The sequence below is a fragment of the Ovis aries genome, chromosome 11 (assembly GCF_016772045.2).
Source record: "Ovis aries strain OAR_USU_Benz2616 breed Rambouillet chromosome 11, ARS-UI_Ramb_v3.0, whole genome shotgun sequence".
Classification (NCBI taxonomy): Eukaryota; Metazoa; Chordata; class Mammalia; order Artiodactyla; family Bovidae; genus Ovis; species Ovis aries.
Genome location: NC_056064.1, coordinates 53,782,671 through 54,047,782, shown reverse-complemented (window position 1 = coordinate 54,047,782; position 265,112 = coordinate 53,782,671). Strand labels below are relative to the sequence as shown.

General features: G+C 53.8%; 1 protein-coding gene, 4 long non-coding RNA genes and 1 pseudogene across 21 annotated transcripts; 1 reads left to right on the top strand and 5 right to left on the bottom strand.

Moving 5' to 3' along the window:
- Window positions 1-20,146: 20,146 nt before the first annotated feature.
- On the bottom strand, window positions 20,147-22,361 carry LOC105606289 (uncharacterized). The gene is made up of 3 exons (XR_001435359.4): window positions 22,040-22,361; window positions 21,359-21,507; window positions 20,147-20,347 (listed from the first exon to the last, which is right to left on the bottom strand). It is a non-coding gene; the product is annotated as an uncharacterized LOC105606289 (long non-coding RNA).
- A 5,366-nt stretch (window positions 22,362-27,727) lies between these two features.
- Window positions 27,728-28,343, bottom strand: LOC101115557 (large ribosomal subunit protein eL15-like; annotated as a pseudogene).
- Window positions 28,344-31,021: 2,678 nt separating this feature from the next.
- Window positions 31,022-211,557, top strand: SEPTIN9 (septin 9). Of its 15 annotated transcripts, XM_060394975.1 has the most exons (13): window positions 31,022-31,128; window positions 37,944-38,143; window positions 51,702-51,758; window positions 131,836-132,477; window positions 198,861-199,052; window positions 199,691-199,819; window positions 200,176-200,257; window positions 200,549-200,686; window positions 202,946-203,063; window positions 203,842-203,937; window positions 204,226-204,322; window positions 208,653-208,704; window positions 209,804-211,557. In XM_060394975.1, exons 4-13 carry the CDS (start codon window positions 132,249-132,251, stop codon window positions 209,937-209,939), a joined length of 1,269 nt encoding a protein of 422 aa, XP_060250958.1. In that variant the 5' UTR covers window positions 31,022-31,128; window positions 37,944-38,143; window positions 51,702-51,758; window positions 131,836-132,248; the 3' UTR covers window positions 209,940-211,557. The 15 variants fall into 15 exon arrangements, with proteins under 15 accessions (XP_060250958.1, XP_027829956.1, XP_027829959.1 ...); XM_027974155.2 differs by lacking the exon at window positions 37,944-38,143; XM_027974158.2 differs by lacking the exons at window positions 37,944-38,143; window positions 51,702-51,758.
- On the bottom strand, window positions 59,354-61,473 carry LOC121820653 (uncharacterized). Its single transcript, XR_006061298.2, has 2 exons — window positions 61,000-61,473; window positions 59,354-60,418 (listed from the first exon to the last, which is right to left on the bottom strand). It is a non-coding gene; the product is annotated as an uncharacterized LOC121820653 (long non-coding RNA).
- LOC114116827 (uncharacterized) lies at window positions 99,263-104,220 on the bottom strand. Of its 3 annotated transcripts, none has more exons than XR_009595392.1 (4): window positions 103,986-104,220; window positions 102,601-102,797; window positions 99,517-102,463; window positions 99,263-99,393 (listed from the first exon to the last, which is right to left on the bottom strand). It is a non-coding gene; the product is annotated as an uncharacterized LOC114116827 (long non-coding RNA). The 3 variants fall into 3 exon arrangements; XR_009595391.1 differs by having other exon boundaries at window positions 99,263-101,261; window positions 101,439-102,463; window positions 103,986-104,213; XR_003590626.2 differs by having other exon boundaries at window positions 99,263-102,463; window positions 103,986-104,214.
- LOC132657362 (uncharacterized) lies at window positions 162,902-175,239 on the bottom strand. Its single transcript, XR_009595393.1, has 2 exons — window positions 175,162-175,239; window positions 162,902-172,910 (listed from the first exon to the last, which is right to left on the bottom strand). It is a non-coding gene; the product is annotated as an uncharacterized LOC132657362 (long non-coding RNA).
- Window positions 211,558-265,112: the final 53,555 nt, after the last annotated feature.

The following is a 265,112-nucleotide window of genomic DNA, read 5'->3' as shown; positions in this document are numbered from 1 at the left end:
TAGTTAGTGGATCCACGCTGCTTGCTGTCGGTGCTTCCTGTTTCCAGATTCTAAGGGCCTGAAGATGGTCCCCTCTCTCTTTCTCTTTCTCTGTCTCTCTCTGTCTCAGATGGCGATTTTGCTGACAGCTACCAAGAAAACGCTTCACTCGACAGTCCACCTCAGCCCAGGGATGTTTGTAGAACTATTTGAATTGCAGCCACCCCTTCCCCCAGGCTGAAGACCAGTTCTTTTTAAGTTGACTCAGAAGTGGCACTATTTTATCCCCAGAGTTGACTGTAACTTTAAGAGTTCAAAGCACATCCCTGCACACACCTTCCAGGGTTCCCTCCGGGAGCGGAGCGCACGCCCCGGTCTCCTCGGGAGGGGCTGTGGGGCAGGTGGGCGGGCTCATGCGGCGGCCCGTCCCTACTTCAGCGCCCTGCGCCCTGTTTCAGATGCTGCTGTCATGCCACCTTTCTCCAGCACTAACGGTCCTTCTGGTTTCCCCTCTGTTACTAGTGTCTTAATTCACCTTCTTTCCTAATTTCATTATTTACGTATCAAATTCTGTAAATGTTTTGTAAACATATTACCTCACTCTTGGTAATACAATACTGATAGTCTTTAAAAGATTTTTTTATTATTATCAATAATAAATGTGAACTGTTTAAAAAAAGTCTTTTTCTTATTGTGAATGGCAGCCTCCTTTGAAGAGTATGACCTTCTTAGGAGACTAGAGGTTAGAGGAAGGGGGGATGCTGGAGCCAGAGGCTGGCGCGGATCCAGGCCCAGTACACACGGCTCAGTGGCCTTGCCCCGCCCTGCCCCGCCATGGGGAACAGGCTGCAGTTTTCTTCAAACTCCAGGAAGTCAAACAGGACTCAGGCTGGACACCCGATACCATGTTTCTCTTTTACATATATACTAGATTAAAACTGTTAGCTAAAGAACGCTCCCCAGAACACACGATCAGGTGGATCCTGTCTACATTACACGTGGTGCAAACTGAACATGCCGATAGTTTCACATGGACTATCAAACCAGTATTTTTCATTGTACAAAAATGTTTATGTAGTTGACAGGCAAGAAGACACATATGATACTTTGCATTTTCACTTATCATCTGTGATGAAGTTTAAAAAGGCTTTGGAAGAAACTGGGAGATTTCTTTAGTAACAAAATGGGTCCCTTCATCAGGTGGCCAGGGGCCTTCAGAAGCCTGGGCGGCCTGGTCCCCAGCTCCTGCGTTTGACCCTGCGGGAGGCCTGCTCTCAGTGGGAGTGCCCACACAGATTGCCCAGGCCTCAGGGCGGGAGCAGGTAAGGCCTGCAGGTGGCCCACACGCCCGCAGCCCGGCCTAGGTTGTGAGCCTGCCTTCCCCCTCCCCCCGGCATTCAAGACAGGCTCCAGTTAGCAGCACCAAGTGGAGTACTGCTGACTCGGCCAGCTTGTCCCCGAGGGGAGGGAAGACTTTTGCCACGGATTCCTTCCTGCTCTGCTGTCTCCTGGGCCCACTTTACAAGCCACTAATGTAGCGGCAGCTTCTGGTGGCGGCTGCAGCAACAGGAAAAGCAGATGGGGTCGGCAGCACCTGTCCCCTGCCGCCCGTCCCTGTCCTCAGAGCCTCTGGGAAACGGGCATCAACAGTGGGCGGTGGGTCTTTGTATCAGGCCAGCAAGTCGTTAGCATGTATTGATCTGCATTGATGTTACATATGTGTGAATACATGTATAACATGGATATATAATGTGCACACACACTCCAGGTTCTTCCTCAATGACTCAGTGGTAAGGAATCCGCCCGCAGTGCGGGAGACCTGGGTTGGGAAGATCCCCTAGAGGAGGGCATGGCAACCCACTCCCAAGATTCTTTCCTGGAGAATCTCATGGACAGAAGAGGCTGCCGGGCTCCAAGTCCATGGAGCCATGGAGTTGGACATGACTGAAGTGACTGAGCACGCCCGGGTGCCCACACACACACGTATCCCCTGCTTTTCCAAAATGCACCTTACACCATTTTCCTTTTATGAAAGACCTACATTAGCACCCATTTTCAGTAACAGAAATCCGAAGAGGATTTTTGCTTGTGTGAAAGGCAGAGTGAGAACAGCGTTCAGTGTTGGTTTCGTTACAGAGGGAGTGCTCCTGAGTAGTGAGGGAGGGCCCCCCAGGCTCCTTCCCAGAAACCACACTTGGCATCTCAACACGCAGCCGCCGCAGCTGTGAACCCTGTCTCCGTGTCTGTGCTTTATCGCAGTTTATTCTTTGAACCGGTTACCAGAGCATACCCTAAGGTAATTGCTTCTTCCCTTAATGCTATTTTGACTTAGGAAGGGTTTCATAGGACCACTGTACTTTCGGACAGTGGGAATAATAAACAAGCTTTGGTTATAAAATTTATTGATCAACTTAGCACCTGGATTATGGTCTTTCAATACCTTTCCTCGCTGAAGAAGCCATTCTTGGAGAAATGGCTGATTCTAGGTCTGGTACAGGAAATTTACAAGATCGAGCCGGGGAAATGTTATCTCATCAAAGAGGAAAGAAGTGATCAAAGACACAAGGGTCATAGCACAAGGGCTCGGAAGCTGACTTGAGGCTTTCATTGGTCAAGAATGAAACACCTTGGGGGACTTCCCTGGTGGTCTGTTGACTGAGACTCTGTGCTCCCAACACAAGGGGCCCGGGTTCCATTCTTGGTCAGGGAATTAGATCCCACGTGCTGCAACTAAGTCCCTATGCCGCACCTAATAACAGTCCTGCATGTCACCTAATAACAACGGTCCTGCATGTCACAACTAAGACCTGGTGCAGCCAAATAAATAGAATGGAGCACTTTAGATTGCAATCAACTTCCAACCCCCTGACTGTTAAAATCCATGAATTCATAATTCTAAGTAATTTTCATATAGAACTGATCCCCTTTGGAGGACAATAAGGAACCAATTTTGAAAGCTCGTAAGTAAACAAGGTGACTTTATCCTGCCTTTCCTAAATGGACAGAAGCTGGAGAGCAGTACCCATGAAAGTAAGCAAGCTAATTAATTAAAGGAATAACTGCCATTTTGCATGAGTGAACAGATATAAGCGTTCAGCATCTTCAGTTACTCAGTTCCGTTCAGTCACTCAGTCATGTCTGACTGCGACCTCATGAACTGCAGCACGCCAGGCCTCCCTGTCCATCACCAGCTCCTGAAGTTTACTCAAACTCGTCCACTGAGTCAGCAATGCCATCCAACTGTCTCATCCTCTGTCATCCCCTTCTGCCTTCAATCTTTCCCAGCATCAGGGTCTTTTCCAATGAGTCAGTTCTTCACATCAGGTGGCCAAAGTATTGGAGTTTCAGCTTCAGCATCAGTCCTTCCAATGAATATTCAGGACTGATTTCTTTTAGGATGGACTGGTTGGATCTCCCTGCAGTCCAAGGGACACTCAAGAGTCTTCTCCAATACCACAGTTCAAAAGCATCAGTTCTTCGGTGCTCAGCTGCTAAGGTCACAGAAGGACAACTGCATATTCTGGTCATCTGGAGAACTGCAGCCCTGTGAGTTCTTAAGCCCAAGCCAGGCTCTGGGTCTGGCTGCTGATTTGTAGGAAGTATAGAAGATGGGCAACAGCTGAACTGCACTACGGGAAACGAGGTTCGGGTTCTTCAACAAATAAATTGTGCGGGGAAGAAAGGAATGGAAGTGGGGGAGTCCCATAAATTAAAGAGATTTTCACTTAACAAGCAAGACCAAACAGTATTACCTAGAGATGCACATAGCCAAGTGATGGTTCCTTCTGGGGATGCAGCCCAGGTTATGGGCGGCGTGGGGCGGTCTTTCCACCGAGTTGCGGATTCGACTATGCTCTTCCATGTCTCTGTTTTATAGTAAGGTTTATTGTTGTTTTTTAGTTAGGGCTTTAGGTGGGTTGTTTTCACTACAAGGAAAGTAATGCTGGTTCTTTCACTGGGAATCTCCTCCTTTTACCTGGACTTCCCTGGTGGCTCACTCAGTAAAGTATCTGCTTGTAATGCAGGAGACCCCGGTTGGGTGCCTGGATTGGGAAGTTCCGCTGGAGAAGGAAATGGCAACCTACTCCAGCATTCTTGCCTGGGAAATCCCATGGACAAAGGAGCCTAGTGGGCTGCAGTCCATGGGGCTGCAGAGTTGGCCACAGCCGAGCAACTTAACACTTCTGCTTTCCTTTTACCCAGATCACAAGGTGGGGGCTGCTGGCACCCACGGCCCAAGTTTCGAGCCCGGGGACATACCCTGCGTTTGTTGTGTCTGTGCCCAGGACAGCAAAACAGTGCCAGCCAGCTGGCAGCAAGTGACAGCCGGGCTCCTGGGGTCTTCCAGGAGAAAATCGGAGGCTGGTCCCTTTAAAATTCTACCCCTGCTGAGTGCTGCCTATGACCTGCCCTTTCTCTTCCTTCAAATAGAAGCAACCACTTTCCCACTCCGACCTTGCCTTTGGGTTTAAGAGTGCGGTCGGTCACCAGGGCCTGTTTTGACAGCGACAGAGAGCCAGTTATGAGCCCTGGGGTATCCAAATTACTGAGCCTCTGTGCACCAGCCCCAAACGCCCTGTGTCAAAGTGAGACACAAGGGCAGGGGAGTCTCTGGGCTCTTTCTGGGAACCTAAGAGAGGCGAGTGCCTAGCTCCAGAAAGTAGGACCCTCCCAGCTGCTCCTGTAGAAGCATCCAGATTCCCACGGAATTGTCGGGCTGCCGAGTCGTGCTCCTTCCGTTTTGCCAGGCTGGTCTGCACCCCTGCTCAGAGTCCCTGCGTTACAGTCAGAGAGCAAAACCCATCCTCAGCCCCCAGCTGGGGCCCCCTTCCGGCCGATGAAGGTTAGTCACAGCTCCATCCAGGGAATTGCGTCCATGGGCGCCACCTTGTGGCCACGAGGAAGATGTGCATGCCCGTCATCGAGTTGGGCAGTGAGCGTCTCTGCTTTCATCTCTGCCCCTGGAGTCCCAGCCATGGGAGAAAACTCTTCAGCTCCCACGTCTGCTAAAATCTTGCCTGGAAGAGGTGTGATGGGTAATTCTATGGGTCGATTTGGCTGAGCCGTGGGGCCAAGCTATTTGGTCACCATACAGTTCTGAGTGTGTCTGTGAGGGTGGTTTTTTTTTTTTTAGATGAAATTAACATTTACTGGGTAGACTGAGAAAAGCAGATGGGCCCCATCCAATCAGCTCAAGGCCTGAATAGAACAAAAAGGTTGACCCTCCCATAAGTTAGAGAGGATTCCTCCTCCCCAGTGGCCTTGATCTGAGACACTGGCTTTTTCTCTTTTGGAGTGGGCACCAGCTCTTCCTGAGTCTGCCATCTGCCTGCCTTTAGGAGTCAGGCCGTCAGCTCTCCTGGGTCTCCAGCTCACCCACTGCAGGTCCCAGGACTCGTCAGCCTCCATTATCACATGAGCCAGTTCCTTATGCCAAGCCTCTTTCTGTACAAATACATCCTATTATGTATATACATCCTGTGGAAACTTGATAGATTGCAGAAAGTTTGCTCCAGTCCTGGCATTGCAAAGCCTTTGACATTTACCACTTACAACAACAAAAAGCCTGATTAATCTGGAATCATCTCTCCTCAGCTGGGGTGGGGGGTGGGTGTGTGTTTTGATTTGGGTTTTCCCCTCTATAGGTTTATCCTTCTTTATTTTACGTAGAATGAAATTCCAGGCTGTCAGAGCTGGGCAAAGAGCTTAGACTGATCTGAAAGTGAAAGCTGCTCAGTCGTGTCCAACTCTTTGCGACCCCATGGCCTATACAGTCCATGGAGTTCTCCAGGCCAGAATACTGCAGTGGGTAGCCATTCCCTTCTCCAGGGGATCTTCCCAACCCAGGGATCGAACCCAGGTCTCCCACATTGCAGGTGGATTCTTTACCAGCTGAGCCACAAGCTCTTACAGCTTAAGAAGGTGCAGCCCAGAGAAGGGAGGGGGTGCTCCCTGAACAGCGGCCCTGAGTCTAGCCAGGAGCTCCCACAGCCCTGGGTCTCACCTGCTTGCTGTCACTGATGATAAAATGCTGTCGCTGACGATAAAATGGGAGGAAGCAGGTTATCTCCTCAGGTCGCTGTCAAGATACAGCCAGCAAGTGGTTATCAGAGCCGGTCTGCTAATGCAGGGGTGCAGGACAGCTGGGACACTCCAAGGACTTGGGGACCCAGCCGGGGCCCAGGTCTGAGGAGACACCAGTACCTGCCGGGGAGGGTCCTCCGGGATGGGGACAAGCTGCCAAAGGCGAGATCTGAAGGCAGGGCACACGAAACAAGAAAGCTTTGCAGCACCGTCTCCTCCCATTTCAGGGAGGAAACGAGAGCCACAGGGGTGGTTAGATGTCGCTGACTGTCCCCCTGCTCGGCCGACCATGGAAATGGAGACAGACAGCCTGCTGTGGAGGGAGGTGGCTGCTGGGGACAGCTGCTTCTGGGCCTTCCAGCACCTTCTCTCTGTCTACCCCCACCCGTCACTCTCTGTGCAGGGCTGAGCACAAGGCCCGGGGTGGGGGCACAGCTCCTGCACTCACAGTCGGTGTGTGTGTCCTTGGCCCACGGCTCTGTCCCCGCCGGGGCCAAGGACAGCACCTGCCTCAGGGCAGACACCCCAAGATGTCTATGGAGTGGAATGGAGTTCTCCTCGCTTCTGGCCTCACGTGTGTGCTAAGCCATCACAGTCCTGTCCGATCCTGCGACCCCATGGAGGCCTGGCAGGCTCCTCAGTCCACGGGGATTCTCCAGGCGAGAATTGCTGGAGTGGGTGGCCATGCCCTCCTCCAGGGGATCTCCCCCACCCAGGGACTGAACCTGCATCTCTTACGTTTTCTGCATTGCCGGGCGGGTTCTTTACCACCAGTGCCACCTGGGAAGCCCCAGGTGGAGGCTGTCTTTCTCCATCAGACAACGTGAGTGAAGATGTTTCACGGCTGGAGGCATAAAAGTGCATGAGAGGCAGTCTGGACTCACTATACCCTCAGCACTGAGACAGTCAGCCCCCCGTGGCCACAGGTTTCATGTCCACAGATTCAACTGACCGTGGCTGGTTCGAGCCGCAGGTGGGCGAATCTGAGGACTTGAAACCCGCGGCTGTGGAGCCCAGGTGTCCCCTGGATGCACTGGATCAGGGCTCCACAGGGGCTCCTGGAGCCGCTTCCCCACTCCGGAAATCGAGGGACACTGTGCTCATGTTTCCTTCTGATTTTAGGAGAAATTAAAATATGTTCTTGGCCCCCAGAAGAATCCTGAGCCAGCCTCCAGGGCCTGGTGGGGAAGGTGACCCTGGCCCAGCTATGGGGTGGCCCTGAGGGCAAGGTGAGGCACCTGCTCACTTTCCTGAAATCCTGGGTCAGGAGCCGCCCACTGACAGGTATACCTTGAGCCCTGCCCGGCAGCTCTGTCCCTGCCAGTGCTTCTGGGAGAGGATGTCGCCACCCTGGCACCCCCTCAGGCACTGGCGTGTGTAGGCATGCTTATGTGTACATGTGTGTGAGTGCTGGGTCTGTGTTGACACTGCGGAGGTGTCTGGGGGATCCATGCAGTATAGACGGTGTGGGAGAAGCCTGGAGGAGGGGCAGGGTCCCTGGTGGCCAGTGGGCAGGGGTAGGGGTGATGCTTAGCTCTCTGGGACCTGGTCACCTGGTTTCAGAACCACTCTCTGCTGACCCACGGATAGACGAACAAGTGGGAGATCCTTTGTGTTCAGAAGCCAAGTAGAGAAAGTCTGAGTTCCGCTCAGCAAACCGAATGAGGACGGGCATCAGGTGTGGCCGGGCACCTCCCTCACCTGTGCCTGGATTCTGCCGCCGCAGGACTTGGCTGCTGGGGACAGGGACCCGGTACCAAGGAGACAAGCTGCCCCTGGACAAACTCAAAGGGTGATGGCCCGCGTCCAGGATGGACTGCATCCCTGAGTCACCATGGGAAGTGGCCTCTGCCTGCCTCTCACTGGACTACAGTGAGAGTAAGTCCCCACTGCACGTGACGTCAGGGTTTATCCGTCACTACTGCAGAAAGGGGCTTGTCCTGACAGATACAGGGAGGAGGTCAGAGGCGGGGGCGGGGGCATCAGCTAGGTCCCCAAAGGCCTTATGGGTCCTTCGAGGCCACCAGCTTTTTGGTTTAAGCTCTGAATGAGATGGGGCAACTGTTAGTCTTTATGAGGTCAACTCTATTTTCTTTTCCTTAACAGTTTCTGGGTTTTACATCTTGCTTAGAAAGGATTTCCCCATGCTAAGTTTTCCTATATTGTTGGGGCATTCCCTGGTGGCCTAGTGATTAGGATTTCAAGTTTTCACTGGAGTGGCCCTGGTTGGGGAACTGAGATCCTGCAAGCCACACACAACACAACAAAAACAACAAAAATTTTGCTACATTCTTGTTGCTTTCATGGCTTTATTTTTTTTTAATATTTTAATCTCTGATGCATCAGATGTTGGTTTTTTTAAATTAAATTATTTTTGTTTATCTTGATGCTGAAGTTGAAGCTCCAATAAACTGGCCACTTGACACGAAGAGCCAACTCACCGGAAAAGACCCTGATGCTGGGAGAGGTTGAGGGCAGGAGGAGAAGGGGTGCGACGGAGGATGAGATGGTTGGATGGCATCACTGACTCGATGGACATGAGCCTGAGCAAGCTCCGGGAGACAGTGAGGGACTGGGAAGCCTGGCGTGCTGCAGTCAGTCCATGGGGTCGCAAACAGCTGGACACAACTGAGCAACTGAACAGCAATTTTTGTTTGCGCTGGGTCTTCGTTGCTGCAACCAGGCTGCGGAGAGCGGGGCCTACTCTCAAGCTGCAGTGAACAGGCTTCTCACTGTGGTGGCTTCTTGTTGCAGAGCCCAGGCTGTAGGCTCAGGAGCGTGCCAGCTCAGTAGCTGAGAGCTGCTGGCCCTAGGGCATGTGGATTCAGTAGCTGTGGCTCGAGGGCTCTGGAGCTCAGGCTCAGCAGTGTGGTGCATGGGCTCAGTTGCTCTGCGGCCTGTCCAATCTTCCCCGACCAGGGATCGAACCCATGTCCGCTGCTTTGGCATGGGGATTCTTATCCACCGAGCCACCAGGAAAGTCCCGATCTTGGTTTTTGTGTAGTGACTTTTGATTCATCTTCACTGACTCTCTAGATTCAGCAGCTGCAGAACCAAGCTCACTTCCAGCTTTTTGGAACCGTTATGAGAAATCCTTTAGAGACTGGTGCCAAGTGATGGGTGGGAAGGATGTAGAGAGAGAGGCGGACAGTAGCAGGTCTTCACAGAGGGCCAGGGTCAGCTGAGCAGCCACCGATAGACAATCAGACAACAGCCAGGGTTGAAAAATCACAGCCCTGGGACTTTGCTGGTGGTCCAGGGGCTAAAACTATGTCCCTAAGGCAGGGGGTCCAGGGATTGATCCCTGGTCGGGAACTAGGTCCTGCATGCTGCAACTGAAGATCTGGCATGCCACAGCGAAGATCAAGGTGCCCACGTGCTGCGACCAAGACCTGGTGCAGCCAAATAAATAAATAAATTGTTTATAAAGAAACAAATAAAAGGAAAATGGATGCCCTGATTCCAGGGGCTCCAGTTTTGACCCTGGACACGAGCCATACCCAGCAGCCACGGTCAAGAGCGCCCTCGTGTGGACACAAAGCCGGCAGCATTCCCAAGTCAGCGCTGAGTCCAAGAAACTCGGGACTTTAACCCCCGTTAAAATAACCAGCTGTCATCAGAGAACAAATGATTTCTTTCATTGCCTCATTTTAAAACACTTCATTTTGCGTCCTAGGAAGCTGTTTGGTTTAGAAATCACAAGAGGAAGCTGAAGAGAAAACACAAACTAGAGACAAGTGGGGAAAGCTTTGCCTGGCTCTTCCCTGGAATCCGGCTCAGCTTTGCTGGGGGTCAGTTGCTAGGGGTCAGTTTGGGGTTTCTGGGGGGTCAGTTGCTACGGGTCAGTTTGGGGTTTCTGGAGTGGGTGGCCATCTCCTGGGCAGAGTCGTCTTCCAGGACAGATCTGAAAGGGGAACACAGATTTTTGTAAATGAAGATGGAAATAGGCAGAGAATATCAGGTTAAAGGGACGCCTGCCTGTCTCTGAAGCTACAAGGAGATGAACAAATGAAGGTGGGTGGAGCAGAGAGGGCGGGTCTGGGTCTCAGCCACCCCACACTCTGCGGAGCCCTGAGAGGACGTTTTGACCCCGAGTTCCCAGGGTTCGCAGTCACAAGTTCCAGGCTTGGCCGCTGGCTCCTCACACCTCCGCTGTTCCCAGAGCCAAAGGGAGCCCATTGGAATGTCATTGTGTTCCCTGGACAGCTTCAAGGACGGGGGAAGAACCAGGCAGCAGGCCTTCTCCACCTCCCCACTTGAGTCCTGCTCAGCCAGGACTCGGCCTGGCCTCGGTCCTCTCCTGTCATCTGGACAACCAGCATCAACTTTGGCCCCACTGACATCATGAAAATGAACGTGTTAGTCGCTCAGTCGTGTCTGACTCTTTGCAACCCTATGGACATAACCTGCCAGCCTCCTCTGTCCTTGGGATTCTCCAGGTAAGAATATTGGATCAAGTAGCCATTCCCTTCTCTAGAGGATCTTCCCGACCCAAGGATTGAACCTGGGTCTCCTGCATTGCAGGCAGATTTTTGCCATCTGAGCCACGAGGTGGAGTTTAGGGCGGGTTCATTCTTTGTGGTGGGGGCTGTCTAATGCACTATATGGTGTTTGGCAGCATCTTTGGCCCCTACCCTCCAGGTACCAATAGCAACCCTCAACTGTAACCACCAGGGATGTCTCAGACTTTGCCCACTATCCCCTATGGGAGCAAAACCATCCTCAGTTGAGACTCGCTGTTCTAATCCAACACTCTCATGACTGGGAGGAAGAGAGTGAGGTCCAGAGAGGTAAAGACATTTGCCCAAAGTAACACAATGAGTCCATAAAAGCGGAGCTGGAGCTCAGCCTCTGGCCCTGCACCCCTAGATTGGTGCTCTGCCCATTGCAAACACAGCAGCAGCTGTGAGGAGCACAGTTTTAATGAAGGGTACAACGTGAATTCCTCCAAAGTCCAGTTCTCCCGCAGCAGTCACTGAGACTGCAGACGCCCAGGCTGGGCAGAAATGAGCCTCCTTGGCTGGACCAAGGAGCCAAGTGCGTTTTGATTCCAGGCCCCGACACAGACTCTCCCCTGCCTGGTCCCACACAGAGAACACAGCCTTGCAGATCCGGGCCTGGACATCTGGACCAGACAGGGACGGGCTCACCTCTGGATGATGCCCGGATAAGTTCCAGCTGTTTCACTGAGCCTCATGGACTGTCTTCATTGTCATCGTCATCAGCAAGATCCAGACATGACCGCAGGCTCCTCAATAAACACCTTCCCGTTGGCCAGATCAGATTTGAAGACACGCTCTGGGAAAAGGCTGCTGACAGGAGCCCCTGGCCAGAATCCTCTAGTAATGCCAGATTCCCTTCTGATTACTTCCTGATTTTGTTTAATGAATGAAATTAGACACGGTGTGGAATTTCCTAAATCACAAACACATTTATTCTGGGGACAGCGATAGAAATGTGTGTGTGAGGTGTGAGGCCCGAGTTCGCCCAGAACAAGGGGCGTGAATCTGGTCACGCATTTGACTTTGTCACCCTGGGGTCAGCGGCCCCGCACATGACACGCACGTTGGAGGGAAGTTGCCTGCAAATGAGAAGAATGTCGCTTCTGTTTTCAGCCTGTCCTCTGACTTCTTGGAGCAGCCTCATCAGAGCCGGATGGGGGTTTCTCATCTTGCTCCAGGCGAGTCCCGCAACCTTGGGGTCCGTCTCCCGCCTGCGGGCTGGACAACTGCAGACTAAGCTGCAGGCACCCTGGAGTCAGGGGACAGCTCTGCCACAGGCTGCCTGCCTGGCGCTGGGGAAGCTGTGGGACATGATGAAACTTCCCTGGTGTCCAGTGGCTAAGACTCTGAGCTCCAAATTCAGGGGGCCTGGGTTTGATCCCTGATCAGGGAACTAGATCTCACATGCCCTGCTACTAAGAGTTTGCATCCCATAACTAGGGTCCAGCACAGCCAAATAAATAAACAAATAAATTAATGTGTATGGTGCCCTTTGTTAGCACTGAGCCTGTGTTGAGCAAGCATTCTATAAACATCAGCTACTGTGAGGAGGCCAATGATGATGATCACGGTGACCTGAGGACCTTTCAGTCACACCCATGGTTCCCTTTCTTTCTCAGATGTGATCACAGCAAATCAGGCTGGTCTCTGCCCTGGGCCTTTGCACCTGCCATCTCCCTGCCAGGTCTTGGCCACCTTCTCTCACCTTCTGATCTAAACAGCGTCAGCTGCCCAGACACCCCAGTGCTCTCCTCTGATGGGGACACAGACTCAGGCCCCAGGAGGCCCCTGTGTGCCCTGTTCAGGGCTGCAGTTCTGGAGTCTGAGAGGTGGGCCTGGTTGGATGAGGATGAAGATGGATCGTCAAGGTCCTTACTACAGGAGAAGGCTGCAGGGCAGGGAGCTGGGGTGTCCAGCCCTCCAGGGGCCTTGGGGCTGCAGACCGCATCATCAAGAGCTTCCGGTTTGGGCGTGTGGGGTCAGACTTCCAGCCCTGCCTCCCAGTCAGGGGCTGCAGGCCCTGGTGTGAGTCTCTCAGCCTCTCTGAGACCCGACCTTCTCACCTGCCTGACGGGGCCCTAACAGTAGAGGGAAGATCCCTCTGTAGGAGAAACCAAACCCCAGCACCTCAGCGCCGGGTGGGGGCTATATTCAGAGATCAGGGAATGCGCACGGTTTGTTCTGTCTGGGATGAGATCTCGAAGGTTCTTCTCAACTCCAAACGCCACAGTTCCAGGATAATTTAGAAACGAAGCACTTGAAAATGGGCTTGGATTTTCACCCCACTCCTCTTCTCTGGAGCGAGGGGGCATGGGGACCATGAAGGATGCTCTCCCCACTTTGCAAGTGGAAACATCGCCCGTCCTGCCTCTCTTGGGCTCTCCATGCGTCCCCGCGTAGAGGCAGCCCCAGCCGAAGTCCACAGCGCTGCCTGCTGGAGTGCAGGTGGAGGGCAGGGGAGGCAGCCCCCACAGCGCCATCTGCTGGAGTGCAGGTGGAGGGCAGCCGGCCATCCCCCGGCCTTGAACAAGGGCAGGCTTGGGGCTTACCTGGCCCTTCCCACCGGCAGAAGCTCCTGGAAGGAAGCACGGAGGTCAGCAGACTGTGCAACAAGAGGAAGGGTCTGATACCCGGCGCTGTGGGGCCTGGGTAGGCCTGGTCCTCACTGAGCCTCACTGCAAGGCAGGTGGCACTGCACTCCCCTGCCCTCCCCTCTCCCAGCCCCAAGTTCCTTCTCAGTCTTAAAGACAGGGAAACTCAGGCCCAAAGGAGTCACAGCCTGTGGGTGGGCTCAGGGCCTGGGATTCCCACCCAGGCTGGTTGGTACCACGGTCACCTCTGCTGGGAATGTTCCCTCCCTCTGCCTAACCTGAGGAACTTGACCTCTAGGAGGCCACCTCCTCCAGGAAGCCTTCCCCCACTCCTCCACATTAGGATGTGTGCTCCCGCTCTGTGCTCACCTAGCAGGCTGCTCCCCCTCTGAGCTCTCATCAGGTTGTACCATCATTGTTCACCTGTCCTGTGTTCACCTCACCCCAGTCTGTGAGCTCCTGAAGCTGTCACCTGTCTGCTGTAATGAACCAAACTTTTAATTGCACAACTTTAAGTCAATTACAAGGAAGTGGGGAGCCAAGGAGGAGGGAGGTCAGAGGATGCACCAGAAGCCCAGCTCCTGCTGGGTTTGGCTGGGGGGTACCTCAGGGTGTGCCTCCAAGGAGGACGTGGAGCTGGGCTCTGAGCGATGTGGCAGAATCTGTGTTGGCTGAGCTCACAGATAGGTGCCAGGACACTTGTCCCCAGCAAGGTCTGAGGGCAGCCTGAAATGAAAGAACTGTTGAATGTGAACTTTTTTGGCTATTCTGTGTGGCGTGCAGGATCTTAGTTCCCCGACTAGGGATAGAATGCATGTCCCTTGCATTGAAAGCGCAGAGTCCCAGCCACTGAACCGCCAGGGAAGTCCCTCGACTGTGAATTTTTAATTCCAGAACAGGCCGTTCCAGAAGGAAGGGCCTCCTCTGTCAGCCGACAGATCTAAAGAATGGCGAAAAGAAACTCTTAAGACAGAAGGGAAATAATAAAAGAACAAATCTCAAAGCATCAGGAAGGCATAAAGAACAATGGAAAGAGCAGAAAATGTAGGCACAATACACTTTCTTCCTCGACGAGGATTCTGAATCAAATGTGGTGATCGAAACAAAAATCATACCACCACCTGACACCTGGCCACTTAGTGTTGGCGGCTCTGGGTTGGTCCCCTTGCTGGTTCTGCCTGGCAGAGCTTGTGTTTGGTGAGGCTTTGGGTCAGTCAGCAGAGCAGTGAGCCTGCTTGAAGAAGGCACACCTGGGTTGCCGGCTTCCACTGGGTTGGGACGGGGGCCTGGGGGATCATAGACGCCCAGCTGTTTCCCATTCAGACTCAGCCTCAGGATCCCTGATCAGTTCGCCTTCTCTTTCCACGCGTCAGAACCCCCTTTGGTTGCCCCCTGCATCACCCCAGGGTTTGTAGCTGTGTTTTGCAGAGAGGAGCAGGAAGGGACCTGTCTACACCGTCTTATCCAGGGTGAGGATGCTCAGTCGCTCAATTGTGTCTAATTCTTTTGTAACCCCCTTGGACTGTAGCCTGCCAGGTTCCCCTGTCTGTGGAATTTTGCAGGCAAGAATACTGCAGTGGTTTGCCATTTCCTTCTCCAGGGAATCTTCCTGACCCAGGGATCGAACCTGCATGTCTCGCATCTCCTGCGTAGGCATGTGGATTCTTTACCACTGGGGCGCTTGGCCTGGATGTCCCTAATTATTTGACTGAATGATGGAGCGTCTGTTTGAAGGACAGTGATGAACACAGGACCTGGGCCCAGGCAGGTCCTCTGTGAAAAGCTCAAGGAACTGTCTCCTGCTGGACCCACGAGTCAAGGGCCAGACTTGCAGTCTAGCCAGCTTCTCCCAGTGCCCCCCAGCTGGAGGGGTGCCATTCTGGAGTGACCGCAACAGGCAAGGAGCCCAGGCTGTGGGGTGGTCCTGAGCACGCGCTGCTCGTCTGCCTTCCACTGAGAGGCACCGGCCGGGGAGGCAGAGCCGACTGCTCCCGAGCTGAGGGACGGAGAGAAGGGACAAGCCCAGCCGGAAGGTGGCCTCTGCCCCAGATGTTGGTCACTCTGGCAGTCGGGGTGGTGAGTGAGGATGGCTGCGCCCTTTGGATTGGGAGAAGGAAAAGCTAGGGCGCAAGCCCCGCGGACCCCACTGAGCCCAGGGACCGCTGCAGCCCGAATCTCCTGGCTCTGCTCCTCTCCTGCTGCCCCAGTGCCTGAGCCTGGTGACCTCACAGCAGACACGGGTGGAGGCTGCACACACCTCTAGAAAGTTCCGTGGGCCTAACACTCAGAGCTCCATCACTGGCCTTTGTTTCCGGAGGAATGGCTGGCCTTTCAGAACCTGCCAGCCTCTTTCCCAGCTCCTTACCGCCTGGAATCTGGGTCACCGGGTCAGTGTGTAAACACCCCCCATCCGCCGGGTGGGGCCCAGGGGAGGCCGAGGAGGAGGCGGGCCACTTTGAGGGGATTAGGACAGGAAGCAAGGAAGCCTGGAGGCCAGTCCTTCTTTCTTTTCCATTTCCTGCCAGAAACACGCAGAAAGTCCCTTTCTGTGCCCAACTCCCTGGTGGGAGGAAGGCGGGGCGTGGGGAGTGACGGGCACCAGGGAGAATCAGCCCCAGCCCCTCCTCTTCCTGCCAATTCACAAATCCTAACCCACAGCCCAGCCCTGGGCTCCGGAATGCAATAAGGTGAGAACGCTTCCCAGGCCCGCACTGCGTGTTCCTCCGCTAAGCCTGGCCGGCTCTCTGCGACCCCGTGGGCTGCAGCAACCAGGCTCCCCTGTCCTCCACTGTCTCCCGGAGCTCACGCAAACCCACGTCCATTGAGCCGGCGATGCCATCCAACCATCTCATCCTCTGCCGTCCCCTTCTCCCACCTTCAATCTTGCCCAGCATCAGGGTCTTTTCCAGTGAGCCTCAGGAGGCCAAAGTACTGGAGCTTCAGCTTTAGCATCAGTCCTTCCACTGAATATTCAGGGCTGATTTCCTTTGGGATGGATGGGTGTGATCTCCTGGGTGGTAATGATTCAGAGCACTGGAAGGTTCCAGACGCCAGCGTATGGACAGGGCCAACCTCTCTGTCTGCATGTGGCCTTTGAGAGGGGGCTCATCCTGCATCCCTGAGGAGGAGCTGAGGCAGGGCCCAGTCCCCAGGCCTGTCCTGATCTCTCTCCCCTTCTTTCCTGCTGGGGCCTGTCTCCTTGTCCCCCACCTCCCACGGCTGTCTGTGTCCCCTTCACCTCCCCTTGCTGGGGCCCATCTGTGGCCCCCGAAAGGTGTGACCCAGAGGCCCTGCCCCCACCCTGGCTCTGCCCGGTCCTCCTTCCCCCAACCTGTATTTAGGCCCCTCTTGGCCCGCTGATCCCGGGAAGCCTGTAATTTCCCAGGGCTGAGTCACCGCCGGCTGCCCAGGGCTGGGTCAGCAGACCGCCTTGCACAGGCAATGCGACATCCTCCCGAGTCCAGTGCCTGTGGTTACAGGGTTAGAGCCCGGAGGCCCGTCCCCCAGGAAGCCCTGCCTGTGAATAGGAGGCTAAGAGTCCAGACTAAGAATAACCACTCCTTTATTCCTTCACCCCAGCAACCCCTGGGCTCCCAATCCATCGGTTTTCCCCCATGCCCAGGGTCTGGGTGAAGTCTGGAAGCAGAGAAGACAGAGCCTGCACGTGTCAGATGAGGGGCTGGACACTCCATTCCAGACTTGCCCAGAGATTGCAGAGTGGTCCAGCAGAGGGCCAGGCAGGACAGCAGAGTGGTTACGAGTACAGTGCCAGGAGGAGTGCTGCCTGCAATTGGGTTAAGGCTGCGCTAGTAAGCAGCTGTGTGACCCTGAGCAGGTGACTTCTGTTTCCTCATCTGTGAAATGGGACTGTGATGAGGCTTCAATGAATTGGTGCCTGTAAAGCACACAGCTCAGCTGGCAAAGAATCTGCCTGCAATGCGGGAGACCCTGATTCGATTCCCGGGTTGGAAAGATCCGCTGGAGAAGGGATAGCCTACCCTACTCCAGTATTCTTGGCCTTCTCTGGTGGCTCAGCTGGTAAAGTATCCACCTGCAGTGCAGGTAGACCTGGGTTCGATCCCTGGGTTGGGAAGATCCCCTGAAGAAGGGAATGGCTACCCACTCCGGTATTCTGGCCTGAAGAATTCCACAGACTGTATAGTCCATGGGGTCACAAAGAGTCCGACGCAACTGAGTGACTTTCACTCTCACTTTTCAAAGCACACAGAGTGCCCAGGCCAAGGCCACGAGACCACAGAGGATGCTAGAAGCTGACAGGGGCTTGGCTGAGGCAAGGTTTTAGGAATAGAGGTGGAGAGTGGGGGGGGGCATACCCCCCATCCCACCCCAGCCAACAGAGGCAGTCCTTAAGGTCAGACCCTCAGCTGGGCATTTGCTGAGCTTCAGAACTGCGCCCGGGGACACGAGAAGTGGGGTGTCCTTGGGAGGCCTGGCCTTGTGTGCAGACAATCAGCGATGGCTCTGAAGGTCCCCTGGGTGGCCACACTCTGCATTTCTACTGGCCCTCGGGGTGGGCCAGGTCAGGGGTGTTTGGAGGGCTGGCTGCCTGAGTACACTGGACCACCGGCTGGGGCTGCGGCGGGGCCTGAAGGGGTCCCCATGGCATCTCCGCGGCAGAGCCTGTGCTTGAACACCACCCACCCGGTTTCAGGACTCCACGGGCAGGAGACACTGTGCCGGCACCCCCCGAGCGGCTCTGCCCCTGTTCCTTCTCCCTCCAGCCCCACGGAGGAGTGAGTCAGAAGGCAGTGACGGAAGAGGGGATGTGGAGGGCTGGAGCGGAGCCGAGAGGTGAAGAGCAGTCTCACTCTGGTCCTGCGCCTCTGAATGGAGTGTGACATTGACATTTTAGGTGGGATCAGTCTGGTGGTTTGAATATGCCCCAGCGGATCTAGCTGAGCAAAGATGAGGTGGTTCTGGGTGCTGAAGGTGAAGGAAAAGTTTCTCCAACTGCCTAAGAGGCAATGAGGGTGACAAAGGAGAAAATAAGGCTGTTTGCACCCATTCAGAAAGCTGGACACCTTCCCCATGAAGTCGACGCCAGCCCACAGCTGCGGCTCCATCACCTGCTTTCCCTCCATCTCCACCTCCTTATCACCTTCTTCGCCCCACGGATTCCTCCACTTTTATCAGCTCCTCCACCTCCATCCCTCCACCGTTCTCACTGGCTCCTCCACTTCCCCATCCCCGTGACCTCCTCCATCTCCACGGGCTCCGTCATCCATGTCACCCCTCCGTTTCCACCTCCACACCCTGTACTATTTCTGTCCTGTTTTGTCATTTGGAGAAGCCACTCCCAGCTCTGTTTCCTGACCCTGCCATGCTCCTCTCAGGGGAGGTCTGTGGCGGGGGAACTCTTAGACTTTGCATGTCTGAAATGTCTGTTCTCTGTTCTCACTCTTGAATGATAGTTTGACTGCGATAGAATTCTAGAATGATAGTTGTATTCCTTTAGTCCTTGAAAATACTGCTTCGGACTCCAAGAAATCTGCAAAAATCTATTCACTTCTTTGTGGATAATCTGTCTTTTCATCTCTGACAGCTTTTCAGATTTTCTTTTTATCCTTGGATGTGCTATAGTTTCACTCTTAAGTATGTGAGTATGAACTGATGTGTATTTATCCTGTGCTGAATTTTGTGTTCGAATGATTTTGGTCGGAATTCCTGGTAGTCCTGTGGTTTGGACTCAGTACTCTCATTGCTGGGGCCCAGGTTCCATCCCTGGTCAGGGAATTAAGATCCTGAAAACTCTGGGATTTCCAGTTTTTTCTTTTCCATGATCACCTATATTTGTTTCATTTAAGCCCATTTGGGTTTCATAATTTTAAAACTTTCTCTGATAGTCCTACATATCATTTTCAGATTCTTCTATTATTTGCATTTCTTATGGAAATCATGGTGTGATTTCACATCTCCATGGTTGATTTTTCTTGAGTGTCTCTATTAGCATTAGCTGTGCCCGCGTTTTGGGGCTCAGGTTTTTAGACGTCTTACTTATAATATGTATTTATTTATTTGGCTGCACCGGGTCTTAGCTGCGTCACGTGGGACCTTTTGTCATGGCGCAGAGGCTCTAGAGTGTGCAGGCTCAGCAGTCGTGGCTCATGGGCTGAATTATTCTGCAACATGTGGAATCTTAGTTCCCTGACTAGGGATTGAACCTGTATCTCCTGCATTGCGAGGAGGATTCTTAACCACTGAAGTCCCTAGACTCATCTTGAGTAGATGTTTCTTTCTTTTCAGTCCTCCCCCATTCCACCGCCTTCCCCTGTTTTCCAGCTGTTTCCACTTGGCCTCCTGGTGGTCCCACTCCAGGACAACGAAGGCGTTTCCTGTTGGCTCAGAGAACCCATCTCCTGGAGGGATGCTGGGCATATCGGGGACCCAGTTGCTCAGTCCCTGGGTGTCATGGCTTGGAAGTGATGGTTGCTTCCTTCTACTGGTCCACGTGCATAGCTGACAGCCCTGCCTGAGTGTGGCTCCAAACCTTCCCTCGCTTACTGTCTGTTCCATGGAGATGGGCATCTTGTTTTTTTTATTATGCTTGTGTCTTTTAAGTTTCTCTTCACATGGTTTATGTGTGTTTCTCTGTCTTTTATGTCTATTTGGGATGACTTGAAGAATGAACTTAAAGTGCCATCTATTTTATTTCGAGCTGTAAATATTTCTTTTTATTGTAAGCCATTAAAAATGGGAAACTAGTGTAAATTTTTAGTTTCCTGGAATGTAATGGGTTTGAAGGTTAATTTTGAAGAATAAGACCTCATTAAACTGCCCTAAGTGTGAGCTTAGCTGAAGATCTTTTTATCCCTTAGTGGTGGGTTCTGCCAGCTGCATGCAGGCAACAAATAATAAATTACTGTTCCCCTTTAAAAGTTGGAGGTAATGACAACAACAGATAACATTTCCAAGCAAGATAAAGCGTGTCAGCTTTTCTTTGGGAAGCCTCTGTGCTAATGGAGCCTTAACTTAGCTGTTAATTTTTAATAAACGGTTTTATTGAATTGTAGCATGGACACTAGAAAACTGCACAGATTGTAAGTGTGCAATGTGAAGAACATGGCACGTTGGCACACCCGTGCAGCTCCTGAGCACTGGGGTCACTGTCTCCATCCCAAGGGCACGAAAACGCAGGAGCCGAGAGGTTAGGGCTTTTCCTGAGGATCCCAGCTAGGAAGAAGCACAGCAGGGAGGTCACAGCCAGGCCGCAAGGTCCCACAGTTGGAGAACAGCTCTGAGAGGCAGGTGTGGGGCAGCAAACAGGTGTTGCCAGAAGGCTGGGTGGGGACAGGGAAAGGAGGGGCTGGACAGGGACTCACGGAAGGGCGCAGAGTGGGAGGTTGTAGGCTGGAGCCTGGGGCCCTGGCACATACCCCCCTGAATCTGGTGTGTGGACAATCATTTTGCCTCCCTTGGCTTTGCGATTTCACAATCCAATTTTGTTTGCTTTTCAAATTGGACATTAAAAATAATTATTTACATGGCTGTGCTGCGTCTTAGTTGCATCACATAGGATGTTTTTTAGTTGAGGCACGCGGGCTCTTTAGTTCATTGCAGCATTTGGAATCTACTTCCCGATCAGGGATCGAACCCGGGCCCCTGCATTTGGGAGCACGAGGTCTTAGCCACTGGACCACCAGGGAAGTCCTGTTAATTGGAGATTTTAAGATGGAGTGACTATGTTTTCATTTTGACAGAAAGATATATCTAAAAAAAGACACATGCTACTTCCTATTACCATTGTTTATTTTTTTAAAGGACTTTTTCTCATGTAGGACATCTGTACACAGAGGAAGGGAAATTTTCAGGATAAAGACCAGCCCTCTGGGACTTCCCTGGCACTCCAGTGGTGGGGAGTCCATATGCCAATGCAGGGGACACGGTTTTGATCCCTGGTCCGGGCACTAAGATCCCACGTGCCGTGGGACAACTGAGCTCATGTGTCACAACTACAGAGCCCGACTGCCTAGAGCCCATCCTCTGCCACGAAGAATAACTCCCGAGAGCCACAACTAGAGGCAGCTTGTGCACAAGAACGAAGACCCAGCGCGGCCAAAAATAAATAAATGAATAAATAAAAAACAAATCTTAAAAAAAAAATGACCAGTCCTTTGAACATCTCAGCTTTGCTTAAAAAAAAAAAAAAAAAAAAAAGCCCCAAACAAACCCCCAGAACCTCACCTCTTTGCCTTGTGCTCACTGGTTTCATTTTGCCTCTGACAGGTCTTTGCTTGTCACAGGCTGGCCCCAGTCCCCAGCCTGGTGTTTGGGAATCCCAAGTGGGGGATGGTCAAACCTTCCTTCCAGGACTACAAGTCTAGGTCTGGGGACTGAGAACATGGGGTTTCCAGATATAGCAAGTACAACAACAGGATGTGCAGTTAAATTCTAATTTCAGACAAACAATCATTTTTTAGCACCAGTATATCCCAAATACTACATGAGATATACTTATACTACAAAAATTATATTTTGCCTATCTGAAGCTCAAACCTAACTGGGCAGCTTGTATTTTATCTGGCAACTTCTCGAAGGACACTTTTAACTTTTTGGTCGCACCATGTGGCATGCAGGACTTTAGTTCCCTGCTAGGGCTCCAACCCACACCCCTGCAGAGGAAGCGCAGAGTCTTAACCAGTGGACCGCCAGTGAGGTCCCCGTGAGGGGCACTTTTAGAACATGAGGACTGCCCAAGGCGAGGCAGAGCATGGGGTGGGGACCCGTGTGTCTCCGACTCCCCTCTGTGACCTCGCCCACCTGCAGCCCCTGAAGGCTGCCAGCCCTTTCCCAACACTCCCACTGGCCCTGTCTGGCAGGCCCTGTATTTATGTTTTAAATGAAAGCCAATGAACATTCACTTACTCTGGAGAACTGTACCGAGAACTGTACGCTGGAGACTCTTATGATAAGTGGAGACACCTGGCCTTCCTTTCCGCCTGGGTCCCGGTTCCCACGGACGGCCCTTCCCCTTCTGCACGCAGCACCGAGGAAGCTGTGGCTCCTGCCCTCTCGCTCACCGTCCACTTGGGGATGCAGGGGCACCACCCCCAACCCCAGGGCAGCCCAGGACAGGCATCTTTATCCCCTCGAAGCCGACAAGGAAGCTGAGGCACACAAGTTTGGGCTCGCGCAGGAAGGCATCGTGCTGAGAGCCTGTGGCACAGGGCCCTCAGCCCGGACCTCTGGCTTCCCGCCAGCAGACGGGCGGGCTCAGCCCAGGGAGCCGGTAGAAAGCTCCGCCCCAGAGATTCCGAGTGAATGGGCCGGGGGCGGGGTCTGAGTGGAGGTGGCTGTTCGCTCCCTGTGAGATTCCAACGGACCCAGATAACTCCAGCTTCACCAGGCTATGGAGATAAGGGCAGAGGAAACAGCTCTGTGGGAGGAGAAGCCCCACTGAGGAGGAGGGGGAGGGGTGGGGAAGGGGAGGAGGGACAGGGGTGGGGGAGGGGAGGCGAGGGGGGAGGGGAGGGGAGGGGGGGGGGGGGGGGAGGAGGGGGAGGAGAAACTCCATCCAGTTCCAAAGACCCAATTTGAGTGCCTGGAAAGGGTGTTCCATGCGGAGCGGACAGCATGAGCAAAGACATGGGAGTGGGCTGGGGGAGGTGGCGGGAGGAGGGGGCGTTGAGGGGTGGGGGTCGGGGGCCGGTTGTAAATGGGCTTGCAGTGAAGTGAACAAGAAAGGCCGTGACGAAGACAAGACCCAAGACACCGGGTGGCCTGCGGTTTCCTACGGATGCTTCCCAGAGATTCCCAACTTCCCCTTGAGCTGAAGTCACTGGTGAAATGTCAGCGAGGATGCCAGCCCCTCCCCTCCCTCATTCCTGGGCTGCAGTTTTCCCATCAGAAAGCTCACCCTGGCTCCTTCTCCCACAGGGCAGCAGAGGGATAGAGGCAGAGGAGGAGGAGGAAGCAAGGCGAGCCTGAGGGGACAAGGGCCAAAGTTCAGAGGCGCCTTCTAAGGTGTGTCCTTCAAAGGTCCAGCCCTGGCTGATGAATGCCCTCCCTGCCCCCATCTGATGACTGGCGTGTTGTTGTTAAGTCACTAAGTCCTGTTGAAGCTTTTGCAGTCCCATGGACTGCAGCATGCCAGGCTCCAGTCAGCTACTGTCTCCCAGAGTTTGCCCAAATTTATGTCCGTTTGAGTCAGTGATGCCTTCCAACCATCTCATCCTCTGTTGCCCCCTTCTCTCTGCCTTCAATCTTTCCTAGCATCAGGGTCTTTTCCAATGAGTTGGTTCTTTGCATCAGGTGGCCAAAGTACTGGAGTTTCAGCTTCAGCATCACTGCTTCCAATGAACATTCAGGACTGATTTCCTTGAGGATTGACTGGTTTGATCTCCTTGCAGTCCAAGGGACTCTCAAGAGTCTTCTCTGGCACCATAAATCCAAAGCACCAATTCTTCAATGCTCAGCTTTCTTTATGGTTCAACTCTCAGATCTGTACATGACTACTGGGAAAACCATAGCTTTGATTATATGGACCTTTGTCGGCAGAGGTCTCTGCTTTTTAATAAGCTGTCTAGGTTTGTTATAGCTCTCCTTTCAAGGAGCAAGTGTCTTTTAATTTCATGGCTGCAGTCACCGTTTGCAGTGATTCTGGAGCCCAAGAAAATAAAAGATGTCACTGCTTCTGCTTTTTCCCCTCTATTTGCCATGAAGTCATGGGACTAGATGTCATGATCTTAGTTTTTGAATATTCAGTTTGAAGCCAGCCTTTTCACTCTGCCCTTTCACCCTCATCAAGAGGCTCTTTAGTTCCTCTTCTCTTTCTGCTATTAGAGTGGTTATCATCTTCATATCTGAGTTCCTTATATGGACCATATTTCATCCCACCCTAAGGCCTTTGCAAGGCTGTTCTCTGCCTGCAGACTCTTTCCCCTTTGTTTTTCCTGGTTAACTCTTGTTCATCTTTCTGATCTCAGCCCAATCTCCCCTTCTACAAAGAAGCTCCCCCAGACCCTAGACCCCAGATATGATCCTTTTACTGTACACCCGCACTGTACCTTCTTTTTCATAAAACGTAAGCTGCATACGACATATTTTATTTATATTTTTATTTTTTTTGGCTGAGCTGTGGCATGTGGTATCTTAGTTCCCTGACCAGGGATCGAACCCGTACCCCCTGCCTCGGAGGTAATAGGGTCTTATCCACTGGATTACCAGGGAAGTCCTCACTGTACCTTCTTATTTGGTTCCTTGGTTAACGTTTGTTTCCCCTACTAAAGTATAAGCTTTAGAGGGCAGGACCATCATGAGTCATCAAGAAATATATATTGAATCAACCAACGAGAAAACACTATAATCACTGGGACAAAGCACCTGGGCACTTTATAAAGTCATTTAAATTTCACTGCCAAGCGCTTTCTGGAAAGCTAGGGCAGATACACTCCCACATTGCACAGGAGAATGTCAGGAGAGCCACACCTTTACCGTAAATCGTACACACACGGTAAGGCCCCAGTCATCTGACAAGTTCAAGCTCGGGGACAGCCACAAGTCAGAGGAAGAGTCTGACTCAGCAGAGACGCTGAGCCAAGCAGAGGACAGAGCCACTGGGCTGAGCTGAGGCCAGGCAAAGATGGCCACACCGCCCAGCTTGAGCCAGCCCCTCTGGGGTCAGGAGACAAAAGCAATAACCCTCAGGTGGCCTGCCAAAGCCAAGTCTGACCATTTGGGCCTGGAATCCTGAGGGGATCAGTCAGGGAAAGGACCAGAAAGAAGTTGACAGGAGAGAGAAGAAAAAAGTGAGCAGAAGCCGCAGAGCTCAGAAATGGAGGCAGACAGCAGAGGTCGTGGTTGGGGCAGGAATATGGGAGAAGGTACAGTAAGGGGACCCCAGGAAGGCTCTGTGCTCATGTTTCTGCACCTGGGCTGGGAAGACTTAAAGTCCAGGACTGCCCACCTGAGCGGCTGCTGTGACCGCCCCATGGCAGATGGCTTCTGAGATGGTTCCAGTGAACTCTACCTCCTGGTATTCACAGGCGGCTGCTTCCATGAACAGATCACGAGATTGTAACGCTCATTTTGCCAGCCGACCATCTTTCTTGTGAAGAGGCGACTCCTTGGAAGAGACCCCGATGCTGGGAAAGATTGTGGGCAGGAGGAGGGCAGAAGGAGAAGGGGGCGGCAGAGGATGAGACAGTTGGATGGCATCACCGATTCCACGGATATGAGTTTGAACAAACTCAGGGAGACGGTGAAGGACAGGGAACCCTGGTGTGCTACAGTCCTTGGGATCAAAAAGAGCTGGACATGACTGAGCAACCCGTCTTTCTTACTGGCTTTGATGGACAAGTTGCTAAGTTGGGAGTCCCCTGTGGCAAGAAACTCCGATCTAGTCAGCTAAAACCTGAGGTTTTCCATCTAAGAGGCTTTGAGGAGCTGAGTCTGCCCACAACCATGTGAGCTTGGACATGGATACATCCCCAGCTGAGCCTTCAGATGAGACTCAGCCTCTGCCAATAGCTCTGGCTGCAGTCTGGGAGATGCTCTGAAGATGATAACCCAGCTAAGTGGTGGCCAGGTTCCTGACCACATAAACTGTGCCATGATGAATGTGTGTCATTTTACGCCACTAAATTTGTGCTAACTTGTCATGTGGCAACAGGTATCTCATACACCCCCAGTGCTCTGGGCTTCCTTGCATACAGAGGTCTCTGGGTGAACAGACCCTGACTGAGTGGCTCAGGGCTCCAAGGTCAAGGGTTACAATCAAACAACAAGCCTTCCCAGCTGCAAAGGGAGGGGACACAGGGGGACGCAATGCCCAGCTCACAGGTGAGGGAGCAGGAAGGGCTGGGAGATGCCCTTGTGACAATTTTGGGAAAACACAGTCTGATACAGCTGCCCATGGCCACAGCTCACATCCCTCCCACATGGAAAATATCCTCACCCGACCCCAGGATCCTGAGAGTCTCAGCCATCGTGGTGTGGGCTCAGACTCTGGGTGCAGACTCTAGCCCTGTAAATCAGTGCAGACGGGTCCTCGCAAGGGTTCTTCAAGGACTTCGCCCTGGGGGGTTGTTCTTCCAGCCTTGGCTCAGTCCTCTGAGTCATACTTCCTTTTTCTTTGGAAAACTGAGTTTGCAACTAAATAGCTTTCTCAGCCTGCCTCCTCCTTCTAAAAGACTGAGTCCAAAAGCCTCTTTTTCATTTCGTCCTGCTTTCATTCCTCTGAGTCTAAGAACCTAATTTAATTCCTTAAAAACGTACATGTTAATTTAAAATCCACTCCATGAGATAAAAACCTTACCCACAAACTTTTTTCTTTTTTTAAAATAGACTTTAAAAAAATTTTTTTTCAAAAAGCAGTTTTAGGGAACTCCCTAGTGGTCCAAAGGTTAGGACTCATCACTTTCACTGCAGGGCACAGGTTCCCTTGCTTGGGGAACTAAAATTCTGTGTGCATCACAGTGCAGCCAAAAAAAAAAAAAAAGATTTACAGAAAAATTTAATGAGTCAGAGAGTTCCCATATGCACTACCCCCTCGGGGTCTCCCTTCTTATGACACACGTTGCTTTAGAGTCGTACATTTGTTACAACTGATGAGTCAATATTGATATTTGATTATCAATTATTCAGTCGTGTCCAACTCTGCAACCCCATGGACTATACAGTCCATGGAATTCTCCAGGCCAGAATACTGGAGTGGTAGCCTTTCCCTTCTCCAGCGGATCTTCCCCATCCAGGAAGCGTACAGGGGCCTCTTGCATTGCAAACGGATTCTTTACCAACTGAGCTATCAGGGAAGCCCAATTATTGTTAATGAATTATTATTAATTAAGTCCATAGTTTACATCAGGGTTACATAGGTGTAACACATCGTATTGTTGCAGGAAGGCGGACCCCTTCCAGGGCCCGAAACTGGGCTCTTGTCTAACACTCGGAAATGAATTGTCCGAGGAGACACATGTGCTGACAAAGCAAGAGATCTTATTGGGAAAGGGCACCCGGGTGGAGAGCAGTAGGGTAAGGGAACCCAGGAGAACTGCTCTGCTGCGTGGCTCGCAATGTCGGGTTTTATGGTGATGAGATTAGTTTCCGGGTGGTCTTTGGCCAATCATTCTAATTCAGAGTCTTTCCTTGTGCCGCAGGCATCGCTCAGCCAAGATGGATGCTAGCGAGAGGGATTCTGGGAAGTGGACGGACACGCGGTGTCTCCTTTAGACCTTTCCCGACCTCTTCCGATTGGTGGTGGCTTATTAGTTCCGTATTCCTTATCAGGATCTCCTGCCATAAAACAACTCATGCAAATGGTTACTATGGTACCTGGCCAGGGTGAGCATTTTCAATCAGTGTGCTTCCCCTAACAGTATGGGTTTGGATCAATGTTTCCTGCCACGTATCCACCCCTACAGTGTCGTACAGCCCTAAAAATCCCTCTTCATCCCCTCTACCTCTTGGCAACCACTAATCACTGTCTCTGTAGCTTTGCCTCTTCCAGCAGTCGTATAGCTGGAATCATGCATTCTGCAGCCTTTTTTTTTTTTAAGCAGACCAAGAACATCCTAAATTGTTTATTAGGTAAGAACTTTACAAACATTACGTGTATTAGCAGTAGCGGTGGAGCTGGAGAGTATTGCGCCTTCTCCATGCTGCACGGCGAGAGCCACCAACAGTGTGGTGGCACTTGTGGCCCTTGCCCAGGCCGCGGCTCTTTCTGCCTGCAGACGTCAGCCCCCGCATCTCCCTGCGCTTGTGGACTGCTTTAGTGATCCGCTGGGTGTCAGGGTTTCTTCTGATAGCTTTATGGAGTGGATCAATGAGGATAACCTCAAAGAATTTGTACGTACAATCTTCACCAACCCAGTAGGAATTCAGGACCCTCAGGGCCCACAGTGGCGGCCAGCGCGCTCCTCCGCAACCGACTGCAGGCTTGGAGCAAACTTGAGCTGGTTGACACCATGGTGCACAGGCTTGCCGTAGGTGGCACCCTTAGGAAACGGGCGTTTGCGGCCCCCACGGTGCACATGGATCCGGCATATGACATAGACTTGCTTGGCCTTGTAGCCCAGCCTGCGCGCCTTGTCGGGCTGGGTGGGGCGCGGGGCGCCGGGCAGCTCCGAGAGCTGGCGGTACTGCCAGCAGCGCACCCGCAGCAGGAAGCGCATCACGCCCGACTGCTGCTTCCTCCACAGCTCCTGGATGTACTGGTGGGCGCCCATGTCGGCTCGCCCTGACGGCTGCGGCCTGATGGAAAGACTGCAGCCTTTCAGATTAGCTTCTTTCATTCAGCACCAGAAAGCTTCTTGAGTTAAGCCCTCTCTACCCTCACGTGAGGATGCAGTGGGTGGATTCCCCTTGAGAGGCACAATACCTACTGCAAGGCAGCCTCTGAAGATCCTCTGAAAGTGTTTATGATGAAGGAGCAACATGTGAATCTGTAACAGTTAAATGTGTCATTTATGATGAACTTGAGCCACGAGAAAATGATTAAGGTTTGGTATACTCTACTCATGAATTTGAACAAACTCCGGGAGATAGTGGAGGACAGAGGAGCCTGGCGTCCTGCAGTCCATGGGGTCACAAAAAGTTGGACTTGGCTTAGTGACCGAAAATCAGGTCATGAAGGCTAGTGATTACATCATACATTTTAAAGAGAGTTGTCCATAAAATTAAAATTTCATGCTTAAAACTATTAACCTTCATGCATCCTGAAAATGCTTTCATTTCTCCTCCTCCTTTCTCTTCATTCCTCCTCCTGTCTTTCCTTCAGATTTTTGGCATTTTTTTGTATGTGCACTATCACTAATTCCCCGTCCGTGGCTCACTGGTGAAGAATACGCCTGCCAATGCAGGAGATGTCAGAGATGTGGGTATGATCCCTGAGCTGGGAAGATCTGCTGGAGTAGGAAATGGCAACCCACGCCAGTATTCTTGCCTGGAGAATCCAACGGACAGAGGAGCCTGATGGGCTACAGTCCATAGGGTTGCACAGAATCGGACATGATTGAGTGACTGAGTGCTCACACAGACACACATATGTGCACACACACACACACACACACACACGGCATCAGTACAGCACATGGGTCTTTGTTCCTAGGTGCCCAGGTGCTTATGAATTATAACCCAGGCAGAAATGCTAGTATGAAGGGGCCAACCGTACACAGAGAACACCCAAGGGTCCTCGACGACTCCAGGATCTGTCTGCTCAGAGGATGCATGTGCACCAGAGCACTTCTGACTTGAGCTAAGTGAAGCAACCAACCCCTAATGTGCCCATTAGATAGATTCTTGATAGGCAGTTGGACCTTGGGAAGGTCAGGCATCAGTATGGGGGTGCAATCATCATGCCTGCTGGCCAGAATCAGGACAGAGCTCAGCCTTCTGCCTTGGCTGGAGCGAAATTTTCAGGAACCTGTGCAAGTGGCCCTTGGGTGGGGGTGTGTGTGGCTATCCCAGAACCCAAGGACTGATGTTAACAATTCATCTCCAGTTTCCAGGCCTGTGGCTTCTTCCCTCCCTCGCCTCCTCCCCAGGTCCCCAGATAAGGAGACGGAGGTTGACCCAGGTGGAGTCCAGCGTCCACTCTGGTCCAATCAGTCTAGCCAGAGAGTGTGGGACGGGTCACGTGGCCAGACCTGCAGGCCTGTGGCTGGACAGATTTCTTAAGAAGGGGAGCAGGTGGAACAATCTGGTGGAATCAAGTGTGCCTCAATTCTTACTTAGGCGGGTTTTCTACTCTCTATCAGGCGATGGAAATGCTTCTGGATCTTTGAGGAGAGGGAAAAGGGAAGAGGGTGTTTTGGTGATGTTAATTCTACCTCCGTTTTTCCAAACAGGTTTTGGATTATGGGGCAGAAGGCAGCGTCGCGCCCCAGCTGAGAGCTTGGGGGAGCTTGCGGAATCGCTTCCTCTGCTCTCTTTTTCATCCCTGGACCGCGCGGCCCTTGCGTATCTGTTTCCGCAGGTTCTGGGATGCCGCGCGCCTCCCGCTCCGCCACGCCCTTCCCTCTTCCAGTAACACCTTGGCTGCCTGGCAAATTCCTGCTCATTCTTTAAAACCTTGTTTTGGAATTACCTCAGTAAAATTCTGACAACACTTGCTTGACGAAATTCATCACTTTCTCCTCTGTATTAAAAAATCATTTTCTTATGGAAAACTTCTTTAGGGATACAAAAGCAGAGAATTCTGCACAAGTTTTGCTCAGGAACTCATATTCTCCTTACTGCACTATCCAGGCTATAAAGATGCGTGCCCTCGTATTTGCGCTCAGACGTTGAGGCCCTGACCGCGCGCAGTACCTGCCGGGAAGGTGTTCGATATTTCTCAGATGCAACAGAAGTTATCATCTGGTCCAACGTACCCATTGTACAGATGAGGGAACTGAGGCCCCAGTTCATCAAGCAGTCAAAGCAGTCTGCCCTCTGGATTGCCAGCAAAGTAGCGGGGCACGTACGGTAGGGACTTCTGCCGGGTCCTGCCCGGTCCACTTAGCTGGCCTGTGGACTCCGATCCCCCCGGCTATGCAGAAGGACCACCACCCGCTCCCTGCCCCCTCCTCCCGCTGCCACCTGGCGAGGCCCCGCCCTGCCCAGAGTCTAGACGGGAAAAGTGCGGGCGACGCCCCGGAAGGAACCGTTCGTGCCTGGGGGGGTGTGGCTGCTGGGGACGGTCGCCACCTTGGCGACCCCCACCCTCGGACAGCTTGCATCGGGGTGCAGTGCAGGGGCCGCGCCCGGGCCGAACCGGGGCGAGCTCAGGACCCGGCGCGGGGCTGGCGCTCCAGGCCGGGGGTCGGGATGCGCGGGGCGCGGGGCTCTGCCAGGTGTGAGTGCGCGGGGCGGGGCGGGCCGGGGCGGAGCCGGGCCCGACCCCTCCTCCCGGCCCTCACCCCTCCCACTCCCGGCCCGGGATTAGCGACCTGGGAGCGCGAGCCCCGCGGCCTCCCCGCCACACTCTGCTGGGAGCGGCGGCCGCGACGGCACCATGAAGAAGTCTTACACAGGTGGGCGCCGCGCCCGGAGCGGGGTGGGAGGTCGGGGTCCCGGGGCAAGCTTTGAGGTGTGGAGAGTCCCACCGGCCAGCTGACGCAGCTGCACCCCGGATCGGGGTCGCTGACCAGAGGCTGGGCCCCCCCCCCAACTTTTCTCCTCTGCTTCTACGTCGCCGCTCCAGGGTCTCGGCCCGCGCGCTAGTCTGAGACCCCTGGTGCCCTGGGGAGTCCAGGTGCTCGAACTCTCTGACCCCCAAGACGGTTGGGCCCCGATTCTGACCCTGGCGGAGAGTCTCCTGCCCCCATCTGTCGGCCGCTACTCGCTCAGGTGTCTGGAGGGGCCGCTGTGGGAGGCGCTGCCCTGCGCTGGCCTTCCCTCCTGTTCCCCCTCCTTCCCCCTTGTACCTTCTCCAGAATCGCTGACTTGACAGGGGCCGAGAGTCCGGGCGTTCTGGGTCCCCCTCGTGCGTCTGTGTGCGTGGGAGGGGGCTGTGTGGAGGATTTCCTTGGGGTCAGCTTCTAGGACTGGTGGTCCAGGTCTTAGCATCCTTTCTTCAGGGGAATTCCTGTTATTCCTCTACCCAGTGGAGCACCGGAAATTCCGGCTACTCCTGAAGCCCACTCGGGTGCGCCTTTAGGGTGTCAGGATGCCTTTGGTTTGCTGGCATCCCAGCTTCACTAGCAGGCTTGACAGGTGAAGGGGCCTGGCCAGTTCCTACCAGGCACTCAGGATCCTTTATAAGCATTTTCCCCTTGGGTACTCTGAAGTTCCATTTTGACGATGGGTAAGCTGAGGTCACAAGTTTGAAGGTCTTATTAAGGGGAATCTAGATCTGTTCTTTTTTCCCTTCCTTTTTTTAATTTGTGATTTTCCCCAAAGGATCCAGGCTGGATCCTTTGTCATCCTCAGTGGTCAAGTTATAAACGGCATCTCCTTCTGCTAACCCTGCAAAATTTCTCCTCATGTTCTTCCCCTTAATCTACTCGGACATGAAGTTTTCTGCCAAGGACTCATGAATTAATTTTTCTTGATAAGAGGACACAGTCATGGTACTTAGTTGGAGCTGAAGAAGTCTTTTGGGCCATCCCTCTGCCTTTGGGACATTTTCCCAGTCTTCTCCAGCTTTCCATGTTTTCCAGAAACAAAACGAGTAATAAAGAATAACTCATCTCAAAGAGAATTACTCAGAATTTCCCCTAAAATGGCCTTCCGGGTCAGTGGCTTAGAATGTCAACTTTCACCCCCTGTTGCAAACAGCATGGCCCTCACCCATCCTGAACACAGCTCCCTCTCTGGAGTGTGGGGGCATTGATGTAATGGTGGAGAAGGAGGGGGCTTCCAGGTGGCATAGGCGAGGGTTTGGCGCTGGGCCTCTCTTCCCAATGTGTCCCACATACTTGAAGTGGTTGTGGGCATCGCCCTTCCCCTGAGTTCGGCAGCCCAGTGTGGCCCAGGGACACCAGCTGGCTCTTGCCTTTGGCTCCTCACACTTTGCCTGCTGCTGATCAGTCTGGCCACCACAGTCCCCCCGGTGAGCTGGCCTTTTCCTGGGGGGACTTTGAGACCCTCCTACACAGATGCCAGAGGGCCTCTGAGGCAGGCTGGATGAGTCTTCTCCATGCCTGCTCCCTCCTGCCCTGGCGAATTAAAAAAAAGGAAGAAAAAAAAAAAGGAAGGTTTCAAAGTAGTGTTCACAGGTGGGTAGGAACCAGCTCTTGTAAAGGCGGCCTTCCTGTCTCCGGTGTTTACCTGAAGGGGCAGGGCCCTTGAGGACGGGCCTGGGAGAGCTTGGACCTCTTCCAGCTTCTCCTGGCGGTGGTCCAAGGTGAGCTGGGTCACCCTGTTGCTATTGCATGGGGCTGGGCTGGAGGGGGCTGGCCCAGGGGCGGGGTGGCCCCTTGGTCCCCTTCTGAGGGGGGTCCAGTTCTGTTGGTGCCCTCTCTCGTTGCAAAGTCAGACTGACTCCCATGTAGCATCAGTGCCCTGAAATTAGGGAACACATCAAACTGTGAAGGATCCCCAGTGTCAAAAAATTCAAGGACAGCCAACCAGGAGCGCTTTTATTTTTCACCTGGATTGAGTGGGATTATTCCTTTGGGACCTATTTGTGGGCTCAGAAATAAATTGAGAGACTTCCATGGTGCCCCAGTGGCTAAGACTCTGCGCTCCCAGAGCAGGGGGCCTGCCTGGGTTCGATCCCTGGTCGGGGAACTAGATCCCACATGCTGCAACTAAGATGCACTTAAGCCAAGTAAATAATAAATGTTGTTTAAACGCTAAAAAGGAAAGAAGAAAATCAAATATGTTCTCAGTAGAGCTGGCTTGAGCACTCACGAGTCTCTGAAAAGGGAGGAATTTTAAAAATATGTTTGAGGGGATCCTGAGTGCCTTAGATAAACACTCACTGGACCCACATTATGCACTGGGCCTGTGCAGCCAGGGCCTCGAGGATACAAAGATGATGGAAACACATTGTTTGCAAGCAAGATGCATTCTCCTGGGAGGCAGGATGCAGGGTGTTAACCTGGCTAGTTAACACCCCCGATCCCCCACCAAGTGGAACAGTCTCCAAAAGCTACTGGATTGCCCTGGGTAGGGGAGGTTTCTGGGGGAGCCGAGATTGAGTGGGCCTTGGAGAATAAGAAGCTTTGAGAAGGTGGAGAATAAAGAGGGTCCTTCTAGGTGGGGAATAGAGTGAGTGCCCACTGAGGCTGCAGGATGCCAGGGGCTTGTGTGGGAACAGCTCTGTGTCTGGCATTTCCAGTTCTGCTCCAGGCACTTCCTGGATGCACCTCGCTTGGTGTTCCAGGCAGGCAGAGCTGCGGGCAGTGTGGCTCAGTGGTTCACAGCACAGGCTCCCGGAATTAAATCCTAGGCTGGCACCTCCTCCATCTTGTCATGTGTCCCGTTTGCCTCATCTGGTAGACAGGGGCAATGCTGATTTGTTGTAATGATGAAATGAGCTCATACGTGAAAGGCTTGAATGCCTGCGCCATCCGTAACTTGCTTCATTATCCTTATCACTCGCAGGGAGCACATGCAAGGAGGCTGTGTGTCACCAGCTTTGCTAGGATGCCCAAGGGGGCTGCTGGCACCCTCCCTGGGCCCCTGTTGGTTTGGAGACTAGGATTGTGGCCCAGGCTTCTCCCTCAGCCCTTTGGCGTCAGAGTGGGCTGCTGTCGAAACCTTTCCAGTGTCCTGAATTTGGGACTTCTGGTTGCATACTGTGCCACTGTGCCTTCCAGTGGCCCTGGATCTCCTGGGAATTCTCAGTGCTGAGGGTGCTTAGCTGAGGTCCACGAGCCACAGAAATGGGGACTAAAATCCAGCCAGTGTGCACTTGGGGAATTATTCGGAGATGCTTGGTAACTTTCAGGAGATCTCTGAAGCAGATAGTACCTGGCCTATCAAAGGTTGAAAAGCTCTTGCACTTACTACGCAGAGCCCTGGGCAGGGCGGGAGGCTGCAGTTAGAGAGATCAGCCCGGTGAGCAGCCTTCCCCACGCCCAGCGCTGGGGGAGCTGAGTTCTGGGAAGCGGAGAGGAGAGGAGCAAGTCCTGGAGCAGGAGCCGGGGGTGAGGAGCGGGATGAGGGCGAGGAGCGCTGGTGAAAGGCCGGTTCCTTCCTCTTCTGGCGCTGCCGCTCCGCCCCGCTCTGGCTGCCGCACCTCTGCCTCCTCAGGTCCCAGCCTGCTCGGCTCCCGCAGGGACCTGGGCGGAGAGAAAGAGCCACCTCAGGCGGTCTGTCCATGCCTCCCTTGGACTGGTGCCCAGGGTCCCAGACCCCTGTGGACCCAGAGGCCCTCCCAGTCCTTGGGGAGCTGGCAGAGCCTGATCCTGCAGCCCGTCCCCTCCCCAGCCTGTTGGCAGTTTTCTGCCCACTCCTTGGGTTCACCTCTTCCCCCACCGCCCACCCCCACCCCCTGCCAAAGTCACTGCTTGTCAGCATCTTCCCAGCCTGCCCTGAGGGGTTCCAAAAGCGGAGTGCCACGCACCTGGTAATGCACCTGACTTTGAGACAACCCACCCTCCTCCTGGAAACCCCCTGGGTGAGCCCGGGTGCTGAAAGGACACGAGATAGCCCCTCAAGGGCAGTGGTCTGGAGTGTATGTCCAGGTGGAAGGACGGGCCGGTCATGTGCCTGGAGCTCCCGTGTGTGAGTGTCAACAGAGGGCATCTTACCAGGGACTCCAATAGCCAGAAAAGGCACCCCCCACCATCCTCCGCCCAGCGTCTTGGGCGACCGTCCTCTGAGACTCCCTGCCCATCCCAGGCCCCACGGGGATGGGACCTGGGGGCGGGACCTTGTTTCTGCACGCACTGCTGTTTGTCCATGAGCAGCCTTGTGTGGGCTCTGCAGTTTGCTTAAGATGTACTTGATAAGAAGGGTTCAGCACACAGCGACACAGGGCCCGGCCCCCGGGGCCTTGAGCGCCAGTTCCTGGGCGGATCCCGCTGGTGGCCTTTCGGGGGGAGGGGGACTGGAGAGAGAGGTCCCAGGCCTTGAGGGGCGGAGGGGCAGGTGGGGGGAGTAAGTGGTGGGTGGGGAAGGAGGTGACCTGCTGGGTTTCTGCACCCCTACAGGAGCTATTGCTTTTATATATATATATATATATATATATTTTTTTTTTTTTACTGTGCTGGGTCTTCCGTGTGGCATGTGGGCTTTCTCTAGTTGTGGCTTGCCAGCTTAGTTGCTTTGTGGCATGTGGGATCTTAGCTCCCCCATCATGGCTCAGACCCGCACACCCTGCTTTGCAAGGTGAATTCTTAACCACTAATCACCGGGGAAGTCCCTGGAGCTGTAACTTTGGAACACCCCAGCCATAGGCACCACCAGGGGACTTATGGGGGATCTGTGGGTATGAGTGGCCGGGGATGCCCCCTGGGGACCCAAAGGTTACACAAAAGGTTACAGACCCCACAGTGCTCTAGCAGAGACCTTGGCCAGTGAGTCCCCATGGCAGCTGCAAGAGATTGCCTTTCCAGAAGCACTGATGGAAGGGAGCCTGTCCTGCTGGTCACAGGCCTCTGGGGCCAGGGGTCCTGAGGTCAGGCCTGGGACCATGGGTCCCTGAGTTTGACAGGAGAACTGAAGGATCCCTGAGGCCGGTAGCTAGTCAGCCTGCTCCTTCCCTGTTGGGCAGCTGTAACTGGGCCCAGAAACTCTGTTGAGAGGCAAAGTACCCATGGTTTTGCTGGAGCAGCTGGGCTGAGCTGGGGGTGCCCATTTTGCAAGTTCCTGGCCTGTTTTGAGCCTCCCTGTAGGTTCAGTTATTCTTCCTAGAAGAGTCGGCCGGGTGTCCCTGACGGCTGGCTCCTTCCTACAGGCTGGTGACTTTCAGCACCGCTCTAGAAGGGCGTTCTGGCCTCAGGTCTCCTGGGTTGACTGTGGCCTTCTGCTCCCAGCCCAGTTTCTCCCTGCCTTATCTCCCTGTCCCCACCCTGGGGGCCGGGTCCATTTGCAGCCCACGTGAAGGGGGGGGCATTGAGGCGCTGCCCGGGGGAGGGGGAGGCGGCTCCGGGCGTCTTGCTGTCAGTGGCCTCTTGGAAGCCTTGCAACAACCGAGCTTTGTTCCGGGCCTAATCTGACCTGGTTCTGCGAAGCGTGACTGCTGGCAGCCTGCAAGCCTCTGAGATAGGAAGGGGGAGAGGAAGATGATCCCAGCGCACAGGGCAGCCGGCTGCCCGCCCTCTCTGGATGGAGCTTGAGTCCTGGTCATCCTCTGAGCAATGCTGGCTTTGTGACGGGGGAGAGGAACCCTGGATGGCCGCTCCAGCCTGCGTCTGTGGCCCCCAGCTTCCCAAGGGTCCCTGGAAGTGCTGGGTGGGGTGAGAAGGGCCATATCAACCCCCTCCCCAGGAAGGAGTGCCCTCCCCGGCCCAGGGTTTCAGAGGCTGGACCAAGGCAGGAGGGATCCCCATGAGAGATGGGGGTGACCTTGCCTTCTTTCTGGTTCCTGGGGAGGCCTTGCTCCCCCCAGAACTCTTAAAGGGTAGGTGTACTGTGAAGCCTGGGCTGTGACTGGGCCCTGCTGGGCCTCTCAAGGCTGTACCTGGGAACCAGGGACTGGCTGCGTCCACCCTAGACCTCCCTGAAAGTGTGCCTGGGCCCCTTGTCCTGGCTGGGCCAGGCGTGTTGGGGCAGCCTGGCCGGGGATCACTCCCACAAACATGGTTACCAGGAGGGGCTGGGCAGACCTGGGCAGAGGCGAGCTTGGCAGGCTGCCTCGGGCTTGTCCTGTCGATCAATCTGATCCACATCCTGGGGCTTTCACAGCCCTCCCCTGGACTGTGCCTCCTGTTTCCACCAGGATCGGGGCTCAGCCGGAGAGTAAGGCTCCTGTAACCCAAAGCCACTTGGAAGTGGGTTAAACGCAACCCCTGTCATCTTCCAGCCGAAGGACTGGGCTAATCAACCCGGAGGGCTGTCGGGGGGTGGTTTGCAAACCTCACTAGTGGACAGGTGACTTGGACCCTAGTTGCAGGGCCCCGGCGCAGGTGTTGGGTTTTTGTGCAGAGGTTACCCAGTGTAGACGTCGTGGGGACAATGCCAGGTGGTGGAATGACAGCCGCGTGCACATAGGGGCACATAGTGGAGTGTCGTGGGGGCCGGCGTGGGGGAGGTAGGCTTCCAGTCCATGTCAGGGGCTCCGAGGGGTGTTGAACAAACTCTGAGCCTTGGGGAGCGGATCTTCCTGTGGCAGTGTTTTCCTGGTCCCTGGGGACTGATACTCTAGCTGCCAAGACTGTGCCTTACTTTACTTTTAAAAGGAAAACTTTGTAAAAGACACTGTATCTCTTCTCTCTTGCCTTGTTTTCTTTAGTTGTTCGTTTTGTTCATGTGGTGAAGCTCAGTCACTCAGCGGTGTCGAACTCTTTGCGACCCCATGGTCTGTAGCCCGCCAGGCTCCTCTGCCCACAGGATTTTCCAGGCAAGAACACTGGAGTGGGTTGCCATTTCCTACTCTGGGGGAATCTTCCCGACCCAGGGATGGAACCCACGACTCTGGCTTCTCTTGCATTGGTAGGTGGATTCTTTACCACTGAGCCACCTGGGAAGCCCCAGGCGATCTTGTTAGTTACTTGTTACCAAACAATGCGAACAGGAAATTAAAAGGACAGATTCTCCAGTCCCATCGGTTACAACATTGTTTTTTGTGTTCCCTTTGGACTTGTTTCCTCATGCACGGGTCGTATTGTTTGATTTAATTACCAAAGGGATATAATGTTTTTTCAGAGAGTTGCATATTCTCTGTACAGATCATCTTTAATTCTGCTCTTTTCACATGAAAATCAGATCCCATGCATGGATCCCCTAATTACAGTTTGAATGGCTCTTCAGAGTGGGTGTTGCTGAATTTACTTAGCCATCCTCTTGCCAGAGCACTTAAATAGTGTGCGGATGCTGGCGTTTTTCCTTGGTGGTGGGCGTCCGTGACCCTCAACCGAGAATGCTGTGCTGAGCTGGAGATGTTAACAGTAGCCATGCTTACAGCTGTGAGACACGGACTGGCTAGATACTGGAAATTTTTGGAGGCAATTAATTTAATAAAATACTGCCCAAGATGATTCCCTTCTCCAGCATTCCTGGGATGGCTCCAGAAACCAAACAAGTGTTCTTTTCTTTATACAGTTTTCTTTATTTATTTTTGGCTGTGCTGGATTTTCGCGGCCACACGGGCTTTTCTCTAGGCATGCAGGCTTCTCATTGCGGTGCCTTCTCTTGCTGCGAGGCAGGGGCTCTACGGTGCTGGGGCTTCAGCGGTCAGGGCACGTGGGCTCACTAGTTGCAGGTCCCCAGCTCTGAGAGCACAGGCTCAGCAGTTGTGGTGCATAGCCTTAGATGCTCTGAGGCATGAGGGATCTTCCCAGTGCAGGGATCGAGCCTGCATTGGCAGGTGAATTCTTTATACCATTGAGCTGCCAGAGAAGTTCCAAACAAGTGTTCTCAACCCAGCAGTTATTAAGAGTTTTAATGAACAGAAAATGCCATTTGCCCCAACTATCAGCCTGCTTTTAGCCGCTGACAAGTCCCAGGGTTTACTTGGCCTTTAAAAGATCTGCCCTGTTGCCTACAGCCTGCGATTCCTCTCTCTGGCTGGCACATGATGCCAGCTGCTCCCCCCGGCCCCCCACCTCTCCTCTCCTTTTCTTCTTTGGCCCCTACGGGATGCAGGAGGGGGTTTCCTTGCTTCCTTGGGCCAGCCTGAATGCCCTAGTCTTAGAGGTGGGCTGCCTGCCCCCAGGTAAGCAGCCACCTCTCCTGGAGATCATTCATTCTGCTGCCAGATTACTTGGGCCGTAGTTTCTTCTGGAACCTTCAGGCTCCCCAGGCCAGGCCACAGTGCTGCCTGTCCGGCCGACCCTCCGTGGCGGCTCTTTTGTTTCTCTCCCCTCCCAGGGCCGCTGCCCCTGAGTCCCCGATCGCACTTCCCTATGTGTATCCTGGATTTAATCTCACGAGCATTGACAGGTTGAGTGAGACACATCTTCGTCTTTGGTGACCTGCTGCCCATTAAGCAGGACTCAAAGGATGGTTCAGCCTTTCTCACATTCTGGGGCGCCCCCTTGCTGCTCCTTTTGTCGACATTGGTTTCTGATCGCTAACCCTCCACCTTATCCAATGGATTTGGTCCATTGGCCTTACTTTGTCTGTCTCCTCATCGTTCTCACGTGAACAGTTTGCTTGTGGCATGTGAACCGGGGTCTAACCAGGAAACAACATTTAGCTCCAGCATTTAGAACGGAAAGACTTAAATGTACAGAAGATGGAGAAGCCACAGGGCACAAAGAGGCAGCCAGGTTTGTGTGTGGGGTTTATACAGCTCTTTAACGATACGCATGGAATTATATGTGGACAATGAGAAAAGAAATTTGAGATTATAAATTTTAAACAGTGGGCAAATTTCCTAAGCATCCCCCAATTCAGAAAGCTAACATTATTTTTTTTTTAATTAATCAACTACTTGTCCTGTCTCCAAAGTAATTTATTTTCCTACATTTTTTTGGCTGAATACTGCTTGATCACTTCTTTATATGATGACTGTGTAATATGGTTTTTTAATTGAGAGAATAGAAAGTTAATTCATCTCTTAGTTAATCAAAATTTAGGAACTTCCCTGGTTGAGTGGAGAGGGTCCAGTAATTAAGACTCTGCCCTGCTGTTACAGGGGACGACACAGGTTTGATCCCTGGTTGGGGAACTAAGATCCTGCATACTGTGCAGTGTGGCCAAATAAATTTTTTTTTTAATTTAATTTTTGCTTTTGGTAGTTGGGATGTGTGAAAAAGGGTACTTTAACTCAAAGCTTGTGGCACCTGCTGCAATTTTTCATCCTATAAACACAAGAATCCTGATAAATTCCATTTTCGTGTGATTCCCATCCAGAAAGAAAGAGACAAGTACGGGGCATTTGTAACTGTATGCGGTGTGCATGAACGCTGAGTTGCTTCAGTCGTCTCTGACTGTTTCCCTGGTGGCTCCTGAGTAAGAATCCGCCTGCAGTGCAGGAGACCAGGGTTCAATCCCTGGATCGGAAAGATCCTCTAGAGAAGGAAATGGCAACCCACTCCAGTATTCTTGTCTGGGAAGTCCCAAGGACAGGGGAGCCTAGTTCGTGAGGTCACAAGAGTCAAACACGACTTAGCAACCAAACCACCAGCAGCCTCTGGCTCCCTGTGCTTCAAGTCTTGCTCTCCCACACTACCCACGGTTTTCTGGCAACAGGTACTGCAGGACACATTCATATCTTTTTTCCCATTAATTTTGTTATAATTTTTTTTAACTTTTAATTTTGTATTGGGGTATAGCCGATTAACGATGTTGTAACAGTTTTAGATGAACAGCGAAGGGACTCAGCCATATACCTGTATCCATTCTCCCTTAAACTCCCCTCCCATCCAGACTGCCACAGAACGCTGAGGAGAGTTCTATGTGCTCTACAGGAGGTCCCTGTTAGTTATCCATTTTAAATACAGCAGACTCATCCCTATCTTATTCCTTCGGATTTTGCACAGTAGATTTGGGAAAGTAAGTAGGAGTATTCCTGGCCTTAACATGGGGGTGACAAGCAGTCACTTAACTATGCATGGAAATAACTGTAAACCTTGTAAATAAAGCCCACTGAAATCCAAACTATTCTCCCAATTCAACTTTTCATTAGCAGGAGCCTCCAAAGGCCAGCCACCCCTCCATTGGTACCATACACAGGAGAAAGGACAGTGGGCAGGAACTCAGAGTAGAAGGAGAAAGCAATCGTAACCGATTGGGGTTAAAATTTTTTCCATTTTGCAAATTTTGCAAAAACACTTGACTATGTGAATGTATTTCTATGGCCTTTGTCAAGTACCTTGAAATGGGACGGACCTGAACTAAGGACCTTGGCGTTTGATGTTTCTTAGCTTTTTGGAGACAATCAGAGATCAGCAGGGGAGAAGTCATTACTCCCCGTCCACCCCCCCCATCAAAGGATCAGAGAGAGGAAGGCATGTTATCAGAGTCCGGGGATCAGCGTTACCTGATGGAAGGCTGGACAAAGGTGAACCTGCCCGGCCGGAGCTGCAGCTGCAGAGTAGACAAAATCTGCTGTTGGAGAAACCTTCCAAGGCTGAGAGCCGGGGAAAGATCCACCCTGGTTCTCCCTGGCTCACACCTTCCAGTCTCCTCCTATAGGTGGAATCCTGCCGAAAGGCTGTAGACCTGGGGACTCAGAGACCTCAGCCTGCAGAGGTCAACTCCTCTGCCGCTAAAGAGAGCCTGGGAAGGGAGAAGGGTGAGGGTTGCATTTCTGCTTTAAATTATCTGTTGTTAAGCTGAAATTCAGACTTAGCCGTCGTGCTTTTTCATTGTTTTGTTTTGGCCATGCTGCTCAGCTTGCAGGATCTTAGTTTCCGACCAGGGATTGAACCCGTATCCTTGGCAGCGAAAGCATGGAGTCCTAACTACTGGACCACCAAGGAACTCCCAGTTCAGTTCAGTTCAGTCGCTCAGTCATGTCCGACTCTTTGCGACCCCATGAATCGCAGCACGCCAGGCCTCCCTGTCCATCACCATCTCCCGGAGTTCACTCAGACTCACATCCATCGAGTCAGTGATGCCATCCAGCCATCTCATCCTCGGTCGACCCCTTCTCCTCCTGCCCCCAATCTCTCCCAGCATCAGAGTCTTTTCCAATGAGTCAATTCTTCGCATGAGGTGTCCAAAGTACTGGAGCTTCAGCTTTAGCATCATTCCTTCCAAAGAAATCCCAGGGTTGATCGCCTTCAGAATGGACTGGTCGGATCTCCTTGCAGTCCAAGGGACCCTCAAGAGTCTTCTCCAACACCACAGTCCAAACGCATCAATTCTTCGGCGCTCAGCCTTCTTCACAGTCCAACTTTCACATCCATACATGACCACGGGAAAAACCATAGCCTTGACTAGACAGACCTTAGTCGGCAAAGTAATGTCTCTGCTTTTGAATATGCTATCTAGGTTGGTCATAACTTTTCTTCCAAGGAGTAAGCGTCTTTTAATTTCATGGCTGCATTCACCATCTGCAGTGATTTTGAAGCCCCAAAAAATAAAGTCTGACACTGTTTCTACTGTTTCCCCATCTATTTCCCATGAAGTGATCGGACCAGATGCCATGATCTTCGTTTTCTGAATGTTGATCTTTAAGCCAACTTTTTCACTCTCCTCTTTCACTTTCATCAAGAGGCTTTTTAGTTCCTCTTCACTTTCTGTCATAAGGATGGTGTCATCTGCATATCTGAGGTTATTGATATTTCTCCCGGCAATCTTGATTCCAGCTTGTGTTTCTTCCAGTCCAGCGTTTCTCATGATGTACTCTGCATATAAGTTAAATAAGCAGGGTGACAATATACAGCCTTGACGTACTCCTTTTCCTATTTGGAACCAGTCTGTTGTTCCATGTCCAGTTCTAACTCTTGCTTCCTGACCTGCATATACGTTTCTCAAGAGACAGGTTAGGTGGTCTGGTATTCCCATCTCTTTCAGAATTTTCCACAGTTTCTTGTGATCCACACAGTCAAAGGCTTTGACATAGTCAATAAAGCAGAAATAGATGTTTTTTCTGGAACTCTCTTGCTTTTTCGATGATCCAGCGGATGTTGGCAATTTGATCTCTGGTTCTTCTGCCTTTTCTAAAATGAGCTTGAACATCAGGGAGTTCACAGTTCACGTATTGCTGAAGCCTGGCTTGGAGAATTTTGAGCATTACTTTGGTAGTGTGTGAGATGAGTGCAATTGTGTGGTAGTTTGAGCATTCTTTTGCATTGCCTTTCTTTGGGATTGGAATGAAAACTGACCTTTTCCAGTCCTGTGGCCACTGCTGAGTTTTCCAAATTTGCTGGCATATTGAGTGCAGCACTTTCACAGCATCATCTTTCAGGATTTGAAACAACTCAACTGGAATTCCATCACCTCCACTAGCTTTGTTCGTAGTGATGCTTTCTAAGGCCCACTTGACTTCACATTCCAGGATGTCTGGCTCTAAATGAGTTATCACACCATTGTGATTATCTGGGTCATGAAGATCTGTTTTGTACAGGTCTTCCATGTATTCTTGCCACCTCTTCTTAATATCTTCTGCTTCTGTTAGGTCCATACCATTTCTGTCCTTTATCGAGCCCATCTTTGCATGAAATGTTCCCTTGGTATCTCTAATTTTCTTGAAGAGATCTCTAGTCTTTCCCATTCTGTTGTTTTCCTCTATTTCTTTGCACTGATCGCTGAAGAAGGCTTTCTTATCTCTTCTTGCTATTCTTTGGCACTCTGTATTCAGATGCTTATATCTTTCCTTTTCTCCTTTGCTTTTCGCCTCTCTTCTTTTCACAGCTATTTGTAAGGCCTCCCCAGACAGCCATTTTGCTTTTTTGCATTTCTTTTCCATGGGGATGATCTTGATCCCTGTCTCCTGTACAATGTCACGAACCTCATTCCATAGTTCATCAGGCACTCTATCTATCACATCTAGTCCCTTAAATCTATTTCTCACTTCCACTGTATAATCATAAGGGATTTGATTTAGGTCATACCTGGATGGTCTAGTGGTTTTCCCTACTTTCTTCAATTTAAGTCTGAATTTGGCAATAAGGAGTTCATGATCTGAGCCACAGTCAGCTCCTGGTCTTGTTTTTGTTGACTGTATAGAGCGTCTCCATCTTTGGCTGCAAGGAATATAATCAATCTGATTTTGGTGTTGACCATCTGATGATGTCCATGTGTAGAGTCTTCTCTTGTGTTGAGTATTGTGTATTTTGGATGGCAGGGCCTTTTATGTGAATGGGACCCACAGTGCAGATGCCCAGGGCTGGTGAACCCTCAAGGGAAAGGCCCCGTGGCGTTCGTGATCAGAACTGATGTCACATGATGAACTTGGCCTCTAGTGGTGATGATGCAGGCCCTCCACATGCCGGAGATGCGGGCACTTCCTCGGCCTGTGGTATCGGTGTTGCCTCCCCGCTGGGCCGGGAACGCCACCAAGAGAGTAGCCAGCTCACTGTTGGTCACTGCTGTGTCCCCATCTCCTTACGCAGCGCCCAGTTTAGAGGAGATGCTCACTAATATTTTCACGAGTCTACATTTTGTAGGTGCGGAAACTGAGGCTTAGAAAGACTAAAAACTTTCCCGAAGTGGAGCTGGAGGCAGATTTGCACCCTGACGTCTGTTACTCTCCCCTGGGTGTGGCTCTGCCTGGCCCCACCCTAGCCATCAGCATCAAGGGCTAGGCCCCCTTTGGGCTGGGGCTTTGCAGCTGGGTGGGTTGTGGGCCAGGAGCACCCCCTCCACTTGACAAGGGGAATGGAGGTCAGGGCGGAGGTCAGAGGAGGGACTAGAACCTGTGGCTTTGAGACCCCAAACTTTGCTGAAAACGGAACTTTCTGCAGTGTTTAGTCTTGTGCCAGTGCAGGTCAGCAAGGCAGAAGGATTCTTCACCTTGTGGATGAATCCTTGAGGTTCCTTTTAATCCACAGCCCCAGGTGCCAGCTTGGAGGGAGGAGGAAAGGCTGCCCTGCTCACCTGTTGAGTGCACACCTCAGTGGGCAGCAAAGGCCAAGAGCAGAGGAGGGAGACGAGGAAGGAGGCTTATCTCCTTATCTCAGGTTCCTCTGAAGATAAGCCTGGAATGGGACTCTTCATTGCCAGCTGAAGCCCTTGGCTTTGATCCAGACAGCTCTTCACAGCCTCTGTGAGCACACAAACCTCGGGGAAGGGGAAGACTGTGGTTCTGGGGGCAGCTGGAGCGGCAGGAGTCTCCTGGCCAAGGTCCGAATGACTTTGACCTTTCCGGAGGGACTCGCATGATTCTTAAGAAAAAATTGAGTATTGATTCCTTTCTGCAGATAATCTCCTGTCATTATTGAAAATGGGTGTTTGTGCTCGAGTTTGCACAGTGCCCCTTCCTGCAAAGCTCCTTTTTTGAGAAATTGGTGATTTTCCTGCTGGGAAGGGCTGCCCAGTCCCATGCGTTGTTGTCACTAGAGCAAAGGATGTGTGTGTGTGTGGTCACGTCACTCTCCCCTGGGGACAGCCTGATTCCTGCTCTGCCTCCTCCTTGGGTTAAGATGTCTGGGGTGTGTGAGACCCCCGAGGGGTTGAGGATGGCCACCCCGATCACGGGTGGGACAGTGGCTCTGCGACCCCAATAGGAAAAGATGTTGGTGTATGAAGTCCCCTGTCACTTATATAATGATAATACACTGGGCTTCCCTGATGGTTCAGTGGTAAAGAACCCGTCTGTCAGTGCAGAAGACGTGGGTTCGATCCCTGGGTCAGCAGGATCCCCTGGAGAAGGACATGATAACCCACTCCAGTATTCTTGCCTGGAAAATTCCATGGACAGAAGAGCCTGGTGGGGTACAGTCCATGGGGTTGCAAAAGACTCAGACACGACTCAGCAACTAAACAATACTACACTCGCTCCAGAGTCTATTTAGATTTTCAGTGCCCATTTAATCTAGTATTTTGCCAGATTCTATCATAAAAATTTGGCTGAAAGGAAAAAATATAAGAGGTCTTCACGGTAACTGTGTCCTTCTCTCTCTTTTCCAGACTCCCCAAATTATATGCACAGGGAACAACCATGAGATAGGCATCCAGGCCCCTAGACTTGGGGGCCAGCACTGGTCTGCCCAGCTGAGGGGCACCTGGCTGATCTATGGTGAAGGGTCAGGGAGAATGCAGGGCTGTTTACCCGGGGGTGGGCTCTGCCATCAGGCTGCAATAATGGCTCTCCACCCCGATGGTATTTTTATAAGGCAATGACCCCGAGAGCATCCTAGCTATCCTCCCCCTGCCCCTGGCCACCCCTATCATGGGTGGGATAGTGGTTCACCCCCTTTCTCTCGAGGACCAAGGAGCCCCATCTCCGTGTCTGGCCACCTTCTTTCCTGATTGAAATGCTGTGTTTTCATTCGCTCTGGGACACGGACCAGCAGTGAATCCTCTCCCCACTCACTGCTTCCTCCTATCTTTTGCTTCATCTGATCTGAAGTGTTTCTTTTTTTTTTCAAATTGATTTGTTTTTTGTCTGTGCTGTGTGGCATGTGGGATCTTAGTTCCCCTGCCAGCAACTGAACCCAGGCTCCCTGCAATGAAAGCGTGGATTCTTAACCAGGAGACCACCAGGGAAGTCCCGGAAGTGTATTTTAATCTTGTGGCCTCCACGTGTGAAACCAGACTAGTGTTCGTCACTGGCCTATAGTTCGTGAACACTTGGGAAATGGCCTTGGCCCTGCCTAGGTGAGCACAGATGCCAGATGGGGAGTTTCTGGGGGCGGAGGGGCAAGTATGGGAGCGCCCTGGGATTCACAGCCCCTGAATCGTCACTGTTTTCTCTGGATCACAGACCCTGTCCTGGCTTCCTCTAATAAGCAGTCCATCCTAGAGGCCAAGAGGGCTGTCAGCTTCCCTTAGTTGGCAGGGAGTCAAATAGGACTCCTGGTAGCTCTTCTTGGGGTAGCAGCACCCTAGCTGCAACATGCAAGGTGAGTTGGTTATAACTTGAAAGTGAAAGTCACTCAGTCGTATTTGACTCTTTGCGACCCGATGGACTATACAGTCCGTGGAATTCTCCAGGCCAGAATGCTGGAGTGGGTAGCCGTTCCCTTCTCCATGGTTATAACTTACATTTTGTTTAAATGCATAAGCACAGGGCAGCCAGTGGTTGTGAATATCCAACTGTAAATCCCTGGGTCCAGGCTGGCGTATGTATGTGGCTGTCATATAATATGGTGGTTCAGTCCCTAAGTTGTGTCTGACTCTTTGTGACCCCGTGGACCGTAGCCCTCTAGGCTGCTCTGTGCAAAGGATTCTCCAGGCAAGAATACTGGAGTGGGTTAAATATATATATTTAAACAGGGCTGCAGCCAAGCCTCTTTTCTTTTTAAAAAAATATTTGCTTGGCTGCTTTGTGTCTTAGTTGCAGCACGTGAGAGGTTCGGTCTTTGTTGAGGCATATGGGATCTAGCTCCTTGACCAGGGATCGAACTTGTGTCCCCTGTATTGGGAGGTGGACTCTAAACCAGTGGAGCACCAGAGGGGCCCCAATAATTATTACAATAATAATTTATATTAGCATATCATTGATATCCTAAAAATGATATCATCTACTGAGTGTTTATTTTGTGGCAGGCACTGTGCTAGGTGCCTACAACATGTGGCCTCATTTAATCTTAGTCGCCTGTGAGCAATCCCCATCTCTGTCCCCATTCTGCAGATGGGAAAGCTGAGTCTTGGAAAGGGGAGGTCATTTCTGGGATCCGCAGTGAGTGCCTGGCGAGGTCTGGATTCAAGCCCTGTTAGTCTGACTGCAGGCTTTCCTGCCTCCCTGGCCTCTGAGAACTCAAATAATTTGGTTTGGGATGATGCCAGAGAGCTGAACTTCAAATCATCTCCCCTCTTTCCGAGTATGTTTTATTTTTAAATCACATAAAAGCCACTCTGTTCTCCCCTGGAGAGAACTATTCTATGTCTTGGAGGCTTTTCCGGCTACCTGTTCGCCGGTCTCGGACACAGACCTGAGGAGTAAGGTCCGATGAACTGTTTCACCTGCAGTTTCAGCTGCTGTAGGTTTGGGGTTTCATCCAGGGCTCTGGTGGAGGCAGCCCCGGGCTCGGGAACCTCGGGTGGCTGCCTCTCCTTCTTTTTTAAGGGAGCAGGCCTGGCATCTTCTCTGTGCCAAGGGCTGCCTGGCACCAGCCGTACATTTCGGGAAATCTGAAAAATAAACAGTGTAAATAAAACCATAACTCCACCCAAGAAATCTGAGACATGGGCTGTCTTCCTTATTAACATGGCTCCACCCCCACCGTGGGTTTGGTTCTTGGGGGTCAGATGCCTGGGGTTGGGGTTTAACCTGAATGGACCCTTTTGTCTGTCTTTTTTTTTAATCTCTGTCCAGGAGGGTGGGCGTCCAGCTGGCCTGGGGGGAGGTGCAACCGGAAGTGACTCCATCCACAGGAATGCGGGGTCTGGTCTTTTTCCGTTCCTCACCACGCAGTCTCCATAGCGAGGATTCACTGGGTTCGTGGCCTCAGCTGTCGCTCACTGGTGCCACTTTCAGCCCAGACAGCTGACTTCTCAGCAGCTCATTGTGTGTGTGTGTTGGGGGTGGTGGTGGGACAGATGTTGAGAATTCTCCTGTGTCATTGAATACAGTGCAGCTCCCCGTTAGGGTGTGGAGGGAGGTCACAGGGAGGGAAGAGAAGAGGCTGGAGCTGGCACCAGGGATGCCCATGCTCACTCTTCTGTCCTCTCAACAGCCTTGGGGGCAGCGCCTGCCTCCACCTCCCTCTCCCCCCCAGCTCTTGAATCAGAGCCACTTCAGGTTTGCCCTCTCCTGGTTTTAAGAGACCGTGCATTCTGGGAGCCGGATGCTGACACCTCAGGCCCCCACAGGTCGGAGCCTGTGCTCCCTCCAGCCTGTCTGGCGGGGCCAGCCTGGAATCACCATTCGCCTTTATCACTCAGCAGGGTGATTCGCCTTTATCACTTTTCATCAGTGTCATGTGGGCGCCAAGGGAAGGATGCTCCCGTCTCTGCTGTGTGAGGCCAGCGATAGTCAGAGTTCCTCAGAACAACAGTTCTAGTAGGAGAGAGGGAGGCAGTGATGAGGAATTGGCTCATGCAGTTACCATCTGCCATCTGCAAGTTAGACACCCAGGGAAGCCACTGGTGGATTCAGTCCAAGTCTGAGGACTGAGAACCCAGGGGAGGCGATGCTTAGTCCTGGGACAGGAGGAGACCGGGGCTGCAGCTCAGCCGGTTGGGCAGAGAGAGAATTCTCCTTTCGTCTGCCTTGTGCTCTGTTCGGGCCCTCTCGGGACTGGAGGACGCCCGCCTGCACCGGGAGGTGATCTGCTTCTCCCAGACCACCAGGCACATGTTCATCTCATCCAGAAACACCCTCACAGACAAGGCCAGAAATAGTGTTTAGCCAAATGTCTGGGCACCCTGGGATCTGGTTAAAAATGACACATACAATCAGCCATCGTGGTCTCTGTTATGGCTGGGGTGTGGCCAGGGCCTTTGTAGGAGTTTTGACAGCTTCAGGGCTTCTGACCCTCACTTCCCTCATGTGTGAAATGGGGGTGGTGGCACCCGCCTCATGGGCCTGTCATACTGAGTGAGTAGGAGAATGGACCTAAAGCCCATGGTTGCCATGGAGCCTTGGCGCTGGAAGTGGCTGTGGGAGCCCAGTGTCCACCTGGCCCTCCTTCAAGGACCCTCCAGTCCTCATCTCCTCAAAGCCTTACCAGTCACCCCAGCTCCCAGTGCTCACCACCCTTGGGAACTGCAAGTCAACTGCGTGTCTTGCAGTGTTGTTTACATGGGGAGTGTGTGTGTGTCTGTGTGTCTGTGTCTGTCTTAGTCATTCAGTCATGTCTGACTCTTTGCGACCTCATGGACTGTACCCGGCCAGGCTCCTCCATCCATGGGATTCTTCAGACAAGAATACTGGAGTGGGTTGCCATTCCCTTCTCCAGGGAATCTTCCCAACCCAGGAATTGAACCCAGGTCTCCCGCATTGCGGGCAGATTCTTTAGCATCTGAGCCACCAGGGAAGCCCATTTATATGGTAGGTGAGTTCAGCTCAACCTGGGGCTGTCTTGGGGTCTTCCCCAGCCTCGAAGGAGGCCAGGGCTTAGTGGCAGGTATTTGCCAACACCAGGCCCATTTGAAGGACAGCCCTCTTCCCATCTTGTTGTCAGATGTTGAGTCATCCTGCAGACATGAGGACTGTCTGCATCCCAGGGGCTGGACAGGAAGACCAGGCCTGCAGGCTGCCCTGCTCAGGGCTCTGGAAACTTTCAAAACAAAGCTGACTGCATTCACTCCTGGTCGGTCATAGTTTAGAAGTGGGCTTGTGGAATAAGTGGTGAATGAATGAATGAGTCTCTCTGGCAGACTGCAGGGGAGGAGCTGACATGTCTGACTCTAGCAATCTGGGTGCGTGTCAGATGGCGGAGGCTGCAGGCGGGTGTCCGGGTCCAGCCTGGGCCCGTCCTGGGCTGCAGGTTCTTCTCCAGCGTGTGTTGTTGCCGCGGGGAAGGCTTCCGCTGGGCTTGCCCTGGTCGCCCAGACAGCAGACCCCAGAGCACCATGACCTTGGCAGCAACAGGACAGCAACCTGCCTCTCCCTCTTAGAAACCTCTCGAGTTTGGTCGGCTTAGCGCCTCAGCAAATCTGCTCGAGTTGGGACTTGCCTGCCCTGAGCTTCCCCAGGGATCAAGCGCTGGGCTGAGGGGCGCGTGCAGGGAGGCAGGAGGCCGAGTTCATCTGGAGCTCTGTTCTGGCTCCCTTCTGGGGGTCGGGGAGGGAGGAGAACAGCTCGCCCCCAACTCTGCCCAGTCCAGCCTGGCTTACCCCATGTTGCACACCCAGGACAGGGAAACCCCAGTTCCCAACAAGGTAGACGCGGGTTGTACCAGAGCCGGCCTGCACCTGACCCGTGCCAGCACCTGTCCATCCTGCAGACAGTCCTGGTGGCACCCTGGAGCCCAGCCCAGGTTTTGGAGTTCGACGGACTTCACTTTGTTCTGGGCTCAATTCCTCATAGCTGTGTAGCCTCAGACAAGTGACGCAAACCCACTGAGACTTGGTTATCTCATCTGCAAAAGGTTGGGTGGGAAAATGTGCATAAAGGGTTTGACTCAGTGCCTGGTCTGCATCCTTGGACTTCCCTGGTGGCTCAGATGGTAAAGCGTCTGTCTACAATGCGGGAGACCTGGGTTCGATCCCTGGGCCGGGAAGATCCCCTGGAGAAGGAAATGGCAATCCACTCCAGTGCTATTGCCTGGAAAATCCCATGGACAGAGGAGCCTGGTAGGTTACAGTCCATGGGGGTCGCAAAGAGGCGGACACGACTGAGCAAATTTACTTTCTGGTCTGCATCCAGACAGTGGTGGCTGTTCCTGCAGGTGGCTCCTGGGGCCAGGTGTTACCTGGGAGGACCTCTGGCTCCACAGGAGTGGGTTTCTGGTTCTGAAACCCCTGACAGGAGCCAAGGTGAGGATACACCCAGCGTTGACCTTCCTCCTGGCCTTGGGTGACCTTTGCCCTCTGCCCCTGTCTTTAGGAGTCACACGGACCTCCAGCGGCCGTCTCCGGAAGCTTGGTGACTCAACTGGCCCGGGTAAGTGGCTAGTTCAGCCTTGGCCCGCTTGGTTTGTCTGGGGTCAGGAGTTGCTGCCTAGGGGCTCTGAAGAGACTCTGCCAACCATGACCCGGCCTGGGCCAAGGGGTGGGGATGGAGTGGGTGGAGGGGGTATGGGGCTCCACCTCTCAACCTTGGTGCCCCCGCCAGGTCTGTGTGACTTCTCCCCTCTGGATGTCTCCGGCCTTCCATACCTGAACCCTGGTGTGGTCATCACAAGAGCTGACCATGCGTCTTTGTGATCATGTCCAGTGGCTGGGCCCAGGGGCTGAGCTCCATCCATGGCCTCTTGTCAGAGGACATTGGGGCCCAGGGGTGAAGGGACTTGCCTTCCTCGGGGATGACAGGTGTGTGCTGGGGACCTGCTGGGTGCCAGACTCCAGGTTGGACGGGCAGAGGGTCATCATGGTGACATAGCAGTTGTTTTAGAAGGAGGGGTTGTCCCACCGAAGCCCACTAAGCCCATGCCCCACCTTCTTGATCACAGAACTTTCTGTGTTGGTGGAAATATTCTATATCTGCGTTGTCCAGGACCGTGGGCCCTGGCCACACGTGACTGTGGAGCACTGAACTGTACGTTGTCTGTTTTATTCATTTATCTGCATAGAATTTAACTAATTTTATTTTGTATTAATTCCCACTTCGTATCGTCATGTGGCTGGTGGCTATGAAATTAGACAATTCCAGACCAGGCCGGCTCTCTGGGACCCCAGAATTCTGAACCCAGATGTTCCTGGGCCCACTTCAGGGGCTAGCCCAACCTCTCCCCAAGTCTACCCTCTGGAGGTGACCCCTGCCAGTGGGCTGGGTACCGCTAGGCTTGAACAGTGGCCGAGGGTGGATCTTTGCAGGGGTGGGACTTGAGGTGCCAAGGGACATGCAGGCTGGACGTCCACGAGGGTGTGGGAGGGACGGGAAGGATGATGCAGGCCTGAGGCCTCTGGTTGGGGAATGAATCACGTCCGCAGTTAAGGAGAAGCTCCGCCCCCCTGCAGACATGGGCCGCTAACTCCTGGGCTGCCCAGCTGCCGCTCTGTTCCTGGGAGCCTTTCTCAGAGCTCTTCGCCTCTGCAGCTGTCCGCCTCTCCATCTCGCTCCATCTTAGTGCTGGGGGAGCCCCATGCACTCCGGGAGTGAGGTCTCGGGAGGCCAGCTCCCTGGGCTGCGTGGACACAGTCTGCTCCTGGCCCTTACTTCCCTATGCCCAAGGCAGGCAGTTCTGTGCCATCAGCACTTGGCAGCCATGACCGCAGCTCCACTTGGAAGCCTAAGGCATAATTTGCCCAAGCCTGAAGCTGCAAGCTGTGATCTGGGTTTCACACAGAGCCGCCTGCTGACACACGGAATCCTGTCTCTGGGGGCCTCTGTGGGCTCCGGCCCAGACACCCTTCCCTCATCTTCCCTGCTCTCGGCTCCAGTCCCAGCCTCCCTGCGGCTAAGACCTGGATCCGGGCGGGGTTCTCTCCCAGACCCTCAGCCTCTCAACGCCTCAGTCCCTCTGACCTCACAAGAACCCCCATTTGGAGCCTGCCGCTCCCTCGTCTCCTCTGTCCCTCCCTCTGCCTAATCCCCTGTGTCTGGAACCCACACCCATCTCCTCCCCAGAAGGCCAAGGGCCCTCTTTGTGATGCCCCTTCATTTATTTCAGGTTTTCACGAGATGAGTAGGGATGGCTGTTTCTGGCTTGAGCCACATAGCCCATCAGCTTAGACCACCCACGGGTAACTGTGGCCAGCTCACTCACTTTATGTCCTTTTGGTAAAAAAAAAAAAAAAAAAAGAATAGTTGGACATATTAAAAAATGTGAAGGGGACTTCCCTCGTGGTCCAGCTTTTAAGACTCCATACTCCCAACATGGGGGGCCTGGGTTTGATCCCTGGTCAGGGAACTAGATCCCACATCCCATAGTATGTGCCAGAGACACAGACCTGGCACAGCCAAATAAATATATATGTGATAAATACGGTTTTAAAAATGTGAAGAATATAATGATGCCTGTACACCCAGCATCCCGCTTAAGAAATGAGGTGTTACAGGCCTGGGTGGCCCTCGTGCCCACTGAGGTGAGCACTTGTCTGAATTCAGAATGGCTCGCTGCTGGGTGTGTCTTCTGTGTGCTGTGCCTGCAGACGACATGCCGTCTGCTCCCGACACTGGCGGCGTCAAATCACGTGTGCGAGGGGAGTTGGCTGCTGCCTTTTGCTTTTTCACGAGATGGGACGACCTTGAGATTCACCCACTTACCCACATAGCTCTGTAGCTCTGGTGCTGTGCCGTGCTTAGTCGCTCAGTCGTGTCCGACTCTTTGCGACCCCACGGACTGCAGCCCGCCAGGCTCCTCTGTCCATGGCAATTCTCCAGGCAAGGATACTGGAGTCGGTTGCCATGCCCTCCTTCAGGGAATCTTCCCAACCCAGGGATCGGACCCAGGTCTCCTGCATTGTGGGCAGATTCTTTGCTGTTTGAGCCACCAAGGAAGCCCAAGAATACCGGAGTGGGTGGCCTATCCCTTCTCCAGCGGGATCTTCCCGACCCAGGAATCAAACCGAGGTCTCCTGCATTACAGGTGGGTTCTTTACCAGCTGAGGTACCAGTGTAGCTCTAAAGTTTACTTATTTGACCGCGGGTGGGTAGGGTGCCCCCGTGTGGGGAGGCCGAGTTTTCTACTCCTTGGCCAGACACTAGGGGTCCATGGAAGGTTTCTTCTGTTGCAGACACTGCTGGACACATTCTCCTGGGTCACACGTGTGTGTGTCTTCCCCTGGGCAGATCGCCTGGGCTCTGGGGATGCTTGCCCTGGGCCCTGGCAAGTGGCTTCCACTCTGCTCTCCCTTTCTGTGCCCTGAGTAGCCACCCTGGGTGGCCTCCCAGACCTGCCGAACTTTGCCCTGATTCCCACGGCACCCACGGCATTTCCCCTCTGCTTCCTCACCTCCGCTGCCCAGCCCACACTGGTCTGTCCCCTGGCTGGGATCCCTGGGCCTTCTCTTTCTGTCCTGACATCCAGTGTGTGGCTGGGTCCTGCTTTTCCTCCTTCAAGTGCTGGTGAGAGTGGTGGCCTCGTCCCCAGACCCACCCTCGTCCCTTCTGTCATGGGTTCAACAGTGCCAACCACCCCCGATTCATATTCACTTAGAACCTCAAAAAGCGACTTGGACATAGGGCTTTTAGAGGTCCAGGGCTTAGAGATGGGGTCATGGAGGAGTAGGGGTGGACCTAAATCCAATGACTGGGCTCCTTATAAGAAGAGAGACACAGACGCACAGGAAGGAGGCCACGTGAAGACGGAGGCAGAGATGGGAGCTTTGCAGTCACACGCCACGGGATGCCTGGGGCCAGGGGAAGACGGAAGAGGGAAGAATTCTTTCCCAGAGCCTCTGGAGGGATCACGGCCCTGCTGACACCTTAAGTGTGGCCTTCTGTCTCTAGAACTGTGAGAGAATTAATTTCTGTTATTTTTAAGCCTCCCGGTTTGTGGTGATTCGTTAGAGCAGCTGCAGGAAGCTAGTGCCCCTTCCCTCCGAGATCGAGAGTGGTCTACACCCACCCACGCAAGGCACTAAAATGCCACTGTCTGGGCTGTGTCTCTGTCCTTACAGGGGGTGCTCAATGTAAGCCCCCAGCTGGTGTCCCTTTGGCCCCCTCCCCACCCCGGCTCATGCACCCCTTCCTGCGGGGAAGGGCCCTGGCCCTGTCACTCAGCTGCACTGCCTGCCTGCCCTTGCCACGCCCCGCCCCCGTCACCGTGGACAGTAAGCACCGCAGGGGGGTGGGGCCATATGGCTCGTTGCCCACCCTTTCTCCAGGGCAGTACCGAAGACCCCCCTCCCCGTCACCAAGAGAGGGGGGAGTGTCCTTTGTGGGGGGTGGGGGACCTGGCCAGAGTCTTGGCCACTTTTCACCTGACACCTGGGCCCCCACAGGGACCCCCAGCTGCTATCCCCTGCCCCCTCTCCTTCACTTCTCATGTCTCAGCCTCGCCATCCACCTAGGCACTCGAGCAAAAGTCTCAGTGTCCTCCTTGACCTCTGTGTCTCAGTTAGGCCTCCAGGTCTCCCCTTATCCCCACCCTTTCTCCCCACCAGAGGCTCCTCCCTGTCTAGTCCACATCTGGGGGGCTTTACTGAGTCCCGCCTGTGTGCCTGGGCTTGCGCAATGGGCTCCCTGCACGGGATTCTTTAAAACAGATCTGGGCCTGGTCCTCTGACTGAGAGAACCCTCGCTTCCCTTTTCCCCACAGAATAAAGGTGTGTGTGTGCTAAGTCGCTTCAGTCGTGTCTGATTCTTTGTGACCCCATGGACTGTAGCCTGCCAGGTTCCTCTGTCCACGGGACTGTTCAGGCACGAATCCTGGAGTGGGTTGCCATGCCCTCCTCCAGGGGATCTTTCCGACCCGCGTCTCTCACATCTCCAGCGTTGGCAGGGAGGTTCTTTACCACTAGCACCACCTGGTAAACCCAGCCTAATGGCCCCCAGTCCTGCTGGTCTCCCCACTGTCTAGCCTCTCCCCTCGCTGCTCCGAGGGGTCACAGCTCTGGAAGCTATCTCTTTCCAGGGTAATTTGGTAATTTGACCCAGCCTGTCAATCCTGTTAGCAGGTGGGCAGTGGGCATTGCTCTGTCCTCCCATCCCGTATGGCTGGGTGTTCTTATGGCACTTGGCAGGCAGGCAGTAAATGTTGCTGAATTGAACTTGATAGGAGAAGCTGGGTGGGGGGTGGGGGAGTGTGATTGGCCAAAAAAACAGATTTAAAATAGAAACATCAGTCTTCTTTTACTTTGGCTGAGAAGTAGCTTTTCTCTTTGTTTGCTTTATGGGGGAGAGGCTTATGGAAAATGCCAGGTCTCCAGAGAGGCGGTGGAGGAGAGGCAGACCCAGCCCAACAGGGCAGCCTGTAGGCACAGTAGCTATTTACATCTAAAGCATTTATTTAACACAAGTTAAAAACTCAGTTCCTCAGCAGCATGGGCCACGCTGTAGGCCCTCGTCAGCCACACGTGGCTGCCATACTGAACACGACAGAGACCCTGGCATCTACATCAGCACAGAAAGTTCTCTGGGGTAGGGCTGGTCTGGATTAATCTACACACCCGATCCTCAAATCCCTTGTTCCTCCTGGGAGCCTTTATTGGGAGCCACTGAGCAGGCAGAATGTTGGGATTTCCAGCGGGAAGTGAAAGACACCAGGCCTTTGGGGGAGTTTTGGTGTGTTCTGAAGATGCAGGGGCCCAAGGACTCTAGTCCCCACACTCTTGGATCCCTTCTTGCTCTGCACAGGGAGCTGGGGTCCTTCAGGAATACAGCGCCAGCTCCCGGCTCCAGCAGGACGGGGACGGATGGCTGAGTGCGAGGGCCGTTAGTGGTGGAATTTGGCCCCGTCTGGGCCGTCTCTCTCCCTTGTCTAGGTTTCCTTCCACGCTGACCTGGAAGAACTCCCAAAGCAACAGGCCGGCCCAGGCTGTTTGCACCAGTAAACCCTGCAGCAGTCTCCAGGGCAGAGAGTAGCTGGATTGTATTTATTTAGGAACAGCCGAAACTTGAGGCACCGTAAAAAGTGGAGAGAAGATTCCGGAGAGGAATGTGGCCGGCCCCAGGCCCGGAATTCGTCGTTTTGCTCTGGGAGGCTGCAGGCGGCCAGACTGGGGCCGGCCCTGGAGGGTCTCGGCCAGCTGCCCACTCTGCTGGCAGGTACAGTAGCGGTGACTGCAGGACGGTCAGTGGGACGGGGTTGGAGGGACGGAGCTTCCTTATTTTTAACCAAGGAAAGCGCACTTCAGTGGTTGAGTCAGAAGATGAGCAGGAAATGAAGGGAAAAGTCTGTTTTTAAAGCGAGGGGTTGGTTTCCCCCACATTGTTGTCTCAGTCATGTCCAACCCTTTTGCGACCCCATGGATTGCAGCCTGCCAGGCTCCTCTGTCCGTGGGATCTCCCAGGCAAGAATACTGGAGTGGGTTGCCATTTCCTTCTCTAGGGCATTTCCCGACCCAGGGATTGAACCCGCGTCTCCTGCACTGGGCAGGCCGGTTCTTCGCCACTGAGCCAGCAGGGAAGCTCTGCATCCCCCATAGGTTGGAGGCAATTATGGAGGATTCTCGAAGAAGGTACCTGCTTGAGGGATGGGGGAGGTGAGAGGTGGCAGGAAATCTGAGCCCAGAGCCTCAGAGGGTGTCCTTTCAGCTAGATTCCTCTCCTCCCACCTCCTCACAGGCCCCTCCCCAGAATGGGCCCCAGGAACAAGGTTATGCCCCTCTTGTGGACCCCCTTCCTGAGGCCCCTGCTGCCCGTGTCAGAGCTACCTGGAGCGCCTGCCCCCTTTTCACGGCTGGGTCAGCCCAGGCCTCCTGGACTGTGTTGGGAGTTCAGGGCTCGCTGGGATCGCCTCTTACTCCTGTGTCCCCTCCAGCTGGGTGCGGGGGCTTAGCGCTGTCTTCACAGATAAAGCAGGCCTCACTCTTCCTCCTTATTTGCCCTGGGCCCCTCTCTGATGATGGTGACATCAAAAAGATGGTGGCAGGGAGTATGCAGGTCACAGGGGCAGGTCTGTGGAGGTCAAGGGTAGAGATACTGCCTTTAGAACTGTCTGGAAGGGGCTGCTGGGCAACCCCATCCGGGCAGGCTCAGGTGGCTGGGAGCAGGGACTCGTTGACTGGCATAAGGGGAGGTCCCCAAAGTTGTGGCCTGGCGTTGGGGGGGCGCCCTCGGGACAGCAGGCGGCGGTTGATTTGGAGAAGTGCTGGTTTCAAACACTGAGCCCCTCACTGGAACTGCTCACTGGTTTACTGCGCTCATATGCTTGGTGAATCTAAGACCAGGACAAAGTTTTTCACAACCACAGTGCTCCCTCTGTGTTCTGCTAGAGGGAGGAGTCATTTGGGGAGCCCTGACCTGGCCAGTCTCCCTGAGTGGCCGACGCTGGGGACGAGGCCAGGACTCAGTGAACAGTGGGGGTCGGCTGCCCATTCTCCCCTGCCTGGCCTCACCCTGCCTCTGCACCCGGCCTCTGCACGGCTCGTAACTAACACAGCCCTGTCGGAGCCAATCGGTGCAGCCAGGTTTTCGGTTTCAAATTATCCCCCGCTTGGGCCAGCATGCTTGGAGTTTTAGGCATGACTGGGGACTGGACGTTGAGCCAGACTATGCCGGGGCGGGGAGCAGGGCGGGAACTGAGGGTCAAAGCTGTGCTCAGCAGCTGCACTGACCGCAGCAACAAAATCCACGGCGTGTGCAACTGACGGCTGCAGGAAGTGGCCAGATTACCCGAGGCCATGACTGCGCTCCTCGTCTTGGCCCAGCCATCTACCTGCCACCCCCACCAGCTGGCAAACTCGGGGATATAGTGAAGGACAGAGGAGACCCCATGGACTGGTCTGCCGCCTTGTGGGGGCTTCCTGGCCCTGCTCGCTGCAGTGGGGATTGGAGTCACACAGCCCCCTGTGGACTTAAAAGAGTTTCATTTTAAATCCGTTTTCTGTAGTTCCTAAGTGTAATGAGCATATAGTACATGTATAATCAGAAAAAAACAAAAAGAGTTCAAAATCGGATAAGAGGTGAAGTAAGCACATCAAAAAACCCTCCATGATTCCCACTGTTCTAACTCAGTGGTCGGTGGTTGATTTATTGCAATGCGTTAGGATGAAATATACTCAGCAGGAAGCACTGCACCGGGAGGCATGGCTCTTTTGTCCGTCTGTGGTACTTGTTTGGGTCGCCTGTGACTGCTGTAAATAACAAACTGCCAGTAACTCGGGCTGAAACCGGCAGAAATGTCTTCTCTGACAGTTCTGGAGGCCGGAAGCCTGAAACCCAGGTCTTCGGAAGGCCTGGGTCCCTCCAGAGACTACAGGGGAGGAGCGGTTCTTGTCCCTTCCAGCTTCTGGGGCTGCCGGCCTTTCGTGGCTTGTGGCTGCTTCCCTCTGATTTTCAAGGCCAGCATCTTCACATCTCTGATTGCTCTGTCTGAGCATCCCCTTCTGTGTGTGTGTGTGTGTGTGTTGTGTGAGCTCTCCCTCTGCCCCTTTCTTGAATACATATAATGGCCTTTAGGACCCCCCTCCCCACCAGTGATTCAGAATAGTCTCCCATCTCAAGATCCTTCACTTAATTACACCTGCAATGACTCTTTCTGCTAACAAGTTCCCATGTACAGGTTCAGGGGATTAGGTTATGAGATCTTGGGTGGCGGGGGTCGGGGGGGCATTATTCAGCCTACACGGAGCCCCAAAGCTGCCCGAAACACCTCTCCTCACTGTGCAGGTGGCCGGCTTTGGAGCTGTCCTCCAGACTCTGCTGGGAATTGTGATTTGGTGTCTCCCAGAAGGTGTTGCCCCGCCCCCAACAAGAAAAACGCCCTCGCCGCTTTGTTCTTGCTGTTAGACTCTTGTGACCCCATGGACACACCAGGCTCCTCTGTCCTTCACTGTCTCCCCGAGTTTGCTCAGATTCGTGTCCATTGAGTCGGTGATGCCGTCGAACCGTCTCATCCTGTCACCCTCTTCTCCTTCCCTCGATGCCTTGGAACCTGCATTTGGAGTCCTGCCCTGGGCAGAGAGGGCCATCCGACAGAGAATGGTGTGTGGCCCTCTTCTGCTGACACGTCGCTCGTGTGGCCGTGGGGCAGAGACCTCAAGCTGAGAGGGCACCTGGGGGAGGGGCCGGCAGATAATCAGACTGAGTGCAGCATCTTGCTGTGGGACCCACAGCAAAGCAAAAAAAGGCAGTTTCATCTAAAGAGGGGAGCACTCTTCAAACCCGCCCCGTGAGGCCAGACAGGAGGGCTCATTCGGTGTGGCTGTATGCCCTCCCTTTTCCAAGAGAAGAGGAAACCCTGGAGTTCTTGGTGAAATTGCCCAAGTGTTCAACATTGGCACGGATACAACAATTTCTTTAGGCAGGGTCAGGCAGGCAAACACAGCCTGTTTCTGTGTCCCTTGGGTGGAGGGCTGCCAGTTTGAACCCTTGAAGTGAATGAAACTTAAAGAGCAGAGGAGATGCCCCCAGCCCCAGCGCCCCCCCCCCCACACCAACCCCCAGCCCTCACTCTGACCACGCGCTGCCCTTCCCCACTGCCCCTGAGTTGCCAGGTGAGCAGCCCCCCAGACCCAGCAACAGCTGAGCCCCTAGCCAGGCCAGGCCCCTGTCCCCTCCTCCCAGAGAGGCGCTGAGTCTGGGGAAGCTGTGGTGAGGAACTGCGCGCCCTCCCAGGGGACGGCTGGAGACTCACTGACTCACGAGCCAGGGGTAGGAATCTTCCAGGAAGTCTCCTTCCCGCGCTCCCCTCTCGGCCGGGGTGGGCCGGCCAGCTCCTCTGTCGCCTCCTCTGTCCCAGCAGGCTGACGGGACACCGGGGCATCTGCAGGGGGGCATTTCTCCGGCTCGTCCCCGGCAGGTGTTCCTGAACCTTCCCCGTGGCAGCCAGCCTGGGGCGCGACCACCTCTCCTTCCGGCCAGGCCGGGGGTTGGGGCGCAGGGCCCGCGGAGGCGGAGGGGAGCCCAGGCGGGCAAGCAGGCAGGAACCAGGCTTTGCAAAGGCTCAAACCAGAGGAAATCGCAGCATCGCGGCCCGGGGGGCGGAATGAAAGACTGCGAGTCGCCAGGAATTTGACTCTGTGAGCTGGTTTCCAAGAGGCTAAGTTAAGCTTCTCCAAGTGGATATTAAAAAGGAGCAGCCAGACAAGAAGCCCCGGGCGGAGGGGCTGGAGGGGGTGGAGAGAAGGCGCCGGAAGCCACTCGCCGCCGCACCTCGGGAGCCACCGCACAAAGCCCCCGCCGCCGGTCCTCGGACGGAGGACCCCGGGACTGCGGGAGCCTTTCAAGGTCCACTCTGGCCCGCACTCCGCCTCTTCTTTTCATTTCTCTCCTTCGCTCCCTTTCCCCTCCCCGTTCCGAGAGACAATGCTACTTCAGTTTGGAGCACAAACATATGATCAGCACATGGAAATGTGGTAATTTGGATGCATTCGTGATTGCAACAGATTGAAGAAATTAGACCAGACAAAGAGTGTTTTTGGAGGAGGAGGAGGAGGAGGAGGCAGAAAGAGGGAGGGCGACGGGGTGAGAAAGGGGAGGAAGTCTCTGGAAAGGGGGACGCTGGGACTCCCGCCTGCTGCTAAATATATCCGTAATGATGGAGAGAGACCGGATCACAGGTAGGCAAGAGGCCCTCCTCCCCGCCCCGCGCTGCCCCTTCCCCTTAACTCCAAACTTTCTTTATGCTTCGGGACATAAGCACCCAGGGGTCACTTTGGCTCATTTTTCCGGGCATATTTCTTTTCCTCTCTACTGTCCTGAGGTCCTAGGACATAATGTTCCAAAAGCGAAGCTTCGCTAAGTCTGGCTTTTATTTAAACTCTGCTCTCCCTTCCCTCACTATTTCTCTTTCATTTCCCAACGTGCCACTTTTGCATCTGAAGGCGGCTGTGAATGCTGAGACTGTGGGCGCTGAAGTCCAGGAAAGGATCGGGTGGGGGGGGGGACCCAATTCTGGCTCTGGGGTCCGGTCCGGCGGCACCGGGGCGCCGCTTGTGGTTTGTTTGTCCACCGTGTGGTTTGTTTGTCCACCGCTCGCCAAAGTCTTCAAGGCTGCCTTGGTCTCTTCCCTGAAATAGCATTTTGGTGCCTTCCTGGGAGTTGATTACAGGGCTGGGAGCTCGCAGTGCCCAGACAAGATGTGCAGATGCGTGTGTGTGTGTGTGTGTGTGTGTATGCACACACACCGTGGACAGAACTCCTCCTATTCTGCCGGAAGCTTGGGGGAGTTGACCAAGGTGACCCCCAGTTGCAGGGGTTGGCGTCATCTGGGTGCTGTCCTCACCTTGGCACAGTGAACAGGGAGGAGGGTAGCGATGAGCATCCCTGTCTGGATGGGACGTTTCAGGACAGAGAGACCAGATCTGTGGGCTCTGCTTAGATTCTGGGGTAGAATCACTGATTAGAACATCTGACTGTCATGGAGGGGCAAGGCGTGAGGGCAGATGCCTGGTCCTTGTGTTGGAGGGGGCTTCCAGGTCCCTAGATTGGTACCCGCACTGCACACAGCATGCGTTTTGAGTTACATTTTGAGTTAAAGGGTCAAGTTGGTAGCTCCGCACCGACTGGGCTCAGCCCCATCAGGACTGGGCAAGAACCAACAAGGGGAGAGAAAAGAGGCTGCCCCTCCTAAGTCACCCCGGTTAGAAGCCCCCGTTTCCCAGGTGGACCTCCTGAGATCCTTCTCCCAGGCGTGTGTCCTGGGTCAGCATCTGACGTCATCAGGAGTAATTCCCATTCATTCCCCAGCCTGCTGCTTGCGGCGCACCCCTTGAGCCAGATGCTGGGGTGCACTGTGCAGGCTGAGACATCTTGGGTATCAGCGTCCAGGCTGCAGGTGCTCTGAGCTGGCCCCTGGGTGTCTTCACAGGTGTCATCGGACTGGTCTGTTGTTTGTCACTGCGTGTGTTGTGGGGGGGAGGGGTGGACTCCCCAAGAAGCCATAGGGGAGGAAGGCACAACTCCATAGCTCCTCTGAAGGTGGCCCCTTGCCTGCTGCTCCAGGGGCTGATCAGATCCCAGTGTGGTGTCAGGGTGGATGGGGCACCCACAGGCAGGGGAGCTGCTGATGGGCGGTGGGTGTGCGTGCATATCCATGCCACTGGGCCGGCACCAACGGGCACCGCGACCAACCACGGGAGCTGGGGTGGCCCTGGAGACCGCCAGAAGGCACGGCTGGTGAAACCACATCTCACTTGAGTTTGAGCTCAGTGATGTGGGCCGGCCGGGGTGAACGGGGCGGGAGCCGGGGTTCCCTGCTCTCAGTCTTGGCAGGGGCTGCTGGGTGCAGGACTTGGGAAGATGGTCACTCTGCTGGCCTGGTTGGCAGGGGCCTCCCACCCAGCCTTCACTTTCACGGATGACCAAGCCAAGGCCCAGCTGGGTGACAGACAGGCGGCCAGAGAGCCAGAGCACAAGAGCTGGGAAGGGGTCTCTGGGGAGTCAGAAGTGGTGGCAACGTCTTGGAACCTCCCAGGCTGAGCAAGCTCCAGGAGCTTTTTCAGGAACTGAATAAACAGTCAGCTCTGTGCCTTTATAGCCTCGCCGAGCACCACGCCCTCATGATGAGAAGTGGAAGGGGGGGCCTTCCCCCTGGCTACGCCTGAGGAAAAGTTGGGATTTCCTATGAAATCCTCATTTAGATGCATTTTTATCCAAAGATTGGTGGCTCAGACGGTAAAGCGTCTGCCCGCAATGTGGGAGACCCAGGTTCGATTCCTGGTTGGGAAGATTCCCTGGAGAAGGAAATGGCAATCCACCCCAGCACTCTTGCCTGGAAAATCCCATGGACAGAGGAGCCTGATAGGCTATAGTCCATGGGGTCGCAAAGAGTCGGACATGACTGAGCGACTTCACTTTCACTTTTTCGCTTTCATCCAAAGATACTTATTTCTTTCAAAGCTTGGGTTAGAAACCTGGGTCCAGAAAAGGCAGGTCCCCAAGCTGTCTCCCCCAAGTTCCTCAAATCTGGTCGGACCTTGACCTTGGTCTTTAATTGTAACTCAGAGCTTCAGAGGCCCCCGGGGAACCTAGCTCTACCCTGCTCCTTGCTGGGATCTCGAGCAAGTTGCTCTGCAGCCCTAGGCTCCATTTCCTAATCTGTAAAGTGGGGGAGATGGAGCAGCAGGGGCCCCAGGCCTTGCCCCCCCACCACCAGTGGCCTCTGAGCTGATTCTGGGGGTCCCTGTCTCCTGCGGGGCTGCCACTCACAGCCCCTACCCCTCTTGGACCCCATTAGGCAGTTGAGGTAGCTGCCTCCCTCCCCAGCGGGCATACTGAGTAGGGGTGAGGCTGGAGTCACGATGCCCAGCGTGTGTGGATGGAGGCCTGTCTGGCCAGACGCCCTACCCGCCAATTTCCAGAAGTGGCTGTTCCTGCTCATGGCCCGCTGGGCTGGCATTTAAGGAGGGTCTGGCTGGCTCTTGGCCACTGCCCAGCAGCCGTCCAGGAGGGATTGGTGGGGAAGGGGCTTGGGGCAGGTGGGGGCTGCCTCAGGAGACCCGAAGTCTCCCTGCTCCGTCTCCCGGGAGCACCAACTCCTGCCTAGTTTGGGCCCCGGGGCCCTGGGTCCTCTGCGGCAGCCACGCCATCTCCATCCCCCTTGAGGCTGAGGCTGTGCCCTGGGAAGATGCTGGAGGGCTTGTCAGCAGGCCGTGATGAGTCACCGAGCAGTGACTGGCCGCTGAGACACCGGCCACTCCTTCCAGCCAAGGGTCGGCATTTTTTTCCTTGTTCTGGACTGGCTTTGTGGCTTTTACAAATCAAGCAGTTTTATCTCGTTCCAAGCGCTTGTGTTTCAGCAGGGAGAATCTCCAGGAAGGGAACTTTCCACTGGGGCGGGGTGGGGGTGGGGGCCAGTGACTTAGCTCAGCTGGGCCTCGGGGAGGCTGGGAATGGCCGCGTGGTGAGCTGTCGGCAGAGAATGTAGATGTTTCTCCGCTTGGTCATGGAGGCTGGTCTGGGGGGCGGGGAGGGCCGGGTCACGTTGTCACTGGATGTCTGTCCCAGGCTCACCAGGGAGGACAGAGCTGGTTCTCTAACTTGCTCAAGGGGTCCTGTGTCACGGCCGTGGGGCGGGCAGGGGGCTGGACAGTCCCCCATCATTTGAAGCATGCTTTGGGCCTCACTCTGATGGCCCCTTTTGTCCCTGGGTCCCTGGGCAGTTCATACGCTTGACTCACTGTGGTCATCAGTGTTCTGGACCTGCATTGCCAGAGCTTGATTTTCCTCGTCTCCAGGATGAGAAGCTTGGCCCGAGGCCCGCCTGGTCCTCTTCCTCTTGCAGCTCTGATTGACCTGGGCCTTGGTTTCCTAGGGCTTCCCTGATAGCTCAGATGGTAAAGAATCCGCCTGCAATGCAGGTTACCCCAGTTCAATTCCTAGATCAGAAAGATCTGCTGGAGAAGGGATAGGCTACCCTCTCCAGTATTCTTGGGCTTCACTGGTGGTTCAGCTGGTAAAGAATCTGCAATGCGGGATACCTGGGTTCGATCCCTAGGTTGGGAGGATACCCTGGAGAAGGGAAAGGCAACCCACTCCAGTATCCAGTAGTGGTATCCAGTACCACTTGGTTTCCTAGGGCTGATGTAACCAAGTACCACTGCCTGGGGAGCTTGCAGCGACAGCAATGGGCCCTCTCCCAGCCCTGGAGGCCAGAAGCCCGAAGTCGACGTGTCGGAGGGTTGGCTCCTTCAGGGTGCCCTGCGACAGCATCCTCTCCGTGAGCCTCCTGGCCTCTGGCGGTGGACGGTGCACCTTGGCGTGCTTGGCTGCTGGGTGCTCACTCCAGTCTTTGTCTCTGTTTTCACAGGGCCTTCTTGTGTGTCTCAGGTCTCCCTCTGCTTCTCTCTTATAGGGGCACTCGTTCCTGGATTTAGGGCCCACTCCAGTAATCCATTGAAACTTCCCAGATGGCTTGGTGGTAAAGAATCCGCCTGCCAGTGCAGGAGATGCAAGAGATGCGGGGTTGATCCCTGGGAAAAGGTCATTTCCTTCCTGGAGGAGGGAATGACAACCCGTTCCAGTGTTCTTGCTGGGAAATCCCATGGGCAGAGGAGCCTGGCGGACTGTACTCTGTTGGGCTGCAGAGTCTGATAGGACTGAGAGACTGAGCACGCATATAATCCAGCGTGACCAAAACTCCAGATCCTTATCCTAATGACATCAGCAAGACCCGCTCCACATAGGACCATATCCACAGATTCCAGGCGAACATGAGTTTTGAGGAGGCCACCATTCAACCCACTCCAGTTCTCATGCGTCCTGGATGCACAGGATAATTCCATATCCTAAGATCCCTCGAAGTCCCCGAGTCTGGCCGCAAGCCTTTGCCGTTGGGTCCCCTACCCCAGGTGTGGTGTGGGAAGCCCAGCCCCATGAGAATTCCAGAAGCCTGCCTGCCCCGCTTCCAGGCACCTTCCTGCTGGGAGCTGCTTGTGTCCCCTGCCAGTGGGGTGAGGCCTGGGGCAGGCTCTGGGGACAGAATGGACCTAGGACAGAGTGGATACCTGGGTCAGCTTGCCTGATAAGGTCACCTTCGCCTGGTGCTTTGTAATTTTTTTAAATTTGTGCACCAAATAGGTCTGTCCAAAACCTTTCCTGATCAGAGGATTTATTTCAATGTAAAGTCCTACTGAGGAATGGCACGACCGTCACATTGTTATATAATAAAGAACCGCCTTCAGTAACAGTATAGTGTGAGATTGGGACTGACCCTTTGCGTGTTCACTGTAATCTTTCTGAACTATAAGGACCTTGGGTGCCCAGGGCTCTGGACTCATTTAAAACAAATCGTGGTAAAATGTACATAGCATAAAATGGACCTTTTTAAAAAAGATTTATTATAGTTGGTTTACAATGTTGTATTAGTTTCCGGTGTACAGCAAGGTGAATCAGTTATACATATAGGAAAGGAAAGGAAAGTGAAGTCACTCCAGGGGATCTTCCCGACCCAGGGATCGAACCCAGGTCTCCTGCATTGCAGACAGACGCTTTACTGTCTGAGCCACCAGGGAAGTCCCATACATATAATCTACTCTTTTTTAGACTCTTTTCCCAAATTGGTCATTACAGAGTAATTTTTAAAATAATATTTATTGTAGTTAATTTGGCTGCTCTAAGTCGTAGTCGCAGCATGTGGGACCTTTCGTCTTCATTGCGACATTCGGGATTTTTAGTTACATCATGTGGGATCTAGCTCCCTGACCAGGGATTGAACCTGGGCCCCCTGCATTGGAAGCATGGAGCCTTAGCTGCTGGACCACCAGGGAAATCCCATTACAGAGTATTGAGTAGAGGTCTGGGTGCTACGTTCCCGGTCCTTATTAGTTATCTATTACATGTATATGTGTATATTCAGCCCAGTCTCCCAGTTTATACGTCCCCACCTTTATTCCCCGGGAACCATAGTTTGTTTTCTACATCTGTGACACTGTTTTGTACATAAGTGCATTTACACCTTTTTTTAGGGCTTCCCTGGTGGGTCAGCAGCAAAGAATCTGCTTGCCAATGGAGGAGATGCGAGTTTGACCCTTGGGTCGGGAAGATGCCCTGGAAGAGGAAATGGCAACCCGCTCCAGTATTCTTGCCTGGAAAGTTCCATGGACAGAGGAGCCTGGCGGGCTACAGTCCCTGGGGTCACAAAGAGTCAGACATGATTTAGTGACTAAACAACAACCCTTTTTAAAGATTCCACATGTAAGAGAGACCGTATGATATAAATACACCTTTTAAATGATTTTTAGGTGTGTAATTCAGTGGCATCAAGTGCTTTCACACAGTTGTGCAATCATCCATCCATCTCCAGAACTTTTTCCATCTTCTCAAAGTGAAGTGAAAGTGAAAGTTGCTCAGTCCTGTCTGACTCTTTGCAACCCCAGGGACTATACAGTCCATGGAATTCTCCAGGCCAGAATACTGGAGTGGGTAGCCTTTCCCTTCTCCAGGGGATCTTCCCAACCCAGGGATCGAACCCATGTCTCCCGCATTGCGGGCAGATTCTTTACCAGCTGAGCCATAGGGAAGCCCAAGAATACTGGAATGGGTAGCCTATCCCTTCTCCAGGGCCTCTTCCTGACCCAGGATTTGAACCGGGGTTTCCTGCATTGCAGGTGGATTCTTTACCAACTGAGCTATCAGGGAAGCCCCTGTCTTCTCAAAGTGAAGCTCTATTAAACACTACTTCCTCATTCCCCCGTCCTCCCTGACCCTGCCCAACACCCTTCTGCTTTCTGTCTGTGTGAATTTGACTGTTTCAGGTTCCTTATGTAAATGGAATCATTCAGTATTTGTCTTTTTGTGACTGGCTTATTTAATTTAATAATTTCAAAGTTCCTGTCTGTTGTAGCAGGTGTCAGAGTCCCCTCCTGTTTAAAGCAGAATAATATTCCATTGTAGACTGTATTTTGTTTATCCATGGTCTATCAAGAATCACCTTTTGGCTCTTATGAAAAGTGCTGCCATAAATCTGGGTGTATAGGTATTTGCTTAGGTCCTTGCTTTCAGATTTTTCTGGGTACACACACCCAGGAGAATTACTGGATCGCATGGAGAAAGTAAGTGAAAGTGTTAGTTGCTCAGTCATGTCCTTGCATTCCCGTGGACTGCAGCCCACAAGGCTCCTCTGTCCATGGATTCTCCAGGTGTGAACACTGGAGTGGGTTGCCATGCCTTCCTCCAGGGGATCTTCCCAACCCAGGGATTGAACGCAGGTCTTCTGCATTACAGGTGGATTCTTTACCATCTGAGCCACCAATCGCGTGGTAGTTCTATGTTTAATTTTGGGAGGAACTTCCAGACTGCTTTTTACCACAGCTGTATCATTCTACATTCCCACCAACAGTGTACATGGGTTCCAATGTCTCCACATCCTCCCCAACACATGTTATTTTCTGTTATGGTTTTAAACAACAGCCAGTCTATTAAGTGTGAGGGGGCACCTCATTGCAGTTTTGATTTGCATTTCCCTAATGATCAGCGATGTTGAGCATCTTCCCATGTACCTGTTGGCATCTGTATGTCTTCTTCGGAAAAATGTCTATTGAGGCCCTTTGTCAGTTTTTTAATTGGGTTGTTTTTTTGTGTGTGTGTGTGATTGAGTTGTAGAAGTTTTGTTTTTTCTGGCCTCACTGTGTGTCATGTGGGATCCCAGATCCTCCCCACCAGGGATTGAACCTGAACCCCCTGCAGTGTAAGCCCAGAGTTTTAACCACTGGACCGATAAGAAAGTCCTAGTGGGTTTTTTAAAAAATATTCTGGGTATTAATTCCTCATCAGACCTAGGATTTGTAAATACTTTCTTCCATTCTGTGTGTTGCCTTTTCACTCTGTTGATCGGCTCCTTTGGTGCTTAAAAGTTTCGCATTTTGTGTGTCTGTTCTTGGCTGCACTTGGTCTTCCCTGCTGCCCACAGGCTGTCTCTAGTTCCCGCCAGCGGGGGCTACGCTCCGTAGCGGTGTGCGGGCTTCTCATTGTGGTGGCTTCTCACGGGCTTAGATGTTCCGAGGCACTGGGGGATCTTAGTTTCCAGACCAGGGATGGAACCTGTGTCCCCTGCATTGACAGGTAGATTCTTAATCACTGAACCACCAGGGATTCCCCCCCTCCAATTTTTAATTTTGATGAAGCTCAGTTTATTAATTTTTTCTTTTAATGTTCATGCTTTTGGTGTCATACCCAATGTCACAAAGCTTTCCCTCTGTGTTTTCCCCCGTGAGAGTTTTATAGTTTTAGCGCTTGTATTTAGGCCTTTGCTCTATTTTGAGTTCATTTTTGTGCATGTTGTGCGGTAAGGCTCCAAGTTCATGTCCTGGGTTCTTGATTCACTACTTTTTTGTTTTTTTTTTTCCACCTCTCGGACCCAAGTTGACTGCACTGGGTGGCAAGAAGTGGGGGAGATTCTGGGTTGGGTCTGGCCTTGACCGTCCCCTTTCAGGCCAGCCAGGGAGCCTCCGCTCTGGTCCAGACGTGGCTGGACGTGGGCTCTGCCCCCCATCAGGCGGGCCTTCCGTTCTCGGTAGTCTCACTGCTCAACTTGCACGGGAGACTGGCTGGGTCCGTGTCTGTTCTGTCCCCATGCTTAGTCTCAGAAGCCTCCTCCAGCCCTGTTCCTCTTTGCTTCTGCGATCCTGGCCTCACGTCTGCTCAGAGCTGGTCATCCCCGTTGTCTCCCTTCCCATCTGCGTACAAATCTCTGAATGGAAGCCACCACCGAAAGCGCTTTGCCCAAAGTCCCGCGGACCGTAGTCCTGCCGCCACTGCTCTCCTGTGGATTCTGCAGTGGTGGATTCCGCTCCCCTTGGGCTGGGCGTAGGGTGGGGATGGGACACAGTGGAGAAACTAGGGAGGTTTCCTCTAACCAGTGGCCTTGCTGGAACTCAGGACAGTTAGCAATGCAGGTCTCAGCTCCTGGAGACCCCCGCTGCCTTCGGGCTTGGGACCTGCCTTAGGCCTTCCGATGCGCCCTCCTTTTTTCCTTTCTTTCTTCTCTGTTTTTCTTTTTTTAACAAGCGAGGAAATTCTGACTTCAGCAAGCTGAATAAACAAAGCAACACACCCCTTGGAATTAGCAAAGAAGCGCTGGCTCTGAAAGTTTACTATGAAAACTTGAAAATGCTTTTGGAGGGCTCGCTGGTGGCTCAGACAGTAAAGAAAATGCTCTGGGGCTGGGTTGTCTGTCGGTGTGAAGAGCCGCCTGACTCCAGATGGCAGCAACCTGCACCCCAGCACCTGTTCCTCCCATGGTCCTGGTTCTCCCTCTTGCCAGCACGAGTGACCAATCAGTGACCTCTGTCTGTTCATCTCAGGTCATGACCTTTGAGTTCATCTCAGGTCATGACACCTCCAGATTCCTGTTTGCAGGATAACTGTTGACAGCAGTCGTCCCAATTAGCCAGCAGATCTTTCTGGAGCTCCTACTAGGTTCAGGCATCTCCTAGGTACTTGGCCTAAAGTAAGGGTTAAGGGACAGCCAGTCCCTTGCTCCTTTGGGACTGGTCATCTGAAATTGCTGTCAGGCAGCTAACCAGTAAACACACCAATTTTTGACTTGAGACGGAAAAGCAAAGAACCGGTGATGTGATGTGATTGTTACTAGGTGCGTGTGTGTGTATGTGTGTATTTGTGTGTATTAATGGACACCTGCCTTGAGAGGGTGACACTGAGCTGAAATGAACATGTCCAGAAGGACCTGACCAGGCCGGGATCCTGAGGAAGGACATTCAGGCAAAGGAAATAGCAGATGCAAAGGCCCCGAGGTTAGAACATCGTGGAGGTGCCAGTGGCTGGGCTGTGTTTGGAAGAGGCAGGCAAGTCTGAGTCCAGCAAGATGGACTCAGGTCAGGCCTGGCCTCGGAGGCCCTGGTGGTGGTGGTGTTTTTTTCCTGTGATGTGATTGGTGCCACTTGGAGGAAGCGACAGGACCCGTGTGCCCTGTGCCTGCCAGGCAGGGAGGAGAAGCCGGGGAGCTCTGAGGGGTGGCCGTGACTGTCGCTCTGGCAGTTGCAGGGGGGGCCCTCTGATTACTGGGTGGACCTTGGTGGTTGGAGAGGCCACTGGGCACACTGACGTGGGGGCCAGCCCTGCCCCGCCCTGCCCCGCCACTGCTTGTCTTTAGGATGGAGTGCTTGCGGTCTCTGAGCGCAGAGGCTGTGGTTTGCTGGATGCTTGGCTGAGCGGGCAGGGGTGGCCTGAGGCCTGGGTTCTGAGCCTCTGTGCCTGCCCATGCCCCCGGTGGGGTGGTGGCCCTGTGTGCCCAGTGTGTCTGAGGACACCATCCCGTCCCACCGGCCCCCTTGAAGCCTCTGAGCTTTCTCTCAACTCTGGGCTTCTGACTCCGGGGGAGGCACAGGAATATAGAATGTTCTCCACCGGCCCTCAGAGCTGGGGTGAGTCAGAGCCTCCTGTGATGGAGCGGTAGCCAAGGCCCCAGGGATCTGGCTTGGTCCCTGGGGGAGGCGGGCAGGAGAGGAGAGATGGCCTGGCAGGCGGAGTTGGGGGGGCACTGAGGAGCTGGCGTGACCTTGGGCTGCGGCCTGGCCCCCTCCTACTCTGTCCCAGCTGCTGGTCCCACTGGGACCCCCACGTGCCACCTCCCTTCACCACCTCTGCATCCCTTCTCTCCCCTCTGAGGCCGACCCTCTTCTCTGGTCCAGAATGGGTCTCCCGGCTACTCTCCCATCCCTCTGCTTCTTTTCCTTCAGACCCTCCACCGCTCCCCCAGGGTCCACCGTGTCCCCTCTGTATCCCATGTCACCCAGAGAGGCAGGTGCTGGGAACCGGGGGTCGCTGGTGCTGTATGTGTGCCAAGCACCTTCCTCTCCTGCTCCGGGCACCCCCTCGAGCCCGCACAGAGCTCGTCCGCACAGAGCTGGCTGCGTCCCGCATCCAGAGCTAGTGCGGCAGGAAGAAGCCACCCGGGGAGCCCAGGCACCCAGCCTGCTCTACTGGGTGCTCTGCTGGGCACGGCCCCCAGGGCTTGTGTGTCAGGGAGGAGGTGGGTCCGGGGAGATGTGACCGTGATGTGGCTCGTGGGTCAGGGCACCGACCCCCTCTCCTGCTGGTGTGGCCTGAGCTGCTGCTCTCCCAGCTTCTGTTTCTGGGGCACCTTGGAGTTGACCTTCCTGCAGCCTGTCGTGGGTTTTCCCTCTGTCCTTTCCTAACACTGTTGCTGCTCACCTGGAGAGAGCCAGGTGGGGACAAAGGAGATCAAAGAGCCCCTCTGATAGGATACCCCGCTCCCCTCAAGAGCCTCACTTGCTACTGTGACAGCAAGACTCCTGACCACCCCCAGGGCACCTATGGGGGGTGGCACGGTGTGACCGTCGAGCACGGGGCTCACTGCATGACCCGAGGCCTCCCTTCCTGTGGCTTAGCTCAGGCGCATGTCTCTCTCTGGTCCTTTTGCCCCTGATGCACCTCAGTCTGGACTTTGCCCCCCCCGCCATCCATCCAGCCCAGCCCTAGCTGTCTTGTCCCTCCAGCGGGCTCAGGTGCTTCTCCAGGTGGCTTATTCCATACAAGGATGCAGGGCACTCAGGCATGCCCACCCTGGGAGATGTCAATGTATTGTTATCTGATAATAACTAAAGAACTACATCTTTAAAAATAATGTGAGTCGCTCAGTCGTGTCCTGCTCCTTGTGACCCCATGGACTGTAGCCCGCCAGGCTCCTCTGTGCATGGGATTCTCCAGGCAAGAAAACTGGAGTGGTTTGCCATGCCCTTCTCCAGGGGATCTTCCCGACCCAGGGATCGAACACACGTCTCTTACATCTCCTGCGTTGGCAGAGTCTTAGCCACTGGACCACCAGGCAAGTCCCAAGAACTATGTCTTTAGAATGACTGTTTTCAGTGTTTTTCCAACTTCAACGGTCTTTAGAGTGTCCTAATCCTGCGCCTGGTGGGCTACAGTCCACGGGGTCCCAAAGAGTTAGGCAGGACTGAGAACTCACGCATGCGTCTTTGACTTCATGGAGGTGCAGTGTGTTATTGTACGAAAAGCATAAGGTCTGGCTGAGATGAAGAGTCCTCTCCCATTACACCTTATTTGTGTGGATCCTTTGAAAATGACTTCAGCTCTCAGTGCCTCGGGTTCTTTTTTGAAAACTGCCTGCAGTGCAGGAGACCACCTGCAATGTAGGAGACCCAGGCTTGATCCCTGGGTTGGGAAGAACCCCTGGAGAAGGAAATGGCAACCTACTCCAGTATTCTTCCGTGGGAAGTCCTATGAACAGAGGAGCCTGGTGGGCTATAGCCCATGGGGTCTCAAGAGTTAGACACAATGCAGTAACCACCATCACTCCTGATGTGGCCTGTGTCCAAGGCAGAGGGAAGGGGTTGGGGTTGAAAGCAGGCTGGGGACTTGTTCATCACCTTGAGAGGGTGGTCTTGGGCTGTGCCTTTGTGACGTGTGTTGGGGGTGGGCATACCTCCAGGACCTCCCTGTAGCGCCCGCCTCCCCCCAGCCTGTAGAGAGCAGCTAGGAGGGGAAGGGGAGCGCACACCCCCTCAGGAGCTGTGGACCGAGGGGCCCAGGTTCTGGAGGAATGCATCGTCTATGCATCTCACCCCAGATTTACCACAATGAGGGCCTGGGAGGGAACCCTGGGAGGGAGCGAGGGGACCGCTGTGAAACCGGACCCACAAAGGGGCAGGAATTCAGGTGCAGGCAGCCTTTCCTCCAGGAGGTGGCGGTGCAGGCTCTCAAGAGCCCAGCTCCTGTTGGGTTTTCATTTTCATGAAATTTGTGGGAAGAGGCTGCCCTAGTGGGGCTTCCCAGGTGGCGCTAGTGGTAAAGCACCCGTTTGCCAAGGCAGGAGACCTAAGAGACGCGGGTTCCATCCCTGGGTCGGGAAGATCCCCTGGAGGAGGGCATGGCAACCGACTCCAGTATTCTTACCTGGAGAATCCCATGGACAGAGGAGCCTGTAGTCCAAAGGGTCTCAGAGTCGGACACGACTGAAGCGACTTGACATGTACGGACACACACATGAACACTGCCTTGGTGTTATTTCCACTCACTTGGGAAATACTGTGAGGCTGGCACCTGCCTTGGCACCGGGGCTGGAACACTGCAGATCTCACAGAAGGAGGTCCTAAACCCATACCAGACAAGGGAGGTCTGAGAGCTCAGGGCTTCAGGGAGGCGTCTCCTGCCACCTCTTCTTGCTTTTCTGTTTTTGGTTGATATATCTCAGTCTCTTTACAAATTTTCCAACTTTTTACTATGAAAAATTTCAGACACGCAGGAAAGATCAAAGAATCACAGTGCGAACACCCCCACGCCCACCACCTAGATTCCTCAGGGCTCATTCTGCTCCTGGCTTCATCACACACCCATCCCTCCCTCCACCAACAGCCCGTGTGGTTTTCTGGATGCGTTTCAAAATCAGTTGTTGATAGCGGTTCACGTGACGCTGCAAACACTTTAGTTTGCCTCTCACTAATCAGAGTCCCTGTCTGCCGTTGGGAAAGATTGAGGGCAGAAAGAAAAGAGGGCGTCAGAGGATGAGATGGCTGGATGGCATCACCGACGCAATGGACATGAACTTGCGCAAACTTCGGGAGATGGTGAGAGGGAGGCCTGGCGTGCTGCATTCCATGGGGTCGCAAAGAGTCAGACAGGACTGAGCGACTGAACAACAGCAACCACAGTCCAGTACTTGTTTGTGGTTCTTTTTCTTCCTTTGAGGTAAAACTGATGTACTGTGAAATGCACGGGTCAAAAGAGCACTATTCTCTGTATCCCAGCTCCTATCAGCATGTAGAGCATCACCATCACCCCTGCATGAATCCCTCTCCTGGCTAATTTCTGCCTCCACCTCCCTAACTTCTGATTTTTTTTTTTTTTTTTTTGCCACGGTAGATTAGTTTTGCTAGTTTGAATATGTGTATGTTTTTCGGGTGCACCCCTGTTGCTGCAGGTAACACTAGTTGTTCTAGGATTGCTGCGCGGTGTTCATTGCGTTAACATTTAGCCATTCTGTTCACGGGCCCCTTGCCGTTTCCATTTTGGAGGGCTCATGAGTAAAGATTCTTGGGTAGGTTTCTTGTGGACATATGCTTCCAGGTCTCTTGTGTAAATACCAGGGAGTAGAATTGTGCCGGGCCAGAGGATAGGAATGTGGTTAGATTTATAAGAAACTGCCACATTCTTTACCCCAAGCAGCTGCTGTGTTTTCACACGCCCACCTGCAACGCTGGAGCATTCCGGAGGCTCCACATCCTCGCCAACGTTTGGTGCTCTCTGGTTCACAATGTAGTCCTTCCGGTGGGTGTGTGGTGGTATCTCATTCTGGCTTCAATTTGCATTTGTCTGATGACTCAGGCTGTGGAGCACATTTCCATGTGCTTATTGGCCTTTCATATATTTTCCTCTGTGAAATGTCTTTTCAAATCTGTTGCCCATTTTAAAATTGGGTTATTAAATTCTTTCTGGATACTGGTCTTTTGTTAGATACATGAGTTGCAAATATTTTTTTCCCACTCCATGGCTTGCCTACTCCTTCAGTTCAGTCGCTCAGTCATGTCTGACTCTTTGCGACCCTATGAGTCGCAGCACACCAGGCCTTCCTGTCCATCACCAACTCCCAGAGTTCACTCAGACTCATGTCCGTCGAGTTGGTGATGCCATCCAGCCATCTCATCCTCTGTCGTCCCCTTTTCCTCCTGCCCCCAATCCCTCCCAGCATCAGAGTCTTTTCCAATGAGTCAAGTCTTCACATGAGGTGGCCAAAGTACTGGAGTTTCAGCCTTAGTATCATTCCTTTCAAAGAACGCTCAGGGCTGATCTCCTTTAGAATGGACTGGTTGGATCTCCTTGCAGTCCAAGGGACTCTCAAGAGTCTTCTCCAACACCACAGTTCAAAAGCATCAATTCTTCAGCACTCAGCTTTCTTCACAGTCCAACTCTCACATCCATACATGACCACTGGAAAAACCATAGCCTTGACTAGACAGACCTTTGTTGGCAGAGTAATGTCTCTGCGTTCAATATGCTATCTAGGTTGGTCATAACTTTCCTTCCAAGGAGTAAGCATCTTTTAATTTCATGGCTGCAATCACCATTTGCCGTGATTCTGGAGCCCCCCAAAATAAAGTCTGACACTGTTTCAACTGTTTCCCCATCTATTTCCCATGAAGTGATGGGACCAGATGCCAGACAGAATGATCTCTGTTCGTTTCCAGGGCAAGCCATTCAATATCACAGTAATCCAACTCTATGCCCCAACCAGTAATGCTGAAGTAGCTGAAGTTGAATGGTTCTATGAAGACCTACAAGACCTTTAGAACTAACACCCAAAAAAGATGTCCTTTTCATTAAAGGGGACTGGAATGCAAATTTGGCCTTGGAATATGGAATGAAGCAGGGCAAAGGCTAATAGAGTTTTGCCAAGAGAACGCACTGGTCATAGCAAACATCCTCTTCCAACAACACAAGAGAAGACTCTACACATGGACATCATCAGATGGTCAACACCAAAATCAGATTGATTATATTCTTTGCAGCCAAAGGTGGAGAAGCTCTATACAGTCAGCAAAAACAAGACCGGGAGCTGGCTGTGGCTCAGATCATGAACTCCTTATTGCCAAATTCAGACTTCAATTGAAGAAAGTAGGGAAAACCACTAGACCAATTCAGGTATGACCTAAATCAAATCCCTTATGATTATACAGTGGAAGTGAGAAGTAGATTTAAGGGGCTAGATGTGATAGATAGAGTGCCTGATGAACTATGGACGGAGGTTTGTGACATTGTACAGGAGACAAGGATCAAGACCATCCCCATGGAAAAGAAATGCAAAAAAGCAAAATGGCTGTCTGGAGAAGCCTTACAAATAGCTATGAAAAGAAGAGAAATGAAAAGCAAAGGAGAAAAGGGAAGATATAAGCATCTGAATGCAGAGTTCCAAAGAATAGCAAGAAGAGACAAGAAAGCCTTCCTCAGTGATCAATGCAAAGAAATAGAGGAAAACAACAGAATGGGAAAGACTAGAGATCTCTTCAAGAAAATTAGAGATACCAAGGGAACATTTCATGCAAAGATGGGCTCGATAAAGGACAGAAATGATATGGACCTAACAGAAGCAGAAGATATTAAGAAGAGGTGGCAAGAATACACGGAAGAACTGTACAAAAAAGATCTTCATGACCAAGATAATCACGATGGTGAGCTCACTCACCTAGAGCCAGACTTCCTGGAATGTGAAGTCAAGTGGGCCTTAGAAAGCATCACTATGAACAAAGCTAGTGGAGTTGATGGAATTCCAATTGAGCTATTTCATATCCTGAAAGATGATGCTGTGAAAGTGCTGCACTCAATATGCCAGCAAATTTGGAAGACTCAGCAGTGGCCACAGGACTGGAAAAGGTCAGTTTTCATTCCAATCCCAAAGAAAGGCAATGCCAAAGAATGCTCGAACTACCACACAGTTGCACTCATCTCACACGCTAGTAAAGTATTGCTCAAAATTCTCCAAGCCAGACTTCAGCAATACATGAACCATGAACTTCCAGATGTTCAAGCTGGTTTTAGAAAAGGCAGAGGAACCAGAGATCAAATTGCCAACATCCGCTGGATCATGGAAAAAGCAAGAGAGTTCCAGAAAAAAACTTCTATTTCTGCTTTACTGACTATGCCAAAGCCTTTGACTGTGTGGATCACAAGAAACTGTGGAAAATTCTGAAAGAGATGGGAATACCAGACCACCTGACCTGCCTCTTGAGAAACCTGTATGCAGGTCAGGAAGCAACAGTTAGAACTGGACATGGAACAACAGACTGGTTCCAAATAGGGAAAGGAGTACGTCAAGGCTGTATATTGTCACCCTGCTTATTAAACATATGGAGAGTACATCATGAGAAACGCTGGACTGGAAGAAACACAAGCTGGAATCAAGATTGCGGGGAGGAATATCAATAACCTCAGATATGCAGATGACACCACCCTTATGGCAGAAGGTGAGGAGGAACTAAAAAGCCTCTTGATGAAAGTGAACGAGGAGAGTGAAAAGGTTGGCTTAAAGCTCAACATTCAGAAAACAAAGATCATGGCATCTGGTCCGATCACTTCATGGGAAATAGATGGGGAGACAGTGGAAACATTGCCTACTCCTTTGTTCTTAAAAAATATGTATTTAATTGGCTACACAGAAGTCTTCTTTGTGGCATGCAGGAGCTTTAGTTGCAGCATGTGGGGTCTAGTCCCTGACCAGGGATTTGGACTCTGGTCCCCTGTGTTGGGAGCACAGAGTCTTTAGCCACTTGACCACCAGGAAAGTCCCTACTCATTTCTTTATGATATAACTTTTGGTGAGTAGAAGTTTTTAATTCTAATTTTGCTGAAGTTTAATTTCACTTCAGTTCAGTTCAGTTGCTCAGTCATGTCTGACTCTTTGTGACCCTATGGAATGCAGCATGCCAGACTTCCTTGTCCAGCACCAACTCCCAGAGATTGCTCAAACTCATGTCCATCGAGTCGGTGATGCCATCCAACCATCTCATCCTCTGTCATCCCTTCTCTTCCTGCCTTCAATCTTTCCCAGCATCAGGGTCTTTTCCAGTGAGTCAGTTCTTCACATTAGGTGGCCAAAGTATTGGAGTTTCAACTTCAGCATCAGTCCTTCCGATGAATATTCAGGACTGATTTCCTTGAGGATTGACTGGTCCCTTGCTGTCCAAGGGACTCTCAAGAGTCTTCTCCAACACCACAGTTCAAAAGCATCAATTCTTCAGCACTTAGCTTTCTTTATAGCCCAAATCTCACATCCATACATGACTACTGGGAAAACCAAAGCTTTGACTAGGCAGAACTTTGTTGGCAAAGTAATGACTCTGCTTTTAAATATGCTATCTAGGTTGGTCATAGCTTTTTTTCCCCCAGGAGCAAGGATCTTTTAATTTCATGGCTGCAGTCACCATCTACAGTGATTTTGGAGTCCCCCAAAATAAAGTCTCTCACTGTTTCCATTGTTTCTGCATCTGTTTGCCATGAAGTAATGGGACCAGATGCCATAATCTTAGTTTTCTGATGCTGGCAATTTGATCTCTGGTTCCTCTGCCTTTTCTAAATCCAGCTTGAATATCTGGAAGTTCACGGTTCATGCACTGTTGAAGCCTGGCTTGGAGAATTTTGAGCATTGCTTTGCTAGCATGTGAGATGAGTGCAGTTGTGTGGTAGTTTGAACATTCTTTGGCATTGCCCTGCTTTGGGATTGGAATGAAAACTGACCTTTTCCAGTCCTGTGGCCACTGCTAGGTTTAATTTGACAAAGTTACTTCTTTGTGGTTACCACTTTATGTTCTTTCTAAGAAAGCTTTGCTGACCCCCAAGTGGTAAAGGTATTTTCAGTGTTTTCTTCTAGAAGCTTTATAGTTAGAACTTTTAGGTGGTTCAGCAACCATCTTGAATTAATTTTTCTGTATGGTAAGATGTAGGGGGTTAAGGTCCATTTTGTTATCTTTTTTGTGTGGACATTCAGTTGTTCTAGAACCATTTGTTGAAAAGACATTCTTACCCCATTAAATTTCCTGGCACTCTTGTTGAAAATCAATTAATTTTATATATGTGGCTCTATTTCAGTTTTCCTGTTTTATTGGTATTTTGTCCTTTTTTTTTCTTTGCCAGTAGTGCACTATCTTGATTAATGTGACTGAAAAATAAGCCTTGAAATAGGATCTCACAGTATATTCAAAACATTGTGTTGGGCCAAGAATTCTTGGTTCTTTGAGTTTCTTCATGAATTTTAGAAATAACGTGTCAGCTTCTAAAAAACACTTTGCAAATTTTGACTGAGATTGCATTGAATCTGTAGTTCAACTTAGGGAGAACTGATGTTTTAATAACATCGAGTCTTCTAATTTAAAAAAAAATTTAATTAATATCTCCATTTTTAAAGGTCTTTATATGTATATATATCTAATTTCTACATAATTATGTTGTTCTGTCATTTTCAATGAAAAGTTCTTCATGTCAAAAGTTTAGTTTATTCTAACTTCTTTTTGGTGCTCTTATAAATTGAATATACATTTAAAATTTCATTTTCTAGCAGCAGTTGTTTGCTGCTAGTATATAAAGATTATATAAAATGCAGTGGATTTTTATATTTAAATCTTATATCCTGTGAGCTTATCAAAGTCATTTATTATTCTAATACTTGTTTTATAGATGTTTCATGATTTTCTAAGTAAACAATGATGTTATTTGAAAAAAGTCAGTTTTACTTCTTTCTTTCTGATCTTGATGACTTTATTTTTCATGCCTTATTGCAGTAGCTGAAACTGCAAGTACAATGTTGAATAGAAGTGGTACGTGGACATCCTGGCTTTGTGTTGGAACATATCATATTAAATATAGATTTTCCTTGTCAGACTGGGGAGATTTCTTTCTATCCCTAATTTTCCAGAGTTTTGAACAAGAATGGGTGTTGACTTTAATAAGTACTTTTCCTGTATCTGTTGAAATGATCACTTTTCTCCTTTGTTCTTATTGAAGATACGTTACGGTGATTGATTCGGTGTTTTTGGCTGCATCCTGCAGCATAAGGGATCCTAGTTCCCCCACCAGAGATGGAACCCATCCCCCCTGAAGTGGAAGCATTGGGTCTTAACTACCAGACAGCCAAGGAAGCCCCACAGTGATTGAGTTTTGACTATTAAGCCAAGTTTGCCTTCCTGGAGTAAGTCTAGGATGCTCAACTGATAAATTATTTATTTATGTATTGCTGGGTTTGATTTGCTTAGTTTTTTTTTTTTAAGGGTGTGTGTGTGTGTGTGTGTGTGTGTGTGTGTTTGTGAACATGTGTGTTTGTAGATTCATGAAGGATACTGATGTGGTATTTTCTGTTAGTTTGTTTTGGTGATGTTTTGGTCAGGATTAATTTGCGCTCATAAAATGAGTTCAGAGTGTTCCCTCTTCTCTATTTTCTGTAAAAATTTGTATAAGACTGGTGTTATTTCCTTCCTTAAATGTTTGATAGAGGTGACCAAAGATGCCATCTTTCACTGTAGTGTTCTTTTCGGAAAGTTTTGTTCTTTGATTACAACGTTAATTTAAAGATGTATATTGGGGACTTCCCTGGTGGTCTCGTGGTTAGGACTCCACTGCCAAGGGCCTGTGTTCCATCCCTGGCCAGGGAACTAGGATCCTGCAAGCCACACCATGCAGCTAAAAAAAGGTATTAAATATATTAAATACATATTCAATTATATATTAAATATTATTTGAATATACATTTGATATATAAAGAGAACTATTCAGGTTTTTTACTTCCTCTTGTATCAGTTTTGGTAAGTTTTATTTTGAAGGAATTTGTTTCATGAAAATTATTGAATTTATTCATATAAAGTTGTTCATGGTATTCCTTTGTTATAATTTTTATACCTATAGGATCTTAGGGATAACCCTTCATTCCTAATATGGAAAACTTATGGTCTTCATCTCTTTTTCTCTCTCTTATCAGTCGAGCTCTGAGTTTATTGATCTGTAGATCTTTTAAAGAACCAGCTTTGGGCTGTATTTTGTTTCTATTTTCCATTTCCTTGATTTCTGCTCTTATCTTCATTACTTCCTTCCTTCTACTTACTTGGTGTATCGGTTGGGGCCCAGGCAGGAAGCAGAAACCACACCAGTAATTTGAACAGCAAAGTGAAAAGTAAAGAATTATTAACTGGTAAAAAGTGGTTAACTATTGCAAGGTTTAAAGAGAACTCTGAAGAATGTAGAAACAGCAAAGACAAGAAATAACTACCGTAGAAGAAAATGTAGGGGAAAACGTTGGGACATTGCATTTGGCCGTGATTTCTTGTATTTGATACTGAAAGGCACAGGCAACAAAAGAAAGAAGAGGTCAACTGAGCTTCATCAAAATTAAAGACTTCTGTGAATCAACCGAATGCAAAGGCAATCCATAGAATGTGTTTTTTTTTTTCAAATCGTATAGCTGATAAGGATTTCATATCCGGACTATATTAAAAACTGCTACAACTCAATCACGCACACAAAAAACGAACAACCCAATTAAAAAATTGTCCAAGGGCCTCAGTAGATGTTTTTCTAATGGAGACATGCAGATGCCAACAGGCACATGGGAAGATACTCAATATCACTAATCATGAAAGTGAAAGAAAGAAAGTGAAGTCGCTCAGTTGTGTCCAACTCTTTGCAACACCGTGGATTGTAGCCTACCAGGCTCCTCCATCCGTGGGATTTTCCAGGCAAGAATACTGGAGTGGGTTGCCATTTCCTTCTCCAGGAGATCTTCCCAACCCAGAGATTGAACCCAGGTCTACCTGCATTATAGGCAGACGCTTTACTGTCTGAGCCACCAGGGAAGTCTTATCATGAGGGTTAGGGTTAGTAACACAAATCAATTCTGTAATGAGATACCACCTCACATTCATTAGAAAGGCCATTATAATAAAACAAAAAACAGAAAATAACACGTATTGGGAAGGATGAGAGGAAATAGGAACCCTTGGGCACTGCTGATGGGAATGTCAAATGGTGCAACTTCGATGGAAACCAGTTTGGGAGTTCCTCAGAAAACTGAATAAAGACTGACCGCTGTGCTTCGAGCTTATTCACTCAGTCGTGCCTGACTCTTTGCGACCCTTTGGACTGCAGAGCTGCAAGCTCTCTGTCCATGGGACTTTTGAGGCAAAAATACTGGAGTGGGCTGCCATTTTCCTCCTCCGGGGATCTTCCCAACACAGGGATTGAACCCACCGTCTCCCGTGTCTCCTGCGTTGCAGGCAAGTTTTTACCCACTGAGCCATAGAACGACCATGCGTGTGTGCACATTGCTTCAGCCAGGCCCGACTCCTTGCGACCTCGTGGGTAGCCCTGTAGCCCGCCAGGCTCCTCTGTCCATGGGATTCTCCAGACAAGAACACTGGAGTGGGTTGCCATTTGCCTCTCCAGGGGATCTTCCTGACCCAGGGATTGAACCCATGTCTGTGGCATCTCCCGCACTTGCAGACAGATTCTTTACCAGGGCGCCACCTGGGAAGCTGGAGCTGGTCTGTAGCAGCAGCTTATTGGGTGGCTGAGAAACTTCAGGAGGGTGTGAGCAGGTTGGATGGAGCTGGTGCAGAGGACGTGCCTTCCAGTGTCCTAGTGTTGGCTGGGGCGGGTGCTGTGGGGGCTAGAGCTGGTCCATGGGAAGGGGCCCGCTGGCTGCTGACTTAGTACAGCTGGGCCAGAGGAGGGACAATGCCCAGGCGACCAGGAAGAGCAGCCCCCTCTGCTCTGCAGAAAGACGCTGCTCCCTGCACTGCCCCTCCCTGTACCCCCACGCCGTGTATGTGTGCACGTGCCTGCACAGGAAATGGTTCACACCCAAGTGCAAAGGTGGGGGCTGGAGCATGCAGCTGAGGGATTAAAGGAGCCTGGAGGAGGAAATGAGATGGGGGTGAGACTAGGAGCGCAGCGGAAACTGGTAGAAATGCCTTCCACGCCTGACAGGACTGACGGATGGTCGGCGGAGACACTCAAGGCAGATCTTCCACTGGCACGCCCTGTGGCACTGAGCGGATAAGCACAAAGAGCGATGGTCATTCTCCATCTGATTTTCTGCTTTTAATTTTCTGAGGCACCCCAAACTGTTTTCTGTCGAGGTGGCACCATTTGACATTCCCACCAGCAGCGCCCAAGAGTTCCAATTTCCCCACGTCCTCTGCAGCTCGTATTGTTTTCTGTTTCATCCAGTCTTGTTTCCCAAGCCCAGAGATCCTTCCAGGTGAAGGAAGGTAAGACCTTCCCTCTGGGCTGTGTGTGTGTGTGTGTGTGTGTGTGTGTGCACAGTCTCATTTCCCATTTTTCTGTCTTCCTGACACCAGAAAGAATTTCCATGAGCTTCTCCACCCTTCCCCAGGCTGCACGTGGTGGGACACACTCACGCACATACACAACATGCATGCGTGTGCACTCAGACACACACACACACACACACACAAAGCACTCTTGTGGGTGGTACCTAGGCCTGACAGGAAACTGGACTCTGGGAAACTTCTGGCCCCACCTTTGGCACAAAGTCATGTTTTTTTGTTGCTGTTCATTCAAAGGAACAGAAAGTGGAGGTGGGTGGGAACCGTTCACATTCAGAAGAGTAGATTTTGCCAGCAGCGTCCAGCGCAGTTGAGGGCCTGTCCTGGCGTTGCATGTCCCAGCTCTGGAGGGCTCAGGAGACCCGCCTGTGCCCCAGGGAGTCTCTTGAGGTCGGGACGGGTCGCACTTCAGGTTGGCCCTTGTCCTGGAGTCTTGGGCTAAGGTTATCTGGCCCAGAGCCCCTCAAGCTGGCTGATGAAGTCACCTGGGAAACCTGCTAAAATGCAGGTTCTGGGCTGGTCCTGAGACCCCAGGATCAGATGGGGTGCAGGAAGGGCACTGGGACCCCCAGAGTGAGTCAGATTTGGGGGAGCCAGGATGGCGGGAGACCCTGGACAGCAGGTGGTCGAGTGGCGGGGCTGCCCTTACCGGGGACATGGGAAGATCCATGGATGCTTGCTGACTGGGACTCAGTGAGACAAGATAACAGATGCAGACTGGCTGCAGTGTGGGAGGAGTGGGGCAGGGAGACACCGTGCCAGCTGGGCCACCCTTGCTCAGGCCCTGGGTTGATACTATGGCTGCCATAACAGTGACCACAATCCAGGGGCTCTGAAAGCAGAAATCAGCGTGGATTCCTCCTGGAGGCTCAGGGATCCTTTCCATGCCTCTTCCCAGCTCCTGGTGGCTGTCAGTACTCCTGGACCCGGGGCCGCGTCACTGCAGGCTCTCCCTCTGTCCCCACTGGGCTGCGTCCCCGGGGTGTGTCTGGGTCCAATCACCTCCTCCTTTCTTAGAACGAGAGCAGAGACTGGGTGTAGGGCCCCACCCTAAGTCAGGATGCCCTCATCTTGATCATATCTGCAAAAGCCTCATTTCCAAATGAGGTCATGTAGACAGGATCTGGGCAGGATGGTTTCAGCATGTTTTGGGGGGGGGCACAGTTCAATCTGCAGTGGGCTCTGGCTGCTGAGGGGCCTCTCCAGGACTCAGTGCTGAAGGAGGCTGTGGATGGACAGTGAGGACCCTAGGAGACCGTTTGAGATGGGTCAGAGAAGGTCAAGGTGATTATCTGGACAGGAGATGCGGAGAGGAGGAGAGCCATGGTCCCGTCTCCAACTGTTTGAAGAGCTGTCATGTAGAAGCAGCAGAGGGTTTGTTTTCCTTAATATTTATTTATTTGGCTGCACCAGGCCTTGGCTGCATCGTGTGAGCTCTTACTGGTGTCACACGGGGTCTAGTTCTCTGGCCAGGGATTGAATCCTAGGCCCCCTGCATTGGGAGCCTGGAGTCTCAGCCGCTAGACAGACCCCCAGGGAAGTCCTGCAGAGGGCTTATTTTGAGTTCCTCTAAAATAGGAAACCAGAACCAGATACTTGGAAAGTAACAGAAAGTGGCATTTTTCTCACAGGTTTCACTTTCTAACAGTGGAGTGAGCTCTTTTGCAAAGTAGTGAGTCCTCCATGCCGAGACATATTCAGTCAGGGACTGTGTGAAGATTGTTCAGGATTGCTGTAGAAGGGACCTCAGGTTCTTGCCAATACCAGGCATCTATTATCTTATGAGAACTTGAATTTCAAAGTGTAATATTGTTGGAAATATCTGCACACTGTGCTCTGTCTTTAGGGCAGGCTGGGCTCGATCCTGCAGTTTGGCCTTTCTCTTTGGCTGCCTGTTCTGACCAAAATCTCGGTTCGCCTGGTTCCTAGGGAATCGGAGCCTCAGCCCCATGGCCCACTCGCTAGGCTCCGACACCATAATTCGGAGCTGGGTCAGATGGGTTCTGGGTAAGCACATGCAGAGGGTCCCATCTATATATGAACACATGCCTGTGCCTTGCACATGTTCATGTACACGCATGCGTACATGCACGCACATGCACCTGGGGGCTTGAAGCAGCTCTAATCGTAGAGACAGATCCCTCTAGTCAGAGACCCTCCTGCTCCAGGGTCCCTAGAACAAGGCTCAGCACTCGAGGCTGTCTTGGTTCTAATGGCAGGATTCAAGACCGCTAGCTATCGATGCCACGATATGCAAGCTCTGTTGTTAAGCACGTGATAACATGCCTTTGTTTTAAGCGTGTAATAAATATTAATAATTTTTGTGTCATGACAGCTCTTGGAAGTAGGTAGTGTTGTCCCATTTTATTGATGGGGAAACACAGGAATAGAGGGGTCAGGGACTTACTCCTGTCTCCCTTACCCACACCCTCGTCATGTTCATACACACTCAAGCATTCCCACGCTCTCTCCTGATTGCTCTTTCTCCTCTGATGTGAAGCAGTGTCCCACCAGCCAGGGCTCCGGTCAGGGAGACCCCTTGGCCCCGTCCCGCTTCAGGCACTGAGGGACCTCCTTGTAGCCTGGTCCCTCCAGTGTGGCCCCACTCCCAGGAAGTGGATTTCTCCAGTGCCCCAGCCCAGCCTGGACCCTCCTTCCCAGCTGGAGGGGAGGGCCAAATGACCCCCTCCTCCCTGGAGGTCACTGGTCAAGTTCAAACCCACCCCCACAAGCCCCTCCTGCCATCGTGGAGCCGGCTGCCTGGCCAGCGGGCTTGCTCAGGGATCCAGGCAGCTGTCCAGGGAGAAAAAGGCGCTTGAGGTGATAATTTCCCCTCTCGGGCAAACTTCAGGAGAAGCAGCTGGAGGGGCCCAGCCTGCCTCCTGCTGCGACCTCCCTGCGCCTTCGGATGAGCCCGATGGATCATCACTTGAGTATTTCCCACAGGGAGCAGAGCGCAGTGCAAGGCCTGCCGCCTGCTTGCCACACTTTCTGCAACAAGGGATCCATCTAGTCCTGGGACCCAGGCCAGTGCTGGGTGCCTGCCGGCATCATCTTGCGGAGACTGGGTGCAGCAGGCACGGGGACTGTGTTACGAGGAAACAGGCTCAGAGATGTTGAGTAACTTGCCCAGACTCCTCCAGCCAGCAGTTTAGCCAAGCCAAGAGTTCTTTTTAGGCCCGTGTGATACCCAAAGACCAGTTCTTCCTAGGACATCAGGCCCAGGAAAGGACCAAGATGTTTCCCAGGAGCTGGGTTACCCGGATGCTCTAAGCTGCTGGGCCCTTGGTAGTTGCTCAATGAAAGTGCTGAACGAATGGGTCTGTGCTCGCCCATTGACCCACATGACCGAGAGCTGATGGCTTTGGCCCAAATGCCTGTCTCTGTCCTCTGGTTCCATGTCCCCCTTTGGGTGTGTGACCGTGGAAACAGTCACTCTCTCCTTTCCGCCTTGGACAGCATCTGCGGCTGGCGTCAGGGAAGCAGCTGGGGATTACCAGCAGCCTGTTGCCGGCAGGCTCTGGGCCAGATTCCCGGGCCTGGGTGTGGGGGTGATTGTCAGCCACACGTGTGCGAAGAGCTTGTGCAAACGCATCCCCCTGCCCTCCCCACAGCCCCCTAGATGGCTGCCAGGATTCTGCTCTGCAGCGCTGGCCACTGAGGGTCTTGTCTTTTGTCCCGGCTGCTGTGCCCGTTCATGTGTGTCGCGAGCCTGACAGTGGCTCCAAGGTCACGTGCCCATCCCACGCTCCTGCCTGGTGGGTGGAGACCCGCGTCCCACCCACGGTGGCCGCAGCATTTGAAAAGACTTCACAACAAGGGACGTGATGGGATCCCTGCAAAATCCGTGGAGGCTTTAGAAGCACGTGTTGAGGTTTGGAGTTTCCATCCTCAGGAGAAAACCAGCATCTGAACCTTTGAATAATGCTCGGTGTGGTCCTCACTGCTTGCTGGAAGGTTCTTCCCAGACCCAGAGGTACTGCTGCCAACAAGGACTCCCATCCCCCAGGACCGTGTGCAGGCTGCCTGCCCAGCTTCACTTGGGGGAAGCTATGCTGCCTTTTGTCACCCTGCTTATTTAACTTCTATGCAGAGCATATCATGCGAAATGCGGGGTAGATGAAGCACAAGCTGGAATCAAGATTGCCTAGAGAAATATCAATAACCTCAGACATGCAGATGACACCACCCCTATGGCGGAAAGTGAAGAGGAACTAAAGAGCCTCTTGATGAAAGTGAAAGAGGAGAGTGAAAAGTTGGCTTAAAACTCAACATTCAAAAAACCAAGATCATGGCATCCCATCACTTCATGGCAAATAGATGGGGAAACAATGGAAACAGTGAGAAACTTCATTTTTGGGGGCTTCAGAATCACTGCAGATGGTGACTGCAGCCATGAAATTAAAAGATGCTTGCTCCTTGGAAGAAAAGCTATGACCAACCTGGACAGCATGTTAAAAAGCAGAGACATTACTTTGCAGACAAAGGTCTAGTCAAAGCTATGGTTTTTCCATTAGTCATGTATGGATATGAGAGTTGGACTGTGAAGAAAGCTGAGCGCCGATGAATTGATGATTTTGAATTGTAGTGTTGGAGAAGACTCTTGAGAGTCCTTTGACTGCAAGAAGATCAAAACAGTCAATCCTCAGTGAAATCAGTCCTGAGTATTCATTGGAAGGACTGATGTTGAAGCTGAAACTCCAATACTTTGGCCACCTGATGTGAAGAACTGACTCACTGGAGAAGACCCTGATGCTGGGAAAAATTGAAGGCAGGAGGAGAAGGGGCTGACAGAGGATGAGATGGTTGGATGGCATCACCGACTCACTGGACATGAGTTTGAGTAAGCTCTGGGAGATGGTGATGGACAAGGAAGCCTGGCATCCTGCAGTCCATGGGGTCGCAAAGAGTCGGACATGACTGAGTGACTGAACTGAACTGATGCTGCCTCTGGCTCGGTTATCCCCCCGCTGCATGGATATTGTGAGCACCCTCCGTGACCTGCCCCCTCCGCAGCTTCTCCCAAGCATCGTTGCAGGGACCACACCTGGCCTGGCCTCTAGTCCAGTCTCCCTGTCCTTTAGACCCTCTTGTGGGGGCTCAAAGCCGAGTCCCCTGCGGCTCTGGGGCCTTTTAAGGTGCAGGCCAGTGGATGCAGGGGTTGGACAGGTGGAGCCCATGTCCCAGCAGCGCCTCTGGTACCTGGCCGCCTGGGCAGGCCCCCTGTCCTCCTCGCACCTCCACTCCTGTGCAGAAAGGGGGGTACTAGAGAGCTTGCATTCTGGGGGTTCATGAGGAATAAAGGAGGTGATGATATAATGAAAGGAGATGATGAATGTTGAAGAGAGTGGCTTTCTGGAAAGCTCCTCCTCTTGTCTTCCCTCTGGTTCTTACTCATCCTCCATCTTTTTCTCCCCCTCCTCCCTCTCCCTGCATGGCCTCCGGCCCTAAAGCTGATGCCCCCAGTGGTGCCCTCCACTCCTCTCCTCTCTTGGGTTCTCTAAGTGGGAACTCCAGCACAGGCTGGGGCTCTGGCAGCCAGAGCTTGAGTGGGTCTGATGGCAGTGCTTGCTGGCAGGGGGGGCCAGCCTCAGGGGCCACACCCCGAGGGTCAGGACTGAATGCCGTGGGAGAGGAGGCTGGGACAACTTCACTTGTGGCTTTATGCATTTAGGATGTTTGCGGGGCCAGAGCATAGCTGAAGAAGCTGCTGGCCAGACGTCCACAAGAGTCAGTTTGGTGCCCAGACCAGGCTGCCGGGGGCATCTCATCAGGCAGGCAAACGGGCATCAGGGGAGGAGCTGACAGTCCCTCAGAATCTATCATATCCCCAGAAAGGGCAGGAGGGCGAGTGGGCTCCTGGGCTGGCCCACACTAGCTGTAGGATCCTCCAGGTCCTGGCACAAAGAGGACAGGCCGGAGGAAGAAGCAGGGGGGCCTTTGACCTTTAAGGCACACGTGCTCAATATGCACCCTTCTTGCAATCTTATTTTTTAATTTAAAAATTTGTGATCGTCCTGATTACGTACACAATCATTGCCAAATATTCCAGTCTCACTCTCAAGAGTTCTCCCTGATTACCTAGTCCTTGTACTCACCCAGGACAACTGCTTACACACCAGGGCGCTGCAGGCGGAGTGGGGACCTACTGTTCTGATCCTGGCTCTGTCAGTAAGAGCCATGTGACCCTCGGCAAACCATTCTGCCTCTTCAGGTCTAGTTTTTTTTTTGAGGGAGGACATATATTTATTTATTTCTTTGGCTGCGCTGGGTCTTAGCTACGGCGTGCAGGATGTTCAACCTTTATTGCAGCATGCGAGCTCTTGGTTGTGGCATAAAGGATCTAATTCTTGGACCAGGGGTTGAACCTGGGGTCCCTGCATCGGGAGCACAGTCTTACCCACTGGACCACCAGGGAAGTCCCTAGGTCCAGTTTTCATATTTGTAAAACAAAGGGATTAAACTCTATATTATTGATAATACAAGCTACCATTTAGCAAGCTCTTGTTTTATGCCAGACATTTTCCACTTACTAATCCTTACAATCTAGATATTGTTCTTAACATAGTTACCGGGAGCTTGGAGAGGTGCAGTAACTTGCCCTCAATCTCAGCCTGGTGAATGACTGCCCTGGGTCTGCACCTACCATCTGACCAGAGGCTCAGCACCTCCTGATATTCTGGGCATGTGCTTTGTTCCTGATGTTCCTGCCAGTTCCATTGTTTCTTTGCTGCTCTGTTCTGTCCAGCACACACCTGACTGTGTGTGTGACTTTCACAATCTATCCCAACATGTCACTCTCCAGAGCAGTCCCAGCCTATGCCGGGCGTGTATTTATTTGCTGCCTTCTCTGTTTTACGTTTGTTAGCGAATATCCTCTATCAGTAGGGTTGCAAAGAGTCGGACATGATTGAGCGACTGAACTGAACTGATCCTCTATCAAGCGCAGGTCTTTCTGTTCCAGTTTCAAACATCAAAACAGACAAAACAAACCTTGGTCGAATTCGTCTGTTCATTTTGCTTTAACCACATCTATGGTATCAGACAGACTCTGCCAGGGGCTCCGTGCATAAAGCTGGGAACCCTGCCCTGCCTTCTCCTGCCCAGACTAGCAGGATGATGGGCACACATGGTATCAGTCGGAGTGCCATCTGGCTGCATAACAAAGACTAACACAATAGAAGCTTAAGCAGGAGAGAAGTTCCTTTTTCTTCTGCTTCCTAGTCCAAGTATAAGCAGTCATGGTGGCCCCCGAGCAGCCAAGACTCAGTTTGTTCCTCCTTTGTGACTGCCATCTTCAATATGCAGCCTCCACCTCATGAAATAAGAGGGCTGCTTCAGGTCCTGCCATCCATCATGTCCACATTCCAGCCATGGTGGGGAGGGAGGGGCAGGAGTGTCCTAAAAGTTGCTGCTGCTGCTGCTGCTGCTGCTAAGTCGCTTCAGTCGTGTCCGACTCTCTTTGCGACCCCATAGACGGCAGCCCACCAGGCTCCCCCGTCCCTGGGATTCTCCAGGCAAGAACACTGGAGTGGGTTGCCATTTCCTTCTCCAATGCATGAAAGTGAAAAGTGAAAGTGAAGTTGCTCAGTCATGTCCGACTCTTCGCGACCCCATGGACTGCAGCCTACCAGGCTCCTCTGTCCATGGGAGTTTCCAGGCAAGAGTACTGGAGTGGGATTCCCTCCTGGTAGCCAGAACCTAATTACATGACCACTCCTAGCAGCAGAGGTGGCTGGGAAATGTATTCTTTATCTGGGCAGACATATGCCCAACTGAAACTTTTGTTACCATAAAGAAAGGGAGGTCAGATATTGGGGGAGCAATTAGGGTCTGTGCCACACATACTGATAACTCCCTTGGTATGTACAAAATGGTACTAAATTCTGTGGCAGGGATTACTCAGGGTAAAGGTGAGATGACCTTTGCACTGAACTTCAGGGGCAAGAGAAATGTCTTAGGTCGAGAAAGGCAAATGGCAAATCTGTGCAATAATCTCCCATCCTGAAGTTAGGTCAGACATCACTAGTTGATTATCACCACTGTCTTTCTCCCTGATCTCTGAGGCAGCCTCAGAAATCTGCCCCACATCATGATGGTGGGCCATTGATTGGATTAGCCTGCTGATTGAACCCTGTTTGGGTTTGCTGTTTTGCCCAGCAAAGAACTTTATAGACTTGCCACTCTCCGAAGATGAAAGAATCAGCTGTAGTGATCTGAGAGTTTCAGCCAGGGGTATGCACGTCTTTTGCCAGCTCTGTGTACAGTTAGGTCACGTTGGAAGCTTGAACTCAGCCATGGTGGGAGTATTGACATCACAGCAATTAACAAACACCATAAATCACTCTTTCCCTTGTCCACTGGAGCACATTGTTAAACATTTACCAGCATGCCACTGTTTCAGCCTGGCCTTTCATGCTTTCTTTTATATATCTATATTTATTTTTATTTATTGACTTAGCTGCATCTGATCTTAGACGTGTCATGTGGCATCCAGTTCCCCAACCAGGGATTGAACCCAGGCCCCCTGCATTGGGAGCACGCAGTCTTAGCCATTGGACCACCAAGGAAGTCCTGTTCATCCTTTCTTAATGAAAATCTTGCTGAAAGTTTGAGGACTGATTTCCGTTTTTATAGGGGGTTCCAACAGAATAGAGCTCACCCTCCTTGGAAGATCTTGCTCTGTCTTGAACTGAATGTCAGCTTCTACTGAGAACTAGAGGTGCAGTCGTGAATGAGGGAGATTCGGAAGACCCGTAGGATTAACGGTGGTGGTTGTGTTGTGTTCTGGACAACTGAGGCTTGCAGACGGGGTGAGAGGGTGGAGCTAGGAAAGTGACACGGTTCTGCAGAAGGGGGACATGTGTTGAGATTTGGACGACGCTGAATCTTTTCCTGGATAAACGTTCTAGATTATTCATTAGCAAGTGGTCAAACCTCTCAGCCTCTGAGTTGCATACCCTGCTGGCCCAGAAGGCCCCACGCACCATATGTAAGCTGTGTCAAATTCCTTCTCTCCAGTGGTGGGGGGATGGGTCTGTGGCCTGTCTGGATGTGCTGGCACTTGGTGATTCACTGACCTAGAATGTCCTCGTTCACCTCCTTGGAAGTGACGCCCCCCCCCAAAGCCTCGGGGTGCATCTGTGTGCAGGCCTGTTCTCCATTTGTGTAGCAGCTTCAGCTAAAGGCAGGCTCCCTACCCCGCCCTTCCCTTCGGACCACAAAGCTCCAGATGTATGCTCACTCGGGCAGAGATGGCAGGCTCACATCTGTGGCCACGTGGATGAAAGAGCCGTGGGGATCCAGACTCCACGGGCCCTGTAACCAGGGTAGACGAGGCCCCATCTGGAATGTTCCCACCCTGTCCCCGAAGGTGAGAAATTTCTCTCTGCTGAAGCACAGCTGTGCTGAGAAGGTGGCCCATCTGGTTGGCAGGATTACTGGGGCATGGCAGGGGGAGGGGTGATGCTCATGACTTCCTTTCTCCTCAGACTTGGGTGCCCCGTCTCACTTTCTAACCCACAGCAGGAGAACACGGTCACTCCTCTGTGCTGATTCTCTGCTCCGAGAAGCCCGCCTACAGATTCCTTGCCGCCTGGCGTCCCCCTCCAGTGAATGGTCTGGGTTAGAGGCTGCCCCAGCCACTGGGGAAACCCATGGGGTCCCAAAAGAGAGCTGCCCCACCCAGGGGCTCAGGGAGGCTCCTGCTGAAGGACTGAGAGTGAGCTAGGCCAAGGAGGGTGGGAAGGGCTTGCCGGGTGGAGGGAATAGAGTAGGACAGGCATGGAGCTGTGACACCCGGCTTGTGCAGGAACCCGGAGCAGCCAGGCTTGAGCAGAGGGCGAGGAGAAGCACCGGGAGAGGGAAGGAGTGGCTGGCAGCAGGCCGAGGCCTGGTTGTCAGCCCTGCTGGGCTCCCACTGGATCCAGAGAGTGACGGGTCACATTTGCCTTTATTGATTCTTTATTATCTATTCATTTGGCTGCCTTGAGTCTCAGTTGCGGTATGTGGACTCTCTAGTCGTGAAGCGTGGACCCAGTGGTTGCGGCACACGCACTTAGTTGCCACGTGGCACGTGGGATCTTCATTCCCAGACCAGGGATCGAACCCATGTCCCCTGCATCGCACAGTGGATTCTTAGCCACTGGACCACCAGGGAAGTCCACATTTTGCCTTTAGAAAGGTTTCAGTTTGGGGGCTGCCAAGACCCCAAGCAGGGAAGCCAGCTTGGAGCTCCCCTCCCCAGAGCCTAGGGCTGAGTGGCTGAGAAAACCTGAGCATTTAGTATTAATGAAAAGCAAGCCCACAAACCCCCCAGTCCTCCTACTCCAAGATGGGAAGGCTGGTAATTCGTCCTTAGCAGCCTTGGGGCCAGATTCCAAGAGAGTTCACCTTCTCGGCTCCCTGCCTATGAGGGTCTGCTGGAGGACTGGTGGTACCCAGATGGGTAAGGGCATGGCTGCCCAGATCCCCAGGAACCAGGGAGACACCGAAGGACCTACCCCTGTCTCGGGGGCCCAGGGTATAGACAGTCCCAGGGAATCTGTGGGCCCCAGGCCGGTGGCCTCCAGCTGGATTGCCTCTGTCCTCTGTGTCGGTCTCTCCCCTCACACAGGCCCAACCGGAGCTGGCAACCCCCTGGCAAGGGCCCTGCCGGGCAGAGTCATCTGGGCGAATGACTCATGCTGCGGGGAGGGGAAGAGCGGGGGACGAGTGAGTTAATAGCAAACCCATTACATCCCAAAGTCACTTCACACGAGGGACAAATGGTCCATTGAGGTTGATTTGGCTGCCGGCTGACTCCAGCAGCACCCGGGGTGGGGAGATTTCATTATCCAGGGAAGCAGCACCAGATTGCTGGGAGGCCCCCCACCCCCGTCCCCGCCCCACCAGGACGCCCGCTCTTCCTGTCCCTCTCCCTCCCACATGGGGCTTTCTGTTCCCAGGGCTGCGGCCCAGCATCGGGAGCCTGCATCTCAGGTACCCTCTCCTCTTGTGGGGGTCACGGAAGGCGAAGGGGCATGTCCAGGCGCACGCAACATCCTCTCACATTCATGGTGGACTGGGAATGGGGTGGAAAAAAAAAAAAGATCCAGTCCAACAGGAAGCCCCCCACACACACACATTTTGGCTATGGAGGGAGCGGATACCCCTAATTGCAGGCCCCCAGAAAGATCTGGTAGTAAAACTATGGTCCACATCTCTGCATCACCTTTTACTTTTGTATTCTGGACCAGAGTACAGTGGCTATCTCTTCCATGGGCAAAAGCTATGGTTAGGCAAGCTTTAATTCATTCCCTTTTCCCACCCCTATGCCCCAGACCATCTCTTTTATTTTTAAACTTTTATTTATTTATTTATTTGTAAAATATTTATTTTGCTGCACCAGGTCTTAGTTTTGGCATGTGGGCTCTTTAGCTGCGGTATGTGAACTCTTGGTTACGGCATGTGAGATCTTGTTCCCTGACCAGGGATTGAACCCCAGGGCCCCCTGCATTGGGAGCATGGAGTCTTAACCACTGGACCACCAGGGAAGTCCCCCCAGCTCTTTAAAATAACCCAGACTGGCTAAAGATGAGTGAACAGCACAATAAGTACTGATCTCCCCATCACCGGAGGTGTGCAAAGGTAGGGCGGATGAGATTATTAGGGAGCAGGCATTAAAGGAGATTCCAGCAGGGTTTGTGGATGCAGGGTAAGCCTTGAAGAACCTTCCGAGAGGGTGCAGAAGACAGGGGCAGGGACTTGCTTTCCTGCCCTTCCCGTGCTGACCGGCCACCACTCCGGGCAGTGGGCTGGGGTATTGTCAGGGCAGGTGGCCACCGTCCAAGGGGCCAGGCTGGCTGGCAGCTCCCCAGGGAAAATCTCGGCTTGATCACTGCGGTGACTTCAAAATAAGCGTGGCCGCAGAGGCCCTGTTGCCCCTTCTCTGCTCGGATCCCGTTGTTCTTGCTGTTCCTGCTGACGTGGAACTAGGGTGACTCAGCCTTGTCCCCACACTGCTGCAGTGACGAGCAGCTTCCAAGCCTCTGAGCCCTCAATGCAGGGCGCCTGCTGGAGAATAGTGGCAAGGAGGCCAGGACAACGATGGCCCCTGGGGACAGCCTGTCCCCTCCTGGGATGTGGCCTGGCCAAGTCTCCTGGCTGCCCTGGTGGGGGTGAGGAGTCTGCAGGCTGACACAGTGACTGGCTGCTTCAAGGCTGGGTTGGTCCCAGGCCAGCCACTCCTCTGAGGCCCCTTGTGTGACTTTGCTGAGCTATCAGAAGGGCCCGAGGGAGTTTCCCATCAGCTGGGGGATGTGGGATGCTGTGTCCCCTACTTCATCTCTGTATCTTCAGCCTCAATTGGCAGCTAGGAAGCTGGGGACTTGAATCCATTCCAAAGCCCGATCCAGGGGGCTTGGGGTAGGAGCAGAGGTTCCTGGGGCTGTGCAAAGAGGGAAGAATCAAGAGTAAAATGTGAGTCCTCAAAAGAAGAGACTTCCTCCTCCCCCATCGTATCTGGTGATAGCTCATCACGCCAGCATCCCAGACAGCTGAATGTGCCCATCCAAAGCCCATGGACACGTGGATAAACAAATGACTCTCCAGAGCCACAGTCTGGGTTCAGCTGGTGGGGAGTCATCTTGCAGGGTCATAACTTCCCCCAGGTCCTTCTGCTCCCTGTGTTAGCAGCCGCCTCCATCTGCCCTGGCTCCCAGAGCCCCACGGGGTTTAATATCACTGCAGGGAAATGTGCCATGAGTCTGAAAGATGGGAGAGGCGAGCCATGCTGCCGTCTCGGTCACATTATCAGAGCCGAGAGGCAGATTCAGCCCTGAGTTGGGGGGGGCTGTCAACTGGAGTTGGAGGGCTAGGGGCTCACAGAGGGACGGGGAGCCCTGTGTGCCTGGAGCCCAAAGGCCAGGAGCTTCCTTCGGTGGCTCGACAGCATGATTTAGAAGAGTAAGATTTTTGTTTAAAAGTCCCCCTGCCTCCGAGATACGGGCCAGGCTGCTGTGGTCAGGGTTTGCTCTAAGTGTTCCGAGCAAAGGAGGCCGGAGTGAGAACTGGGAAGTTTGGGAAACAGATTGATCATGTGCTAAAGGAACGGCATTCCCCTTTGAAGTGAAACCTTCTGGTTGCATTTAAGCCGCCAGGCAGATGGCGTAAGGGGGTTTTGGAGCCTACACACCGGTTAAATGTCAGCTGTACCCTCAGACGGGCTTCACAGGAAGATTCAGAATTGGGCTGCCTGAGAGACTTTGTGGTCAGAAGCATGGCTGCTGCTGATGTCTCGGGGCGATAAAGGGCCACGGGGCCTGGGGGCTCGGCCCAGGGCAGACGGCGTCCTGCCTGTCACCCTGAACGCGGGGGCTGGTCTGTGCAGTGCTGGCAGGGATGCACAGAGTCTGGGTGGTGTCCCCAAGGGCCCTTCTGCCCCGCTAGGGTAGTTCCCTGTCGGGGGTCCCTGTGACCTTGCCCCCCACAAAGGGAACTGAACGCTGTCATTCCACAGGGTCTAACAGGGTCTCGGGGGAGTCTCAGGGGGTCTCCGTTGCAGGCCTGGAGGTGAAGGAGCAACTGGCTCAAGGTGTCTCCTGGGGAACCCTGAGGTGGTCATTCTGATGTTTGAAAGGAAACGACAGACAGGGAGCCAGCAGGGGAAGACCTGGGGGAGGCCGTCCAGGCCGAGAGGGCAGCTAAGGTGGGTGTCCGGCAGCAGGAGGCAGAGGCGAGACAGAGGCTGGGGGAGGGGGGTGGGCAGTGAGTGAATAGGTGAGGCTGCAGTGGTGGGTAGAGGCCAGGGCACCCGGGACCTCGGCAGCCTCGGTGAGGACACTGCAGTCCATCCACTCTAAGTGTGGACCAGGCTGTGGGGGCTCACATCGTCTGACCTCGCTTTGAAAGCCTCATGATGAATTCTGGGGCAAAGGGAAGCGAGAGGCATAGCAAGCAGCTCAGTCGGGAGGTTTTGCCGGAAGCCGGGGAGAGGGGACAGCCGTAGGACAAGAGCCAGCTGTCGAATTTTGAGACATTTTGTGAGCCGGTTGTTAAACACAGTCGTCATTAAAATTGTAATTGTATGTTATAAAATATGGGATTTCCATTTCATATAATGTACGTTTTGGGAAATGTTGTTCAGTCGCTAAGCTATGCCCGACTCTTTGCAACCCCATGGATTGCAGCATGCCAGGCTTCCCCGTCCTTCACTATCTCCTGGAGTTATCTCAAGCTCATGTCCTTTGAGTCAGTGATGCTATTTAACCAGCTCATCCTCTGTATGTAAATTATTATTTTAAATTGAATTCTGTGGAATTGTTATACAATCTGCTCCCCAGGTTGTGCAGAAGCCCTTCCCTTCTCCAGGGGATCTTCCTGACCCAGGGGATGGAGTCAGCCTGCTAATGCAGGGCACACAAGAGGCGTGGGTTTGATCCTTGCACTGGGAAGATCCTCTGGTGGAGGAAATGGTAACTCCCCAGTATTCTTGCCTGGAAAAATTCCAGGGATAGAGTAGCCAGGTGGGGCTTCAGTCCATGGGGTCGCAAAGAGCGGGACATAACTAAGCACACACACACACATATCATACAATCCAGTCATTCCACTCCTGAGTTTATACCCAGAATTAAAAGAATTAAATGCAGAAACTTGAAGAAATGTTTGTACACCCATGTTTGCAGCAGTGTTATTCACAGTAGCCAAAAGGTGGAAGTATCCAGGTGTCCTTTGGTTGATGAATGGATAAGCAAAATTTGGTATATATGTACAGTGCAATATGATTCAGCCTGTAAAAATAAGGAAATTGACACATGGTAAAACATGCGCGCCTTGAATGATGAATCGTGAAGACATTATACTAAATGAAATAAGCCAGACACAGAAGGGCAAGTATTACAATTGCATTTTACCTGAAGTAGTCAAATTTGTAGAAGACAGCAAGAAGTGTGGTGGTTGCCAGAGCTTGGGGAGAAGAAGCGGGGAGAGTGGAGAGTTATTGTGTAATGAGCATAGAGGATCAGTTTGGGATCGTGGAGAGTTTTGGAAATGGATGGCTGGACAGCTGTGTGAATGTACTTAGTGCCAATGAACTGCACTTACAGATGGTGGAAACGGTAAAGTTTATATTATGCATATTTTACCACAATAAGAATGCATCGATCTGTTAGAGAAAACTATAAAATTAAATCAGCGATGTATATGGTACGGATTAACTTACTTACAGGTAATTATATTAAGAATGAAGATAATAAATATGCAAAGTTCTCCACTTTCTAAGGATCTTATTACATTTAACCATCATCTTTGTTCTTGAATACTGGAATTCTCCAGGCAAGAATACTGGAGTGGGTAGCCATTCTCTTCTCTAGAGGATCTTCCTGACCCAGGGATCAAACCCAGGTCTCCTGCATTGCAGGGGGATTCTTTACCTTCTGAGCCACCAGGGAAGCCTTTGGCAGCCTCCGAATTGTTCAAGATGGGACTATTTATAACATAGAAACAGGCAAATGCTATATATCGGGTACAGTTGTATTTGCTGGTGGTTAAACCTTAAACAACCTATCTCTGGTGGAGAGGGAGGGCTGGAGGAGGGACGCTCGAGTAGAGCAGATACAAGCTGATATTTTTGAGGTAGACATTTTCTGATGGCTTGGATGTGACTGGGGCAGGGGAGGGAAAGGGAGACTTTGGGGGTGATGCCCCGATGCCTGGCTTGAGCGGTTGGGTGAATGGTGGCGCTGTTTACTGAGATGATGGCCTGAAGGGGCTTGGGGACTGTGCAAGGCCCAGCAGCTGATGGAGTGGAGGTTCCAGGGCTCAGGGAGGCCATATGGTGCTCCAGGTGCACGCAGAGCTGAGACCATATGGCCCCTGCCCCAGAGGAGACAGATGGTCCACTTCACGGGGTCCAAAGGCCCGGTTTGCTGGGCACACAGCCACTGTCCCCCTGCCGGTCCCCACGCCCCCTCCAGAGCGCAGGTCAGGGACGCTGCCTGGTGAGCCAGAGTGCTGTTTCCGCCCATCCATTTCCTCCTCCCGCCCTTCCCGTGCTTGGCAAGGGCCACTCCACCTGGGCTGGACCTGCGGGCTTTCCCTTCAGGCTTGCTCCTTCCATATCCAGAAGCGCTTCACACTACATCTTTCTCACCAGCCCTGGCCTTCAGCGTTCCTTATGAAAACTTGCTGTCTGAGTGCCCCATGCCCCCAGTTCCCTCCGGTTGCCACCTGCCGGCCAGCGTTCATTACCAGCTGTGGATTTTGTGGCGCCTGAGACGTCCTTGGGGAGAGGCAGCTTTGGCCTAAAGGGATGATTCGGATGGGGATTTAAGATCCACAGGAGTGTCCTGGGGCTGCCGTAACAAAGAACCACAAATCAGGGAGCTTAAAACAACAATTGATTCTCTCACAATTGGAGATGAGAAGTCTGAAATCAAGGTGTCAGCAGAGCAAGCACTTTTTTTCTTGTTGATATATATATATATATTTATTCATTAGCTGCACTGGATGTTTGTTGCTGCACACTGGCTCTCTCTAGTTGCAGTGAGTAGGGGCTGCTCTCTAGTTGCCGTGCACAGGCTTCTCACTGCAGTGGCTTCTCTTGTTGTGGAGCACAGGCTGTAGGGCGTGCGGGCTTCAGTGGTTGCAGCTCTCAGCTCTAGAGTGAAGGGTCAGTAGTTATGGTGCAGGGGCTTAGCTGGCCCGTGTTAGGAGGGATCTTCCCGGACCAGGAATTGAACTGGTGTCCCCTGCACTGGCAGGCAGATTCTTAACTGCTGGACCAGCAAGGAAGCCCCAGAGCAAGCTCTCTCTGAAGGCTCTGGGGAAGTCTTACCTTGCGGCTTCCGGCTTCCAGGGTCCCAAGTGTTACTTGCTTTGTGGCTGCATCACTCCCATCTCTGCCTCTGACTTCATGAGGGCCTTTTCTCTGGGCCTCCGCGTCTTCTTTTTGTCTCTACAAGGACACTGGCTGTCTCATTCAGGGCCCACTTTAACCCAGGGTGATTTTATCTCGAGGCCCTTGTGTGCGTGTGTGCTAAGTTGCTTCAGGCATATCTGACTCTTTGTGACCCATGGATTGTATGTAGCCCATCAGGCTCCTCTGTCCATGGGATCTCCCAGGCGAGAATACTGGAGTGGGTTGCCATGCCCTCCTCTAGGGGATCTTCCCCACCCAGGGATCAAGCTCGCGCCTCTTACGTCTCCTGTATTGGCACGAGGGTTCTTTACCATGAAGCTGAAGACCTTCAGCTTCATTACATCTGCAGAGAGCCTTACACCAAGCCAGATCTCATTCCAAGGTTCGGAATGGACTTATCTTTTGAGGGCTCACCATTCACTCCATTACATGTCTCATGGTGGACCTGTGAGGTAGGTGGCCCCTCTGATGTTCCCCAAATTATACCTTCTCCTTAGGCCAGGCCTACAAACGGTCTTGCTCTCGCCCATGGCCTTGGGAAAGCGTTACCATCACAGAATTCGGAGGCTTCGTGGTTCTTTTTCTCTCACCAAATTTAAGCTCATTTTCTTCTCTATGGTGCTGCTGCTGCTGCTGTTTTATCTGCCCAGAGGCCCAGTCAGGATCGTCTGTCCAGACCCCAGCTCTGACTGCACATGCCCTGGGAAAGGGGGTTGGGGGGAGCCCTCCCCCATCCAGTTGGAATCAGGCCTTGTTAAAGTCCCAGGGCCCCAATCTGCACACAGTCATCAGAAGTGATCAAAGGATGGGGGATGATTAAAGGGCTGGGATGGATGATTTAAGCCGAGAAAGAGAAGGGCCAGGGAGCAACTGGATTGTCTTCGAGTTCGGAGAAGGTAATTATTACTTGAAGGGTGGTGCCCAGCTGTTTCCCATCTTCTCTGAGGACAGGAAAAAAAGAGGAAATAAATGATGTACAATTAGAGCGGTTGGTTAGATACAAGGGTGAACTTCCTGGCTGGGCGTGTGGCCAAGTCCGCATTGGGTTTCCTGAGGGAACGTGGGGGTATCTCCTTACCTGGAGGTGTCTAGGCCTGGCATTGGCGGCCTCGGTGGTTAAGTGGAGGAAGGCCAGAGGCAGAGGGATGCGCTCACTGGACTCTGAAGCACAATCGTGCCAACATTCTGGCCTCAGAGGTCTGCTCCCTCCTGCCATTGTCCTTTGGGTTCCCATAGGCGAGCATTTTGGTGAGGTGTGGACCCTGGCAGGCCTCCCTGAGGAGATAAGCATAAGTATGTTTAGCTCCACTGTGAATGGAAGTGAATAATACACTATAAACTGACCCTGTGCGAATCTGGTAGAACTCCAAGCCAGCTCCCTGGGAGAACAATCACATGGGTGTGTCTACACTCACCCAGTGCTTTTTATAAAAACACTGAAGAATAACGCTATGGCCCAGGCTGGACGCTGCCCTATCTCTGGGACCCAGCATCTTCCCAGGGGGTTATGGCATAAAGCTGTTTCTTAGAGGGAGTGGACCACCACACTCCCAAATACAGGGCAGGCAGGTGGCCAGAGCATTGGACAACCAGGCGGGCCCAGGTGCTGGTTTTCAGACAAGTTGTGCCGTGGGCTGGTGTGGAAGCCATCGGGGTGCCGTTAATGACAGTGGCGACTCCATTCCTGAAACCCCTGCTCCCAGGCAGAGGGTGTGCGCGCATCTGAAATGTCTGTGGTTTTGCAGTTCCCTGTCCACAAACTCACTTGGTTGAAAATAGTTCAAAATATCCAAGGCATGAGGGAGGGAGAGACTGGTTTTCTTAAAAAGGAAGGACTCGAAAAAGCGCCTGTAACCTAGCGCATTCTCGGTGAGAGGGCCCGAATAACCAGGATGGCACTCAGGGCTCAGCAGCCCTAGTGCATTTGGGATCTTTTAGAACTAGGGGTGTGGGGGGCTGGGAGGGGGGTAGTACTGACCAGCCTGAGACCCAGGACAAGTCCTCGGGCACTCACAGGCCACACTGAGGGCACCATATTGCCCCAGTTGCCCATCAGCTCAGGGAGCATCTCTCCCTGCTATAAATTCTCACACTGGCCCCTGACTAGGGGTAGAGGCCCTGGATTTAAGGAAACCGAGTCGGGCCGGAGAAAAGGCAGGAGTTCCTAACTGGCTGGGGGGATTGGAAGAGACCCCTTCCCCCACTGTTGGTGCCAGACCTCGGGGCCCTCCCAGGTTACTTCTGAAGTTCCAGCACATCCTTTTGTCCCCAGTCCCGGGGACCTGCCTGCCTTGTAGGTAACAGGGTTTAATCAGTGTTTGTCGAATGGATGGAGAAGGGTAGAAATTAATTTACCCTGGAGGGCAAGGCCAGATGGGGCGGAGCCTCACCCGCAAGCTTCTGGCTCCCCGTCCCCTCCCCCAACTCCTGCCTTCAGATACTTTGAAATAATCTGCTTCTTACTAGGGGAGAACTCGAGGTCTACGCGCAGCCTTCCGAAAGCCCCTCGTTGTGCAGCGTGGGGGTGGCACGTGTCCCTGGCCGTCCCCGCTGGGCCAGCGGCTTTTTTGACACCAACCTCCGAGGGTACAGCAGGGACCTCGGGGATGGAGGGTTGGGGGAGGGTAGGGAGCAGCTGGAGGGGTGCCCCGGGCGGGTGGGATTCGGCGCCCCCTTCCCCCCCCAGAGTCACGTGACTCGCGATCGCCGCCCACCCCCACCCCCACCCCCCACCTCGGCTCTAGGCCAACAGGCCGAGATCCTGCAGGCCGCCGGCCCGAGCGCTTAACCCTTGCGGGCGCTGAGCGCGCGAAGGCGGCGGCGAACTTTGTTTGGCTGCGTAAATAAAACCTCGCGCAGAAGGATCCCTGCACCCCAGGGAAGGGGAGGAATCTCTTCCCCCACAACCCCGGCGCCGCCCCCGCGCCGCCGCCCGGCCTCCACATCCGCCCACAGCTGGCCACAGCGGGGCCTCCGGGGGGGTGGAGAGGGCGCCGGGGCCGCGTCCGTCGCCGTCCCCTGGGCGCGGGCCAGGCGGGGCGAAGAGGGGGGCGCTCGGGTCGGGCGTCCAGGACTCGGCCGATCCCCGCGGCCGCTGCTCGGGCCCCAGCTCCCCACCCACCAACCCCGCCACCCCATCCCCCGCCCAGGCCTGGCCTTGACGGGCGGGCGGAGCAGCCAGTGCGAGGCGGGGAGGCCGGGCCCCGGGTGCGGGGAACCTGATCTGCCCGGGAGGCGGGGGCGGGGCGGGGCGGGGGCGCGGGGAGCGGGGAGCGACGGCGCTCGCCTGCCTCCCCCATTCATTCAGCGGAGCCCGGGGGCCGAGGGGCTCCGGCGGCCAACTCTGCACGGCGGGAGCGCGGGCGGCCCGCCCCCCCAGCCAGCGCGCAGGGCCGGGGCCGGCCCGGGGCGCCTCCTCGCTGCCGCCCTCAGCGCGCCGCGCCGCGCCAGAGCCACCATGTCCGACCCCGCGGTCAACGCGCAGCTGGACGGGATCATTTCGGACTTCGAAGGTGGGTGCTGGCCGCCCACCGCACGCCAGGGGGCCCCTCGGGGAGGACCCCCGCGCGAGACGGGGGCACGGACGGGGAGGCGGGACCGCTATGGGGCGCCCTCCCGCCGCGGCCCCCCCCACTGCCCCGCGCCCGCGCAGCCTCCGAGGTGGACCCCGTTCGGGGGACGCGGGGACCGCGCGCCCTTGCTGGCCCCCGCGCTCGCCCTGCGCGCTACCGCCGGGTTTCCTTCCTTTTATTGTTGTTTGTGTTTGTCGAGCGACAACAGTCTCCTCGAGGGCTCGTCCTCGAAGGACCCGGGCGCGCAGTTTTCCTCTCGGCTTGTCCTTCAGTCTTCTCCGTTGCACTCTCCTCGTCGGCCTCGGGGGCCTGGTCCTTGGGGCGGGTTGGGGGAGTTAGTTACCCGTCCCCCGCGTCCTGCCCGCAGGACAGCCGCCTCCCACCCTCTCGCCTACATCAGTTTCGGGGCCGGGGCTCAACAGAGAATCCGGGCTGGGGAGGGACCCGAGTGGACACGGCCCAGGCCGCGGCGAGTCTAGAAGGCGGGGCGGGGTGGGGGGGCGCGTCCCACTGCCCCCATCCGGGCCTGGGGACGTCGTCGGCTGCCTCCCAGATTCCGGCCGTAGCGGGGAGGGGGCCCTGCTTGCCGGTAGGGAGCGCGTGTTGGTCCCCTCCTCGCTCCGGGGTTTCGAAAAGTGTGAAGGGGACGTGGGGAGCTTCTCCCGCCGGCTGCGGTAGGACGTCCAGGGCTCGTGTACGCGTGTAGCTTTCGTGCGCCCTCCTGCCTGCCGGTGGCTCTGCGTCCTGCCTCCTGGGGAGTGAATAAAGCGGTCGGAAGGGAAGCTCACACAATAGTCTCCAGCACTTCAGCACTTCGGAGCCAGATTTCGGAGGGGCGGGTCTGTCTCTGCTGAGATCTGGAGCCCCCGCCCCTCGAAGGGGCTCCCAGGCAGCCTTTGGGCAGACCCTTCTGGTGGGCCCCGACCTGGGGAAGGCTGGGTTGAAAGGAGTGAACAAAAGTCCAGGTGCCAGGCTGGTCCTCAGGGCAGAATCAAGGCCGGGGTCTGGGGTCGCAGAGCCCAGCCGGGCATTTGGCCCACTTGGGGTCAGCTCCATTTGCAGGGGGACTTCTGGGGACCAGAGCCTGGCTGGACCCCAGGCAGAGCCCCAACAGCTGTAATTCTGGGCTGGGCCTGGACTGGCTTAGCAGGGGGTGGAGAGGCAGGAGGAGGTGGGGTCCAGCTCAGGCTTGCCTTGTGCTAGGGACGTGCCTGCTGGGGGCTGGCTCTCTGGTTGGAGCACTTTTCTGACTGTGACACTGAGCGCTGAGAGGAGTTCTGGTCTACAGAGCTGTGATGGCTTGTCCCGACCTCTTGGGGTGTGTGCTCATACTTGAGGTCTCCCCGAGTCTGTTTTGCCTTCAGCTCGCCCCCAGCCACTGCCGGAGGAGGAACACACTTCTAGGGCTTTTCATGCCTAAGAGTCTGAGTGGGAGAACTGGTCGACCTGGAGATGGCTGCCTGCTTCAGGTCCTGCACTCTGTATACTTTTCTCCTGAGGCCTGTGTGAATTAGGTCGGCTCGCGGTCCCTGACATGAAAGCAGGAGGTCAGGAGCCCTGAGGCAGTCGGAGGAGGAGGAGGTTTAGGGGTCATGCTGTCACAGTACATGCCCCAGAGGTTGTTGGCGCCTCTGACTCGGGGCCCGCATGCAACTCCATCCTCTCCCGAAGTGCCCCATCTGGAGATGCCAGCAGCCTCGGCAGCTGCTTCTCAGGCAGCTTCTCAACCCTCTCATCTGGTGGAGACAATGGCCTCATTGAGACCATCCTGGTGTGGCAGTTGGCAGCCCCGCGCTTGTGCTTTCAGGGGGGGATTTCTCACTGAGGGAGCAGAGCCTGGACCCTCTGGTTCCTGGTGTGCGGCAGCCTCCCCACTGTGTACCCTGCAGACTCATGCACTGAAGGCAGGCGAGTTAGAGCCCCTCGTGTGCACATTGGTTGTGTGTGTGTATACGTGTGTGCGCTCTGTACACATGGCCAGCTTGGAGACCAGAAAGGCAGCCTCCCCAAGAGCCCCCGAAACTCAGAGTGGAGTTGGGTGTGGAGAGTGACAGCTCTGGACAGACAGACGTGGGAAGGAGAGATCAGGGCAGGAGGAGTGTCTGACCCAGAGCAACTGTGGGTGATACTGGTTGGCAGAACCAGGACGGAGAAAGGTCGTGGTGGTGGAGGAGGCGGAAATCTGGTTGCAGGCAGGAGGAGGAGCCCGCTCGGGCCAGGGACAGTGAGCTGAGTAGGGGAGGCCAGAATGAGCTGGCCCATTAGGGCTGGGGCATGAGAGGGGCCAGCTCGTGACAGTCAGACAAGCAAGGTCACGGAGGACCAGGTGTGCCTGCCCGCCGGGAGCCCAGACCATCCTGGGGAGGTGGCCAGAGTGGCCAGGATTGGAGCCGGAGGAGCGCTGGTCTGTTTCCGTGGGGCCGGTGGGGGGCCTCTGCCCGGGCTGCCCGCTTGATATCTCAGTTTCTGCAAGGTAGGGTCAGAGGGGTGGGAGGAAATCCTGGCTCCTCGACAGCTGCATATGTTGGTGGCTAAGATGGAGGCCCCAGGGGCCACCACCAAAGGCTGGAGAGTTCTGAGCCACTGTGGTTGCTGGGGGTGACTTTCAACCGGAGCAGACTGGAGTCCTACGACTGGGTCCCACTGGCTCTGTTGGGGTGTTCCCTGGAGGTCTGGGGCGATGGCAGTATCCAGGCCAAGGTAGCAGGCCCTGCAGGGCAGTCAGAAAGCTGTCCCAGTGGAGGTGTGTGTGTGTCAGGGGGGTTGTGAAGTGGATACCCCTGGTTAAATTCTGCTGACACCCCATATCCCGGGCACATGCTTCTCCCTTTCCTGGGGAACACTCTTCTCTTTTCATCCTGTTGTTTCTGCTTATCCCCTTACCTACCCTGGAGGATTGAGGGTGAGGTTGTTAAGCTCCTCCGCCATCACCGAGGTGGCGTGGAGATTCAGCATGTCTCCTATTTTGGAAGCGTCTGTGGATTCAGGTCTCCCCTGGGGACTGCCGGGCGGGGGTCAGTGTCCTCCGTGGGTGTGAACCTCCCACATTATGGCCCCTGCCCTCCCTCCAAGGACGATCTCAGGGCTCCATGGAGACCCTCATGAAGGGGCAGGAAGAACATTTTGTGTTTTGCTGAATTGATTTTTTTAAAGTTTCGTTTCCCCTGTTGGAAGATGGGCTGCAGGTGGCCTCAGCACCCGTCACTCCCCGTGTGATGGGGTGGCTGGAAGGGTGACCCCATCTGCTATCTGGCTCCCGGCTGGTGGAGTACGGGGCAGGCGGACGGCATGTTCTCTAACGAAGGCAGGCCAAATCTGTTATCGCAAACACTATTACAAGTCGGGTCTTTGTGTAACAAAAGCCCTTCCAAGTGCCAGCTGTTGGCCTACTTTCCCAGCAGGGTTGGCTGTAACCGGATTTGCATGGGCTGAAAAAATCCTGAAAGTCCTTGATGTTGGTTGAGACGCAATCTGGCCCAGGACCCAGGAGTTCCGGTCCCAGCGCCGTCTCTCCCGCCTGGAGGAGGTGTCTGCCCTTCTGAACCTTTGACGTCTGTCCTCTGACGTCTCCTTATGGGACCCTGCCAGCTGGGTCCCAGAGCGTGGAGCGGGCAGCGGGCAGGGAGACGGGTGGGGAGATAAGACTGCAGTTGCACCTGCTTGTCTAGGAGCCCAGACGCCTCCTGGACCAGGGCTCCCTCGACGGCTGGGTCCAGGTTCCCCTCTTCCAGGAGGACAAGGCCTAGCTTGCTGATGGGTGTGAATCTGCCCCTAATTAACACCGCTGGGCTTATTGAGCTATGAGTCCTGCTTTTCAGCGAGACCTGACGCCTCTTGAGAATACAGCATCCCCACAGTGCTCACCTGTGGCAGGAGACAGGTGCTGTGGTGGTGTGCGATCACTCACTGGATGGAAGGAACCAGCCTTCCTGGGACTCCGCTGATACCTGCTTGTGGCTACGAGGGGCTGGCTCTCTGACGGGTCTGACTACCACCAGCTGCGTTGGCCTGGTGCTGTTGGGTCCAAGGCCCGGGACTAGACTCAACCTCTGTCTTGATTGCGAGGAAATGCCAGGTGGCGGAAGGGTCCCCATCATCAGTGGGGCTGAGGTTTAGACTTGGGCCAGGGAGGTGGGTTGGGCAGGGACATCCCATGCTGTGGGGTGTCCATCTGGAAAGGCTTCCTGGAGGACACAGATCCTTCCAGGAAGTCTTTTTTTTTCGGGGTCGGGGGGTGGTGCTGTACCACACAGCCTGTGGGCTCTTAGTTCCCGACCAGAGATTGAACCTGGGCCTTTGGCAGTGGAAGCATGGAATCCTACCCACTGTAGGAAGGTTTGAAAGGGACAAGTGGGTAGAGTTTGCATCCCAAAGGAGAAGAAGGGCCTTTGGAGGGAAGTGGTGGGTAGGGCAGCTGGGTGGTAAAGGAGTCTTGGCCCGTGAGCCTCGGTTTCCCCTTCTGTTGAGTGGGGTTATGAACAGCCTCTGTCCAAGGATCGTCTTGGGGAGATAGCCAACAGCCTGAGCCTGGTTCCTGTTCCTGGAAGTATTGTGGGTGCTGCTGCTGTTGGGGCTCGAGGTGGGGGTCAGGTATTTGCCAGAATCGGGTGGGTGTGGATGCCTAAATGCAGGAATCTGGGTGATGGAAGGGAAGGGGTGCGAGGGTCTGTTGGGTCCCCAAGTGGTCGGGGGGAGTGGTGGTGAGTGAGGTTGTATACCAGGGTCAGCACGGTAGATTCAGGGCACATATTTGTGCTACTGGCCAGCACGGGAGTCCTTGCCCGAGCCTGGGAGGTGTCACGCTGTCTCGCAGGCAGAACTTGGAGACTTGGGTCGAGTGGGCTGCCTGCAGGGTTCCTTCACTGGGGAGGTCATCCCAGTCTCCCCCGACCCCAGAGCACCCCAGATGGGTGGACTGTGGGCCCGCCCTGCAGACGACCCAGGCATACGCTGTACGGCCTGGCTTTGGAGACAGTGGGGTCGAGCTGCCTGCCCATGCCTTTGCTGGCTGCCAGCCTTCCTGAAAGAGAGTCGGAGCCGGGAGCTGGTGTCAGGGACGGGACATGCTGACTGCGACATCCTCCTTGACCAGCAGCCCTATGCTACTCCTGATTGTGTTGCAAATCTGTAACTTGGTGCATCATCCCCTCGGGGGCCAATGTCCCAGCCAAGAAGCCGGGACTTGGAGGCCAGAGCTGCGTGCCTCGAGCTCACTCCCAGGGGCTGGTTAGCTCTGCACCCATGTGCCAATGTGAGAAGCAGATGGGCATGGGCTGGGGCCTCCGTGCCTGGAGAAAGGAGCCCCCAGGCTCAGTGGCAGCCGTGGACATCCCTGGGCCCGACACACAGTGGATGGCCACACAGTGGGTGTACTTGCTCAGGCCATGTTTGTGAGCGAGACTGTCCTTCCGGTAGAAGCAGTTGGCCTTGCGGCCTGTTCATGACGTGACATTGCCAAGGGCAGATGGCACGCTCACCCTGCAGAGCTGGAGACTTCTCAGCCTGGTGACCGTGGCCTTGGCACGGCCTTGGCAGGCCTCTAAGGGAGTGCTACAGCCCTCATCCTGGTGCTGGCTGAGCAGAATGTGGGCTCACCTTCTTTTTCTCCTTGAATGTCCAGCAGTCAGGGGAATGTCACATTCAGAGATGGAGCCCCCTACCACGGTTCAGTTCAGGCATCACCATTATCCTCCCCCCGCCACTGCCTGTTTACCAGCTGAATGCCCCTCACTCATTGTGCTGGGGGTGGGTTGGCTGCTAATAGAAGGCTCCTTGGGGTACAGACAGGACCACAGGCCAACAACACAGACCTGGGGGCCAGGCTTAAGGGATCCGTGATGGCCCCCAAACCCAGGAGTCCCACCTTCCTGCCAGGCCAGACCGGGTGCTTCTGATGGACTTGGAGTTCCCAAGGGCAGGTAGCAGTGGGTCATGGTGTAGACCCTCAAAGGCCTGGTGGTGTGTTTAGAATGGTGGGCTAGGGTAGGGGGTAAGAGGTGCTGGGCAAGCCAGGGGACTCTTGGGAGAGATTTATCAGAAGTCAAGGCCCCGGGGGATGTCATTTCCTGGGTTCATCCCAGAAACCCAGCCGGGAAGCAAGTTCCTTTGCTTTCCCTTGACGGCACCACCGAGGAAACGTGGTCAGACAGCGGCTGTCTTTCCAACCTCCTCTCGGTTTTTCCCAAATTTGGAGGCTAAGTTGCTTATGAGATGAAACGGGCTGGAAGTCTGTGGAACCCGGTCCCAGAAGGCTGAGGATTTGTAATTTCTCTGGCCAAACAGACCCAGTGGTTGGCCCCTAGACACCCCCCTTCCCCCGGCGCTGGGGGCATTTCTGGGCTCCGGCTGTTTAATTTGGTCTGGACAGAGCCCGAAGGCTCCGTTCAGCCTAGACCAGGAGACGGTCTGGACACTTCAAGTTTGTTGTCAGTTTTTAAAGTGCTGCCAATGCCCCAAGATTTAGGCAGAGGGACAAGAGAATGGCCTCCATGCAATTGGAGAATATACCCGGCGAGCGCCCCCTGCCCATAGCACGGAGTAGGGTTGCAGGGGCAGTGAGGAGCCCGGGAATGAGGCTCCAGCCTGCCTCTTTCTTTTTTCAAAAAGTCATTTTTAATTGGAGGATAATTGCTCTACATGTTGTGTTGGCTTCTGCCGTACATCAGCGTGAGTCAGCCATAGGCGTGCACATGTCCCCTCCCTCCTGAACCTCCCCTCCGCCTCCCGGCCCATCTCACCCCTCTAGGTTGTCACAGCACCCGGTTGAGCTCCTTATGTTGTACAGCAAGTTCCCATTAGCTGTCCATTTTACATATGGTAATGTACACGTCTCAATGCCATTCTCTCAATTAGTCCCACCCTCTCCTTCCCTCTCTGTGGCCACAAGTCCGCTCTCTATGTTGGCATCTCTGTTATTGCCACAGTAATAGGTTCATCAGTACTATTTTTCTAGATCCCATTATCTATATGTTAATAGACAATATTTGTTTTTCTCTTCCTGACTTATTTCACTCTGTATAACAGGTTCTAGTTTCATCCACCTCACTAGAACTGACTCAAATTCATCCCTTTTTATGGCTGTGTAATACTCCACTGTATATCTGAAACATATAGACAACTTCTTTACCCATTCACCTGTCGACGGACATCTGGGTTGCTTCTGTGTCCTGGCTATTGTAAACAGTGCTACAGTGAACATTGGGGTACATGTGTCTTTTGGTATTGTGGTTTTCTAAGGGTATATGCCCAGTAGTGGGATTGCAGGGTCATATGGTAGTTCATTTGAAAAGACCCTGATGCTGGGAAGGATTGGGGGCAGGAGGAGAAGGGGATGACAGAGGATGAGATGGCTGGATGGCATCACTGACTCGATGGACATGGGTTTGGGTGGACTCTGGGAGTTGGTGATGGACAGGGAGGCCTGGCGTGCTGCGGTTCATGGGGTCGCAAAGAGTTGGGCACGACTGAGCGACTGAACTGAGAGATGGTAGTTCTAGTCCTAGTTTTTAAAGAAACCTCTTTACTGTTCTCCATAGTGGCCGTGTCAATTTACATTCCCATCTATAGTGCAACAGGGTTCCCTTTTCTCCACATCCTCTGCAGTATTTATTGTTTGTAGGTTTTTGTTGTTGCTGTCGATAATGTCCATTCTGACTAGTGTAAGGTGGTACTGCATGGTGTTAATAATTTTGATGTGCATTTCTCTAACAGTAAGGACACTGAGCATTTTTTCACATGTTTATTAGACATCTGTGTGTCTTCTTTGGAAAAATGTCTGTTCAGGTCTTCTGCCCATTTTATTGATTGGGTTGTTTTAGTTTTCTGATATTGAGCTGCTGAGTTGCTTGTATGTTTTGGAAATTAATCCTTTGTCAGTTGCTTCATTTGCAATTATTTTCTCCCACTCGGGGCAACCTCTTTCTTTTTTGTGTCGCGTGGTTTTTCTCGGTTGACCCTCTCTCTCAGATTTCTGAGTCTGACAATCCCTCCTGGAATGCTGAGCCCCGCAGTCTCCAGCCTTTTCTCCTCCCAGTCCCTGGGCCATCTGGGGAAACCCATCTCTGCCCCGAGATGCAAAATTAAGAAAATCGAAGGACCTGGCCTTGAACACATTAGTGTGCCCTCCCAGTGCATGGCTTAGAGCTTGCTGTGTCTCTGTCCCCAGGATCGGGAGCCCTGCCCTCAAACACCTCCAGGAGGGTCCAGGTGGGATGAGGGAGGGGAGGCAGGAGAGGTGACCGGCTTTCCCCCCACCCCCGCCCCCCACACGTCCTCTTGTTACTGCAGCCTCTGAGGGACTGTCTGGCTAGGGGTTTGATGGACGTCCCCCTGAGTACAAATAGGGGGAGCATGGGCACCCCACCCTGGGGGGGGCCTTACGTGGCTCTGTCGGGGGATGGGGCAGGGATAGGGAGTTGAGTTTGCCTTGCTGCCTGGGTCTTAGCAAGTCTGAGCTGGGAGTTCCTGGGGCTGGTTTTTCCCTCGCTTGTACAAGGAGGGGTTGGAACTGTGAGCTCTTTGCAGCCGGTGTCTGGTCTTTTATGACCAGTCACAGGCACTTCCTCTGAGTTTCTAATCCAGCTTTCTAGTTGTCAAACCCACAGCCCTCCCCTGCCTTTCAAGGAGTGCAGGCTGATGGCTCCTCTGGCCATGGGCTTTTGACTGTCCCCTGGGGACCTCCGTGTGGGAGGCACCTCCAAGTGGGAGACTGTGGCTGAGGGTCCCCGTGGGAATGGGAAGGGAGACACTGGAACAGCGACCACCCCCTCTCTGCCTTCGGGAAGTTCACCTGTGGAACGGTCTCGGTTTTTTTTTTTTTTTGGCAGGAAGAAGGAGTGGTGTCCCAGGCAGAGTGGCCCAGATTCCGGCCACCTCACCTTCTCCCCTCCCCTGTCTTCGGTGAGATGGAAAACTTTCTGGTTCTGACCGTCGGTGGCCAGCAGCCTGCCGGTTCTCCAGACTCTCCTAGGCAGGACCTCAGCCTGGAGCCTGGCCGTCCCCTCCCTGGGTGCAGAAAGCCAGCCCCCAGCAGGGCTCTCTGGCCCTCCTTTCCACGTGGGTGGGCAGTTTCCCTCTAAGGGGCAGGCCAGGCCCCTGCCCTGAGTCCCCGGAGACCGATATCATCTACAGTAAAAGCATACAAGTTTTCCTGGCTCCATCCCAGGCCCGGAGGGGCGGCCTTTTCCGCTGTCCCCTGCCTCCTGTCCCCCATCACAAGTCAGGGGAGGGGTGCTCTGTAAAGAAACTGGGTTTGGGTTTTTTTTTTTTTTTTGCCTTCAGTTCAAAAATGAAGTAAGTGCTAGAATCTTTCTGTGTCTGGTGGGCTGGGAGGAGGATGGCCTGGATGGGAGAGGCAGCCAGCTCATTCGTTTGTTTACTCAACAGTTAACCGTGGGCGCCAGCTAAGTGCTAGTTCTGTTCTCCATTCTGGGGCTCCAGGCATGAGCCCAGGAGAGGGGTAGGTTCAAGAAGGCTTCTTGGAGGAAGGGACACCAAGCAGAGTCCTGGGTAGGAGTTTACCAGGCAGGGTCTCCAGGCAGATGGTGCTGGCTACCTCCTGTTGCGATTTCTGCCTGTGTAGTTGGTTTGGAAGACCGTGTTATGCCCACATCTGGGGCAGGTACCCTTGGCATTGAGGCGGAGGGTGGTGGGAGGGGGCAGTGCCTGCAGACATAGGTCGGGGTGTGGAGGAGCTCAGGCTCCAGCTTTCCTCCTGGTCAGATTGCGGGGAAAGACTTGGATGGTGCATCTAGTCCAGGTGGAAGAGAAACACGTGATGTGTTTCTGTAGCGAGGGTGGTGGGTCTGGAGTGGCGAGCTTTTCCCTCTGGGATTCCATCAGAAAGACCTCTGAAGGGGCTGCTCTGCTGCTGCTGCTGCTGCTAAGTCGCTTCAGTCGTGTCCCACTCTGTGCGACCCCATAGACGGCAGCCCACCAGGCTCCCCAGTCCCTGGGATTCTCCAGGCAAGAATACTGAGTGGGTTGCCATTGCCTTCTCCAATGCATAAAAGTGAAAAGTGAAAGTGAAGTTGCTCAGTCGTGTTCGACTCTTAGCAATCCCATGGACTGCAGCCTACCAGGCTCCTCTGTCCATGGGATTTTCCAGGCCAGAGTGCTGGAGAGGGGTGCCATTGCCTTCTCTGGGAGGGGCTGCTCTACTTTCCTGCTAAACTACAAAAGAAGCAATGAGGAGGGGACGAGATGGGGAAGGCGCTCATTCATTCACCCCTTTGCAGGCCCCGTGCAGAGGAGAGGGGGCAGATGGGGCTGTGTCCCCTCCCTCCTGGTGGCTGCCCCCACCCCAGCTCCTGCCCAGGTAGAGGAGTTTGGGGGCAGCTGGGGGAGGGGTGGGGACACCAGTGAGGGGGGAGACCTTGCCCCTGCCCTGGCTGCAGCCTCCCCATGAAGCTGGGCTGGGAGGGGCGCTCAGATATTTGCATCTCCTAATATTTACGTGATGGAGCTGGGCTCCTGCGAGCAGCTGCCCCAGAGCCAGCTGTTGGGCTCCTGCCTCCCTCCCGAATTTTGTTCTCTGATCCAAGTCCCGGCCCTTCCAGCTGTTCCCCTTTCACTCACAGGCACTTCCTCTGATGGTGCTGGTTCTTAATCTTTGTAACCGTCTCTGTCTTGAGCACCTTCGACGTGCCAGGCCCCAGGCTGGGCTCTCTGTATTCAAGGGCTCTTGGTCCTCCTGGAAGCCAGCAAGATGGGCAAGTCATGAAGGTCACGCGTATCCCGAGGCCACACTGGAAGGGAGACCCTGGTGCACTGTGCCCCGGTTCTCACCTGGGCTGCCTCCTGGGCTGACCCTGCCTGGCCAGAATGGAAATCGCAGTCTGCCTAGCAGTGGGCCAGAGCTTGGGGTCTGGCAGAGGCTGCCTGTGTTCATATCCTGGCCTCATCTCTTTCCAGCTTGGTGACCACGTTAGTGACGCTGGAATCACAGGGCTCATCCTGCAGGTGTGCGTCCGAGGCTCAGTGCAATACAGGTGCTGTGCTGGTGTGGCCTGTAGCTGGTGCTGTAGAGTTACTGAGAGTCTGACTTTTAGGGGGCGAGGTGGGGTGTGGAGGTAGCGTGGTGTGATGGTTTAACATGCTGGCTCAGTCTGACTTCACCTCACCCGTGCTGGGATGTTCGGCTGGTCGTTCACCTCTCTGTGCCTCGGTTTCCTATCTGTAAAATGGGGACAAGAGGCAAATAGCTCATCTGGAGATCTTGGGAGGTGAATGAGCCCTTAGGGTTGTGCCTGGTGTGTGGTGAGCACCGGTAAACGTTGAGTTAAAGATTCAAGGCAATAAGCACTTCTTAGAGGCTCGTAAGTCACATGAGGCTTGGTCCCAGGCCCTCGTCTTAGTAACAAAAAGACCACAGACTGGGGGGCTTACATAGCATACATTTGCTTCTCTCAGTTCTGGAGGCTGGACGTCCAAGGTCGAGATTCTGGCAGATTCATTGTCTGGCGGTGGCTTCCTGGTTCGCAGACAGCATATTCTCACCGTGCCGATACAGGGCAAAAGGGGAGAGAGAGCTCTCTGGGGTCTCTTTTAGAAGAGTGCTGATCCCATCACGAGGGCTCCACCCTCAAGACCTCATCACCCCCAAAGGCTCTACCTCTAAGGCCCCATCACCTTGAGGGAGAGCATTCAGCCTGTGAATTTGGGGGAACACACTTTGCAGCAGGGCCCGACGTGGACGGATGAGCTTGGCTCCTGGCTGCAGGATCATGATGGTCTTTCGGGAGGAACGTGATGGCTGTTCTGGGAGTCGAGGGGAAGGGAGGCTGGCTGGGACCCTGGACGCCAGCACTGGGCCTCTCTCTGCCTGTTTCCTGGAGCAGATGAGTTAGTATGGAGGCCCTGGGCGGCTTCAACCTTCTCTCTCTCTCTCTTTTTTTGATCTGGACCATTTTTAAAGTCTTTATTGAGTTTGTGACAATATTGCTTCTGTTTTATGGTTTTGTTTTTTGGCCGGGAGGTATGTGGGATCTTAGCCCCCTGACTGGGGATTGAACTTGCACCTCCTGTATTGGAAGGCAAAGTCTTAACCACTGGACCGCCAGGGAGGTCCCTCTCAATCTTCTCTAAGGGGATACTGCTAGGGGCCCTGGGCAGATCTGGGGGCCTTGTGACTGACACGCCCCCTTATCCCATGGGCCTCTGCCTTAGCAGTGCCCAGTGTGTCCTTTGGTTTGTGACCGGCTCAGGGGCTGAGCGGTGGCCACTGAAGCTGGACAGAGATCTTGGGTGCCTTCGGGGGATTGTGGGGCTGCCTCCGGAAGGGTTGGATGCCTAGATGTCATCCTTGTAGGATTCCCAGGAGGGGGATGGAGAGGAGGCTTGTGAGCCCACCAGAGGGCAGATGTCCTTGCTCACTTTCTCCCCAGACAGTCTTGGGGTGCCAGGCCCACCCAGCCCTCCTGACAGGAGCTCTAGGAAGCGAGGACCAGTAATCTGTCTTCTAACAAGCTCTGGAAATGATTCTGATTGTCAGCTAGAGCTGAGAATGATCTGGAACCAGAACTTTAGAACCACAAAGGAATTTGGAGCACAGATGCAAGAATATATGGCGATGCAGGCTACCTGGTGCTGCAGGAGGAAGGCCCAAGGCTGTGTCTCTCCGTGCGCCTGCTTTACAAATACGCATGCAGTCAAAAGACTGGAAGGATGTTTGCCAGAATATTGATAGTGCTTATCTTGGTCGTGGGTTGATAGGTATTTTTTGCTTTGTTTCTCTGTGTTTTGCAGATTTTCTGCATTGCAGATACACTTTCTGTATTGCTTTTAGAGTAAGGAAAAGAGCAATAGATATTATTTTTTAAGGTTCATTGTCAAAAAGAAAACTCACCCAATGCAACTTCCCACCCCAGTTTGAGAGACTCAAAGTGCCTATTCCTTTGGCTGATGGTGCCCGAGCTAGGACCCCTGGGTCCCGCTGACTCTTTCCGGCTGTAGATTGGAGTGCTGGGTGGAGTGAAGCCCAAACACGCAGGCTATGGGGCCAGTTCTGCAGACAGCACTGGCAGCTGCATGTTTGGCTGCAGAGGACTGTGGCTGGAGCCTCAGTCCTCGACCTCAGACTAGGAGGGGAGGTGGCCTCTCCCGGCCCCTCCAGCTCTGCTAAGTGTTCGGAATCACTGAGCCTGTGGTTGCAGGAGTGATGAGAGAAAGTTGGAGCTGGTGGCAGCCCCCAAGGTCACCCTCATGGGGTCATTGGGTGTCCCAGCTGGAAGAGACCAGTGTGCTGAGGCTACAGGGGTCAGCTGCCTAGCTCAGGCAGTGTGTAGAGGTGACTTGTGACAACTCCATGCATCGTCCAGCAGCCCCCAGCTCTGGGTCATCTGCATAGACGCCCCCTCCCCGTCAGACCCTCCTACACCCAGCAGTTCTGCTGAGGACAACTTGGCTGAAATTCTCCATTTTCAGTTAAGAAAGGAATTACTCTTGCCTGCAGCTCTGTTTCCTGGAGGCGTTTTCTCTCTGCTGCTCCAGACCTCCCCCAACCAAGGGGCTTTCAGGCTGGGTAGGTTGTGTCTCTGGTGATGTAGGGGACCTGGGAAGCTTCTTGGTGTGTGTATGAGAGGGCCCTCTCCCTCTCCCCACTGCCTGGTCCCCGCCTCTGGTGGCTGGAAGGGCCTGGCTTTCTGGGGGCTTCTTAGGGTGGGAATCAGGGAGGTAGTGATTGGCAGCCTGGGCCCCGCATGGCCGGCAGGCAGGTCAGAGGTTATCAGGCTGAGCTGGTGGTTCTGGGTGGTGGGGGCGGGGGTGGGTCTCCCAGAGCGGTCTCTGGCACGGAGGGTTTCGAGTTCACTGTGTACAGCTCTCATTTTTTCCCTCTCCCGCAGGCCAGAAGCAGACTTGAGAAGTTGTCTATTTTGAGGGTGCGGCTCTGTGAAGGGTTGGGGGGCACTTTATCTGTCCACCTGCAACTGTGGCTGAAGGCTTCCACACTGGCTCTTTTGAGAAGAAAGTGCAGGGGACAGGAGGATACCTTAGGGGTCACATTTAAGGCTGGTCACCTCCAAGGATGTCCAGGGTACAGTGCCCGCCCTGCTCAGAAAACAGGTCTGTTCAGTCCTTAGGGAGGTTTTCCTTAAGCTTGTATTAGCCAGAAAACACTCAGAGGCTCAAAGAACAAATGTAAAGAGAAAAGCATAAGCAGGTGCTTGCCTGATAACCTGGGCTGGGCAGCCCCTGGATGGAGCCACAGAAGGACAGAACAGCTGCATGGTCAGTTCAGGGAGGCGGGGTGCAAAGACCAGGAAGGGGCTGGGAGTCAGAGGGAGCCTTTAGGTGTCCTGTGGCCACAGTAGAGACCGCAGGCTGGGGGCTTAACACAGGGTTCTGAGCCCAGAAAGTCCCGATTCATGGTGTGGGCAGGGCTGGTTCCTTCTGCTCAGCCTTTCCTCCAGATTCTGTGGGGTCCCGCCGACCTTGGTGCCCTGGCTGGTGGAAGCATCCCTCCAGTCTGCTTCCTGTCTCTCTGTCTCTGCTCTTAGGAGGGACCCTCACTCAGATTTTGCACACTCAATTGTGTCCAACTCTTGGGGACCTTATGGACTGTAGCCTGCCAGGCTCCTCTGTCCATGGGATTCTCCAGGCAAGAGTACTGGAGTGGGTTGCCATTTCCTCTTCCAGAGGATCTTCCTGACCCACGGCTCGAACCCACATCTCTTGCGTCTCCTGCATCGGTAGGCAGATTCCTCCCTAAATCCAGGGTGATCTCATCTCAAGGCTCTTATATATTTATATATATATATATTTATTTAATATTTATTTATTTAGTTGCAGCTCATAGGATCTTTCTGTGGCATGTGGGATCTAGTTCCCTGACAGGGATTGAACCTGGCCCCTCGGCATTGGGACAGTGGAGTCTTAGCCACTGAGCCACCAGGGAAGTCCCTCTCGAGGCTCTTAATTACATCTTCAGAAACCCTCTTTCCAAACAAGGGCACGTGCACAGCTTCTGGGAGTTAGAACATCCACCGACCTTGCCCCATACACTGGCCGACCTTAGGAGCAGCAGAGTGTCTGGGTATGGATCCAGAGACCACGCTTAGATGGGCTTAATGGCATGACTTTGAGTGATCGAAGGCCTTCCTGGGTCTCAGACTCCTCATCTGTGTCCCCAGAAGGTGATGGCACCCCGTTCCTGATCCTCTGCCCAGTGGTACAGCCCAGCCTGGAGGCTGTGCCCGGCTTGCTTTAGGTCTTCAGTGAAAGTGAGAAGTGTTGCTCAGTCGTGTCTGACTCTTTGCTGCCCCACCGGGCTCCTTTGTCCATGGATTTTTCCAGGCAAGAAAACTGGAGTGGGTTGTCATTTCCTCCTCCAGGGGATATCCCCGACTCAGGGATCGAATCTGGGCCTCCCAGAACTGCATGCAGATTCTTTACCACTGAGCCACAAGGGTTCTCTCCAAGTTCCAGATAATTGAGTGGCGTTAGCCAGGAGCTTGTCTCTGGTGAGTGCCCAGTAAGGGGAGTCCTGGAGGCGGCCTCACTCAGCCCCCACCAGGGCTCTTTGGAACATCTGGGTGGCCCCTAGGAGCCCCTTCCAGAATCTTCTCGGGGTCCAGCTGTGGCCTGTCTCACTCTACAAACCCACTTCCTCCTCCTGGTTTTCTGGACTCCTCCTTCTCTGCCAACCCTCCCCTCAACCAAGCTCACCCCGTCCTGGAGTGTAGAGACCAGGTTGCCCTGAACCCAAGAGTCAGCCTTGAAGCCTGTAGGACTTTGTGTTCACTGAGACACCTTCCTCTTGCCCAGCCCAGTTCGGCCAGTCTGGGGTCATGAGCTGTGACCCACTCCATTCCTTGGGAGGCCTGGGGGAGCAGCTGGACTCCTGGGTGCTGCCCTGACCGGGGCCTGAACTCTGCTCCTCGGGGCACTGTCCCCTGTAATTAGGCCGGAGCTCATATGGGCCTGGGCAGCACCTGCCTGCCCCCGCCAGGCCACAGCCCAGAGACGTGCAGAGCTCCATCTGCCCCTCTGGCGTGATTAATGGAGGCTCCACCTGGGCCCAGCAGACCCTGGTATTAGGATTTTTTGTTGTTGTTGTTGCATTTTTAAAGTGTTTCTACCATTTCCTGCTGTAGTCAGCGGGGTGATTCCTCTGCCCGCTGGTTGGGGAACGACCAACCCCCTCTGGGCTGAGAACAGAGAAGGGGACTTGGAGCTTCACCGGGAGGAGCCATCACAGCGACCGCCGCCCTGGCAGCCCTGGGCCGTGGAGCTGAGACTGACCGGGGTCTCCGGGTGCTGCCCTGCCCCCTGCCCAGTCGTGGGGAAGAATCGGCGCTGTCACGGACTGCTGTGAGCAGGCCAGCTTGTCCGCAGGCTCTTTGTGGACGGGGTGATTCTTGCTCCGTGGGTGGGGGTGGCTGGGGGAGCACCCAGGGAACAGCCCTCCATGGGACCCTCTGGTCAGCGGAGGGGCTGTGCTCCAACCTGGAAGCAGCTCCTCAGTTCTCTGTGCAGGACAGGACCCCCTCGGGGCGTCTGGGGCAGCGGGGGAGGGGTGTGTGCATTAAAGGGCCCGGTAGCCTTTGAGCCCTCGGGCTGCAGCCTGTGGCTTCAGGTTTTGACCTCAGTCTCCTCCCAGGGGCTGCCTCCTGCCCTCCTCAGCTGCCATTCATCAGGGAACCTTTGACCCACGGAGGCCAGAAAGGCCCTCTGTCCCCTCTGGTCCCCTGCAGGCAGGGCTACACCTAGACCCTCTTCTTCGGCCTTTCGGGAAGCCTGGGCTCACCGCCCCCCTCCCAAGTCCCCACCCGGGTCAGGATATTCTTCGCCTGTCTGCCCGCGTCTCTGCGTGTAGCTTTGGCCCCGTTCTGTCTGTCCTCTCTCTGCAGAGTAGAGCTCACAGCTAGCCTCAGAGGGCGAGGACAGTGGGTCTGAATGCACTTACGTTCCCGTAACTTTTAATTTTACTATGGAAAGAAGGAAGTGCAGTGTCTTAGGGTGATTGTTAGAGTCAGCCTGGAATGACCCTGATGTCGCCAGAGCCGCGGGGAACCAACTGGGAGATGGCCGAAGTGGGAAGAGGCCCCGAGTGGCTTCCTTGTAACATTTGTTGTGGTTTTGCTCTGTAGAGAGGAATTTCTTAAAGCAGAAGTTGCTATGTGGCTGCGTGGCTGTCCCATGATGCCTACCAGGGTCTTTCCTCTCAGGCGGCTCCTTGACCCTGTGAGCCCTCCCCCAGGATCCTTCTCTGTTGGCAGGGGGGTGGGAGGGGAACACAGGTAATGGACCCACCTTAGCTGGTTGAACTTGTTGCCTTGATGGGAACTCTGTTGGGAGAGAACAGGGTGCCCTGACTGAGGACAGTGAAGCAACGGGTGCGAGTGGGGACGTCCTGGGAGGCTGGACGTCCAGGTGGCCCTGCCCCAGGAAGATGGGGTGGGGAGGCTCAGAGGCTGGCTGGGAGTGGCAGCCAGCAGCAGGAACCGGTCACTGGGCCAAGGCATTGGCATCTGTGAAGAGCCGGAGTTGAGCTGGCGGCTGGCGCAGGCCGAGAGGGGAGAGGGCCTTCCTGCCAGCCTGTCCGATTCCAGGGTGCCCGTGTGCCCCGCCAGAGCCGGTGAGGCCACGCGGGACGTGGCTTCCGCATCAACAGAGGCTGAGGAGGCTGAATGGAGAGGCCGTGGCAGCTGAAAGACCTGTTCTGGGTCCTCCTTCTGCGGCTGCCAAGTGCCCGGAGCAGGGACCGCTTCAGGCGATAGAAATGTGCTCTCTCCCGGGTCTGGAGGCCGGAAGTCAGGTGTGGGCGGCACTGGTTCCTTCTGGAGACTCCAAGGAAAGGTCTCATCCAGGCCCCTCCCCGACGAGAATCCGCGGCGTCCTTGGCTTGTGGGTGCACCCTTCCATCTTCACGTGGCTTCTCTGTCATCTCCTTCTCTGTGTCTTATGAGGACACCTGTCCGGGTTCAGGGCCCAACCTCATCGAGGATGGTCTCACCTTGAGAGTCTACCCTGAGTCCATCTGTGTGCTAAGCGTGCATGCTAAGTCGCTTCAGTCATGTCCGACTCTTTGCGACCCTGTGGACCGTAGCCCACCAGGCTCCTCTGCACATGGGATTCTCCAGGCAAGAATACTAGAGTGGGTCGCCATGCCCTCCTCTAGGGGGTCTTTCCAGGGATCAAACCCTCATGTCTTATGTCTCCAGCATGGGCAGGTGGGTTCTTCACCACTAGTGCCACCTGGGAAGGCCAGGGACCCTTCTTCCACATCACTTCCACAGGTGCCAGAGTTAAGACTCAGACGTACTGTCCAGGGGGCCGCTGTGGGACCAGTGTCCTCTGTAGACAGCTTAAGATTTGGATGCCCTTCTACAGGCATCAGGCAGGATCCATTCTGGGTGGATTAGACTGTGTAGCTGGTCTGGGGAGGGCAGGTTCTGCCTGTGTCCTTGCTTGCCAGCGTGGAGAGAGCTTTTTCCAGGGAGAAATTAATGTGATGAATTGGGGATTAAGAGAGGGTCTGGAATCCGAGGGCTGGCTGTTGACCGCAGCTGCCACTGGGCTCCCTGCCCGTCGTGGGTGGGTTCTTGTTGGTGTCTTGAGTTGAGGGGCCAGGGTCACCTTTGCACTCTTTCCAGTGCCTGGAGGCATCATGGGCGGGAAGGGCTTTGTGGAGGGTGTCCCTGTGGTGAGTGGCAGCCTGTGGGGGGAGGAGGAGGGGGCCTGCTGTTTCTCTTGGCCCAACTAGGCAACCCAGCTGGCGGGCACAGCCGACCTCCTTCGCACGTCGCTGTTCCAGGGCAGGCGGTGGGCCAGGCCTCCCCCGGGGGAGAGTGTGAAGAGCAAAAACGCACCCCAGAGTGCCCATGTCCTAACAGCCGAAGGAAAAGACAGTCCTCAAATTGTTGGGGGAGGATCTTCCAGGCGGTCCGGTGGTTAAGACTTCGCCTTCCAGTGCAGGGTATGTGGGTTCAGTCCCTGGTTGGGGAGCTAAGACCCCACACATACCTCTAGACCCAATACCAAAATATAAGACAGAAACAATATTGTAACAAATTCAATACAGACTTTAAAAATGGTCCACATTAAAAAAAAAATCTTAATTGAGAGGAGTGGAGAGGTCGGGGGCTTTCCAGGTGGCACTAGTGGAAAAAAAACCTGCCTGCCGATGCAGGAGACAGAGAAGACACACGTTTGATCCCTGAGTCAGGGAGATCCCCTGGAGGAGGGCGTGGGAACCTCCTCCAATTTTCTTGCCTAGAGAATCCCATGGACAGAGGAGCCTGGCGGGCTACAGTTCATGGGGTCGCAAAGAGCTGGACATGACTTAGCACGCACACACTGAGACGCTGACCTCACGCTTTTTGCCTGGGTTTCTAGAGCACCTGGTGAACCCACAGTTCTCGGGGGCACTGGACTTGCCCTACATGGCCCCCCAGGGCTCAGTGGAAGTGGCTCAGCTGGGTCCTCCAGCCCAGAGGGTGCAGGCCACCAGTGTGGAACAGGGGTGTGAGGTGCAGGCCTGTGTCTGGTCAGGGCTGGAAGCAGGGGCCGTGTGCTGCCCTCAGCCATGTGTGCAGCTAAGCCCAGGGTGGCCGGTGTCCTCAGCCACCACGCCGGGCCCCCGGGACCCTGAGCTGGAGTGGGAGGCAGGATGGGGCTGGCGCCAGACGAGGTTCTTAGGCCACGTCTGGACCCACAGCCCAGCCAGGCCTGCTCGGGGAGGGCCGGGGAGAGGCCTCAAGGGAGGGTCCAGAGCTGTGGGTGCCAGCGGTGGGCCTCCTCTCTTCCTTTATTTGGACTTTGGCTGGGTCATTGTTAAACAAACGTGTCTCTCGGTGGGAAACCCAGGGCCACTCGTTGCCATTGCTGTTTACCGATGTCCCTGTCCCAGGCTCTGCTGGGCCACGGCGTCTATTTTAAGCTCTTCCTTTTGGACTGTTTCACTTCTGGAGGACACCCCCTCCCACTGAGACTCCGCTGGGGGTGCTGGGGGACCCCAGAGTGCTTACCCATCAGTTACCACCCCGAGGCTGTTTCCTGGGGAAGAGTGCTTATCCCTGCCTGCCTTCCCGGTGTGGGGCGCTAGGTGGGCACCAGGGGCAGATACTGGCTGTGGGTGTGATGGACTCAGCGGAAGGAAGGGTCGTGCAGCCGCGTCCACCCCTGAGGTGTACAGACAGATGGTAATTATACCAACAACAGCTGTGATTGCTTCCCCGGGCATCGCGGACACGGCACGTGGAGAAGCGGAGGCCCAGAGGTAACAGTGGTCATGCCACCTTGTTAGAGCCTCTGCATTTATTTGGTCCCGAGGCAGGAGCCCACTGTGTGCCCAGGCTGCAAGGCCCCCACACCTGGCCAGCTCTCAGCTCATCCGAGGCATGCAGGGCCACTGTCCTGCCCTGTCCTCTGCCTGGAACCGTCCCCCTGGCCCCGCCCAGCCTCCCTTTCCCCAGTGAATTTGTTGTTCGCTGGGATTATGTCTTGCTATTGTGGCCTTGGGTTCCTTTCCTTTGCAGGCGTGTTATTTCAGGGACCAATCCGTTGGCCTGTTGATTCTTCTTCCATCTTCTCTGCCGCCCTGGAGGGAGCTTGTCCACCCAGCTGCAGCGCCAGCTCCTGGTCCCCATGGGAGACTGGAACCAGGGGAACTGAGTCCACCCCAGGGGTCTCACATGCCCCAGACTCGCTCTGATGGGTTTTTCTGTGGTCTTTCTCTGCAGCCTCAGGCCAGGGAGCAGGGAGGTGCCCTCCACCTGGCACCCTGGGTTCCCTGGGTGTCTGACCCTGGCTCCCATGTGGCCACTGTACCTCAGGACAGAATTTGCTTTGCTGCCGCCTGGAAGAGACTCATATTGACCGGGGCCGCTGCTTCTGGAGCCTGAGCCTGGGATCAGAACCCCCTGAGCTGTGGCAGTGGCCACAATGCTCCTCCCACGGGAGCTGACCTTGGTTTTGACCTTGTTCTTTGCATGACGTTCATCCCAGCCTGGAGCAGGGCTGTAGGGCTCACCTCACGTCCCTTCTCCAGACTGAGGTGTGCTCCAGGAAGTGCTCCGGATTGAGGAGAGGTTTGCTCACAGCTGCGCCCTCACAATGGCCTCTTGTCTGCAGCGCATTCCTCCTTAAACAGGCCCAGATCCAAGCTGCTCTCGCCCCGACCCCCACGGGCACGATGCTGGGAGGTTTGCATTTGGTCAGGCAGCCGGGCCTGTGTGGCAGGCAGCCGAGACTGTAGGTGTTTGATGGACCAGGAGAGGCTGGGCCAGAGGCGCGGTGATCCACACCCTCCCCTTCTTCTTAGCAGGGTTTGTTTTTTAAGAGCAGTGTTGATGGTTTTATCCCCTGAAAATATGAAGTGACCCGCATTAGCGTAGGCACCTTGGGAAAAGGCAGGAAAGTGTAATGAATTAAACAGCCACCTTAATTCTATCCAGAGATGGCTGTTTTCCTCGAGTGTGCGGGCACATGTGTGTGTGCACGCGCGTGCGTGCGTGAGTGAGAGACGACGTCAGGCCCGTGCACGCATCTTGGGTTGTTCTGCTATTTTTACTCAGTATGCTCAGCATTTCTCATCTTCAGAACCATGATTTTGATGACTTTGCAGGACTCTGGCACATGGGTTCAGAAAATCTCCGTAAACTCGAATTGTTTCCAGCATTTGCTGTTTTAATGCTGATGCAAACGTCTCATCCATAAATCTTTGTGCAGATTCGATCATTTCCTGGGGAGTGAATTCCCAGAAGTGGGCCAAGGGTCTTCAGGCTCTTGTGCACGTGGGGATGGGCGGGTGGGGGCCAAGGACAGCTTATGAGAGCAAGGGAGGTTCAAGCCTGGTTTTGGGGGCGGGGGTCTTGCATTCACGAGAAGAAGGAAGGGGGCATACTCACTTGGGAATGGTGTGAGCAGGGGTGGGCCCCCGTGCCCTGTGGGTGATGGCCGTCCTTTCCCCTCCCAGTGGCAGTGTGGGGACCCTCCCAGTACAGCCTGGCCCTATATTTGTCAGGTGCCCTGCAATGGTGTGTTCATCCTGTCCAGCTGGGCACCTCTAGCCTGGCTACTGGGGGCATTAACATCCTGCAGGCAAGAGAGGAAGCAGCCTCATGCCCTTCCCCACTGGCCTGGTCCATTGAAAGGCCACTTTCTGCCCATCAGTCCCTCAGCCAGCTGGTCATCAGATGTGGTCACCTAGGGGCATCCATTCTGCAAAATGACCAGCTCCTGAACACTCTTGTTGGCTTCCACGGCCACACGTGGACACCCTGGGCTGCCTGCCCTTCCGCCGGGAGCAGGGAGAAGAGTAAAGTGAAAAATACCCACTGCTATGGTGGGTTATACCCATTCTCCAAGGAGGAAATGGAGGATGTTAGCAGGGAGAGTTTGACCCTGGGAAGGGAGAGGTGGCTGTGCGTGTGTGGGCAGGACTGGAACATGTTTCTAGGATGCCCATGGGGGACGGGATACTAGAGGACCCTGTCCTGCCAGCTTCGTGACAAGCCGCCTCCTAATTTTTCCCAGCTGGGTGCTCATCATGTCATGACATCCTCTGTGTAGAGACAGCTGCTCCCGGGGCGTCCCTTGCAGAGTCTGCCGTTAAAAAAATGATCTTTGATTTCATCACCGAATATTTTGGGGTAAATCTAGAGCGATGTTATTCCGTGATGACTTCTCCTACCAGCCGGGGTTTCGTGTGATTCTAGGAAAGGAAAAAGGAGGCTGCTTTTCCTCTCCTGGGTCCCTGATGGAGCAGTTTTCTGGAGCTCGGCCATGCTTCCATCGGTCTGGCTGTGGGACGTTTGTTGAGTGTGGTCAGGGCTGGATTGGGGCTGGGTGCAGAGCACCCTCAGGAAGGGCCCCAGACAACCTTGTAGCCCAGAGGTTTCATCCGTCTAATGGTCCCTGTGTTAACTTCCTGTGACTGCTGTAACAAATGACAGCAAACCGCATGGCTTACGCAGAAATCAACTCTCATGGTTCTGGAGACCGGAAGTTCGAGATCAAGGTGTCAGCAGGGCCAGCTTTAGGGAAGCTTTAGGGAAGAGTCCTTCCTGCTTCTGGTGGCTCAGGCGTCGTTGGCTTTTGACTGTGCCACTTCAGTCTCTGCCTCTGTGATCACGTTACCTTCTCCTCTGTGTGTCTCAACATCCCCTCTTCTTTCTCTGATAAAGACACTTATAGGACTTAGTGTGTGTGCATGCTAAGTCTCTTGGTTGTGTCTGACTCTCTGTGACCCCATGGACCGTAGCCCGCCAGGCTCCTCTGTTCATGGAATTTCCCAGGCAAAAATGCTGGAGTGGGTTGCCATTTCCTCCTCCAGGGGAATCTTCCTGACCCAGGGATTGAACTCGGGTCTCCTGAAGCTCCTGCATTGCAGGCGAATTCTTTACCACTGAACCATCCGGGAATTATGCAACTTACAGCCCATCCTAAATCCAGGACAATCTCATCTTGAGGCCTTACCTTAGTGACATCTGCAAAGACTTTTTTTTTTTTCCAAAGGAGGTCACTTTCTCAGTTCTAGGGGTTGGGACTGGGACATAATCTTTGGGGGGACACTGTTCAAAGTGCAACTTCTCAGGGTGAGATGGGGGTTGAAGTCCTGGTGCCTGCCTTCCCTAGGCCCACAGTTATAAACCTGTGATCCAGTCTGGCCTCTTAGTTGTGAAGAGAACTCACTCGAGGCCCAGGAAGGGGTGGAGAGCTGGCCCGTGTAATGGAGGAGAGGACCCCGGCTCTCTTCCCAGTCCTAGCGGACTGGGGAGACCAGGATGACACAGGAGAGAGTGTTGTGAACTGCATGGGGCCTGGGCAGGCTCTGGGAGGAGGCAGAATGAGCCTGGCTTTGGGGTAACTTGGAATCCTCGGGGTGGGGGGGAGAGGAGTGCTCGTTTGTGGGCATGGTATAAGCCATCAAGGACTCCCCATCAGCCCTGGAGGTTTGCTGAGCAGTGACTGTCCTGATGGTGGAAACAGCCCCTGTCTTCTCAGAACTAGACTAACCAGGGTGGCTGGCGGTGCCGGGCAGTGAATGTCTGGATGGATAATAGAGCTGAATGCTAAGCATGCAGATAGCATGGGGCCAGGGAGTGGCAGGAGCGAGGAAGAAACACCAAAGCCAGGAAGAGCAGCCGAGAAAGGAGAGGATGGTGGTGGGGCTAGGCGTGTGCTTTTGGTGGAGATTTTGTGTTCTGGGGAGCAGTGATCTGTGCACATGCTGGTCTGGTTCCAACTCGTTGCCAAAGCGGATCTGTGGATGGTTGGGTCAGAGAGGTTTTTGCTTTGGTGCAGGGTCTTGGTTTTTGTGAGTCACAGTTGGAGGGGCTTTCAGATGGGCTCTGCAGGGAGGGGGCGCTTTCAAACAGGGGCGCAGGCCTCGCCGGGACTCACAGGTCGTTTCATTCCTGTGGGCAAGCCTGACAGAGAGCCCTCACCCCACCTAGTTCCTGTTCTTCCCAACTCAGCCCCAAGGAGTTAACACCAAGGAGTCCTGGACATGCACGTGCTGAGGTGGGTGGGGCATGGATCCCTCCTCCAGGGAGCTCACAGACAGACAGGAGCCACTATCGAGGAGAATTTGGACAGTGCTCTCGGGGCGGGGGTAGACCAGATGTCACGGGAGGCCCTGGGAACCACTAGAGATCACAGTTCCGGGCACTCGGCCCTGGACTTTCTGGCCAGTTTAGCAGCTACTTGACCTCTCTCTCCGGCACTTCAGGCTTCTTTGGATGTGTGGTTTGCACCCATCAGTATCTTGCTGGACAGCCCTCGGAGAAAGGTGGAGCTATGCCAAGTTGGGGTCCCTGCACGGGCTTTCCCTGCTGCCCTTGGCCATGAAACTGATCAATCCGGAAGTGAAGTCAAGTCACGGTGGGGCCCACTGACTGATTGCAGCCCACGGATATGATTTTATTCAGCCGCACAGCGTTTTTAAGGAGGTTGTTTTGCTTCGTTTGTGCCAGCATTTAAAAATCAAGAGGTTACATATTAAAAAATAAAAGATCCAGATTTCTCCCCGAATCTGCACAGTTCCCTCTCCGGTCGTCCTTACCGGGCCTCAGGGAGGGTTGAGCTTTGCAAGCCAGGATTTTGTGCCCTCTGTCCACTGAGAAGGAGGTGTGCCCAGGGTTTAGAGAGGGTCCCCCAGAGGGTGCTGTGTTTGGGGAACTGGTAGTACTGGTGGTTGGGTGTCAGAGTCTGGGGTCCCCTTGGCTTCCTCTTACATCCAGTGCTTCAGAGCACACAGTCCCCTGGCCACCCATCACGCCCTGGTCTTCTGAAGGAGGTTCTGTCTATAGAGAAGAGATGAAGGCTCTTAGGGAATTTGGAAGAAGGAAGACTGGCAGGAGGGGCTGCTCAGAATGGCCCTGAGAATTAGGGGAGGAAATGGCAGGGAGGGTGGTCCCTGTAATCCTGGGCTGCTGGGGCTGCGAGGTGGGAAGACGGTGGGAGAGACCCTGTGGGTCGCTGAGGGCCCAGGCTGGAAGGAGCTGGTGAGTCTTTCTGCCACGTGGGCCCCTTCCTGCTCTGGTCTTTATAACCGGGAGCAGCTGGTTCTCGTTTGCAGTGAGGCTGCAGGGACCATGGGGCTGGCGGCTTCTTGGGCACCATCCCCAGCACCTTGGAGGGAGTGGACGGACCTTGGTGGAGATGGCGGGGGGCCAGGCGGAAGCGCCGGGCTGTGTGTGGGGTGGGAGTTGGGTGGTCAGCGTCCCACATGGGCCTGGGTCCGGCTGGGGCAAGTAGTACAGGATGGAGGCAGATGCCGCCGGGGCCGAGGACTGAGAAATCCACAGTGGTGTGGACTTTGCCAGGATCTCTGTTAGTCCACCAAGTGGACAGCCATGTGGTTAGAACCCTGGGCCTTGGAGGTAGATGCGTCTTCTGGCTCTGCCGCTCACTCCACACTGCTGGGCATATTACTTAAGTGCCCAGGCCTCAGTTTCCCCATCCATATCAGGGGATTGTAGCGTTATTTCCACCATGGGGCTAGGGTAGGGAGCAAATGTGTCTGTGCATGGTAAGCCCAGTGCCTTGCCTGTTGTTAAAAGTCCCAGCGTTGGCTGTTCCTGCTGATGTTGATGTGATGGCGTCATTCCCATCGAGATTCTCACTGGCTGTTGTTATTGGGGGCATCTCCCATCTGACGGGCTTCCTTGGCTCAGACGGTCAAGAATTTGCATGCAATGCGGGAGACCCGTGTTCGATCCCGCGGTTGGGAAGACCCTCTGGAGTAGGAAATGGCAAGCCACTCCAGTATCCTTGCCTGGAGAATTCCACGGACAGAGAAATCTTTGGTGGGCTGTGGTCCATGGGGTCACAAAGAGACATGACTAGGCAAGCAACACTTTGACTTCCCCATCTGTTGGTGGTGGTGGTGTTTGCTGATGCTGTCTGTGTTGGGTGGAGGTGATGAAGGGTAATGGTGGTCATGATAGGAAAGAAATAAAAATCCGCGCTTGAGCTGGAGCATCCTTATAGAAAATGCAGCTGGTGGGGCCACTGCCTCGTCAGGGCAGAGAAGTCCTCCAAGCTTCCGTCTTTTCTGTCTCTCCCAGAACACGTGGCTGCTCGTGCCTCAGCCCCTAGTAGAATGGGGCTGTCACCTTTTCTTCCTGAGAGGTAAAAGGGCACAGGAGTCTTCCCTCTTGCACCCTTGCCCCTGTGCAACAGAGCCATCGCTGCAGCCTCCCCGCCGGCTGCCTTCCCATGTTAACCACTAGCAGGATGTTTGCAGGCGTTCCCTAGCCGTCTGCTCATCACCTTCTCCTCGCTTTATCTTCCAGCCTTGAAAAGATCTTTTGAGGTCGAGGAGGTCGAGACGCCCAACTCCACCCCACCCCGGAGGGTCCAGACGCCGCTGCTCCGATCCTCGGTGGCCAGCTCCACACAGAAATTCCAGGACCTGGGTGTGAAGAACTCAGAGCCTGCAGCCCGCCATGTAGACTCCCTGAGCCAGCGATCCCCCAAGGCCGCCCTGCGGAGGGTCGAGCTCTCCGGGCCCAAGGCCGAGCCCGTGTCTCGGCGCACCGAGATCTCCATCGACATCTCGTCCAAGCAGGTAGAGAACGCCGGCACCGCCGGGCCATCCCGGTTCGGGCTCAAGCGGGCCGAGGCCCTGGGCCACAAGACGCCGGAGCCCGCCCCCCGGAGGACGGAGATCACCATAGTCAAGCCCCAGGAGTCAGGCCACCGGAGGATGGAGACCCCCGCCTCTAAGATGCCCGAGGTGCCCACTGCCCCTGCTGCTGACACAGCCCCCAAGAGGGTCGAGATCCAGGTGCCCAAGCCAGCCGAGGGGCCCGCCTCCCCCATCCCACCCCAGACCCTGGAGAATTCAGAACTCGCCCCGATGTCTCAGCTGCAGAGCAGGCTGGATCCCAAGCCCCAGCCCCCCGTGGCCGAGATCCCACCCAAGAGCCAGGAGGGTGAGTAGCAAGGTGCCAGTCGCCTGTGCTGTGATGACTTGGGGAGTGGGGAGCTGGCTTTGCCTTGGAATCTTGGAGAAAGAAGCTGAACATTGAGTTGAGGGGTGGCTTATACTTCTGAAATCTCAGGGGCAGGGACTGGGGGGCTCTTTCTGTCCCATAGTGGACCACAATGCAGCAAGTTGGATTTCAGTTAGACTCTGCAAAGAATCTCTGGGTTGTGAGGGTCCCCCTTTAATTGGTCAACAGGGTCGTGGTGTAACCATGGCTGCGACCCCAGGATGTAGGGGCAGGAACCGGGACAGGCTCGTGCTGGGGCGGGATGGCTGTGAGACCCCAGGACAGGCTCTCTCAGTCCTGGTGGGTGGTGGTCTCTGGGCCTTGGAGAGGCAGGCTCGGCTTCTAGAAGGGTGACATGTGCCCTGCAGGTGCCCCCAGGGCAGAGGCTGCGGGAGGTGGGAGGGGGCGGTTCCTGCCCTGGAGGGTCTTCCTCCCAAAGGAGGGAGGGTTGTGCCCAGACACGAAGAGGGCATGACAGCACCTCATGTCTGCATGCTAGGGTTTTCAGGGCTGCCAGGAGGGGTCCCAGGCCAGGGAGCCCCGTGATTCCTGCCCACGACTCTGTTCAGGGCTCTTCTGCTGGCTAGGGGGCGATTGAGGGCATGCTACTGTCCTTGGAGGGTCCAGACCCAGACTTGTGCTCACAGGGAGCTCACAGGGGACGTGATGCTGTCCCATGAAACACCATTGCTGCCCCCTGCCCTACAATGAGGGTCTTGGCTCCACAGGCTATGTTAAGGTGCCGGCTGAGCTGTGAGCCTGATGGAAGCTGGGTCCGGTTGTAATCCTGGGCCTCCGAGCTCAGTAAATGTTCAATAAGTGTCCCTTGGGTTGGACAGGCAGAACATTATGGGTTTTTGATTAACCTTTTAAAAATTGTTTTCATGGTGGTAAAACACGTATAATATTGACCATTGTAGCCGTGTTTAAGTGTACAGTTCATGCATATTAACACATCGTATTGCTGTGCAACCATCTCCACAACTTTTTCATCTTCCCGACTGAATCTCCGGCCCCATTACCTTCCCCCAACCCCCAGCCCTTGGCGCCCACCTTCCCACTTTCTGTCTCTATAAGTTTGACTACTCTGGGTCCTTCCTGTAGGTGGAATCCTGAATATTTGTCCTTCTGGGTCTGGTTTATTTCACTTTGCACGTCTTCAGAGTTCATCCATGTTGCACCAAGTATCAGAATTTCCTTCCCTTTCTAAGGCTGAATAATATTCCATTGTATGCATAGACCACACTGCGTAGCCATCCATTGGTTTTGTTTTTTTTTTGGTAGGTCCTCGATACATATTTATTGTTTTGAAAATTCCTTTGAAAGCCTATTTCTTATTTTTCCTTTTTAAATTCTTTTAATTGAAGGATAATTGCTTTACAGAATTTTGTTGTTTTCTATCAAACCTCAACATGAATCAGCCAAAGGTATACATATATCCCCTCCCTTTTGAACCTCCCTCCCAGCTTCCTCCCCGTCCCACCCCTCTAGGTTGATACAGAGCCCCTGTTTGAGTTTCTTGAGCCATACAGCAAATTCCTGTTGGTGACCTCTTTTACATATGGGGATGCGAGTTTCCATGTTACTCTTCCTATACATCTCACCCTCCCCTCCCCTCTCCCCATGCACATTCCCTATGTCTGTTTCTCCATTGCTGCCCTGTAAATAAATTCTTCAGTACCATTGTTCTAGATTCCGTGTATGTGCGTTAGAATACGATATTTATCTTTCTCTTTCTGACTCAGTTCACTCTGTGTAATAGGTTCTAGGTTCATCCACTTCATCAGAATTGACTCAAATGAGTTCCTGTTTGTTGCTAAATAATATTCCATTGTGTATATGTACCAAACTTCTTTATCCATTCAGTCAATGGACGTCTAGGTTGCTTCCATGTTCTAGCTGTTATAAATAGCGCTGCAGTGAACAGTGGGATACATGTGTCTCTTTCAGCTTTGGTTTCATCAGGGTATGTGCCTAGGAGTGGGATTGCTGGGTCATATCGTGGTTTTATTCCTAGTATTTTAAGGAATCTCCATACCATCTTCCATAGTGGCTGTATCAATTTACATCCCCACCAACAGTGCAAGAGTGTTCCCTTTTCTCCACACCCTCTCCAGCATTTATTGTTTGTAGACTTTTTGATGAGGGTCATTCTGATCAATATGAGGTGATATCTCATTGTGGTTTTGATTTGCATTTCTCTAATAATGAGCGATGTTGAGCATCTTTTCATGTGTTTGTTAGCCATCTGTATGTCTTCTTTGGAGAAATGTCTGTTTAGGTCTTTTTCGCACTTTTTGATTGAGTTGTTTGTTTTTCTGACATTGAATTGTGTGAGCTGCTTGTATATTTCGGAAATTAATCCTTTGTCAGTTGTTTCATTTGCTATTATTTTCTCGCTTTCTGAGGGTTGTCTTTTCACCTTGCTTGGTTTCCTTTGCTGTGCTGCAAAAGCTTTTAAGTTTAATCAGGTCCTATTTGTTTACTTTTGTTTTTATTTCCGTTACTCTGGGAGGTGAGTCATAGAGGATATTGCTTTGATTTATCATTGAGTGTTCTGCCTATATTTTTCTGTCAGAGTTTTATAGTTTCTGGCCTTACATTTAGGTCTTTAACCCATTTTGAGTTTATCTGTGTGTATGGTGTTAGGAAGTGTTCTAATTTCATTCTTTTACATGTAGCTGTCCAGTTTTCCCAGCACCATTTATTGAAGAGACTGTCTTTGCCCCATTGTATATTCTTGCCCCTTTTGTCAAAAATAAGGTACCCATAGGTGCAGGGGTTTATTTCTGGGCTTTCTATCTGTTCCATTGGTCTATATTTCTATTTTTGTGCCAGTACCATACTGTCTTGATGACAGTAGCTTTGTAGTGTAATCTGAAGTCAGGAAGATTGATTCCTCCAGCTCGATTCTTCTTTCTCAAGACTGCTTTGGCTATTTGGCGTCTTTTGTGTTTTCATATGAGTTGTGAATTTTTTTGTTCTAGTTCTGTGGAAAATGCCATTGGTAATTTGATTATCCATCCATTGTTGATGGACACCTGTGTCCTAGTACTGCTTGGCTGTTGTGAGAAAAGCTACTGTGAACTTGGGTGTACAGATATCTCTAGTTTCTGCTCTAAGTTCTTTCTTTAAAAAACAAAAACAAAAACCACAATATATTTATTTGGCTGCCCCAGGTGTTAGTTGCAGCATGTGGAAACTAGTTCCTTGACCAGGGATCGAACCCAGGCCCCTGCATTGGGAGCAGGGAGTATTAGCCACTGGACCACCAGGGAGGTCCCTAACTTTCCCTTTTAAATGAGAATTTTCCCATGGTGATAGGGTCTTGTGATAGGGTGAGGGTTAGGGGTGTTGGTGGAGCAGCCGCCTTCTCAAGGCACGCATTTGACCGAGCGGGTCGGGTGGGGTGAGGGGCTGACTGTGAATTTCCCGTGACGCTGGGCGACAGTCTGGCGGCAGGGACCAGAGGTCTCCTCCAGCCCTGCTGTGTGGGCCTGCGTCTCCCCAGACGTGACCCTGCAGAGCCGCTCCACCCCCCAGGCACTGTGTGGACACATGGCCTGTGTTTGGGGAGTGGCCGGGAGGCCGTTTCCTCCTGCTCTTCTGTTGGTCCAGGGCCTTAGCTGCCGGATGCTGCTCGCTCCTGGGGGTGAGGTGTTCACGCTCAGCTGAGTCAAACAGGATGTGACTGGGGAGACGGTCATCAGCCATCCAGCTGTTGATGAGATTTGGCCCTGGATACCTGAGGAGGTGGTTCCACTCTGGGAGGGGGGACAGGCCGGGGGTGTCCGCTCAGGGTTGCACTGGCCTCTGTCGTCAGGGTGGGCAGGGTGGGGCCTCAGGCACGTCCAGGAAGGTCTTCCTGCAGTGGCAGACACTGCTGGGATTTAACCAGGAAAAGAGGGGTGGGGAGGAGCCTTCCCGGCTGAGGCCCCAGTCCAGAGGTGCTGGGGAGCCTAGTGTCGGGGGCGGGGCTGTGTGGCTTCTCCAGGGGAAAGAATTTCAGTGTCTGAGCGGGGTACCGGAGCCCTGGACCCACAGCTCCTCTGTGCAGATGGGTGTCAGGCTCTGCATGGAGAGGTCCATGGGCCAGGGCGGCTGTCCTCTGCCCTGGGGGTCGGTGTATGTGCCAGTTGAATGTGTACCTGTGAGTGAATTCACATGTGTGCTGAGCCTGCTCCTCCATGTCTTACAGGCTGGGGCGGGGGCGGGGGGGGGTGTCGGGAGGTCGGCAGCTCCCTGAGGGCAGTGCTCCCAGGCTGAGAACTGTTAGATGCATTTGAAGCAGGTGGGGGTTGGGCAGATGCTGTGGAGGAACAAGGCTTGGGTTTGGAGGAGGTGAGGGCTTGGATGAGTCTGTTTGGGAGAATGCTTTCCATTTAAAACAGCGCTTCAGAAGTCACTGTGGGGTGAGCCTGGAGGTAACACAGGGTGAGACGTGGACTGGGAGGAGGAAGCAAAGCCTGCAGGGGACTGGGGGATTCGACCTTCACCTGCTCGGCCTTGGATGTCCAGTCCTGAGGTCCTGGGCAAGTGCAGGTGAAGGTCAGAGCCCGATGGAGGGGTGTTCCTGGCGTTTATTGTTGGGGCTTCTGAACCCCCCCGCTCCTAGTCCCTGTTCTCAGGCTTCATCGGTTTTTTCCTTCCTTCCCCTCCCCTGGTTTTGGTCTCTCCAGCCTCTCCAGGCACCTTGGCCTCACTTCCTGTCCATCTGTCCTGCAGACCTGGCACTCCCATCCCCTTTCACCCTTCCATAGGTGCGGGGTGGGGAATTGGGTTGGCAGCTCCCAGAAGCCCCCACCCTGCAGGCCCCGCTCTGACTGCTCTCTGTGTGCCCCCCGCCCCCCACCTCACCCCCACCCCCGCCCCGGGGCAGGGAGCAGCTGGTGCTGCAGGGGCAAAGGATCAGGGAGATCGGGAGCTCTGCGCCCTCTGCTGTGACTCAGCCCTCTGCCTCCGCCTCCAGGAAGCCTTCCAGACTGTGACATGGTTGCAAGACAGGGTCTCCTGGGACCTCAGCTGAGTTACTCCTAGATTGACCTCCCTAAAGTACAGCACTAATAAAATCTGTGTCCACTCTGAGTCTTCACTGTTCATCTGCCTAGGATGGCCCCAAGTGGATTCACCGTCTTGTGTAGCTCATACCTCTCTGCTTCCCAGCTCTTTCTGCTCTGGTCCTTTCATGGTCTCCCATGCTGGGACTTTCGGGGACCCCATGGGACCTCCCTAAGCACCAAGCAGATACTTTTTGGGTCAACCGAGAACCCACAGGTCTGATCCACTCAACTCTGGCGTGCTGAGTTCTTGGTTTCTGAGACTGATGATCCCTGTCCGTGGACTTGATATCTCCATTCTTGCTTCTCTCTTGGGCTCTGGGTGGGAGTGGCCTTGTCTCCTCTCCCAGGTCCCTGCTCTGCCCCCCTGCCCCTGCTTGGGTGGCTCTGGGTGGGGCTGGGCCCCAGGACCCAGACCCACGTCTGCCTGGCAGGCTCCTGGCTCTGCCTCCCCCGGGAGCCACCCCCCCTGGCTCCACCAGCCAAGTTTCCCCGAGGCTGCCTTATAAGGCGGGCACTGGCCGCTCACTCGTGGGTCTGGTTCTTTGCCGTCTCTGGATGCTCACTGGGGGCTGTGGGAGAGGCCGGGGTGACCGGACAGAGTGACGAGTGGAGTGTCCCCAGACTGGCGCCCTGCTGAGGACTTGGGCGTGTCCTGGCTCCAGTCCATGGGCCTACTGGTTCTGAGCCACTGCTTCGCATCACCCCCACCCCACTACTTCCCAGCCTCAATTTCTTGATCTGTCAAATGAGAGAGGAGTGGGCCCTGCTGGCCCAGGTAGCAGGGATGGGGGGTGGTCATGGTCTGAGCGCTCCAGGTGCAGCTCCCCCTGCCCAGCCCCCAACGGCCAAGCCAGGTGTGGTGCCGGGGTCCCTTGTGATGTAGGCATGACCTTGGGATGGGGCAGACGCAGCACGAATCTTGGTAGGGTCTCCCTCTGACTTAAATCCCTCTGGAATATCCTTGGTCATGTGTAGAGCCTTGAGGAAGGTGGACATCAGACCCCTCCCACACCTCTGGTGGTGGGTATGGCTTTTTGACAGACCAGGTGAGCCTGCTGCCTTCCAGGTGTACCTGGGTGCCTGTGTTGGGGACTGGGGCAGAGCAGGGAAGAAGTTGTTTCCCCCACGCAGGGAACCATGGGGGCTACAAGCACAGGACCCAGGAGAAAGCAGCCCACCTCCCTTGCTGGCCTTCCCAGCTGTCTGCCAAGCCCAGCTCGGTGGTGAGGGGTAGGAGCGAGGCTGCATCCTGGGAATGCAGCCGAGCAGCTGCGGAATGCCTTAAATAGAGCCGGGCACAGCTGCGGGCGCGGGCTGGGCGGGCAGGCAGGCGCTGGCTGCAGGCGGGCCCGTGCTCTGCCTCCCTGCAGCTTGCAGGCTGTGGCCCTGACCACCCAGCCTGGGATGGGCCCTGGGATGGAGCTGGGTGAAGCCTCCCGGGTGCCCGTCCTGAGGAGCCGAGCAGCTGCAAGGAGAGGGGCTGAGTCCGTTGCTGTGGTCTCTCAGGCCCGACAGCTGCTGGGAGCCAGTGTCTGCACAGTGGGACTGCTGTCTGGGGGACGTGCTCACTCCAGACGGCCACACTCTGTGGACAGAGGGCACATGCAGTGCTCTGGGGGCAGGGGCAGCTGGGACCCCTGCCCAGCGCCCCGCAGTGTGGGCGGCCCTGCCCTGACCCCAGGTTCTGACAGGCGGCCTGAAGGATGGTGCCACGTGGTTCCCAGTGGCCCAATGTGGTCAAGTGTGGACCCAGGGCTGCGGGTTGAGAGCTGATGGGGGGTAAGGGAGGGGACCCTTCTCTGGTCTAGGCGTCACTTCCTTTCCATGTTTTATCCAATTTGGCTTTCTCTGCCCTGGGCCTTTCTGTGGGTGTCACAGGAGCCCCCCCTGGGATTCCAGGGGCTCCCAGAATACTGGTTGTAGTTAATGAGCAGAGGCAGCTCGTGCCCAGGACTGAGCATTCAGTTCTTTGAGCAGGGGGACCTCCCTTTCCCTGTTCCCAGGCTGCCAGTGGGCACACCCCCCTGGAACCCCAGGGTTCTAGAGAACCTGATTTGAGAACCCCTGGTCTGTGCAGTGCAATTCAGAGAAACCCGTGCTGGCCCCAGCAAGGAGTTGGGAAGCAGAAGTGGCCTTTGACATCACCTGTTCCATCTTCCTCCTTCTAAAACACAGAATGTTCGAGCAGGAAGCCATCTGGGAGGCCTTGTCCACTTGTCCATGGGAGAAATGGCCCTCAGACCACCTGTCCTGCCCTGGCCTGATGACCTGTGCTCGCTGAGTCCTTTTCCTTGTTGCCATGGGCCTAATTCCTCCTGCACAGCGTTGTTAGAACAAAAGTGCTAACATGTGAGGACCGCCAGTGCGGGCCCAGCCCCCCGGGAGGTTTTGTTAAACAAGTTCATAAACGAAAAACAAATGCAGCCTTATTTAACGAACAGGCGCGGTTTGGCCTTGCACGCTGCCCCTTTATCCCCGAGCTTGTGGTTCACGTGCCACTCGGAATTCCTGGTCCCCTTTGCCCTCTCTGCCCCATCGCTTTTTCCTCTTCCAATTCTTAAAAGCTGTGCATGGCTGTTGGGAGAAGAGAAGAAGTCAAAGTCACATGGTGTGTGAAAACGAACCCTTTCCCCAGGAGAGCCCGTGTGGTCGGCGGGGCATGCTCTGGGTCCTGGATTTTGCACGTGTGTTTTTCCCATTTAATGACGCTGTGGGTTTGGTGCATTTCTTTTAATAGCAGTGTCCTTGGCCCTTATGCAGTCCTGCCCTTCTTGTCTGGCTTCATCTGTGATCAGCAAGGCTTTATGAACATTCTCATGCTTATATGTGTGCGTATGTGACTTTTGGATAGACCTCAGGAGTGGAATTTCTGCACCAAAGAATGTGTGTATTGAAAATGTTGATCCTGTTGCCGCGTTGGCATCTAAAGTAGCTACATCAGTTTTTCATGGTGACAGTAGAGAAGTTATACCCCTTACTGTGGGTGGAGAGGCAGAAGGCCATCTGATGGGTGTTTTATTCTGTGCATCTCTTATTAGGTGAGGGGCGGAGTAGCTTTTCCTCTCTTTACAGGTCAAGGGCCCACAGTTCCCTGTGAACTGCTTGTTCCTGTCCTTAGTTTATTTTTTTCCCAGTTGGGCGGTTGGTCCTTTTCTTGTTGACTTTTCTTTTAAAGAGTTCCTAGACACCTTTGTTGTAGCTGTTACCCATGTTTTTCCCGGTTGTTGACTTTTAGTTCTAGTGTGCTTTTCTAAACAGAGATTTTTGAACCCTTCGGTAGTCAAGTTTTTTCTTTTTCTTTTCTCTTGCAAGGGTTTATGTCCTGCTTAGAGGCCGCCTGGATTCCCAAATCATAGGGAAAAAATTCACTCAGGTTTTCTTCTGGTACTTTTATGGTTTCATATTTATGCACTGAAATCATTGATCCATTGGAATTTGTTTGGGTTTGAGCTGCGAGGTGGGGATACACAGTTCTTACACAGATAATACGTGTGTGAGCTTGGTCTGCAGCGGCCGGGCATGTGTGCGCCTGCTATTTTTATCAGTTTGGGTGTCAGTGTCGTGCTGGTTTAGCAAAAATAATTTGGATGTGTTTCTTTCCCCCTCCCTCTGTGCTCTGGAACATTTTAAGCAGCTACAAAATCATCTCCGTGTTAAAACTTTTAAAGAATTCACCAGTGAAACCATCTGAGCCGGATACTTTTGTGGGAGATTTGTCCTTTAAAAAGTCTTTTTTTCCATAGGTTCGTTTGAGTTTGGCGGTGGTCGGGGTGGGGGTGGGGGGTTCTCCTATTTTGTATCTTTTTTTCTTTCTAGAAAGTCATTCTTTAAGCTGTGTAAAATCCCTCAGGGGCTTCCCTGGCGGCTCAGTGGTAAAGAATCCGCCTGCCAGTGTAAGAGTTGCAGGTTTGATCCCTGATCTGGGAAGATGGCACGTGCCGAGGAGCAGCTAAGCCTGTGCTCCAGAGCCCGGGAGCCACAACTGCTGAGGCCCAGGCACCCTGGAGCCCCTGCCCTGCAGCAAGAGAGGCCACCGTGGTGAGAAGCCCGCGCACCACAGCCAGAGAGTAGGGCCCCCCACTCCCGCTGCAACTCGAGAAAAGCCCTCTTGCAGCAACAGAGACAGTGCAGCCATGAATGAATAAATAAGCCAGAAATTTTAAAAAAACCCTCAGACTGTTCAGGGGCAGTGACGTGGAGGGGGGGACTGGGGTCAGGCGCCCGTAATTGCCGCCATCAGCCTGTGCCCCTAAGCTGCTGCCCCAGGCCTGGCATTGTCTGCAGAGGAAAGCATGCATAGATGCCCAGGACATGGCCCATGGCCTGACAACTCCCCCTGAAACACGGACAGTGCAGTGTGACATGTGTTCTGAGAAGGATGAGTTCAGAGGCTTGTGGCACCCTGAGCAGGAAGCCCCCCAGCCCCGCCAACAGAGACTCTTGAAGGCAGCGGGTGGGGGAGGTTAGGGAACCTTGGTCTTGAAGAGGGCAGAGCCATCCATGCAGGTGAAGGGCCACTGGCATGCTGGAATCCTGAGTTTGATGTTGCCCGGAGAGTGGCTTTCAAACTTATTTTGGACTATAGCCCCCAGTTAGAAGTACGTTTTACACCACAGACCAGGACACACGTGTATGTAGATGTGTGTGTGTGTGTGGTATGTATACAAATGAAACAGTATTTCCATGGGGTAATTCTTCAGGGGTGCGCCTGCTGTACCCCGATACTTGCTGTGCTTCTTGGGTTGGGTGGGAGGGCTTTACTTATTTTCTAAAAACAGCTCTATTGAGATCCAGTTCACATACCATTCGGTTCTTCCATTTAAAGCGTACAATCCGATGGTTTTTAGTTATTTACGGGATTGTGCAACCATTGCCACATCCAATTTTAGGTCGTTTTCATCACCTCAAAAAGAATCTCTGCACCATCAAGCTGTCACCTCCTCCTCCCCACCCCATTTTTCCCAGGTGTAATCAGTAGCCGCCTTTCTGTCTGCATATTTGAACATTTCTTAGAGACGGGATCATACGATCTGTGGTCTTCGGTGACTTGCTTCCTTCCCTTTGCGGAGTGTTGCAAAGTTCCTGCATGCTGAACTCCCAACTGCATCCCTTTTCCTAGCTGAGTAATATTCCATTTATGGACTGAACACATTGTGTTTATCTGTTCGTCAGTTGAGGGACATTTGGGTTGTTTCTACCTTTTGCCTATTATGAACGTGTTATTTTTAAACATTAAAAAAAAATGGCTGGTTATGACCCACTAAATAGTTTTCAGGACCCAGAGTTTGGGACACGCTGGCTTAGACGGTGGGCTGAAGGAGGGCCAGCTCAGAGATGGGGCCGGATGCTCTGTTGTGGGGCCCATCTATCAGAAGTGTTCGCCAGGGCCTGGTCAGATTACCTAGAGCTTATCATGCCAGGAGTGTTTGTTTATTCGAGAAAGGCTGAGAGATGACATGTGCCAGGAGCTGCTTGCAGCACCAAGGAATGTGAGGATGCTGTACATACAGATGAAAATCCTGTCCTCCTGGGGTGATGTGCTCAGGGCAGGAAGCAAAGGATGAAGAGAGCAAACAGTGACATAACACATGTTAGCCGTGGTGAGGGCTAAAGAGGCCAGTGACGCAGGCGAGGGTGGTCCGGAATTACTCGTGGCACCAGGAGGCTGTGACTGTAACCAGGGTGGTCCTGGGTTGGAGGTCATGGGTGTGGAGACCTGGAGGTCAGTGGGGGAAAGCAAAAAGAGCAAGGTGGAGATTGGGGCAAGTGAGGCACTCACCCGGGACCACAGAGTTTTACCCAAAAAACTTAGGAATCAAGAAAAATAGTATTTTCATGCAATGCTTTTCAGAACCACAGTCGTGCAAGAAAACCCTAGATGGATAAATGTCAGTCTTTTCTTGCTTGTTTACTTATGGTTGCGCTGGGCCTCTGTTTCTTCACGGGCGAGTGGGGGCTACTCTCTGGTTGCGGTGCGCGGGCTTCTCATCTCAAGGGCGGGCTTCTCATCTCGAGGGCTTCTCTTGTTGCAGAGCGCAGGCTCAGTGCCTGTGTGCTTTAGTAGTTGTGGCACAGGGGCTCATTGGTGTGAGCCTAGGGTGTGCAGGCTTCAGTAGTTGTGGCCTCGGGCTGGTCGCCCCTCTCTGCCTCAGTTTCCCCACTTATGGAACAACCCCATGGAGCTGTAGGGAGAATGGATGTGAGGGCCTGGAGCGTCATGACTGTGCCCTGAGGGCTGCTGTTTTCATTTTTTCAATTATTACTCTGTTTGAGCTGGGCGCACAGGAAGTGCTCATTGATAAATGCCACTTGTGGTTATTGCTGCCTTCTGAGTCTCTGGTGCTGTCTTAGCAGCCACGCTCCGGGTGGGGGGCGGGGCGGTGATGGAGGGAAGGCCCTTGATTTGCAGAAGGTAAATAGAGGCTGCTTGAGCCTTGAGGAGCGGGGCGGAGGCAGGTGTGTGGGGCTGCGGATGCGGCTGCAGGACAGAGAGGAAATCAGGAGGGCCCAGGTGGGCTCTCAGAACTGGGCCCTGGGGTGGGGGGCAGTGATTCCGACAGACGGATCAGTTTCCCCCAGGTTCCCTGTGCTCTGGGACAGAGGCGGCAGGAATAGAGTCCAAATCAAGAAATCAGAGAAGGAAATGGCAACCCACTCCCGTACTCTTGCCTGGAGAATCCCAGGGATGGGGGAGCCTGATGGGCTGCCGTCTCTGAGGTCGCACAGAGTTGGACATGACTGAAGCGACTTGGCAGCAGCAGCAGCAGCAGCATGAAATCAGAAAGGGACTGAACCTTGGTGTGGAGTCAGCTATGGAAACAGTGTATCCTAGTGTGTCTAGAATTTCCCCTGGAGTGGGAAGAAGGTGGGGATTTCTAATTGCAACTGTTAGGAAACTCATGATGACTTTAGACCAGACAGGGGATGTCAAATGGAAATTAATTATACAGAAGCCGTTGGTGTTATTCACAGATGGTTACTATCTTAAAAGTAACAGATACATACATGTGTATATTCTTGCTCCTTTGGGGGTTTTCTTAGGTGTACCCCCATACTTTGTTTCCTAACTGCAAGTACCTGAATGTTCCTCATCCCCAAATCTTGGGGTTCCAGGAACTAGCCTTCCTGGTGGGTTTGGGGTGACCCCCCCCCCCCCCACCAGCAGAGCGCCTCCTGCAGGGGCCTTTGAGTGTTGGCTGAGAAGGTTGAAAAAGATAGTCCGCTGTGACCGCTGCGGTTTGGCCAGCTGGGTTTGTCCTGTGTCACAAGGCACCAGGTAGGCGCTCAGGTGACCTCCCATCTGTGGGACCCAGTGTGTAGGGGCTGCTCTTTGGTCCTCTGTTTCCTGCTGGGGGAGGTGGCACCTGAGATCACCCATGTTGGAGCCCCCAACGCTGAGGTCGGGCCGCCCCATGGCGCCTTTGTGGCCTCTTGTCCGCAGTGGGTGGCCTTGCCCTGGTGTGGACGCAGGCGGTGGCGGAGCAGCCCTGCCCCACTGGGATTCCTGCTGCAGGGCAGTGTCTCGTGGGTTGCGGGCTACTGATGGCAGGAAGGCAGTCCTGGCAGGCTTCGGTTGCCCCCCTGGTCTCCGGCTCTGCTTGTTCTGCCTTCTGAGACTCTGAGGATGCAACAGGGCCTCCTCCCATCCTGCTCGTCCCTTGAGGTTTCCAGATGCTCCCCGCAAAGCTCCCTCCTCCTGGGGGCTCCCCGAGCCGGCAGAATAGCAGGTTCAGTTCCAGATGGCCTCTGCACTGGTGGGAGTCCTGCCCTTCGTCTGAGCCCTGTGGGTCTTGCCTTCCATGCGGGGCCGTGGGACCGGCTGCGAGGGGCCTCTCTGGTCTGAGATGAGGCCCCTGTGGCTCAGGAGGAGCTGGAAATCATTAACTGTGGTGTCCACAGCTCAGAGGTGGGGAGGGCTGCCTGTCACGTTCCTGGGAGCTGCCTGCCTGCCTCTGAGCTCCCCACCCCCCTACCCCCCAGTCTCCTGGTCCCTGGACTGCAAAGTCCAGCCCAAGAAAGTCCGCTCTCCTCAGTGTCTCCAGGCCCACTTCCTCTCATCCGGCCCCATCCAGACTTCACGCCTCGCCTTACTTTTGGCAGAGCAGAATCCAGAGACCCTGGGAGACCCCCGAGGTGGGCAAGGAGGCTGCTGTGTGAACAGTGGGGCTCTGGCCCCCTCCCCAGGCAGGTCACCCTTGCAGACGCAGCCTCAGGCACGACTCAGCGAGTCCTCTCTCTCCTCTGCCTGGGGACGAGGAGCCCAGCTGGGGCGGGGGGGGGGCGGGGGAGTAACACCCATGGTCGTCACCGTCACTGGTGACCCCAGGGCACGCCTGAGTCATGACGTGACCGCTGTGTGCTCCCTCGAAGTCGGCTTCTCTGCTCTGTCTAGTAGCCCAGCCCAGAAGGGGCCTGTGTTTTCACCCCCAGGCTGAGCCCCGCTCCTTAGTTCTGGCCTGAGGCCGGCTTTCCTGAGGTCTGTGGCTCCCTGCCCATTTATTTACCTGCTGAGTAATGCCTATCTAGTGCCTGATGGGTGAGGCACCCAGGGCTCGAGTTACAGAGGGTTGGGGCACCTCCCGAAACACGGCCCTGCAGCCTGGCCTTCCACTGCCCGCCTGGGTTTCAGGCACCCCCACCTCCTACCAGGTAAGTTCAGACTGGCGCCCCAGGACGTAGGGGCTGTGGTTTTCTGGTGTGGGGCAGGGCTGGGAGGCCGCGATGGAGGAGGGTAAATGGGTAGGCACGTCCCCACTTCGTTCTGTGGCTGCTGGGGGCGGGTGGGGCAGACCTGGCCACTCTTTCCTCTAGGGAGGGTGATAGGCGGTCGGCAGGCTGCAGGGCCGCTGTGTGGAAGAGCTGGTGCAGGAATGGGGCAGACCTTGAACCCCCATCCCAGCTTTTAGGGAGGTGAGTGATTTATTTAGTGGCTCTATCAATGGACTTTCTGTTCAGCCGAGAAAGCCTCGGTCAATGAATTGGAAGTGGCATTCCTTGATATTGAATTTAGCAGCAAGGTTGCCGCTGCCCACGTCCTTGCTCATGGTGCGTGTTTGCTCGGGGCACTGTGCGCTATGGCTGGCGTGGGTCCCCAGGCCTCGGTGCGTGTCCCCATGATGCCTGGGCAGTCCCACCTGTACCAGCTCCACCTGGGCCTTCAAGCCAGTGCGACTTCTGGCTCCAGGGGTGGGTGATTCTGTTTTAGGACCTCGAAGGTCCAGTGTGCCGATGAGGCTTGGTGGGGGCCAGGGGATGTTCTGAGCCACCTTCCTGCTCTGTGGGTGGTGGGGCCCTGGGTGGGTCCTCCCTGTCGCCTGTTCCTTCCTCACGCATGCCCGGCTCCTCCCTTGGCTTTCTCCTTCTCCCCCTGCGGCAGGCCAGCTGGCACAGGCACCTTCCAGAAGGGGCTTGACACTAAAACACTTTCCAGGTCCAGATCCCGGTGGCGACAGTTAGGGAAATCCTGATCTCAGCCAGGGAAAGCAGACCAAGCAGTTGATAAGAACGACCGGCCTAACCACTCCGGCAAGATGAGGCTAGCATCCGGGTGCCCCCGTCTCTCCCATTTTCCAGATTAGGAAACCAAGGCACAGGAAGCTCCGGCCACTTGCCTAAGGCCCCACAGTTTAATCTGGATGTGAACCTTGGGAGAGGCTCTCTGCCAGCCCTGGCCACCCCAAGGCTGGGGATCAGGGCTGATCCATGAAGCCAGGTCCCAGCCCCGGAGCTTGGGCTGGGATGTGGAGGAACCCAGACTGGTACCCTCCTCTGGCCTCCTCCTTTCAGAAGGCAGCACGAGATGATGAAGTGAAAGAGAACTCCAGTTAGAAGAAATGAAGGCCTCTGGGACTCCCCCGTTTCCTCTAGCCCCCTGCCTGTCCTGGAGTTTAAAATAATTTGTCGGGGAAAGCAGGAACAGATCGGAAGTCCCTTTTCTCCCCGCTGATCACAGCTGCAGGGAGCTTGCTGTAGCTCGTGGCATCGGCCCAGCCCAGCCCAGCCCAGCTCCGCCCAGCCCTGCCTTCCTCATCTTCCCTCCTCCTCCCTGTAAGACCAGGTTGTGGTCTTACAGCAGCTTGAGTGCTGCTGAAGAGCCAATGGGAGATGTTTGGGCTGGGCTGGGCTGGGGGGGTGGGGGAGGGGAGCAGGAGTGGTGTGCCTCCTTGGTTGGAGAGGGGCTGACGTGAGACCCCCGGTTGTAGTCTCCTGGTGGGCCCTGGAAGAGGGGGAAGACTCTAGTCCCTGCCTGCTGGGTTTGCTCCCTGGCTCTGCGGGTCCCCGTGGTCCCAGAGCAGCTGTCTTGGTAGACAGCAGAGCCTCTACAGGCACTCCAGGGCCATTGATCTTTCTGGAGCTTGGAGTGGTTCCCCTGAGATGGGTGGAGGAGGGATGCGTGAATGCGGGCGTCTCTCTCTGGGTGCTTCTGACTGCACTAGGGCCTGGGAAGGAAGTAGACGAGTCCTGTTCCCAAGGGTTGGCTCGGGTCCTGATGGCCATTGCCTTGGACAGCCCAGGGTAATGTCCCTTCTTGCTGGACACCGTGGGTGGGGCCCTCGGGACATCAGGGAATCAAGCAGAGAAGCAGCGAGAAACACAGCCTCTTCACTCTTGTCAACACTGCCTCGGGGCTGGGCAGGGCGGCCAGGACAGTAGCGGCCGCAGCGTGGCTTTCTGGGAGGTCAGCCCATCAGCATGGCCCAGGGGACCGGGAGGGGTGCTTCTGTCTCCACTTCCCCTCATTTCTTGTCTGGGCCTCGGGAGCAGGCCCCCAGATTTCTGCCTGGGAGCTCAGGGTGGGAGCAACCAGAGAGAAAGCAGGGACCTAGGGGAGCCAGGGGACCCTGGAAAGCCGTCTCCCCAACCCCTGCATACCCCTGCAGCCCTCCCTTCCCCAGGATTGTTCGGGGCTGGTCCCAGGAAGCAAGCCTCCTGGCTTCATGGACCTGGGGACCCTGATACCCATGGGCTGAGACCCCGTGGCAGAGGGCACTCTTACTACCTCTTGGGTCTGAGTTTTACTCTCCAGGTCTGTGTTTCCAAAGCAAGGCAGTTACCTCTGAATCTGAATGTAGCTTCCGGGGCCCAAACCCAGCCTTTAGGGACCAGGGTCTGTGCGGGAAGCATGGGGGCAGCAACTCTGCAAAGAAAGTTACTAATCTGACTCTCACCCCCGCCCCCCGCCCCCGCCGTGCCTTCTAAGGCTTTCTCCTCCTCCCACTGGGACCCTGGTCAGGGCTCAGCTCCACGGCGGGCACCGGGGAGACCCACGGGCTCTGAGGTCACATCTGCCTCCTGGCCATGCCGTGGGTAGAAGATGAGAAACTTCAGTCCCCCTGAATTGTGTACAAGTTGCTTGGGAACCCACCAGGTCAACCCTCATCCCACCCCTGAAGATGGTGGATTGATGCAGTGTTTGTGACCATATGACCGTGTGTGCGTGCGTGCGTGCGCGCGCGCAGTCTGCCCAGGAGGCTTTAGCCACATGGCCCCAGGCCAGGTCTATTAATGGGGGGTGGGGGTCCTGGTGACCCCCCACTGTGCCCTCCCACCCCGAGATCAAGGCTCTGCAGTGAGGACCCCTCCCAGCACCATGTCCCCCACCGCGTTACTGCCACCCGGTCATGCTACAGGGAAGCTTTTCCAGGGAGCCAGCTGTCACATTTGGCCTCTGCTTTTTGTTTTTGAACGAGAATGAAAGGAGAGAGTGACTAAGAAAGTGTGTGGGGGTGAGAGAGTCAGGGAAGGTCAGAGAGAGGGGAGGAAAGATCTGGAAAGTCCGGCCATGTGCTTGGGAGGCAGGTGCCAGCTATGAGATCATCCGGAGGTGGCGTCCTGCCCCGGGCCCAGCTTGCAACCAGGAGCCAGCATTCTGCAGGGGGATCGCCCGATGAGGCTGGAAGCGAGGCCTGGGAGCCTGCCCTTGGCTTGAGCTCTGCGGCTCTTGAGAGCTGTGCAGATTTGTTTCCATTTTAGGGACACTGTGGGGAGGCTGTCATTCCCTTCCTAGCCTTTATTAATATTTCATTAATCACAGTGACCGCTCACTGCGTACTTACACGCTCCAGTGCTGGCCGGGAGGCAGCTTTACGTGCTTCATGGGATGTATCTGCCCAGCAGCCTTAGAAACAGTTGCTGTTATGATTTGTAAAGACGGTACCAAGGCCCAGAGAGGCTACGTCGTTTGCCCCTGGCCACACAGCTGGGAGAAGCTGACCCAGCTCTGGATGTGAACACGGGGGCTGTTTGACGTCAGAGCTGGGGCTGGTTTGGAACTAGGTGTGTGGTTTCTGCACCTCTCTGGTAGCCTCTGGTCGGCCACCTCGACTGAGGCCCCTTCTGTGTGCAGGCAATTCCAGGACAGTGTCCCCACGGCTGAAACGGACCAGGGGAGGTGGTGACTGTAGGCAGAGTTGCTGTCCGGGGGGGTAGCCACTCTGGGGACAAAGCCACATCCCATCTCCTGGATCTGTGGAGACCACAGGTGTGGGTCAAGGGCTCCCCAGCCGCAGGAGAGGGCCCCACAGCAACAGACCCTGGGAGTCTGGCCTGTAAAACCCAGAGGCTTCCGGAGGCCTGTGGCCCAGCTTCCTGTGCAGCTGGGTCCTCCTGCACACTCAGTCCTCAGGCGGCACGACCTCCCACAGCCGGGTCCATCTTCCCAGGCCCGAATCACATGGTGCGGGGTCAGCGCTGCTCTGGGAGAGGGAGGGCAGGGCGCCAGGAATAGCCCAGGCAGGGGTGGGGTTGGGGTCACACTTCCCGGGAATGGAGGGAGAAGTCACTCCACGCAGAGCGTCCACGCTGCACACTGGACGTCCATAGGCTGGCAAGCCACCTACCTCCTCAGCTCTGCACACCATCTGCCAATTACCCGGCCATCCACCCGTCCTCCCGGCCAGCAGACGCATGCACCGTGCTCAGGGTCTGTGCGTGGAGCACAGCCCTCTGTCTAGCTTGGAGCTGGAAATTGTAGGGTTTGCCCAGCTCTGCCAGGCTCCAGCCTGTGTGTCCTAAGGTATGCGGTGTGATGCGAGGGGAGGTGTTCCCTCTGAGAAGTTAAGTCCTGTGATCGCCCACGGGCGTGGCAGGCGTGACAGAGCGCCGAGTATCCGGATGAGCCAGGGTTCTGGGGGGAGGGAGGGGAGATCCTCAGTCACCTCCTCAGCCTCAGCCCTCCCTGAGCTGCCCTGGGTGCCTTCTACCCCTCCCAGCCCAGCCGTTTCCTCCTGAGTCCACACCCCAGGCCTCCTGATCGGGGAAACAGCACCCTATCTGCCCACTACATTGCCTGGGCCTCAGAAATTTGGGACTCGTCCGCCAGGCACAGCCCCCTCCAAAACAAACCCAAATCTGCGTGCTCCTTGTCCCCCCTGCTCCAGCCCCAGGCCTTGCCTGGACAGATGGTCCCCCCAAAACTTCCCCCTGCAGTTTGCTCCCCACAGTGGCCCACAAGGCCCTCCCACCTTCCCCAGAAGCACCAACACCTGTAATGTTTGTGAAGGGCATCTCCTGGAGGTGTGCAGTGGCTGGACACAGTGGGTCTGGCATTGGTTCAAACCGCTCCTCAGCTTAAACCCCCCAGTGGGTGCCTACTCCCTGCTCGTGGGTATGCAGCACCCTGGCCTAGCTGCTCCTGGAGACACAGAGGTTTGTCCCCCGTGAGCCTGTTCCTGCGATATCATTCCCCAGATCTTTCCCTGGGTCCCTGCTTAAATGCTTGTATGCCTGCTTATGTGCTATCCCTAGACTCAGCACTGATTTGTTCACATGGAGTGTGAGCTCCACGAAGTCAGGGGAAGCTGGCTCTGCCCCCAGCCCCTGGCATGTTGGCGGTACCCAGGTCATGCCTGTTGAGCACTTAGCAACAGAGGACTCTAAGGGTGTCTTCTGTCCAGCTGGAACAATCACGGAAGACTATCTGGGAGAAGTGGCATCTGGTTAGCCCTGGAAAGTGACAAGTTTTTCTGGTGCCAAATTAAGACAGAGGGTAGAGGGGCATTGTCATAACTCGGCGGACAGCCTTGAGCAGTGATGGCCGCTGGTGCATGGCTTGCTGGTGGCTGACACAAGCAGGAGGCAGAGAGAGAGATGTACTGTGAGCTGGAGTCCCCAGGGAGGCTGAGCTCCTGGGTGAGCAAAGGCTGGAGATGGGAAGGACACCTGTGGGTGCAGCCCAGTGTGGGGTGGGCCTGGAGCCTGATCAGATGAGGGGTAGCCCTCAAACCGACCAGCTGAGGCTCCTCAGGGGTGATGAGTGGCGATGTTCCTGAGAAACTAACCCAGTGTAGGTGGACGGTGGAACAGAACGGCAGGGACAGGAGTGGCCCCAGAGCTGGTCCCGCCCATGGCTCTGGGAGGCCGAGTGAGGGTTGAACCCCGGGAACCAAAAGGGCAGGGTGTGTTCTGGAAGCCCCTGGAGGGAAGAGGAGGACTGGGCTTCCCACTCCCCCAGCCGGCCCAGCTCGGTGGATGCGTTTCAAGCGCAGGGCTGGCTGCCGTCCCTGTCGTGGCTGCCTGCGGCACTGTGTTGAAAAGGATTCTGAGACCACGAGGAAAACCTGCTGTTTGGCAGTGTCCACCTTGGGTGAAGGGGGTGGGGACCGTGGGTGCCCCGAGGGATTCCCATTTGTAGAATATGAGGAGACCACTGGGTGGGGGTGGGGAGAGGGGCCCCTGGACAGCACCCAGGGCCTTGCCACCCCGGGCCCTGTCTTGGTTGCTCTGCTTGACACGTTGGAGAGTCCCTGTCAGCTCCGCTTTGTTTCATCGGCCTCTCTTCCTGGGCTCAGCTGCCTTTTCGGTTTGACCCATCTGATCACTGCCATCCCTACCCCACAGCTGCCACGTGTCCAGACTTTCCAGGGTGTGGCCGCAGGGCTCAGCGCTTTCCATACGTCTCCCGTAGCTCTCACAGCCACTCAGGAGGCCCAGAGAGGCTGAGTCACTGGCCCGTAGTCACACAGCAGGCACCAGGATTCAAGCAGGACCTCTGATCTCAGGACCTTTTCGGGGCCCCAGGGGGACCCTGGTGAGGAAGTGAGATGTGAGCACTGGCCCCCCTACTGAGCGTAGGCAAGGTGGCCCAGCAGGTTCAGCTGATACCCTGACTGCAGCCGGCTGCTCCACCAACAAACGGGAGCGTGGGCTCTGGGCTCTGTGCACCCACTTGCAAACTGGGTGACCTGGGAGCCTTCCAGAAGCTTTCAGCTTTCTTATCTAGGGAAAGAGGAACTAAGGGTCTCTGTCCCCAGGGTGGGGCTTGGGGGGGGACCCACTGGGTTTGGAGAAAGCTGGGCTCCCTCAGCGACCTTCTGAAATAGTCTGGTGTGGCTGTGTCCTTATTTTCAAGAGGCAGCCCACAGAGGTTAGGGCCCTGACCCTGGTCACAGAGCAGAGCCCGGGCTGCAGATGGCAGTGCCAGAAGGGAAAATGCTGGAAGCCTGAGGGTGAGGGTAGGGTGTCAGTGGAGGGAGGGAGTGCTTCCCAGCTGGGGAGTGTTCAGCAGTTCACCGACTTTAGCCTGCGGCCCCTGGTAGTCTCAAGAAAAACAGAGGGAGGGAGGCTGGAACCGGCTGAGTTTAGATTCTGGTTCCACCACTTACTCTTCCAGATTGACTGTTTACTCCGAATTCATCTCATTGTAGATGGGGAACAAACGCGAGGATTTAATGGGATAATGTAAGGGATGGACATGGTGCAGCCCTGGGCATTCAGTCAGTGTATAAATGCTATGAATGAAGTCGTTCAGTCGTGTCCGACTCTTTGTGACCTGTGGATTGTAGCCCACCAAGCTCCTCCATCCATGGGATTCTCCAGGCAAGAATACTGGAGTAGGTTGCCATTTCCTTCTCCAGGGGATCTTCCTGACCCAGGGATTGAACCCAGGCCTCCCACATTGCAGGCAGACGCTTTAACCTCTGCACCTAAGGCTGCTACTATTGACAGCATCAGTCCCGTTTCACGGGGGTGTCAGGCAGGCTCCCACTCCAAGCACCGCCTTCCCAAGGCTGACCGTGTGGGTTGGTGGCTATTAGCTGTGTCCACCCGGGGCCTGGCCAGGCCAGTGGGCACATGTGCGGGGAGGAAGCCTCACTGTCTTTCCCGCTGCTGCCGGCACCCACAGGCCTCCGGCCCGGGCTGCCGCTGGCTCCTGCAGCCGCCTGGCGAGCACTAGGCTGGCACCGGTGCAGACTGTGCGATGGGAAGTTACCAGAAGCCTCGGCTTGCAGTTGCTCCGTTGCCGGGGCTGCTGGAGGGGCTGCAGGAGGATGGAGCGGTGGGGGTGGTCAGAGAACACAGAGGGGACCTCAGAGAAGGCCGTAGCTTCTTGGTGTGGATGCGCAGCTCTAGACATCAGGCGCCCAGGTGATGTCCGCCCTCCTGAAGGGGCCAGGAAGGCCGGAAGCTGCGTTCCAGTTTTCTGTGATTGGAAAGGGTTGGCCCTTCTGGGGGTATGTCTGGGGACCATCTCCTTCCTGGAGGAGAAAGGGTTGGAGGAATAAAAGGCCGGGGATGGAGCTGGCGAGGGACGCATCGTGGAGGTTTGGTTTCAAGCTGACATTCTAAGCGGTAAGGCCGGAAGCCAGGAAGAGACCCTGAGAGCTGATGGGGACTCAAGTCCAGAGAGGGGAAAGGGGTGCGATTCCCACATAGTAGGCAAGGACAGACCTGGGGGCAGGCTTCTGGTACCCACTCTCTGCTGTCGTTTCGGCATTCACGTCTGCAGTTGCGGGTGCTCTCGGTGTGTGGGCGGCTGATGGTGCCAGGACCGCTCACCTGTGAGCTGGGTTCATCCGTGACGTGAATACTGTTCATGCTTCATTCTGCAGGAGAGAGAGGCTGAGATATCATGCTGCCTGCCCAGGGCTCTCTCTGCAGCTGACCGCCCTGTGCAGGGCAGATAGAGGGTCTGAATGTGCGAATAGAGGGTCTGAGGAAGGGCCAAGCAGCCTGCCCTCTTCCCCATGGAGGCTCGTGGCTTGTACTTGCCTCGCAGGCGGCTGGCCCATGAGATGTGGTCCCAGACCAGCCTGGAGCTGTGAGGGTCACTAGGGGACGGTAGATGAGAGCTCTCTTTGCCTGCTTTCTCTCCTGCTGCAGAACTGTGACCACCACCCCCTGCCCACCACTCTCAGTTGTCAGACCCTTTCCCAGGGAGTGGGCTTGAGCGTGGGCACTTCCAGGTTGTCGGTGTCCTCCAGCCTCTTCCTTGTGGCAACAGCGGACCCCGGGAGCCTGCTCCGGGGGGATTGACCACGGGGTGCACGGCCCAGGCAGAGCCTGGCTTTCTCACCTGGGAAGTTTGTGCACGGCCCTTGGCACTGCCCCATTCTGTGGCCGGAGAAAGAGGGACATACCTTTTTTTTGGAGACAAGAGCTGGCCTAGGGAAGAGGCTGCCGTGCCAGTGCCACGGTCCCCCAGCTCCCCTCCCTGCCCCCGTGGTGCCCGCTGTCCCCTCAGCAGTCGCCTCACGGGGCACTCCACCCCCGGCTTCCTCTCTAAGCCTCGGCTGGTCAGTAGGGGGCAGTGGAGGCCTCAAGTCCCCCAAGACAACTGGGCACAGCATTGAGTTTTTACAGATCTGGTCCGGGGAAGTCTCTCCCATCACACCCTGCTAACATTTTCCCTGGGATCGTCACGCTGGGTGGAGCAGGGGACCTTCCAGGATGTGGACAAAGCAGATCTCTGTTGACACAATCTCCGGTTGAACCCACGTCCTCCCTGCAGCCCAGCAGGAAGTGGCCTTGTGGCAGAGGCGGTGGAGCCAGGACCCAGCTCCGCACGTGGAGGAGAAGGGTCCTGGCCCCCAGAGCCACCCAGGGAAGACCCCCGCCCAGTGCCTGGCTGACAGCTCCTTGGAATACTTCATCCACCTGGTGAGGCAGTGGGCAGGTGTTAGGAGAGCTGATGGGCTAAGAAGCATCTATCTTCCTGGCTGAAAAACAATCTTACTGCAATTTTAAAAATTATGCCTACTTACGACAAAAATAATTTGCTTAGAAAGCTGTAAAGAAGATGATTAATGTTAATTGCATTCTGTAGAAATCAGCGCTGTTCACATTTTGGTGTTTTCTTCCAGTCATTTCTCTACATGTGTACTTAACACAAAGAATTAAAAAACCAAAAATGGGGTCTGACACCTCCCTACCACTAACAAGGGTGCCCCTCCACTCCCAGGAGAGTTTCCCCACTCGTGACCTGAGCTGAGCCTCGGAAGGTGATTGGGATAATTTGCTCTAGAAGGGGACGGGCAGTTAGAGAACCATCTCATGGCTGGTGGAACTTGGAAAGTGGCTGGAGAGCTTCAGCAGAGGGTAGATCTCGGCCAGGGGTGGTGGGCAGGGAGGGGACTCTTGGACGCTTTCTCGTATTATTCCGCGGGGTTATCTCTGAGACAGTGTGAGTGAGAGCATGGCCACAGTGCCCAGACCCCGACCTTGGGCCATGGCCTTTCCTGTGGCAGCATGACCTTGGCTGAGGTACTTTGTCCCCCTCTGTAGAATGGGGTCATAGAGAGGCCCGTGTGGGAAACAAGCTTGCTCATCCACGCAAAGGGCCCAGGGCCGGCCTGGCGTCCCCACTGCCGTCATGGGACACAGTTCTCCTACTGTGTCCTCTCCTCGTCCCTGTGGCCAGGCCCTCATCCACTTGCTCATTCATTCATTCACCTCCTGAGTCCTTCTCTGTGCCAGGACTGGAGCTGAGGATGACGCCCTGCTCCCGGGCCCCTGGGGATTTCTGAGAGGAGTGTGAGGACCTTGGGAGACTGGCCCGCCAGGCTGCCCCATCAACCCCTCCTCACGGGAGCCACTGGAAAGCTAGCAGGGAGGCAGCCAGCTCTATCGCTTCTTGCTGTGTGACCTGGGGCAAGTTGCCTAACTCCTCTGTGCGACTTCCCAAATCTGCTAAAGGAGGGGCGCCAGAGGGAGGCCCTGGACGGGGCTGTTGTGAGGACCTCACTCAGTGTGCCCTTTGCTTGTGGTGGCCGTTCTGAGAATATCCTTGGATCCCAGGACACCGAAGCCTGTGGGTGGCATGCTGTTTCTGGCAGCCATCAAAGGGGGGCACTCAGCGGCTGCAGGAACAGTTACTGATTTGGGAGCCATGGCCCAGAGCAGTCAGCCGTTCTTAGGAGGGAGGCCAGCTCCCTTGAAGTCCCCTGCCCCAGGACCTTGGTCCTTCTTGGCTTGAGCAGGGAGCAGTGGGGGCTGGAGGGGGTGTGTCTGGACGGCCCTCTGCAGAAGTCTGGTCAGCTCTTGCTCTGCCGTGCAGGGCCTTCGCTCCCTGCCTGCTCAGGCCTGCTGTGCTCTGGGATGCTCTGACCAGAGGCTTTGGCTTCGAGTAATAGAAAACCTGGGGCTTCCCCAGTGGCACCACGGTAAAGAATCTGCCTGCAGTGCAGGAGCTGCTGGAGATGCAGATTCGATATCCCTGGGTTGGGAAGATCCCCTGGGGGAGAGCATGGCAACCCACTCCAGTATTCATGCCTGGAGAATCCCCATGGACAGAGGAGCCCTGGCGGGCTACATCCACAGGGTCGTGAAGAGTTGGACATGACGAAAGCGACTTGGCACGCAGGTGAGCGGTAGAAACCTCAGCTCAGAATGGCCTGAGCTCCATGGAGGATTTGCTGCTGCACACAGTGAGAAGTCTGGAGCCTGGGCAGCTCAGGGTGCCGCGGAGGACCCTGGGTTCGGCTGTCCTCCGTGTGGCTTCGTCTCCAGCTGTCCGCAGGGTCAGAGGTGCTACAGCATTCGCTGACACAGCAGCGTTCAGAAGGAGGGGAGCCCCCTTCCCGTGGGCCTCGTCCATGAACCAGGAAGCCTTTCCCCCAAGCCCCTGGGGGGTGCTCGCCCTTCCTCAGCCCCCCACTGTCAGCTGACTCCACCCGCAACCTGGGGGGTTCCTTTTCTGAAGCACATGGCGTTTCCCAGCAGCGCAGGGAGGAGAATGAAGCCCTGAACCAAACTAGGCTTGGCTCGGCAAGGTGGGGCAGCATGGGGGTCCACTTTCGCCACCCTCCCTTGGCAGAGGGAGCAGGGAGGGACGAGGGGGTCCCTTGATTCAGCTGGGGTCCAAGGAGAGATGGTGCCCACATGGCCAGTCCTTTCTGACCAAGCCTGTGGCAGCCACCTTGAGCCAATGAGCCGGGCGCCATCTGCACCCCCAGCTGAAACGTGGGCGGCCGTCAACACCAGAGGTAGTGCTGTGCCCATGGCCCCGACTCGGGGGATGGTGAGGGTTGACGCGGGCTGCAGCCTGATTTCTGAGGGAAATCCAGCTGTCCCAGGGATAACCTGTAGCTGTTGAAACGCTGGAGGAGGAAATGGGTGGGCTGTCCCTCCACACCCCCTTTCCTGCAGGGTGGCTGGGCGGGCACCCTGCTCTTTCCCCACCCCTGCCCTGCCTTCGCAGGGCCCCTTCGTGTGCCTGTGGGCTTCCTTCCCCACCCCCTCCCTCCTCTCCCCGCAATTAGTGCCTTCCGCCCCCTGCTCCGAGGACAGCCAAAGCGAGCTGGTGTGGGGCCTCCCCAACCAGCGGGGTGGGGGTTCCCCAGCACAGAGCCCTCATCTCCTGGGTTTATAAAGCAGATTGGCCATATGTGTGCAGGAGAAATACCAAGCTACAGCCCTCCTGTATGTGTGTTTCTCTCTTTTCTCCCACTTGGGGAAGGGCCCTTGGCTTGGTGTTGGCAAGCAGAGCTGTGCTTGTGGGAGAGGCAGAGGGCCCGTCCCCCTCGATCCGGGCTGTTCCTCTTCAGCCCCCGCTTTCTATAGAAGCTTCCCTAGAACAGAGCCGCTCAAGAGTGGGGGCAGGGCCAGCTCAGGCTCTGGGCCCCCGGCCCTGGTACCCACTGGCCATGTGGCTGGGCCCTGGCGTCCTTCACCCACTGGGGCCACATTCTCCCTGACCTCCTGGCAGGGCTGTAGGGAGCATCCCTGAGCATGCCAGTGAAGGGAGCGGCGTGGTGGGCCTGGGCGGCAGGGCCCCCTCCACCTGCCGGGAGACCCTCCCTGGCTGCAGGCAACTCCTGGCGTCCTGGCTTACTCCCACAGCCTCAAGTCTGAGGCCTCTCTGGGTCTCTGCCTGCCTCCCCTCACCCCACATGTCCGCTGCACATAAAGACTTGTGGGAGAATGGCATATAAGGCGTGGGTTTGATGAAGATGAGGAGGGATGGTTTGATCCTCTCACATCTGGACTTGGAGCCTCTGTGACTGCTGATGCAGGAGGGTGCTGGGTCACTGGGAACCACGGCTAGACTCCAGCTGTGGCCGCCATCAGCAGAGGGACCGGAGGATGGGGGGGCGGCAGAGCACCAAGGATGCTCCCCCTCCATCCTCCCAGGCCTCAGGTTGCCGGGGCCAGACAGGATCTCCGATGACCGAGACAGCCGTGGCGGTGGCATCCCCGGCCACCAGGGCTTCCTGGGGGGACCTGCATGGTCCCGGGGCTCTTGACTCATTTAATCCTCCTGACAGACCTGTGAATTCGATTCTGTCACTATACCCATTTCACAGATGAGGGACTCAGGGCGCAGACAGCCCAAGGCCACGCAGCTAGAAGGTTTGGATTCAAGAAGCCTGACTCCAGAGCCCCTAAACCTCCTCCGATTTCTGGTTTTGCTCCCTCTTGTCTCTGAGGCTCAGAGAGGGCTGCTAACTCGGCCAGGGACACACAGCGGGTTAGTGGCAGAGGTGGAGTCACGTCTCCCAAGCCTTGGTGCTGATGCCTTTCCTTGAGCCAGTGCCTGTTTGGAGGCAGAATGGCCCACCCATCCTTGAGGTGGGGCCAGAAGCGCCAGGGGCGGCTGGTCTGCATGGCCCAAGATGGGGCGGCTGGGGGAGACAGGACGCCTCTGGGCTAATGAACCGTTACTGTTCTGTGGGTGCCTTTGCGTCTCCCAGCTCCTCACCTCTTGAGTTTGTCTGGGGAGCACAGATTTGTGTGAGCAGGGCAAATCTGAAAGCAGCGCTGTGGGTGTCTGAGCCCTGCCTCTGTGTAATCAGTGAGATGCTGACCTCTGGGGGCTTCCCTGCTTCCGCCTGCAAAATCCGTGCCCTGTGGACCTCCTTCAAGGCGAGAGCTGGGAACTGGTGCAGAAAAGCCCTTTCCCAGCAGAGCGTGTGTTCTCTGGTCCTTGACCTTGTGTGCTTTTGTGCCTGGGGGTGGGGGTGGGGGCTCTGGGAAGGGCAGGGGCTTCTGCTGTCCATGCTCAGGAAGCCGCGGAGTCCATCCTCGCCAGGAGGCTGGATGCTGGCAAGAAGTGAAAGAGTTAACGGTGGATCCTGCGTCCCTGGCTCCCTCCCCAGCTTTCCCAGGGAAAGGGCAGGAACTAGCGGCCTCCTCTTCAGAGGAAGGGGTGGGCGGGGACGCGAAGGGAGCTGTTCCTCTGCAGAGTCACCTCCTGCACATTCAGTTCCACCGACTTCTGCAGACCAGCTGTTCAGAGCGAACCCAGAAGGCAGAGGGAGGCTTTCCAATAGGCGCAGAGGACGGAATGAATGTGGGATTCATTACAGGAATCTGGCAACACACAGAGCCTCACTTTCTCCCCTGAGATAGGAGGGGGGCAGGGTCCTCCATGAGTCGAGGAGGAGGCCCTGGGTGGGAGCCAACGGGTGGGGGTGTGAGGCCAGAGTGCCTTCCCTTCCCCCACAGCTGAGCCCCAGGGGGCCCCTGCTTCCCTTTGCCTGGGGCTCGCCCTTCCCCTGAGAACCGCAGGCTGGAGTCACGTGCTTGCTTCCCTCCACTTCCCTCCCACCGCCCCTGCCCTGCCGGGAGAGAATGGTTTGGCCCCTTTGGCCCTTGCCACCTACGGCCTCCTGTTTGGCTGCGCTGGCCTCTCTCCATGGAGGCTGGGCCGAGCGTGGGCAAAAGCCACTTCCTGGCAGCCAGGCCGGGTCCTGGGGAGCCCCTGGAGGCCGCTGGCACCCCTGTCCTGGCGTTGGGAGGACGGTGGGGGGAAGGCCAGGGGCCACTGTGTGGGACACGGCATAAGGAATGTCCCCGAGTGTTTCTCAGGCCGGGGGTGCCCCTGGGTTCCAGAAGCTTTGCCTGGGCTTGGTGAGCTGTTTACTGTGGATACAGAAGTCGGGGTGTCCACTTAGGATTAGCCTGACCCTGATCCCGCAGTTTCTGGAGGAGGAAACAAGAGGCAGAGTGACTTCCCCAAAGCCACACAGCCCAGCCTTCCCTCGCTCTGTGCCTCCCCATGTGGCAGCTGCTGTCATACTGTGATTTAGACGCCTGTTGCTGAAGTGTTTGGAAAGCAAGACTCCTGGGAGAGAAGTGAGGCCTGTGGTTTGGGGTGTCAGGAACCAGGCCTGGTTCCCGGGGGGTAGAACACTGACCCCTCACGCACATTCTCCACCCCAAACCCCTGGGACCACTCTGCCACGAAGCTGGAGTGACCTGGGCTTGGGGATCCTAAATTCGTCTTTCTGCACACAAGACCGCCTTCATATGACTAGCTCTTCCTGGTGAGGAAAGGGGGCTCTCTCTGCTTGTGAGGGTCCCACAGTGAGGTGGGAGGAAGCTGGCACCCTGGGAGCTGGCAGTCGACTGCCCTGGCCTCCTCTGCTCTGGTAAGGGAAATCCTGGGCCTGTGATTCCACCCTTTGTCTCCCTCCAGGACCTGGGTTAGTTGAGTTGGCAGAAAGATGACTCCCAAAGACGGCCGTGTCCTAATCCCCAGAACGTGTGACTACGTCAGCCCACAAGGCAAAGGGGAATCGAGGTTGCTGATCAGCTGGCCCTAAAGTAGCGAGATTATCCTGGATAATCTAGAGGGGATGATCCTGGATAATCCGCACAGAGCCAGTGTAATCACGAGGGTCCTGAGAAGTGGGGGAAGGAGACAGGCAAGTCTGCATCAGTGATGGGATGTGGGGAGATTCCACAGGCCACACTGGCTGTAAAGATGCCGGGGGTGTGGGGAGGCCAGGAGCCCAGCAATGCAGTGGCCTCTGGAAGCTGGGACGACAGGTGGTCAAAGGGACTCTCCCCCGAGCCTCTGGAGGGCACCAGCCTTTGGTTTTAGCTCAGCAACTTTGTGTTGGACTTGACTCCAGAGCTGTTAAGAGGACGACCTGCGCTCTTCTGAGTTCCCGAGCTGTGAGGTTTGTTACGGCAGCAACGGGAATGAAGACACGAAGTGCTGGTCCTCTTCTGGAAGAATTCAGGAGGAATTCCATCTGTGTCCTGAACCCTGGGGGTTCTGGGCTCCCCTAGACACTCCCAGCCCTAGAGTCCACGGGACACACCCCTCCCCGCCCCCGGGCTGGGCAGGAAAGAAAATAGTTGCAAAACTCTTTCCCACTTTCACAAGTGAAGGCGAGGCCGTGGGCCGATGTTCCTGTCTCCTTTTTTTGACCTTTTCCCCTCCTAGACTTAGAATTCTTTAGCTGAAAGAGACTCTAGGTTCATCAGCTTGGTTTGCAATGAAGAAGGAAGCTGAGGCCCAGGAAAGTGAGCCTGCATGGCTAGGGTGGTGGTGGTGGGTGGAAGGCTAGTGGGTGGGGACTGCCAGGGAGCAAAGCAGATTGGCTGTGTGTGTTTGGGGTGGGAGGTGGGCTCTGGGGAGCTGGAGGAGCAGCTGCTTCACAGCCATAGAGCCTGGGGACCCCAGGACGCCCCAGCTTGGGGACCGTGGCCTGAGATGAGGTAGGGAAGTGCCAGGTGCGCTGCCTTAGGTGGAGACCTCCTTTGCAGATGCCGCCAGCCTGCCCGGGGCTCTCAGAGACCTTGGTGGGTCAGATTGCAAACTGCGCTTTCCACCATCAGCACCCAGAGCCAGCAGCTCACAAGAGTTAGGCTCCTGCCTCTGGCCGAGAAATGTCATTTTCTGAGCTGCGTGGGGACCAAGCGAATGAATCTCTACCGCCTGACCACTCTGATCGTTCTATCCTGGCATCTGGAGAAACAGCCCAGATGACACGAAGTGATCGTCTTCCAGCCTCATCAGCTTGCCCCTCCGCAGCTCACTCCTCTCGTGGCACCCGAACGGCTTTGCTGAGGCTCCCCCGAGGCTTGCTGCTGGCCCCACTGCCTGCCAGTCCCTTGGCCTGGAAGGTCTGTTCTTCCACAGGGGTGGGACCCCTTCTAGGTATCTCTAAGAACAGCCTCAGTGGCGTGTTCACTGGCTCTTGCTACATGGTGCCGGATCCCTTAGCTTTGTCCTGAGGCCAGGACCCGGGCAGGCAGGGCCTCTGTTGGTGAGGCTTAGCCCCTTCCCTGTACCTGACAAGGTGCCTGCGTGCTCCACGTGTGTACAGGAGATGAAGGAATGAACAGACACGTCATGAAATCATCCAGTTCCCATTTCTAACTGGTACATCACGTGTGGCATTTCACATTTTGAATATACCTTTTTTGGTGTTTGAAAGATTAAATTGGTTTTGTTAACACAGTTTACGAATAGGCAACACCTCCTTTAGCAACTAGAAGGGAGCTCCCTTGAATGTACTTAAAATATTTTCCCTATTTTGAAATAATCTTCGACTTGCCAGAGATCACAAAAGTCATAGTAGAGAGTGCCAGGGTACCCTTTGCCAGCTTCTCCCCTAATGACCTGTCACAGTACATATCAAAACCAGGAAGCTGACAGGTACAAGGATGTTAACTCAGCTACAGACTTGACTCGGCTCTCGCCAGTTTTCAGGTGAAATGTCCCTTTGGGGGGCAAATGGTTCTTTGAAGTGAGACTTATCACATACATAGGTTCATGCAGTCACCACCAGAATCAGGAAACAGAAATGCTGCATCAGCAGTGAGGGTTTCGCCTGGTTTTGAACTGTATCTGAATTGTTGTTCAGTCGCTAAGTTGCATCCGACTCTGCAACCCCGAGGATGCAATCCACTAGGCTCTTCTGTCCACAGTCTCCCGGAGTTTGCTCAAATTCATGTCCATTGAGTCATTACTGTGTTACCATGTAGTATACTTCCATTTTTGGCTTCTTTCACTGAATATTATGTTTGCAGGATTTATTCCTTTTTTTTATGTGCTTTTAGAAGCGAAATTTCCCAGAAGATCTTTTGGATCCACCATTAAGGTTTTAAAACCACAGATACATGACAGTCATCGGTAATCCAGACTCTTCGTATCCATCAACGGTTTCTGCTGATTCTTCTCTGCGCTTCCGCTGGGGAGCTGGCAGACGCTGCCTGCCTGTGGGCTGTCTTCCCTGCTCCTACACCCGAGAAGAGGCGGGGGCAGCGCTATGGAACATCTGCCTGGGTGCCAGGCTCAGCGCCAGTCTGTACACATGCCATCTTTTTCCTTTTCATTTTCCTTGAATTCCAGTGAACCCCTTCCCCCTTTTGACAGATGAGAAAAATCACTCTCAAGAGTTAAAGAAATTTACACACACACACACACACACACACACACACACACACACACATAACCCGTCGCTCAGCTGATAGGTGGTGGTGTCAGATTTGGACACCCATCCTTCTGACCTCAAAGCCTGAGTTTCCTGGATGAAATGAAAACTTGGGTGGCTTGGACCACTGGCCCCTGGGCCAGGAGTTTCAGGCACAGGGGTTCCCCAGGTTTGTGGGGTGAGCTGGGAAGGATCAGTGTCCCCCCTCCCCAACCCCAGTCTGAGTAAATAGCTGGAGGTCATGTACCCACTGCTTCACAGCCTTGAATTTCCTGAGCTTCCAGGTCTGGGAGGAGAGAAAGGAGGAGAGGAAAGAGCTGGGCTGGGCTGGTTTGGGCCCAATTCCCAATTAAACAAGCCGCTTAGTTTCCCATGAGTGGCAGTTTTACCTGCCCCCCGTCCCCCTTCTTTGCTAAAGGGGAGAGGGGTCTCAGGCATCCCCATTTAAAGCGGACCTGGGTCTGACAAAACCTCACATCAGACATCTTAAGGAGCTGCAAAAGCCTTCAACCCTCACACCTGAAACTGAGGCCACCACCCCAGAGGGGAAAACAAGGCTTCTTGGGCTGGGGCGTTTTCTGCCAGGTCATGAAAATAGTCCCGGAGTCGCCAGCTCCTCTTGGTTAGAAGCTTTCTGTGGTTTTCAGAGCACTTTGACATGGTTAATTCAAAGCACTCCCCAAAACCCCGCAAGGAGGGCAGGAAGTTTGAGGCACCTCCTCTCGAGCAGCCAAACAGCAGGTGGGTTCATCACCCTCGGGCTCAGGAGGGTGAGCGGAGGCTCAGGAGGTGAGGCCTCGTCTTGGGGGCCACCTGGCCAGCGAGCCACACACAGACTTGGGAGTTTGCTTCCCCAGGGCCTGTGAAGACTGCTTGCATTTAACAACAGCAACAAAAAACACTCACCCTGGGACTTTCCTAGCAGTCCAGTGGTTAAGACTCTGAGCTTCCAATGCAGGGGGAACAGGTTTGATCCCTGGTTGGCCGCTAAGATCCCACACAGTGAGTGGTGAAACCAAAAGCTTAACAAAAATAGAAAAAGGAAATAAATGGTAAAAAAATTAAAAAAAAATTAAAAATTAAAAATTATTAAAAAGAAAACAAAAAACATGCACCATCTCCGTGAATATAGCACCTGAGCGCTTCCGTCCAGCCTGAGAAGCAAAGGTTTGGCAGTCTTCTTTCCTTCCTCTAACCAGGCTCAGCCTGCTGTTCGTATCTATTTATCGTTCCCATGTTTACTTAGAACTTTCGCTGGGCAGCTCTCTTTCTCTCAGTATTACATGCTAGTGTTTTACGTGTTGCACAACAGCATACCCAGCTTGTTCTGTGTAAGCAGCCTCTTCTGTGAGTTGAGGTGACCTGCACCATTGCCTGGGGCTTCCCGGGTGGCTCAGCGGTAAAGAATCTGCGGGTTTTGTCCCTGGGTTGGGAAGATCCCCTGGAGGAGGGCATGGTGACTCCCTCCAGTATTCTTGCCTGGAGAAAGCCAAAACAGCCTGGCGGGCTGCAATCCATAGGGTCGCAAAGAGTCGGACATGACTGAAGTGACTTAACACACACATGGGTATTGGGGAGGGAAAACTTTTCCTCTACCTTCTTAGCTTCTGTCTTTTGAGGGTCTCCAGACTAACCCAGGAGCCACATTAGTAAGAGAAAAGACAGACGTAAGCACATAAGTAAGGGATTTCACAGAAAAAATGTGACTCAAAGGAGCTTTAGGACTTAGGGCTTAAATACACACCTTTGTAGTAGGGGAGAAGGAGAAAGGCCCTTACTGGAGAACGAAGGACTCTGGAAAGATAAATGGACCCTTAGGAGGAGAAATGAGAACTAGGATGTTTTTGTGGCAGTATCTGAAGGTGTGGTGTGCAGATGCAGATGTGGATTCCATCCCTGGGTCGGGAAGATCCCCTGGAGGATGGCATGGCAACCTGCTCCCGTATTCTTGCCTGGAGAATCCCCACGGACAGAGGAGCTTGGCAGGCTACAGTCCATGGGGTTGCAGAGAGTCGGACACAACTGAAGTGACTTACACACACAGGTATTGGGAAGGGAAAACTTTTACTCTACCCTCTTAGCTTCGGTCTTTTTGTTGTTTAGTTGCTCAGCTGTGAGAGCTCTCTACAACCCCTTGATCTGTAGCACACCATGCTTCCCTGTCTTTCACCATTTCCTGGAGCTTGCTCAAACTCATGTCCATTGAGTCAGTGATGCCATCCAACCATCTCGTCCTCTTTTGTCCCCTTCTCCTCCTGCCTTCAGTCTTTTCCAGCATCAGGGTCTTTATAATGAATCGGCTCTTTGCATCAGGTGGCCAAAGTATTGGGGCTTCAGGTTCATTTTCAGTCCTTCCAATGAATATTCAGGACTGATTTCCTTTAGGATGGACTGGGTGGATCTCCTTGCAGTCCAAGAGACTCTCAAGAGTCTTCTCCAACACCACAGTTCAAAAGCATCAATTCTTCGGCACTCAGCCTTCTTTATGGTCCAGTTCTCACATCCATACGTGACCACTGGAACAACCATAGCTTTGACTGTATGGAGCTTTGTTGGCTAAATAATGTCTCTCCTTCAGTCTTTTGGGGGTCTGCAAACTAAACTAAGCCACACTAGTAAGAGAAAAGATAGACGTAAGCACATAAGTAAGGGATTTCACAGGAAAATGTTACTTAAAAGGTCTTCAGGATTTAGGGCTTATATACACACCTTCTTAGTAGGAAAAGGGAAGGCGGAGAAGGACACTTACTGGAGAACAGAGGACTTTGGAAAGATAAATGGGCCCTTGAGAGGGGAGATGAGCGCCAGGATGGTTTTGTGGCATAGTATCTGTAGGTGTGGTGTGTAGACTTCTTGTCTGCGATAGTCAGTCTTCCCGGCTTGCTCAGAGGAGGAGACTGCTGACAACTGAGTTCTTCCAGAAGGTTCTGTTCTTAGGCAGATGAGGCTTAAGGGACTCAAATGCTGCCTCTCCCAAGTCCTATGCCACAGTAGTGTATCCTGGACACCTTTCCAAGTATCCTTCTCTGGTTCTCTTCCAAGTCCCAGCCAGACAGTGGGCAATGTGGAGGCCCTTTATAAAAAGGCCCCATGTTGCCCATGGAATTGCCAAGGGCCCCTCTGGCCCTCCTGGAAAAGGAAATGGCAACCCACTCCAGTATTCTTGCCTGGAAAATTCCACAGACAGAGGAACCTGGTGGGCTACAGTCCATGGGGTCACAAAGAGTCGGCCACGACGGAGCACTTCAGCACCTCTGGCCCTGCACCCTCTGTGGGAAGTACTGACACTCCCACCCCACCCCTGGCTTTCCTGGTGACCCAGATGGTAAAGAATCTGCTTGCAATGCAGGAGAACTGGGTTTGATCCCTGGGTTGGAAAGATCTCCTGGAGAAGGGAATGGCTACCCACACCAGTGTTCTTGCCTGGAGAATTCTGTGAACTGAGGAGCCTGGCGGGCTACAGTCCCTGGGGCCACAAAGAGTCGACTGAGCAACTAACACGTCACCCCCACCCCACTCACCCGCTGTGTCTCTTGGACACACCTAGCTTAAGTTTAAATGTTATCAGCATCTTGCCAAATCTCAAGGGTATTGCATATGTGTGTCAGTGCTAACCAGCTACTCTCAACCCAAGCTGTTGGAATCTCCTGAGAAATGTTTAACCAACGCCTAGATTAGTTAAATCAGAATCGCTGGGGAGGGGCCTGGGAATCTGTATTTCCTCAAAGCTCCCCTTAGGTTTGAGAACCTCTGAGCAGAAGTCAAACAAACATCCTGCTCTTTCTACTTGCTTGTTCCCTTACTCCCCAGTTCCAGACCCTCAGTCCCGCCTCTAAATACCAAATTGTGCATTGCTGGACTGAAAAAATTTACCATCTTAGCTGCTTAAGCTTTTGTTTTGGTCCTAATTTCAGTGGAGGATCAGGAAGTCTAGAGTGTCGCTCGTAACGCCGGCCTGGAGCGCCCCCGCCTGGAGGTCTTCCCTCCTGACACCACCCCCCACCCCACCCCCGGGGAGAGCTCTCCAGTACCGACACGCTGGGTTTCTGCTTGAAATCAGTGAAGGATCCGCTTGTTTTGTTGCTGGGAGTTCGGGATTTTGGAAGGAGGATGGAGTAGTGGGGTTGGAAGTGTGCCTGGGGCTACCGCTTAGCTACAAAGTATCCATCCCAACCAGAATAATAGAGTTGGCTGCGAGTGAGAGTTAAGATATCATCAAATAATTTCTGACACATTGTTGATGTAATGATAGCTTTTCAAGAGGAAAAAGGAATGTGTATTAAAGGTGCCTGCCAGGGGAAGAGGCAACCTGACAGTGAGGCTGGGAGGAGTGCTTCTTAGAAAGGAGGAAATGGGGCCTTCCGGCTGCCGAGTTCCACAAACATTTACAGGGGCCGCTACCCAGGAGCCGGGGCGGGCGGCGGGGAAGGTGAGTGAATCAGCCAGACAAGTGTTTTGGGTCAGGATGTGAGGTAGGAAACGCAAAAGCGGGCAGGGGTGGTCATAGCTGATGGAACACCTGGAGGGCTTCCTGGAAGTGGTGACTTTTACCAGGGGATTTTTAGGTATGGTTTGGGACACTATGGGGCCTGGGTGAACAGCATAGGGGACCTTAGAACACAAGCATGCCTAGAGGTGTGGTTGAGTCAGACGGCGATCAGGATCAGAGGTGGCAGCCTGGGGGTTGTGGCTGAAGCTGGTGACAAAAGTAAGGCCAGCCTCTCCTGAGATGTGGGGAGAGGAGACTCCTGTGTCTTGGGGGACAAGATGAGGAAGGTAGCCGGGAGAAGCGACCTGCCAGGAGGAGTGGTTAATGCATGCCACGTGCTGCCCCCCGAGGTCAGTCGGCCATGAAGGTCGTTTCAAGAGGTTGTTTCTAATGGTGGAATGGGCAGAAGCCAGAGAGCAGAGGTTAAGAAGTGAGTGGGCGCTGAGAAGGTGGAAGCCGCAAGTGTAGACCAACTGGGAGGAGGTCAGGTTGTTGAGAGAGGAAGCAAGCAAGCCTACAGTTGGAGGAGGGGGCGGGGCCACAGGAAGTGGGGGTGGCCTTGTTTTTGAGATGAGGGGCAGCCTGAAGGTTCTCCTAGGTCAAGTTGAAAAGGACCTGGGAAAAAGACGTCAACCCAAGGTAACAACAAGCTCTACTGCAGAGAGAAACTGCGCTAGGGTCCCCTCCCTCCCCCGTGCAGGCCTGGGCCTTTGCCCTCGGGCTGTGGGGTCCTCCCCAACCCCAGGAGTGACGGCGGGGGACTTGCGTGAGGGGCAGCACCTCCTGAGGTCGGCCTGACTCTAGGCACCTGGGCCCCCCATCCCTGGGGGCATGTGGCTGCTTATGCTCCTGGCTCACTTCAGCCCCCAGCCTCACACTTCCAACCCACCCAGCCCTTCCCTTGTCCTCCTGCAGGGGGCGGGCCTGGGGGCAGCCCAGTGACCTGCCTGCGGAGGCGGGGAGGGTATTTTTCTTGGCCTTTGATGGAAAGCATCCCCTTCATCCCTTGGGGGTTTGCCCGGGGTGGGTTGGAAGGGAGCTGGCAGGAGGGCTGAGCTGTGTGCTCGCCACCAGGCTTTTGGGCTTGGCAGGAGGACCGTTCGGGACCTGGGACCTGGGTGGGGGTGGTGCGTGCGTGCGTGAGAGAGGGAGGGAGGGAGGGAGGGAGGGCACTGTGTAACCGCTTCCTTCTCCCGCTGCTGCCCGAGCCAGCATCTCGGGCATCACATGAGTGGCTCTGCTCTGCAGGGCGGGTGCCTCCCCCACAGGATGCTGTGCTCTTCACCCAGTTGGCCCGGCTGGAGGTGGAAGCCTCGACGTGTCCCTCTGTGGCTTCCAATGTGGGACCCTCCTGCCAGACAGCCGATCAGTGCGGTTGCCCCCGGCGACCTCCCCCCCTTCAACCCCGTCCCCCGTGTTCCCGATGGTGGGGTCTGCTCATGGACAGAAGGAAACGGCCCACAGCACCCTTGTCAAGGACACCATGGGGCAGCCCACGCCCCACCCTCCCCACCCCCCGAATGCACATCAGCTGGAACCCGGCGAGGGGGGTTTCTTTAGCTTTCTATGGATGAGTCCAACTCTCTCTCCCAAACCCCGACTAATATCCTATAGGTCTGGGAAAGGGTCCGGCTCACAGGTGCATGGCCTGGAGCAAGTTCCCATCCCACTCTGAGAGTTTGTGTCTTCATCTCTCCAGGAAGCTCCCAGACTTACACAGGTCGAGTTGCAGACTGCGGGGCTGCATGAGTTTCCTTTGGTGTGGCTGCTCTTCCAACTTCGGAGAAGCCAACGGCACTCCACTCCAGTACTCTTGCCTGGGAAATCCCATGGATGGAGGAGCCTGATAGGCTACAGTCCATGGGGTCGCGAAGAGTCGGACACGACTGAGCAACTTCACTTTCACTTTTCACTTTCCTGCACTGGAGAAGGAAATGGCAACCCACTCCAGTGTTCTTGCCTGGAGAATCCCAGGGACGGGGGAGCCTGGTGGGCTGCCATCTATGGGGTCACACAGAGTCGGACACAACTGACGTGACTTAGCAGCAGCAGCAGCAGCAGCTGTCCCAACTTACCGCATACTCAATGGCTTCAAACAACAGAAATTTATTCTTCTTACAGTTCTGGTGGTCAGAAGTCTGAAATCAGGGGCACTGGGCAGGGCTGGCTCTGTCTGGAGGATCCAGAGGGAGAAGCTGTCCTTCTTTCACCTTGCAGTGGCTGCCTGCGCCCTTGGCTTGTGGCCGCATTACTCCACTCTCTGCCTTCGTCATCACACAGTCGTCTTCCTATATTCTTCAAGCTCCCCTCTGCAGACTTATCTTAAGGACCCTCGGGATTACGTTCGGGGCCCAGCCACATAATCGGGAGAGCCTCTGTGTCTCACAGCCCTTCATCTCTGCAGTCGGTCCTGCCGTGTAAGATCACATTCAGAGGTTCTGGGAAGATGGGGCATGATACAGTCTCCCCCAGGGCTCCTGATCTGTCTTGGGGCCCCTCTGGTTTTAAGGTATAAAACAAGAAAACAAACTGGCTCCAGTGAAAGGAGGGCACGTTCAATTCTTTTTTATTGACTGTGCACACATACAGCGTGTTGCGCAACCGTCGCCGTTATCTACTTCCAGCATATTTCCTCACCTCAGTGGAAACCCCATATCCATGAAGCGTCACTGCCCAGCCACGGCTGCCTCCGCCTTGGCGACCCCTGCTTTCTGTCTTTATAGATTGTTTTTTAATCAGTGCAGTTTTGAAGTTAGTAACCAGAAGCGTGTTGAAGTACTTATTGGATGCAAGGGAAGCCAGTGTCTGGGTGTCTGAGTGGGAGGAGCAGTTGAGGGAGCTTGGGTGTCCAGAAGGGTTCCTGGCTCCAGGCTGCAATAGCCCAACTCATTCTTAAAAAAAAAAAAAAAAAATTTTACTTATTTTTGTCTATGATGGCTCTTCATCGCTGCGTGCAGGCTTTCTCTGGTTGCGGCAAGCGGGTACTGTTCGTTGCGGTGCTTGGGCTTCTCATTGCAGTGGCTTCTCTTGTTGCAGGGCACACGGGCTCTCAGGCACGTGGGCTCAGTTGCAGCTCCCAAGCTCTAGAGCACTGGCCCAGTAGCTGAGGCGCACAGGCTTAGTTGCTCTATGGCGTGTGGGATCTTCCCGGACCAGGGATCGAACCCATGTCTCATGCGTTTGCAGGCAAACTCTTTACCACCCAGCCACCAGGGAAGCCCCATTCCCTTTGAGTCGGGTTCATCCCGGCCTGCGCAACCGTGAGCCAGGTAGGCGAGGGAAGCCCAGAAAGGGATGTGTGAGCAGTCACAGAAAACTGTCTGACTATACTTAGCGCACATTTGGCAAAGCAGTTTCTTAGAAGCTCTGCTGTGTCGAATGGTGGAAGCTGAGAATCATGTCCCCTTGTGCTATGCTTAGTCGCTCAATAGTGTCCGACTCTCTGTGACCCCCTGGACTGCAGCCCACCAGGCTCCTCTGTCCATGGGATTCTCCAGGCAAGAATACTGGAGTGGTTTGCCATGCCTTCCTCCAGGGGATCTTCTCAACCCAGGGATTGAACCCAGGTCCCCCACATTGCAGGTGGATTCTTTCCCGTCTGAGCCACCAGGGAAGCCTGCATGTCCCTTTATGTCCCCAGAAAGGGAATACTGCCACATAGGGATCAGCGGCCTCAATAGAGGCCTCAGCATCTCACAGTAGATGCTGATGTGTGTCTAATATCACCCCCAGTGTGGCTCCATATGTGGTGTGAAAAATGATCCAGATAAACCTCTCTCCAAGGGTCTGTTGTCATCTCAGGGTGAAACTGAGAATATAGAGAGCTGTGCTGTCCAGGACAGTAGCCCTTGGTCACCTGTGGCTATTGACCGCTTGAAGTGTGAACCGTCCAAATCGAGAGGTTCGATAATTATAAAACACACACTGGAGACCTCCCTGGTGGTCCAGTGGTTGAGACTCCACGCTTCCAATGCAGGGGGCGTGGGTTTGATCCTTGGTCTGGGAACTAGATCCCACATACCTTGTGGCCAAAAAAACATGTAACGATCTCAAAAGTGTTCATACTGATTACATGTTGGGTTGATATTATTTTGGCTCTGTTAGGTTACATAAAATACATTAACATTAATGTTACCTGTTTCTTCTTACATTTTTTACTGTGGCTACTAGAAACTTTATTTTTTTTATTTTTTATTTTTTTTACTACTAGAAACTTTAACAGCACGTCTGTGGCTGGACTGTCTGTGGCCGGCCTTCGGTTTCCACTGGAGGATTGGATGGGCAGCTGCCCAGGTGTCAGGCTGCTCTCCCTGGATGCCGAGTGTGTCCTGAGCAGCAGTGGACTGTGCCGGGGGGGCAGACGTTCTGTGTTGGAAAAGCCCCTGGACTGGGGGGCTTGGTGGGCACAAGAATACCCTCTTCTGTGCTCTGAGGGCCCTGGTCAGTGACAAGTGAGGAAAAGTTGTAAGAGGAGCCTGGCATGTGTACAAAGTACTCAGGCCGCCTCCTGGACCTGTGATCTGGGGGTTGGGTGTAGATGGCGGGCAGAGTGAGGGATGAGCTTGGAGAGCAGTGGTGGGCGCCCAGGAGGGGAAGCGGGCCCTGGGAGTGGACTCTGGGGCCAGAAAACTGGGGGAAACAGTGAGGCCAGAGGCTGGAAGGAGGCTCCGAGGGGAGTGCTGCGGGACCAGGAGGCTGCCAGGGCAGGTGTGGAGTGCAGGCTTCATGTTAATTAACCCTACGCCTAGCCTGGCTTCCCTTGTTGCTGGTTCCTGGACCTGCTTTTTTAGGTCCCAGCCAAGTAGGCGGAAGAGTCGACTCATTGGAAAAGACCCTTATGCTGGGAAAGATTGAAGGCAGGAGGAGAAGGGGACGACAGAGGATGAGACGGTTGGATGGCATCACCGACTCAATGGACATGAGTTTGAGCAAGCTCCAGGAGATAGTGAGGGACAGGAAAGCCTGGTGTGCAGCAGTCCATTGGGTCGCAGGGAGTTGGACACTGAGCAACTGAACAAGTGGGCAGGGGTTCAGGAGGGGCTGGGCCCTTGCAACTGTCTGGAAATCACCTTCTTGGAGGAAAAGGATTTGTATTTGTAGAGCTGCTGCCTTTCCTGTTTCTGGACACACATGTGTCTCACTTTAATTCTTGCAGCTGGAGTTGATCATGCCCATTTTACAGACGGGGAAGGTTCAGGCCAGCAGATGTTGAGTAATAAGTCAAAGATGGTTCAAGCGAAGGGGCCTCCATCTGATACTGACTCTGAGGCCCGTGCCTGGGATCCACCACGGCCTCCCTCCCAGTGAGATGCGAAGAAGGGCCCTGGACATGCATCTCCTCCCACTGGGCACTCCCCCAGCTCTGGCCAAGTGCCTGGAGACCAGGGGCAGCAGCTCTGCGTGGCCACTCCATGTCGGAGTTGGAAGGGGTTTGCAACACAGGCCCCTGAAGCCTTTGTGGCAAACCCCCAGACCTCAGAGGCCCCTGGGGGGCAAGCTGGCCGTCAGGGGTAGGAGTGGCTGCTGCTGGGAAGGGCTGGCTGCTGAGGGACATGGTGGTGGACGTGGTCAGCCTACCCCTGTGGCCGGTGGGGTGGGTGCCCCTGGGTCCTTGCCCACTAACCATGCCGGGGATCTGGGAAACCTTGGGTGTGGCCTGGCCTCCGAAGGCTGAGCTGGGGGTCTTCTGGAGGCAGGAGAATGGACTGGCATTTTGCACCTGAACTAACCACTCTCTGCCCTAGGAAGACCCCCCACACCAGCCCCCAGGAGCTGTCTCCTCCTGTGGGAGTGGGCCTGAGCCAAGTTGGCCCCGCCCATGCCTGGGAGTGACTCACTCCCTCCGGGGTCAGAGGTCGAGGCACAGGATGGATCTGGCTGATCCCAGCGTCCAGTGGGCAGGCCCAGCCCGGGACAGGGACGCTCCCAAGCTCCCTCCTCTGGGGACCACCTAACCCATCCCCTGAGGGGGTCTCAGCTCTTCCCAGGGGCCCGCAGGGAGGGGAGAGAGAGGAGGAGACTCCGTGAGTCATCCCCAGGCCCTGAGGGGCTGGAGAAGCCAGAGCGGGATCCGATAGTAATCTTCCGAGGCTCCAGGAAGAAGACCGAGCTCAGGGTGAGCTGGCCACCGCCGCCGCCTCCCCAGCCCCTGCCGGTTCCTCTCCGCTCCCTTCCCGGGTCATTTCCACCAGGGCACACACAGCGGGGCTGGCTCTGCTCCCACCTCAGCTGCCAGGAAACCTGACCTCCTGGGGAGAGTGGCCTGTCATCTGAGCTGCTGGGATAGGGGAGGGGGGTTCAGAACCAGATGGGGGGGGGTACACCTGGCAGAGAGGGAGCCAGGGTGGGCGGCAGGGAGAGGGTGCCTGTGGGCAGCAGCAGGTTCTTGGCATCACCCTTCCCTCCACCCCAGCAGGACTGGTTGGAAGGGCAGCCTGGCCGTCTGTCCAGGTGAGCCTCTCGCCTTCTCCCTCTCCCTCTGGGGAACCATGTCACTTTTCCTTTTGGGGGTTAACTCAGGCTGGCTTGGGAAGTGGGCTTCTTGGCGTTCCTCGGTCACAGCTAGCGCCCCTTCTCTCCGCCTGCCTCCACCCCCACCCACTCCCTCCGCACCCCTCGTCCCGCTCCTTCAGAGCCGCTGCCCCGCTGAGCCTCCCTCTGCAAGGAGGCCGTCGCGGTCCCTCCCTACCTCTGCCCGCGCTCTGGGAGGCTCCTTGTTCCTCGGCCACAAAGCCCCTTTGATCCTCTGCTCGGCTCGGAGCCATGTGACCCGGTGGGCGGGCCGCGCGCGCAGGCGGCCGGCGCAGCCCGACTCAGCTGCTGGGTGAGTCCGCGCTCCCTTTGTTCCCTCCAGCCTCGCTCGGCTCGCGGGGGGCTCTCAGGTGGTCTGGCCGCCGGGAAGCCCCCCTCCCCCGCGCCCCAGGGCTGAGCGGGAACGGCGCCTCCCCGGAGCCCCTCCAGGCCCGGCCACCCCCCGCCCCCCACAGCCGGCGGGACAGCCCCCCTGGCCCCAGGAGCGGGGCGGCGGGAGCTCGGTCCTCCACGCGGGGCCCAAATTTTCGGCCGCGGAGCAGAAGAGTACGGCTTTGTGTGTCACAGCCGAGGCTTTGTAAATATTTGGCCGGCTACCCGAGTGGTTAAGTCCGCCTCAGCCAGCAGTTTCTTGGAGCCCATTTCCCTATCGCAAGGGGGCTTCCCTGATATTCCTGGAGGGCCGGGAGGAGATGCTGGTGGGCCACCGCTGCTGCTTCAAACCGTCCCATCCAGATTGTCAGCCGTTAGGGGTAGGCGGGTTAGCGGAGGACCGGCTGGAGGTTAGTTTCAACAGGCGCTTAGAAATGCCCGAATTGGAGACCTCGCGGACAGAATTGTGTTCACGGGGAGTTTGTGCTGCAGCTTGTCTGGATTCCTGGGAGGTGTTTGGGACGCTCTCGATGTTTCTGGGAGCGGATTGGGGAGGGGCCAGTAGAGGGTGGTGGGATGGGGTGCTGGCATGTATGTGCTTTGCTAGAGGATGGGGAGGTGTCTGCCTCGCCATGCCCTGCCGGGGAGCAGCATCTCCAGGATGTGTCTTCCAAAGGGCTTTTCTAGCTGAAAGAAGTTGGGACCCTGCTCCCGTAGCCCCCCGGACTCCAGTCCCGTAGCTGGGCCAGCACGTCCTCTCAGGCACCCAGACGAGGAGCAGGGGTGTGAGGTGCTGCGCAGGCAGGGCCATCTGCTCTGAAACTTCATCCCCCACGTCCCCTGGGGGTCGACTGGACGCCCAGGCTGCTGCTCTTCATTCTCGTCTCCCTCTCTCTCCTCCGCCATGAACTCTGCTGCATTTTTGTCCGAGGTTTCGGGAAGCATCTCTGCTCACCAAAGAGAAGTTTGAGATTCCTTTTCTGGAGAAAAATGTGCCACCCAGAAGCAGTCTATATGGCACGTTTCTGGTCCATGCAGTGGGTTTCTGTCCATGGGGACAGCGCCCTGGTTGGGATTCTGTTGGGATCCCGCTTTGGAAAGTCCTGCTGGGGAGAAGCGAGAAAAAGGCCCCTTTTTTCATAATGGTATGCTTCCCACCCTTCCTTCATTGTTGTTTTGCCTTCAGACTTAGGGCCTGCATGGGTGTTTACATAAATGTCATTTCTCTTTGGCAACCCATAGACTCCTTTTCAGGAACTAGAAAGAAGAACAAGTTTGTTTGACCATTTGGGAGCGGGAAGCTGGTATCCACGTGAGGTTTCTTTGGAAAGGGGTCATGCCCACCTGACTTCTCTCGGGTCTTCTCTGGGTTAGGACGTGGCTGGGAAAGGAGGCCTCTTCTGTGGCCGACCTCTCTGTACGCCCATCTCAGGGGACCTGTGTGGTCACTGACCCTCACCCACCCCTCCTGGGCATCCCTGCTGCCCGCCTCCCATCATGTCCGGGTTGTGACACCTGCAGGACCGTTGAGTCCGCTGGTTTGGGTCTGTGTTTCCGACAGGCTCTGCTCCTCGAGGCTGGCACTGTGACAGGAGTGACTGGCGCATGGGGGGGACTTGCTGTGTGTGTGGTGGGGGGGGGGGGACCGGGCATTCTGTCCTTGAGGAGGCAGAGCCCTGTTCTCCTGGGAAGGGGGCTGCCAGGAGGCAGAACAACAGCCCCTGCTGTCATTGGCCCCCACCAACACCAAGCCTTGAGGGGGCCCATGGCATTGTTTCCTGAGTGCCGGGTCCATCATCCCAGGCCTCGGATTCACCAGGGCTTTCATCCCAGGAGCCCTGAACCCCTTAAGACAACCAGGATCCTGGGGCTGACACTGCTCCACCCCCTGCCTGCGTCCGCAGCCACCCTGTGCTCTCCCCACTTCCTGCTGTGTCACCACCAGCCTGAACGGTTCTCTCGTCAGATAGGGCAGCTTTGCAGGAGGGTGGCGTCCTAGGGCTGAGATGCATTCGGCAGAAGGCGAGCACCCCCTCAGCAGCATGGAGCGGCACTGGCTTCCCGTGGTGTCAGAGGTCTCTTAGGACGCCCGTCACCGCCACCACCCCCACCCCACCCCCCGCACGGCTCACTCCTGGGCCTTTCCCAGATTGCCGATGGCTCTGGGCTCCCTGTCTCTCCCATTGGCCGGGTGTGTAGGAAGCAGGACTTTATTTCGCCCTGTGAGGGTGAGGACAGACGCTTGCTGGCCCCCTGAGCCCCTGGCCGGGGCCCTCGGCAGTGGCGGTCAGCCTTCCACACCTGCTGTGCCAGCCTCATCCCTCTTCTTGCTCGCCCCCAACCTTGGCTTAGGCCATAGATGCTTCAGGGATTGGAGCTGGGGTCCCAGCTCCCCTCAGCCAGGGTCTTGAGGAAGATGCTTCCAGCAGGCGTCATAGCCCTTGGCCGGGACTCCCCTCCCAGACTTCTGCCTGCCAGCACCAGGCTTGGGTTTGTTTGTTGAGTACCAGCCTGGTTCCTGGGACAGGTAGGGACCTGTTCTTAGCAGCTCAGTGGAGCCTCCTGACGCCTTCCCAGGAGCGCCTCCGAGGTGGCGGCCAGTCAGCCAGCTCTGCAGGTGAGCCTGTTGGCTGTGGAGCCTAGGGGGGTGGCCAGCAAAGGTGCGGGTCTGATCCACAGCCGGGAGGGCGCCTTGCCCCACCTGGTGGGCCCTCCAGCCTGCCCACCTCCCAGCAGGCTCCCCATGTGCCCTGTACTGGGGCTCGCAGAGCGGTAGGTGGAACATCTGGCCCTGGGGTGTGGGGGTGGGGTGGGGTTCTAACTTGCCACTCTCTTTTATTACTACTGAGATCAGGCGGAGAAGGGCTTACTGCTGAGAGGCCTGGGGAGCTCTGATTCCACCTCTGCAGGGGCCTGAGCGGCCACTTGGCCTCACCTGGGCTCACTTGTCCCCCACAGGAGCTGAGCTGCATCATCCCACCCACCCATGTGGGCTGCATGGCTGGCCCTTGGTGGCAGGGGAAGGGCAGCTCAAAGCAAAGGGCCCGAAAGAGGGAAGATGAACCAGTTTGCTTCCTCTCCCTTCCCGGCCATTCCAGCGTAAATAAACTCTTTAACCAGGGTTAGTAGCTAGATCATAGCAGAAGCACCCCATTTCTTGTTGCTCTGCTGAAGCTGGCGCGGGGTGGGGTGGGACAGCACCCACCCCATAAGATGTCAACTCCAGAGCATCCTGGCTGTTCTCAGAGGCTCCAGGTTGGGGTTCAGTTGCCCACCCTGACCCCCACGGAGCCTTCGTGGAGGAGGGGTGCTCGCTCCATCCTCTGTTTCTTTGCTTCTGGCATGCGTGCCACAGGGCCCTCCAGAGCCATGTGCCCTGGAGGGGGACCCCTGGCCCTGTCCTGCCCTGCGTGTGCCAGGCACTGAGTGCCCAGTGAGGTGATCACTCCAACAAGCGTCCTTGCTGGTGTCCCTAGTGGAATGCGCACACAGCTCCTCCCGCCTCCCACACCCTTATCTCTTATCTCCCAGGCCTGTCGCCAAGGCCTCTGAAAGCAGATAAGGTTTTCCCTTTCCCGGGGCAAGAAAATGAGTCTCCCTCTCTCCACGCCAGGTGAGGATGTCTGTGTCCTGCCTGTGTGTCTTGCCCTGGACCGTGCCCCTGTGTTGGGTTGAGCCTTCTCGGTCTTTGTGGAGGCCTGGACACTCCTGTTGTTTCTCAGTGGAGGCGTGAGCAGTACCACGTGATCGCAGTGTTTCATCTTTATTCAAACGCTCTGTGGTTCCTGTGAGATGAGACGAGCTTCAGAGAGCCTTGTAAGAACAGACATTTGTTTTGCTCTCTTTTCATGAGCGCTCCTTGGCCCCCCCCCCTTTTTTTTTTTTTTTAAGAGAAAGGACGGAAGAGCAGCATTTCTTTGGTGATTTGAATACATTTTCCTGAGGCAGGGGGCTGGATCAGATGACCCTGGCCCTGCCTCCACACTCGGGTGCTGTGGGAGCTGTTGGGAAGTGAGGACAGGACCCCAGTCTTTTGTTTCTCTGCTGCCCGGGACCAAGGAAGAGCTGCCAGTTGCTGGGGTCAGTTGTGGGCCCCGGAGACGAACAACAGGTGGACAGCAGCCCCGTTGAGTTGGAGTGAGAATCCTTCTCGATTTTCATTTGGGGGCTGGTGGGGGGCTGGTGGGGGGCAGAGAGTGGTGGAGGGTGTTATGCACAGCCCCCCGGCAGAGGAGAAGTCCTGGGGCCACTCTGCAAACCACACGCTCCGCTGACATCCCTTCAGTCACCCCAGTGGTTTTACAGTCAGCCCACCAGGCCAGGAGCCCCACAACTGGCGCCGGCTCCCAACCACAGGCTCCTCGGGGCCGGGTGCCTGGGGCCCCCAGTCTCCACGTCCAGGAGTGTCACGGGACCTTCATCACCAGCTGGGGGGCTGCCTGCCTCCCTCCCCACGTGACCGAGGTGGGCACTGAAGCGAGGTGAGTTGGGACGGGTCCGTGACGAAATGCCATCCTCCCAGACTGCTCCTCACGGGAAGGAGAACGTTTTAAGAGGCAGCTGTGTTCCCTTGGTTTAAGTGCAGTTGTTGAAAAAGTGGGAAAACAGAAGGTCCTCCGCGTGTCACCCACTGCCCAGGAGGTGCTGAGGGCAGGTAGGAAGGCGCCTTGGTGTCCCCTTGGCCTCCACGGCCACCCTCCAGGGCTGGGGTGCGATGGTGAGTAGCAGTCAGGCAGAGGAGAGGGCTCAGGAGGTGGGGGGGGGGGGCGGCCCGTGTCCATGTGGCAGCTGCTTCTCACATGGCTCACCTCTGTGAGGACCACCCCCACACAGCAGCCCCTCCGCAGATGCCTGCTTCCTGCCTGCCTGCTGCAGAGCTGCTCAGCTGTGCTTTTCTGTCTTTCCAAACTCTTGGCTGCCTCCCCAGCTTCCTCCGGGGCCCACCGTGGAACCGGACGGCCCAGTCCTGTCTCCCTGAGGCTCCTGGGCCCCTGTCTGTGTGCCAGCAGCCGCCTCTGTCCCCCCCACTCTTTTACTCCTTCGTGTATCCATCCAGCAACGCTTTGGGAGGGGGGAGCCATCTCCTGAAGAGGTGCCACAGTGCCTGGGGGCCAGGCCCCTCATGGGCCACGGAGAGATGGGCGGGTGACCCCAGTGTGCACCTCAGTTTCTGCATTCAGCCTGCTGCCAGTTCACTGGCTTGTGGGGAGACGTGTGAGTCAGGGGTGGGGGAGTTGGTCCTCAGGTTTTGTGGGATAGGTACAGTTGAGGCCAGAGGCCTCTCTATGGGCTCCCCCCACAGCTCACTGTGGGGCTCCGCGAGGATGGCTGGAAGTAAAGAGCTGATTCACACCACGGGGCACCCCGAAACCCGAGTGCTAAAGTTATAATTAAACCTTGAGAAACCTGGGGGCTCCTCCCTCTCTGAGGCCTGCACCACCTCGTAAAAGTGGGGCGTCACTCAGTTCTCTCTTGTGGCTTGCTTGGCATCCTGAGGGTTTGGGACGGGTGGAGGGAGGACCTGGGCCTCTAACGGATTTGGGGTGGGCCCGGGAAATCTGGCGGTGCGCCCCCAGCAGCTCTGCAGTCATTTCCTCCGGACAAGCTAGCACTCAGGACTCCGACCAGCCTCAGCACCTGGCTGGTCAGGTGGGTGGTGGCGGGGTGCAGCTGGGCGCTGGCCCACGGTGGCTGCATCCCACTGGTTCAGGCACATGGAGGGCGTCTGAGTGGGTGTCCTGGGTAGCAAAGGTTTTCACCTCTTGTCCCTCCTGTGCAGAGATCCGGGATGAGCCACGTTCAGCCTTTCTGATTGCTGACTGGCTGCCTTTGCTGCCCCATCCCCCTCCTTTCAGGCTGAGGCTTCCTTCGTAGTAAACAGGGCTTGCTCCTGGGTCATTCTATGACTTGACAGGTTCTAGCCCGTGATGCTGAGGCCCCTTCTGAAAAGTTCATGTTGAGTCCTTATGAGCACTGGTGGTGTGAGGAGCGGGCCGCGCAGGTGGAGAAGTCACCAGAATCACCCCCCCCCCCCCCCACACACACACATACACACACAGGCTGCTGAATGGAAAGTGGGGAGGGGCGTGCAGGCTGGATTGGTGCGGGGGATGGGGGGGCCAGCTGTGGACAAGAGGACACCATTGTTGTTCTGGTTTGTTCCCTGGGGACCACAATCATTGGCCTTCTTGTTGTTAATAGCTTTATGGAGATATTAATCCACATTCCAGAAAATGCACCCTTTTATTGTGTACAATTCAGTGGGTTCCCGTATACTTACAAAGTTACCATCATCATCAATTCCAGAATATTTTTATCACCACCCCTCAGAGATCTTAAGTCCATTACTGGTCATTTTCAGCGCCTGGCAGCCGCGAATCTGCCTGCTGTCTGCGAATTTGCCTATCCTAGTAACTTCTATCAGTAGAATCATGTCGTGATTGCTTCCTTTTTTTCTTTTAGCGGGTGGCCTTTTGTATCTGGCGTCTTTCACTTGGTGTAATGTTTTCAGGGTTCGTCCACACGTGATGTGTCCCTGCTCCATTCCTATTTATGACTGCACAGTATTCCACTTTAACAGTTGCATCGCATTGCATTTATCCATTCGTGGGCTGATGGGCATTTATTTGGGCTGTGTCCACTTTATAGCTCATGTGAATCGTGCCACAGTGAACACCGGGGCCCAGGTTTGGGTGGGCACATGTGTTTTCATTTCTCTCGGGGACCTGCACAGTCAGTTTGGAACACTTGGCTCACCAGCACCCAGTTAGGGGTGCACTGTTGGTCTCTTGGGCCCCACTCCCAGTGGCTGTGAGCACTGTGTGTCAAGTCTTGAATCTGTGTCTCTGTGCAATTGGCTGGGGGTTCTTTGGTTTCACTGTGAGTCCAGGGCCAAGCTTTGCGGAACAGGATGAATCAATGAGGAGTTAATGCAGGGAGGAGTTGGGGGTGGGATCAAGGCGCAGAGGAGCCTGTTGGGTCCTGCTCCTGACTTCTGGTTTCCTTGGCCTGCACAGGGCCCAGGACAAGGCAGGAAGGGGAGAAGGAAGGCTTGTGTGTCCTCTCCAGGCAAGACAGGGGGACACGTGACAGTGAAGTAGGGGCGGCGAAAGAGGAAGTGGGTGGAAGGAGTGGGCGGGGTTGGAGTACCTTCCCACTGGGGACGAGGATGCACCCCCATCTCCATTCCTGGCGGGAGGGGAGGTGTTTCCTTCCTGGGAGGGTGGAAATGCAGGGCTTAGGGGAGGTCGGCCTCTGGGGTCCAGGGAGAGTGTGAGGGTGACTGCTGTTCCCCTCAGAATCTGCAGGAGCAACAAGCTACACCCTTTCTGGACGGTTGTGTGCATCACAGGCAGAAAAGTTAAGCTGCGGGACGAATGCATGTTGCGTGTCTCTCTAAGCCACCGCACAAGCTCACGTCTGGGCGCCTGCTGGGTCCACTCTGAGCATCGAGCCTGGGAGCGCGCCGGGGAGGGCCCCACCGGCGCGTCCCGGGAAGGCAGCGGGGCGGTCCAGCTTCCTCCCTCCTCCCTGTCCTCCCCGCCCTCCCTCTGCTCCTCGGCAGTTCACAAGCAGAAATTACCATATGAATGTGGCTCCTTCCCGCAGCCGCCGGTTGGGGAGACCTGGGAGGGGACAGGCTACCACCCTCGGGGGCTGGGGGCGCCTCCAGGTCCTGTGCTGACTGAGGCGAAGCTCCTTCAGAGGCACAGGTCGATCGGTTGGAGGACGCCGGACATTCCCGGTCCACAGTAGGTCTCCACCGCGTGCGGAGGGTGTAGGGGGTGGGTTGGGGGGATCTGCTGGGTCCCAGGAAGTGGGGGAGGCCCTGGGGACCGGCGAGCCCCTTCCTTTAACTTTCATCTCAACTTGTAGGAGAACGTGTTGTTACTATAGCTCTTGTTATTTTGGTCTGATTTCAAAAGTGTCAGCTAATTATGGCAGGAAATGTAGAGTCTAAGGAAGGATGTGAAGGCGAGGATCGGATACGATAAAGCAAGTCTGAGCGCTCTGTAAACTGTAAAGTGCTGTGCGCAGGCCAGCCCGGATGGCGGTCAGCTCTCCTCTGATGGCCCGGCCCGGCCTCTTGTGTTCCTGGCCAAGCTCCTGAGGACTGAGTGCTCTAGGGGCCTTCTGCAGAGGCCCTGCTGGTCTTGCGATTAATCCCTCGCCAGCTGACCCAATCGCTCTTAAGTTTAGGCTGATGCTGTGTTACCTTTAACTGCTGGACAGCAAATTAATGGATGCCTAGTGCCTGGTGGCCCGGCCACTGCACGTAGGGGACCCACTCCTCGCCGTGGCACTGGCCAGGTCAGCTGCAGTGTGGAGAGCGGTGTGGCTGAGGTTTCAGGGGTCAGACAGAGCCCCGGGTGGGCCCAGGTGTTCAGACCTGAGGGCCCCCCTCCCCACGCCCGCCCCTTCAGCACCCCTGCCTGCTCTGCCCAAGCTTCAGGGAGAGGAGGCCTCACGTGCCCTGAGGCCCCAGGTGGCACTAGCGGTAAAGGGCCCACCTACTAAGGCAGGAGATGTAAGAGACACGGGTTTGATCCCTGGGTCAGGAAGATCCCCTGGGGGAGGGCATGGCAACTCACTCCAGTATTCTTGCCTGGAGAGTCCCATGGACAGAGGAGCCTGGCGGGCCCCAGTCCATAGGGTGGCAAAGAGTCGAACACAACTGAAGCAGCTTAGGACGCACGCACCAGGAAGCGGGTAGGGATTAGGGGCCGCCCAGTCTCCTCTCCTCTGTGGGCACCTCCATGCCCCCACTGATGGTTTCCTGAACAGAACTTCCTGAATGGGCAGGAGCAGTCCCAGGAAGTGCATCCATCCTTCCGCCGAGATGCTTTGTGGTTCCAGAAGGGAGATGGAAACCGGAAATCGTTCACATCTCGTTCACATGCTGGCACACGAGGAAGGCTGAGCGGAGGGACGCCCGGGAAGCCCGTGGGAAAGGATGCAGGCCAGCACCGCGGGAGCCTCGCGGAGGGGCCGCCTGCACCGACCCGGGAGCAGCGGCCCCGCGATGCTCTGGGAAGAGAGGAGGGCTGCAGGCAGCGAGCTGGCCTTTCATTCACTCATTTGACATCTTATGTACTGGGCTGTGGGATTGTGAACAGAGGAGACAGACTTTGCAATTGCAGGCTGTGTGCAGGGGCACTTGGGAGGAGAACCACGGGACACTGGGAGTCCCCCGGAGCAGGGCCAAGGGAGGACCTCTCTGGGGAGCCTTGTTTGAGGAGAGGAAAGGAGCCAGGGAGATGGTGTGCGTGCCGAAACTGGAGAGCCGGGCATGGGCTTCTATTTTATTAACACATGCTCTGTGCATTGGCTGTGCCAGGCTCCAGTCTGTGCTTTGTTAATATCTCGTTTGGTCCTCACAGAACTCTTACAAGGCAGGTATTATCTCGTATTACCCATCAGAAACCTGAGGCATTGAGAGATTAAGTTACTTGCTCAGGGTTACACAGGGAGTCTGGGATGGAACAGGGTCCTAGCTGTAGGATTCTGGGGCTCGGGGTTCTTGTGTTATCCCAGGTGTAGGGGGACCCAGTCAAGCTTTCAAGCCAGGGGAGCGATGCAATGAATATGTTTTAAACAGGCCTTCCTGGTGCCTTGAGAAGGATGGACCCTGCGGTGGGGTGGGGGACTTAATGGGGATGGCTTGGCCTGTGGGAGCCATGGAGGTGGTGGGAGGCCAGGAGACTGCCTTCAGATGTGTTGGATTCAGATTGATAGGATTTGGGGTGGATGACTGGATGTGGGCCAATGGAAGGAGGGACCAAGGCTGGCCACTGGGTTTCCAGCTGTAGTAACTGGATTGGTGGAGATGCTGTTACTCATGGGGGCGGGTGGCACGGATGGGTCCAGAGCTCAGTTGGCGGCATGTTCAGTGGGAGGCATCCAGGCTTCACTAGGGCAGGGGCTGAGGATACCCAGCTCTGGGCAGGGGGCCTGGCACAGTGGGCCATCTCTGCTGAGTCATGATTGGCACTGGTGTATGAATCTGGACAGAGGTTGGCATCTGATGCTCAGAGGATGGGCAGGATCACTGGGGAGAGTGTCCAGTTGGGACCAGACTGGTTCTATAGGTGGAGGAGGAGCCAGCGAGGCGATGGAGAACCGAGAGACAGAGGAGGAGCCGCAGAAGAGAAGTTGGGGTGAGGGTGACCCCTTCAAAGGGCCGGCGGCCCCGTCTGGTCAGAGGCCCCATCCAGTGGCGCACCCAAGCTTCGTATCATGCACAGTGTGCAGGAGGCACAGGAAGCGGGACTCTGCCTAGTGTCCAACCCACACGGGGCTCGGGCGTGTCTGTGCACCCTGCCCGTGGCCAGCATCTCCCGTGGGCAGTGTTTCAGGGGTGTTGCACATGTGTCCCGAGGGAGTGAGGCATGCTGTCCACACACACTGCTTTTTTCTGGGGTGAGCCTGTGGTTGACGGGTACGTGTATATATCTGACCTCACCATCCCCATCTCACTTCAGGGAGCATTTGACCTGTGGCTCATGGTGTGGCCCAAGATGTCACAGACCTGCCCCGGCGTATCCGCTCTGCCCAGGGGCTCCCTTGGGAGAACAGAGGCTAGGCACTGCGTGGGGTGGGGAGCAGGGGGTCCTTTCCAGCAGGCAGGGCTCCAGGCAGCCCCGCGGGCAGGTGGGCACAGTCTAGGCAGGCTCTCTGCTGAGTGGACACGGAGCAAGCCGTGTGAGGGGCCGTGTGGGTTCCCAGGCTCTGCGCGCACTGCTTCCTGACCCCCTGACCTCCCGAGCAGGAAGAAGCTGGAGGTGGGGAGGGGGGACATGATGCCAGCTGCCTCGAATCACATCAGCCCGGAGCTGGAGCTGCCAGCGGATGGTGACATGGTTCAAGGAGGTCCAGAGCTGCTGACCCTCCCGCCTTCCCCACAACCTTCCAGGCCCCTGCAACTAGTGGTACGAGGGGGCCCTCCCTCCTTATGAGGTCATTGGTCAGGCTTCCGCTCCTGGCCTAGGAACTTGCGCCTCCGTGCTTGGCCCCCTCCCTGGCTGTGCCTTCAGCCCCCGCCACTCTGAAGGGACCAGGGTGGGTAGGGGGTCCTTTGGGGGGTGTGGGGGGGAGACCTCAGTAGGCAGCATCTCGGAGCCTGAGCAGATGATCTGATGAGAGAATTGCTTGGTATCTTTGGAGCGGGGGAGCTCTTTTCCTACTTAGCTCCTGGCAGGGGGCTGCTTTCTTGCACCCCAGAGGACCCTGTCTAGTTTTTGCTATTTTACATGATCTCATCAGTTGCGGGAGGGGGCGCCCCCAGCCTCCCCAACATGGAGCTCTGGTGTGCGTCTGCTGACAGTCCTGCTGATAGGAGAGGGGGGCCGGGGGACTCCACCCGGTGACAAATGGCCACTTTCCACCCATCTGTAGGGGAAGTTCTTCTCTTTTCTCTCTTTAGCTTTGCAAGCACTTGCCAAGAACTAACGGAATCTCTCTGTGGCTGACCGCTTGGACGCGGTGGGCGGGCTGGATTCCGGGTTTGCCTTGGGGCAGGGTCTATCCTGCTGGAAGGTTCCCTGGGGTGGGAGGCGGCTCAGGGGCACATTCCCTGAGCCTTCGAGGCGAGTGTGGGCGGCGGAACACGGAATGAAAGATAAATCCCTTGACACAGGAAGTCGGAGGCCTCATCCCTGGCCTCCTCCGCCTCGCGGATTCGGCGGCACTCAGTTCTGCAGGCCGCGTTTTAGGAAAGCGGCTAGGACGCCGTGCAGGTTGGAGCCTGCTCTGACCAAAGATTGATGTCTCAATAGGCTGCTGAACCCGGGTGAGGAACTCTGCTGGAGGAGGGGGGCAGGAGGCGGGCTGGAAATGAAAGAACAGAGGGGGCCTCTTCCAAAAGGGGGTGGGGGGGTGCCGGCTGAGCGTTGGATGCCGTCCAAATCTGGCTCCACCGACCGACGCCAATTGAAACCGTGTTGGCAGAAGTGAAGAGGTTCTTGAGATTCTTTCCTGGACAAAAGGGAAGACGTTTGCTTTAAAGGGTTTGGCAAGAGACAAGGGCGGGCAGTAAAAGCAGGGAATCACCCCCCGCCGGACTTTGGGGCACCCTGGGCCCCTGAATGAATAGAGTCTAGAGTCGGGAAGGAGCAGGGGCTGTTCCTACCCTGTCCCCTCCCAGGTCTTGCAAAGGGCGCGGGATCGTGGGAAGTCTTTCCACCCAATCTGTCCCTGCACAGAAACCCTAAAGCTGTGACTTTGTTTTGAGTCTCCTCTTGGGAAAGATCCAGTGGGGAGAGAGATGCAACTCCTGGCGTTTGCAAACTCCTTCGCCTTTGTGTGGATCTCTAAACCGGCTTTCAGGCCAGAGGGCAGGCTCTCAGATTTCTGGCCTCCCAGTTCCTCATCAGGCTTCGGGGAGACGCTTCCTGCCCTGTACAAAGTGTGAAGTGTAATTCGATTTGGAACTACTTATTGAATTAGATGAGCCGTGTACACTTTAAAAATGCATGCCTTGATTCCCCGCCTGCACAAATTTGCAAAATTCACTCATTTGTATTCAGTGTTTCCATCTTTAGAAGGGAACAGGAAGTTCCCCTGTGACATTTATGGGGAGTTTGTAGTGGCTGGGGTAGGTTCACGGGGACACAAGGAAAAGAGGAATCTGGTAAATGGGAAAAGATTCTGTTTCAGAGCCCCACAGGGAGTGACAGCCCATATCTCCCTGCCCATCCCTCACAGCTTTCTCCTTGGGCTCAGGGATGGAGACCAGCTGTTCATAACCTCTGCCCTTTTCTTCTTTTCCTGCCTTTGATCATCAAAAAAAAAATTTTTTTTTAATTAATTTATTTCTTCTGGGCTTCCCCGGTAGCTCAGCTGGTAAAGAATCTGCCTGCAATGCAGAAGACCCCGGTTCGACCCCTGGGTTGGGGAAGATTCCCTGGAGAAGGGATAGGCTACCCACTCCAGTGTTCTTGCCTGGAGAATCCCCATGGACAGAGAGAGGAGCCTGGCAGGCTGCAGCCCATGGGGTCGCAAACAGTTTTGGTTGCTGCACTTGGGCTTTCTTTTGTGTGGCGAGCAGGGGCTATTCTCTAGTTGCGGTGGGTGCAAGGGCTTCTCATTGCAGTGGTTTCTCTTGTTGTGGAGCACAGGCTCAGTAGCTGCAGGCGTGCAGGCTTAGTTACTCTGTGGCACGTGGAATCTTCCTGGACCGGGGATCAAACTCGTGTCCCCTGCATTGGCAGGCGAATTCTTATCCACTGTACCACCAGGGAAGTCCCCCCCACCCTGATTTTTTTTTTTACTGTTCTTTTTCATCTTTTTTTTTTCCTTCATATTTTGGCTATGCCTCGTAGCTTTGGGGATCTAGTTCCCCAACCAGGGATCAAACCCGGGGTCCCTGCGGTGGAAGCTCTTGAGTCCTAACCGCTGGACCACCATGGGATTCCCTGATCATTTTTAAAAAACTCTTCCCACCCTTTCCTGACCATGGAACCCACAATATCTTTGTATGTTGAGAAGTTCAATTCAGAAATAAAGTGATTAAATTCCAAGTTCTCGTTAGACCAAGTTAGTTTCATCAAGGAAGCTACGGGGTTCTTTGATGAACCCCACAAATTGTCCAGATTTATTCACAATTTGTTGCCTGTCCTCATGTGTACTTATTTTAGGGAGAGACTCCTTATCTTTTACCAGCTTCTAAAAGAGGTTTGTGATACGCAACACGAAAATCCTGTGCCAGGTTGGGTTCCTTGCTTGTAAGGGATTACTATGAATCTGCCTGGAAGTTTTGGCTGATGAACATTTGAATAAATGAACTTCTTGTTCCTATGTAGCACCATAGTTTCCATTCAGACTGACCTCAAGCCTATATAGTGTCTTCTTTTTGTTACTACGTAATAAGTACTCAATAAATGTTGGTTGAATGTATCATTATTATGATCTTGGTCCACTGGGACCCCAGGATCTTTTTCTACTGTTAATTGTTTTTAATCATGTTTTATAATTGAAGTATAAGTGATGGACAACATTATGTGTTGTAAGTGTATAATATAGTGATTCACACTTTTTAAAGATTATACTCTATTTATAGTTATTATAAAATATTGGCTATATTACCTATATTGTACAATATATTCTTCTGGCTTACTTTATACATAGAAGTTTGTACCTCTTTATCCCCCACCCCTTTATTGCCCCTGCACGCTTCCCTCTACCCACTGGTAACTGCTAGTTTGTTCCCTATATCTGTGACTCTGCTTCTTTTTTGTTATATTCACTAGTTTGCTGTATTTTTTAGATTCCAGGTATTAGTGATCCCATGCAGTGTGTGTCTTTCTCTGTGTGACTTATTTCGCTCAGCATACTGCCCTCCCAGTCCACCCATGTTTGCCGCAATGGCAAAATTTCTTTTTTTTTTTTTAATGGTTGAGTAATATTCTTGTGTGTGTGTGGGTACCACGTCTTCTTTATCCATTCATCTGTTGATGGATACTTAGGTTGCTTCCACAACTCAACAATTGCAAACAATGCTGCTGTGAACATTAGGGCATATATATCTTTTCAAGGTAGTGTTTTTGGTTTTCTTCAGATACATATCCAGAAGTAGAGTTGCTGGGTCATAAGATAGTTCTATTTTTAATTTTTCAAGAAATCTCCATACCATTTTCTACACTGGCTACACCAATTTACGTTCCCATGAACAGTGTGTGAGGATTCCCTTTTCTGCACACCCTTGCCACAGCATTTGTGGTATTCCTTTTGATGATAGCCATTCTGACACGTGTGAGGTGCTATATCCTTGTGATTTTGATTTGCATTTCCCTGATAATTAGTTGAGCATCTTTTCCTCTGCCTGTTGGCCATCTGCATCTCCTCTTTGGAAAAATTTCTGTTCAGTTCCTCTGCCCATTTTGTAATCAGGTTGTTGAACGGTATGAGCTGTTTCTATATGCTGGATATGAATCCCTTATACAGCATTTGTTGTTCAGTTGCTCAGTCATGTCTGATTCTTCGCAACCCCATGGACTGCAGCACGCTAGGTTTCCCTGTCCTTGTATGTCGTATCATTTGCAAATATTTTCTCCCGCTCAATGCATTATCTTTTCATTTTATTGATGATTTCCTTTACTGTGAAAAAGTTTTTAAGTTTGATTAGGTCTCATTTATTTACCTTTGCTTTATTTCCTTTACTTTAGGGGTCAAATCCAAAAAATATTGCTAGGATTTATATCAGAGAGTGTTCTGCCCATGTTTTCCTCTAGGAGTCTTACGGTTTCTGGTCTTTTAGGCCTTTAATCTGTTTTGAGTGATTTTTGTATATGGCATAAGAAAATGTTCTAATTTCATTATTTTATATGTAGCTGTCCAGTGTTCCCAGCACCACTTATTGAACAGACTGTCTTTACCCTGTTGTATAGGCATGTATAGGCATGCCTTCTTTGTCATAGATTAATTGACCATAAGTGCAAGGATTTATATCTGGGCTTTATAATCTGTTCCATTCATCTATGTGTCTGTTTTTATTCCAGCACCGTACTGTTTTGATGCCTGTAGCTTTGTATCAATAATACTGTTTAAAGTCAGAGAGTGTGATTCTTCCAGCTCGTTGGCATCTTTTCTAGGACAGTTACATCTCCAAGGTGCACATGTGTGCGTAGTGAACGCAAGAGGCTATGACTGTAAGAAGCACCTGGACAAGGGTGGGATAGGGGAAGGACAGCTTCATTAAGGGCGGGGGGGGGGGGCGCATTTCCTGCAGGAAGAGTATGTGGGGGACAGGTCCCTATGACCCCCAACATCTAGCTTCTGCATGGATCTGCCTGGTGACGCTGGCTCCTGTTGGGTGGTCTCGTGGGTGTCCGTAGATGGGTCACCTTGCTTTCTGCTCAGCCACTGTGGGTGATGATTAAGCAAGGCCTGTGGGGATGATTGTGCCAGTGTCCCTGGAGAGGATCAGGGGGGTGGATAAGGGTCATTGAGTCGGCTTTACCCTGAGAGCTTGGTCCTGGGCTGTGTCCCTGGCTGTGACACGGGTGCCCCTCTGGCTGGGAGCAATGTCGAGCAGCGGAGGCTGGTGCTCGGAGAGGGTGGAATCTTCAGGGATGTTTTGGGGCTGCAGGAAGGGTGGCAGGACAGACAAGGAGGGGCGGCGGCGAAGAGTGACCCTTAGGTGTTGCAGGCCTGTTGGGCCCCTGCTCGCGATCGCCCAGGACTGCAATGCAGTATAAACCCTCTGCGGGCTCCTCTCTGGTGGCTGCATTCCAGCCAGATGTGCGTCCCACTGTCCCGGTCCCAGCCAGCCACAGACCGCGATACACAGACCCCAGGGTAGGGGTGAGGAATTTGTCCCTTGGAGCAGATGCCTGAAGTTTGTGCTGGCTCAGGGCTGTGACCTAGAGCCCCCTGTGAAGGCATGTGGATGGAAGAGGCTGGAACCCCTTCCTCGCCCGATTTAAGAGCAACCCCCTCCCCATCAGTTCCTGAGAAAAGGCGGATCTACGCGCCCCTGTGGTGAAGGGGGCGGGCAGGGGCTCGCCCACTAGGGTTGCAGGCCTGAGCTCAAATTGGAGGCCTGTGGAGAGACACTGCCAAGGTTTCCTCCCGCTGGTCTGAACGTCCTCGCTGGGAGATGACGGGGCTGCTTGTGCAGCTGGACAGCCTGGGGGCTGGGGTAGGGGGTACAGGAACCTTAGGCCTGAGTAGGGGCGTCCTGGCCTCAGCTGTCCACAAGCTGTACAGCTGGCTGGTGGGCACTCCTGGGCACAGTGGGTTCTTTTCAATCCATCTCTACCAGCAGCGACTTTTCTGTCTTCGTATAACAGCTCATTGAGATAGAATCCCCACCCTGTACAATTCACCCATTTAGCGTGTGCATCAGTGGGGCTTATTCTCAATGTTGTATCTAGTTTCAGAAAATGTTGTTGTTCAGTCGCTAAGTCGTGTCTGCTCTGACCCCACGGACTGCAGCATACCAGGCTCCTCTGTCCTCCACTCTCTCCCAGAGTTTGCTCACAGTCATGCCCATTGAGTCAGTGATACTGTCTAACCATCTCATCCTCTGCCACCCCCTTCTCCTTTTGCCGTCAATCTTTCCCAGCATCAGAGTCTTATTTATCCCCCAAAAGGAAGTCCCATAGGCGTGATGGCCCAGCCCCTGGCTGCCCCCGTCTGCTCTCTGTCTTAATGGATTTGCCTCTTCTGGGCATTTCATTTAAATGGACTCGTACCATATGTGGCCTTTCATGTCCGGCTTCTTCACTGAGCATAGTGTTTTCAAGGTTCATTTGTTACAGCGTGTCGGGACATCAGTGCTTTAAAAAATGTTTTTTAATTGCAGTATGGTTGATTAACAATGTTGTGTTAGTTTCTGCTGTTCAACAAGGTGAATCAGCCATATGGATACATATATCCCCTCCCTCTTGAGCCTCCCTCCCCTACCCCCATCCCACCCCTCTAGGTCATCACAGAGCTCTGAGCTGAGCTTCCTGTGCTTTGTAGCAGCTTCCCACTAGCTCTTTTCCTCATGGTAGTATGTACATGTCAACGCTAGTTTTTTTTTGTTTGTTTGTTTGTTTTGAGTACTGTTGATTTACGGGTCCTCCCCAGTGGCTCTGCGATAAAGACTCCACTGGCAATGAAGGACACCCAGGTTGGATTCCCAGGTCAGGAAGATTCCCCTGGAGAAGGGCATGGCAACCCACTCCAGTACTCTTGCCTGGAGAATCCCATGGACAGAGTAACCTGGTGGGCTATAGTCCGTAGGTTTGCAAAGAGTCAGACATGACTGAAAGCGACTTAGCATGCATACACACGTGGTTGATTTACAGTGTCGGGTTAGTTTCTGCTGTACAACAAAATGATTCCATTCCATATATATATATATACACACACACGTATTCTTTACATTCATACGTTATTTTTCAGATTATTTTCCATTTTAGTTTATTACAATATATCGGATATATTTTCTTATGCGATACAGTATGACCTTGTTATCTGTTTTATTTAAAGTAATTTTTATCTGTCAATCCCGAACTCCTAATTTACTTCCCCCTCTTCTTCCTCTGGTATTAAGTTTGTTTTCTTTGTCTGTGAGTCTGTTTCTGTTTTGTAAATAAGGTCGATGTATTATTTTTTAGATTCCACGTATAAGTGATATCCTATATTTGTCCTCCTCTGCTGACTTACTTTACTGAGTTTGATCATCTCTAGGTCCATCCATGTGGGTGCACATGGTGCTATTGCATTCGTCTTTCATGACTGGGTAATAGTCCACCATATGCATATACCACGTCTTCGTATCCATTTGTCTAGGACATGAGTGCTTTCAGTGGCTCGTGGTCTGTGGTGTAGAATTACTGCACTGTCTGTCCCCTCGTCCATGGGTGGACGGCCTTTTAACGGCTCGTGGTCCGTTGTGTAGAATTACCTCATTATCGCTGGCTTTTCATCCATGGGTAGACGACCTTCCAGATGTTTCGTGAGTCGCTGCTTTGTGCCACCCCCTGGCCTAGGAGTTGTGGGTGCCGCTGATTGAGCTACAACCTTGGGTTTGAAGATCTTGCAAAGTCAGATCAGGGAGTGAGGAGCCGGGTGTAGAGACTCGCAGAGGGCCACGTGGAGCCAGAGTGAGAATCCGAGGCCCTGGTTCCCAGCCGCAAAGTCTGCAGGGGGCACTGCCCCTCGCTTTGACTGTAGGATGACCATGTTACCTATTTGTCCAAACCGTGGGCTTTCTGAGCACCAACTGGGTTCTATTAATATTGATAATTAGGCTGTACTAGAAAACTTGAAAGCAAGGACTGTAACAGCCACGTGTCCACCGGTGTTCATAGCAGCGTTATTCATCATAATCGAAAGGTGGAAACCTCATAAGTGTCCATTGATGGATGAATGGATAAACAATGAAATATTATTCAGACATAAAAAGGACTGAAAGGTGACACGTGCTGGAGCAGGGGGGAGCCTCGAGAACACAATGCTTGTGAAAGAAGCCCGACACGAAAGGACAAATACTTACGAATGTTCCCACTTACACGAGGTTCCTAGTGGAGCCAGATTCACAGAGACAGGACAGAGCCTACAGGGCGAGGGGAAGGGGAGTTAGTGTTTAATGGGCTCAGAGCTTCCGACCAGGATGATAAAAGCGTTTGGAGGTAGGTGGTGGTGATGGTTACATGCCATCGTAAATGTAATTAATGACACTAACATGAACACTTAACATGGTCAAAGGGGTCAGTTTTGTAACTCGCATCTGTTTTACTGCAGTAAAGAAAATGATCAGGCTGGAGGGAGGGTGTAAACCAGCGTGTAAGGTCACCCCCGCCCAGTTAGTCACTTGGGCTGTCTTTTCCCAGAGGAGGGTGGCACTGTGGTGGGCAGGGATGTCGCCCTGGGCCTGAGAGAGAGTGGCTGACCCAGTGGAGCCAAAGCGAGGCTGTCCCAGGTGTCACACACAGACACACACACACACACACACACACACACACACACACCCTGCCCGACACACACACCCCAGCAAACCTGGCATCCCTCAGAGTGTGGCTCCGGGAAGGAGAGGCTATGGCAATCGGTGCCGCCCCCTCTATCCCCTTTTCCAAGGATTCCCAAATAGGAGCAGTGGAGAGTAGCACCTGGGGGTGTGGTGTGACCTTGGATAAGTTACTTAACTTCTCTGAACATGCGTTTCCCGCTTTTAAAGAGGGCAGCTCCCTCTTTCTCTGTTTGCGTGCAGAGACTGTAGTGAAAGTCATCTTGGATGTAAATGTGAAACTTCTTGTTTTTCTGTTAAGAACTTCCTTTTTCCTATTAATAGCCTTTGATAAAGTTTGGGTATGAAACAAAAAGCGAGCTAACAGGGAAGAGAGTGAGCCGTGGGCAGAAGTCACTGGAGGAGGTGGTTTGGACAGAGGTCTTGGGGGTGGGGATGAGTCAGGAGAAGGCAGGTCTGGAGGTGGGTCTGACTGTTGTTGTGGAGGGTCTGTGGGCAGCTCGGGGCAGCAGAGCCCCTCCTCCCTGTCCCCTGCCTTGAGGGTCTCCCCCGAGACCCCATTCACTCAGTATTGCTTGAGTGTCCCGTCCCTGTAGGGCCCTGGAGGCTCACTGGGGATCCACACACGTCACTGCCATCCTCACTGGAGCTCGTGGCCTGTTGGGGGGACACGTATGTTAATCAGCTATCATGAGAGTGAATGTGAAGTTACAGGCCTAAATTCATTGATGGTCTTCGGTTTGCCAGACAGCTTCCGGTGCATTTCATTTAAAAAAAATCACACCCCGTTTGTAAAATTAGGAGGTTAGACAAGAGTTCTGTGCTCTCCAGGATAGCTGCCACTGCCATGTGTCATTCTTTTTTTTTTTTTTTAATTAAAAAAATTTTTTTACATTTGTTGTCCATGCTTTGTGGCATGTGGGATCTTCGTTCCCTGACCAGGGATCAGACACTCACTCCCTGCATTTGAAGGGCAGAGTCTTAACTACTGGGCTGCCAGGGAAGTCCCCATGCCATGTATCATTCTTTAAACTGAAATGAATTAAAATTAAATAAAAAACTGAGTTCCTCCGTTAGACTAGCTGCATTTTAAGTGCTCGGATGTCATGTTCGTGAAAACAGTTGGTGGTTCTGAAGAAAATTAAAAATATGACTACCATTTGACTCAGCATTCCCACTGGGTCAAAAATGTTTCAGAAAGCTTTGAAATCAGGGTCTTGAGAAACAGAAGCAACCCAAGTATCCATTGATGAGTGAATTAAAAATGTGCTCCATCCACACACCGGAGTATCACTCAGCCTTCAGAAGGAAGGACATCCTGACACCTGCTAGAGCATGGGCTGACCTTGGTGAAACAAGGGCCTTCTTGGTGAAACAAGCCTGTCACGAAAGGATGAATACTGTGTGACTCTGTTGACCTGGGGTGCACAGTAGCTAAATTCATGGAGACAGAAAACAGAATGGGGAGTGGAGGGGGTTCATGCTTAATGGGGGTGGCTTCAGTTTTGCAAGATGAGTTAGGAGCTTGGGTGCAGAACAATGTGAATGTACTTAACACTCCCAAGCTGCATGCTTAAAATTGGCTACGATGGTATATTTTGTGTTCTGTAAATTTCACCACCATTTCTAAGAAGTGGCACACGTGGCTGCCTCACTGGACAGTGCTGGAGTCGCCTGTCTCCACCGTCCCGTCTAGTTGGCTAGAGTCCTCGAGGCTGCAAGAATCACAGAAACCCCGAGTTTCACAGAGACCATCTCTGGGCCGGTTGGCTGCTGGGGGCCTCTGCATTCCCCCGTGGGGTCCTGAAGGCAGACCCAAAGCCTCCTATCAGGGTGGGCATAGCGGGAGGGTCCCATATCTGCCGGCCATCCAGGCAGACAGAGTGGGGGTTGCCCACCATGGAGCCTCCCAGAGGAGGGACCTCGTGGGGGATGGGCCCTCACCTGTGCAGAAGGCCAGGCCCTTCTCTCAGCGGGAATGATGACGCTTGTCCCGTTTCTCTGATTATTTCTCTAACGGCCCCGGTGGGCAGGGGGGTTTGCTTTGGTTTCTGCAGGGGATGTTGGCTGGCTGGAGCCTCTCTGTGCTGCTCTTGGAGCTGTGGAGAGGAGTCTCCCCACCCCCCACCCTGTGCTGCTCTGGAGGGAGTGAGGGATGGAGGAAGATATGGGGGTGGGGCAGGGGGCTGGCCCGGTCCAGGGCAGAATGGCTCCCAGACCCGCAGACAGATGGAAGCAATTTTCGGTCACGTGGGGCAGGGCTGAACTGCTGTCCCGAAAGACAGGGCCCCATGTCTGTCTCCAGGAAGCAGCCCCAGAGCCACACGTTCGGGCCAGATGCAGCTCTGGTCTTTGTTTGTTTAACGATGCCTGAGCCTAGGGCAGAGTGTTTCTGAGCAGAGGCAATTCATTGCGGGCTGCGCAGGGAGGAGGCCCCCCAATGGTGGTCGAATAGGGGGGATCCCTGCCTCCTGGGCCGTTTGCCTTTCCCTGGCCCGGGGATGGGGTGAGGTGGGACGTGGAACCAAAATCTCCAGCATCAGCCTGTTGTTAGGAGAAATGTGTGGACCCCCAGGCATCCCCTGGCCTTGCTATGGTGTTACGTTACATGTTTAACGCCCCTGTTCTCTGAAGCAGGAATGTCTCTGCCTGTTCCGGGCAAAGGATAGGGGGACGTTAGTGACTGACTTGGGGATAAACCAGCGACACCCCAGTCTCCGGGATTTGTAAGCTAACAGGGCCAGTCATCTTTCCTCTCTTACTGGCCTGGGCATGCAGGGAGGAGAGGGTGCTGGCTCCCATCTCAGCTCCCTCGGAGGCTCCTGAAGACGGAGGTGGCTCTAGAGGTGCAACCTGGTGGGTGGGGTGGAGTCCGGTTATTTCCTCAGGAAACCAAAACGCAGTTTATCTGAAAGCTCGGCAGTGACCTTCCTGGCAGGGGCAGGAGGGGATGGGTAGGAGGCCGTGTTTGGGAAGGCTGCTTGCCCACCTTGGCAGTGGGGTATGCCCCCTGGAGAGGTGGGCACCTAGGGGGGCCGCTGTTGCTCTGGAAACCACCCGCACTCTCTCCCTGAGGGCTGTGAGAGGGGCTCATGGGCAGAGGGGGAGTGTTTGGACTTACTGGGTGGTCACTTCCCATGAGCTCAGGGTGCCCCGGGAGAAGAGACTGTGATCCTTCCTGGGAGGCAGGATGAAGCTGAAAATCCTTCTTAGTGGACAGAGAGGGTGGGAAGAGCTTGGACCCGCAGGGGCAACGGAGGGGCTGGGGAGGGCCGTTGGGGAAGGGTGTGGTCTGGATGTGCACATCGTGGTGGGGGGACTCACCCGGATGCAGCTGACCAGCCCTGCAGGCCAGGTGCCCCTCGGGTCCCCACTGGGAGCTTTCTGGGCATCTCCCCCGCCCCGCCCCCAGGCCTCCAGCTGGGTCACGTGGACTCTTAGGGCAGCCCAGGAGGAGAGGAGGAAGGCTCCGACCCGTAGACCAAAGCAGCCTGAGTTATTTTGAGCAGCTCAGTCCCATCTGCCTGTCTGCAGACCTGAAAACAAAACTGCCTCCCAGGCTGTGGGCGTGGGGCCCCGCAGGTGCTGGGCGGCCAGAGAGAAGACGCTTGAATCCAGTCCAGGTGGGAGGCAGGGGGCAGTACCCGCAGGTGCTGCCCATGGGCCCTCTCCTTCCTGCCATCACCCAGGGGCCAGTGGGACCACTGTGCCCGGAGGAGCTAGCTCTGCGGCCCCGCCCCCCTTCTGCACTCCTGCCGGCCCGGGGCCACCAGCAGGTGCTTGGGACTGGCTGGTTCCCTCCGTCCTCCATTCAGAGGGTCGTCCTCTCCTTTGTCCTGGCTCAGGACTTGAGTTGTGGGGTGAGGCTTTGTGGGCCAGGCAGGCAGCGGCAGGACAGCTTGGGCCAAGGGGTCTGGCTCTGAGGTGTTCCTCCGGGTCTCTTGGGCAACTGAGCCTCATTTTCCCCCACCTGCGTGTCCTCCCCCCCCCACCATCGCCCCCTAAAGCGCCCGTTCCTCTTCCTGCAGCCACCGAGGCAGCTCCCAGCAGCGCTGGCGACATGGCTGACACCCCCAGAGATGCCGCGCTCAAGCAGCCGCCTGCGCCACGGAACGAGAAGGCCTCCGTGGACTTCGGCTACGTGGGGATCGACTCCATCCTGGAGCAGATGCGCAGGAAAGCCATGAAGCAGGGCTTCGAGTTCAACATCATGGTGGTGGGTAAGTCCCCCGCTCTCATCCAGCCGGTGAGCCACCCAGAGCCACGCAAGGAAGCCCCCCTGCCCCTCCCTGGCCGGCCACAGAGGCTCTTGTAAAACGGGGTGACAGGCCTGGCCTGCAGGACAGACGAGCGTGTGGACTCTTCTACCAAGGTGATCCTCAGCGGTGCGGAGCCCGGCCCCCAGGGCTTTGGACCAGAACCCTGCAGTGTGGGTGGTCTAGCGGTGAGGGATACAGACCCTCCGCTGGGGGGCTTTGTAGGGCTTTTCCATCAAACTTCACGTGGATCCTGGTATGTCCCACAGCTAAGGGTGGATTGCACTGGAGGGGCCAGCCCCCACATTCCCTCCCCAAAGCTGTCTGAATCTCACCTCCTCCCAGGAGCCCCAGGACCTTGCATGGGGCAGTTTGACCACCCTGTGGTCAAAAGGCAAGGGGTCCATGTCCTGCTCTACCACAAAGTACAGTGAGAGCTTGGCCACTGCCCAGGGACCCAGCCCTTCCTGCCTCCTGACTGCCCCCTGACCCAGAGCCCCACCAAGGAGAGCTGGGGGATGATGCCCAGGCCTCGCCACCTGCCAGGCGCTTGAGCTGCCGTCTCTGGAGCGCCCTGCCGACCAGCCCCATTCTCTCCCCAGGGCAGAGCGGCTTGGGAAAGTCCACCTTGATCAACACCCTCTTCAAATCCAAGATCAGCCGGAAGTCAGTGCAGCCCACCTCGGAGGAGCGCATCCCGAAGACGATTGAGATCAAGTCCATCACACACGGTGAGAGCTGGGCAGGGCTGGGGGCAGGGCGCCGAGTCAGGTCCCTCGGGGCAGCACCTCTAGACCTGTTGAGACTCGGAGTCGGGTGGGAGGAGGGCGAGGGGTCAGGGATGCTCTCCAGGATCCCTGCAGGCCCTGGTCAGAGCCCTCTAGAGACAGCTGAGTTTTCCACCAAAACGCACGGGCAGGGGGCTTCATTGCTGTACACTGGCATCTCCCTGGCATCATCCTGGGGGCGCTGCTGGAGGGCCTCTTTGGGGCAGGGTGGGTCGGGCAGCCTGGCCGGTAGGGGGCGGTTATGTGCACAGGTCCCGAGTCTCCCCTCTGAACTCGGCGGGGGCTGTGATTGCGTACAGATATTGAAGAGAAGGGCGTCCGCATGAAGCTGACAGTCATCGACACACCAGGCTTCGGGGACCACATCAACAATGAGAACTGGTGAGGGGACCCCTGCCCCGGGCGGAAGAGCCCTCGCGAGGCTGCTGGGAATCTCGCCCCTCCCCCAACCCCAGGGGTCACAGGTCAGCCTGGGAGGCTGTTTCAGGTCTCTGTTGCACTCAGGATTTCAGGTGGTACCCACCCCACCCCCACCCCACCCCCCTCGCTTCCCGGTGTTGGGCGGAGACTTGGGGGATTGGGGACCTGCAGGTGAGGATGGGGGGTCAGGGGGCTGCTTCCCCAGCTGGGGCGGTGGGGGTTCCATGCTCGCTGACTGGGTCCTCTCTGCAGCTGGCAGCCCATCATGAAGTTCATCAACGACCAGTACGAGAAGTACCTGCAAGAGGAGGTCAACATCAACCGGAAGAAGCGCATCCCGGACACCCGCGTCCACTGCTGCCTGTACTTCATCCCCGCCACCGGCCACTCGTACGTGCCCCCAGCGCGCAGCCTGAGTGCCCCCGGCCTCCCTCTGGCCCCTACCCTGCGTCCCACCCACCGGTCACCATCCAGTTTGCCTGGAAGGGCGGAAGACCGGCTGGGCCCGGGGTGGTCCGGAGCCTGGGCTGTGCCTTCTCAGGGCAGGCGTTCTGGCGGGCCTGGCAGGTGGGCGGAGACTCTCCAGCTGTGTTTCTTTAGCACTTACCTGCCCCTCCGTGCGGTTCGCTAGTCCATAAGGGGAGTGCTGACGATGCGATAACAGACCCTGGCAGGGACCCCCACACACACCGAGGAGGGCTTAGAGCACAGAGAACAGCGGGCTTGGCCCCGGGCAGGGCTGGATAAGGGCTGTTAGTCGAGGCCGCCTTGGAGAGAGCTGCTTTCTCCTGCCAGTGCCACCTGCAGCTACAGATGTACGTACAAGCCAGTGAGGCTGGCGTGGAGTGGGTGCCCTGGAGCGGAGGTCGGGGATCTCCTCGCCTCCTTTGAGCAGGGGTGGTCTCCCTCATGAGGGCAGATGCGCTCTTCGATTGTTCAGAATGTTAATTGTGCATGTGAGTAGGGCCAGTGTTATTGAATTTTTCTTTAAACGTGTGTGTGTGTGTGTGTGTGTGTGTGTGATTCTTTACCCACTGAGCCACCTGGGAAGGCCCCTTTTTAAAACACACCCGTATTTTACATTCATATATTTATTTGTGGCTCTGCTGGGTCTTTGTTGCTGCTCGGGCTTTCTCTAGCTGCAGCAGGTGGGGGCTCCTCTTGCGGTGCGCGCCTTCCCGTTGCGGTGGCTTCTCCTGGTGGAACGCAGGCCCCAGGGCACGAGGGCTTCGGTAGCTGCAGCAGGCAGGCTCAGTAGTTGGAGCACATGGGCTTAGTTGCTCCGCGGCATGTGGAATCCTCATGGACCGGGGATTGAACCTGCATCCCCTGCATTGGCAGGTGGATTCTCTTCCACTGCGCCACCAGGGAAGCCCCAGATGGGCCCTGGATGGCCTCACAGACCCCTTGTCCTTGGCTCCCTGTGGCTCCATCTGCGCCTGACACCCGTAGGTGTCTTTCCACCGCCTGGTGGACACCCTTGGGCTCATCCTGAATCAGGATGTGGGAAGGAAGGGAGCCCAGCACCCAGTGGATGCGGGAGTGGGTGGGGAGGGGGCAGCGAGGGTAGACAGAGGGGGACTGCTGGGGCCCGGGGTCCGGCTGGTCACCACGGCCTGAGGCTCTGGCTCTGACTGTTCTACATTCGGTTCTGCTAGCAGCAGGAAGCCCAGGGTTGGGGCCCAGCCTCGCAGGCACCGGTTACAGGAAGGAAGCTGGCAGGAGCCATGGGCCTCACCTGGGGGCCTTTGTGGGAAACCAAGCGAGTCCCTGAGCCACCCTCGGCGAGGGTCTGCGCAGGGGCGGGGGGCTCAGCCGCGAGTCCCACAGCAGCTGGTCCAGGCTTTGCTCCACCAAGGCGCTGCTGGAAGCAGGGGGCTGAGGCTGGGCTCTGCTGCTGCTGTGGTGATCCAGCGGGGTGCCGCGCCATCGTGCCCCAGACCCCGGCCCGGGGGATCGAGTGGCTCCTCCCCATCATCATTCAGACCTCCTCCTGGGGCCCGCCTTACCCTCACACTGAGTCTCTGACTAACTGCGGGAACAACAGGGACAGCTCTGGTCCTGGTGGGAAGGCGGTGCCAGCCATTCAGGAGCCCCGCTGCCCTGCCCCACAGCTGCTGAGAGCTGTCTCGGGTTGGAGTGGGGGGTGTGAGGAGGGCCTGAGGGGTAGCATTTCCCTGCATCAGACCTTGGACACCTGGAGCCAGTGGGCAAGGGGCAGGGGATGCCCCAAACAGCAGCCCCCAGCTCATCCTGGGAAATGGGGCTGAGTGAGCACCCATCTGCCCCCAGACGGTGACGCCCCACAATCTGATGGCCCTCTGAACCGGTGGCAGCCCTTCTCCCAGTGGACACACTGGGGGCTTTGGGAGCTCCTCCCCAGGCTGCTCAGAGCTGGTCTGGCCCCCACTCCTTCCTCCCCCCGGGTCAGGGTGGCTCAGGATTCTTTTCCTTTTTCTGTCCCTCGCCAGTGCCTTGGCTGGCTCTCAGCCCACAGCCTTGACCTTGGCATACACCCACCTGGGAGCTGCAGGCACCCTGGGGGCCTCGCCCCAGCTCCCTCCAGGCAGGAGTGGGCCCCCTTTCCACGTTTCTGTCCCCGTTCCATGCCCCTCCCCCCATACCCTCATCCGTGTCCCTCTGTTCCAGCCTCAGGCCCCTGGACATCGAGTTCATGAAGCGCCTGAGCAAAGTGGTCAACATTGTCCCAGTCATCGCCAAGGCCGACACGCTGACCCTGGAGGAGAGGGTCTACTTCAAACAACGGGTAGGGCTCTGCCTCTGCCCACCATCCCCCTTGGTGGGAGCAAGGCCATCAGACAAAATCCCCAGTTTTTATTAGATGGAAGAAACAGTTTCCATCAGGGGACAGATGGTCGCTTCCTTCCCAGTCACTGCCCCACTTGGACTGCTCTCCGAACAGGAGGGTGAACCCTGGGCTCCTATAGAGCCGCTGCCTCTGAGCGGGGAGACTCCTCACTCTTATTCCCAAAGCTCCACCCACAATCCCTTAGGTCCAGGGATTTTCCCAGCATGCTTAGGGGAGGACAGCGCCCTAGCAACGGATGTGTCTGGAGGGAAAAGAACAAGGAAGCCCCCAAAGCTCCCCCCGGGCATTTGTCTGTGCTCAGGGCAGAAACGACAGCTGTTCACGGGGACGTTGTCACTGATCACCATCCGTACGGGCAGCTGTCGCTGTAAAGGGTGGTTGGTGACAGTCTGACACACGCAGGTGCCCCTGTGCAGTATGGTCCGCTGCAGTGAGAGGGTGTCCAGGTGGAATTCAGGACGGGGATGCCCCGTGCCTGGGATGGTGACCCCGGGTCTCTGGGGTGGCTGCGGTCTCCCGGCAGGCCGGTCTGCAGCTGCCCCTCCTCCACTCCAGAGGCACAAGAGCTGGACAGTTACCAGACCCCCAGAGCCCACCCCTGACTCTGAGCCTGGGGCCACTTGCTTTGTGGAGGTCATAGCACGGGCAGATCCCAGTGGGTTGGTCCAGTTTGCTGCATGGACGGTGCCCACTTGTCTCCCCTCTGGACCCCCAGATCACTGCGGACCTGCTATCCAATGGCATTGACGTGTACCCCCAGAAGGAGTTTGACGAGGACTCTGAGGACCGACTGGTGAACGAGAAGTTCCGGGTGAGTGCACCGACCCGACTGCTGTTTCCGGAGGCCCCTCACTTCCTGCTAGAGGACATGGGTGGGTCTTCCCAGGGGTCCAGGAAAACAGGTGGGGTGATCTTGAGCCATAAGGAAGTGTTATCTGGGCCAGGAGGGTTATCGGAGCCAGAGGTTCCACGTGCAGCCCTCTCAGGCCAAGGGGTCTCAGTGCTGGAGGCCCGACTCAGGGCAACTCCTGCCAGGGGCCCAGGGAGTGGACCGGCCTTTGCACGCGCAAGTGACCAATGCCTCCTGCCCCTCCCCCAGGAGATGATCCCGTTTGCTGTGGTGGGCAGTGACCACGAGTACCAAGTGAACGGGAAGAGGATCCTTGGAAGGAAAACCAAGTGGGGCACCATTGAAGGTAATGGCTGAGCTGGTGCCCAGGCCTCCAGACAGGTCAGGAGGAAAGCTGCCTCTGCTACCCGGGAGCTGTGCACCTGGGCCTGACGGGCTGCTCTTGGGACCTCATCTGTTGCCCATTCAGCCACAGGAAGGGCTCCCGTGGGTCCTGCTTGGTGGAGGACATGAGGGGCTAGGTGTCTTGTCTGGGGTCCACAGCCATTAGCTGACGGAGCCATGCCTCCATCCCAGTCCCCTACATCCAGGCAGGAAGGAGTATGATGGGCTCTGCCAGGGTCCTGGTGCTGGGGTTTCCCAGGCATGCTGTGTGACCCTGGACAAGTCACCTCACCTCTCTGGGCCTGGGGAAAGGGCTGGGCTGGAGCTCTGTCCAGCTGAGAACCAGATGCCTCCCCACTCCATGCCCCCTTGGAGCTCCAGGACCCCCACGTCTTCATGTCCTGGGGCTTCTGCAACAGACCAGCACAGACTGGGTGGCTTAAACAGAAGTTCATCCTCAGTGTTCTGGAGGCCTCGGGGGAGACTGTTCCCTGCCCCCCTCCTAGTGGCTGCCGGCTGACCTTGGCTTGTAGGCTCAGCCCTGCGGTCTCTGCTCTAACTTCCTCTGTGCTCCTGTGTCTCTCTTCTTCTAAGAGCACTCGTCACTGACCTTAGGGCCCCCCTGAATCCAGGGTGATCCCCTCTTGAGGTAGATAAATCTGTTTATTGCTATATCGGGTCTTGGTTGTGGCGCTCAGGAGCCCCCTGGCATGTGGGATCTTCGTTCCCCAACCAGGGATCAGACCTGCATCCCCTGCACTGGAAGGTGGATTCTTAACCACTGGACCGCTGGGGAAGTCCCTGAAATCCTTACTTTAATTACACCTTCACAGACTTTTTTTTCCAAATAGGGTCCCATTCACTGGTGCCCAGGGTTGGGAGCTGGACGTCTGGGAGACACCATCCAACCCACTACAGGTGGCCATAGGTGGGGTGGACCTGGGCGTTTCCTTCCCCCTCCCTCTGTTCTGTCCTTTCCTCTAGAACAGATTAAAATGGACCACTTTGCTCCTTGTTCACTTGGCTGAAAGGCCCAGCATAGAGAAGGAAGCAGAACATGCAGCAGTTGCTTTCAACTCCAGCTGCTACCACCCCATCCCACACCTAGCTCATGACCTTGGGCATGTCCCTGTGACCTTGGGCATGTCCCATCATCCCTTGGGTCCCGTTTTTGCCATCCTTAAAGTGAGCACCTTGTGCCAAGAGTTTAGTGAAATCGGAGAATGTCTCAAAGACCATCGGAGCTTTCAGGACAGCAGGTACTTTGGTTTTTCATATACTTTCATTGTATTAGCAGGAAATGATACAATGAAACTGATCTAGTGGGGCACTCCCAGGCTCATTTTACCTGGGTTATTGTTAAAATCCCTCACCTCCCTGTGCCGCCTAGATGTCTCCGTGAGGCTTCATCCTCCGCTCATCCGGTTTTGGCCCCGCCTCTTCCATTTCTCCTCTTCCTGAAATCTTTCTGTTTAGAAACCTTCTTGTAAAGTGTGTTGGAGGATCTGGGATAAGAAGGGGCCAGTGGGGGGACTTCCCTGGCAGTCCAGTAGTTAAGACTCCACACTTCCACTGCAGGGGGCACAGATTTGATCTCTGGTCAAGAACCAAGATACCACACGCCACGTGGCGCAGCCCAAGTACATTTGAAAAAAGGAAGAAGAGAAAGAAAGGGCGATTGGGGAGGGGCAGGGAAGGGCAGCTCCGCCTCTGATAGCCTCTGCTGCCCTCTGGCGGCCGACTTGGGCCCTGCCGGCAGCCGGTAAAGGAAATTGTCGGGAAATTGTTGGGAAATTAGGGAGGTTGGTTTTCTGTGTCCCTGCTCTCCTGCTCTGGCCTGGATCCCGCGCTTTGAAAGAGCTGTGCGTTGCTATGGTGCTGCCAGCCCACGTTGAGGATGGTGATGAGAAACAGCCCCACGGAACCTGTAAAGATGGTGGCGGGGGTGGCTCTGACTTCCCAGCAGCCTTCGTGAGGTCCCGGAAGGAGTTTCTGCCATTAGAGTAGTTGAACTTCCCCAAGACTTTGGTGACTTTTTTTTTTTAATCTCTGGGACCTTGTGAATTGAGAGCTGACCGGAGAGCAGGCTGCTCTGTGCCTCTCCTCATCCCCACCCTCTCCAGCCCCAGTTCCCTCTTCTTCCTCCTCCTGGGTTGCACACCACCATCCTGAGGTACTTTACTCATCCTTGGAAGCTGCCCGAATGTTTTCAGTGGAGGGCAGGTGTGATAAAGCGCACAGTTAACTCATTTCATCCTCTCCCATCCCTGAGAGGTGGGAGGCATTATTATGCCCATTTTACAGATGAGGAAATGGAGGCTCAGAGAGGCCAGAATAACTTGCCTAACCTGGGATGCAGTGGTCAGACAGTCACTTCAGGTTCAGAGTGTTCTTCCCTCTACTCTCAGTGCTTCTTCAAGTTAGATGGAAAGGCTGCGTGAGAGCCAGCCAGCAGAGGATTCTACTGTGGGTGCAGTCCTGCAGGGTAGGGGATGGGAGAGGAAGGAGGGCAGGGGTCGGGGGTGTGCATGCACGCTCAGTCACCTCAGTCGTGTCCGACCCCGTGTGACCCTATGGGCTGCAGCCCTCCAGGCTCCTCCGTCCATGGGAGTCTCCAGGCAAGAATACTGGAGTGGGTTGCCATGCTCTCCTCAAGGGGATCTTCCTGATTCCAAGGATTGAACCCACATCTCTTGTGTCTCCTGCATTGGCAGGCAGGTTCTTACCACTAGTGCCACCTGGGAAGCCTGAGTTGGCGGGTGGGGCACTCGGCCTTTTACCACCCTGGTCCCCCTGCCGGCTGTCAGTCGGTCAGTTCAGTCGCTCAGTCGTGTCTGACTCCTTGAGACCCCATGGACTGCACCACGCCAGGCTTCCCTGTCCATCACCAACTCCCAGAGCTTACTCAAACTCATGTCCATTGAGTTGGTGATGCCATCCAACCATCTCATCCTCCGTCGTCCCCTTCTCCTCCTGCCTTCAATCTTTCCCAGCATCAGGGTCTTTTCCAATGAGTGAGTTCATCACATCGGGTGGCTAAAGTATTGGAGTTTCAGCTTCATCATCGGTCCTTCCAATGAATATTCAGGACTGATTTCCTTTAGGATGAACTGGTTGGATCTCCTTGCAGTCCAAGGGACTCTCAAGAGTCTTCTCTGACACCACAGTTCAAAAGCATCAATTCTTCGGCACTCAGCTTTCTTTATAGTCCAACTCACATCCATACATGACTACTGAAAAAACCACAGCTTTGACTCGACAGACCTTTGTTGGTAAAGTAATGTCTCTGCTTTTTAATATGCTGTCTAGGTTGGTCATAGCTTTTCTTCCAAGGAACAAACATCTTTTTATTTCATGGCTGCAGTCACCATCTGCAGTGATTTTAGAGTCCAGAAAAATAAAGTCTCTCACAGTTTCCATTGTTTCCCCATCTATCTGCTGGCTGTATTGACCCTTTAACTTTGAGAAAGGCCCTGCTGCCCTGGGATGGGGAAGCCTGGACCTGGGAGCCAGGCCTCCCGGGCCGTGGAAGCTGGGCAGAGTGCTTTTTTTGTTTTTTCCACCTCTGAGCCGCACCTCCCTACGACCACAAATGAGACGTCTTAGTCGCTCTCCTGTAGGGTGTGTGGAGATTGGGGATTCCTTCCCGTGGGCCGGACGCCCCCACAGAACCTCAGAGGACAGCCTCCCTGAGTCCAGATGATGCCACTCAGCACCCTTTGAAGGGTGACTGGCAGCTGACGACCACGCAGCAGGCAGTTTCTATGCAGCACTGGGCATCGCCGGCCCACTCCAGGGTGCCTGTGGGGTCCCTCCCTGCCCATCTTCCCGCATGCCCAGAGCCAGCTGCCGTCTTCAGCTTGTGCTCAGCACTCCGAGGGGCTTTAGTGTGTCCCCGTGTGCACCCTCCCAGGCAGCGGATTACTCAGTTTTGCCGACTCTTGAGCTCAATGGGAGCGGTCATCCCCAGTGTGTGACCTCTGTACACGTGTGTCCTTGCGTGTGTCCTGAGCACGTGGGGGAGAAACCCCAGCCCCAGTTCCTGCCATGTTCTGTTCCCAGCACCGCTCTCATCTTCAGGTCTCCCCTGGGACACCCCCGGGCCCCCTCTTGCTTAGCGTAGCGCTCTCTCCCCTGCAGTTGTCTTGCCAGGTGACAGTGCCATCTCCCCGGAGGGCAGGAGCTGAGGTGCCTGGTGTACCCTTATGGCCCCCCTGCCCCACCCATCTACCTGCCCAGCATTGCCGGGAAGGGCTTTCCTGATCTTAAAGCTCCCTCTCTCTCCTCTGCAGTTGAGAACACCACTCACTGTGAGTTTGCTTACCTGCGGGACCTCCTTATCAGGTGAGAGCCGGGCGGGTCCGGTGCTTGAGTGGGGAGGGGCTGACAGCCCAGAAGGGGCCTCTGTCAGGGCTTGGGCGGTGGGCGAGGGTGATGGGCCAGCTAGCGGAGGTCTTGAGTAGCAGCCAGCACACACCACCCATCTGCCTTCCTCCTTGGAGCCCCAGTGTCTTAAAATGCTTTGTTGGAAATGAAGCAAGCAGTGAAAATCTTTTTTTACTTTCACCTGGGGAAGGGTTGAGTTTGCATCGCTGGAGCCTGAGCCCCAGGAGGTCTCGGGTGCTGGGCATGTGTCTGTCCTCTGACCTGGTGGAGGCCCCGCCTCAGTTTCCTTGAGCCCAGGCAAGGAGGAGCCTGTCCTCAGCCCAGGTAGTGAGGCCAGGGCCTGGGCAGGTGAACAGAGACAGTGGGGGCTCCCTCCGGGGTGCCAGGGGCTCCCAGCTCCTCAGCCAGCATGACGGATGCTAGGAACGAAGTCACTAGGAGGGACGGGACCATCTCTCATGGCCTCCAAGTTGGGGGAGGACATGGCTTCCAGGAGCTAACTGCCCTGTGCTGGAGAGCCTAGCTGCAGAAGGACGCCCTTCTGACACCTTTGCAAACCTGCCCTGATGGTCAGTGGAGAAGGGACGCTTGAACACATGACTACAGGGGTACCAGTACCCGCCACCCCCAGGCCCCTCACCCGCCGGCTACAGGCCGCTGCCCCTTGCCTGCCAGCACAACTGGCCGCTGCCCTAGCTCTTCTGAACCAGAGCAAGGGAGCTCCAGCCCTGCCCACCGCGGGGGGCCTCTGCACTCAGCCTGTCCCTGAACTGGCGATTGAGTTGTCCCAGAAAAGGGGCTGTGTTGGAACACGTGGTCCTGAGAGTGGCAGGGTTGCCATGGAGACCCGCCTCCTCACCCCCACACGCTCCTGTCCAGGCTTGGTCTGTCTTGGTGGGGCTAAAGCGCCGTGCTGGAGAACCGCACCCCCCCGCACCCCCCAGCTGGCCCGGGGAACCGTGTAGTGGGGATTGGGAGTGGGGAGGGCAGGCTGAGTGAGCAGGAGCCCCCCCCACCCCTGGCTCCCCTCGTGACCCCTGCCCCGTGCCCCTCCCAGGACACACATGCAGAACATCAAGGACATCACCAGCACCATCCACTTCGAGGCCTACCGCGTGAAGCGCCTGCACGAGGGCAGCAGCGCCGTGGCCAACGGTGTCGAGGAGCAGGCACCCGAAGCCCAGGAGATGTAGACACCGCCCGCCCCGGGACCCTACCCTGAGTCTTCACCGTCTCCCGCCACCTGCCCCATTTTTATTTTATATGATTTTCTCCGTGTGTCCTCGATCTCCGCCCCTTCACCCCTGCCAAGTAACAAGATGACGAGCGCCCTCTGAGTATGTTTGTTATTAGCCCACTGACTACGGGGACCAGGACTGGGAGTGGGGGGGGGGGGGAGCTTGGAGTGTGGGGCGGCTCTCTGGCCCTCCCTGAGGTCCAGAAGGGGCTGGAGGACCACTGACTCAGTTCCCGACCCTGCCCTCACTCCAGGCCCCAGGAGTGGCCCCCAGCTCTTAGAGCCCCTGGAGCATGGTGGGGTGGTGCCCGCGGAAGGATGGGACCCTGCTGGTGGACCTGGGGCCCCTTCCTGCCCCCGCCTCCCTGCACGCCGCTGGGGAGCCCCTGAGCCCGCCTCTAGGGGAGAGCAGTTCATTCCACGAGATCCAAGTTGCCCATTGGCTGCTGCCCGCCCGCCCGCCCGCGAGCCTGTCCTGGAGCAGAAAGTGCCTTTATCTCAGCCGTCCACACGAGCCACCAGCTCTCCGCAGCTGTCCCCTCGGGCGGGGAACTGGGACAAGGTGGAGAGAGGGAGATGTGTCTTTATCTCCTGTTATGTCCCGCCCCCTTCCCCACCCCCGCTGGAATTTGAGGATTCAAAGGAAGCAAAAGATGCACCCTACCCCGCCCTGATTTTTGGGAACGTCCAAGCGAGTGAACCTGGTAAAGGAGCTAAGGAGGAAGTCAAGTGCTGGCAGGTGCCAGAAGGAAGTGGGGGGCGGGGGGCCCTCGTGGGCTTGGTGCCGGCCCTGCCCCCACCTCGTGTGACCAGGGAAGTGTATCTGTCTGTCTAGACATCCATTTGGCCCGAGACACTCTGGTTAAGTGAATGCCCAGTTGGCCGCCCCAGACACACGGCCCCCCTGACCGAGGCCTGGCTGACACCACGACCAGGGAGGTGGGAGGCCAGGCAAGCCTGACTGTGTGTTGCCCTGATGTGCCTGGGGCCCTGCACCTCCCCTGCCCCCAGAGCCCATCATAGAGACCCCCAGAGAGGGACTGATCAGGGGTCAGGTATCCACGGCCCACAGTCGGGCTCCACGTCCTCACGGCCCCAGGCTGGGGAGCTCAGACACGGGTCAATGATCCGTGACCGTCTGCAGGCCCCAGGCTGGCTTCTTGCCCATGAGAAGGTGGGAGGGGTGGGTGCAGACTGGTGTGTGTGTGTGTGCACGCGCATGTGTAGGTCATTGCTTCGTGTGTTTACTCCCTCCCCCCCCAAGAGAGGAAGGACCCCTTAGTAGAAACAGTTTACTTGCCGACTTGCCATTTTTGCCAAAACCAAGATGTTGAAGGATGCGTCCGTCGCCAGCGTCGGGGTCCCGGCCGTGGACCAGTCCAGCCGGCCCGTCTTGGGACGCCTTCGCTTCCTTCTCTGTAGCCAGATTTTTGAAAACTTGTTAGTTTCACTGGGATCTGTTCCACAGTGGCCTTTCGCTATGTGCCTCCTGAGAAATTCGTCTCTTTTTGTATAAATAACAAAGTGTTGAAAATGTATTTCCTGAAATAAATGTTCCAAATGCAAACCCGGAAGACTGGAGTGGGGATTTTTTTTTCTCCCCCTCTTTTCTGACCCCGAAAGTGCGGCGCTCCTTTGATGAGTGTGAAGATAGCGTGGAAGTGATTGCTAGGGAATTGTTTCATCTCCTTTTGGGAGGAAGAAAGGTTTCAGGGACTTAGAAGCACTGATTTAAGGGCATGATTGAAAAGCGAACAGAGTCTTAATTTATTCATTAAAAGAAGGCTTTGAAGGCATTCCACCGGGCGGTGCTGTGCACTGCTTCTATGACTGTATCCTGGAAATAATGTTTTTCTTCTTAAAATCAAAGTCTGTTGCAGTGAACCCTATGAGCTGGTCAGTGTTTGACAATCATTTCATACCAATTTATTTCAAGAGAGCTCAGTCACCAAAAGAGTGGAATAAAGAGGCTGCCCTGTGAGGTTTTTTCCTGCATCCCGAGTGGGGCATCTAGACCGGGGATCTGGGTATTTCTTAGCTGTGTGTAGGCCTTAATAGCCCCTTTCTCCCTCCTGGCGGGGTGGCCTGGGGCAGCCATCACAAGCCACCCTAACCTGGACAGCTTAAAGCAACAGAAATGGATTTTCTTGCAGTCTGGGGGTCAGACATCCAAGGTCATGTGTCGGCAGCACGAGGCTCCCTCTGAAGGCCCAGGGAGGAGCCTTCCCGCCTCTTCCAGCTTTGCTGGCTATGTAGTTCCAGTCTCTGCTTCGGTCCTCTCCCGGTGTTTCTCATTGGATCTCAGGCCCAGCCTAATCCAGGGTGACCTCATCTGGGTTCTTACCTTAACACTGCCAAGACCGTGTGTCCACATAAGGCCACGTAAGGTTCTGAGTGGACGTTGATTTGGGGAATCGGGGGTGGTCACTGTTCAACCCATGACACCCCCATTCCTGCCCCGATCCAGTCTCGGGGAGCAGAAAAGCCCTGAACTGGGGCTTGGGTGACTTGGGCTCGAGCCTTTGCCACCAACAGGCCGGGTGGGGTGGCCTCAGGACCATCTCCCCCCCTCGGGGCCTCCCTGCCCCTTCAGTTGGGCAGGTTGGCTCATTCGGGAGAAGGTAAGTGGACTTCGTCTCCAGATGAACTGATGGACCTTGGCCACACGGAGGCTCTGCTTCAGGATCCGAGGTGTGTCATCGACACCCGTGTGTGCTGTCGCCCAGGCGGGGGATGTGGGGGTTGGTCCACAAGCAGGGTTGCAGCCCTGGTGGCTGGCGTCTCAAGGCCGTCCTGGCTTCGCCCGGCCCCTCAATCCCTGTAACTCTCGGCAGTCCCTGATCCTGAAACCCCCCTCGCTCCTCCATACTAAAACGGTCCCCGCTGCCACCCCTGCCGGGCACCCCTGTCCAGCACCATCTCTCTCTGTCCCTGACCTTCTGGGGCCGATACCCTCTCCAAGCCCTGCTCTCAGCTCAGAAATCCTGTTTGTCCCCTCAGGGGTCCACTGACCATGTCCAGCCTGCTCCCTGACCCTTAAACTGCTGTCCCATTCAACGACAGCCAGCCTTGTTCTGGGACCAAGAGGGGCCCAGGCCATCCTCTCCACCTAGCTCACCTGCCCCTCCCATCCAAGGAGGAACGGCCTGGTGATGGGGCCTGCCCAACTGAGCAAATCCCCTGCTGTAGATCCAGGTGACTCAATGTCCCAGCTTGCCTGGGCATGACGGGTTTCCAGGGACTTGGGACCTCAATGCTAAACCCAGGGAGATCCTGGGAAGCCCGGACAGGTTGATCTCCATGTAGACCCCACATGGCCTTCTCCTGCCCCTCAGAATCCTGGCTTCAGACTCACCAACCCCAGGAGCTCCTCAAAGACCTTTAAGACTCAGGCTTGGCTGTCGCCTGAGTCATCCCAGAGGGTGAGCAGGAGGCCCCAAGGATGGGCCACAGCCCCCTGCTGGGGGTGGGGAGCAGGAGGCCCCAAGGATGGGCCACAGCCCCCTGCTAGGGGTGGGGAGCAGGAGGCCCCAAGGATGGGCCACAGCCCCCTGCTGGGGGTGGGGAGCAGGAGGCCCCAAGGATGGGCCACAGCCCCCTGCTGGGGGTGGGGAGCAGGAGGCCCCAAGGATGGGCCACAGCCCCCTGCTGGGGGTGGGGAGCAGGAGGCCCCAAGGATGGGCCACAGCCCCCTGCTGGGGGTGGGGAGCAGGAGGCCCCAAGGATGGGCCACAGCCCCCTGCTGGGGGTGGGGAGCAGGAGGCCCCAAGGATGGGCCACAGCCTCCTGCTGGGGGTGGGGAGGTGTCCCAATAGGGCTGGGAGGACCAGGCGTCCTGGGTCGGCCCCTCCCTTGCTCTGGGCTGCAGGGTGTGGACAAGCCAGAGAATAGACTCAACTGGCAGCCTACGGGCTTGCCCAGACCTGCCCTGCCTCATGTGCATTCGTTGAGGACCAGGGGCAGGTGGGCTCCACCTGGGGAGGAAGCTGGCTGGAAATCAGCTGACTCAGAGCTCTCCTTTTGGGTCTGTTTATGGGGGTGCCTCTCCTGTTTGTAAACACCGCTTCCGACTATAAAAGTCGCACATACAACATACACCAGGTGGAAAATGCCGGGTCGGGGGGAGGCCCTGAGAGCCGAGCGGTGATGTGCTGTCCATGAGGGCAAGTGCTAGACGGAGAACTTGGCTGCTGCAGGGTCACATTATGGGGACCCAACACATTCCGGGGTGGTGTCGGGAAGGGCCTCCTTTGTGTGAAGCTCTGAGCCAGGAGGGAACTCGGAGCTGGGGGAGCCAGGAGGCCGGAGAGCCTAGAAGGCAGGGAGAGATGGGGCAGGGGGCAGGCCAGGCTGCAATGCGGGTCGGTAAGCTCCCATGCACCAGCTCTCCTCCCTGCACCCCGGGGGCCCGAGGGCACCTCCCTGCACTCTGTCCCCTCATGGGTCTGTGTGAGCTCCACCGCCTCCAGAGCCTCTGCCTTGGGGTTCCCAGGACTGGCCCCGGGGACACGCCTGCTGCAGGCCACCCTCCATGCTCAGGGCCCTGCCCAGCCCTGCAGGGTCCTGTGGGCATCCCTGCCCAGCTGTGTAGCCACCACTTCCTGGGTAAACAGAGGGTTCCACTGGGCCTTGGGGAAGCTTTACCTGCAGGAAGGCCGAGACCCCCAGCAGAGAAAGCATCTTCCTTTCGGTTCAGAGGACGGCTGTGAATAATGAGAATGAGAAGGGACTGGATATGACTAAAGCTGCCCAGAGTGAGTGGGGCTTGAACCGTGCAGCTGATTCAAGAACTAATCCCTGGGAGGGTCGGCCCTGCCGGGGAGATGCTGCCCGTCGTAGCCCGGATCACTGCACCCTCCTCCCCTCCCCCCATCCCTTCTTTCCCCCATCTCCACTCCCCCTCCCGCCCTCGGGTACCAGGTGCAACAGCTTCAGGCAGTCCCAACGTGTGGAGATCAGCCATGGCCCCTCCATCTCCCTGATTAGTGACAGCATCAGAGCCCGTTCCATGAAGCAGTATTAAGTCCCCTGAAGGAAACAACCGTGTGGAGTCACCCTGTGGGAGGGAGACTCAGGACTCTGCCCAGGTGGAGCTGAGTCTAGGGCCGTGACACTCAGGAAGCAAGCCCCAGGGGCATCGTTGCTGGCTCACCCAGGGTGGGTACCGCTAGAATCAGGATTCTGCCCAGCTCCTGCATCCCCTCAGGGGCCCCACGGCGAGGGGGTTGGGGATATGTACCACATGGCATCTTTCTCAGCCTGGCACTGGCCGCCATCTACAGAACTTCTTACCCTTAGCCAAAGAATTGATGCTTTCAAATTGTGATGCTGGAGAAGACTCTTGAGAGTCCCTTGGACTGCAAGGATATCCAGCCAGTCCATCCTAAAGGAAATCAACCCTGAGTATTCGTTGGAGGGACTGATGGTGAAGCTGGAGCTCCGATGCTTCGACCACTTGATGTGAAGAGCTGATTCATTGGAAAAGACCCTGATGCTGGGAAAGACTGAAGGGAGGAGAGGGGATGACAGAGGATGAGATGGTTGGATGTATGGCATCACTGACTCAATAGACATGAGTTTGAACAAGCTCCGGGAGATGGTAAAGGACAGGGAAGGCTGGCGTGCTGCTGTCCATGGGGTTGCAAAGAGTCAGATAGGACTGAGCGACTGAAAGACAGCAACCCTTAGAACGACCTTGGCTAGAGTGGTGGGTGCCCGGGGCTGGCGGAGCGGGCAAGGGCAAGTGTGTTTCATGCAAACAGAACTTCAGTCTGGGGAGAGAAATAGGGAGGAGGATGGTGGTAATGGTTGCACAGCAATGCGTATGTACTTAATGCCCTGAGCTGTATATATATTTTTGGCCATGCCACGTGGCTTGTGGGATCTTATTTCATTCCCTGACTAGGGATTGAACCCATGCCCCCTACATTGGAAGTGCGGAATTTTAACTACTGGACCACCAGGGAAGTCCTGTCCATTTAAAAATAGCTGAAACGGTAAACTTCATTACGTATTTATTGTTATTCAGTTGCTCAGTCACATCTGACTCTTTTGTGACCCCATGTAGCCCACCAGGTTCCTCTGTCCAGGCATGAATGCTGGAGTGGGTTGCCATTTCCTTCCCCGGGGGATCTTTTGGACCTGGGGATTGGACACGTGTCTCCTGCATGCGTGTCCTGCCTTGCACGTGGATTCTTTACCCCCGAGCCTCCAGGGAAGCCCATGTACATTTTAAAGCAATCTTAAAAGTAGGTGTTAAAGCAGCGTCTGTGTCTCAGCCCTTCTGGGCCTGGCCTGTCTCAGCAGCGGATGTGGCTCCAGGTGTGTGGCTCGGAGTGATGGGGGTGCAGGCAGGGGGCCCCTGCACCTCGGCAGGATGTGGTGAGAGCGGAACGGGGGCCTATCCCAGAGTAAAAAGAAGCCCAAACCCACGGGGGCCGTGGGAGAGGCTGCTGAGAACAGGGCTGGCTAAGCCTCAGGGTCCCTGCAAGGCACAGAGAGACTGAGGGAGCAGAGGGGTGACCAGGGTCGGGTGGGGGAATGAGTCCTTCCCAACTGCATTCCTAGGGCTGCCAGAGTCTGGAAACAGAATCACAGCTTGCTCAGTTAAATCTGAATTTCAGATAAGTCACAGATGATTTTTTTTTTTTAATGTAAGTATGTCCCAAATAGTGCATGGTGATGGACAGGGAGGCCTAGCATGCTGCGATTCATGGGGTCGCAAAGAATCGGACACGACTGAGCGATTGAACTGAACTGAACTGAACTGAATCCAGTGGGACCTGCTCTTGATTTAACTAAGTACATCTGTGATGACTGTTTCCAAATAAGGTCACATTCTGAGATTCCAGCAGACGTGACTTTTGGGGACATTGGCTGACCACACTCACCAGAGGCCCCAAGACCGCTGCACTAGAACAGAAGCCTCATGAGGGCAGAAACCTGCTGGACCCATGGAAATGTCATATGAGTTACTTGATTCGTTTTTAAAAATATTTATTTATTTGGCTGCACTGGGCCTTAGTTGCAGCACGTGAAGTCTGGTTCCCTGACCAGGGTTCGACCCCGAGCCCCCTGCACTGGGAACATGGAGTCTTAGCCGTTGGACCACAGGGAAGTCCAGAAATTAACTGAACTGGTCAAGAAGGCCACTTCCTCAGGGCCTAGGGTGGTCTGTCCTTTTGACTGCCCCGGGTCTCAGTAGCGGCATGCGGGCTTCGTTCCCCACGGCACTCGGGATCGTAGTTCCCCAACCAGGGATCCAACCTGCATCCCCTGCATTGGAAGGTAGATTCTTACCCAGTGGACCACCAGGGGAGTCCATGCTAGGATGGTTTAGAGGAGGCCGACCTGCTGGCACGGGTCTTGAGAAGCAGGCAGGGACCCAGTGGGTGGGGCCGGGTTCCACAGGGCAACCCCTCGGGGGAAGCTGTGGCCTGGACCTCTCCCCGACCTCTCCCCGCCTGCGTGTGACCTGCTTCCTTGCGTGCCATTTTTAATTTTCTCCAAATATTGTGTGTTATAAAAAAAAAAAAGTCATATGTGAAATAGATACATTTCCCCTGGAAAAGAACTTGCCCCTTCCTCCCTCAGGCCTTGACTATGAACGGCTATCAGTCTAATATGCATCTGAGCTGTCTCTGGGCTCTGACGAAGCTGTAGATTCATCTCCTGGCTCACTTCAGAAATTTTGAAGGTGGGACTCAGGTCTTTGCCTTAAGTGCTTGGAAACAATGTGAAAAGCATAAGGTGTGTCTATGTGAAACAGGTAGGCAGGCTTCCCCAGTGGTTCAGTGGTTAAGAAGTGGTCTGCCAGAGCAGGGGATACAGGTTCAATCCCCGGTCGGGCAAGATCCCATATGCTATGCTGCAACTCAGCCTGTACACCACAACTGCTGAGCCTAGGTTCTGCAAGAGAAGAAGCCCCCACAGTGAGAAGCCGAGCACCACTACCAGAGAAAGCCTGTGCTACCCAGTGAAGCCCCCGCCCAGCCCCAAATTCATTCATTCACTAAAACAGAGAAAGATGTAAGCGGAACACATGTGTATGTAACTGGTGTGTCTGGGGTGCCAGGGATATGAACATGGAAGAGGATGCTGTTCAAAGGAGACCACATTTGTACAGAGATGGGTGATAATCCTCAGAGGAGGAGAGAATTTATCCCTGAAACTTTAGATGTCACAGCTAGGAATGGTGAAAATGATGCTGGAGACCAGCCTGAATCCAGGGTCTTTGAAGGCAAATTCTCGGGGCCTCCAAATCAATTGGCCACAGATCATTGCTGTTTCCGCAGAATTAAAAAAAAAAAAAAAAAACCCTGCTAACCTCCCAGTTCTGCCTTCAGCCCTCTGTGCAGGCTGTATTGTCCCCCCGCAGGAGTTCAGGATTAGAGAACAGAAACTTTCTAGTTCTGGCCCATCTCTGCATTCCAGCCTCGCCCAGGATGGGGCTCCCGTGAGCCCCACTCAACTGCCTGCCAGACTTCCCACCGAGCTTTTTGGCGCTTGTCAGCTCTGGAAAACCATGCAAGCTGAGGGGGAGTGTGTCTAATGAAGTTGGAGCTCTGCAATTTAGCAATTACTGTAACCCACACTTGTAATTTCGGGGGTTTCTCGTGATTCTTCTTTGTACTCTCTCTTAAAAAAAAAAAAGAAAAAAATGCCGCTTTAATAGTTTTCTCTTTAACGCTCCAAATGGAGGCTGGTATTTTTCCGCCCTCACCCCTCAGTCGGCTGCAGAGCACACGAAAGTGTGCGGATGGGGGTCTCTGCTGCTTTTCGGGGATTAAAAAGGTTAATTGAAAGTTCGGCAGCTCCCAAAGGAAACCGAACTTTCTCTTTGCAACCGTGCCTGCCTCTGAAGCTCTGAATTCAGCTAATTTGATCATCTGTGTGGACAGAAGCCTGCTGAAAGGCGTGACCTACCCACCCCCCCAGGTGCTATTGTCCAGTCGGTCTCTTTACTGCTCCCTGACGCACGAATGCCCCACTTTTGCTCCTCTGTCCTCTCTCTCTCTCTCTCTCTCTTTTTGGGGCCACGCTGGCAAGATTTTAGTTCTTAGTTCCCCCCACTCAGGGATCCAGTCTGGGTCCTTGGCAGCGAAAGGGAGGCGTCCTAACCACTGGACCTCCAGGGAAGTCCTGCTCCTCTCTCTTCATTCATGTGGTTAGCTGTATATTTAAGAAATATTTTCACATTTGTAGTGATATGGATAAAACTAGAGTCTGTCATACAGACTGAAGTCAGTCAGAAAGGGAAAAATAAATATTGTATATTAATGCACAATATGGAGTCTCAAAAAATGGTGCAGACGAGCCTATTTGCGGGCCAGGAATAGAGATGCAGACGTGGAGAATGGACTTGCGGGCACAAGGAGGGAAGGAGAGGGCGGGACGGATTGAGATTGGGATCGATGTATATACTAGTATATGGAAAAGAGTGGGGAGCGACTGCATAGGTCAGGGAGCTCAGCTCAGTGCTCTGTGATGGTCTTGAGGGGCGGGATGGGGGGTGGGCGGGAGGGAGGTCCAAGAAGGAGAGAATATATTCACATTGTTGTACAGCAGAAACGAATACAACATTGTAAAAAATTATACTCTGATGAAATTAAAAAAAAATATTCAAACATTTAAAAAATGCAAGTCAAAAAAAAGGAAATATTTTTTCAGGGGGAAGTGAAACTCCATGTACCAGACACTAGGCTCCCTATGGGCAACCTAAGTCATAAAAGGTGAGGAAGACAGATGACTGTATTGTAACTAAAGTTCCGGACGGAGCTGGCACGGCACAGAGGGCTGAGGAGCCGAGGGCATGGCACCCGGATCAGTTGGAGTTGTGCTGTGCCAGGCAGCGATGCAGGATGTAAGGGATGGAAGAGGGCGGTAGAGAGATGAAGCAGAGGAGGGGCAGAAGGCTTGGCAGAAGGGGATGGACCCTTCCCCTTAGGACCAGCAGGCGGGAAGCAGCACAAGTTGGTCAGCTGAGGGAGTCCATGGAGCTGGAGGGCACAGCTGGAAATTGGCAGGTGAGGGGGTAGCTCATGGAGCTTCCCAGAGGGCACTAGTGCTAAAGAACCCGCCTGCCAACGCAGGAGACGTAAGAGATGCAGGTTCGATGGGTCAGGAAGATCCCCTGGAGGAGGGCATGGCAATCCACTCCAGTATTCTTGCCTGGAGAATCCCATGGACAGAGGAGCCTGGCAGGCTATAGTCCATGGGGTCACGAAGAGTTTGGGCACGACCGAAGTCACTTACCATGCACACACAAGGGTAATACACAGGCAGGGATCACATTGTGAAGTGCCTGGAGGGTTTCTAAAAAGTGAGAAGGAACCTTTGTTGTGGGCAGTATACTTGTGATTCTGCTGTGAACAACTCAGAAAACATTTTTAAAAAGAGTCAATCCAGCCTCAGAGAGTAGAGCTGCCCTAACCCTGGAGGCAGGCATAAGGAAATGTCAGGGAACTCACCAGGGGAGGTCCAAGGATGGATGAGAGACAAATTGCTCAGAACCAAATTGCATTGCATTGCCGCACCCAATGTCACCTGCAAAAGCATGCTTGAACCACATATATTTGCACAGGTGTGTGAATGTTTCAGGAGCATACGTTCTAGATGGTGGAGTACCTGGGCCAAAGGGCGTGCATTTGTAATTGCATATTGTATATTGTAATTGTATATTGCCAAGTTCTTCTCCAAAGGCTTGGACCAATTTTTATGCCAAAAATAGATAGGACAGTTCATCTTTCTGTATTCTTATTGCCCTGGATGTTCTCATTTAAAGAATAATTTGCCAAACTGGGCATAAAGTGATATTTTGATGTTGAGATTTACTCTGTAGCCGAGTGTAAATAGCCTTTAGGTCCTGGATGACTGGGCAGCCTCTGCATAGAGTGAGAATTCCCGAAGCCCATCAGAGTGGCCGCCCTGGGACCATCACGTTGGTTACAGCTGCTATTGAAATTCTCTGTGGAGTTATTTATCCCTGGTTTGTTTGATCTGCCAATTCCTGAGATACATGTTGAAGTTTCCCACTGTGATGACGACTTCGTCAATTTTGAAAATGTCTAATTACATTAGCTTTACACAGTCCGTGCTATATCACTGAGACAACAAAACGGCAAATTGCTGGCTGTGAGAGCAAGATATCTGCAAAACACACATCTGACAAAGGGCTTGAACCCAGGATCCACAGAAAATTTTGGTGTTTAGTCGCTCAGTCGTGTCCGACTCTGCAACCCCATGGACTGCAGCCCGCCAGGCTCCTCTCTGTCCATGGGATTTCCCAGGCAAGAATACTGGAGTGGGTTGCCATTTCCTTCTCCGGGGGGATCTTCTCAGCCCAGGGATCGAGCCTGCATCTCCTGCATTGGCAGGAGGAGTCTTTACCACTGAGCCAGCAGGGAATCCCTGTAAAGAATTACTAAAATTAAATTAAAAAGCATTCAAAAGTGGATAAAACAACTGGAACAACGGTTACACAAAAAAAGATGCAGGAATGGTCAGTTGACTCATCAACTCCTGCTCAACCTCATTCATCATCAGGGAAGTTTTGAAAGTGAAAACCACAATGAGATATGGATTCATATTCAATACAATTAAAGTTCTGATAATCACAATTATTGGCAACGATGAGGAACAAGCAGAGCTCTGCTAAATTTCCTGAAAATTTCTTATGGATTTAAACTTACACCTACTCTGTGAATCAGCAATTCCATTTCTAAGTAGTTATTGGATTCCTCTGTGATCTTAAGTCTGCTGTTGAGCCCATCTTGTGAATTTTTCATTTCAGTTATTTTACCTGTAATCTCTAGAATGATCATTCCTGTTTCTCTACTGAAACTATTTGTTGAGTGGTCATCGTGTTTTCCTTAATTCTGTGGACATACTTCCCTTTAGTTCTTTGTTCCCCTTCTCGTATTCAGTTTAAAAATAGTGGCAACATGTACGTAACACACAGTTTATCATTTTAACAGTGTCTGCATCCTTCCGTTCTTTGAACAGATTTCTAATAGGGGCCTGGAAACTAACTCCAGCATCAGGGCAGAGTCAGTCTCTCTCAACTGTTGTATTTTCCTGGGTGTGGCTCATGCTCCCCTGTTTATTTGAATGTCTCATAATTTTTGGTCGAAAGTGGACATTTAAAATAATATATTACAGCATCTCCGTATTCTCTTGCTTTCTTCTTTTCTTTTTCTCTTTTAAAAAAGATTTATTTATTTATTCTGTGTTTTGGCTGTGGTGGGTCTGTGTGGCTGCACGCGGGCTTTCCCAAGTTGCAGCAAGCAGGGGTCGCTCTTTGTGGCAGTGTGCAGGTCTCTCATTGCAGTGTGTTCCCTTGTTGAGGAGCACAGGCTCTAGGCACCAGAGCTTCCGTAGTTGCAGTGCGTGGACTCAGTAGTTGCAACCCTGAGCTCTAGAGTGCTGTCTCAGTAGCTGTAGCACACAGGCTTATTTGCTCCGAAGCATGCGGGATCTTCCAGGACCAGGGATCGAACTGGCGTCTCTTGCATTGCAGAGTGGATTCTTAACCACTGGACCACTAGGGAAGTGCCTCCTTTTTCTTTCTTTTCCCCATACTTCTTGCCTTGTGGGATCTTAGTTCCCTGACCAGGAATTGAACCCTGGCCATAGCCAGGCAAGTGTGGACCCCTAACCATGGGTCCACCAAGGAATTCCAAGAAATATTCATTTGTGTATTACTTTTTTTTTTTTTGGCCGCACTGCAGGGCTTGCAGTATCTTAGATCTATAACCAGAGATTGAACATGGGTCCATGGCAGTGAAGCTGCAGCATCCTAAACAGTGGATGTCTTGAGTTTTGTTTTTTTTGGGGGGGTCTAGTCTGGAGGATCTATCCCCACTGTGGTGTGTGGCTGCTCATATCTGGGCTCGAATATTTGCGTCTTCAGCCTGCCTTCCTCAGGGTCACCCCCGAGTCTGCATGGCTAAGTGGATGCCACTGATGTTGGCAGTTTGTGCTCAAGCACCTGGAGCCCTAACCTTCCTCCCTGTGGTGCAGACTCAAAGCCCAGCCTCCCTTGGCTTGTCCTTTATGCCGGCCTCCTTCCACCTTCCCCTTGGGTGTCCCGCGTGCACGTAGCTCCCCAGGCAGCCAGGTATTTTTGAAAACTGATTTCAGGGCTTCTACACACTCTTTCCTTTCCAGGCTCTCCCTGGTAAATTTCTGACTGGTTTGCTGCTGGTCTCAGCAAACAGCCTTGAGCTTACAAAACTCTGGGTTTTTCCCCCTTGTCCATAATCAGTCCCCTCCCTTGATCAACCTGTACCGCTGACCTCATATGGGGAGGCTGGGGGCAGCCCCAGGTAAGAAGAAGACCACGGCCCTTGCTATTCTTACCTGAAGCTCTGGCAGTTTTCTAAGAGCAAGAACTTCTTAGCTTATTGTCTGCCTTTGGTTGATTCCCAGTCCCTCTCAAAAGGTTGATTATTTATTTATTTATATTTAAAAATACTTGTGTGTTTATTTATTTGGCTGTGCTGAGTCTTAGTTGCAGTATGTGGAATCTAGATCCCTGACCAGGGATTGAACACGGGCCCCCAGAATTAGGAATGAGGCCTCTTAGCCACTGGACCACTAGGGAAGTCCCTGTTGATTTTTTGACAGTTTTGTTCAGTTTAATATTTAAAACCCTGAACCCCACACTAGCCCAGAAGTACCTCCACCAGATTAAGGGTTAACCACCATAGGGCTGGACAATCTCAACAGACATGAAAAAGATACCTGATACAATTCAATGGCCACTCTTGGAAAATAATTTTTAAAGCTTTAATCTAAGAGTAATGGGTATCTACCGAGAGCTGACAGCAAGCATTGTACTTACTGATGAAATGTTAGAAGTTGTGTCTTTAAAGTCGGAAACCACTCTGGGTGTTTTAAGCCAAAAGAGATTGAATACGGGAAAGCAGGCGCTCATAGGGTCAATGGAAGGCTAACACAATGGAAAATGAGGGGGCCATCGCTAATTACAAGGTCGTGCACTGCAGCTGTGATCCAGAGGTCCCGGCATCACCACTGGTTCATGCGTGTGGAGCTGGAGACAAGGCAGTGAAGGGCAGGGTCAGGAGCCTGGAAACTCACGCATGAATCTCCACCACTGCAGAGAAGAGTCAGGACATCCCTGTCCAGATATTACACAGGTGCATCTGTTGGCAGACCCTGAATCACACCTGATGTCTTGTAAAAGGCAGGCCTCTGGGAGATGTGGCTTTTAGCATTCTAGCTCCCCTGATCCAAAGTGATGGGAGCGGATGCTGAATGAGAACACCCTGCACAAACGCACAAAAAAACCCCTCCTCTGCTCTGTGGAGAGAATAATAGGATCTGCTTTAGCTCCAAATCTGTCTTGAATTTCCCCAGGCCCCCAGCCCAGGTGGATAAGGGAAATGGCTTGTAACATCCACTCCGTGTCTGACATTTTACGGATGCCGCTTCAGAATGTTTAAGCCTGGTTCAATCTGGCAGAAAGCGTCTCTCTTAGTCTGTTTGGGCTGGTTTAATAAAAATACCATAGACTAGGTGGCTTATAGACAGCAGACACTTACTTCTCACAGTTCTGGGCGTCCAAGTTCAAGATGCTGACCGATTTGGTGCCTGGTGAGAGCCTGTTTACTGCTTCCTGGAAGGTGCCTTCTCACTGCGTCCCCACAGGGCCGGAGGGGCAAAGGCGCAAGGGGTCCTTTTTGTAATTTCATCATCTTGTGACCTGGTTTCCTGCCCCTCCCACCCCGTGCTCCGCAAGGCCCCATCTTCTAATACTATCACCCTGGGCACTGGAATTCTACAAATGAATTTGAGGGGAACACAGATACTCCACCTCTGCTTGCATGCTAAGTTGCTTTGTCTTCCCTGACAGCTTGGTTGGTAAAGAATCCACCTGCAATGCAAGAGACCCCTGTTTGATTCCTGGGTCGGGAAGATCCGCTGGTGAAGGGATAGGCTACCCACTCTGGTAAGTCGCTTCAGTTCTGTCTCTTTGTGACCCTATGGACCATAGCTCACCAGGTTCCTCTGTCCATGGGATTCTCCAGGCAAGAATAGTGGAGTGGGCTGCCATGCCCTCTTCCAGGGGATTCCCGATCCAGGGATCGAACCTGCCTCTCCTGCATCTCCTTGCATTGGCAGACAGATTCTTTACCACTGTGCCACCTGGGAAGCCCTACTCTGTCTATAGCAGAATATCTAATAAATGAAGGGGAGACCTTGATGTTAGACTCGAGTCTGGCCTGTCTCTGAAGCTCTCACTAGGGAGAGAGCTCCTTCCTCCTGGGAGCCTCTGCAGTCCCCGATAGAAAGCAGTACTTGCTATGCGCTTTCCCCTCCGCGGAACTCGAGTCTGACTGCCACCTGGTTCCCTCACCTTCCAGGGCCTAATCCGAAGCAGCTCTTGCCTCTGGGTGTCTCTGGACTGACTCCTGGCTCCCTTCTCTGCAGCTTCCGCATCGCTCCTCAGCTGACCCAGATCCTGCTGGTGGACCCCTTACCCTGAGGGTCTGCTCAGTCCCCCAGGGAGCTTGTAGGGTCTGACTCTTTGCAACCCCATGGACTGCAGCATGCCAGGCTCCCCAGTCCTCCACTATCTCCCAGAGTTTGCTCAAATTCATGTGATGCTGTGTAACCGTCTCATCCTCTGCTGCCCCCTTCTCCTTTTGCCTTCAATCTTTCCCAGCACCAGGGGCTTTTCCAATGAAGGTAGGGGTGCTGGAAATCCCTGACTTGACCCACTTCAAGGGTGTGGGGGTGAGGTGCTGGTATCCAAGAGCGGCCTGGGAAGTAAGCACTGACATCCAAGCTGTTTAAAGCTCAGGCTGCAGGGTCCCCCTCCTGACTGTCACGTTCAGTCTGACATTTCTCCTTAGAAAGGTGTTTTTTGGGGAAAGGGGGTGGGCTTCTGTGGAGGTGGCCCCCACTTCTGGGATTCAGAGTTGGAGAAGGAGGTTAAAGAGTCCCCTGCAAAATATTTTGGAGACCAATCTGCCTGTATTCAGATTGTTCTTAAAGACTCTAAAAAGAGCAGTGAAGGCTCTTCTTGCTTGAGCCTTGCAGGGCTTGGGGCTGGGAGCAACCAGTTTAGAACATAGGAAATGGATTTCGTCCCATGCTTGTGGTGCAAGGAGATGGTAGCATTTAGGGTGCCCCTACCCCTCTGCCCTCGTGGATGCCACCACCCAGTGCCCCTACTTTCCTCCTCTGTCTCAGAGCCACAGCTTAAAGCCTTCGGGGCCGCATCTGCAGCTGGAAAGAGGCAGAAACAATGAGAAGTGTGTTTACACGGCAACCTTTTCTCCCTAGGATCTTCGGAGCAGACTTCCCCCACTATACCCCCTCCCCTCTCCCATGTGGATCTTCATGTAATTAATTAATATCGCCTTCATCAGAGCTTAATTCATGTTCTTGTAATATGCGAGGATTAAAAAAAAAAATCCTACCAAGAGAACAGTAGCAGGCTCTGGCTTTCTGTCTGGGAGCCAGGTTAATGAGCCCCGTGACAATAGTGTTTCATGTCCCAAAGCCTCCCCATCTCAGGGGGCAGGACTGTTTACCACCGAAAGTGCCCTCCCTGCCCTGCCCATGCCCAGAAGCACCACAGCCTCCCTCCTGAAGCCAAGACCACTGCTGGCGCCCTTCCTGGGGATGCAGTTGGCAGTTGCCGCCAGCCGAGGGCCCTGGAATGCTACCATGCCCGGCGTGACAGGGGCACAGCCATTTATGGTGGTTGATCTGGGCTGCCCTGCGCCCTGCTCCTCCCCCCGCCCCCCCCCCCCCGCCAGGTATTTTTCTACTGCACCCTGAGGGTTCCTCTGTACCGATCACCCTGTAGGATAACGGGAAGAGGAGAAGCCTCCCCTTCAGGGTGTAGATTTTGCTTTTTAATAGGAGACAAAAGAATTCGGAAGACCAGTTTGGTGGGGGCTGGGCTATGGAGGGCGTTAGGACAGTGAGTCCCATCTGTGTGCCCAGGGGCACCATCCAGGCACTGGAGCATCAGTGCGCTTGCTTGGCTGGAAGCCTGAGCCAGGCTTGTGCGTTTATGCTTGGTCTTGGGGGGGGGGGGCGCAGTGGGGGGGTGGGAACCAAGGGGCCAGTCAAGGGCTTTTGCTTCAACCAAGCCTCTCCCTGATGTCCTCCAAGCAGAAACCCCTCTGTCCTGCGCACGGTCTCTGGGGCCCTTGCCCCTAATTTAGAACAAAGCATGGCTATTTTGGGAAGAGAAGAACAAAAATCAGGATGAGGGGGCACTCTGAGTGGCAGTGGCCAGGAAGCGTGTCCCACAGTCACCCAAGAGCAGGTGTGCCTGGCAGCAGCAAAGCACCCTGCAGGTGGGGGGGGGGGTTGCGCCAGGACCCTGACTTTGCTTGCCCCTCTGCTCCTCTCTGGGGTTCAGATGTTGCCATAGAGGATTTCTTCTTCCCCTGCTTTCCACCCTCCCAAACCTTTCCCTCCCTTCTGCTCTAAAAATAAATTATTTATTTATAACTGTGTTGGGTCTTAGTTGCAGTGTGCAGGCTTCTCTCTGGGTGAGGGGCACGGACTCAGTTGCTCCGAGCCATGTGGGATCCTAGTTCTCTGACCAGGGATCGAACCCACATCCTCTGCATCAGAAGGTGGATTCTTAACCCCTGGACCACCAGGAAAGTCCTGCCCCTCTGCTTTATAATGTCTTCCTTTTTGCAAAGCTTTTTGCGGTAGTGCCCTGGCCTCTGAGTCGCCTGCCAGTTGAGGCTTCCCTGGTGACTCAGATGATAAAGAGTCTGCGTGCCATGCAGGAGACCTGGGTTTGATCCCTGGGTTGGGAAGACACCTTGGAGAAGGGAATGGTTACCCACTCCAGTGTTCTGGCCTGGAGAATTCCATGAACCGTCTGTGGGGTCGCAGAGAGTCAGACACGACTGAGAGACTCACTTTCAAGGCACTCAGGCCAGCCACGGCCACCACCCGCAGGTGACATCTTTTGTGTGTGTCCTTCCATCCAGTCCCATCACTCCACGGCAAATAGAAGGGAAACAACAGAAACAGTGAGAGACTTTATTTTTGGGGGGCTCCAAAATCACTGCAGATGGTGACTGCAGCAATGAAATTAAAAGATGCTTACTCCTTGGAAGAAAACCTATGACCAACCTAGAGAGCATATTAAAAAGCAGAGACATTACTTTGCCAACAAAGGTCCGTTGAGTCAAAGCTATGGTTTTTCCAGTGGTCATGTATGGGGAGCATAGAGAAAGCTGAGTGCCGAAGAATTGATGCTTTTGAACTGTGGTGTTGGAGAAGACTCTTGAGAGTTCCAGGATTGCAAGGAGATCCAACCAGTCCATCCTAAAGGAGATCAGTCCTGCATATTCACTGGAAGGACTGATACTGAAGCTGAAAATATTTGGCCACCTGATGCGAAGAACTGACTCATTGGAAAAGACCCTGATGCTGGGAAAGATTGAAGGCAGAGGAGAAGGGGATGACAGAGGATGAGACGGTTGGATTGCATCACTGACTTGATGGACATGAGTTTGAGTAAACTCCAGGAGTTGGTGAAGGACAGGGAAGCCTGGCATGCTGCATTCTATGGGATCTCAAAGAGTTGGACAGGGCTGAACGACTGACCTGAACTGAACTGAACTTCCAGGCCGTGGGGGAAGAACCCAAAACCACCCCGGGTGTTCAGGGCTAGCGCCCTTCTTTCCTCCATCCGCTGTGCACGGAGCCTCATTCGATGCCCAGGAGCTGTCATTTCTTCCCTTCCTCTATCTTTTCATCTCACTAGCCTCTTTTCCTACAGTTTCCCAGGAATAGGGACCCCGAGGGAGGGAGTGGGTGGGGGGGGGGGTGGGAGTGGCCTTTGTTAGGAAGGAAGGCCCACCCACCAGCCCTGCAGTAGCAGTTGCCAGGGTACAGAGCACCTGTATGCCCCTCCAGCTGCCCATTCGAGGCCCAGGGCCAGTGTGGCCATCTGAGGAATCTTCTAGAAGGCCTAATACAGCAGCAGAGAGCACTCAGGATTGGGCAGGGGGCATGGGCTAGAGCATATGTCTCTGTCTTGGTGCAGAGTTAGAAATGCTGAAGTGGCAACAAGGAGAGCAAGAAATGAAATAAACTTGGTGGCAACAATGTAGAAAACAGGGCCCCGGGCTGCACACAGGTGGAGGCCGTCGGGGACTGGGGGCTCAGAGGATATATTCCCCAGAGGAAGCGGGCCCCTCCTTTTCTTTCTGCAGCCTGGAAGGGATGGGCCGGCAGGAAAGTGAGGATCCTCCCCATTCCCAGCCACGCCACCCTGGGTTCCTGGCTTTCGGTGGTGCTTTGTTCTAAAGCGGGGGTGTGGACCCTAGGGCCTGTGCCCTTCACGGTGACTGTTCCACTGGCCTTTGGAGAGCCAGGAGGACAGCGCTGTGGGGGCTGCCTGCCTGCCTGGCATCATTAGAGGGGCTGTCTGTCTCTCTGTCCACCGCTGGCCTGGGGTGGCTGCAGGCGAGGGTGACAGACGAGGAAGATGTTTTCAGGAAAGCTGCTGATTTGACCTGACACATGTCAGACAAGCACTGGCCTCCCGCTTGCATCCCCCCGGGGAAGAGCTGCCGAGGCTCCCAGAGCAGGAGAGCCGCCCTCCAGGATCGGGGATGCCTGCTAATGAGGCCGCGGAGGGACGGCCCATGGGGGCACAGGAGAGAGGGTCAGAGTGGCACCCCTGCGTCCTGTGGCCAGGCTGCCCCCTACCCCTGCCCTCCTGGCCACCTCCTGGGGGCGTCTAGGGTTGTCCCTGGAAACTATCTGCTTCCTCTCTTATCAGGACAGTCCTTTGAGTCTGGGATTTTCTGGAATGTTCCTTCTGCCTTTGAGGCATATATATTATTATTTTAAAATCACCCTCTGGTGTATTTCTCCTTAAAAATAAATAAAGCCAGTGGTTAGAACCAGGAGAGCTCTCGGAAGTGTGTCCAACAGTTTTCAGGAAACCCTCCCCAGCCTGGGTAATGTGTGTTTGCAGGATTCCATTATAGTCTGAGTGATGTTCCCCCAAATTCACATATTCACATAGTAATCCCCAGGGTTGTCTGTATGTGGTGTAGAGGGGGTCTTTAAAGAGGTGATTAGGTTAAATAAGGCCATTAGTGTGGGCCGTAAGGCAACAGGACTGCTGTCCTGATGAAACGGGAAAGTTAGGACACAGACCCTCAGAGGGATGACCACGTACAAAGAGGAGGTGGCCGACAACAAGCCAAGGAGAGAGGTCTCGCGGGAACCGATGCTGAGGACACCTAGGTCCAGCCTCCAGACTGTGAGACAATACATTTCTGTTGTTTGAACCGCCCCATCTGTGGAGCTTTGTTATGGCAGCTGAGTCAGCTCATGCAAAATCTGTTGGAGAAAATGAACCCAAAATGTATGTCTTTTTAAATTAAAGATTTGTTTATTTTTTGGCAAAGGTGGGTCTTTGTTGTGGCACCTGGCCTCATCTAGCTGCAGTGAGCAGGGGCTGCTCTCCAGGGGCGGAGTGTGGGCTTCTCATCACAGTGGCTTCTCACGTTGCGGAGCGCCGGCTCCAGGCGCACGGGCTTCAGAAGTTGTGGCTCGTGGTGCCGCTGTTGAGGAGCACCAGGTTAGTTTCTCCTTGGCATGTGGGATCTTCCCGGACCAGGGCTCAAACCTGTGTCCCCTGCATTGCAAGGCAGATTCTTAACCACTGGACCACCAGGGAAGGCCCAGATGTATTTCTAAAGACACATTCCAGGTCCCTAAAAACCTTTGCTCTGATCACAGGGGAAATCCTTTGTGAATGTGTGGTTGAGAGGCACCAAGAGGCTCTCAGGAATGATTTTCATGCTCCACGCCCCGACCAACACACCCTCACCTAACAACGGCTCCTTGAAAAGTGCTCTTTTAAAAAGGTATTGACCCAAGTATGTTAGTTGCTCAGTTGTGCCCGACTCTGTGTGACCCCATGGACTATAACCCACCAGGCTCCTCTGTCCATGGGATTCTCCAGGCAAGAATACTGGACTGGGTTGCCATTCGCTTCTCCAGGGGATCTTCCCTACCCAGGGATCGAACCCAGGTCTCCTGCAGCGCAGGCAGCTTCTTTACTGTCTGAGCCACCAACCCAACCCACTAAGTACATACTGACAAAAAAATATGGACTCTGCCCACCTGTCAGAGAAGGATGGTTTCGCTCACATATTTCCGGTTGGTTGGATAAACAATCAGCTTTGAAACCTGCCCCTGCTGTGATTATGTATTTACCTTTATGATAATGTCACATTGCTCTCAGTTTTAGCCGCTAATGAGAATGAAGGTATTCCAGCAAAAGACAGGGGAATGAGTTGATAGAGAAATGACCCACTTCCCACCCACCCATCTCCCATTCTGAAATTTGATTTCCCTCAAACCTGGGGAGTGGTTGTGAATGTTAGACGTAGATGCCCTTCCTCCTGCAGCTTGTTGGGTCTGTGGCCCACTTCCTGGTGGGGCCTCCTGGTGGGGACCAGAGGCTGTGGCCCTCCCACCTGTGTGGTCACTGGAGGGGGAACAGAGTCTGTGAGCCAAGCTGAGCGTGACAGCGCCAGGGGCCCGGGGCAGTCGGCAGAGGCCTGCCTCCAAGCCATGGCCCAATCTTATGGTCTCAACTGGTCCTCGCAGCCTCCCTCCTTTCCTCATGGAGGATTCCACATCTGGAGGTGACCTTTGTGCCATTCTCTGAAGCTCAGTCCTGTCCGACTCTGTGTGGCCCCATGGACTATAGCCCACCCGGCCCCTCTATCCATGGGATTCTCCAGGCAAGGATACTGGAGTGGCTTACCATTTCCTCCTCTAGGGGATTTTCCTGACCCAGGGATGGAACCTATGTCTCCTGCATCGCTGGCGGATGCTTTACCTGCTGAGCCCTTTGCCTTCCTTCAAACTTCCAAACCCCTCGAGAGCTTGGGCCCTTACCGCTTACCCTAGATGCCAGAGCTCCCGAGACCTGGAGATAAGGAAGACCAATTGAAACCGTGTGGTTCTGAAAGGCTTGGGGTCCCTTTATCTCCACAGCCCTGGCCATTCAGCACATGTGTCCTTCATGCTTATCATAGGAAACGAAAGAGGTCCTGTCATACCCATTTTACAGATGGGGAGAGAGAGACGCAGAGTTCAGTGACATGGCCCCGGTTAGGCATTTGCGACTTTCGTGTTGTCTGGTGCTCTTCCAAAAGATTCCCCATTGGAAATTTTGGGACAGGGACTTCCCCAGTGGGCCAGTGGAGAAGACTTCACCTTCCATTGCAGAGGGTGAGGGTTCAATCCCTCTTCAGGAAGCTCAGATCCCACATGCCTCACAGTGAAAAACCCGGACATAAAACAGAAATAATATTGTAACAAATTCAACAAAGACTTCAAAAATAGTCCACATTAAGAAAAACCTTTTAAAGAAAAAGGGAAATTTGGGGAGGTGAAGCCCTTAGATGATGGGGTCATGTATCTGGGAGGCATTGGTGCTGTGGGTGTCAACATAGCTAGCCTTAAGAAAATGTCCCAATCTACTTACCAAGTAGGTCAGGGATGGCTGCTTTCATTAAGAAAACATATGTCTAAGATGTCTGAGAGGATGGATTCCTTCACGGGACTTCAGTGGCTGAGGTCACACCCAGCCTGCTGGAGGGAATGCCCTCCTACCTGGCTAGCTGAGCGTGTGTGTGGCTGTGTGGGGGAGTGGGGGCAGGGGAGAAGAATACAGGTGAGATGCTGTTAGTTCTTATTACCTGGGCTTTCTCAGGCAAATTGATTATGATACGAACCAGAAATTCTAACGTCAAAGGAAATGGAGGGGAAGTTTTCCTCGTGGTAAAAGCAGGCAGGGAAAAAAAAAAAAAACCTCCAGTTTTTCTGCTTAATTAGACTTTTTCAGGTAAAGGAGAAAATGCTCCAGTTGGAATCTAAGTTCAAGCCAGTTTGGAGGCTGAGGGAATCTCACTGAAGGCTTCCTGAGAGAGTTCGGGAAGTCTAATGAGATGAACGTGTCTAAGCTTCTGGCCCCGTCCCAACCAGGCCGGGAGAGGTGGCCAGGCAGCAGGCTGGGCTGGGCGTGGCCGGCCTAGCCCCCACAGGTGGGCTCAGCCGACAGCATCTTGGAGGCTGGGGAGCAAGTCCTTCCCCAGCCATCACATCAACCAGGTGCTCCCGAGGACCTCTGGGGGCTTTCTCAAATATTCCCAAAGTCCGGCTCATCACAGAGAAACCCGGGTCACTTAGCACCATTGGTTACTGCTGCTGCGGCGTAGTCGCGTCAGTCACGTCTGACTCTGTGGGACTCCATGGACTGCAGCCCCATTAGTCGTTAGAGGAGTCCACATCAGAATGAAAAACTGACGTCGCTTCACACTTACTAAGGTGGCTTGTTACTTACAGAACCGAAAATGACACATGTGGGAAAGGATGTGGAGAAATTGGAACCCTTGTGCTTTGGAGGTTGGGAATGTAAAATGATTCAGATGCCATGGAAAACAGTTTGCTGGTTTCTCAAAAATATAGAATTACTGTGTGATCCAGGAATTCCACTCCTAGGAATACACCCCAAGGAACTGAAAGCGGGAACTGGAGCAGATATTTGTACACCCATGTCCACAGCAGCATTATTCACTGTAGCCAAAAGGTGGAAACAACCCAAGTGTCTATCGACAGAACAATGGAGGAATGGATAAAGATACAATGGGCTACTATTCGAATATAAAAGGATATGAAATTTTGGCATATTTACAATATGGATGGACCTTGAAAACATTGCACTAAGTGAAATAAGCCAGACACAGAAGGACAAATATCATATGATTTCACTTATATGAGGAAACTGCATTGCTAAATTCATAGAGATGAAACGAAAAGAGGTTCCCAGGGGCTGGCTGGCGTGGGGGATGGGGGAGTTAGTGTTTCACAGGCACAGTTTCAGTTGAGATAATGAGAAAACTTCAGGTAATGGTGAAGATGATACAACGTCATGAATGTAGTTAATGCCGATGAATTGTACTTTTTACATTTTTGGCTGCGCCTGGTGGGATCTTAGTTCCCCAACCGGGGATGGAAACTGTGCCCCCCAATGGAAGCAGAGTCCTAACCCCTGGACCCCCCGGGAATTCCCTGAATTGCACTCTTGTGTGTGTGCTTACTTGCTTAGTCATGTCCGACTCTTTGCAACCCCGTGGACCATAGCCTGCCAGGCTCCTCTGTCCATGGGGAATCTCCAGGCAAGAATACTGGCATGCCCTCCTTCAGGGGATCTTCCCAACCCAGGGGTCGAACCCAGGTCTCCCACATTGCAGGTGGATTCTTCACCGTCTGAGCCACCAGGGAAGCCCAAGAATACTGGAGTGGGTAGCCTATCCCTTCTCCAAGGGAACTTCCCCATCCAGGAATCAAACTGGGGTTGCCTGCATTGCAGGTGGATTCTTTACCAGCTGAGCTACCAGGGAAGCCCCGAATTGCACTCTTATGAGTGGCTAAATGATGAATGTTATGTTATGCATATTTTATCATAACTTTTTAAAACAGGAAAAAAAACCCTAGGTTAGTTATCTCGTGAGATGTCTGGGAGGGATGGCTGGACTGGTGGATGGGAGAGAGTGAGGTCAGGGGCCTTGATGTTTGGAAAGGCTGAACCCGACATCTGGGACCTTCTGTGCTTAGGTACCGGGTTTGCAGTACCTCCCTGTCGCCTGGTCAGAGTCTGGGCGAGAGCCACCCCTGCGGCAGAGCCCTGCAGCTCTGCCCCGAAAAACCTGTGGCTTGCGGAAGAAAGTGACCTTGATGTTTTGGAAGCACAGGAGTCCCTGACACCCTGCTGTCTGTCTGCTCCACAACCCCCTGCCTGTTTCCAGGTGTGTCAGAGTTCATGGTTCCTTATGGTCAAAGCTGATTTATTCAGGGTTCAAAGTGGATCATTTCAACTGGCCCTGGGGGTACACGTGGAAGCGGTTCTGAGAGCCTTTTCCAGGAAAGAGATTCACATACAGGCTCATCGTCAGAACCAGAAGCGCCTTAACATGCAGGTCCCCAGGCCCCACCCACCCTGCCCAACAAGAGCACCAAGGCATGGCTGGGGTGCTGCCTCTCAACGCTGCGCTGCTGACTGGTGTACAGCTGCGGTCAGCAAGGAGGCTGGAGGGTGAGCTGGCCAGATGGGGAGGAGGCACAGACCCCAAACCTTGCCTGGGATCCTCCCAGGAAACCTGTGGCCTGGTTGTCTCGGATGGAGGGTAGGGAAGCCTGCCCCGCCTGAGGACCTCAGGGTCTCCATGGTTGCCCCCTGACAATGGTTAGTCTGAAAAGGCAGGGAGTTTGCGGGTAGAGAGTGAACCAAAAATTATGCTCTGAAGGCAGAATTCTTTGGGCTGAAAATTGGAGCCTGAGGAACCATACCACTCACTTGTCCAACTCCGCACTGCTCTTCCCCTTCCAGGCTGTCGGCCAGGCAGCCAGGGGTCTGCACGGTGCCCTGGTCTCCACGGGAAGCTTACAGGACGCTATTTGCATCCCCCTGGAATGAGAGGTGCTGAGCTGGGTGGGAGGCATCTGCCATTCGGGAAGTGCGGTCTGCGGGGGCGGGGGGGGGGGTGGTGGCTGCCCCTCTGACACCACCCTTGGTTGCCAGTCTAGCCCGAGGGGGCTCTGGCCAAGGAGTCCTTTCTGCTTTGTCTTTATGTTAACCACTTAAGGGGAAAATGCAATTTGTAATAAATCTGTATTGCAGTGGAAATTCCACGGCTCCAGTGGCTATAAAAATTAATTCCTTATCCTAAACATTATTATACGGCTTTAAAAATGAATTGACTTGTGGTCGGGCTCCAGGTTTGGGCCGTTATTAGTAATTGGTGTAATCAAACCGCACCCCCGTTATGCACCTCTCCCACCCCAACCTCCATCTCTCCGCTGGCCTCGCCCCTATGTCTTGTTCCAAAGCGGATTCTGTGAAGTAGTCAGACCTGGGAATGGGATGTGATGGGTCGAAGCTGCCTGCTGACTCGGATGGCTAAGAAAAATGTCTTCGTTCTGAATGGTCAATTCTGTGTGTGCACGTGCTTTGCAGCTTAGTTAGGCAAGGGGGCTTGGCTGGGCAAATGCAGGCTGAGGGAGCAGTGTAAAGGCAGAGAGGGGTGAAACAGCAAACATGGGATGTTTCAAAATATGGGAGCTTCGAGTCGGGGGCAAGGTGTATCAGAAGACAAGTCAGGGACAGCTTAGATTGGAGCCCTCAGTGAATCAACACATTGTGGTAGACACACACAATGGAACGTCACTCAGCCTTAAAAAGAAATAAAATACCGACACGTGCTACAACATGGACCTTGAAAACACAATGCAAAGTGAAAGAAAAAAATAAAGTGTTAATCTCTCAGTTGTCTGACACCTTGCGACTCCATGGACTGCAGCTTGCCAGGCTCCTCTTTCCATGGGATTCTCCAGCGAAGAACGCGGGAGTGCATTGCCATTTCCTACTCCAGGGGATCTTCCTGACCCAGGGATCAAATCTGTGTCCTCTGCATCTCCCGCACTGGCAGGCGGATTCTTTACCACTACACCACCTGGAAAGCCCGTGGTTAGTTTTCCTCATTGCTTTGTCCTTTTTTTTTTTCCCAAAGGACTGTGTATGTTTGGGGATAGCATGATAATTTTCCTCTTGAAGGAAACTGCTGAGTGGATAAGGACTCTGACGTCTGTTTCAGAAGGAAGGTTCTTTATTTTGGGATCCGAAGGGGACTTGCGAGTGTCTGGGGACCACCTGCAATTGTCTGGCCAACGTTATGTCTGCATACATAGATCTGTGTTCCCTGAGGAAGTGAGTCATCAGTCTTCACAGATGTACAAGGAGAATTCATGTCCCAAAGAACAGTAGCTGGCATTTCCTGAGAAGTGATAGAGACCTGAGGTCATGACCTATTAGGGTCTGCGGAGGGTCCAGGAGCTTCAGTGAGGCAAATTCACAGTTTTTAGTTTCAGGAAACTTCTATTGAAATTGAGCGTTTCCTCTAATAATAAATGGAATCAACACAGCCCTGTGGTGTTCACAGCTGTTTCTCCACTACATTAAAATTGTTGTAGATACCTCAAAATGCTTTTAACACTTATCATGACTTAGAAATTATGGTGGGTTTAAATCAGCAACTATGCTTTATTTCGGAGAAGGCAATGGCACCCCACTCCAGTACTCTTGCCTGGAAAATCCCATGGATGGAGGAGCCTGGTGGGCTGCAGTCCATGCTAAGGGTTGGACATGACTAAGCGACTTCCCTTTCACTTTTCACTTTCATGCATTGGAGAAGGAAATGGCAACCCACTCCAGTGTTCTTGCCTGGAGAATTCCAGGGACGGGGGAGCCTGGTGGGCTGCCGTCTATGGGTGGCACAGAGTCGGACACGACTGAAGCGACTTAGCATGCTTTATTTAGTGCATGAATAAAGAAGCACATATTATTATCTCTTGCTCTTGAAAAATGTATCTTAAGCACTGGTGTTCAGTATCGTGGGATACCATTGTGATCCTATGTTTTTATTTAATTTTCTGACTACACCACGTGACATGTAGGATCTTAATTCCCAGACCAGAGATCAGAACCTGCTCCCCTTGCAGTGGAAGCTTGGAGTCCTAACCACAGATTGCCAGGGAAGTCTCTAATTCTGTGTATTTAGTTATAGACTTTTAAATGGGTCCATAGGCTTCATGAGTCTTCCCTGGCAGCTCAGGTGGTAAAGAATCCACTCGCAACACAGGAGACCCTGGTTCGATTCCTGGGTCAAGAAGATTCCCTTGGAGAAGGGATAGTCTGCCCACTCCAGTATTCTTGGGCTCCCGTGGTGGCTGAGCCATAAAGAATCCGCCTGCAATGCAGCCGTCATAGGAGATGCCTTTTTGAACCATGGGTCGAGAATCTCCCCTGGAGGAGGGCACGGCAACCCACTCCAGTATTCTTGCCTGGAGAATCCCATGGACAGAGGAGCCTGGTGGGCTACAGTCTATGGGGTTGTAAAGACTCAGACACGACTGAAGCGACTTAGCACAGACACACCCATAGACTTCATGTGTGCCGAAGAACTGATGCTTTTGAATTGTGTGGTGATGGAAAAGACTCCTGGACTGCAAGTAGATCAAATCAGCCAGTTTGATCCTAAAGGAAAACAACCCTGAATATTCATTGGAAGGACTGATGCTGAAACTGAAGCTCCGGTGCTTTGGCCACCTGGTGCAAGGAGGTGACACGTTGGAAAAGTGTCCCTGATGCTAGGAAAGATTGAGGGCAAAATGAGAAGGGGGCAGCAGAGGATGAGGTGGTTGGACAGCATCACCAGCTCCATGGGCATGAGTTTGAACACTATCCTGGAGATAGTGAAGGACAGGGAAGCTTGGCGTGCTGCAGTCCACAGGGTATCGACGAGTCAGACACGACTTAGCAATTGAATAACAACAGTAGGCTTCACCGGAAGTCAAAGGGATCCACAGCAGAACTACAATTAAGAGCCACTGGTGTACACTACAGCAAGTGGGCAGATCTCAGGTTGTGTCATGTCTGGGTTTGGAGAAAGTTCCTAGCTGCACTGCATAGCTGCCTGATCTGTGCTCACATTGCTCACCTCGAAACGGGAATGATAACCACCCCACAAGATGGCTGGTGTGATGGAAAGAACTAGTACCGGTACTAGGTGCTACATCATACTCTACGTGGGTTATTGCTTTTAATCCTCCTGCCACCCTATACGTTTACTCCTCAAATTATTCCCATTTTACAGATGGGAAAACTGAGGTCTACTTTAAGTGTGTGCCCAAGGTAACATAGCTGGGAAGTGGTAGAACTGGGATTGAAGCCCAACCCCTTGGACAACTGGTTCCTTGTGCCACACTGTGCTGCCTTCCAAAAAAGTCAAGCACCCCAGGTCAGTGGACATTGTCATCTGGGCCACACAGAGTCTGCACAAGGCCAGCTAGAGTTTCTAGACTCCTGGAGCCCGTATTTGACCTTGAGCGGTAACTGGGTGCTTACAAACAAGTGCAGGGGCGTGAACCCGAGGCCCACACCGTCCCTGACGCCTGGCCTGGTTGTACCCACCGCTCTGTGCTCTGTCCACGCCCAGTCCTGCCTTCTCAGTGGTTCTTGGCCAAGCCATGGGAGCTAAAGCCTTGTCACTTTCTCCAAGGACTTGCCTGTCAAGGGGAATTAGTTTATGAGGAAAGGGAAATAAGGGCTGGATGTGAATGTGGAAGTCCCCCAGATCTGAAGAGAGCGGGTGTGACAGCGCGCTCTGGCCTCGGGGACCCTGAAGGAGGTGCTCACCCAGGTGCCGCGCTATTGAGTTGACCTGACTAGGGAAGCACCTGCTGGGACCAATTAGAATTCTTCCTTCTGGACTGGGTTCATTTGCATAAACTCTGGGCCCCCAGGAAAAAATTGCCAGAAGATATCCTATTCTTTGCTAAATGAAAAAGGTTCTCTTTCTCTCCCCAGTTGTCAGCTCACACCTGGCGTCCCTAGGAATCTTTTGTTGGCTTCTTAGACTGGGTCATCTCATTTAACTGCACTCCTGTGGCCTCCCCCCAATAATATCTCAATCACTCATAATAATTCATGTTCACTCCCAGACTCCAGCACCAAGGACAGGGACTCTGCATTGAGTTGTCACCGTTATACAGCCAACACCCAGTGCATAGTAGGCATTATTTGCTCAATGAACACACCAGTTTCTTTACATGACACCCGACTGCCCCTTCCTGAGCTAGACACTCTGCAAAGGCCACCCTTGGGCCATTCAGCAGAAGGCCAGTGGGTACTTTCTTTCACTCTTACCGTGATTTGTCTCTCTGCTAGTTTCTGGGTCCAGCCCTTAAGGAGCTTACAGCTGAGCTGGGGAGATAAGATGTAAGTCCTTGGAAAGATTATTTTTATTTTTGGAAGGCTGAACGTTTTAAGCCAGCATCCCATGAGACTGTGGGGTTAGGCTAGAGGTGGACCATGCTTGCTTATCCAATTTGGAATCACTGAAGAGTTCCAGAAAGGGCTTAAATCTCCATCCATTAAAAAATATATATATATACACATATACTGCAGAGATTCTGAAATGAGGTTAGGCTTGGGAGAAAAGTAAGTGTCGAAGTGTCAAATGCCAGGTTGGAGGGAGCTGGTGGGAACTTTGGAGATGATGCCGGGGGTGGGGGTGGGGGTTGGGCCGTATTGGGGTCTGGGTAAGGGTTTGGTAGAACCTTGCTAGTGATAAGCACATCCTGGCCCCTGTCTCTTAGCTGCCAGTATCTCTGGCTGCTAGAATTTGCAGTATTAAAGGGCACACAGTTGACACGTTGTCGGGTGTTGCCTTTGTCCCCGGACATCGGCAGCAGATGCTGGAATGTCTAACGAGGAGCAGAAGGCCCTCAAAGCTGGCGGAGCATGAAGACAGCGCTCCCATGGTGAGGGGAACGCAGGTTGCCCTTGTGAGAGCTCGAAGACACCGGCTAAGGTGTCTGTCCCTAGTGGTTATCTTTCACCTCCTTCCGGGGAATGAAAGCGTCTGAAGGAGATGGGGCAATTGCGCTGAGTGTCCATGGGGTGGCAGTGTGGAACCAAATCCCTGACTATGTTCAGGAAATAACCTGTCGTCTTGAGTTGGATGGTCCTGAAGGCAGGCAGGCGGGGAGCTGGGGCAGAAGCGGGTAGGGTTGTCCCTTAATTTGATCGACCCATGTACTGAGCTGAGACCAAGACAGCCATCCTCTCAGTCTGGGTGGCTGCCCTTGTACTGAGGCTCTGGGGCGCTTATTCTGGGCTGGGAACGCACTGATAAAAAGTTAATTTCTGTTTGCTATTGCTCGATAATTGGATGAACATGAAAGCAATTAAATATTAAAACATACAAACAAATAACTAAGTCACTGTAATTAGCCAAAGTTTGATCACTGTCATATTTATTTAAGAAGAGGTGATATGTCTCAGCAGGTGACATTTTAAATACCCCCGGCCTCTCTGGTGTTGTCTTTGGAGAATGCTGAATAATGTACTGAGAATTTAATTAAACCCTGTTGTAAATCAGCTATGATGACAGGGAAATGACAGCCACATGTTGAAATGAGAATTAGTCCACAGCAAGGGATATTAATTAACTCCTTTTCTGAAGGCCTTTGGCACAGAGTGGAGTGAGAAAAAAAAAAAGCAACAGCCAGCGCTTTGACACAGGGAGGGGATTGCGCCTGTTGTTTCCATCATCATCATTATTATTTATAGCTGGAATCTCTTCTATGGCCAAAGTGTAGCTAATAATCACCATGCTATACAATGAGGTTAAACAGTTCTTCCTTCAGCGGGAGCCAGGAGATACAAGTAGGAAATAGCAGCGAAAAGGATGCCATGGATGGAGAGAGAGTCCCTTTGGAAAACACGAGCATGCGTACTGTTCTCTCCCAGATGTGGACTCGGGGAGAATGTACAGAGAGATATTAAGACATGGATGCAGAGAGAGCTGGAAGACACCATGGAAACCATCTAGCCTGACCCCACTCCCCTCACGGAAAAGGCTCAGGGAGATGCGAGGATTTTCTGGAGGCCACGGGCTTACTGGGGCTGAGTCAGAGTGCCCATGGAGCCCAGATCAGTGGGGTTTCCATGAATGCCTCCCCTGGGTTTTGAAAGGCGAACTGCAGAGGATGTCAATGCGATGGGAATGGAAAGATGCTGCTATGAAGGGCAGGGCAACAGAAATGCTGTGTTTGTTCCTGGTGCTGAGGCTGCTTGTGCAAATAGAAGCGGATGTCTCTACACCCGTGAGCACAGCTTGAGGGCTGTCCCGCTTGGACTCCCCTGGCCTTGGCCCCCAGAAAGCAGGCTGTGTTGGAGGAGCTGGTTCAGTCCCTCTTTGCCCAACTGTGAATGCAAACACTCGGCAAAGGGGAGGTGTCTCGCCCAGTCCCTCTGCGGGGAGGGAGACCTCATCCATGAGGGAAGTGGATCCTTCTCTGAGGGTTGGGGCCAGTGAGACCACCTGTGAATCCCAAGACCTTACAGGAACCACGTCACTCACTCCGTTGGTGAATGGGAACACGGTCAGGGAACGTGCACTTTCCTTCCACCAGGAATCAGAGTCACGACAATGAGTGTGGACACTACATTGTACACAGTCCTGTGAACAGAGTCCTGGGCATTTGTTCCAGGAGCAAAAGCACTCACACCTGGACCACAGACTGCCACCCTATTGGCTCCCTGGGTTGGTGACAGACAACTGTATCAGCCAATCAAGAGCTCAAAAGGGTGGGCCATCATTGCAGTAGAGACACTTATAAATGGTCCTAATCTCATGTATTGGAGAAGGCAATGGCACCCCACTCCAGTACTCTTGCCTGGAAAATCCCATGGACGGAGGAGCCTGGTAGGCTGCAGTCCTTGGGGTAGCTAAGAGTCGGACACGACTGAGCGACTTCACTTTGACTTTTCACTTTCATGCATTGGAGAAGGAAATGGCAACCCGCTCCAGTGTTCTTGCCTGGAGAATCCCAGGGACGGGGGAGCCTGGTGAGCTGCCGTCTATGGGGTCGCACAGAGTCGGACACGACTGAAGCGACTTAGCAGCAGCAGCAGCAATCTCATATATGGGTGGATTACAGCTTCCTGAATGTTCCAGAGCATCCCCCCCACCCTGCCCACCGAGGGTCCCACCGAGGGTCCCACCGAGATGAGAATCTGCCCATAAAGAAGTTAGCAGGACCCTGTCTTTACAACCCCCTCTGGAGTCAGAAGTGGTTAGTTAAGACAATAGCCTGTTGTTCCAGAAAAGTGTCTGCCCTGGCTCCAGTGTTTCACATATGTGTCCCTAAGAGTGTCCCCAAATGCTGGGACCCCCCCACCCCATGGAAGCTTTTACTAAGAGCCTCCACTTAATAAAAGCAAGACGCCTGTGTTTGGAGATGGTGAGCCCACAGTGCTGACCGAGAGAGATCTGGGCTTCCTCCTGCCTGCTCTGCCAGTGCCTGCACCCCGTCTGGGCACTGGGGCGGGAGGGGAATCTGTTCCTCTGAGTAGGAGGAGGGACGTCTCTTCCAGGGCTCTGGGCTTGGCAGACTTTTCCCTAAACAAACAGGAGAGTTTATTTGTCTTTGATCAAGCTGCACGGAGGTCAAAGGGCCTGGTGACCTCTCTTAGTTGGAGTGACAGGGTCACGAGATTATTTGCTCCTGGGCCAGGCTGCTTCCTGGTGGAGCAGGGGGAGGGAACCAGCTCCTCGTAGATAGATCTCCATCTCGACTCTTTACCAGCTCTGCTCACAGAATACCAAGGGGGGAGTAGACAGCCTGGGGCGGGCTGCTGAATGGCATCCCTCTGGTGGTCTCCATGCATCCCCCCAACATGCCTCAGCCATGTTCTCTCCTCTTTAAGGGTCCCCATCCCTTTTGCCTGCTCCCTCTGCTCCCACCTTTGCACCCGACACCCCTGGCCCCTCCGGGCTGTCACCAATCCTGGGACCTCGGTGAGTCTCTCTTGGCCGTGTGGATGACCTTCAGGATGTTGGCAGGTGAAGACTCCCCCTTCTCCCCTGCTCGCCCCATCTCAGATAAACCATGGCAGGAACCACACAAAAGGTGATGCTCTGGGCCATCCCACCCCTCCCCTGATCCCTGCCTACCATCTCCAAGTGCAAAACCCACCTGCCTTCAACAGTTGCTCCTCTTAGAAGGAGAAAAACCTCTGAGGCTGTGGAAATCACGTGGGACAACTGCAGGGCAGACTGTTTTGGAAAATAACTCTAGTACTGCTAAAATTTGACTTTGCATCAGCACCCTGATCTGACCACATGCCACCTTTATTGATAAAACATGGGTTATATTTTTGCTGCAAACATATATTTTAATGCACTCACTCTGATGGACTGTTTCCTTTTTTTTTGTTTAATCTGACTGTATCCTTTTTTAAAAATTGAGAGTAGAATTGGCATACAATAAAATTTACCCCTATTAGTAGGGGGTCCTGTGAGCTTTGGTAACTGTACAGGGTTGCAACCAGAACCCCAATTAAGATGTGTAGCCATGAATTCCCTCAGCCCTGAACATTCCCTTATGTTCCTTTGTGGTCAAGCACTCCCCTCCCCTTGGTCTCTGGACACTAATAATCTGTTACCTTTCCCTATAATTTTGCCTTTCAGAATGTTCTATGAATGAAATTAGACGGGATGTAGCCTTTTGAGCCTGGCTTCCCCGAGTTACCGTAATACATGTGAAAGTCAGTCATCTATGTCGTATGCATTTATGGGCTGTTCCTTTTTCTTGCTGAATGGTATTCCATCATGTGGACGTATCACGATTTCTTCTCTTTGTTCTCAGTGAAAGGACATTTGAGATGTTTCCAGTTTTGGATAATGATGAACAAAGCTATGGTGAACACTCACATACAGGTTTTTGTGGGAACACACGTAGCCAGTATGGGTTGTGTAATAAATACATAGGCTCAGCTTCCACACTGTCTTTCAGTATGGTTGTACCAGTTTGTGTCTCCACCAGCCTGTGTGAGAGTTCCACATTCTCACCAACACTTTGCTGTTGTCAGACTAAAAAAAATTCTAGCCATTCTAATATCTGTGTTGTGATATCATGTTGCGGTCTTAATTTACATTTCCCTGATCATTAATAATGTTGATCAACTTTTTCTGTGTGTTTACTTGCCATTGTACATCTTTTTCAGTGAAGTGTCTTTTCAAATCTTTTGCCTTTCTTTTTGAATTGGGTTCTTTTTGTATTATTAAGTTTTGAGAGTTTTTTGAGGGCTCCAGATATGAGTCCTTAAGCAGATATGTGGTTTGTGAATATTTGCTCCCAGTCTGAGGTTTGTCTTCTTCTTTTCTCAACAGTGTCTCTCAAGGAGTGGAAGGTTTTAGTTTTGAAGAAGTCCAATTCATCATGTTTTTCCTTGGTGAATTGTGCACTTCATTTGCAGCTAAGCAATCTTCCCAATCCAAGATTTTCTCCTGTGTTTTCTTTTAGAAGTTTTAGTCTGGGTTCCACTATCAGTTTTTTTTTTTTTTTTAATATGGTGTGAGTCATGAATCAAGAGTCATCTTTTTTTGCATATAGGTATCCAGTTTTTATAGCAGCATTTCTTTCTTTCTTTTTACTGCACCGCTTCTTGAAAAGACTCTTTTCTCTACCGGAATACCTTTGTACATTTGTGGACTATAAGTAGATCATACTGGTTTTTGAAATTTTTGGCTTCATGCGTAATGTGACTTGCAGGTCTACTTCTCAATTGTTTATTTGAACGCTTTTTTCATGGTGATCATAGGTGAAAATGACACCTCACAAAGACCTGTAGCTCCAACTAGAGGAAGTGAGTTGATGGCTGCTGCTAATAAACAGACACTTGATTTTCAATCCCATCTGACAATTGTGTAAAGTTTTTTAAAACTGAAATTTGGTGGCTTAATTTCTGTCTTTCCTTACGCCAATCAGTTGTTCTTACAGTCTTGGAAGGTGTTACACATTTCATATCTTTAATAAGAGAGTTCAAAATCCACAAAACACTTCACAGGAAATATTATTTTTTAATGTGTTAGGATATTACTTCCGGGTCATATATAAAGGTATGAAAAAATCTTTTACACAGATGATGAATTGTTTTAGTAATAATGATGCCAGTCGGACTCTACTGAGGACTGTCTACCTTTCCTGAATAAGGCAAGGTGCTAACACCCAAGCACTGATCAGTAACAGGGGCACCTATGTTCTTTATAAGTGTGACTTGTTCCACACTTGGAGCATTTGAATTTTCCACTCAACACATAGCCTGTTTATTTTTCTAACCCATCAAATATTGACGGCAGGTTGAGTCTCCGAATATGGAGACTGGGAGTCTGATGTTCTCGATAGAGATTTCCAGGTTCTCTCCTGGTCCTTCCTTGGGAGATTGTGTGTCCTTGAGGCTCTTGCTTTGAATCCTGCTCTGTTCCTCCTTGCTTGGCCCCGGAGCCTTCTATGAAACACGAGTGAGGCTGTCTTTGATGGTCAAGTGAAATGCATCAGGCAACAGAGGTCTGTTCTCTCACCTGGCAAGCACTGGAGAGCTACCAGTCCTGCAGTGGAAGCCCTGGAGGTTAGGGTTAGGGTTAGGGTGCCCCTGGGGCAGCTTCACTGAGAGCCGTACCCTCTGCACCTGGGTGTCTGGGGTGCAGAAACAGAGCTCCTCAGTGAGACTACCTATGAGCACCAGAATGACCCATCCACATACCCTCCTGGGTTTCTCATAGGTCACAGCCTGAATCAGAGGCTTGCAAACCTTTACAGCAGGCTTTCCAGGTGGAGGTAGTGGTAAACCTGCCTGCCAGTACAGGAAACGTGAGACACGGGTTTGATCCCTGGGTGGGGAAGGTCCCCTGGAAGAGGGCATGGCAACCCACTCCAGTATTCTTGCCTGGAGAATCCCCATGGACAGAGGAGCCTGGCAGGCTATGATCCATAGGGTCACAAATAGTTGGACATGACTGAAGTGACTCTGCGAACTTTTGCATCTTCTTCTCACTGCCCTTGGGTGGGAGCTGCTAGACTTCACAATGCTGAGTGCAAACTTGCTTTTCTCCGGATCCTTCCCTTTCTTGGACAGAACCTCAGTTCTTGGAAAGGTGCCCTGGGGATCTCGCTATGCTCTGGCTCCCATGAGTTCCACAAATGCCTGTGAACTTGTCAGTGCCTAGCAAGCACTTGAGCGTGGACTTTTATGAGTTCTGCAGGCTTAAGGCTCAGCCACCCTGGAGAGGGGTGCTCTGCAAAAATTCCCACCCCCTCCTCTCTCCTGGGTGGGATGTGACCAGAGGACTCAGAAGTGAAGCAGGCAATGAAGACACCTTGGCTCTCCACCTCTGGAGAGGGCTGGGATTTGCCTTGGAGCCCTTGGCCTCTCCTTGCCAGGGCACCGGTAGCCTGGCTTCCTAAGAGCTTGGCTGCAATAGCAGACCTGTCTACTCTGGCCTCTCTAGATGCCTCCTGTTGTCTTTGAACAGAGAGAATGGATCTAGGAGCTGCCTAGCTTTGGAGGAGCAGGCTGAGTTGGAGCCATCTGCTGGCCGCTTTTCCTGGAGAGAGCCTCTGTATTCTGCAACCAGAACCTTCCAATGCAAAAACAAACAAACAAACAAAAAAAAACAAAAAAAACAACAACAACAAAACGTGGTCACAAACATGCATATGTGCATGCAAGGATGTTTTCGTCTCTCAGTTCTGCCTCCAGCAGGTCCCAGAAGGCCGCTCCCCAGGGCTCCAAGCTTCCTTGGTCACACCCATTGAGGAAGAAAGAGAGGCTCTTGTTCCAACATCCCAAGCAAAGCTTCTGAGTTTGCATTAATTGGGCTGGATTGGTTAATGAGCCCACCTTGGGACCATTCACTTGGCAAAGTGATGGGAAACACACTCGTTGGCTTAGCTTACATCATGTGCATTCTCCCTGGACCCAGGAATGGAGTTGGGTTCCTGGGACCTGCACAGACCCCCGCACTTGAGAGGTGAAGTTTGTTGGGTTAGGGTGTATATGAATGCTAGAGAAGCAACCGACAGGTGTCTGTCTTACTCAGGTTAGGAAGACCAAAGGTGGCTAGTCCTGTGATCACAGGAGTTGAGGTAGTTTCAGAAGAGTGGATATTGGTGAGTTTATGGGATGCCAGGGGTGTGGTACCCTAGCCTATGGGCTGTCGGAGCATCATCCATTCAATACCGTCATAAAGATGACCTTGGTCCAGTGACCTTGCGCAGGTGGGGTAAAGAAGAGCACATAGATGGAAACTGTGTTTGCCTCAAGAGAGCTCATCCAAGGTGCCCTGGGGAAGATGAGATGTCCTTTTCCTGGGCCACTCAGATCCACAGTTCTGTCCACCAACAACGTGACTTCTAACAGCCCTGTCCCTCCCTGCTGAGAGAGAGTCTCTCAGTCAAAGCAATACGTGTGCATAGGAAGAAATCCCAGTGCAGGGGGAGCCCGTGATAAGAACACAGCCCCTCCCCCTTCCCTCACCCTCATCAAGGCTTCCTTCTTCAGTGTTTCCCTCCCTGATTCCAAATCGGATGCTGAGCTTCAAACATCTGAGGCTTGGCTGCGGATGACGAGGTTTCATCTGCCTGCCCACCCACCTCTGCTCACGCTCATTTAGATTCTTCCATGGACTGTCTTTGCAACGAAAATACGCTACCTACCGACATTCCTCTGCTTATTTCATCAACATCAGGTCATGCTAGTGGGGCAGATAATGCAGACATCTGCTTGGCGGGAGGTCGGATTCTCTGGCTTCAAATCTTGTGGCCTCAGTGTTCTCCCTGTGAAATGAAGGTATTGATCCAAACTTCCTCCTGGGGACATTTGGAGGATTCAGCGGGCTCATTGTCTCTCTGTGTTTCGGCTGCTGTAACAGAATGCCATGCTGCTGTTCGGTCGCTAAGTTGTGTCCAACCCTTCTCGACCCCATGGACTGCAGCACGCCAGGGCTCTCTGTCCCTCACCATCTCCCGGAGTTCCCCCAAGTTCATGTCCACTGAGTCGCTGATGCTGTCCAACCGTCTCATCCTCTGCCGTCCTCCACCTTTGCCTTCTATCTTTCCCAGCACCAGGGTCTTTTCCAATGAACAGAATACCATAGAGCACGGACATTGATTTTTCACGCTTCCAGAGGACTGGGAAGTCCAAGACAAAGGTGCAGGCAGATTCAGTATCTGATGGATGATCTCCCACTTTGGGTTTCATAGGCATCTTCTTGCTGTATCCTTGGAGGGTGGGAGGGACAAGGAAGCTCTCCGGGGTCTCGTTTATGAGGGCACGAATCCCATCCACGAGGACTCCACTTTCATGACTGAGTCCCCTCTCGAAGGCTCCACTTCCTGATACTGTCACATTGGGGGTTAGAATTCAACCTATTCATTTGGGGGTGGGACCCAAATTTCATTCTATAGCACACATCGAGGGCTTAGCAGAGCTGAAGGGACCCATGTATTGAGCAGAGGAAGTGGAGCCTTTCACTGGCTACTGCCAGTCCATGGGGCCAAAGCCCAGAGGAGCAAGGCAAGCAGGACTGGGGAGAAAGACAGAGAGAGAGCACGCCTGGGAGCTGGCAGCCTGGGCACACTTCCTGTCCTCTCGTGTACCCGGTGCAGCCGCTGTTAAAAATAGAATTGTACTTTGCAGAGAGATTCTCAAATGACACCCACCAAGTGCCCATTAACTCATCAGAGTGGTGATTCCAAATTGATTATTTCAAGTGTAAGACATAATAACATGTTCATCATGGAAAATAATTAGTGGTGGAATGGGGCCCAGGATGGCCTGCTGCCTGCCTGCCTGGCTCCCCCCACCCTGCAGAGAGGGTGGGGAAACTGCTGGCTTTCACGGGGGGGGGGATTGGTGGCTGAGGATTCATCCTTATCCTGAGACCCAGCCTTCCTTCGGCCCCACTGACCCAACCAGGTCCTCTCCGGGGGCAGTTTGATGCTCCCGGGCCCTGGCGCCCTCTCCAGTTCCACGGCAGCCCAGCCCCTCCAGGTTCTGCTCCACCAAGTGGGCAGTAACTGGCTGGGCTCCAGCTGGGAGCCGGGGCTACGGTGACACGTCTTTCTCACTCGCTGAGCACGGGTAACAGCCTGCGCACCTTCACACTGTTGCCTTGGAAACCAAATTGCTCTGGCAGCATTCCACAGTGGCACACGCATGCACACACACACACACACACACACACGCATGCACGCACACGCATACACACTCCCCTCTGGAACATCAAGCGCCACAGGGAGCTGTCATTGTCCCCCACCCCTGCTGTCCCCACAGCTCCTGTGCACCCCCAGGCTCAGATCCCCCCCCACCCCTACCCCGGGGGAAGGGAGATGAGCAGGGCTGGTGTCTGCCGAGGTAGCAGATTGAGGAGGTTGTTTACGGGCTCTTGGATGGAAAGATGGCTCCTGCTGGTGTGCAGATGAAATGGCACAGAGTCTGGAAGCATCTCTGCTCCTCTGGGGGCTTTGGTCCAGAGCTGTGCCTGCTGAGGGTGGGGCAGGCAGTGAGACTTACACGGGAGGGGACTCCACGGCTATCCCGTCCCTCCTCACATCTTCCCCCGACTCCTGCAGCCCCTTGCTGCATTGCACGTCTCAGGCAGAAAGTGTCCATGGCAGGAAATATTCGGGAAGAGGCTGTCTTCTGCTCAATGCGGGTAAACACTGCAGGGAAGCTGGGTTTGTACGGCAGATGCTGTGGACAGAGGAGCCTGGTGGGCTACGGTCAGTCCCTAGGGTCGCAAAGAGCTGGGCATAACTGAAGAGACTCAGCACGCATGGACTGTAGTCCAGCCTGCCAGACTCTGTCCATGCAGTTCTCCAGCAAGATATCTTCCCAACCCAGGGGTCAAAACTGCGTCTCCTGCATTGCAGACAGATTCTTTCCCATCTGAGCTACCAGGGAAGCCCTTATAGCTTATTACAAATACTGAATACAGTTCCCTGTGCTACACAGTACATCCTTGTGTGTATCTGTTAATCTCATATTTCTAACTTATCCCTCCCCCAACAGAAGAACTCGCCTGCCAGTGCAGGAGACTTAAGAGACACAGGTTCAATCCTTGGGTTGGGAAGATTCCCTGGAAAAGGGCATGGCAACCCATTCCTTATTCCTGCCCGAAGAATCTCATGGACAGAGGAGCCTGGCGGGCTGCGATCCATAGGATCACAAGGAGTCGGACAGGACTGAAGCGACTTGGCATGGCATTTCCCCTTTGGCAACCATAAGTTTGCTTTCTGTGTCTGTGAGTCCACTTCTGTTTTGTAAAGAAATGCATTGGTATCATCTTTTAGATTCTACATATAATGATATCACATGGCCTTTGTCTTTTTCTTGTTTTCGCTCAGTATGATCATCTCGAGGTCTATCCAAGCTGCGGCAAGCGACAACTCTTCATTCTTTTCTATGACTAATGGTCCATTGTTTGAATAGATACCATATCTTCTTTATCCATTCATCTTTTAGTGGATGCTTGGGTTGCTTCCGTGTTTTGGCTATTGTAAATAAAGCTGCAGTGAACACTGGGATGCATGAGTCTTTTTGAATAAGAGTTTTCATCTTTTCTGGGTATATGCCCAGGAGTGGGATTGCTGGCAGTTCCATTTTTACTTTTTTAAGGAACCTCCATACTGTTCTCCCCAGTGGCTGCACCAATTTGCATTCTCACCAACAACCTAGAAGAGTTTCCTGTTCTCCACATCTTCTCCAGCATTTGTTACTTACAGGCTTTTGGATGATGGCCATTCTGACTGTTGGGACATGATACCCTACTGTAGTTTTGATTATTCTAGTAATTAGCGACATTGAGCATCTTTTCACGTGCCTGTAGACAGTCTGCAGGTCTTCTGTGGAGAAAGGTCTGATTAGGTCTTCTGCCCGTTTTTGCCTGTCTTGTACTGCCATTGAATCACAGTCTATATCAACATGGAAACGGGAGTGAAATTGGATGGCGGGGCGCAGGGGGACTGTGTCTTTTGACATCCTCTTACAGAAAGCGGAACTGGACCACTGCGTCAAGCAGCAGTGACTTGACCAGCCTTACAAGAGCCCCATCGAGTTTCCAGGGTCCGCTGTGGGTGCTGTGCCTGCAGAGGACCCTGGCTGGTGGAGATAACACTTGATAAACAGGGAGAGTGGGCTGTCCCCTCCGCCCCTCTCTTAGATATCCAGCCTTCTTTATAGCTTTGCTCAGGTAGATCATTCATTGCCATAAATTTTCTTATCTCCAGTGCTTTTCCAATTATGGATAACAACAGAAAAGCAGTCATTGGTTTCTAAAAGGTCATCAAGATATAGAGCCCGTTGGGGAAGGGAATGACTTACGCAGTTGGCTGTATAAATCTGGAGAAGTTTTATGCACAAGTCGGACAAGAAATGTAAGTGAGATTCATAAAACACATAAAGATTTATGCTGTCTCGGCTGATGAAAATTGCCTCTTCTTTCGCTGTTTGCGTGGGAATTATTTGTTCCTTCCAAGTGTTTTACATATGGCTCATGGGCCAGCATGTCCTCATGTAGCCCCCACGAGGAGCCAGTGCATCCTAAGGGCATGGCGGTGATTAGTCGTGGCATCTTTGAGCAACCGGCTGGCGGGGATCTTAGAAGCCGTGGCTCCTCTGATCACCAAAGACGCTCAAGTCCCTCCAGGCAGCTGTTGCACTTTTAGCATCTATGGGCGGAGAAAACAAATTCTCACATGGATATCTGACTAGCAGGTTGTGTCATCACTCCCCTGGAAGCCGGGGGGTGTCCTGGGCCTGACTGCATGGTGTGCCTCAAAGTGGCTTTGTTTTTTTAAAAAAGCTTTTTTGTTGGGTCTTCCTTGCTGCAAGCAAGCAGGGTTCCTTTAGTTGCAGTGTGCGCATACGCGCTCAGGCGCTTAAGCATGTCCGACTCTTTGCAACCCCATGGACTGTAGCCCGCCAGGCTCCTCTGTCCATAGGATTCTCTAGGCAAGAATACTAGAGTGGGTTGCCATTTCCCTACTCCAGGGGATCTTCCTGATCCAGGGATCAAACCTGCGTCTCCTATGTCTCCTCTTTTGGCCAGAGGATTCTTTATCACCGGCGCCACCTGGAAAGCCCCCCAAAGTGGTTTTGAGAGCCCCTGCACCAGATTCAGGACTGAGTCCCAGGCTTGCCTCTCAGTAGTTGGATTTTATTAGTTGAGTCTGGTCTGGGAATCTGCATTTTTATTTAGTAAGTTGCCCAGGTGTTTCACATGCACAGGTTTGTGCAGGACTCATGTAGCACCCGGTCTTCCCTTTCATGGACAAGGGGGTGAAGGTCCAGGGAAGTGAAGCGGCACAGTTGGGACCTTCTGCCTTCCAGGGACTCAGGCTATTGTACACCCTGCAAATATTGTCAGAACCTGCAAAGCTCCTTCATGAAGAAGACCTAGGCTGATATGCCATTTCTCTGGGAAGACCCTCTGACCCAGCCCAGGGGTCTTTCCCTTGCCCTGCCAGATCAGTTGCCCTGCTCACCCTGAGCCCAGCAGGGTAAGAAGCTTGCTAACATCTGTGTATTCGGTGGCGTGCTGTTCCGGGGGTTGGGGAGGGACCTTGACGTTTGCCAATTCTTCTGGTGTAGATACCCCACCACAGCCCATTTCAAGCTTAGCTACAGGCCTTCACTGAGACTGGAGCTGGGAAGACATACACAGATTCCACTCACTGCGGTCTGAATCTCCTCTAGCACACACTGCACCTTCATGTCCCAGGAAACAAGACTGGAGGCAGGCAGAAACAGATCAGGCCTGAGAAGGAGGAGACCAAGCAGATACAGGGTCATATTTGGGAGGTCGGGTTACCCATATGCCCAGGGAGGTAGCCCAGCATCCCAGGGTCCCAGGGAAACTGAGGGCACCCCATGGCACTCAGAGGTCAGTGCTCCCCAGGGCATGGGAGGGTGACAGCCCTGCCAACTGACCTCAGCCACAGGACTGCTTGTCACCAGGTCACAGCTGGGGGACTCTCACACTTCCTTTTTGATCAGGCTGACACCTTCACAGCTGTGCGGCAGAGGACAGCACTAGCTGCTCTAGCCTTACATGTGGGTCCGTATAGTCAAAGCTATGGTTTTTCCAGTAGTCATGTATGGATGTGAGAGTTGGACCAGGAAGAAGGCTGGGCACCGGAGAACTGATGCTTTCAAATGTGGTGCTGGAGAAGACTCTTGAGAGTCCCATAGATGGCAAATCAGTCAATCCTAAAAGAAATTAGCTCTGAACATTCATTCGAAGGACTCACACTGAAGCTGAAGCTCCAATACTTTGGTCACCTGATGCAGAGAGGTGGCTCACTGGAAAAGTCCCAGGTGCTGGGAAAGATTGAAGGCAAAGGGAGAAGTGGGTAGTAGAGGATGAGATGGTTAGATAGCATCACCAACTCAATGGACTTGAATTTGAGCAAACTCCTGGAGAGTGAAGGACAGGGGAGCCTGGTGTGCTGCAGTCCATGGGGTCACAAAGAGTCGGGCATGACTTAGGAACTGAACAACTTTCATGAACCAGCAAGACCCCACCTCCATCGGGTACCCTGCACCTGCCCCACACCCTGGTGAGGAGCCAGTGCCCAGCGAGAGCCCCCCCTCCCCCCGCACCTCCTGGGCCTTGCTTAGACTTTAGTTTCCACTCATAATATCCCCCTTGCCTCCTGCCTCTTGGCCTCTGGAGGTCCTGTGCTTACCCCACAACCTTCTGCAAATATTATTGCTCCTGGAGACCTTCCCGTCCCCTTCCGCCATGGAGATCTCCTCCCTTCTCTGCCCTCAACACACTATGTGCCCTTCCAACAGCGTCAATGACATCTGCCCTGCGTGATTGTGTGGTCTTCCCAGGGACATCCAAGGCAGCTATTTATTTGGGTGAAGCCTCTGGTCCAGGCAGCTGGCCCATCTCTGTGGCCATCACAGCACTCACCCCAAGCCTGGGACCTTGCTAAGGTTTAGTTTTACCCCCTAAAGACCCAAAACAGTTTGCTTCCACTAGTAGCGCCTGCTAGGGTGCTGGATGGCTGGTTGGGCCAGGTGTGCCCTATGTGAATCCTCATGACCCCCCACGTGTAACTACTCCAGGAAGCCTGTCTTGCTGACCAGCTTCCGGCCTCCCAGGGATGACAGATGGGGGCTGCAGTCCGAGGCTCTGGCCCGTGTCCACCTTTCTCCAGAGGCCTCTGGTTCACCTCCTCCGCCAGCTCCGCTTTCCTGAGATGCTCCACAGGGCAGGTTCAAAACCAGCTGCTGCTACACTTGACAAAGGCTTGAGAAAGAACACTTTAAAAAGAGAAGAGATGGAGAAATTGGAAAAGCTTTTGTATACATACATACACATAATATGTATAATATATATTTTAGAAAACTTATGAATTTTTACCTAACTAAAAATTTTATGATGTTTTGATTTTGCTTGTTTGACTTAGTATGAATAGAATGCTGCTGCTGCTACTGGTGCTAAGTCGCGTCAGTCGTGTCCGATTCTGTGCGACCCCATAGATGGCAGCCCACCAGGCTCCCCTGTCCCTGGGATTCTCCAGGCAAGAACACTGGAGTGGGTTGCCATTTTCTTCTCCGTGCATGAAAGTGAAAAGTGAAAGTGAAGTCGCTCAGTCGTGTCTGACTCTTAGCGACCCCATGGACTGCAGCCGACCAGGCTCCTCCATCCATGGGATTTTCCAGGCAAGAGTACTGGAGTGGGGTGCCATTGCCTTCTCCGATGAATAGAATGCTATATTTCTAATTTTTAGAAAGCTGATATGCAAAGCAACAAAGGTTTATTGCATAGCACAGGGAACTATATCTTGTAATGACCTCTAATGGAAAGTAATTTCAAATATAATACATGTGCCTGTGCTTAACTGACTCACCTTGCTGCGCACCTGAAACATTGTAAGTGAACTCTGCTTTAATAAGCTGAATCATTCTATGAAGACCTATAAGACCTTTTAGAACCAACACCCAAAAAAGATGTCCTTTTCATTATAGGGAACTGGAATGCAAAAGTAGGAAGTCAAGAAACACCTGGAGTAACAGGCAAATTTGGCCTTGGAATATGGAATGAAGCAGGGCAAAGGCTAATAGAGTTTTGCCAAGAGAATGCACTGGTCATAGCAAACACCCTCTTCCAACAACACAAGAGAAGACTCTACGCATGGACATCACCAGATGGGCAACACCAAAATCAGATTGATTATATTCTTTGCAGCCAAAGATGGAGAAGCTCTATACAATCTGCAAAAATAAGACCAGGAGCTGACTGTGGCTCAGATCATGAACTCCTTATTGCCAAATTCAGACTTCAATTGAAGAAAGTAGGGAAAACCGCTAGACCATTCAGGTATAATACATGTGCCTGTGCTTAACTGAATCACCTTGCTGCGCACCTGAAACATTGTAAGTGAACTCTACTTTAATAAGCTGAATGGTTCTATGAAGACCTACAAGACCTTTTAGAACTAACACCCAAAAAAGATGTTCTGAACTTATGATTATCCCTTATGATTATACAGTGGAAGTGAGAAATAGATTTAAGGGCCTAGATCTGATAGATAGAATGCCTGATGAACTATGGACGGAGTTTCGTGACATTGTACAGGAGACAGGGATCAAGATCATCCCCATGGAAAAGAAATGCAAAAAAGCAAAATGGCTATCTGGGGAGGACTTACAAATAGCTGTGAAAAGAAGAGAAGTGAAAAGCAAAGGAGAAAAGGGAAGATATAAGCATCTGAATGCAGAGTTGCAAAGAATAGCAAGAAGAGATAAGAAAGCCTTCTTCAGCGATCAGTACAAAGAGATAGAGGAAAACAATAGAATGGGAAAGACTAGAGAGCTCTTCAAAAAAATTAGAGATACCAAGGGAACATTTCATGCAAAGATGGGCTCAATAAAGGACAGAAATGGTATGGACCTAACAGAAGCAGAAGATATTAAGAAGAGGTGGCAAGAATACATGGAAGAACTATACCAAAAAGATCTTCACAACCCAGATAATCATGATGATGTGATCACTCACTTAGAGCCAGACATCCTGGAATGTGAAGTCAAGTGGGCCTTAGAAAGCATCACTATGAACAAAGCTAGTGGAGGTGATGGAATTCCAGTTGAGCTGTTTCAAATCCTGAAAGATGATTCTGTGAAAGTGCTGCACTCAATATGCCAGCAAATGTGGAAAACTCAGCAGTGGCCATAGGACTGGAAAAGGTCAGTTTTCATTCCAATTCCAAAGAAAGGCAATGCCAAAGAATGCTCAAACTACTGCACAATTGCACTCATCTCACACGCTAGTAAAGTAATGCTCAAAATTCTCCAAGCCAGGCTTCAGCAATACGTGAACTGTGAACTTCCAGATGTTCAAGCTGGTTTTAGGAAAGGCAGAGGAATCAGATATCAAATTGCCAACATTTGCTGGATCATGGAAAAAACAAGAGAGTTCCAGAAAAACATCTATTTCTGCTTTATTGACTATGCCAAAGCCTTTGACTGTGTGGATCACAATAAACTGTGGAAGATTCTGAAAGAGATGGGAATACCAGACCACCTGACCTGCCTCTTGAGAAATCTGTATGCAGGTCAGGAAGCAATAGTTAGAACTGGACATGGAACAACAGACTGGTTCCAAATAGGAAAAGGAGTCTGTCAAGGCTGCATATTGTCACCCTGCTTATTTAACTTATATGCAGAGTACATCATGAGAAACGCTGGACTGGAAGAAGCACAAGCTGGAATCAAGATTGCCAGGAGAAATATCAATAATCTCAGATATGCAGATGACACCACCCTTATGGCAGAAAGTGAGGAGGAACTAAAAAGCCTCTTGATGAAAGTGAAAGAGGAGAGTGAAAAAGTTGGCTTAAAGCTCAATATTCAGAAAACTAAGATCATGGCATCTGGTCCCATCCCTTCATGGGAAATAGATGGGGAAACAGTGGAAACAGTGTCAGACTTAATTTTGGGGAGCTCCAAAATCACTGCAGATGGTGATTGCAGCCATGGAATTAAAAGACGCTTACTCCTTGGAAGAAAAGTTATGACCAACCTAGACAGCATATTCAAAATCAGAGACATTACTTTGCCAACAAAGGTCTATCTAGTCAAGGCTATGGTTTTTCCAGTGGTCATGTATGGATGTGAGAGTTGGACTGTGAAGAAAGCTGAGTGCTGAAGAATTGATGCTTTTGAACTGTGGTGTTAGAGAAGACTCTTGAGAATCCCTTGGACTGCAAGGAGATCCAATCAGTCCATTCTAAAGGAGATCAGTGCTGGGTGTTCTTTGGAAGGACTGATGCTAAAGCTGAAACTCCAACATTTTGGCTACCTCATGTGAAGAGTTGAGTCATTGGAAAAGACTCTGATGCTGCGAGGGATTGGGGGCAGGAGGAGAAGGGGACGACCGAGGATGAGATGGCTGGATGGCATCACTGACTCGATGGACATAAGTTTGAGTGAACTCTGGGAGTTGGTGTTGGACAAGGAGGCCTGGCGTGCTGCAATTCATGGGGTCACAAACAGTTGGACACAACTGAGCAACTGAACTGAACTGAACTGAAGTCAGGCTAAGGGTGGGTTGTTTTGGGAGCAGCTGTGGCCACGTAGAGGTGACCAATACTCCTGTCAGCAGCCAGTCTCTCTTCAAAGATCAGGAACATTCCCCCCACTCCAGCTGCTGGAAAGGACCCCACAGCTGGCAGCACCTGTCCATGCCTGTCCTCTGAGGTCACCCTGGAGACAGTCTGTCCTTGGGCTGTGAGCTGTTTTCCCTCTTCCCTCCCTACTCCCCATCCTCAATCCATCAGAAGGACAGTAATTTAATAGATAAAACCGCAGGCTCTAGAACTCAAATCCCAGCTCACTCCTTTGCGATCTCCATGACCTTAGACCAATTCTCAAAATCATGCTCAGTGACATCATCTTCACAGTTGGTGTAACTGTGTTTTCCAATTCATCAGTTTCTGTGGGCCGAAAGTGAGACAACACAGGCGAAGCGCACAGAGCCACGCCTGGCACGAGGCAAGTGCGCGGTGCGTGTTATCCGTGAGTCTTGCCCTGATAACGACTGTCGTTATGGGCAGCCCAGCCTCTGTGGTGGCGCTATCGCCCACCCGTGTCCGCTCTACCTCATTTTCCTCTAGGATTGTGACGTGGTTGTCTTATTACTGTTCACTGAAATTCAATCAGGATGCTCAGGGAAGTGCCTAACCCTGCCCAGCACATAGTAGGCACCTTATAAATCACTGCTGCCTTCCAGGAGTCTGGTACCTAGCAGAATGCTCGGCACACAGTCGATCCTCTGTGATGGAGCTGAGGGCTCAGCCTGGCCACCCTCTCTTCTTCCTGTGCCCCCTCCTCGGCACCCTGACCCTTCCCCTCATCAAAGCAGCATCGTACATGAGCTCCGTGTCCTGGGGAGCCAGGGTGGCAGAGAAGAGAGGCATCAGGAGAAATGTGCCCTCAGTGCTGGGGGTAAAGGGGTTCTTTAGGGATGTGACTGGGTCTCAGATTGCCCACCTGGTTCAAGGTCAGGAGGCAGTTGTGTGGCCCACCCACCCAATTTAACCCTTTCATCCTCGTCCAACACCCTGGGCTTCTCCTCGAGGGCATCAGAGCCCCTGCCCCCGTCTGACACTGGGGTGGAGTGAATCTCAGTCTGATGCACCTTCATAGGACACAGGATACAGAGGGCAGGCTGTGCCCCACCAGGCTCTGTCTTCCCCCAGACGAAGCCCAGCCTCCAGGCTGTACCAGCCGGCAGGTGGCAAGACACCCCGAGGCAGTGACCAGGGGCATCGGTCACATTGGAGAATGACGAAGGGGAGGCAGGTGTCTGACTTGGGATGACAAAAACACATAGCAGTGAAGCCTCCCCCCACCCCCGCCAGGGGGGAGGGGACAGAGACCCAGTGTCATTTTTCAGCATGATTTTCCTCCATTTAATGTTCCCATAGATTACAGGGCCTGATCATCCGATGGCCCGTAGAGATGCTTTATGATGTTAGGGTGTAAGGTTTTAGGAGAGGAAAGAATCAACTGCAAACTTTCTGTCCTACAAAGACCTCCGTTGTCTGTAGAATACCAAGTTGGTTTTGTTTTGCTTTTTTTAGATATGTGCTCGAGGTGAGAAAGATAAATAGGATTTACGAACCTCCTTCTGCATGTAAAAAAGATGGAAAGGAACTTCCTCTCTAGAAACTTCCTTTTGGCCTGGAAGAAAGCAGGGATGCATCTTCTCACACCCCTGAGGCAGAGGTTTGGGGCTTCCCTGGTCGCTCAGACAGTAAAGAATCTGCCTGCAGTGCAGGAGACCTGGGTTCAGTTCCTGGGTCAGGAAGATCCCCTGGAGAAGCGAACGGCTACCCACTCCAGTTTTCTTTTTTTTAGCTTTAACCTTTTTATTTTGTACTGGGGTAGAGATGGTTCACCAGGTTGTCGTATTTTCAGGTGAACAGCAAAGGGACTCGGCCGTACATAAACACGTATCCATTCTCCTCCAAACACCCCTCTCACCCAGGCTCCCACTCCAGTGTTCTTGCCTGGAGAATTCCACGGTCAGAGGAGCCTGGTGGGCTGCACTCCATGGGGTCACAAAGAGTCGGGCACGACTGAGCAACTGTTTCGCTTTCACTTTTCGGCGGAACAACAGAGGCTTCGACGCTACATATTTTATTAAAATCTTTGGCTCCTCTGCTGCATTTCCCTGTCCTGGCTCAGGGATCAGGACAGTCTGAGGAAAGAGGCAGAAAGCACTCTCTCTTCGCCAGATCCTGTTCTGGGCCACAAGTGCCCCCAGAGTCCAGTTTGTAGTTCTTGACGCTATAAGTAAAAATCATTGACAAACCACTCTTCTTTGGAAACGATGGTAAAAGAGAGAAACGAATATCACACCTAAGGAGGGGCAGGGGAGCACAGGAAAAGATGCTCAACACCATTGATCAGCAGGGAAATGCACGTCAAAACCACCTCACGCCCGTCAGGATGGCCAGGGTCAAGACAGATGATAACAAGTGTTGATCGGAATGTGAGAAACTGAAGCCCTTGCCTGTTGCTGTCAGGGATGTAAAACAGTGTAGCTGCTTTGGAAAACAGTTTGGTGGTTTCTCAGAAAGTTAAAGGCAGAATTACCATAGAATCCAGCAGTTCCACTCCTAGATACAAACCCAAGAGAACTGAAGAGATGTATTCACACAGATACATACACATGCGTGTCCACGGCAGCACTACTCACAAAAGCCAAACGGTGGAAACAATCCAAGCGTCCGTCAGCAGATGAATGGATAAACAAAATGTGACCTCTGCACACAACGGAATAGTGTTGTTGCTGTTGCTCAGTCTCCAGGTCCTGTCTGACTCCTGGCTATCCCTTGGGCTGCAGCAGGCCAGGCTCCCCTGTCCTCCACTGTCTCCCGGAGTTTGCTCAGATTCATGTCCATTGAGTCTATGATGCTATCTCACCATCTCACCCTGTGCTTCCCTCATCCCCTTCTGCCTCCAGCCTTTTCTGCATCAGGATCTTTTCCAATGAATTGGATTTTTGAATCAGGTGGCCAAAGTATTGGAGCTTCAGCATCAGTCTTTTCAATGAATATTCAGGGTTAATTTCCTTTAGGATTGACTGGTTTGATCTCCTTGCAATTCAAAGGACTCTCAAGAGTCTTCTCCGGCACCACAATTTGAAAGCATCAATTCTTTGGTGCTCAGCCCTCATTATGGTCCTGTGGAATAGTATCCAGCCATAAAAAAGGGACGAAGTTCTGCTACATGACAAACCTCAAAGACGCTGCCTATCCTAAGTCAAAGAAATCAGTGTGATCACATTTATATGAAATATCCAGGACAGGAAATCTGTAGAGACAGCTTGGTGGTTTTCAGTGATTGGGAGGAGACAGGATGGGGAGGGGGTTTCCTTTCAGGTGATAGAATGTTCTGGAACTACTTAGAGTGGTTGCACAACATGGTGAATGTACTAGAAGCCTCTGATTTACTTATTTACTTTGAAACAGTTAACTTTATGTTACATCATTCATCTCGTAGCTCAGTTGGTAAAGACTCCCTGCAGTGCAGGAGACCTGGGTTTGATCCCTGGGTCAGGAAGATCCCCTGGAGAAGGAAGTGGCAACCCACTTCAGTATTCTTGCCTAGAGAATCCCACGGACAGAGGAGCCTGGCAGGCTACAGTCCATGGGGTCGCAAGAGTCAGACACGACTTAGCGACTAAACCACCACCGCCACCACCAATTCAGCCCAGTTAAAAGGTGTGTCTAAAAGAGTGTGGCGGGGCCTAAAAGCAGCCTCAGGGTGTCAGGCTGACTCAAGAGGAGCTGCGGTGATGGGTGAAGAGACCTCCTCTAGAATTTCTTGTTTCCTGCATCTCAGTCATGATGGTTTGAGGAGGGCGTCAGATAATCGGTAAACTCTCCCTTGGGAGAATCCTGGGATCCGGTCTGGACAGAGCCAAGTACCTTGGGGGGACACAGAGTGGCAACCCCCCAACACTGCTCATTCTGCCTGCAGCGAAGTCCCCACCCAACCACAATCCCCAGGCGCACACCTGCCCACACAGCCAAAGCCTTCCGCCAATCCCATCAGCAAGAGCCAGTACAGGTGAGGGAGCTGGTAGCTGGCCAAGCGGCACCACCCTGGGAAGCTGAGCATATGCAATGCCTGTTCAGCCCCGCCAGGGACTGTGGGCCGTCTCCTTCCATCTGTGGGCTCCAGGAGGGCCTTCTGCTTTACCCGGCTCCCTCCCTGGAGCAGGTCCGTGGCTGGCCTGCAGGCTGGCTCCATAAATGGTGTCTTGATGGTACTTGGGTCCAGGGCAGCCCCTAAGCTCTCCTGGAGGAATGGTGGATGTTTTTCCCCCAGCTCATCCCCCACTGGGACCATTCCTCAGCGCTCTCCTCCTAGCCAGGTCCCAGGATGGCCTGGAGTTCTGAGCCAGCGCCACCTGAGGGCCCAGGGGAACCACAGGTCCTTAGTGGGGGCTAAGCGAGAACAGAAGGCAGAGGTCACTGAACTGCTGGCGTGTGCAGGCCCTCACCCACCCTGGATGCCTGCCTTCCCCCAGCCTCCAGCCCTGCGCCCGTCGTCACCCCCATCTTGGCTGCCTGTCCCCTATTATAGTCTTCTCGAGTGGCTCCTTGTACCCTGGGGACGCCTTCCTTCTTTCAGTACATCCCTGCCTGGGGGAGGGGGAGCAAGGAGAGAGGCAGGTCCCTAACTCCCAGGCCTCAAAGAAGCCTCTCAAAACAGAAGTGGCTCTTGAGGGCCGTGCTGAGAGCCCACTCTCCCTGCATTAACCAGCGCAGAGAGAGATGCTACACCGGACGACGCTGTTACCCCGTGAGCTGGAGGACCCAGGTTCGGACATGCAGGAAAATCATACTCCATCTTCATCTGCGGTAGTCTCCGCCCCTCCCCCTCTGCCCCTGGCATCAGAGCCTGAGTAATCCACGGCAAGAGTGGATAATTAATTCAAGAAAGACCACATCCCGGGGCCTTGGCCCTTTGACAGAGAGAGGAGGGGAAGACAGGGAGAGGGGCTGAGAGTCTGCTGGAATAATCTCTTGTCTTGGGGCAAGATCGTTCCAGTCCTAATGAGACCCCCGGGCATCATCCCTGTGTGTATTGTCTATCACGGCCAGGAAAAGGGCGAAACCAACTTTATTTCTGAATTTAGACTGACTTAAAGAAGTGGCATCACATTTGAAGGGCACACAATCAATCTGTTACCCTCGCTGCATGAAATTGTATTTGCTTGCCACTTCCTATCTCGCTGGGCGCAGCTGGGCTGTAAGTCATCGGTGATAACATTCTTTATTATGCCGTCCTGTTTATGAACTGTGCCTGGAAAGAATGATAGAAATATGCAGCAATATGCAAACGGATGGGGCGGGGGGGTGGCGGGTGGAGAAGAAGGGGGAGCGAATGCTAGTTGCCAGGGCAACAATGGGGCTATTTTGGGCATTGGATTTTGCGGATGATGAAAACCATTTTCCTGTGATGCTTGGACTCTCCCTTCCCCCCTCCTGGAGGCAATTAACGCAGAACCCAATATTTTAGGAAAAGGGTGGCTTAATTTCTTAATTAACGTTTTTCCATATATATTTTTCTACCTCCTTTAAAAATGGATGAAAAAAAATCTAAGGGTGTTGATAATGTTTGAGCATTCTTGAGTGGAAGGCGAGCTTTCGTCCTGGTAGAAAGAGATGTGTGAATAATTTACTAATCTTCACTGCTCCCCCGCCGCCGCCTCGTCCACCACACACCCCGCCCCCCCTTTTTACCTACACCGACTTAACTCTGATAAACTCCCCAAGCAAAATCCCCAGGCTCTGAACCTCAGCAAAATCTCAAAATCTGCAAGTGTTTTCTAGCCGCCTGAATTCCAATGAGTCTCAGGCAACCTGGCTGCCACGGAGATGGCTGGGGCTGGGCAGAATCTCCATCTCAGGGCACAGACGCCCCCGAGAAACAAAGGCTGGAGAGCAAGCCTTGCTCCTGTCCTCTTGATCCAAGATGGAGACTTCCTGGCGGAGGGACTCACCCTCTGGGCGCTGAGCCACTCACATAGCCTGGGCAGCCCCACACCCAGAAGGTGGCGAGTCTGGTCCCCTCCGAATCTGAGCCCGAGTGGACAGTTCCCTGTGCTGTGTCCACTTTCACAGAACTGATGGCTTTCAAGCTTGCTGCCTCCATGCTGTTTCCTTAGTGGTTCTCCAAGTGGGGTCCCCTGACCCCCACCAGCAGCAGCACATTGTCTAGGGACTCGTGGTTACAGATGCAAATTTGGGGGTCCTCCCTCCAGACTTGCTGAATGGGGAACGGGAGATGGGCTCAGCACCCTGTGTGTGAGCGAGTCCCCCTGGGTGATGCTGAGCTCGTCCAGTGTGAGGAGTGCTGTGTGAAAGAAAGACAGGGACCAGGTATTTCATAGACATATTTCAGATATTTCATCTCTAGCACGTATCTACCACATAACTGTAGGTGCCCAATAAAAAGGAGCTGTGATTGGAGCTCACCTGCCTCTCCCCAACGTCTGCGCAAAGCGACAAGGGTGGTGAGCAAACAGCAGGTGGATTTCTGGTGCTCACGGTCCAAGATCGAGGGAGGTGGCTCACGGAGCCTCTTTCTTTCTGATCTGGGCAGTCTTGCTTGTCCAGCTGTCTGTGGCTAGACGCCACCCCCCAGTCCCTTTCTGGGGTAAGGGACTTATCTCCCAAGGGAATCCCTTGAACTGGACTCCCCGGTTCCCCTTTCTCATTGACCTTTGGTATCAGGCCTAAGACTTGTTCATGGATCTGGGGAGCATCTTGCTGGGTCTGGAAGATCCTGCAGGGGTCAGAGTTGGTGGGACGGGGCTCTTATTCTGTGATTGAAAAGTGTTCATGCTGGTAAAGTACTTTTGTGCCTCTGGCTTGGCAGCAATGGGCCATGTGTGTTTTCCCAAGTGGCCCCTTCTGCTCACTTCTGCTAGCAGAAAGAAGTCTCCTGAAGATGTCCTTTGTGGGCTAATTTGGGAGAGGTTCTTAGTAATAAGGGGCTTCCCTGGTGGCTCAGAGGATAATGGATCTGCCTGCAATGCAGGAGACCCGGGTTCGATCCCTGGGTTGGGAAGATCCCCTG

Excerpts from the sequence above, each read along its gene's own strand:
- SEPTIN9 (XM_027974155.2), top strand. Across the intron at positions 132,478-198,860 it reads CCCACCCAAGAGCCAGGAGG|CCACCGAGGCAGCTCCCAGC; the intron begins GTGAGTAGCAAG and ends CTCTTCCTGCAG. Across the intron at positions 203,938-204,225 it reads TGGTGAACGAGAAGTTCCGG|GAGATGATCCCGTTTGCTGT; the intron begins GTGAGTGCACCG and ends CCCCTCCCCCAG.